Source organism: Stegostoma tigrinum, chromosome 7 (assembly GCF_030684315.1).
Source record: "Stegostoma tigrinum isolate sSteTig4 chromosome 7, sSteTig4.hap1, whole genome shotgun sequence".
In the NCBI taxonomy this organism is placed as follows: domain Eukaryota; kingdom Metazoa; phylum Chordata; class Chondrichthyes; order Orectolobiformes; family Stegostomatidae; genus Stegostoma; species Stegostoma tigrinum.
In genome coordinates this window covers 56,808,667-57,063,668 of record NC_081360.1, presented here as the reverse complement: position 1 = coordinate 57,063,668, position 255,002 = coordinate 56,808,667, and the positions used below count along the sequence as shown (strand labels likewise).

Sequence of the window (255,002 nt, the reverse complement as noted above, 5' to 3'; positions counted from 1 at the left end):
ATGGATACCCTTGGGGAAAGAAAACTCAGTAATACAAATAGCATAAGTAGGAACTGGACCAAGTGACATCAAGGGAAAGAACAGGAGAGTGGGAGTCCATGCAACAGTGATACACAATGACAGGTATGGAGCCGGCTGACTTCCTTGCCCTAGTGCCTGATAGATCACTTGGCAGCCCTAGGTCAAAAACTGCAAAAACAAATAACTCCTATTTGATCATTCTAACGGACAATCTTGCATCCTAATTCACTCCAAACCATTTTAAAAGCTTGACTGTTGTTCTTTAAGTAACAAGCAGTGGAGTTGTGCAGTCATAAAAAAAGAGTATGTATTAGCAAGACTTCTGAAAATGAGAGATACATCAGAGATTTTATCATATTGACAAATAACTACACCTTCTTTGATGTTGACAGTATATACAAATGATTGGTAATGAAGTTACTTTGTAACGTGCTATGTCTAGCAATGAAGGATTAGCTGAAAGGCAAGATGTGGCAGTACAGTGCTGCAGCATGTCTGAGCAGTAAGATGTGATACAAGAATTGGTCAGAAGTTAGTTTACACCTGTGTTTTAAAAACATTAACGTCAAGCTGTATCATTGAGCAAAGGAGTCATAGGGTAGACACTTCTCAAACTACTAAGCAAAAATCAGGTGCTTAGTATGCCCAGGTCATGACTTAGTGCTTCTGAATTACTGTTAGAAAAATGGTTTATGGGATGTATATTGAATTTCTAGGCCATTTGGGAAAAAGCAAAAAAAAATGTAAATTCTATAAAAAGGTCCAAAGGTAGCATTTGCTTTACTTCAAGCAATAATATACCTGTATGCACATGATAGTTCCTGCCTTAAAATCAGGCCTGCAGTGAAACATATGTTTTACAGATCATATTTTAAATAAATTAGTGGTGGGTTTTAGGATGTAGGTGGACTAAACATGTCACTGACCCACTGCTTTAATCATGGTCGCGAGGAGTCATGTCGCATTCTGGAGTCCTGAACATATTCAATTCATTGGTGAAGAAATTGTTTCGTTATCAAGGTTAGGGATTTGTTACTGGAAGATGTCTGACCAAAAAGACTTAAGGTTGATCATAAACCCAGTTAACCCATACAATCTGCAAGTCGAAACTGGTCCTCCTGCCTGTCACCGTTCATCACCAGAGACTTTGTTTACTACCAGAATTTTGGAGAAGGAGGTGATGGGCAGGAGGAAGACGGGTAAGGACAGAAGCTTGAGCAAGAATAAGGTTAGGTAAGAAGATGAGGCAGGAAGTGGCTAAGGCAGCAAGTCAAAGCGTCTGCTGTGAGAAGATGGGTTATGGGACAGCAGAGGCTATGATAGTCTGCAGCAAGACAGTTAGAGTGCCTGAATGACTGCATCAAAATGGTGCCATTGGATCATAAACCCTTACATTCAAGCTGCAAGAAACAACATTAAAATGAATTTGGTTATGTTAAACATAAATACAGGCCCTATTAATTTCCATTGTTAAGGTGGCAAATGCAACTGGACAACATTAAATAGGGACTTGCTGCAGAGAGATACTATTTCTCTAGTGTAGGAGTCCAGAATTAAGAGGTTTAGCCTTAAAATTAGAGCTAAACAATTCAGATGTTGAAAGTACAATGTTGTGATCCTCGCTGCTGGTAATACTGGAAAGCTCAGATTCCAACATGAGGCCTAACTTGAAAAATACTTTTTGCTGTTTGTTTGACACAATAAGCAGTCACCGAACATCTTCACAACACGCTTTAAAAAAAACTTTAAAAATGAACTATGTTGCTTTACGCAAAAACTATTTGACACAGTCTTACTACTGGTGCCAACAAATAAAAATGAACTCTGTAGCCATTAATAATAATGTTACAGATACTCAGACCTCAGGACTGGTCATCCTATCCCCAACTTAAAGTTCAATAATCATTTGACGCAGCTCTATTTGAATTTTGCTAAGTTTCCAGATGACATTACTCTATTCTAAACCACTCAGAAGTTTGTTTCCTGCTGCCCTGACTATGTTGGAGACTGTCAAACAGCTCTGTAGCTGTTCACAGGCTCTGAATGACCTGCTTCTTTCTGAAATCAACCTGCACATCACTTTTCTACATGAACTGATTTCTTTCCTGTTTCCCTGGGTCATAGGTCACCCTTGGTTCTAGGCAACAGCCCTTTTTTCTCTCATTCACAGTTTTTTCTAATCCATGGAACTGTTTACTTTGCATTTTACTTGAAGGCTGTATATGCTCATTAAAAATGCATGTACCAACAAATTTCAGACAAACCTTCAGACGATAGAATAAAATCTAAAACAAAACTAAAACAATATCTCCCCTTCTTAACACGGTAGGATATAGATGCAGAATTAGGGCATTTGGCTCATTGAGTTTATTCTGCCATTTGATCATGGCTAATATGTTTCACAAGACCATTCTCTTGCCTTCTCTCCATAACCCTTGATCCCTTTAGTCTTGGTCATATATACAATCAGGAACTTGGATCCCACAGATTTCTGCAGCAATGAGTTTCACAGATTCACCACCCTCTGGCTGAACAAACTCATCTCAGTTCTAAAGGCTTGTCCCTTCACTCTGAGCCTGTCTCCTCAGGACCTAGTCTCTCCTACTCGTGGAAAAATCTTCTAAACATCCACTCTATCCAGGCTTCTCAGTTTTCTGTAAGTTTCACTGAAATCACACCCTCATTCTTCTAAGCTCCATTGAGTATAAAACCAAAGTTTTCAACCGCTCATCATTTGTCAAATGTTTCATTCCTCGGATCATTCTTGTGAATCTCCTCTGGACACACTTCAATGCTATAGCATACCTTTCCTTAGAATCGAGGCCCAAAATTGCTCACAATATTCTAAATGCAGTCTGACCAGAGCATTATACTATCTCGGCAGTACATCCCTGCTCTTGTATTCTGGTTGTCTTGAAATGAACACTAGAATTGCATTTGCCTTCCTAACTGCCAGCTAAACCTGCATGTTAATCTTAAGGGAATCCTGAACTAGGGCTCCTAAGTCCCTTTGTACTTCAGATTTCTGAAGCCTCTCCTTGTTTAGAAAATACTCTGTGCCTCTATTCTTCCTACCAAAGAGAATAACTTCACACTTTCCCACATTGTATTCCATCTATCATTTGTTTACCTACTCTCCTGTTTATCCAAGTCCTTCTGCAGCCTCCCCACTTCCTCAACACTGCCTACCCCTCCATCTATCTTTATGTCATTTGGCAACTTAGCAACAATGCCCTTAGTCTTTTTATTCAGATTATTAACGTATAACAATATAAAAATATTAAAATATAGAACAAACAATATAGAAGACAGATCACACCTAATGCTCTACCTGGTTTTTCAACATTCAAACCCAAGTTCCCAAATATTAATGCTAATATATTACAGTTATTTCACACAAAGGAAAGCTAAAATTTATATCTCTCACCCCACTAAAAATCTGCTGAAGCTAGGTCATTTGAAAACTAAAATTGCAATATGTCAATTTTTGCCATACAATAATGGTAAAAGTTATGAAATCAAAGTAGTCATTTGAAACTTCGTATTGCTGAAGTAAGATTTTACCATACCCTTCCATCTTGTACTCATCAGGACAGTGCAAAAGAACTACCCATGTAATGGGAAACAACATTTACACTGTATGATAGGAAAGTGCTGACTGGTTAGAAAGTGGGCTCTGATTGCTAGAGGCATTACCATAGAATATGCATCAGTTAACGTGACTGACAATCAACTGCCAAGCTTTGTCTAAATTTTAAACTAAATAGACTAACTCTGATTGATCAAGGCATTGGCCTGAGAAATAAACCAGACAATGGATGCCACTCATTTTGTTGAAATGAAGCTGTATCAATGTCTACATGTCCTTTCTGTCTGCGAAACCAATGCTCTATGTATCAATATATGTTTTTTTTAGTACAAACGAATGCACAACATTGTGAGCCCAACGGATAATTCTAAATTATTTTTCAGCAAAATTCTTTGTACACTCAGGATTAGTAAAGAGATGTTCCTCAATTGCAGAATCAGATCTAATGTTGGACACTGTTGTTGTTTTTGCAAAGATGAGCTAATTGTGTACAGTCAGAATCTTGCTTATTGCAAACAACTGAAGGGATCTGCTGTTTGATTGAATTTGTCAATATTTGGTCTACATACCTACTATCAGACTGGTACTAAAATTCATGTACCACCTTCTTTTGTGTGACAGGCAGAATGTCTTTTTGCTTAATGACAGCAGACTGTTAGTGGTGAACACCAATTTATGTTCCTCCTGCATAGTAGCATGAAACAGCTTGTTTCACCTGTTGCTGTCATACATGGTAGCAATGAGATACAAGTTACACTGATGTGATGACATTGTAACAGTAAGTATAAGGAAGGTCAGATGGTAGATCTTGCTCCTTCAAGACCCTAAGCTGTCCTCCCACCAAGTCCACACAACGTCATCTTAGAGATGATCCTCAAGACATTCCTTAACATTAGCTCTTTGGGACTTTTACACCCTTATACAAGACAGAGTATGATTCATTTACAAACTGTGTGGTGGGATTCGTTACTTAATACCCCAGGATGAATCTTTCGGACACAGGCGGGCATAGAGATGAGCAGAGAATTTTATGCCATTGACCAGGTGCCAATCCCCCAAAGTCTATCCCAGCCACAGGCCATTTTCTTGGAGGCAGGATGGAGAAACAAGTAGCTAATTCACCAATTAATTGCCTTTTAGGTGTATTGTTCACATCCCTAGAGACTTGGGGAATAGGGCAGCTGACAGGACATGGGCTGCTAATGGTAGACTGGAGATCTGCATGGAAACAAGCTTAGGGACTCTCCATGTCTGCGTGGCCACAGTTGCAGCCATAGGCTACACTGTGAAGAGGTTTGCCCAATGGTAAACTGGTTGCAAAGGAGTTTTCCATTAAAAGGTTAAATATGTTGGAGTGAAAGTGACATTATCATCTAACTTAAAAGACAGAGTGCTGCTTCTTCTGAGAGCTCATGCACCATCCTTAACAGGAAAACAAGCCCACTGTTTGATCACTAACTGGCCAATGTGAGGTGCGTTACAGATGAGTCACTATTTCCCACACAAAGAAGGCTTCTAATCCCATTTGAACCTGAGGGTGCGATCCTGAACACAACCTGAGAGTCCTGTCTTCCAATTCTACGTCAAAAAACTTGGATTATTTCAAAGGTTCACAATGTAAAGCGTGAGTCTTCTAATTTGTTAACCATTTAGAAGTCCCACTCATCTCATTAACTCAGCACTAATTAATGTTTTTTGGAAAAAATGGTAACGTAATATTTTGTTAATTGATATCATAAATAAATGAAGACAATAAGATAATATGACATCATTGGACTAACTAGGACACTGCAAACACATGAACAAAATGCAGATTGTGTTGTATCCAAAGCAGAAATATTTTAAAATTGATAATAATTAAATCAATCAATATTTTAATCTCATTCTTTAGCAACTGTTAAATACCAATTAGTTTAACTACCTATCTTGCACTAATTTGCAAGTGAATTACAGTCCAGCTGTCCTTTTCATGTGCTAACTTCCATCATTGGCAGAAAAAAAAAGCTTTTGCAGAAGAGAAAAATTATATATCACTCAAGATAATAAAATGTGAGGCTGGATGAACACAGCAGGCCAAGCAGCATCTCAGGAGCACAAAAGCTGACGTTTCGGGCCTGGACCCTTCATCAGAGAGGGGGATGGGGGGAGGGAACTGGAATAAATAGGGAGAGAGGGGGAGGCGGACCGAAGATGGAGAGTAAAGAAGATAGGTGGAGAGGGTGTAGGTGGGGAGGTAGGGAGGGGATAGGTCAGTCCAGGGAAGACGGACAGGTCAAGGAGGTGGGATGAGGTTAGTAGGTAGCTGGGGGTGCGGCTTGGGGTGGGAGGAAGGGATGGGTGAGAGGAAGAACCGGTTAGGGAGGCAGAGACAGGTTGGACTGGTTTTGGGATGCAGTGGGTGGGGGGGAAGGGCTGGGCTGGTTGTGTGGTGCAGTGGGGGGAGGGGATGAACTGGGCTGGTTTAGGGATGCAGTGGGGGAAGGGGAGATTTTGAAACTGGTGAAGTCCACATTGATACCATATGGCTGCAGGGTTCCCAGGCAGAATATGAGTTGCTGTTCCTGCAACCTTCGGGTGGCATCATTGTGGCAGTGCAGGAGGCCCATGATGGACATGTCATCAAGAGAATGGGAGGGGGAGTGGAAATGGTTTGCGACTGGGAGGTGCAGTTGTTTGTTGCGAACTGAGCGGAGGTGTTCTGCAAAGCGGTCCCCAAGCCTCCGCTTGGTTTCCCCAATGTAGAGAAAGCCGCACCGGGTACAGTGGATGCAGTATATCACATTGGCAGATGTGCAGGTGAACCTCTGCTTAATGTGGAATGTCATCTTGGGGCCTGGGATGGGGGTGAGGGAGGAGGTGTGGGGACAAGTGTAGCATTTCCTGCGGTTGCAGGGGAAGGTGCCGGGTGTGGTGGTGTTGGAGGGCAGTGTGGAGCGAACAAGGGAGTCACGGAGAGAGTGGTCTCTCCGGAAAGCAGACAGGGGTGGGGATGGAAAAATGTCTTGGGTGGTGGGGTCGGATTGTAAGTGGCGGAAGTGTCGGAGGATAATGCGTTGTACCCGGAGGTTGGTAGGGTGGTGTGTGAGAACGAGGGGGATCCTCTTGGGGCGGTTGTGGCGGGGGCGGGGTGTGAGGGATGTGTAGCGGGAAATGCGGGAGACGCGGTCAAGGGCGTTCTCAATCAGTTCATCCCCTCCCCCCACTGCACCACACAACCAGCCCAGCCCTTCCCCCCCACCCACTGCATCCCAAAACCAGTCCAACCTGTCTCTGCCTCCCTAACCGGTTCTTCCTCTCACCCATCCCTTCCTCCCACCCCAAGCCGCACCCCCAGCTACCTACTAACCTCATCCCACCTCCTTGACCTGTCCGTCTTCCCTGGACTGACCTATCCCCTCCCTACCTCCCCACCTACACCCTCTCCACCTATCTTCTTTACTCTCCATCTTCGGTCCGCCTCCCCCTCTCTCCCTATTTATTCCAGTTCCCTCCCCCCATCCCCCTCTCTGATGAAGGGTCCAGGCCCGAAACGTCAGCTTTTGTGCTCCTGAGATGCTGCTTGGCCTGCTGTGTTCATCCAGCCTCACATTTTATTATCTTGGAATCTCCAGCATCTGCAGTTCCCATTATCTCTTATATATCACTCACATCAGTTATGGATTAAGGTGTATAATGGGTTGAGGATAGTGGCTTTCAATGGTCACTAATTTGACTCCTCATTATAGCTTTTATCATTGATTTAGCTGGATAAGCTTCATTAGGTGAAACCCAGTTTTGTGAACATTTAAGTAGTTCCCATTAATGGTTACAACTATAGTCATTACTTTCATTCTCAGCACCACTACAATACAGGGCTGTGGTAACTTCATTCGAATATGTGCAACATAGTGAAAACCCAAAAGCACACCAATAATAATAATCTTGACGTACTGGTGCCCGTCAAAAAATTCTCTGATTTTATGCTGCGACTGTCATTAACAAGAAATTAAAAAAGTCAAAAAATATTTATAGTGACCAACTCTCAAGATTTTCATGGCATTTTAACAAACTAATCATTGAGGCTGTTCCTCTGGATAGAAAGGCCTCACTGAAATTCAAAAGGTGGGGTCTGATGTGTCATTCAGAACCTGGCTATACTTTAATGCTTGGCTGCTATGTTTGTGTTTAATGTTAATCTTGCTGGGAGCACCAGGCTCAAAGTAGCAAAAAATCACAAGATTTATTCAAATAGGCTTGGCTTCCCTTCTTGACATGACGAACTAAACCAACTAAACCACTAATACTTCTCCATCTCTCATGGCCATATCCAATAAGAGATCAAAAACAGAAATTGCTGGAAAAGCTCAGCTGGTCTGGCAGTAGCTGTGAAGAGAAATCAGAGTTAATATTTTAGGTCCACTTACTCTTCCAGTCACCGGACCCAAAACATTAACTCTGTTTTCTCTTCACAGATGCTACCAGACCTGCTGAGCTTTTCCAGCAACTTCTATTTTTGTTTCTGATGTACAGCATCCGCAGTTCTTTCAGTTTTTTATTGAATAAGATATTGCCTTATGATACTCAATAGTGTCACCATCACTGAAACACCCACTATCAACATCTTATGGGTGACCATTGACTAGAAACTTGCTGGACTTGACATACATATATAAAGTGCTTATGTACAGCAGGTCAGAAGCTAGGAATATTGACGTGAGTAATTTACCTCCTGACTCCCCAAAGCCTGCCTACCATCTGCGAGGCACTACTCAGGAGTGTAAGGGAATACTTCTCATTTGTCTGCATGAATGCAGCCTTCAAACACACTCATGAAGTACATTTGATTGGCACCAGCTCCACAATACCCACTCTGTCCACGACCTGACACTGATGCTTAGTAGCAGCAGTGTGTACTATCTACATGATGCACTGGAGAAATTCACCAAAGGTCCTCAGACAGCACCTTCCAAACCCACAACAAAAAAACAAGGACAGCAGATACATGGGAACACACCACCTGCAAAATCCTGTTCAAGTCACTTACCATCCTGATCTGGAAATACACACCACCATTCCTTCATCGTCACTGGAATTCCCTCCCTAATGCATTGTGGGTCTACTTACTTCACATAGATTGCTGCAGTTCAAGAAGGCAGCTCACTACCACCTCTTCAAGAGAAACTGGGGATGGGCAATAAATGCTGGCCAGCCAGCAATACCCATGTCCCACAACTGAATAAAGAAAGACATCTCAACCTAGTAATGTTTCAGTGCAGCAGTATATATTTGAGCTCAGAAGATTGCTTAAGTTACTTAAAGTTGAAGAAATCTTAACTCATCACTGCATTATGTGATTGTAAAATATTATGTGGAACTTTACAAGGTGATCAAACTCATTTATCCTTCTCCAATCATAATAAACAGGCCACAGTTCAGTTTGAAGTACCTCTTTTCAACATTAAGTTTGAGGTGTATCAACCACCAGCAACTGGAAACAAATAAATTCAGTGGAAAAACTAGCTTTGAATGAATCTCAAATTAATAGATGGCAATACTTTGACCTGTGTGTTATCAGTATCAAGTCATTCAACAGCTCTGGTGTTATGCCATTCTGAACGCTTTTTATCAGCTTACGATTGATGATATGTCACAGACCTAGAAGTGTGAGATGTTTAGCATCTGCGGAGAGGTCAAGCCCAGTTATGCATCAGAAACTAAGGTACCCAACAAATAGCCATTTGTTTTAAGGGAAAAATAAGCTGCACTTCCTTCTCTACAGCAAAGCACAACTGACTTGTTAAATGGAGGATCTGAGATAGCAAGGTGTAGAGCTGGATGAACACAGAAGGCCAAGTAGCATCAGAAGAGCAGGAAGGCTGACGTTTCGGGCCTAGACCCTTGTTCAGAATACTACCTCTGTTAAATGGAAGATGTCAGGTTGTCTATTTTAACAATGAGAGTGTGCCTTCGTGACATCAGCAAAACTTATTTAACCTTAGAATTGATGTAGCAGATAGAGGATGTTAACTCTCAATGATCTGAAAGCCTGCGTGTGCTTATTTTCATGACTAGCAGACTCAGTTGATAGTAACTTTCAAAATTAGAGAATGGGAGAACTATTTCAAAATCTGACCAGCCCAGGAGTTTACTACATTCGGCAGTTATTTAGGATCTAGCTCTTTGCCAATCAAGCAGTTTGGGAATGACTGGTCGGAATGCAAGTCTAGCTGCATGTCCAGGCGACAATTTAAAAACACACTCCTCCACATGATGAATAAAACATTTACCTGATGATTCATCTCACTGCTTTGGGTATACAGAAATACAACTCTACATTAGAAGTCTTGCACATTTGTACACATCGTGTCAACATTAGCCACAGAGTCAAACAGCACAGAAACAGGCCCTTTGGTCCAATTTGCGTATGCCAACCAGAGGTCCCAATCTGACCTAGTCCCAGTTGCCAGTATTTGGCTCATATCCCTCTAAACCCTTCCTATTCATATACCTATCCAGATGCCTTTTAAACATTGTATTTGGACCCACCTCTACCACCTCTGGCAGTTCATTCCACATCTGCATCACCCTCTGTGTGAAAGCATTATCCCTCACTGAGCTGAATTTTACTAAAATGGAGCTAAGTGTCAATTTTGGGAGTTTGACAAAGGGTTTCTCTCATTGAGTTTATCTCATACAATTCTCCACTGGGTATACTCCAGGCCATCATGGCATTGTGCTATAGTGCACTGACCACAGGTAGAAGCTCTCATCCCTGCAGAGACCTTCTGGGATTTGCCTCACTGGTGCCAAATTTAAAGTATGTACCATATCAATCACTGGCAGCCAGGAGTCGTCTGTCAGAGTAGATGCCGTGGGAGGAGAATAAAAATGAACAGCCTCTGAGAACAGACAGGGGTAGCATGAATGATACTTCATTGGAAATAGAATCTCACATTCATAAATATATGTCACTTTATATCAGCACCTATCTGATTGACTTCATTGTAACCGCAGCTACATGAATCTACCTACAAATGCTACCCATCCTCAGCTCAGTACCATGTGAGAACCTTGGGAGATATAACTGCTCTAACCTTTAACATAGCAACACATCTTGTCATTGTTGAATCTAGGCAAACAATGTGTTTTAAAGTTTTCAAATGGTTGCTAATGTTGGGCTGAATTTTAACAGAAACCTATGGAGCATCAGTTTCGTTTGAGGAGGGTTTCTATCAGTGACCTCTTGTGTGTTATCTCTCGTAGTTCTCCGTTGCTCACCCTTTTACAACACTATGTCTCGACAATGCCCCTCTCGTCCGGTACTAGTCAATCCCTTGCCATTGCCAGGATATCCCAGCACCAGCACCATTTTGATCCCCAGCCATGCACCCAGTAAAGTGCTGGCAGACTGGAGTTGACATTCACTGCCAATTTATTGGCACAGTTGTCACAAACCAACCACCTCACACAGGTGGCATGGCTGACACATCCTTGCTTGTACAACTTCACATTCTTAGGGCAGTCACTGTTTAAGCACCAGGCCACACAGTTAATTTTTCCTTAGCCACAACCCATCTTAAATTCTCTAAGTCAATGTTATTCTTTCCCTAATGCCCACTGTACCCCAATTTTTTTTTCTCATTGCTCAATGTGGGACTATCACATACAAGGAACACTTTATATAGTTCAAAACACTTACCTTTATTCACCAACAGCAAAGAGAACAGAAATCAATCAAACAGAAGTTCCATTTGACACCTGAGACCGCAACAAACTGTCTGTATGTTTAGCACCAGCAATTTACAGTTAACAAATGATCACCACTCTCATCTCTTATCTACCGGAAGTGGGTATCAATTAAGTCCTGTCTGTCTTGTTGTGCATTACGCTGTTGTGCTCTATTATGCTAAAGGCTTATGTTCTTCAAGTTCAAAGTCCTCCTTGAAGGACTGCTACCAGCCTCCCAGCTCTTAAGCATCCATCACATTCACTCTTTGCTTCTCCAGTTGTGCAGAGAACAGCATGCTAGGATGATGAAGTATTGGATTGTAAAGCCCCCAGCCAGACTGATCCAATTAGGGGAAAGCTGATCTTCATTTGTTCCACTATGGACCTGGTCAAAGAATGCACAACATTATATCCGAGATCTATTTGAGTCAGAAAATCTCATAACAGAGTCATCAACCATGACTGTAGGAGGCAGCCCCTGGCCCCAATAACCATCCTTGTAAGCTATCTTATCTCTCAAACACAATAGGAATATATGAGTTATCAAGGTTATACACGTTATGACTGCTCCCAGGATACTGGGCACAAACTCGCAATATGTAGTACCAATGATCACAGATCACCTGGACATTGATGAAATGAAACACCTTCTCATTGACGAACTCAGCGTAATGTGTGTACAGTCCATGATGGTCTGCACTGGGGGTACACCAGCTAAGTTACTGACTCCTACTGCCTGGGCTGCAGCATTGACCCCGTCACAATGAGGTGAAGTGGTGTGCTCTGGCACAAAAGGCATCGGCCTTAATACATTTGAGGGTAGGGCTGTGAATGTTGTCTGTATCGACTTGAGCAAGATCTTTGACAAAGTCCCTCATAGCAGGCTGATACAAAGGGTGAAATCACATGGGATCCATGGTGAGTTGGTAAGATGGATATAAAATTGGCTTAGACTCAGAAGACAGAGAAGTATTGGTGGAAGGGTACTTTTCTGACTGGAGATCTGTGACCAGTAGTGTTTCAGAGGGATCAGTGCTGGGAAAGTGTGCTGTTTGTAAAATATATAAAATTGTTTGGGGCATAAAAATTGCCAAGTCATGTTGCAGCTGTATAGAAGTACTATTAGGCAACGATTGGAATGTTTCATATAGGTCTGGTTGCCGCACTACCAGGAGAATATGGAGGCTTTGGAAAGGCTACAGAAATCATTTACCAGAATGTTGCCTCATGTGAAGGGTATTAGCTAAGAGCAGGGTTTGGATAAACTTGACTTGTTTTCAGGTGAACGTTGAAGGGTGAGTGGTTGAAGTTTACAAAATTGAGTGGTAAGGATAGAATAGATAATCAGAGTCATGTTTCCAGGGTGGAAATGTTAATTACAAGGAGACATAATTTTAAGGTAAAAGGGGGTAAATTTAAAGGAGTTGTGAGAGGCAGGCTTGTTTACACAGAGGGTGGCAAGTCCTTGAAGTGTGCTGCCAGCAGAGATGGTAGAGATGGATAAAATAGGATGTTTAAAAGGCATATTGACAGATATATGAATGGGCAGGGAATAGAGGGATACAGACGGCCTAGAGGCAAAAGGTTGTTAGCTTAGTAAGGCATTATGTTTCAGTGCACTTATGGTGGGCTGATGGGCCTCTTCCTGTCCTGTATTGTTCTTTGTTCTTTATTTGTAGGTTAACATTTGAGAGCTCCAGAGAGGTCCCAGTGGCTCCTTCAGAGAAGTCAGTTACGTAAATTTCAACAATAAAACAGAAAATACTGATGGAATTCAGAATGTCCAGCAGCACCTCTGAAGAGACAAACTGAGCTAACATTTTGAGTCCAAAGACACTTCTTTGGAACTGTACAGTGCGACATCGAGCAGTCCAATATTCTACTCTCTCATCATCACTTCCCCGCCTGTCTCATCCAAACATCGGAACTTCATCTTCATTATGTTCCATAATGTTCCTGGTGAAGCCATGGGCTGTATTTCATCGACACTTGGCCTCCCTCAGGTGTTGAGCAATAGAATCATCAGCCTTAGTTACATAGGGTAACTCTTGTTCCTCAGTAACCAAACTTGAATGATATGCAGCACTTGAAATGAAACAAGAACCTGAGACATCTCAGGATATAGGCATCACGGCAACTTCCAGAGTACCCAGTGCAGTCTTCTAAGACATGATATTAATGATCACAGACGACTAATACATTGATGGAATGGAATGCTTTTTTAGTGTGTGAGTCAGTTGTGCTATGACATGGTACTCTCAATGTGTGGACAGTTTATAATGCCGTTGACTCTTGGAAAGCCAGCTATGTTGGCAAAGCCTAGGCTGCAGCTCTGGTCTCATCATGATGGAACAAAGTGAAGCAGTGATATAAATTGCTTGAGTAACATTCTTGAGTCATTTGTAGATTAAGAATTGAAAGATCCCATGCAAGTCTCCAGTGAATCTTTGAAAGCAGCCAGTTACATAAAAATTGGCTGTTGCTATCACCTTGGTGTCCTCCAGGATAGGATTGCCACCCTTTCAGTTCACACGTCCTTCAGCAGGTAACAGAGTCCTGTGTAGGAGCAAACTGCTACAGGTGCTGCAATCTGAAAACAACAGATGCTTTGGATCACAGTAGATCAGACAACATCCATGGAGAGACAGGAAGCTAACTTTTTGAGTCTAGATGACTCTTCACCCAAGCTATGACAGTGTCCCGGGAACTCCTGTCCAAGGTGACTGTACGGCTCACTCATTTGGAGGAAATGGCTTTGAAGTTGATTGACTTTCGGCCTCCTGTACCTCCTACAAATCCTGAGGGGGACCTTCAGCTGTGACACCTTCATGTGGAGGCTGTTCAGGTTCCTGCTGGTCCTGCACCTGCTGGTGTATTTGTTCCTCCTCAAATTCTCTCTGCCTTTGTTGCGCAGTATCTGCAGTGACATTAATCCCTGCTGTGACTGGATCCTTCGGCCACAGTCGAATAAATCTCTTGGGAAATAATCAGACAAAATATTTCCATGTGAATGTAAGCAGTCAGTATGCACATCACACATGACTGAGAGTTTACCACAGTCCCCTACACCGTTGCACTTGGGAGGATTCTGACCAGGGCCATGAAATGCTTCTTCATGGACTCTTAACATAGGGATCTTATTCCAATGTATGCAACACAAACCATGTCTCACAGATACAGCAGAAGATTGTAAATCTAATAGGATGACTGAAATATTGCCTCTCTAACCCATACCCTCCCACTTACCCAACCTCTCCCCTCCTTCACCCATGACCACAAGAAAGGCAGTATTGCAAATATAATTGTTTTTAAATAATTAAATTTCAAGGTGATTAGAATTCAACTCTACACCCATGTCCAGCCGCTGAGACCATGGATTGTTTTTGTGAATTGTGAACTGCAGGTGCTACTTACAAGGTCACCTGTGATTACTTCTGTTTCATAGAAATGACTATGATCATTGTGTAATGACCAAAGACATGGTCAAGATCATTTGTACCCAGAATTTGTATCTGACATAGTTGGTTACTGTAGATAATAAAATGTGAGGCTGGATGAACACAGCAGGCCAAGCAGCATCTCAGGAGCACAGAAGCTGACGTTTCGGGCCTAGACCCTCTCTGATGAAGGGTCTAGGCCCGAAACGTCAGCTTTTGTGCTCCTGAGATGCTGCTTGGCCTGCTGTGTTCATCCAGCCTCACATTTTATTATCTTGGAATCTCCAGCATCTGCAGTTCCCATTATCTCTAGTTGGTTACTGTATGTGGTTTACATGCAGAATTCTGAGTATAGGCATCATTAACCTGTACTGTGTAAGTGTGTGACTAATACAAACGCCTCTTGAATGGCTTCACATTGCTCACAAGCATAGCCTGCTTCCTCAGACATGAAAAAAGTAAACACATTCTTCATCAACCAGGTGTGGTATCAGGAATTAATCATTGTCATTGCGTCTTTGGGATTCAGATAAAGGTGGAAGGAAACAGAGGTCGCACTTTGCAGAGTAATGGCAGCCTCAGTATATCAACTGAAGTGACCCCCGATTCTCTTACATTCCTTTCTTCCTTGCTAGGCCATCAGTTCCGAGTTTCCACACATTCCTATCCAATTCTTCCACGCATGTCCTCATCTCACACATTTACCCTGATTCTCATCTCGTCATTAAAATCTTGGGTGAAAAATCACACTTCTTTTCCCTTGATGTTGAAGATCTCATTTTTCATTTCTCACCATCTTTTACCATTGCCTAGCTCATTCAGGACTTGGCAGATTCTGCCCACTTTTAATGGAAACTATCATGTTGGCTGTCAAACTGTAATTACACTCCTCTCCCAGATGGAGCACTAATGTGTTATCACTGGCTTGGCAGTGGAATTTAGTGCAACAACTTATGTTGTTGACTCAATTAAACACAGATATGGATTTATTACAGGAAAAGAAATAATAATAAAAATAAAAGCAAAGGTATAACAATACTTTAAAATGAAGACGAAATTACATTTGGTTAAATTATCACCAATTCATTTATTGTCATAGAATGAAAAAACACAGAGGGAGATCATGTCATTAGGTTTATGCCTGGACATACACTCCAAAGATGGGAAACTGTCTTGAGTGGTGCAATCATCTGGGTAGGATGGAATTGAGCCTGTGTTATAATCAGGCCCGCTGCCTCCAAAGCAGATCAAACTGAGTGCCAAGGTGAGCTGTTGTATTGGCACGACATCTGGAACTTCTTCCCAGTATTTTGATGAATTCTAGCCTTTGTGCGACAACCCCACATTCCCATTCATATGTCACCTCCATGGCCCCACACAATTGCAGCCAACCTCAGTCTCTCTTCTGGACCCAATGCCAACCAATGCTCCTAACCATCAGCCTGTGCCCTTTCAACCTCCTTGGCAATCTAATCAGTATCCATCATGTGTGCACTTCAGAAGCCATATCTTCAATGTGACAAATGAAAGTACAATTACTGCTGGCAGCACTTGTCACACACTATTGTTTTTCAGATACTCCGTTAATTTTTAGTAATGAGCAGAAAATAAGTGGTGAATTTCTTGGACAATATGATTCACAATAAGTATAAAAGAGAGAATGAACCAAAAGAAATGCATATTAAGAATGTTCTGTTTTTATTCCAAAATTATGCTCAGTCCATTTATTCACCCACAGTTTTAGTTGTTAGAAATAAAAAGATACAAAAGTTAAAACAGTTATTAACACGGTGTTAACAGCTTTATTCATAACAAAAATTCTACAGAACAGCCATGTGTAAAGATATTTTGACCTTCTGCATCATTTGCCACAAACAAAATTTTCGGTTTGTCGCCAGTAAAACGTAATTAAAATCTGATATGTGTTTTGTTTTAAGGTCTTCTTCATATTAAATTTCCTCCTCAGTGCTATCATATGGAATACATTCTACATAAGAAGAATGTGCCTTTAGAATTCACAACATGTGACTATGAGTGTGAAATGAATTCACAATTCAAAGTACAAAACACACTTTTTCCTGAATTTCAAAAATGATGTTTTTAATTTGTGTTTTGGTATAAAAAAGACTAAATTGTAAATGGAACTTATTGACTTGCATTTCTGTTTAGAATCCTGAATATATGAGCAGTCTGGTTTTTGTCTTACCATTATTTTTCTGATGAGAAGCTCTTTTAATGTGCACAAATACAAATGCAGCAGCACAATTAACTTGATTCTGGAAAAAATTGAAAGTCAACAGCTGTACGAACTTCATGAAATAACTTGAGCCGAAAAGTGTCCCGCACGTTCAAAAACTATTTCTTAGTTACTTTAATGTTAAGAGGCAATGAATGGTCCACATTTTTAGAGTAACAAACACTAGCTGTGTTTGTACTTTGAATAACATTAAACATAGATATAAATACAGTGCATGGATATTTTAAAAATATATTCCTAATGTATATAAACTTAATGAAAGTTCGTAAAATTGTTTACTACTTCACTAGATGCAGTGCATGGAAATTCTTACATACATAAAACAGAACTCTGAAGGGTATACATTTGCTTTGTGCATAATTCAGAGAAATTGGAACATCATCAATGAAGTTTCACACTACAAAAGCGGCAGTTAATGAATATCCAAATATTCTTTTATGCATTGATACGTTTGCCAACTGTTGACAGCTGAGCACAAAACAAACTTTTTCCTGAAGATCTACAATAGTAGTGTGTCTGCTAATTTGTGCTCAGATAAAAATATTCTAAATTGTATTGCCTTGTATTGCTGAATCAAGCAAAGGAACATTTAACCTTATCACTACATTGAAATTGTTATAGATGCATTCTTGCTTTTAAGTGTAATATTTATAATAAAGTTCAACACACAATTTGAACATAAGGGAATTCTACCAAATGTGAACAAAACTAAAATGATCACTAATTACAAAAATAATAAAGGCAACTCCTGGGAAACAGAGACCAACATGCCAATGTACCAACATTGCAATGAATAATTCAGTCAAGGAAAATACCTAAAATAAACCTGTCAGATTTAAGTATTCTTTTGAAGCATTAACATTAATTAGAAGTGAGTGGATAACTTTGGTAGTGGTGCGAGATATGGTGAGGATGTGGTATTGGAGGTGTTGGGAGGCAACTGGGTTGATTCGGTTGGTTCTTTTCGTGTGTTGTGTTGAGAAAGGCTAATTCTGCAGTCTTTAATGCTATGATCACACAAAATTGTGTGTGCCCAAAAAGAAAATAAACACGGAAAGAATGAAGGGCTTTTCAATAAAGCCTCTCACGGAATATAAATGTAATACCCTTTCTAACTCAAATAATTCCGGTGAGTTGTATATGAAGCTTAAGCTGAATTACTTCAGGTTAGTCATTACTAGATATTGTACAATATGAATCACAGAAGTATACAGAAACACGTCCATTGTGACCATATTTAAACAATCCTACGTACACTATGATTTGTAATTTCTTTGTATTTGTACTTTATGATACAGCCCTAAACATTAATATTTAACCAACTTGTTTTTCTCATCCACAATCTTACGGTCAGGGTAATAACAAGCAACTGTGACGCTGCAGTAAGAAGTAGCTAGTGTGGACTAGATATATATGCAAGTCACAGGGGTGTTATGGGAATCATGTTTGACAGCACGATCAGGCTGTAGATGATGTTCTCCAGTGATACATGGGGACATTCTCCAAACAGTGAAGTTTAAGTATGTAAGTACTCAGCATCTGTCACCTTGACCAAAATCCCATCCCACTGGAGGACAAGGCTTTGGCCTCTCTCCCACAGACTCTGTAATGTGTGTATTGTGCTATATAAATAATTGCATAGGAATATAAGTGCAGTGTAAAGTATTTTGCCATATGAAGCTTGTAATGTTGGGGAGGAATTAGTTTAACTTTTCATGTTCTGGGGAAATGGAGTAGAAGAGCAGTCCAACTGTAGTTGCTCTATTTTTGACTTTGTTCCCACCAATCCCTGATTTCAACATCACTGATAATGATGCTGAAAGAGGTATCTAATGGATTCAGGCAGAAACTACCTGTATGAATGATAACCGGGGTCCTAAAAGGTTAGCAAGCTGAGCATTTAAAGTGGCATTTATGTGGAGAAGCAGCTTTCACAGCAAGTGGAAAACCTCAGAAGTACAGTTAATATTTTCAATGTTCACTTTTCAAGTCCAATGACCCTTCTTTAAACTTAGTTCTCTCCAAAAATGCGGCATACCTTGTGAGTTTCTCTAGCATTTTGTTTTTTTTTCAGTTTGCCAGCATCCACAGTTCTCTATATTATAATGGTTTACAAAGTTGCAGTCTGTGCCCCCATCCTTTCTGTAAGACCTTAATGAAATCACCATGTTACTGTGTGCCTGCAAACACTCCTGCACCTGACTGCAGCCTAACCTTTTGGTGCCTCCAACATTCAACCCTTCATAACTTTTGAAATACCTTTCATGTTCTTACAGTCTTTTTCCTGCACTTGCCAATGTTATTCCAATTTACAGAATAAATTGGGTCAACGAGCACTCATAATTTATGGAAAGTAAAATCAGCATGATAAAAGCATATACTAAGAGAGTGACACTTCACAATTTTAGTGGAAAATCTAAAAGAAAATTGAGTGAGAAATTAGCCAGTCAACCAGGGTACAACCCGTGTGTGACTGAAATGTTCCTGAATCATTTGGCCTGAAGGTTGTGGGCTTTGGGCCTCATTTAATTGTTGTGCCAAGCTTCAATGTCTGACAAGTGCCAAGACACAGTGAATCAATCACTGAAAAGTTTGGGTCTCTGCTAAAACTTTGCAATGGAAGAAGATGACACAAAGGTAGGGTTAAAATGATTGATCTAACTTTTTGCTAGCAGCCTCCAATATACCTTCAATGGCTACTAATTGCATAACAGAATTTCCAGCAGAACAGACCCAATTTTAAAATTGCTGAACGCTGACAGGTTTCATGGAAATGTTCATGAAATAATCATTGGGTATCTCACTAGAACAGTCAAGGGGTTAGCACATTTAAAAACTTCAAAGCAAAATTTCTGTTTCTCCTAAGGCACAGAAAACTATGCCGTAAAATTAGCTTTTCTTTGTTTGCAAAACCTGCCTGAATGACAGGAGAAACCTCTCCTTCAATAAGTTGTTGTGACATAAAGGCAGTGGCTTACAATCCAGTTTTAGACTTTGCCAGTCTGGGGGAATCCAATTGGGCACATAAAATTGTATTTTTCACCCAGTTCCTGTCCACTCACATTTTGATCAGTGCTGGACATGTGGCAAGTGACAATCCAACTCTCACTCAGAGTGATGTCAGCATCAACCTTTTAAATGTCTGAATTGAGAATTTCCTTGCATCTTCAGCGAGGTGGGTAGGATTGTAAAGCCTTTGTGAAACATATCAGATCAGTCAGGTTGTGGGTCTTGCGGAAGCCTGTAGTGAAGTTGGGAACCTTTTGGCAATTAGTTTAATAGCCCTCAGCAACTTCAAACACAATGATGTAATGCTGTATGAAATTCATTATATTTTTTAATGCAGTGATATCATTTTTCCTAGAGCTGTACCTTTAGAAGAGATGTGACCATTAAATTGATAAGCATTCAGATGCTTTCAAGTACATTACCCAGTAGTTAAAATGCCCTTCTACGTTCAAAAGTATTGGAAATCGATTCTATCATGCCATCTGGACAGTGTGTTTTGATACTTACGTTCATTTAAAGCTGAGGCATTTGCAGAGTCTTTGTAATTTGTGAACAAATTTCTTTGATTCGGGTGGCTACAAAGAACCAACTGTATTGAGCTGTGAAATTTTTGTTTATTCAGTTGCCCAATAGAATTTTATAACGAATGCATGGCTAAGCTTAAATCCATAGCAAATAGATTTAGCTCAGCAGGAGTTGTTTATACAGCTGTGAAGAGTGCTTGGGGCTTCTTTTGGATAAGAAGATAAAAAGATAAACAAACAAGCTTTCAGAACGGGTTTATCCTGACAAATTTATGAGCGTTTTAGAGTAGAGAATACTTCTAAATTATAGTTCCTGTTCTGAATTTCTAAGATAAGTAAGTCTTCAAACACAGTTTGAATGGATTTTCTTTCAAATTTCATGACATTTTAAAGATTTTCCAGTGTTATTAGGAGGCTCATCAGTAGTATCAACAGTGGAAAAAGTGGGAACATGAAGGGGGCACGAGATATAATGGCTGAGTATGGTGGGTCATGAGGGGTTTGGAGGGGATATGAGTATATGGAAGAAATATGGGGTTAATAAAGAAATGTGGACAATGCTGTTGGTTTGGGGGTGTGTTGGTGAATGAAGGCTATCAGGTCTAATGGATATCCATAGATTGGGTTAATGTTCAGTCAATGAAGATGGCCTTTGATCATGCTGGTTTGTTCTTACCCTAGGACTGCTAAGGGATGCAGTGGCCCTGACTCCAGTCCTCAAACCCCAACTCCACAGTGTGAAAATAATAGACTCAAGGACATTCTCTTAGATGTCAGGAACACAATGTCATCAAACGGCTCAGCACGTGATTCTAAAACCTATGATGAAAATCTAACCCATATAGCCAGAAAAATCAGTCACTCCAAATAAACCTACCATTAAACATTATACTTGCACTAATTCTAATCAATCAGTATGAAAGAAATAATTGAAGATTTGGAGGTGGGACATATGAATAACACAAGTACGGTTTTCTTTGATAAACCCCATTGTGGCATGAGAAAACTGTTGATTACAAAATGAAATACTTGAAGCCATTGGGTTATCAGGTTTGTGTAGTAAACAAGCAATTGAAAAGGACAGTACAAATGGATTATACTATACCAAAACTACATCTTTCAGGAGCATAATAGAGAGAACTTATTTACTAGAAAGAATGCCTGTCAAATGTAACATTTTTAAGACATTTTTAAGTTACTTTACAATTATCATCTTGGCACAGACATATACTCTCCCTTTTCCCAACCAGGATGGAGGATAAATGTTGCACCATGATCCATTATTCCATACTTCATTAGCTCATTTGTTGAAATATAAAAGATTTTACAGTTTATCAAAATTTAGATCAAATATAAAGATATGTTATATTTGAATAATTTACTAATATAATGCAATAAACAGATTGCTGTGAAATACAATGGCCGAAAGAAAAGAACTTGAGACAGAAGTTACAGAATTTCATGCACCTTGTAAGTTCAACAGGAGTGAAGCCCAAACAATGCAAAGTCCTGCAACAAGCTTTGAGCTAGCAGAGGCATCAGCAACAGAAACTCTTGCTTTCTCCATTAGCCAAGTTAAGGAGCAAGACTCACAAGCCCCCTCCACTGCGGTGCACAGGAATAGGGTCTTCACTAATCAGATTCTCTTCCGCAGATTTCATCAAAATAGCCAATCGGCTTCCAGATATTGCACCATCCTGGATTGCACTCATCAACTGGAATGAAAAGGAGTTGAGGGAAATCTTTTAACAGGAATTCAAATTACTGATCACATTGTATATTCTATCTGTTGATAAGTTATTAAACAATGTGGTTCTATGGCAAGCTCAAAACCTTGTATTCTTGCTGAAATTAAGTTGAACTGTTACGGCTGCATTATTTGTTAATAAATACATTGTTAAATGAGCAAAAATCAGTCATTGGTCCATGTATACTTCTCTGCCATTCAATAAGTAGGCTAATTTAGATTTGACCTTAACTTCACTATTCTGTCCAACTACACCAATTGTAGATCAAAAATTTGTCTAAACCAGCATGAATATATTCAATGATGCAGCCTCCACAGTCTTCTATAGAAGAAAATTCCTAAGACTAATGTCACTGAGAGAAGAAATTCTTCCTCCATCTTTGACTTTTATGAGAAATCATTTATTTTTCAAACTATATCCTAAGTTCTTGATTCTCCAAAGAAAAGAAACATCCTCTCAGCATCTACCTTGTCAAGACCCCTTAGAATTTTATCTTTCATGAAATCATCTCACATACTTCTAAACTCTGATGAGTGTAGACACAACATCCTCAACATTTCCCAGAGGAAACCATTCATCCCAGGAATCAGTCTTGTGAACCTCCTTTGAACTGTTTCTATAAGATTTATTCTCCTTAGACAAAGGTGTAGTGCACATAAGGCGATCTCTGGTATGCATACATCATGCTTTTTGGCAAGGAATCTTATTCTAAATTTGATTCAGGGCATGTTTGTCCATTCTTTTGATTCTACACTAAATAAGGGTGTCTCCCATTCAACTTCAGAGTGCAAGAGGTATTCAAATCAGAGTGGCAGGGAAAACATAAGCTTTATTTCAGTAAAATGAGAGAGATCATTGATTCTTTGTATGATGTTCATTCTTCTTTCCTAAATAGAGATGCTTGTGTTGCTTTGAATCTCTTCATGGTGTGCTGAATCAATCACGACTGCAGAAATGCCATTCCTAGGGCAACAAGAGGATCATTCAGATCTTTCGCTTCTCTAAGACGTGGCCAGAAGCACTGGGGCAACATGCCCCCGAGAATGAAGGTAATTTACCAAAGGAGTGTATTCTACCCCTTGATTTTCTCTGACAGGAAGGAGTAGAAGAGAATGAAATTGCAACTGACAATCTGTTGTAAGAAAAGGCCTTATAATGTCTGTGTTATTTGATGACAGTGGCAATGTTGCTGAAGTCTCGGCTGTCTCTTTTGAACAGAAGAATCAGTTTCTTGTTAGAGCAGTTGATATAGAAATGAATTTGTCTGCTTATTCCACTGAATTCACCAATGATTTAGAACAACAACAACCAGATCATCCGTGATATAACCCAGAAATAGAGAAAGAGACTGATTTCCTGAAGTCACCACTACTATCAGCTGCAACTCAGCAGCTGCTAGAGTTGGACAAGACAGCAGCAAAATCAGGGGACACTCAACTGAAGGTAAAATAGCTGTCAGTGTTGCAGGCTGGCTGGAATGAACATGCACCAATTATAGAAGGGGAGGTGGGGGCATGGCAACTGGTGGAATTTAAATTCCATTAATCAATCGAATTTTAGTATGGCGAGCGTGAAAGCAATCATTGATTGTTGTAAAAACCAACTGCAAAAGAAATCTGCCATTCCTACTTGGTCTGGCCTAAATATGACTGCAGACCCACAACAATGTGGTTGACTCTTAAGAGCTGTTAGGGATGGGCAAAAAACGGTGGCCTTGCTAGCGATATCATATCCTGTAAAAAAAATAAAGTCTTCAGACTTAAAGTAATAGCAGCTAAAGAGAGCCTTATGGTAGGCTGAATCACAAATGTATGGCAGCAAAGAACAATCAGAATCAAGAACAGTTGCTAGAAAATCTTGGATGATGGAATTATAAAGGATTCTCAGTCATGATGAAGGAGGTCTCAGAACTTTGAAATAAAGGGTTTGGGGAAATACGGATAATCTCCAATCTCTACTCAAAGAAATTAACCAAAGCTTACAGAAATGAATAAAGAATATCAAGATCAACTTGGTACATTGAAAAGAAATCCTTAAACGATGTAAACGCGCCACCAAAAGATAGCTCAACAACTGAAAGCGGCAAATGGAAAGCTATTCAAGGAGAATTAGATGTGAATTCAAAAGTGGATCAAGTCAATATTTAATAGTCAGAGGTTATTTATCTGTACGAATGTAAACTGGAGTCTATAAACGATTAAAATGGAAGATGCCCAAACTGTAGAACTTCTAGAGTTGAGGACTAGCCTACAAAAATGTAAAGCTGCTCATCAAAGGAGCTCAAAAGTAGTAAATTTAAACAAAAGTTAGAGAATTCTCATCACTTAAAAGAGACTGCTGAACTACAAATAAATCTACTGGTAGTCACACAATACTATAAAAACACATAGAGGGATTCACACATTGAAACTGGTTACAACAAAAGATAGTGAGCATGTTACCATAAGGCCGTAAGAAACAGGAGATTCGCCCATTTGAGCCTGCCCCACCATTCAACAGGATCATGGCTGATCCACCATTCCTTGCTAACAGAGTGTGGAGCTGGATGAACACAGCAGGCCAAGCAGCATCTCAGGAGTACAAAAGCTGACCTTTTAAGGTTAAATATTCTGTTTCTAAACTCTTAGTGTGTATGTCTCATTTTTTGAATATTAAAATTAGTGTTTGAATTGGAGAAATAATTAATACCTGTTGTTTATCTTGAACATTAATATTCTTCTGATTTTAACACATGGACATCATCATCACACTCCTATGCACATCAATTTCTATTTATTGAAACTACAGTTTAACTATTACATTCTACAATCTGTATAACTGCCTGGCAGAGAAAAGTAAACTAAAACAGTTTATTTACACATTTGAGATACTTACTATCATTATATTCAAATAAACATAAATTTAAAAAATCATACTGGATGCAAAAGGTAAAATATCTGCAGTGTTCTACCACAATGCAGTTATCTGCAACTCATCTCAAGAAGGACAATTACCATTTCCTTTGCCTTGATCTTGTTTGTTTAAATTGACACAGCGAAGAAAGACCTGACATTGATCAAAATCCCTTGCAATAATTTATCTTATGTTCTGCATTCATCACTGTCACCATAAAGGAAAGACCTGGCACATATGTAGATATTTGAAATACCTATCCAGGACAAGATCTACAAAAATAAACTCGACTTTCACAGGAAAAATAAACTCAAACGCTCGAGGACAAAGTAAAATAAGCAGATCAAGAACGTCAATTTTATCTTCCACACAAACTAAATTAATGCCAAAAAACCGAATCGTCCTCTTTATTCAAAGGAGAAATCTTGGCGAATAATCTAAGCAACTTAAATGATTTCCAAATTGTACCATCATTACCTTTAAAGTTTACGGGAAAGATAGATACCAACCTGCAAGAATTCAATTAGTTCTACCTGCCCATTCTTATTTACATCAACTTCGTGTAAGATTTCATAGAGAGTCTGTTCATGCACGTGATAACCAATACTCTACATGAAAGACAAACAAAAATCAAATAGTTTGATATTTTAAATTGCATTATTGTTACCAACTCATACTTTACAGCAAATATAAAGGTTTTGTCTCATTGTTCCATGTGCTTTTCTGCCTCGCAGAGATAAGAGCTTTCACTGGGATTAAAAATTTATTGTGAGAGGTCTGTTGTAACAGATTGAAGTTACACATAATTTTTCATTACTTAATTAAATGGAACAGTTAAAAATGTGCTGAAATAAGTGGTGAAATATGCACTGCTTTCATAGTTTCTGTAAATAATTCTACTTGAAAAAACAGCAAGACTAACTTTTAACTACAACAGTGGCAGTAAAGAATTATTTTACCTCTAACACACGTTGAACATCAAGCATTGTGATAAAACCCTTCTGATCCTCATCAAATTTCTGAAACCTCTTTGTATACCTGGAAAAGCAAGGATACCAAACTGAAGAAGTCAACACATAAACAAAAACTCTGAAATAGCAGAATGGGGAGGATGTGGAGGAGAAAAAGGAAATAGTTAAGAAAATATATTTTACTTATCCACATCTAAAGGTGACAGGGTTACTTCTGTGTTTTTCAATTGGTCAAATCGAGTCTTGTAACCCATTTCATGGTACAGAAAGTCTCGAACAGCCGCCAATTCATCCTAAGTATTTGCAATGATAACTACGTTCAGTGTTACAAATAAACTTTATAATCATAAATAGGTCTTAAATAATGAAAAGAAGTCATATTTATCACTTTACATAATGAAAAGTTCAAACAAAATCAAATCTTTACTATCTAAGTATTGTTTAAAATCCATGGTGCAATTTAATGAGTAGTTAAAAATAGTAAAAGCAAGCAAGTTTTTCTTTAAATCCTACAGACAGGTCTTGAACAAGTACTGTTTGAGTGATATTATATGAGAGAATAGAACTGCATATGAATATTAATTCACCAAGCTATCTGTATTTCTTTAGTTTGTTTTCCCATAAAAAAGTCCTGCATCAACAGGATAATTCAAGAATAAGTCCATTAAACAAACGTCTACTGCAGATCGTAGAGCCATTATTTTCATAGAAGGCAGGTCAATTTCAATGAAAACAAACCCAGTCAGTCAATTCTTAATTGTTGCATCCCAATAGTAAAATCCCCACTCAGTTCTTTTGATTCAATGGATTTAGACCTATTTGAATAAGACTATTATTAGAAGTGTATTGATATATGCGCTCTCATTTATTTCCAAATCCATAATTCATTCAATAAAACAGGGGCTTCTTTGCAGCAAATATTAAGAAGGGCAGATATTTGGTCTGTGTGGAAGCAGTTATTACATTCAGCTTGCAGTAAATAGTGAAGGAACAACGCAAAGAAAACCTATAGAAGTCATCTAAAATTGGCTGCAGTCATCTACTAACACAGAATTTACAAAATGAAACATAAAGTAAGTTACCTGCATCCGCTTCTCACTCCAGTTCAATTCTTCAGCCATTATTTCTACAATGCGTGGAAGGGCCTCTTCAGCAGCCTGCACATTCAGAAATGCAAGACGTGTACGGCGAGCGAGGATATCAGTAGCTGTACATGCATACTCTTTCACAGCATATTTCACCTACACAGAAGGCACGGCATTTAGTTTTTGATTCCAGAGACATTAAAAATTTTTCCACAGATCCACCTGCCATTCTGACCTTATACTGTGGGTTAGGGAAGTGGCAGGGGGAAGGGTAAGGTTCCAGTCGTAATGCATGCTGAACTCCAGTGGAAAAGCCTGTTGTTTGAAAATACTCTATCTTTCCACACTTTCTGCTTCCTGTTCATTAACCATTCCTCTACCTGTGCTAATATTTCATCCTTTGCTTTATGAGTCCTCATCTTCTGTGTTACTTTTTTCTACAATATTTTTGTCAACTGCATTTTGGAAAACCTAATTACACTACAATTACTAGTTCCTTTTATCTATCCTTTTGGTTGGATTCTCTCCATAGATCACCACTGAAGGGGCTGAATTAGTTTCTGTTAAATGTTAAATTTTCAGTAAGAAATGTAAATAATGTTTTTCAATAAAAGCAATTAGACAGAACTGAAAAACCAAAGAGGTACAGATACACACAGCAGGCAAGGCCAGGAATGTAGGGCATGACACCATCAGGAAAGACAAAGAAGACTTTTGGTGGAATAAAGATGATGCCACTTATGGCTGTGTGTAGCATCAATTGGTTGAAAGTGGGTTGTCAGTTTCTATCTGAAGAGGACGTCCTGTCTCAGAGAGCTGCTGCCAATCTGAATGGTTGGCAATTCTGAAAGTCCCACTCCACCACTGGGATTGATGGGCTGCCTCCTGTTTCTCATCCAAGGCCCAAACAGAATAACTTCTGTTAGGGCAGGGTAGGCAGGTAGATGACAGCAAGTACAGGCACATTCAATCTGTGACCACCTCCTAATGGCCTAAATATTGCAGCTGGCGAGGAAATGGTCATTATTTAGCCAAATGAGGTAAGAATGGGAGGGCTGCTCTGGGTCTCACCTGCTAGGGCAGGGTAGGCAGGTAGATGACAGCAAGTACATCCTCATAACGTTATGAGGCACTAGAGCCTGCAATCCAAGCAGAAGGCAATAAATTATTCCCTGAGATTTTGGGGTACCTTCAGTCAGGTTCTGATTTTGTTGGGCATATTGTAGAATGGGCACTCTGATTGAAGGCCTACACAATGAGTACGACGAAAATCTATCTTCATGCCATCCTACCTCATGACAATCACCTGCACTGGGAAAAGCAGCTTCTGAATTGTTCTTGGTACAGTCGATTCTGATATAACATGTCTTTCTACAACGTGAATTGGTTTTAAGGCAGTTGAAGAATTATAGAACACGACTTGTAGAATGCAAACTTTCCTTTCCTGTATTGGCTAAATTGCAATTCTGTCTCCATGACTTTAAACGTGCAGTCATTGTGCGATTTTCTTACAATGTGAGGTTGCATGAGAATCGAACTACTGTGTTACATCAGACACATAGATTGTGAACAATTCTTCCAACAGTTTTAGTCAGAGTTTATACTTCACCAAAACCTGGACTTTGAAGTCTGTGAACTCAACTTCATTCTAACTTGGCAAGTGATGCAGGTAGCAAGATCCTTTCTTCACCAACCCTAACCGAGCTAGGGTGCAGTTCTGGTATAAATGGTAAACATTCTGCTACACTGTCAGTAATCTTAATGTACCACTCTGGGGGTGTGCATATCTTTTGCTAGCAATTAATTTCATTGGCCTTATTCGATGTTTTGGAATGAATATCCTTGATGAAAGACCCCAATTTCTGGTCTGCTCAGAACTCCACTGCTTCATTGACAAAACTGTGTGAGGTGTGACACACTTGGGTAATCACATCTTTAAATCAGAGCTCTGTCTTATTTGCTGTACAGGTATCAATAGTTATTTCAATTCAACTAATTAACTAATGCCAACATTAGCAATATAATATTTCATACCTCTGCTTCAATATATGGGAACTCAGCCACCAAACGTTTGCCAACTACAGGCCACCTCTTTCCAGTAACTTGAGCCAATCTAGCAACCTGAAAAGCTTTGTCCCCATATGTAGAAGAAAGGTGTTGAGCAACCTAAGGAACGAGAGCGTTATTTCAAAAAATAGTTAAAATGCACAGTGTATCTTTGTGTTAACTGTGGTCTGTTGGCAAAATCTTTCATATTCACACCACAGGAATCTGGAACATTCTATTTCATACTACTTGGTTTTGGTGCTTCCTCCTCACTGAGGTTCTGATTCTAGATAAGTATCAAACATGCAAACTTGAAACCAACATGCTGTCCACTTTACTGGGGGAGCATTTGGAATATGTGAGCGAAAATATGAGAGATTGTGCGCAGGAATTTGAGAAAGATTGTGTGAGGAATTGTGCATGAGATTGAGCAAGATTGAAAGTCAAAATCTAAGTGAGAATGTGTGGTAGGGCAAGAGAGTGAAGGTGAGAAAATACTCGAGTGTAAAAGATAGAGTATGTGTGTATGAGAGTGTCAAACAATATCAAAAATAACAAATCATCTCAAAACTCGCTAACAATATCAAAGAGTAAAACATAAAGGGTATGAAAAAGTGTCTGAGGAAGTAAGGGAAGAGAGAAAATGTGTGAGTGGAACACGGGTGTGTCTGAGGGAGAGAATGAATGTACTTGAAATAAAGAGAAAGAAAGAACAGAGAGTATGTTGTGAGAAAGATTCTGATGGAGATTTCAGGCTGTAATCAAATATCCATGGGCATTTAAAGAACTCTTCACAGACATTTATGAAGAAGTTGTAGTGTGGAGCGAATTTGAGTTCAGTTTACTGGGGAGACAGACATGCTTTTCCTTTGAGGTTGTACTGTAATTTTACTGAAACTGGACAATTACAGTGGAAATTCACGCTTATATAATTTTCGTCTATCCACCAATGGCTTCATGTAGCTCTTCTATACACAAAGCTAAATGTGGAGGACATGACAAAAGAGGCAAAAAAGATGAAAAACTATGCCTCCAATAAGACACAAGAACTTAACAAGAAACAATGTTTCATGGAGATGAATTAGGCTGCATACAAATTTTCTAAAGGACCTGTAAATTTATATAATTTATGTAATGTTCAATTTAATCGTGTTTTTTTTTAAAATAAGAGTTTGAACACTATAGTGTTTCTTTGCTGGCTTTCATAATTGCACACATTACGCTGATGCACAAGCTTCCAGTGTAGTACAGACAGAGTGTGCCACATCATCCTAATGATAGTGCTCTGCACAATTGGAGAAGGCAACAAGACAATGTCCTTGATGCAGAGAATCTGGAGGAAGGGGAGCAGTCTTGGAGGACGAGGATGAGGACCCTTGGGTGGAAAAAAAGCTGCCGTCATCCATGACAGAATTCAGATGTGCCCAGGACTACAAGCCAGAGAAAACCTCACTGGCATCCATTTTCAAAGTGTAAGCAGCATACAATCATTGATTGTTAACTATTTCGGTCATGATGTCCAAGGTTGCAGTTAATGAGTAAAATTCAGAAGTTGCTGGCTTCATCGTAGTTTCTTTTTCTTTTCTGCAAATAAAGGCTCACATTTTTTTTGTAATAGTACGATTGTCTGCCTGTAGATGATGTTCCCCGCGTCCCTCCTTCAAGCATAGGACCAAGGATGTCTGGCTGCGATTGTACTGGGCCTGGGTATTATGTGTACTTTGGTCGCTTTATCAGAGGAAGGATGTTCTGGCTATCGAAGGAGTGAAACAATGGTCTACCAGGCTGATTCCTGAGATGGGAGGACTGACATATGAAGAGAGGCTGGATCAGCTATTACTATATTCACTCGCGTTTAGAGGAATAAGGGGAGGATCTCGTAGAAACTTATAAAATTTAAAAAAGACTCTACAGAATAAGTGTAGGAAGGATGTTCCTGCTGACGGTGGAATCCAGAGCCGGGATCACAGTCTAAGGATACGGGGTAGATTATTTATGGATGATGTGAGGAGAAATTTCTTACCCAGAGAGTGGCAAGACTGTGGAATTTTCCACCAAATTGAGGCTCAAGTATTGAATATTTGCAAGGAGGAGTTAGATACTATTCTTAGAAAGTGGGAACAGGATTTGGAATTGCATGATTAGCCATGATCATACTGAATGGCAGTGCAGATTCGAAGGCCAAATGCCTACTCCTGTTCCTGTTTTCTATATTTCTATGAACAACGATAAATTACAGGTCTACAGAGGATACTGAGGAAGAATGCCAGTGACTCAGAGGGTGTTCATATGAGATGTAGCTATAGACAGGTAAAGTGATGGCCTGGTGGGTAAACAGTGATGAGAGTGAGGGTACAGCATTGTATGCGCAAAAGAGTGTCACCCATGCCAGCTGTGTGCCATGGGCAGTATGGCTTTGTGGCTGCTGTATGATTACACTGCTAGTGGGGAACCATCTCAGATTGCCAATGATTGTCCAAGTGTACTTGGTCTGTCAAAGATGGTGTTGGCACAAGGGTTTCAGTGGATATCTACTGAGTGACGAACTGCTGTGGGAAGGACGCATGGTAAGATGAGACCAAAATCAGATGAGACATTACAGATTAGATTAGGTTAGATGCCCTACAGTGTGGAAACAGGCCCTTCAGCCCAACAAGCCCACACCGCCTCTTGGAGCATCCCACCCAGACCCATCTCCCTATAACCCACACACCCCTGAACACTACGGGCAATTTAGCATGGCCGACCCAACTAGCCTGCACATCTTTGGGCAGTGGGAGGAAACTGGAGCACCCAGAGGAAACCCACGCAGACACGGGGAGAATGTGCAAACTCCACACAGGTAGTCACCCGAGGCGGGAATTGAACCTGGATCCCTGGCGCTGTGAGGCTAACCACTGAGCCACCATGCCGCCTGGTGACTCCATCAGAGATATATAAGACAGCTAAATAGATGGATTAGAAAATTATTCATGAATTCCAAATTAAACTAGTTAAGAAAAGTTTACTTTAGCCTTCAGTGCTACCTATTATAAAGTGAGCAGTCCATTTCAAAAATAACAGAAATGGCTCCTATTTTTAAAACCAACTGAGTTGATAATCCATTAAACATATGACATCACTTACCTCAGACCCCAGACCATAGTATTGTACCAAAGTAATGTAAAGTGTAGGAGTCCACTTATGGGATCCTTCTAGAAGAAGTCCAACTGTCTTGCATGGTTCTGCAAAATCCAGGTTACAAGCTTTGACAGCAGCATCGATAGTGTCTTCTGCCATTTTACGATAAGTGGTCCATTTACCACCTATAAAATACATTTGTACAGCTGTAATGCCATTTTGTCACTGACAGCAGGACTGCTACTTTTCTCACTAAGCAAGGTCATCAGGTATTGGCAAGCAGTATCCTTCTCATTTTAAAAACACTTTTTGCACAATCATTAGACATCTATCATGACTCCTTCTCCTGTACTTACCAACATACATTATGCTTGAAACCATTTTTCCTTATTTCTGATTAATACCCCTGCCAGTTTTGGCCACTGGTACCTGATCTCTGCGTCTATTTTGCATAATTATGTGCATTCCCTTTGTACAATCCATGAAATAAAATGGTCTTTGTCAATAAAAAGGAATTAAAGAAAAATGTCAATGCATTCAAAAACATCCAGAAGATATGCCACGTGAGATAAATGTAAGGGGAAGCTCAATGTAAAATGAAGAAAGTAATAGAGAGACATACTGTACAGTTCAACAATGGCAGTACAAACTAGCTTGAAAAACGTATATTTATCACTTCATCCAATAATAAAAGCAAAGTACTGTGGATTCAAATAATAATACCTGCAATAGTCACTAGTCCGCTTTCAGTTACTGTCACAACATGACTGCGAGAGATAGACTTGGTATCCTTTGAGTTGGGATCAGATACCAGTGGCCGAATGCCACTCCAGGCTGCAAGTACATCTCCTCTTCTTACTGTGTACAGCAACAGATCATGACCAAAGGTTATTGTATAGTGTACAATTTATCTGCTATCAAGACTTTCAGTGAGGAAGTTGTGAGAAAATTTAAGGAAGATAGACAAAACCAATATATAATACTTTTGTATGTCTTAGAACGAAAACGCTTCAGTCTAGATAACACTTCTGTTTCCAAAAGTGAATGCATTGATTTGTGCTGGAAGACAATACTTTCAACAAGCTTGAATAGTTTAAGGCAATTTTAGGGAGGAATTTCTGCAACATTGGTCTAAATTTTGTATGGGCACGGATACCAGTGTCCTTACTTACATAGTAGTTATGTAACCAGATCAATCTCCTCGATGACAAGCTCTCACTAATTGTGAAACTGAATTCAATATTGGTACTTTATTAAATGAATTAAACTCTTGGGAAATCAAAGCCTTTGTCTGCACTTCTTGCCATAAATTCTACTGATTTCAGGCTGAAAACAGATAGTGTGCAACCTCTGTATGCTATTTGACCGATCCCATAGCTATTTCTCCTTATTATAAAATAACTGAAATATTTTTCAATTTAAGCTTAATCTTGGAACAAAACAATACTATCTAAAGGATGCAGTAAATTAACTCACCTTCAATGGAACCTACCAAACTAAGGCTTCCACCACTTGCATGCACAAGGGCAGCAGAAGCACGGGACAATAACCAACTCCAAGTTTCCATCCAAGCCGCCCACTATCTTGACTTGAAGCTGTCACTGTTCCTTCACAGTTTTGAACTCCCTTCCTAATATTAGCAAGAGTGTCCCTCCAACTCATGGACTGCAGCAGTTCACAAAGGCAGTGCCACCCCCTCATAAGGACAATTAAGGATGCAAAATAGCTGCTGCTGTCCTAACCATTGGTACCCACATACTGTGAAGAATTATGCCTTCATATTCTCTACTTGATCATGCCAATAGCCACCATGAGATCAATGCACCCTTTTCTGAATTTTTCCATTTGCATAATAACTCAGCAATAAACACATTCTCCTTTAATGTAAACTCCAAAGTAAGTACAAGCTAACATCTTCTATCATTGTATTTTCCCCAAATTCACAGAGCTTTACGCTGCTAGAGGTGGCCAGTGCTTACTTTTACCAAATTCTTATAGCACCAGGGTAATTCTTTTTGTCACGGCATTTCTCCAGGAGGCAGCTGTTGCTGACAAGCCCTCCAGACCCAGTGTCAAGCAGCTTGGCATCATCTCCAAAGTTTTTAATTTGATTTTGGAACGAAAGCATATCTGGCCTAGCCAGCATTTATTCCGAATCCTAACTGCCCTTGAGAAGGTTGTGACAGCCAGCTTGTTGAACATATTCCTTTCTCTGCAGAGGACAGGTTCCTGAGTAGATATACCTGAAGCTTATGTCTAGCATAAGTAAGCTACATTGCAAGTCTCACGGATAATCTTAAATTCATCGTTTGTATAATTGTTGTTTGACAGCAAGTGCTGTCCAGGTGCAAAATAAAATCTAACATCATCCTTTATATTTTCAGTTTTCAAGATATAAACTGACTGGATTAGTACTCTGCCTAGTGTGGGGAAGGTGCTAGCTTCTCCATCTCTCAGTCATTGGGACTTAAGCCAACCTGCTATACCTACATTTCAGTGCAATTGTGGTAGGATAAGAGTTAGAGTTAGACTCGATGCCCAGGGTGTCCAAGGAAGAAAAGGAATGGTGGTCATTGTGCTACCTTGGTAGCTTTGCCAGATTAATGAAGATCACATTGCTCTGATCTGTGGTTCTGGAGTGAGAGGTTGGCATACAATGCTAGCATACCTGCCTACAAGTGAGCACAGAAACATTTTTTCTCTCCCTCTGACACAAACTGAGCAGGCAAATTCACCTCTTTTCAAACTCAAACATGGTTTTGACGTCAGTGTCATTAAAATTGTGAGCTCTTCTGTTCCTCCCTGGAGTTGTTTACTGTTTCTTCTTTGAACAATCGAGCATTTTCACCTGATAGTGAACTCAAACAACCCAAATATTTTATGGTTTACCTGGTGCACCAGTCTGCTGCTACAGTCTCAAAGAAAAAAGCCAGGCTTAATTTTTTTAAATGAAACTCTCTAATATTTTGGTATCCTATCATAATATTTTATCTTTGCATAGAATTGAGGACTAGATATCTGTTAATGGAAACCCAATTGGCTCAGGAAATTATAGCTGATTAAGCTCTGGTAGTGTGTTACTGGACAAAGCCCCTGCTCCATTGGTACATCCAGGGTAACTCACTTTAGACAATTTTAGTGGCAGTGTCACAATAAAGCTTTTTCAAATTAGCTATATCACAATTCAGTTAGAAGGTAGTATCTAATAAAGTTTCAAAAGCAATCTACCAGAACAGTCAACTGCAGAAGAATATCCCTCACTGCATTAGGATAGTATTTTCAATTACCACATCAGCAACCATAATGCATTATGGCTTATATAAGCAAAGGTGACAAAATCTCAAGTTTTGTATCTTGCATTTAAGAATCACTATATATTCCAATTGTTCATGCAAACATTTCCTTTGAAAATAAACTTAAGTTGAAAGTGTTCTTCATACTGTTAGCTAACATCATAAAGAGATTTTATTAATTTTTCCACAGTCCCTATAGATTAAGCATCTCCCACTGCACATAGCACTGGATGGACTGGATTTCAATGATGGCTAGAAAAATATTATTTGACATATATTAAATATTTATAGCTGTTAAATCTTTGCATTTCAACTTATTCTCTTGAAGATCAGTGTGAGAATCAAATTTCCAGATATATTCTGAAAGGGAAAGCAAAAGCAGAAATGGGCAGAAAATAAGCTGAAGAAAAATATGATGAAAGAATGCTAAATAAAAAGAAAAATAAAGCACGATGTAAATTAGTACGATATTTTCCGTAAAAATGAGAAAAAATCTATATCACATATCATATCACAAAATTCAAATGCTTGACTTTTTTAAAGTTTTATGTAATAGAACTTCAGGAAACGCTGGGCTTTGAGACACATAAATGCTGTAATGCTTTAATACTTTAACAAGTTAGGCTTTTATTCGATTTGACTGATTTATTGTCACCTGTACCTAAGATTAGTGAAAAGCTTTGTTTACAAGCAGAACAGGCAGATCATAGTAAGTAAGGGCATACAGACCATCTGGTGAAAATTAAAACCAGACAGAGGCATACTGGATACATTGCATAGGGCGTGTACTCGGGAAGTACAATATTAGCAAGATCAGCATTATTTGAAGTTAGAGAGTCCATTCAGCAGTCTAATAATGTCAAGGAAAAAGCTGTTCTTGAACCTGCTGTTGCGAGTGTTCAAGTTTCTGTATTTTCTGCCTGACGGAAGAGGTTATAGGAGGTCATTACCAGGGTACGATGGGTCTGTGATGATGTTAACAGCCTTTCCATTGCAACTGGCACTGTAAATGGAGTCCATGGATGGAATAGTATCAGAGATAATGGGAACTGCAGATGCTGGAGAATTCAAGATAATAAAATGTGAGGCTGGATGAACACAGCAGGCCAAGCAGCATCTCAGGAGCACAAAAGCTGACGTTTCGGGCCTAGACCCTTCATCAGAGAGGGGGATGGGGAGAGGGAACTGGAATAAATAGGGAGAGAAGGGGAGGCGGTCCGAAGATGGAGAGTAAAGAAGATAGGTGGAGAGAGCATAGGTGGGGAGGTAGGGAGGGGATAGGTCAGTCCAGGGAAGACGGACAGGTCAAGGAGGTGGGATGAGGTTAGTAGGTAGATGGGGGTGCGGCTTGGGGTGGGAGGAAGGGATGGGTGAGAGGAAGAACCGGTTAGGGAGGCAGAGACAGGTTGGACTGGTTTTGGGATGCAGTGGGTGGGGGGGGGAAGAGCTGGGCTGGTTGTGTGGTGCAGTGGGGGGAGGGGACGAACTTTTCGTCCCCTCCCCCCACTGCACCACACAACCAGCCCAGCTCTTCCCCCCCACCCACTGCATCCCAAAACCAGTCCAACCTGTCTCTGCCTCCCTAACCGGTTCTTCCTCTCACCCATCCCTTCCTCCCACCCCAAGCCGCACCCCCATCTACCTACTAACCTCATCCCACCTCCTTGACCTGTCCGTCTTCCCTGGACTGACCTATCCCCTCCCTACCTCCCCACCTATGCTCTCTCCACCTATCTTCTTTACTCTCCATCTTCGGTCCGCCTCCCCCTCTCTCCCTATTTATTCCCGTTCCCTCTCCCCATCCCCCTCTCTGATGAAGGGTCTAGGCCCGAAACGTCAGCTTTTGTGCTCCTGAGATGCTGCTTGGCCTGCTGTGTTCATCCAGCCTCACATTTTATTATCCATGGATGGAAAGTTGGCTTCCATGATGGTCTGGGCTGTGCACACCACTTTCTAGTTTATTACGGTCCTGGGCAGAGCAATTGCCATACTAGGCCATTATGCACCCAGACAGTGTGCTTTCAATGCTGCTTATGTAGGAGTTGGTGAGGGATCTTGTGGACATGCCAAACTTCCTGAGGTACCTGAGGAAGAAGAGGTGTTGTTGTGCCTTCTTAACCATTGCTTCTATGTAGGAAGTATAGGACAAGCTGTTGGTTATCGTCACTCCTAGGAACTTGACCGTCTCCACTCTCTCAACCTGAGTTCCATTGATACGGATGGGGGTGTGCTCTCGTTCCTTCTTTCTGAAGTTAATGATCAGTTCTTTAGTTTTGCTGAGTTTAAAGAGTGCCTGTTCTCATTGCACCATGTCACCAATCCATCTATCTCCTTTCTGTATTTTGACTCCTTAGTGTTTAGAAGAATGAGAAATTATCTTATTGAAACGTAAAGGATTCTGAAGGATCTTGTCAGGGTAAATGTTATGACGTTTCCACTACCGGGGTAATTTTGAATTGGGGACGTAGTTACAGAATAAGGGACATTAATTTAAAAGTGAAATGCAAAGGAATATCATCTCTCACAGTGTAATGAATGTCTGCAACACTCTACCCCAGACAACTGTGGAGGCTAGATCACTAAGCATCTAAGAGGAGGTAAATAGACCTTTGAAATATCAGAGAGTTGAGTGTTATGCAGAGCTAGTAAGAAAGAGGGGTTTAGGCCAGAGACATGCCAGCCATTATTGCATAGAATGGCAGCACAGGTTTGAGGGCCAAATGGCATACTCTTGCTGCTGTTCCTTATGTTTTACTAAGAAAGTTTGAAATGGAAATGCAGATACAAAGGTATCTATCAAAGCAAAAATGCAGAATATATTGTGTTGCAATATTTTGGTAGCACAATTCTACAAGGAAATAGAAAGCATAGATTATGCGTAACAGTTTATCTACTGAAAAAATGATCACATCTCATTTTGTAGTTGGCATGGTTAGTGAACTTCTGTATTTTAAATCAAATTTTACAAGCTTTATTGAGCTTTCAACATTTACAAAGCAAATTACCTAAAAGCTGTTGACATTTTTACAAAATTAGAATGTTACGTTTTTGAATATTTTAGAAAAACAAAGTTTTCAACAACCTTGGTTTTAGACCACAATTCCCACAAATCATGTGGAAAGTCAGCTACATTTTTTTCCATTGCATGAAAGGAAGTCTTGGAGCACACATAACTGATCTCTGGCATCCTCTTTATTCCAAATACAATACTCTATTTACCCCTAACTAAAAGGAAAACTTTCAAATAGTATGCTTCCAAATTCTTTACATGGTTTAACTGGGACACAGAATTAAGCAATGTTATAAACAGCTTTTGCAACTAGAGAAAACCCTAAATAAAGAGACGTACCACTCAATAACAGACATATATTGCTGAAAAGATTGACATATATTGTCAAAATGTTTCATCTTGCACTCATCAGTACAAATTTAGCAATGCCGAATATCACAATATAAAGTTTCAGAGAAAAGGAAGTTGACTGGACAGCAAATTGACTCTGATTGGCCAAGGATTTCTTGTGGGGAATCAGTGGAAAACTCTAGATTACAAAGCTCTCCGGTAACGCAAAAAGAGGTACAGGGCTTAAATATAGTCATCTTCTTTGCACAGAATGTATGTGTAGGTATGAATGTATGAATGAATGTAGGTCACATGTAGCAAGTGTAATTAGCTATGCTATGACCTTGACTGATTACCTTGAAATTGGTTAGTAGTGCAGCGATTGGAGCACTTTGGATCAATAGAACCTTTTAATCCATTTGTATAGATTACAGCGTATTTGTTTCTTCGTGAATACAAGCCAAACAACTTTGGCAACACATCTCTCTTTACAACAAGATTCAAGTTTTGTATGACCAAGTTTACCAAGAAATCAATGTGATTTCACACTGAGACAGAGTACAAAAAGGATGGAGTAGTTTCCAAACTAGTGGGTTTTTATGGAGGCTTCTAAAAATGAAGAGGTTGTGAACAGAGAATTTAAGAGAGAGAGAGAGCTACAGGTATTGGTTGTGGGGGGTGGGGGGGTTGGTCAACATCGAACAAGTGATAAGCAAAAGTCCTGCATGTACAAAGAACCAGAATTACAATACTACAATACACATGGTAGGTAATTTCACAGGTAAGAAGCAGCACAGGACATGGAAAAATTTGATGACTGGAAATCAACATCAAGTGGGGAACTGATTGAAATGGGTAAATACAGCAAAATAGATGGACAGAGATAACAAGAACTGTGCATACTGGAGTCAGAGACAACATGGCGTTGAGCTGGAGGAACATAGCGGGCCAGGCAGCATCAGTGGAGCAGGGAAGGTGATGTTTTGGGTCGGAACCCTTCTTCAGAAATAAATGGATAGGAATTTTTGTTGTCAAGAGGTACAGGAGTAGGAATCAAAACTTATACTGAGTTCAGATTGGGAGTTTTGCAGGGAGGACATTATCTAGAGGTAACCAAGGCTTCGCTGTTTCCAAACAGAGGAAATGAGTTAGGAATAGAGGGCATATGGGGACATAGGGGATGCTGCTGTGAATATGAAAGAAGACAAACTTGGCAAAAAGCTGGACATGTAGTTGAAAGACCAGGCTCAAAGCAAGCATAATATTTATGCTGAAAAGTCTATAATATATCTTCATTATTATTTTTGGAGTTTGTGTTTCAAAATAAAGACATGTGAGTCTGAACAGTGACTACATCTATCATTTATCAGAAAGCAGATCACTGCACATCCCTCGTAGTAAAAATGGAAACATATTTATACTTTTCGGTTTATGACAGGTATTTTTTGTAAAAGGTTCTAGGATTAAGCAAGTTTCTTTTTAATCAGTTAGTTGACAATTCAGTTCAGAAGCAAGTTAGTTTCTCCCCTAAGACTTCAGGCATGTTCAAGGAATAAGTCAGCTCAGTAGAAAGGAGTTTGGTTAGAAATCAGCAGATTATTAGAACTGAGAAATTATAGGTTCTCAAGATTGTGAAAACTTCACGTTGGCCGACTTGGAAAGGACTCACAAACTGTCTCACAAACCACTGCAAAGAAACCATAAGGAGTCGGATAAAAAAGAGAGCAGAAATGTTGAGAAAAGGGTGTGGTTGTAACCTAAGTCTCTAACGAATAATGTAGGAAAGAAGAATCTGGATTATCTAGTAATAAAATCAGTTGGCATCATAACTCAGTGAAGTTGCATAAGAGGAAATCAGTAATGGAAGTAAGGACTAGGTGTGGAATTTCTCACAGGCATTGAACTGGATAATGACAGTCTTGCTACTGTTGGGCTGCAAGCATTTCTTAATCACCTATTAGATGGCATTGGTGAGACATTTTGACAGCATGGCACAAGTTTTAATCAAAAATGGACAGTAATAGGGATTTAAGATAACAAAGTGTGGAGCTGGATGAACACAGCAGGCCAAGTAGCATCTCAGGAGCACAAAAGCTGACGTTTCAGGCCGAGAGCCTTCATCAGAAAGGGGGATGGGAAGAGGGAACTGGAAGAACTAGGGAGAGAGGGGGAGGCGGACTGAAGATGGAGAGAAAACAAGATAGGTAGAGAGGAGAGTATAGGTGGGGAGGTAGGGAGGGGATAGGACAGTCCAGGGAAGATGGACAGGTCAAGGAGGCGGGATGAAGTGGTAGGTAGGAAATGGAGGTGCGGCTTGAGGTGGGAGGAAGGGGTGAGTGAGAGGAAGAACAGGTTAGGGAAGCAGAGACAGGCTGGGCTGGTTTTGTGATGCAGTGGGGGGAGGGGAAGAACTGTGCTGGTTTTGGGATGCAGTAGCGGGAGGGGACGAGCTCGGCTGGTTTTGGGATGCAGTGCGGGGAGGGGAAGAACTGGGCTGGTTTTGGGATGCAGTAGGGGAAGGGGAGATTTTGAAGCTTGTGAAGTCCACGTTGATGCCATTGGGCTGCAGGGTTCCCAAGCGGAATATGAGTTGTTGTTCCTGCAACCTTCGGGTGGCATCATTGTGGCACTACAGGAGGCCCATGATGGACATGTCATCTGAGGAATGGGAGGGGGAGTTGAAATGGTTCACGACTGGGAGGTGCAGTTGTTTTTTGCGAACCGAGCGGAGGTGTTCTGCAAAGTGGTCCTCAAGCCTCCGCTTTGTTTCCCCAATGTAGAGGAAGCCACACTGAGTGCAATGGATACAATATGCCACATTCGCAGATGTGCAGGTGAACATCTGTTTGATATGGAAGGTCATCCTGGGGCCTGGGATGGGGGTGAGGGAGGAGGTGTGGGGGCAAGTGTAGCACTTCGTGCGGTTGCAGGGGAAGGTGCCGGGTGTGGTGGGGTTGGAGGGGAGTGTGGAGCGGACAAGGGAGTCGCGGAGAGAGTGGTCTCTCCGGAAGGCAGACAAGGGTGGGGATGGCTTGGGTAGTGGGGTCAGATTGTAGATGGCGGAAGTGTCGGAGAATGATACGTTGTATCCGGAGGTTGGTGGGGTGGTATGGAGGACGAGGGGGGTCCTCTGGGGGCGGCTGTGGCCGGGGCGGGGTGTGAGGGATGTGTTGCGGGAAATGCGGGAGACCTTCCCCCTGCAACCGCACGAAGTGCTACACTTGCCCCCACACCTCCTCCCTCACCCCCATCCCAGGCCCCAGGATGACCTTCCATATCAAACAGATGTTCACCTGCACATCCGCCAATGTGGCATATTGTATGCATTGCACCCGGTTTGGCTTCCTCTACATTGGGGAAACCAAGCGGAGGCTTGGAGACCGCTTTGCAGAACACCTCCGCTCGGTTCGCAAAAAACAACTGCACCTCCCAGTCGCAAACCATTTCCACTCCCCCTCCCATTCTTTAGATGACATGTCCATCATGGGCCTCCTGCAGTGCCACAATGATGTCACCCGAAGGTTGCAGGAACAGCAACTCATATTCTGCTTGGGAAGCCTGCAGCCCAATGGTATCAACATGGACTTCACAAGCTTCAAAATCTCCCCTTCCCCTAATGCAACCCAAAACCAGCACAGTTCTTCCCCTCCCCCCACTGCATCACAAAACCAGCCCAGCCTGTCTCTGCTTCCCTAACCTGTTCTTCCTCTCACTCATCCCTTCCTCCCATCTCAAGCCGCACCTCAATTTCCTACCTACCACCTCATCCCGCCTCCTTGACCTGTCCATCTTCCCTGGACTGACCTATCCCCTCCCTACCTCCCCACCTATACTCTCCTCTCTACCTATCTTGTTTTCTCTCCATCTTCGGTCCGCCTCCCCCTCTCTCCCTATTTCTTCCAGTTCCCTCTCCCCATCCCCCTCTCTGATGAAGGCTCTCGGCCCGAAACGTCAGCTTTTGTGCTCCTGAGATGCTGCTTGGCCTGCTGTGTTCATCCAGCTCCACACTTTGTTATCTTGGATTCTCCAGCATCTGCAGTTCCCATTATCAGTAATAGCGATTTAGTTAGGTATGACCAGCACGTACACGGACACTATTCTTTTGTTTGTAGATAATACCACCGTGGGGCAAATATAGATGAAGATGAGGCAGCACAGTGGCTCAGTGGTTATCACTGCTGCCTCACAGTGCCAGGAACCTGGGTTCGATTCCACCTTTGGGTGACCGTCCGAGTGGAGTTTGCACATTCTTCCCGTGTCTGCGTGGGTGTCCTCTGGATTCTCCAGTTTCCTCCCACAGTCCAAAGATGTGCAAATTCGGTGGATTGGCAATGCTAAATTGCCCGTAGTGGACAGGGATGTGTAGATTAGGGGGATGGATCTGGGTGGGTTGTTCTGAGGGTCGGTGTGGACTTGTTGGGCCGAAGGGCCTGTTTTCATACTGTAGGGATTCTCTGATGGAGATTTAGGAGGGCATCTTCAGTCGCCTTTCAGATGACCAAACATGGTGGGTGGAGGAGAGGTTGTTCCTAAAGGTATGCTAGCTACACTGGGGCAAAAAGGACTGGAAACATTGATAATCTAATACCAGAAAAATGTTGTTAATCATTTTGATTTTGGTGGAAAGAGAGGGTTTAATAAAAAAAAGTACTATATTTTAAGCAGAAAGTAACAAAGTAGAATCTGACGATTTGCTGAGAGCAGCTACAGTACTAGTAAAAAGACCTTGGTCAATGTGATGTCGCTTGTCATTAAACATAAAAGAAAAAAATTATATTCAGTTCATTAATGATTAATGATTCACCAGGTCATATATTTGGATGGACTAATGCAGCAACATTGGTGTACACTCCCAATCGTTTTTTTTTTGGAAGATGTGACGCATCATATTATGCTTATTTAATGTGACATGAACTGATCAGTCATTTTAAAAAAATGTACAGTGGGATAGATGTAAGCAGGGTTGCATCGTGAGATAATGACATAAGAGGATTAATTCCACATGGAATGACATATTAGGCAACATTGACACATTAGCAGTAACGGTTTCTATGTTTGATTTGATTTATTACCATCACATGTCCTGAGGTACAGTGAAAAGTATTGTCTTCCTTGCTTTACAGCCAGATTGTACAAATGCATCAGGTCATAATGATAAATCTGCCGAGATAGTGCAGAGAGAGATCTGCACTAATATTAAAGAGGGCCATTCAAAAGTCTGATAATAGCCGGGAAGAGGCTGTTCTTAAATCTGTATGTACGCATGTGCAAACTTTTATATCTTCTGCCTGATGGAAGAGACTGCAAGTGAGCATAACCAGGATGGGAGGGGTTTTTGATTTTAGTGGGTGCTTTCCCGAGGCAGCAGGAAGTACAGATCAAGTCAATGGATGGAAAGCTGGTTTGCATGTTGGACTGGACTGTGTTTAGAGCCCTCAAGTTTCTTTAGGTCTTGGGAAGAGCAGTTGCTATACCATGTGAGTTACTAATATCAACTAAGGAAATAATGTTCATTGATATAAATAAATGATACACAAAAAGCATTCATGTGAACCTTTCTGAACTCTTAATTCATTTCAGTCATATATTCTTTTTATATTTAATAAGAAAGCATTGCTACTAATGTATTTGTATCAGGAACCAGTGACTTATTGCAAAGTCAATAAATTGGATTGGGTAGCATAAGAGACAACAATACGCTTTTACATGGTTCCTTATCACATTAAAACGTCTCAAATTGCTCTTCACAATAAATTACTTCTGACACTGTTATGTAAGCACACTTGATGCAGAAGACAAAATTATACAAACTAAAAACTGTAAAGCTAACATAATTTACAGCACCACTACTTCAAACCTGAATGTTATTAACAGATTGCTCAGTCGAATAACAAATGCTGACTTTGTTGAGACACACTTAAAGGCTTAAAAAGTGATTTCTGATTCAAAACAATAAGGGGGATACAGATTGGATGGCTGTAGAAAATGAATTCTTTTTCCTTTACAAAGACCAAAAAAGGGAAATCATCATCATTTGAGTAACTTCACAAAGGCATTTTTTTTCATACATTTGGTAGTTCTCAACTGTTGATTAAACTAATGAGCCATAACTTGGATTCCATACAGGTCTTCTTGTCTTGTACAAAAATCAAGTTTTGGAAAATCGTCGGCTTGCATTTAAATGCTAACATATACAAGTGCACCAAAGTCTATGAACATCAACATTGAAAAATTTCACATTTTCTCAAAGATATTCCGTTCTTCTATTCTTTTTATCCAAGAGCACAATACCTTGCATAGTACTCCATCTGTTACTTATTACCCACTCACTTAACCTGCAATTGACAGCCATATTGAAACAGTGTGCAAGCCCCCCAGCAACAGAAGAGTAAGCAGAAGCCTGGCATCCAGGGCTGGCTGTTCTTCATTTCACAGATGCAGGTCTTGACATGCAAATGGAGGTTGTTAGAGAGAGAAAGGAGATCCTATTTCTGGAAGGTGATAGCAGGAGACCATCTATCCAAACAAAACAGACCAAACCAGAAGTAGCCGAAAATGCAAGTAGCAAAAATATAGCTCAAAGAAACTGGATGCATGCCACAAGATGCTTAATAACCTTTTGCGCTCTGGCAAAGTGACTTCAATATGAGAGCCTGACTCTCTGTGTGTAACCTCCAGTAGACACACTAGCCGAAGGGCCTGAGGGTGCATGTTGCTACTCAACAGGAGATAAGTGAACCGTCTTACTGACCTCTCAGCAATGCTCACAGCCTCAGCTCTATTGAGAATCTGACAGCTCTGATGTATGCAGTTTATGTTAATTAGTCACTGGTTTTACCAGAAAGGTCAGCATCTCTCTGATTTGTCATAACTCTTGAGGAAGGGCTTGTACTGAGACACTGGCTGACATGGAGTAAACAGCGACAGTTCACCACACTGCACGATGAAGTGAAAGGACAAGGTGAAGGAACATATGGAGGAGAGGGTAAAAAGATGCTGAAAACTGTACATGGAGGAGTTAGAGTACACTCTTCCCAATCTGAAAGTGCTAAAAATGCAGCTGTACTGGGCAGTCCCAGCCCTGCAGGACCTGCAACAAATCAGCAGCTAATTCTCAACAAAGCTTCTCGTGCAACCCACAGAGTCAGTTATAGATGATGAATAGCTCAGCATAGCTATGTCACTGAAGGCAGCATTGTCACATCATAAAGAGCTCCCTCTATCAGCGCATCAGCAGGACTTTGTGTACACTTATACCGGGCAGCACTGGCTAAATAGTGTGGCACCAATGAAAAAGAGGAAAAGAGAGATGCTGGAGAAGCTATGTCCAGTTCCCCTTAAATCATCAAGGAAAGACACAGAGCTGCTCAGCTGAGCAAAGAGTCCTTGGAGTCACAAGACCACAAGTCCATAAAAAATAGGAGCGGCATTAGGCCATTCAGCCCCTTGAACCTGCTTTGCTTTTCCATAAGATCATGGCTGATCTGACATTCCTCATGTCCACCTTTTTACCTATTCCCTGTAACCCTTGATGCTACTACGGATCAAAAACTCTCACTTCTATACACATGCAAGTCTCAGTTCTATACATATGCAAGTATTTAGAGCCTGGATCAGTACATGGGACTACGATTTTGTGGCTTGGTCGAGAGGGGGACAGGACTGGCTGCTCAACATTCCAGGGTTTCGTTGTGTTGGACGAGATAGGAAGGTAAAAGAGGTGGAGGAGTTGCATTCCTGATCAGGGAGAATGTTACATCTGCACTCTGAGAAGACACATTGGAGGGCTCATCCACTGGGGCAATATGGGTAGAGCTCAAAAATACGTTGGGTGCTATTACTCTGATTGGATTATACTGTAGGCCTCCCATCAGACACCGAGAGATTGAGGAACAAAAATATAGGCAGATTATGGAAATGTACAACAAAAACAGAGTTGTTATTGTAGGTGACTTTAAATTCCCAAATATTAACTAGGGCTCTGTTTGAACAAAAGGCTTAGGTAGGGCAGAATTTGTTGGGTGCATCCAAGAGGGTTTCCTGAAACAGTATGTGGATAGTCCAACTAGAGTAGGGGCCATAGCGGACCTTGTATTTGGTTAATGAGCCTAGTCAGGTGACTGACCTGTCAGTGGGACAGCATTTTGCTAACAGTGATCACAACTCCTTAAGTTTTAAGATAGCTATGAACAAGGATAAGTCAGGACCTTTCGGGAAGGTACTAAATTGGAGGAGGGTAAATTATGTCAGTATTAGGCAAGAACCAAGGAGTGTTAATTGAGAGGAGCTGTTACCAGGCAAGTCCACATTTGACAAATGGGAATTGTTTAAAGGCCTGCTGGGGAGAGTTCAAGACCGGCATGTTACATTAAGGGGGAGGGATAAGGATGGCAAGGAAACGGACCCTTGGATAATGAGGGAGGTTGTGAATTTAGTCAAAAGGGAAAAAGAAGCGTATGCAAGATTTGGGAACCTAAGATCAGACAGGGCCTGCGAGGGATGTAAGGAAAGCAGGAAAATATTCAAGCAGGGAATTAGGAGAGCAAGAAGGGGCCTTGGCAAGTAGGGTTAAAGAGAATCCCAACGCATTCTATAGGTACATTAAAAACAAGAGTATAATGAGGGAGAAGGTAGGACCACTTAAAGATAAAGGATGGAGCTTGTGCCTGGAGGCAAAGAATGTGGGTGCGATCATAGAGTAGAGAGAGATAATGGGAACTGCAGATGCTGGAGATTCCAAGATAATAAAATGTGAGGCTGGATGAACACAGCAGGCCAAGCAGCATCTCAGGAGCACAAAAGCTGACGTTTCGGGCCTAGACCCTTCATCAGAGAGGGGGATGGGGGGAGGGAACTGGAATAAATAGGGAGAGAGGGGGAGGCGGACCGAAGATGGAGAGTAAAGAAGATAGGTGGAGAGGGTGTAGGTGGGGAGGTAGGGAGGGGATAGGTCAGTCCAGGGAAGACGGACAGGTCAAGGAGGTGGGATGAGGTTGGTAGGTAGCTGGGGGTGCGGCTTGGGGTGGGAGGAAGGGATGGGTGAGAGGAAGAACCGGTTAGGGAGGCAGAGACAGGTTGGACTGGTTTTGGGATGCAGTGGGTGGGGGGGAAGAGCTGGGCTGGTTGTGTGGTGCAGTGGGGGGAGGGGATGAACTGGGCTGGTTTAGGGATGCAGTGGGGGAAGGGGAGATTTTGAAACTGGTGAAGTCCACATTGATACCATATGGCTGCAGGGTTCCCAGGCGGAATATGAGTTGCTGTTCCTGCAACCTTCGGGTGGCATCATTGTGGCAGTGCAGGAGGCCCATGATGGACATGTCATCAAGAGAATGGGAGGGGGAGTGGAAATGGTTCGCGACTGGGAGGTGCAGTTGTTTGTTGCGAACTGAGCGGAGGTGTTCTGCAAAGCGGTCCCCAAGCCTCCGCTTGGTTTCCCCAATGTAGAGAAAGCCGCACCGGGTACAGTGGATGCAGTATACCACATTGGCAGATGTGCAGGTGAACAATTCCATCCCCTATTCCCAATTCCTCCGCCTCCGCCGCATCTGCTCCCACGATAAGACATTCCACTCCCGCACATCCCAGATGTCCAAGTTCTTTAAGGACCGCAACTTCCCCCCCACGGTGATTGAGAACGCCCTTGACCGCGTCTCCCGCATTTCCCGCGACACATCCCTCACACCCCGCCCCCGCCACAACCGCCCCAAGAGGATCCCCCTCGTTCTCACACACCACCCCACCAACCTCCGGATACAACGCATTATCCTCCGACACTTCCGCCATTTACAATCCGACCCCACCACCCAAGACATTTTTCCATCCCCACCCCTGTCTGCTTTCCGGAGAGACCACTCTCTCCGTGACTCCCTTGTTCGCTCCACACTGCCCTCCAACCCCACCACACCCGGCACCTTCCCCTGCAACCGCAGGAAATGCTACACTTGTCCCCACACCTCCTCCCTCACCCCCATCCCAGGCCCCAAGATGACATTCCACATTAAGCAGAGGTTCACCTGCACATCTGCCAATGTGGTATACTGCATCCACTGTACCCGGTGCGGCTTTCTCTACATTGGGGAAACCAAGCGGAGGCTTGGGGACCGCTTTGCAGAACACCTCCGCTCAGTTCGCAACAAACAACTGCACCTCCCAGTCGCAAACCATTTCCACTCCCCCTCCCATTCTCTTGATGACATGTCCATCATGGGCCTCCTGCACTGCCACAATGATGCCACCCGAAGGTTGCAGGAACAGCAACTCATATTCCGCCTGGGAACCCTGCAGCCATATGGTATCAATGTGGACTTCACCAGTTTCAAAATCTCCCCTTCCCCCACTGCATCCCTAAACCAGCCCAGTTCATCCCCTCCCCCCACTGCACCACACAACCAGCCCAGCTCTTCCCCCCCACCCACTGCATCCCAAAACCAGTCCAACCTGTCTCTGCCTCCCTAACCGGTTCTTCCTCTCACCCATCCCTTCCTCCCACCCCAAGCCGCACCCCCATCTACCTACCAACCTCATCCCACCTCCTTGACCTGTCCGTCTTCCCTGGACTGACCTATCCCCTCCCTACCTCCCCACCTACACCCTCTCCACCTATCTTCTTTACTCTCCATCTTCGGTCCGCCTCCCCCTCTCTCCCTATTTATTCCAGTTCCCTCCCCCCATCCCCCTCTCTGATGAAGGGTCTAGGCCCGAAACGTCAGCTTTTGTGCTCCTGAGATGCTGCTTGGCCTGCTGTGTTCATCCAGCCTCACATTTTATTATCTTGCGATCATAGAGTACATTGCCGTCAGTATTCATGCAGGAAAAGGAAATGGAGGATAGTGAGACTAATGAACATTCAAACATGCTAGGGCTTTTTGAAATCAAGAAAAGGGGCTGTTGGATTTCTTGAAGAGCATTAAGGGCCCAATAGCATCTACCTCCAGAGAGGCAAGAGAGGAGATTGTTGGGGTCTTGACCAAGATCTTTGTATCCTTGCTAGCTCCTGGAGAGGTCCTGGAGGACTGGTGAGTAGCTGATGGTGTTCCTCTGTTTAAGAATGGAAATAGGAATAACCCAGGAAACTGCAGAAGTGAGTGTCATCAGTGGTTGGAAGTTATTGGAGAGAATTCTTATGGATAGGATTTATGCACATTTGGAAAAACATGGCCTAATTAGGGTCAATCAGCATGGCTTTGTGCAGGGCAGGTTCATGTCTTATTAACTTGATTAAGTTTTTTGAGTATGTGATGAAGGTGATTGGTGAGGGTAGAGCAGTGCATGTGGTCGACATGAATTCTAGTAAGGCTTTTGACAAACTCCGTCATGGTAGGCTCATCCGGAAGATTAAGATACATGGGAAGCATGGTGACCTGGTTGTGTAGATTCAGATTTGGCTTGGCCATAGAAGACAGAGGGTATTGGTGGAGGGGTATTCTTCAGGCTAGAGGTCAGTGGCTAGTGGTGTTCTGCACGGATCTGTACTGGCACCTCTGCTGTTTGTGATATACATAAATGACTTACATGAAAATGTAAGGCGACAAGATGTAGAGCTGGGTGAATACAGCATGCACACTCACCTTTACTGGCTCCAATCACGCCTCCTTAACCTGTATGTCTCCTCTCCACCTATCTTCTCCTTTATCCATTTTCCATCTGCCTCCCCCTTTCTCCCTCTTTATTTCAGAATCCCTTTCCCCTCCACCATTTCTGAAGAAGGATCTAGACTCTAAGCGTCAGCTTTCCTGCTCCTCTGAAGCTGCTTGGCCTTCTGTGTTCATCATTTTCTACACCTTGTTATTTCAGATTCTCCAGCATCGGCAGTTCCTACTAACTCTACATGAAAATGTAGATGGTTGGATTAGTAAGTTTGCAGCCAATACAAAGGTCGGTGGAGTTGTGGATAGTTAGAAGATTGTTAAAGGATACTCCAGGACATAGATCAGTTGCAGATACAGACTGGAGAAATGGCAGATGGGGTTTAATCTGGCTAAGTATGAGGTGCTGAACCTTGGGAGACCAAATGTTAAGGAAAGCATACAGTTAATGGCAGGATTCTGAACAGCACTGATGTACAGAAGGATCTTGGGGTTCATGTCCATAGCTCCCGCCAGCAAGTAGATAGGGTGGTAAAGAAGGGATAAGGGATGGTGGCTTTTATTGTTTGGAGAATTGAATACAAGACTCAGGATGTCACACTGCAGATTTATAAGACTTTGGTTAGACCACATTTAGAGTATTATGTTCAATTCTGATCACCACATTATAAGAAGGATGTGGAGGCTTTGAAGATGTTCACCAGGATGCTGCCTGGATTAGAGGGTGTAAGCAAAAAGAAGAGGCTAGAAAAACTCGGGTTGTTTTCTCTTAAGCAGCAGAGGCTGAGGGGAGTCTTGAGAGAAGTCTATAAAGTTATGAGATGCATAAACAAGGTTGACAGACAGAATCTTATTCCCAGAGTTGAAACGTCTAATACTAGGGAGCATGCATTTAAGATTAGAGGGGAAATTTCAAAGGAGATGTAAGGGGCACGTCTTTTCACACAGAGAGTGGTAGGAGTCTGGAATGCACCGCCACAGGTGGGGGAGGAGGCAGATACAAGAGGGGCATTTAAAGGACTTTTAGATAAGTATGTGAATATACAACAAATGGAGAGATATGGCCAATGGTAGGCAGAAGGGATTCATTCCATTCAGTGTCATGTTCAGCACAATATCGTGGGATGAAGGGCCTGTTCCTGTGTTGTACCGTTCTATGTTCTATGACTCCGACTCCACAACTGTCTGTGGCAAGTCGTGCCAAAGACTGTCAACCCTCAGTGAACAAATTCCTCCGCATCTCAGTCTTAATTTGGTGTCCTTTTATTCTGAGACTATTCCATCTGGCCCTTGACTCTCCCTTGAGGGGAAACATCCTCTCAGCATTTACCCTATCAAACCCCCCGAAGAATCTATATAATTCAATGAGATCACCTCCCTTTCTTTTAAATTCTCATGAGTTCAGTCCCAACCCGTTTACCTTTTGCTCATTAAGACATTTCCTTCCATACCAGGGACCATTTTAATGAACCTTCTCCGAACTGTGTCCAATGAAAGGTACTTTATTTTTGACCAGCAATGTCAGGAACATTTCACAGCCTCAGTCCACAGACAGATAAATGAAGGCCACTCTGACCCTGCTAAAGGCCCTGGGCAGCAGGATTCCATCTCTACATGTCAACTACAGGAGAAACTGTTATGCTTTTCGTATTCCAGTTTTAACATTAATCCTCATGGGAATCAATGCTTCATTTAAAACTTCTACAATTAGGATTGTGATTTTTAGAAACGTTAACAGTGACCTTTAAGTAAGGACACTGTATCACGGTGTATGAGATCCTTCCATGAGTTTACTACAGTATTCCACCTAACCAATGCAAGTATTAAACCTTGCTTTCAGCAGCCCCCAACACCTCATATTCACCATGGACGTCCAGTCCCTATACACCTGCATTCCGCATGCAGATGGCCTCAAGGCCCTCCGCTTCTTCCTGTCCCGCAGGCCCGACCAGTCCCCCTCCACCGACACTCTCATCCGCCTAGCTGAACTCGTCCTCACCCTCAACAACTTCTCTTTTGACTCCTCCCACTTCCTACAGACTAAGGGGGTGGCCATGGGCACCCGCATGGGCCCCAGCTATGCCTGCCTCTTTGTAGGTTACGTGGAACAGTCCCTCTTCCGCACCTACACAGGCCCCAAACCCCACCTCTTCCTCCGGTACATTGATGACTGTATCGGCGCCGCCTCTTGCTCCCCAGAGGAGCTCGAACAGTTCATCCACTTCACCAACACCTTCCACCCCAACCTTCAGTTCACCTGGGCCATCTCCAGCACATCCCTCACCTTCCTGGACCTCTCAGTCTCCATCTCAGGCAACCAGCTTGTAACTGATGTCCATTTCAAGCCCACTGACTCCCACAGCTATCTAGAATACACCTCCTCCCACCCACCCTCCTGCAAAAATTCCATTCCCTATTCTCAATTCCTCCACCTCCGCCGCATCTGCTCCCACGATAAGACATTCCACTCCCGCACATCCCAGATGTCCAAGTTCTTCAAGGACCGCAACTTTCCCCCCACAGTGATCGAGAACGCCCTTGACCGCGTCTCCCGTATTTCCCGCAACACATCCCTCACACCCCGCCCCCGCCACAACCGCCCTAAGAGGATCCCCCTCGTTCTCACACACCACCCCACCAACCTCCGGATACAACGCATCATCCTCCGACACTTTCGCCATTTACAATCCGACCCCACCACCCAAGACATTTTTCCATCCCCACCCCTGTCTGCTTTCCGGAGAGACCACTCTCTCCGTGACTCCCTTGTTCGCTCCACACTGCCCTCCAACCCCACCACACCCGGCACCTTCCCCTGCAACCGCAGGAAATGCTACACTTGCCCCCACACCTCCTCCCTCACCCCCATCCCAGGCCCCAAGATGACATTCCACATTAAGCAGAGGTTCACCTGCACATCTGCCAATGTGGTATACTGCATCCACTGTACCCGGTGTGGCTTCCTCTACATTGGGGAAACCAAGCGGAGGCTTGGAGACCGCTTTGCAGAACACCTCCGCTCAGTTCGCAACAAACAACTGCACCTCCCAGTCGCAAACCATTTCCACTCCCCCTCCCATCCTCTAGATGACATGTCCATCATGGGCCTCCTGCACTGCCACAATGATGCCACCCGAAGGTTGCAGGAACAGCAACTCATATTCCGCCTGGGAACCCTGCAGCCTAATGGTATCAATGTGGACTTCACCAGTTTCAAAATCTCCCCTTCCTCTACTGCATCCCTAAACCAGCCCAGTTCGTCCCCTCCCCCCACTGCACCACACAACCAGCCCAGCTCTTCCCCCCCACCCACTGCATCCCAAAACCAGTCCAACCTGTCTCTGCCTCCCTAACCGGTTCTTCCTCTCACCCATCCCTTCCTCCCACCTCAAGCCGCACCCCCATCTACCTACTAACCTCATCCCACCTCCTTGACCTGTCCGTCTTCCCTGGACTGACCTATCCCCTCCCTACCTCCCCACCTATACTCTCTCCACCTATCTTCTTTTCTCTCCATCTTCGGTCCGCCTCCCCCTCTCTCCCTATTTATTCCAGTTCCCTCACCCCATCCCCCTCTCTGATGAAGGGTCCAGGCCCGAAACGTCAGCTTTTGTGCTCCTGAGATGCTGCTTGGCCTGCTGTGTTCATCCAGCTTCACATTTTATTATCTTATTTCAGCAGCCTGATGCTCTGCTTGATGGTGGCCCTTAACAGCCAATGACTTTGGTTGTAGTGCCTCTATGACTCTTGTAAAGGTTGTGTCGTTTTATTCTTGAGTTTTTTAGGGGTGTGGCCTGAAACGAGAACTAACTGTTTTGAAACCCAAGGGTTTACAAAGATGGCTGCATGCATTGAAATCAAGGAATCTGCTACCTTTTTGTGATCCTGTTTGCATAGCTGTAGGTTCCAACAATGTGCAGACAAACTGGATCTGAGGGGTTTACAAGTGAACCTGATTGATTGGTCGACCAGTCATGGATAATAAAGGCCTTCTGCTAAACAACAACCCCCTGAGGCTGGTTGTCAGGGAGCTGAACAGCTTGGTCTGTGAATAAGACAGAGCAAAGCTTGGCAGGCCAAAATTGAAACCACTAGGTCTGCAGCAGTCAAATAACTCCCTTTTCCAGTTCTCAGCAGTAAACCACTTTAAACCAGCAGAAAAGCAGCTTATCTTTCCTTTAGCTCATTATCTAATTACCCATGATAAGTAGCGATTCTCATTAAGTACAGAAAACTAGTCTGTGCCTTCTATCAACATTTCTCTCACAATCAGGTAGTTTGGGATTCTACACATTTCTTTGAAAAAAATCTTTAACTTGTGTGATGATTCCGGGAGTAGTGGGGGCTAGTTTTGAGTGCACTACCCCAGAGAGTCATTATAGTGTGTCTTGGGTCATGTAAAAGTGAGAGTAGCCATTCCTTCAAGGGATATCCCTTTTCCTTTCTGTGTTTTCAGTGTTTTCTGTGTTTTCAGGTAGAGTTGTGACAATCTGGGCTGGTAACAGATGAAGGCATCATGGTAGCTGTTAGGAAAGTGAGTTGTTGCAGTTCAGCTAAGCATTAAGAGAGAGAAAGCTCTTTTGGTTGTAGGTTCTGACTGGTCACTCACTCAGTGACCTGGTTAGTCATGTGGGTTCAAATGATAGCGCCCCACAACTTTGAGTATGCAGCAGAGGAATTGGTCTCAGTGCCTTCGGTTTGAAATTGTTTACACTTCCCATTCACACAAACAAGGCATCAGTGACTTGCAAGGTAAAACAATATGTTGCTGCTTGTAACATTTTACTAAGGTCCACTGCTGATTCTTAGAAAGTGCCAGTGTTGAAGATGGCAATGCCCCAGTGACTCTGACAGTTCAACGGCTGAGCAAACAATATTACGAAGAAGGGAAGACACTTGAAGGTCTTCTGCTTCTGCTTCTGCTTCAAAGCTCACTTCCAATTTGCCTAGATTTTTACAGTCTCCTGCAGCATAGATTCAGAATCATGTATCTTCTTCTTCCTTGGCAGTTAGACATAATGCTTTAGGTATGTCTTCTGTTGTCATCCTGACCTGTGGTCAGCTTTACTTCCTATTTCATGCCCAAGGCTTGAGCTCTGCCCTGACAATGCTGATATTCATTGCTACTCAACTAAATCTCTGAAAACCTTAAACCTATGTTCAGTTGTTGCCTTGCTCACCCCTCAGCTGTGTGGTCCCACAATCCCTGGAGGGTTTCAATCCTTTCATCACACCAGCACATGCAGGGTACTTGCTCTGATAGCACTGTTTGCCAGCCAGGTTTCCCTTCAATGAGCCCACCTAATTTCTGGTTCCCTGTGTAATCACCTTCTTGTAGCTGTAGTGTCCATAATGCATCGTATAACCTGAACAACACTGACAGTGTTATAAATTAAGTTATGATGAGCTGACAAACTTGTTAAGAAGATCAACCGTCCCTTCTCCAAAACAGGTCTACTGCTGGCACCCATCCTGCTGTCCTGGCAAAATTGCTGGCAGCAGAAACAACATGCTGAACTGACACAGTGGCTGGCAATGCTAATTTTCATATCCATCTCCCTCTTCTTAACCCCACTCCTATTCAAAATCCTGAGCCCAGCATTTCCCAGAGTTTTGTCCCGCAGTCTTAACCTTTCAGCATATACATGTTAAAAGTTGATGAAGGACAAAGATTTGTCAGAGAGAGCTACATGTTAAATTTTGCACACGTTATATAAAGCTAGGAAACTCAGTATGGAGTGCAGACGAGAATAAGAAGTTACAAAGGGATATAGACAGGCTCAGAGGGCAAAACTATGGCAGACAAAGTTCAGCATGAATGAGTAAATGGTCACTTACTTCTGGAAAAGATAAATCAGAATATTTTCTTACCTATTCCAGACTAGTGACCAAGCAGGAGCAATGGGACCTAGGTACACAAATCACTAAATTCAGTCCAAAACACAATCAAAGGGACTAATACAAGGTTTGCCGCCATCTAAAGGAATTTAAAATTGAAAGAGTGAGCTGAGTTCTAATCTCAGTGCTCCTTTAGTGTGCTGTTAATGCCTATCACTGGAATCATCCGATTTGGGCACTGACGAACTTAGACTCCATCATCCTGTCAGTTCTCTCAGTGACAGATGCTGTCTGACCTCCTGATTAGAGTCTTGTATCTAAGTCAAAAACACTCTGAATTTCACATTTGCTCCATTAAGTCATAAAATTGAGCTACAAATTCTAACTTGTACATTAGAGAGGTAAAACATTAACTGTATATGCTATAGCTGCATTTTTAAATTAAAACCATTCACATTACTCCACCTTATATGAATTGGGAATATGAAAATGACAGTAGGTCATTTGATGAACATTTACAGCATATTGATTTATGTTTTCAATGTCCTGTTCAATATAAATACCACAGCATATACTGTTATAAAAACTTGGACTACATTTCAAATGCAACTGTTGCTACCATACTGGTCTGTCTACCTAAAATGAGGCATTTATCATATTATGAGAGTACTGAACTCCATTTATAAACCATGCCACCAGAAACACCAGCTCTTGTCAGACTATAATTAAACAGCTGAAATGTGTCCAAGTCTCCAGAAGTGCTTGGGATAAACATTTGCACGATCTGAAGCAGATCAATATGGCCAGCACAGTTTGTTGAGATAATATATCCCTATTTATAAATATTGTTAATTACTGAGGTTTAAACACTTTCGACTGTCTGAAAAGGCTCTTACAATGCAGAACCTTTGACTCCATAGCAAACTTAGACACTACCCCACTCAACTTTAAAACATTCAAATGGACTTCAAACCTGAAAATTCTGAGAAGTGTCATCTAGCAATGAATAATTGATACTTTGATGGGGTTTCCTGTTACCTAAATATGCTGTACACAGGATAACATATCACCAATGTCCATATCCATCACTCTTTCTATTGTAATTCATTGGTGTGTAGCCACAATCAGCTTCAGATCACACAGGAAAAGTGAACACCCATTGTCTTTTCAGGCCAACTGGAGATAGGCAACAAATGCTGACCTGGTTGTTGATGTACAAATGTAGGCCAAAAAAAAGTGCCTGCACTCAGAATTTAAATACATAAGGATAGACAGTGACATGCTTACTTTCCAATAGCATCCCAAAAGTAATACTCTAAAACTCAAGAGTTCACCCAAGAGTGGAGTGGGTCTTGTGCTTGCAGCAAGGGCAGAACCAGTATCAACAGTAACGTGAGACAGAACGGCCTTTCCATTCTCCAGTTCCCCTATTTGCAGTGTCTAAGTGGAACCTTGTAATGGGGTTTATCCAAGAATCTTTTGCAAAGCAGATTATCAATCCTCTGTTAACGTGCTGGGATGTTACTTCACTGGGTAACAGCAACTCTTGTTCAAAAGAAGACTGTAAATGTGCCATCCACTGTTAGAAAATGTAATTCTAATTTCACCACAAAATTAGCTTTTGAATACATTGATACTGCATTTATTATAAATCATTACCTTTTGTTTCTAATTTAGAGATTTTGATATTACTTAAATGCACAAATTACCTTCAACATCGGAGCTCAGATAATTCCGTATTTCCTTGAGAATAAAATTAATCTCCTCCTCATGGGGCTTGGGCTTAGATGTAACCTCTGTTGCAGTGTCAGTGGTTCCTGCAATGACCACTTTCTCCCATGGTAAGAAAAATATAACTCTGCCATCACTAGTTGCTGGGTCAAGCAGTCCCATGGCTTCAGGGCTGAAAGGGTAAAAGTTAAACTTACTTTCATAATATGTTGCCTGCATTCGAGTCATTCGATGCATTAACTGTGAAAATCATTGGATGTATTTGGCTCTTAAAATATATCATCTCCAGTTCCTTGCTCAGGTACCAAACAGCACCATAGCTACTAAAAATGCAGCCAACTGGCAACTTTTACCAAAGTGTTCAGAAAATAATTAAATCCCAGAGTTAGCTGCCTTACACATAGATATTATTACAATTTACCAAAATAATTGTTCAAGGAGAACAAATTGTATTTGTTTTTAGAACATAGCTTTCCTCCCTTTTCTTTCCCACTTTCCTTTTCGTGCGAAAACAAAAACCCAAGAAATTACATATGCTGTAACAAAACAAACTTATGTTTATCTTAATTAAATAGCAATTTGCCTCCAGTGCTAAGGAAAAATGCCACCTCATTATTACAACATCCAGCTTCTTCTTAGATGAGCCAATTTTCCTGCCTTTAAGCACCCTTTCTATAGCCATTCCAGTTTTTATTCACTTGCTGCCTAAATAAATGTTTCCTGATTGCAATCCTGAACTTTTCTTTCTCAGTCCTGAACCTCTGTCCTCTAAAAAAATATATAATTTTCAAAATCAGCAAAAAATTACTAAATATCTGACACTGCCAAAATCCCAGTGAATTGGAATGGAAGATTTTCAGACTTACTGCATTACATCAATGGTGGCAATGACTCTGCTGCCCTGTAAGATTCTACAATTCTATGATTCTGAGCTGTGGCAAGATTTCATTCAAATCCAAAATCACTCATTTTGTTTCCCATCATCATTGTATAACTACATGTGGCAAACTGTTCCATATCTCACTACACAAACGGAACACTTGAATATAAGCTCCTATGTAAATGACTAATTTTGTACAAACTGTGCTTTTAAAACAGAAATTACTCAATATTGCCAAATGCACCTCTGTCAATAATGTTTGACATTAATATCCCAAATTAAAGTTAAGATAACAATATGAAATAATTATCTTTAATAAATCAGTTGCTTTCAAATGAATGATTCCTTGAAGGATTTTTGTACAAAACATTTTGCATATTTCAATATAAACTTTGAAGGGAAAATGAAACAAAACTTGAAAAAGCAGCAAGTCGATTGCTTTGAGTTAGGTAAAATCTATGGGATTTGTTTTACAGATTAGACCTGGAAATAAACTAAACTACTTAAAGATAACAAGAAAAACCATGCCAATCACACAGTAATTATCTTTGTTTACATTACTTTTTATTTAGATTACATGATTATCCACCTTACACTCTGATAGAGGATCTCTTCACACCAGAGCACACAAATAGATAGACTTTCACTTGCAGTGAAAAGTGGAAGAAAGTAGAGTGCATTTCACGACTGTGTTATAGCTGGTCCACTGTTGTATAACAGAAGTCCAAGTAAGCAACATTTGTTTGGGGGCTTTGAGAATTAGTTTTTTAGTTGCCTCTAATAATATATTTAGTTACCTATAATAACCAGGCAAGACAATGTGCACACCAGAACTAGGCTGACAAATTTTTTCCACGTTCTCATCATCCATTTGACGCAATGAATCTGTGAAAGGTCCTGTAGCATTGATAACACATTTGGCTTTCACATCAAAAAATTCCCCTGTGAAAGAAAAAACATATTAATGAGGCAAATGTCTATACCTTCAAACTCATACTTCTGGATTTTTAACTTTTTGGTGGAAAAGATCTTCAAAATGGAGTGGAAAAATTTATGAGTTGCTAGCTTATTCACCAACCCACTAATCAAGAGCGCTTTAGACATTTACATTGCAGCTCCATATTATGGTAAACCAATTACACCATTTTTGTGTGAATTAGTATTCATTGAAGTTATGACAGTTAGCAACAGTTGAGTTTAGTCTTAATGACAACATGTATGATAAATAGATGGTGCTTCCATGGGATCCCCGTTACATTGAGTTCTTGCAAACATCATGGTTGGGTTCCATGAAAAACATATCCTTGATGAGAGGATAGCTTAATTCCCATCCCTCATATATTATTTAGTATGCAGGTGATACATGCGCTATATGTGCATCGCGTGTGTAAGAAATTCCTTACATGTCTTAGTGGTCCCCATCCTGTGTTAAAATTCTGAAGCAGTCAAACTAACTCCCTTTCCTTGATGTCCCGGATGAGGAATCAGCAAACTCATGAATGCTGGTGTTTACCTCAGACTGAAGGTAAGTACCTCAAAGCTTTCAGCAATAGCTGCAGCTAGCTGTTTCACAGTGCTTTTATGCAGCTGCAACACGAATGGCGATCACCACTCACAGATCCTACTTACAAGCCAAAAAGACAGCTCACCTATCGCCCAAATGAGTAATGTGGTCTAAGAATTTCCATGCCAGTTTGATGCATGGTATATATGAAGAATAGAAAGACTGGCAGATCATATCAAACAGCATATCTTTTGACCATTTACAAAATGCAAGGTACTGACCGTACCCAGCCAGCCATGCTTGCAGGACTCAAAACAGTGTCAACTTTAGATGTGCTTATGTGATTGGAAAACATTTGCTAACTAATCCTGAATTTCCAAGTAATTAACCAATAAAGGCCTGACAATCAGGTTCACAGTAGGGTACACTTACGAGCGCATTAATTATTATACAGGGTCTGCTCTTCGCAGTCAGAAAGCTTACACATTGTGCCTGCTTCATCTCAACAAAATAGGTGACAGCCAATTTCTCATTCTTTCTCCAGAGTAATATGTTGACCAACCACAGTCAACCCACTTCGTCTAAAATTTAATGAAAGCAGTTAAGTGGCATAATCTAACTGGTAGGTTCTCCACGGAAACCGCTGTCCAGAGACCATGGGCTAACCAATCACAACTCTCTTCACACACAGGTTAAAACATTGTTTTTCCCTTACCAATGCTATTCTTGTGAAATTGCCCTCTGTTGTCTCATCAATGATAGAAAGAATGATGGAGTGCAGGCAGGTCCATGAGCATATCCAACAGACAGTGAATGTACTGGATTGGAGTCTTCACAGCAGTAGCCATCTGTGCATGGAGGCAGACAGATGCACACATACTGGAGCCAGCACAGTACTGCTAACATTGGTGAACTCCTCCATCCTTTGATCCAGCTTACCAACCATCTCTGACAAACCTGTTTCTTGTTCCTATGGTTTTATTTCAGTTTGACAAAGCCATTAATGGCCAAGAGCATAAGGACTGTCTTCTGCCTGGGGATGAGATGGCACCTGGTCTCTATCAGACCTGCATGTCTAAGACCTGGGGCATTTCTTCCTCAAACAGCTGTGGAGAAATCAATGATGTGCTCACCAGAATGTGTTCTCGAGTCTCATCTAGAAAGTGTACCCACAGTAGAGAAAGATTTTCAGCTGCTACATTGTACAGGTGGAAGACTTGCCTGTGAATTTGCTGACGGTCCAGTAGGTGGAGGTGGAGCTGAGGTTCACTGAGCATCACTAGTGCCCACATTGATAAGCGCCAGGGATAAATGTTTGTACAGGTTAAAAATGAGTTAGTGTTGGTGGAAAAGGGAGAACAGTTCTTCATAGTACAATGGAGCTTAATGGAGTTCTTCACCTTCCCAAATGAGTGCCTCTGTTCTTGTCTAGCCAAATTGAACATCTTTTCTTCATATGGCAATGGGAGCCCTATAGGCTTGCACCCTCTTGGAACAGTTCTGAAACACTTCTCCTATAGTGACACAAAGAGAGGGTTGAGTATGATGAAAGTGTATGGCAGAGTCATTAGTACTAACGCAGGGGCAGAAGTAGTGAGGTTTGCCCAGTGAGTGAGTAGGAACCATAAAGGGCAGGAAAGGTGAGTAGTTAAGAGAATGAGATAGGTGTGAACCCATGCAATAATAAGAGAGACAAGGATCTCAGGATGTAGCATCAGAGTAAAGGGACAACACTTTACAACAGATGATAAGGAATTTCTTCAGAGGGTGATTAATCTGTGGAACTCCTTGCCACAGAGATCTGTGGAGGCTAAGTCATCAAATGTGTTTAAGACAGAGATAGATAGGTTCTTGATAGTAAGGGGAACAATGAGGAATTTCCCTGCTCCTGATGCACATTTCTAGGAAACAGACACTAAAGAGGGCCCCCTGCAGAATTAAGGAAATGAACAGCAGATGATTGTTCAAAAAAAAGCCAACAGGGGCTGTGGTGGACTGGCTGCCGTAATTTTGTTCGAAAAACACTCTGTTGAGAAATGGTAAAATTCAGCCCAAAGTCAAGAATCAAACAGTCTTTTCTCGGGTAACTGTAGGACGTTTTTAGCACTAATCAAGAAAAGAGGGCTTCATTCGCTTGGGTATGCGCAGGGTATAGAGGGTAATGACATCCTCAAGGATATGCCATATGGAAAGAGAGCCCATGCGAAGAGGCTACCAGGACCTCCAAAGCTCAAATACAAGAGATCAAAAGAGATATGAAAACCCTCAACATCGTGACGAAAGGAGAAAAATGACAATCAATGTAACTGGCAACATGAGCTATGGGCAGAAGTTTGCCACCACAATGACACCTAAGTTTAGAAGCAGCAGCACCGCAAACAGAGTGTCAGCAAAAATCGCCCTCCCAAGCCTACACCTGTTCATTAAAAGTCCAGTAAAATCTGAGGCAGGCAGGTAGTACAATTAAATTATCAGCAACCCACATCGTGAGAGCAAGCATTCACCTACGCAAAACACCTTTAATACAAACTGGAAGAATTCAAATGGAGGCACCCTGCCCCACCTCAATAATACTGTTATAATTTCGCATTTACTTTATGCAGTTTTGAAAACAACACTGTTCAAAATATATAGAATACATAATGGGTGGATGGACCTAATATGCTGGGCAAGAGAGCTGGGTAAAACGGAATCCGAGTTGGTCATAATAGCATGCCAGGATTTCGGAATGGCTTCTGAAATACAGGATTTATACTTTTGACATGACCATATCATAACATTAGATTTCACTCACTTTACATTCACAGCGAGGAAACATAATTAGTCTTTTCTGACCTTTCAACAACCATGTAATTAAGTTTAATGGTTATTGATTTATTCTGCCAGCATCCTTCCTCCCATTTCTCCTGAACCAGCAAACTCTGGGTCATGTTTCCCTAGGTATCCTCAAGTACTTTAGCTAAGTGTCCACTCTAAATATCCAAAGTAACCACTGTGAGTAATTCAAGATGAAGAACTTTGTTGCCAAACTAGGATCTCACCTCAGTCAATACCACACATCTATGCTATTCAGCTAAGAGTGCTCAAAAACAGTCAGAAGCGGGAACCTGGGCGCCTCTGCCACCACAACTGTACAAATGGCAAAACTCAGACATGGCACAGGAAAAGAAAGGACAAGCAATGAAAATGGAACGGTTCCATTTCCCACACTGTTGATACCCAACACCAACACACCAGTGTTGGGGACAGGTAAGTTACATCCTTGATTCAGCCAAGAGCTTAATGCATTATCCTAATCAGGGTTCTAGGGTATCAAAACGACCCTAACAGTATTTTAATTGGGTCCCATATTGAGAAGCCACCGTGGCTTTCATTTCAGGCCAAAACTGGTTTGTAGACAGTGAGAAGGATAAATGAAATAAACGACCTATATAGGATTAGTAGTAACAATAATTTCTTGGATGCAAAACAGTTTCAGGCATGTTGAAGTGCTTTACATAACCAATTTCTTTTGAAGTATTTACCTATTGCGATGTTCACAATACAACTCAAATTGGATAGTGTTTTTTTCCTTCCCAAGAAGTGATATCATATTTGAATAGAGCTCCAATTTCAGACAAACATTTATGCCCTGGCATAAATTTCAATGATAATGAAAATAGCAACTTTTGCTACAAATCATTTACAGATTTAAAGGCCTTCAGCTATAAAATACATTCATATTAAATAGACTAAATAAAGCCTGAATTAACTACACTTAAAATTACTCATCTATATCAAAAAATAAAGTAACAATACTGGCATTGAAGCAATTAACAGTCCTTAAGGTGACACATACATACCTGTCTCAACATCCCTGCACCTAGCTCCACATACGTATTCTTTATTGGTGCCTGGGTCTCTGGTTTTCAGTAGGCTCACAGCTTCAACGTAATTGGCAATGGCAGCACCGTACCTGGCAGCAGTCAGAGCGATAGTAAGGTTCATTCGAGCATCGTTGTGTTGTCCTGCAGCAGTGGACAGATTCCAAGACAGGACATGAGTCACCTCAAGCCACTGACTTGTGGTATGGAAGTGTGTCAGAACAGATCTGTCACATCTGTCCCTGTCATTTTTAATACGTCTCATCTTTAGCCAAGACCTAGAATAATAATTCTAAGAGTAATTTACAGCACTCTCCACTTTAAAGGCCCCAACAGTGTCAATTAACAATCCCTGTAAGCTACACAACTTGAAAGGATTTTGCTAAGAAATATCTTGGTGCTGTGATTCATGTATAATTCCTTTAACTGTTTTAGAAAACCAGATGTGATCTATCTCCTAAGTCAAAGGTCATAAGTTCTTCAATTTAAAGCAAAGAATTAAGAAGATGGAAATGAACAAAGCTTAATTAAATTAGCCAGTCATTCTTATGTACATCATTAAAGATTTAGTGCAGAAAAATCCCCAGCAAAAGAAAAGGGAGAACAGAAATGATTAATCACATTTAATGTCAGTGTCTCGGAGAATTTCTTCTATTTATTTTTGCAACTGAAGTTAAAATCATGAATGTTGTGCTGTGAGTAACATTGTTCTGCATTGCAGGGATACAGACTCCGTGTGCCCTGAATTGTTAATAACTAGGAGCTAGGTAACTTGTAGTCAGGCTAACACTACCACAAGCGAACAGTAATTTTACCAACCATCTCATGAAAAATGAAGGGAAGTTTTTGTAACTAACCACCAGCAATACTGAATTTTGCATGATTACTAGTTATGAATAGAAAGAAATGTTTCGTTGGACTACACAAATTTAGCTTGACCGAATTTTTCTGTTAAACTGGTTGCAATTTGTCATACAGTTTTTTAATATTCAGACAAGTTATTCATGGCCCTTTCTGGTACAAAGGATAGAAGGCAAATATCTGAACTAGAATAAAGCCAACATGTGTGCGCTGATACACGTGTTCAACTAAACAAATACTAGAAAGTCATTTTATCCTTCGATGCTGAAATTGCAAACCTGCTCAGTAACTCATAGTCAGTTCTCACACATACTTTTGATCTTAAATCAAAACTATTTCTTTCTCATTTTACACTTCTACATAATTAAAGTAATAAACTTTGAAGCCTGTGAACTTTGTTCTTTTTTAGAAAATACAAATTGTTAACTTCTGGTCATACTTCAAGTTGTAACTATTCAAACAAGTAATCTTGTTAAATAAGTAAAGCTAACGATATTTTATAGGTTCAGTAAACCAGACAGCAAAGATTTCGCGTGCAGTTATATATATAATATATAATGCAGTTATACACATAACCATCAAGTCAGTGAGCAAAGCCAATTTAATCTGTGGCTCCCCCTGAGGTAAGTATAGTTCAGTGTCCTGCCCCCACCCCAACCTCAGCCATAATCCCCATTTCCTTAAGGAAGAGAGTGCATTGAAGTGAAGAAAATTCTTCACTGCAATAAAACGATCTAAAATGACAGGGACAATAATGACAATGAATTTCATGTCTCCAAGTCATGAGTTTGCAATGCTTGACTGGGCTGACTTGTCCAATTAAATTGTTGCAGGTACAGCGGGAGACACTGTTATCATCTGCATGCTTGTGGGGATGGTTCCTCTGGGCTAGTGAACTGTCATGGAATGCAAACTGCTCCTGTTTTCTTACATGAAGACATCCTAAAGACCCGAATGCACATAGCTAAGCACTGGAATATACTTCCTGACCAACACAAGAAGACTGTCTTGTAAGATTGTTTAAGCTCCGCATCATACAATGTACAAATAACTGACCCCCAAGAAAAGCACATCCAAATACCAAGAATCCTTGCAATGGCTTCCAAATAATGTGTCTTCTTCGATTTTTCTTCAGCTGCATGAACGAATCTGACAGATCACTGCTCAGATTTCAGTCACATTCTATAAAAAAAATATGTTGCCTTTTTGCCTTCCAAGAAAATCCAGATATCAACAAATGCTAAATGAAGTCTGACATGTACCCCAAAGAAACAAAGTAGTGAGTTTGCGGCTACAGCGGAAACCTTGAATAAATGGGACGTGCTGTATACACCAAGGCTAACAACTAACATATGCTTTGCTTTTCTTATGCCATCATAGAGCACATCTACCCTGCAGTAAAGTAGATTCTTTCATTACTCTCTGGTCTGTGAATACTGCAGCTTAGAAGAGAAATTTTCAATGAAAGCTTTAATTACTCCAGATGCTATGGATTAGCTATTGGTTCTTAACGCCTGGTACTAGAGTTCAAATCTAGTTGGATCTAAAATGGTGGTGGGGGAATTGGGTCAGTCAGAGCACACTAAAAATTTCATACATCCAATTTTGCTTGCTCTATTTTACCCCACAACCTATCTGACGTTTTGCTAGCTGCTGCTCTTAGGAAATCGTGTGCAACTGTCATTAATAAGAGCCCCTGGGGATAGAAGTAGAATATCAGCATTGGTAGAGAATTGGCTAACGAATAGAAGACAGACAAAAAAACCCGAAAGAACTGCAGATGGTGGAAATCTGAAATAAAAACAGGTACTGCTGGTAAGTCTCAGCAGGTCTGGTAGCACCTGTGGAGAGAAATCAGAGTTAATGTTTCGTATCTAGTGATGCTTCTTCGGAGACCTACTGAGATTTTCCAGCAATTTCTGCTTTTGTAATAGAAGATAGAGTTGGGATAAGGAGGGATATATTTTCTGCATGGTAATCTTGAACTAGTGGACGGATCAGTGCTGGGGCCACAATTATTTACAATACATATTCATGACTTAGATGACAGATGTGGATTATACCATTACCAAGTTTGCGGATCACAGTAAATTGGTTGAAAAACAAATAATATGGATGGCACAAATAAACAAACAAACAATCTGCAGTGGCACACACAAACAGGTGAAGTCAGTGGGCAAAAACTTGGCAAATGGAATATAATGTGGGAAGATGTGAGATTATGCACTTTGGCAGGAAGAATAGAAGAGCTGAATATTATTTATAAGGAGAAAGACTGCAGAAAGTTACAGCAGAGAGGGATTTTGTAGTCTTCATGCATCAATCACAAAAAGCTTGCATACAAGTTTGGCAGGTAATAGAGAAGGCATATAGAATGCTGGCCTTTATTTCAAAGGTAATAGGGTATAAAAATAGGGAGGTCTTGCTAAAATTATACAAGGCACTAATTAGACTAAAGCTGGAATGCTACTACGAACAATTTTTGCCCCTTATCTAAGGAAAGAGGCACTGATGTTGTGAGCAGTCTAGAGAAGGCTTACTAGGTTAACCCTTGGTAAAGAGGGGCTGCATTATAAAGAGAGTTGCAGTAGGTTATACCTGTACTCACCAACATCTCGAAAAATGACAGGCTAACTTATCGAAACATAAAAGATTTTTCAAGGACTTGGCAGTGTAGATGCAGGAACGTTTTTCCCCTTGTGGAAGAGTCTGTGACCGGAGGTCAGAATCTCAGAGTAAACAGTTGCCAATTTAAGGCAGAAATGAGGAGGAATGACTTCTCCTACATTATATTGAACCTGTGGAGTTCTTTACCAGGAAGGTCTGTGGACATTCAATACTAGATCTGCAGAATTTATGCAAAATAAATTCTGGCAAGCATGTGACCATGATCGTCAATTTCTGCACCAGACTCAGATTCCTAGTGACAGATACCATTCTTCTTACCGAAACACAACTGAGGCTGAACCAGATGCTTCAAAAATTTGCTATATATGTTACCCCAGATAAGTTCTAATCATATATCTACATGAAGACCAACTATTTCCATCTCTGTGATATTGCCTAATGTTGCTTTAACTCATCTCCTGCTACTGAAACTCTTCTTATCTCTGGACTTGATTATTCAAGCATATTTCTGAGCAGTCATCTACATTCTGGTTTCAGTATATTTGGGGCCATGCAAAGCTCCGCTGCCTATCTCCTTTTCGCACCAAGTCCCATTCCCCTTGTCCCTGTTATCTCTGACCTATTTAAGTTACACAGCGTCTTGATTTCAAAATTTTCAGCCTTGTTTTCAACAGCTTCCATGGCTTTGAATTTCCTATTCCTATTCTCCTCCAGCCTAACTGGCTGACTAGACATAAGACTTGAACATAAAGGAGCAGAAATAGGCCATTTGCCCATTGAATCTGCACAGCTAGTCAATGAGATCAGAGCAGATTTGATAAATTGTAACTCCCAAATAGCTGCCTTATCCTCATAACACTTGTTCCCCATACCAATTAGAAATCTGTCTATCCCAGTTTTGAACATAACTTAAATATAACTTAATAACTTGTTCTCCACAGTCCTCTGCAGCAAAGGATTCCACAGATTCAAGACTCTGAGATTGAAAACAAATTCTCTTCTCTGTCGTATATGGGTGGCCTCTTACTCAATAATGCTGCTGCCTGGTCCTAGACTCTCCCACAAGGGAAATAACTTTTCTGAATTTACACTGTCAAGCCGTCTAAGAATCTTATGTATTCCAATGAATATAAGCCCAATTCTCCTCATAAGAAAATCCCTCCATACGCAGAACCAACTCGGTGAATCTCCAATGGACTACTTCCAGTGCCAGTATACCTTTCCATCGATCAGGGGCTCAGAACTGTTCATAGTATTCCAGCTGTGATCTGACTACTGCTTACTGTAATGCTAACAAGACTTCCCTGAGTTTTTTTTAATATACTTCATTCCCTTTGAAATAATGACCAACATTCCATTTGCCTTCACTCTTACCTGCTGAACTTGTATGTTTGATTTTTGTGTTGATGTACAAAGTCTATAGCTTTTTGAGTTTCTTTATTTAAATAATATTCAGCTCTCTATTTTTGCAGCCAACTGCATAACCTCACATTTTACCTCATTAAACTCTATCTGCCAAGTTTCTGCCCAGTCACTTAGCCTGTGAGTGTCTCCTGCAGAGTCTTTGTGTCATCTTCACAACTTACCCCCCCTCCCCCCCAGCTATTACTTATGTCATCTGAAAACTTGGATATTGTACTTCAGTAAGGCATTTGACAAAATCCTACATGGAAGAACGCTGAAAAGAGCCCATAAGATCCAAGACAATTTAACAAAATCGATCCAAACATGCTTACAACTAGGAAGCAAAGGCTGATGACGGAGGGTTGGTTTTGTGATTGGAAGCCTGTAATCAACAGCCTCTCACAGGGATCATTGCCGGGACCCTTACAATAACTTGGATGTGAATGTAGAAGATGTAATTAGTAAGTTTGCAGATAACACAAAAGTTGGTGGTGTTCCTGTGTGTGTGGAAGATGGTGTCAGACCACAGTCTGATAATTATTGGCTGGTATATTGACAGAGCAATGGCAGATGGAATTTACTCTCAATATGTGCAAGCTGACGCACTTTGCGAGGTCTATTAAGGGAACAGCATACACAATCTATGGCAGGTCCCTAGGGAGTATGGAGGAACAAAAGGACATTGTTATATAAGTTCATAGATCCCTGGAGGTGTCAGTCCAGGTGTACAGAGTTGCGTAGCGGAAATATAGAATGCTTACCTTCATTAGCTGGGTATAGAATATAGGAGTAAAGAAGTCTTTTTACAACTTTATGAGCAATTGGTTAGGCCACAGATAGAATTCTGTCTGGAGTTCTGGTCATGACACCATCGAGAGGAAGTGATTGTCCTGGAGATGGTGCAGAAGAGAGTCACCAGGATGTTGCCTAGGTTGAAAATTCTCAATTATGTGGAGAAACTGTACAGGCTGGGTTAGTTTACTTAGAGCACAGGATGCTGAGGGAGAACTGATTGCAAAATACAAAATTATGGGCAGGATAGATCGTGAGCATCTTTGCCTCATGGCAGACCTATCTTAAGACCAGAGGGCTTATGTTTAAAATGAGGAATAAATGGTTGAGAGGAGATCTGAGGAAAAATGTTTTTACCCACAGGCTGATAGGATTTTCTGATTCAGTATATGAATGTACAAAGGGCAAGTGGCTGAGGTGTTAGTGGGGGAGTACTTTGGGGCAAATGATCATAATTCTATTAGTTTTAAAATAGTTATGGAGAAAGATAAGACCTGATCTAAAAGTTCTAATTTGGAGGAAGGTCAATTTTGACAGTATTAGGCAAAAACTTTCACAAGTTGATAGGGGCAGACTGTTGGAGGTACAAGGAGCGGCTGGAAAGGGAAAGCCTTCCGAAATGACGTAACAATACTCCAGAGACAGCATGTGCCTGTTGGGGGAAGGGCAAGGCTGGTGGGTGTATGGGATGCAGGATGATTAGCGGAAAGAAAAACTGAGGTTCTGGTCAGGAAAAAGAAGAAAGCATATGTCATGTGCTTCAGCAGCAGGGATCAAGTGAATCCTTAGGGGAGCATAAAGGCAATAGGAGTACACTTATGAGGGAACTGAGGGAGGCAAAAAGGGAACATGTGATGGCTTTGGCAAATAGAGTTAATAGAAAACCAAAGGGTTTCTACAAATACGTTAAGGACCAAAGGGTAACCAGGGAGAGAACAGGGCTCCTTAAAAGTTAGCATGACCACCTATGTGTGGAACAGCAGAGATGCAGGAGATACTAAATGAGTACGCTGCATCAGCATGTACTGTCGAGAAAGAAATGGAAGGTAGAGAATTTGGGGAAATAAAAAGTGATATCTTGAAAAGTGTCCATTTTACACCAGAGGAGGTGCTGGACATTTTAAAATGAATAAAGATGGATAAATCCCTGGGACTAGATCAGGTGTATAATAAAACTTTGTGGGAAGCTAGGGAAGAGATTGTTGGACCCCTTGCTGAGATATCTGTATCACTGATAGCCACAGGTAAGATGCCGGAAGACAGATGGTTGGCTAATGTGATAGTGTTACTTAAGAAAGGTGGAAAGAAAATGCCAGGGAATTATAAACCGGTGAGCCTGACATCAGTGGTGGGCAAGTTGTTGGAGGGGTTTCTGGGAGACAGGATTTACATGTTTTTGGCCAAATTAGGGATAATTAACATGGCTTTGTGCATGGGAAATCATTGATTTCGTTTTTTGAAGAAGTGACAAAGGCAGAACAGTGGAGGTTGTCTTTATGGACTTCAGTAAGGCATTCAACAAGGTTCCACACAGGAGGCTGTTTACCAAAGTTAGGTCACATGGAATGCAGCGAGAACTAGCTAGTTGGATGCAAAATTGGCTCAAAGGTAGGAGACAGAGGGTGGTGATGAAGGGTTGCTTTTTGGGCTGGAGGCCTGTGAACAGCGATGTGCCAGAAGGATCAGTGCTGGGTCCACTGCTTTTTGTCATTTATATAAATTATTTAGATGGAGCGTATTGGAAGTATGGTTAGTAAGTCCGCAGATGACCCCAAAATTGGCGGTGCAGTGGCCAGAAAAGGAAGTTACCTCACAACACAACAGGGCCTTATTCAGATGGACCGATGAGTGGCAGATAGAGTTTACTCTAGATGAATGTGAGGTGCTACATTTTGGTAGAGCAAATCAGGGAAGGCCTTACACATTTAATGGTGAGGACCTGGGGAGTGTTGCTGAACAAAGAGAACGAGCAGTGCAGATTCATAGTTCCTTGAAAGTGGAGTCGCAGGTAGATAGGTTAGTGAAGAAGGCATTTGGTATGCTTGCTTTATTAGTCAGTGCATTTGAATATAGGAGTTGGGAAGTCATGTGAAGCTGTACAGGACATTGGTTAGGCCACTTTTGGAATTTTGTGGTCTCCGTGCTATCCAAAAGATGTTGTTAAACATGAAAAGGTTCAGAAAAGATTTACAAAGATGTTGCCAGGGCTTGAGCCTTTGACCTATAGGGTTATTGTCCATGGAGCACAGGAAGCTGAGCAATAACCTTTCTGAAGTTTATAAAATCATGAAGGGCATGGATAGAGTGAGTAGTCAATATCTTTTCTCCAGAATAGGGGGTCCAAAGCTACAGGGTATAGGTTTAAGGTGAGAGGAGAAAGATTTAAAAAAGCTAAGGGGCAATTTTTTTCATGCAGGGGGGTTATGCATATGGAGTGAACTGCCAGAGAGAGTGATGGAGGCTAGAAAAAAATATTACATTTAGAAGGCATCTGGATGGGTAAATGAATAGGAAGGATTTGGAGGGATATGGGCCAAATGCTGGCAAATGGGACTGGGATTGCTGGGTGGCATGGACAAGTTGGATCAAAGGGTCTGTTTCTGTGCTGCACATCTCTATGACTCTAATTATGGAACAAGCCGCCTGAAAGGGCGGTGGAAGCAAGTTCTTTCAGATTTAAGAAGCATCTGGATGAGCACTTAAAATTCCAGGGCAGAGTAGGCTATGGGCCAAATGCAGGTAAATGGGATTAGTGTAGTTTGGTGCTCTTTTGCTCAGCATAGACATTGTTGGCCAAAGGCCTATTTCAATACTGTATTACTATTATTACCATTGCAGCCACTATCTCTGGAGCTACTTCTTTTAAAATCCTAGGGAAACAGCCTGTGGTTGGTCCTTGTGGCTGATCAGCCTTTACCTTCATTAGTTTCCTTCTGAGCTCTTCTAATTCTAGCCCAGATTTTAATGCTCAATTCTGATGTGCTTTTATTTATTGAGCTTCTAGGTTTGCAATGTTCTATCTTGCATTTTTGTAATTCCTTATCATCCTTTCAGAAGCTCTTTAAAAACCTATCTCTGTGACCAGGCTCTTCCAATGACGTGACTGAAAAGCTCTTTGTTTCACTTGGTGTCAAATTTTGTTTTATAGTACTATTATGAAATACCTTGTGATGTTTGATGTTTCCTTATGGGAAAGGCACAAAATAAATATAAGCTTTTTGTGACAACAAGGTGTGAAGCTGGATGAACACAGCAGGACAAGCAACATCTTCGGAGCAGGAAAGCTGACGTTTCGGGCCTAGACCCTTTTCTGATGAAGGGTCTAGGCCCGAAACGTCAGCTTTTGTGCTCCTAAGATGCTGCTTGGCCGGCTGTGTTCATCCAGCTCCACACCTTGTTATCTCAGATTCTCCAGTATCTGCAGTTCCTATTATCTCTGATATAAGCTGTTCGTGTTGTCGTACCTTCAGCTACTTTGGCATCATGTATGGGATTTTTCCTTAAAACTCACCATTTACCATTTTCCTTTCAAACCCTCTTTAAGTCCCGTACATTGGACCCTTCCTAATCTTCCTATGCTTGGTTTAACACTGATTTTGTTTTCACCTTGGACTGTTTTCCATGATAAGTGTAGTATATTTATGCAGTTGAAATTGGCTGCCCAAATAGAAGGTACTCCAGATGAATTCCTTGATAGCACTAATTAGAAAAGTTTATTTTTATGTAGGGACTACAAATATTGGAATGACAAAAATGTTTATAGAAATAATCACAGTGTGAGTCATGGCCAATAGAAATTTTTTTAAAACGACAATTCACAATACAAGTTTGTAAGCAGGAATGTGATTTACGATTAAATTATCAAACAAGAGAATGGGCTGTTCATTACTGAAATGTATGAAGTTCAACTAACTTTCAGCAGGCTACAGACTAACTGCTTGAAAGCTGAGGTACCTTGCACAATATCCTTCATCAAGAAGACACTGACTCTGCTATAGGCCTTCCTCTGATTCACATATTCTCAGACTATCTGTCACTTATTCAGCTAAAATCCCAGGCTTGGGCAACCTTTCCTCATAAACATGGAGACTGGTGTTTTGACCAGCAATATTTTTTTAAGATCAAAAAAATTGAAAAGATACAACGGCCAGCTGTCTGTTTGTGTACAAGTTATTGTCTTTTTAACCTCCATATCACAGTTTTTATTTCTACCCAATTTGCAAATTGCTTCCTTAAGTCCTGCAACATCATTTTCTGATTTTTAAACGACATAATGGAATGAATGGAGAGAATTTATCTTCAGTACTGGAGTCTCTTTTTCAGTGTGGTGATGTTAAGTATCTTCATTTTAAACAGATATTCCATCATAACTCATTATTCAGGACCTGTTTTCTGAACAGACTATGCAAATTTTCAGTAATATTCTTGAAGTAGGCACTAAAACTCGTAATGAAATTAATTCAAACTTGCAGATAAAACAGCTTTCTAGACTGAAAAGAATGGGTTTTCATTAACCAAGATACATTTATCCAAATTAAAATGCTGTAAAATTTGCTGGTAGTTTTCTAATACTAGTCCCACTCATGGCTGATAAGTTCATGACTACATTAAAGCGTTCTTCAAAAATGTTTCAGCCCAAGACTGCAATTTAGGACGAGAGAGAATCTGACGATGGAGGGATGTTTAAATAGGGTAGACTACTGGACAAGGCAGAAACACTCCCAGCCCTTTCGACACACAAGCAGTGCTGTAAAGTCTCTTATCTTTAGGAGTCATCACTTATCATCTCGTTACAGTTTTGCAAGATCTGGGAGTATAAAATTGCTTTTGTGGGAGTTAAGATTCAGCCCTGAGAATACATGCTGGGTATTTTATATCCTTTCATTCCTTGAATGCAGCAAAATGATTCTCTCACTTACCTTTCAGGGCCAACTGATTTTAATGTAGATTAACAGGAACACCTGAAAATATTTCCCTTGAGCATTTCAAAATGAATGGATAATTTTAAGGAAATCTCAGCTATGTAAAGACAGTGCAATCAGCAAGGTTGTTTATCTGACTTACTTTTAAAATTATTTAGAAACAATAAAACTAAAATAGTTACCATCATAGTAAACAATAGCTCCTATCAGCTTATCTTTTCTCAGCATGGGGAAAAGTTCCAGAGCTCTTGACTTGGTAAGGACATAACTGTTTGTCAAACACTGACTTCCAGCCATAAAATCGTACATCTTTATCCCAGCCCAGTAATAAGGAAGCTGCCACCACCTATTGGAGAAAAATAAAGGACAGTGTGATGAACTGAAGTTCAAAGGTTTTAAGCGTACAAATCTTGAAGTATTTTGTGAAAAAAAGCTATTGTACTGCTTCAGAGGTTCTGTGCCTGCTGAAACAGAACATACCCACATGATCAAAACTAGCATAGCAGTACCACATTTCTCAATATTTTTGTAACATTCAAAGTTTAGAAAATCTCCTTCCATCTTAGCATTTCAACTAAGGGCAGCCTTTTATCAGTATATAAAATAGCGTTAAGTTATTGACCTAACAGAATTTTTTTATACATGAGTTTGCACCAGAGTAGTGAATTGGAACTCTGTATGCCTCGATGCTGCTCTACCATAAATAGGCATTAACAATAAAGCAGAAACAAATTGATTTCATATTATATATATATATATTATTTTCCCTGAAGTTGAAGATCATGGTTAATTCTTTTCCATACATTCCATTTCCAATCGTGTAAACACATTGCATTTTAAATGTAAAATTTTGTGATGGAGTAACACCGACTGCATGGGTTCAATTCATGCACTGGCTGAAGTTACCATGACGGTTTTCTCAGTGTTGTCCCTTGACTGAGGTGCAGAGACCTTTAGGTTAAACCACTCAGCAGTCATCTCTCCTGAATGAGACAACAGCCCTATGGTCCTCTAGGACTATGGTGACTTGACCTAATTTAAAATACATTTATGTGAATCAATCCTAGTGTAACATATGGATTCTTAGGACCGAAAGATATCCGACCTCACTGCTTGACTTCCAGGATCTCAAATGAATTCAGCAATAGTTTCCCAACATTCATATTTGTTACATATTCCGATGTAATAAAATTAGCAAATATATTGTCACCTCCAATTCAAATCTTCCACTTATGAATGGAATTTATTCTTAAAATCTATAACAAACTTTCTATTGCCTTTATCTCAACTATGCAGTAAAAATTCAAGGCTGTTCAAAGCCTGTGACCTACAACTTTAGCACTTTTGCAGAAAGGTCAGCAAACTAGGTTCTATCTGCCATCATCCTAGTTAGCGATATTACCAAATAAGATGAATGAAAGATAAAGATTAAGCAGTGGATGACCATATTTTTAATGTACGTATCAGTTCTGCACAACTTAACATTTCCTATGTTTATCAAAAAGCAAATGGCTTAAGAAGCACAGATATGAAGGGCCTGTAATTTTGCACTAATTCCTGAGTTAGCCCAGTTAGTTAGTGGAAGGCATTCAGGAATCATTCCACACAGAGAGAGAAAAAAAATATGCTGAGCCAGCGTCAACCTCAGCAAACCAGGTGGCCGCTCAGAGTTCTTACAGGACTGAACTTAGGCAAATAGATCAGTGAGGCCTAGCTTTTCATCCCACAATAATCACACATCTGGATTTTCTGAGCAAAATTACAGTAAGGCTGGTGTTAATCAGTTTCAACTAATTAAATTAGCTGTAAAGACATTGCCAACTAGAAAATGAATGTTTAATATTCCACCAGCTACATAAGTCCACCTTTATTAAATATATATGTATACCGTCCAAATTAGGAACTGCCTGCTTTCTTAGCATGAGAGAACAAAGCAAAGGGGTAGGTTTAATCACAGAACGAATCTAAGATGGTACAGTGCGGTTGCTGATGCTGAAGCAACATATGTACCATATTCACGTCACTGAAAATAACACAGGCATCAATGGGCATGTTCTCCTGAAATATAAATCGAGACTAGTTGCACTGGCATTAGCTTGGGAACATGTTCAGAGACTGGATTGGTTACAGAAAATAGACATACCCTCTGATATAAAACAGGAAGAAAACTGTAATTAAATTACATTACGTTTGCCTACACTTTACACATTGAACTGAAAAGGTTTGGTTACCACCACCCCATTGAAATACATTCAGAATTTTTTTCAAATAATAAATTAATTTCAACACAAGTAAATCATAGATTTATTTAAGACAATACTGCCATTTCCTTTTGCTGAGTTATAGCACGTTTTAACACACAGTTCTGTGACAGGTCATTGAACTGAAACAGTTTTTCCACAGATGCCACCTAACTTTCCGAGTACTTCTAGAATTTTCTATTTTTATTTCAGATTTCCAGCATCCACAAGCATTTTGTTTTTAAAAAAATATATTTCACTTTGTCATGTTAACCCTCTTACATGCGCCTCTTCAAAATGGAAATTTAAAATAGCTTCTGGAGCAGATATAATATTTATCTTGTTTCATCACTGTATTCCACTGAATACTGTTTTGAGTTCAGTCTACAGCCTACATCTATCTCAATTCCTTAAAGCCTTAGAAGATAATAGTGCCTAAGAAAATTTCCCTGAAGCAGCAGTCATCCTTTACTGAGAAAGTTCCTTCAGGCGTCTGCACTTGAGCCAGCTTTGGTGTCATTATTGGTTTTGAAATCCCATCTGTGCCAAAATGAAAGATGAGTAATTTCTCTTTTCTTTCAAGAAATAAATGTCAATGCTGTTGAAGTCACTCACTTAGGTGACAACAGCAAAGGGAAAAATCATAGCTTTTCATTGAGTTTTGGATTGAGTTTTGGCAGCCACTGTTCCTGACTCAAATAAAGTGCCCCAGGCTAAACAGTGATATGAAAATCAGTACAAAATGATTAATAACTAGTATAAGGAAGGTAAGCCATTAGATTTAAAATTAAGTACAGCTACTTCAAATATTCCTCTTCATAATAAGTACTTAGAGAACTCATGCAAGATGAGGAAAGGCGTTTGGTTTGATTGTGCTAAGATATGAATGTGTCCTGTAACAAATGAGTTTTATATTAGTACAACTAATCAATATGGTACTTTATTGAGGCAAATCACCGAAAAATGGGTGAGAACAGATGAAAAAAAACACTGATTGAGATTCTGCTCAATTGTGTTTTTTTAATCAGGACTATTTTCCCCAATATCAATCTACTTAGTCCAAAAGACTGCAGAATATTAAGCATTAACTTTACGCATAGCAACATGAGTTTCTGTTCATTTTTCTGATGCTTTTAGAGGCATCAGGTTAGAATCACGGCTCCCTTCCTCAATAACACTGGCCATAGTACAAGGTGATTTCCACAAACTGCACGCTTTTGAAGAAAGTTTGAAATTAAGCTGGAACTTCTAAATTCAATAACACCAATGCATTGGTGTTGACTACTTAACGACAACAAAACTTTCTTTGTAAAAACAATACCAGACTAAACTAGAGTCCTGGTCTAACCAGATGAGCATGTCGACCGTGGTAAGGCTTACACAATACCATAAGCTACAAAGCAAAGTCAAGTAGAATTGCTGACAACAGATCATCCCTTCCCGATGAGCTCAGTGGAATTCTATGCTTGTTTTCAATAGAGGTCAGTGGAATGATGTCACCTGCCCTGACAGCCTGGGTGCACCTGCACCTATAGTCACCACTGCAGATATTAGATTGGCCTTCTTGAGATTGAATCGTCAGAAAGCACCTGGCCCGGATGGAGCCCCCAGCCGTGTAGTCAGATCCTGTGCGGACCAGCTGGAGGGAGAATTTGTAGAATCTTTAACTTCTCCTTACTGCAAAGTGATGTTTCCACCTGCTTCAAGAAGACCACTATCATCCAGGTATCAAAGAAACATCAGGCAGTGTGCCTTAATGACTGCTGCCTGGTGGCACTGATTCCATCACGATGAAGTGCTTTAAGAAGTTAGTGATAGTACACATCAACTCCAGCTTCCCAGTTTGCCTTAATCCACTACAATACCTCCACCACTGCAACAGGCCCACAGCAGATGCCATCTCTGTGGCTCCACACTCATTCCTGGAGCTTATGGATAATAAATGGCATCTATGTCAGACTCCTGTTTATCAACTTTAGCTCTGCCTTCAACAACATAATTCCAACCAAACTCTGAGACCTAGGACTCTGCTCCCTCCTCTGTATCTGGGTCCTCGACCTCATGACCTTTCAAACTATGACAAGACAGAGTACAAGAAAGAGATACAGAGTCTACTGTCAAGGCGTAAAGACACCAATCTCTCCCACATATCAGTAAAACTAAGGAGCTGGTCATTGACTTCCGGAAGCAGAGTGGAGGACACACTCCTCTCTGTATCAATGGTGTTGAGTTGCAGATGGTCAAGAGTTTCAAGTGCCTAGGAGTAAATATCACTAACAATCTGTCCTGGTCCATTTACATCAATGCGAAAGTGCAGAAAGCACATCAATGCCTCTACTTCTTCAAAAGGCTAAGGAAATTTGACTTGTCCACAATGACTCTTACCAATTTTTATAGATGTGCCACAGAAAGCATCCTATCTGTATGCAACACAGCTTGTGGTATGGCAACTGTTCTGCTCAAGACCACAAGAAATGAGATAATTGTGAATGCAGCTCACCAAAACCAGCCTTCCTTCCAGAGACTCTGTCTACACCTCCCCCTGCCTCGGGAAAATAGCAAACATAATCAAAGGCCCCTCCCATTCTAGTTATATTCTCTTCCACCCTCTTCTATCGGGCAGAAGATACAAAAGTTTGAAAACACATACGATCAGCTTCTTCCCTGCTGTTGACAGACTTATGAACGGACCTCTCATATATTAGAGTTGATCTTTCTCTGCATCTTCTCTGTGGCTGTAACACTATATTCTGGATTCGGTTCTATTACCCTTGTGTATATATGTAAGGTATGACTTCTGTGGATAGCACGCAAAACAATACTTTTCACTGCATCTTGGTACATCTGACAATGATAAATCAAATCAAATCATACTTAGAATCATTTTTCCAATAAGGTAGAGAATGACTAAAAGATTAAGTAAAAAGTCAGCAACTACAGTATGCAAGGAAGCTAGTTAGGAATGTAGAAATGGATAACTAGAGTCTTTTTTAAAACAGATATTCCAAATGGAAAAACTAAGTAAAATTGGTGTTGGTCGTCCAGAGAGTGAGAATTAACACGGATAGTAGATTGGCTGGCCAGGGGAAAACAGGTAAACGCACAAATGAGACTTTAATCGGCAGGACGTGAGGAGCAGAATCACGCAAGGTCTGAGTTGGTGCCTCAACTTTTTTATAATTTACATTAATGGGTTAGATGAGGGGTGAGAAGGCACGGTGGTTACATCTGCAAATGACACCAATATATATATAGAAAAGAATGTTGTGAAAAAGGCGTAAGGAAGTCACAGACTAAAATAGATATGTTGAGTGAGTGGGCAAAAATTTTAAAAATGGAGTATAATCTTAGAAAGTATTCACAATAGCAAGGAGAATGAAAAAGTAGATTAATTGAGAACGACTGCAGAATTCTGAGCTGAGAGAGATTTCGATGTTTTACTGCATGGTTCACAAAACTTTAATGTGCAGGTACAGCATACAATCAAAAAGGCTAATAGGAAAGAAACAGAAGATAAAAGGATGTTAGGCTTCAGTTATACAGTGCACTGATCAGACCTCATCTCAAATACCATGTACAGTTTCGGTCTCCTTACTTAGTGAAGGATGTAAATGAATTTGAGGCAGTTTTGGGGAGGTTCACCGGATTGATACCTGGAATGAGTGGATTGTCTAATGAGGTTGGACAGGTACAGTAACTGTCGACTTGACTAAAGTGTACAAGACCCTGAATGGACTTGATAAGGAGGATGTGGAACAGATGCTTTGTCTTGTTGATCAGCACAGAATGAGATGGCAATGTTTTAACATTAGGAGTTACCTTTACAGAACAGAGATGAGAATAACTTTTTCGTTCTTTCAGAGGGTTGCACAATATTGGAACTCTCTTCCTCAGAAGGCAGGGTTGCTGAATATTTTTGAGGTGGATATTTCCTTAGTAGGTAGGAGAATCATGGTTAATGAGGGTCAATGGAATTGTGGAATTTGAAACACAACAGGTCAGCCGTGATCTTAATGAATGGCAGAGCAGGCTTGAGGGACCAAATATTCTACATCTGCTCTCATTCTGTATGTTTGTATGGTCTGACCTTCAGTGGCCTGCAATCCGACTAGCATTAGAACTCAATTGCAGATGCAATGCAGAGGGGACCCTTAGAACAACAGCATCAGGTCACAAACCAAGGTAAGAACCAGACTTTTAGAGAGTGGGAAGGGATCATGCTGTCTTTGAAATGTCACGCAGGAAGCAACAAAGGATGGTGCAAAATGAAGAGCACAGCCCTTCCTTCTAGCCATTTCTACCAAGTTACTTTAAAAAATGGTCTTCTGAATCTCACTGCCAGCCTACTTTGTTGTGGGCAGCATATTTTTCAGGTCAATTTTCTAGTTAATGACTTCAATTGTCCCTTAATCAAATCCTTAAAAATGGCATTTGGGCTGCCAATTTTAGTACTTTATTGGAACTGGATGACAGGAGGGCAGGAATATGCGGACTGACCACCAGTCATAGTTACATGCACCCTCATCAAAAACAGCACCAAAAAATACAGCCCAACACTCAAAAGCTACAGTTTGGAAAGCACACTTTGAACCATTTTACATGATAAATTTGGTTTTCCTTTCCGAATAGCCAAAGCAACGAAGCAATGGGCAAACGTTCAAGGTGGAATGATTCTAATCTCTGAATAACATGGGCAATGGTGAGTCAGCTGGTAAATATGGTGAGAATGAGAAAATTAGATTTTTGACATTAAGATAAAAAGTCTAACTTCCTGGCTAAGGTTTTGATATTAAGACAAGAATCTTATTGGCAAGCAGCAAGAGGCCGACTTGCATGCAATTATATCTCATTGCTACCTAATCTCACTTCATTTACGTACAGGTTTATATGCCAGGCATATTTACAATCAGTAAAGGGGCCACCATACCACATCAATGCCAGACTTCCAGCATGTGTTTCAACTAACTGGCATGTCTCAGACTCTAAAAGGGAGTGGTCCACAGTCAAAGCAATGGAGACTGCCATCAGTCAAGGGGTGCCACCACAGTAGGTCCAGTCCATCAGCTGATCTCAGTCCAGAGGCTTCAAAATGGGCACTTGGTCAATCAGGGTCAAGGGATCTGTAGCACTGCTTTCTGGGGAGCGGGTGACGGTCAGACCTGCCAGTGTAGTGCAACCAGTCTGGGGAGTAGCAGCAAGTCAGTTGGGAGCGGCACAGAGATCTGTTAGAAGGCTGGTCACTCATCGACGAGGGCTGTCACAGAGTCATAGAGATGTACAGCACGAAAACAGGCCCTTCAGTCCAACATGTCCATGAAAGCCAGATATCCTATACAAATCTCGTCCCATCTGCCAGCATTTGGCCCACATCCCTCTAACGGCTTTCCATTCATATACTCATCCAGATGCCTTTTAACTGTTGTAATCATACCAGCCTCCACCACTTCCTCTGGCAGCATATTCCAAACATGCAGCACCCTCTGGATGAAAAAGTTGCCCCTTAGGTCCCTTTTATATCGTTCCCCTCTCACCTTAAACCTACACCCTGTAGCTTTGGACAAGTCAACCCCAGGGAAAAGACCTTGCCTATTTACCCCGTTCATGCCCCTCATGATTTTCCTTGTCAGTTGGGAGGTGAAACACAGTTAGTCCTGGGGCTCTGTTCACCAAAAGGCAAAGATGGGGGCATAACCAGGAACCACTGATGTGCTGGATATGTTGGGGGAAGTCAATTATGGGGATTGGAGGCAGTATGCTGAGATGCAGAGAGGTTAATCATTGTGAACAGGCCATATCATCTAACCACCAATGCTCAACAGCAGCAGTGTGTACTAGCTACAAGATGCATTGCAGAGATTCACCAAAGATCCTCTGGCAACACCTTCCAAACCCACAACCATTCCATCTAGAAGGACAAGGGCCGCAGACATATGGGAATACCATCACCTCCAAGTTCCTCTCCAAGTCACTCAGCATCCTGACTTGGAAATATATTGTCGTTCCTTCACTGTCGCTGGGTCAAAATCCAGAAATTCCCTCCCTAATAGCATTGTAGTCAACCCACAGCAGGAGAACTGCAACGGTTCAAGAAGGCAGCTCACCACCACCCTCTCAAGGGCAACTAGGGATAGGCAATAAATGCTGGCCATGCAAAACTGCCGACATCCCACAAATAAATAGAATTAAAAAAGGGAAGGAGACAATAGAGCACAGGAGGGCAAGGTGTACTGTTAGAGGAATATCATTGTTAGTCACCACTACACTGGGGTGGGACAGTGCAGTTTTCTGATGAAGGGTCTAGGCCCGAAACGTCAGCTTTCCTGCTCCTAAGATGCTGTTTGGCCTGCTGTGTTCATCCAGCTCCACACCTTGTTATCTGGGACAGTGCAAAACTATGTTTGGCATAACTAAGTTGTGTCCCTGGGGCTCAGTGAATCAAGTATGGAAATGAATAATAAAAGAATTGGGTTGGAATGTGGGGATGATTAAAGCTTATGGGATTGTCAAGGAATTCAAATCATGACAAACCTTCATACTAGTACGGCTGATGTGTAAAGGATAGTTATCGCTCAGGCAGGGCAGCACTAGGGATGGCGAGCCTCTCTACCTTCATTCTTGTACCTGCAGCTAAAGTGAACTATTTGCAGAGATGATGATAAAAACTGAACATATATTTTAAAACATGATGACATATTTAGAATCAAGTTTCACTTGTATCACTTCTGTCTTCATTTCCTTTTAGCTTTCCCTCCCACTATCAAGATGCAAAGCCAGTGTCTGCTAAGATGGAGAGAGCCTGCCCTATACTGGAGACTTTCGGCCTTGGAGTTTTGGGTGGAAGACTCTGAGGGCTACTGTGGGCAGAGAGCCCAAATATGCTGGAAATTTCCTGGCCAGGTGCAGGTTCACCTTCACATTGTTTGAATTTCCATAGCGTTGGGAATTGTAAGCCAGGTGGAGGAGATTTCTGGAGGTCCTGAAAATGAGGCGCCTCCTCCAGTTGGGTTCCTACTGTTCACCCTGTCCCCTTGTGAGGAGAGGGCACGTGGAGTGAGATCAAAGATATTGGGAACTGCAGATGCTGGAGAATCCGAGATAACAAAGTGTAGAGCTGGATGAGCACAGCAGGCCAAGCAGCATCTTAGGGGCACAAAAGCTGACATTTAGGGCCTAGACCCTTCATCAGAAAAGCTGATGGACTGAGGTCAAGGTCCTTCATCTCCCTGTCACCTTGTTAACGGCGCTGAGCAAATGCAATTCTTTGCTGGACTTGGGACTCCATGACAGCACCCAACGTATCCAGAGAGATGGACAATCTACACATGTCAGAGCCAGTATCTTACAGATAGTGCTGATGGACTCCTGAGTGTCTCTAAAAAGCTTGCCTGGCCTTCCCATGCGTGCGTGTGTATTTGTATTTCGTTATAGGTGACCAATATCTTGGAGTCTTCTTCTCCCTGGGATTGTGTAGGTGCCTGGTCGCCTACAATCCTGACATCTTCAACTTTCACTCGATTTCCAAAATATGCATCAAAATATTCTCCATTTCTTTGTTATTCAAGTAAAATATAAAAGTTCCATCCCTTTACCTGTGTCATCTTTCAGTGCTGGAAATAACACATATTTTAATAACCATATTGTTTCATACTGCCTAAAATTGACAGCAGGATCAGAACACTAACAGTTCCTACAGCATTAATACAATGTACACTCTGAGGCAATGTTGACTAAATCAGAAGTAAAAGGTAAAAGAAGGTCGGCTTTGGATGCATTCGAAATCTGTGATGTGATGGCTATGGCAGTCCAGGATTCAGAGCTACATAGCCAGGTGTTAAGTAATGAACCCTTTCATTTCCTTCTGTTCTGGGCTGCCCATTCCTTGCTCATTGTAAAGGAAGTGGTGGTTATGGGATGTCTTATTGTCTCTGTGCAGGCTGTAAAGGAATGTTGGTTGGATGGACAACAGCGTGGGAGAATCTAAGGTTAGTCTTCAACTTAATGTCATTTCGCTTCCAGACACAATCATGGACCGGCCATAGGCAGAATTTGATTTCTGGCTACATGCATCGATATCCTTATCAATAATGACATCCTTAGAGAATACACAAACTGAGGTATGCGAACTCGAGACTGATGCTGTCAACCAATTGTGTGTGCTGATTTACAGTGTGTACCAGGTGCTGACTGAAGGATAACATCAGTCTCAAAGGCACTGGTTTAGAGGCAAAACATTTGGAAGCCCGTGAGAATTTGGTTATCATTGTGTAGATGTCTTCCTTGTTGTGAGCAGCCAGGGTATTACATCGGCCACCATTATACCTGTAGGCCTGTCTCTAATTGCATTCTTAGCACTGTAGCAAAGAAGAGATTCAAGAGTTGGGGAACAATGACATATCCTTATAATTTAAGAATGCTATCTCAAAGACAGTGACAATCTCACCACAAGCTCAAATTCACTGAACCACAAAATCATGCAGTAGGTACAGGATTATAGCAAACATCATAGCTTGGACGGCAAGTGCCATGGACCACATCTAGTCACACTTCCAAACATTTACTTCATTCTATGACGTGGCTCTCTGCCCTGTTCTTGTAGTTGCAAATACTGTATAAGCTGATCCTTGTGAGTATCTTTTCTCCAATTGAAAGAAGACTTACTCCCTGGTAGTTACCATGCAAATTTTTAGATTCTCTTGCTCCCAGATGCTGAAAATGTTAGCAGTCAGATTTGTTAAGTAGCTTCATTGTACTTCCAAATGTCTGTCGGAATGCTGTCTGTGCTCGGGTTGATTTCTTCACATTTATCTATTCTCCAGTGAAATAAGGATGCGGCACGCTTTCTTTCTTAGGCAGTTGTTAAATTTGATGCAGAGAACCTGTTGAGGAGCTCAGTGAAGTGTTCACACCATGCCAGCAATCCATTATAACCACATCCCAGAGATTAGTTCATTTCCATCGGCTGTTAGAGAGAAGCCAAGGTTGTGGTGGGTGAGGCATATACAGTTTTCAGCATATCGTAAAAAACATGGGTCATGCTTCTCAACAGAATGCTGCAACTCATCAGCCTCTGCAGTCCACTAGACATCCTGCATTTTTCTTAAAGTATCCTTCATGGTCTCAAAAAAGTCACATACCTGGGTCATTAAAGAGATGGTGATGGTCTCCGCCCAACACAGAAGAAGGTTGGCAAGATTTTGAAAACAAAAAGAGGTTGGAAAATAGAGAATAAAATTAGAACATTGATCAGCATGGTTGTTTAGTATTCTAAATTCATCACAGATGTAACCAATGCATTTACCCCATTGCATCAATAGCTCAAAGATGAAATTGCTCAGGAATATCTGTGGGGCGACAGAAAGCACTCAAAGAAGTAAAGAAAAGGATTGTCTGGTGATGCTGTTTTAGTTCACTACGTTCCAAAGAAGCACCCATTTTAATGTATGATGCCTTACCACAAATGGTGTAATGAACTCGACAAATGTGACACTTGGAAGAAATTCGACTCATCATCAAGATTAGCCTGTATATAATGCAAGTTAACTGTCATAAATATTTTCAGAGATAGTAGGAACTGCAGATGCTGGAGAATCTGAGATAACAAGGTGTAGAGCTGGATGAACACAGCAGGCCAAGCAGCATCAGAGGAGTTGGAAGGCTGACGTTTCGGACCTAGACCCTTCATTTATTTTTTTTATTGTGGGGCGGGGGTGTGAGGGATGAGTTGCAGGAAATGCAGGAGACACGGTCAAGGGCCATTGAGGGGGGGAAGTCAAGGGGTCTAGGCCCGAAACATCAGCCTTCCTGCTCCTCTGATGCTGTCATAAATATTTGACTGTTTTCTGCTGTACATATTAGGGAAATATTTCAATGGGGAAGCATTGACAGAACTATCACATGCCAATTCATTTATATTAAGAAATGCTTACCTGTAAAGAGGGATCATGATTGGTAACTGTTTTGCAATGTGTGGGGCAATCTCAAGTAAGTTAGCACGTTCCATGAGTGATTCTTTCACGAGTTTATACTACAAAAAGAAAATAGTTGAAAGTTATAATTATTATGATACTGAAGCTTATTGACTACTTAAGTGGTTCTAGAAAGAATGTAGGCAACTATATCTGTGTTTATCAGCACATGTATTCAATGATTATTCATTTCAGGACATTACTAGCAGGAAATAATGCATTCTCGCAAAGCAGACAATGCCAGACATGTATATTCACAAGAATATTTAATATTTATACCTGTTCGAAATCTAAATTCATGAATGCTTTCTGTAGGTATCGCACTCCTCCATGAATAAGCTTGGTGCTTTTGCTACTGGTCCCAGAAGAGAAGTCCCCTCTCTCTATTAGTGCAGTTTTGAGACCTACGCAAAAACAAACAGGATTCTCTGTAGCTTGTTCAAAGTTACATGCTTGTACAATTTTTCACATTTCATTTGAAGTTAAAACCCTTTTCTTCACTTGAAGATGCTTAAAGATGAAGGTGCCTTCTTTCTGTAAATTTTTTGAATTTTATTAAAAGAAAAGTAGAAAACCACAGCCAGGTCACTATTGAGAGGGAAAATACTTCTTATAAAAGTGTTACTTAACTCAGTCAGGCAGGAGGGCTCTTTACAACTGCCTGGAGTAGCACCCCCCACCCTGGCTTGTGATCAAATTTGGTTTAGTGGGATTTAAACTGGTCCCTTTCTTTCATTCTTTCACAGTGTGTGGGCATTGTTTGCTAGACCAGCATTTCTAAACCACCCATAGTTGCTCTTGAGAATACGGCGGGGAGTCACCTTCTTGAAACACTACAATCCATGTGAATGGACCTATAGTGCCGTTCAGCTCTGGAAACCTTGAAGCCAAGAGGGATATTCCTTTAATTAGTTTCAAACAGGCTGTTAACCAGCCTAATCAGCCACCTTCTCCACCTTTTGTGCCACCCAATGCTGCTCTCCACACAAACAGCCCAGTAATGAATAGTCAGGAGACTGGAACACCAGCCAGCAAGGCTGTTCTTAACTCTCATCTATCTTCCAGCCTCAGTGGGGGTGGAAACTCCAGCTGACATTGCACTTCTTATACTCTGACGCAGTTGAAATGTCACAAAGTTTATTCAGCAAATTAAATAAATTCATTTTATGCTGGTCTGGTCAAGTAGCTCGCAACGCAATAGCTAATTTCAAACTATTACAAAGTATTAACTACTTACCACAAGAAAGAATGGAGATTGAGCTTTTAAAAGTTTGTTCTTGTGATAACCTTGGAACTGGAGAGGCTATAATTATTGGCCACCTCTAGTTGTCTGGAAAAGATCGTTGTAGGCCTTCTTCTTAAACCACCTGTGGCCCTTGTTTTGACAATTTCACAACTTGAACACCTTTTCCTTGTGACTGTGTCTAATACACGATTCATTTGAGGAGACTAAATTCTCAGCTCAATGGAAGTAGTAATGTCACTCATCAAGCTAACAAACAGAGCCTAAATTGCCAACATAAATATAGGCAGCCCACAAATTACATTGAAACCTTTGGGTCATTAGGTGTTTCTTTGCATGTTGTGACGAAAAGGACAATTAATCTGAAGGAAAATCTAATCTAAAATTTTTGTGAATATTTTGCCTTAATGAATGGTGCTCCACAATATCATTTCAATGCTCACTTACCTCGTCTTTTGATTCGTTTGAGTCCATTTAAAACAAACATCTTACTAGCTGTGAACAACTGGGCTATCTGAAGTAAAACACTTTGTCTAGTGAACTAACATTGAGGCACACCTGGACATCAAGAAAATAATGCAACATTTTTTTAAATCCACTCGTGGGACATGGGTGTTGCTGGCTGGGCCAGCGTTTACTGTCCATCCCATGTTGTCCTTAGAAGGTGGTAGTGAGCTGCCGCCTTGAATTGCTGCAGTTCACATGCTGTAGGTTAACCCAAGATACCATTAACCAAGGAATTCCAGGGTTTTGACCCAACAACACTGAATGAAGGGTGATATACAAGTGTGAGGTGATGCACTTTGGTACGAGTAACTGGAAGGCAAAGTACAGGGCTAATGGTAAGATTCTTAGCAGTATATATGAGCAGAGAGATCTCGGTGTCCATGTACACAGATCCTTGAAAGTTGCCACCCAGGTTGACAGGGCTGTTAAGAAGGCATATAGTGTTTTGGCTTTTATTAATAGAGGGATCGAGTTCCGGAACCAAGAGGTTATGGTGAAGCTGTACAAAACTCTGGTGCGGCCGCACTTGGAGTATTGTGTACAGATCTGGTCACCGCATTATAAGAAGGATGTGGAAGCTTTGGAAAGGGTGCAGAGGAGATTTACTAGGATGTTGCCTGGTATGGAGGGAAGGTCTTACGAGGAAAGGCTGAGGGACTTGAGGCTGTTTTCATTAGAGAGAAGAAGGTTGAGAGGTGACTTAATTGAAACATATAAAATAATCAGAGGGTGAGATAGGGTGGATAGGGAGAGCCTTTTATCTAGGATGGTGACGGCGAGCACGAGGGAGAATAGCTTTAAATTGAGGGGTGAAAGATATAGGACAGATGTCAGAGGTAGTTTCTTTACTCAGAGAGTAGTAAGGGAATGGAACGCTTTGCCTGCAACGGTAGTAGATTCGCCAACTTTAGGTACATTTAAGTCGTCATTGGATAAGCATATGGACGTACATGGAATAGTGTAGGTTAGATGGGCTTGAGATCGGTATGACAGGTCGGCACAACATCGAGGGCCGAAGGGCCTGTACTGTGCTGTAATGTTCTATGTTCTATATGTTTCCAAGACAGGATGGTGAGTGGCTTGGGGGAGAACTTTCAGGTGGTGGTGTTCCGACGTATCTGCTGCTCTCATTCTTCTAGATTGAAGGGGTTGTGGGTTTAGAAGGTGCTGTTTAAGGGTCCTTGGTAAATTTCTGTAGTGCATCTTATAGATGGTACACACTGCTGCTACTGAGTGTCACTGGTGAAGGGAGTGGATTTTTGTTGATGTGGCATCAATCAAGTGGGCTGCTTTGTCCTGGATGGTATCAAGCTTCTTGAGTGTTTTTGGGGCTACACCCAACCAGGCAAGTTGGAAGTATTCCATCACATTCCTGACTTGTGCCTTGTAGATGGTGGACAGGCTTTGGAGGCTTGCGAGGTAAGATCCTCACTGCAGTATTCCTCGGCTCTGACCAGCTCTTGTAGCCACTGTTTATGTGGTGGGTTCAGTTATGTTTCTGGTCAATGGTAACCTTGGTATGTTAATAATGGGGTAATTCAGTGTTAGTAAAACTGTTGAATGTCAACGCTTGTTGGGTAGAGATAATAAATTCAATTACAAAGGTGTGTAATTATAACCAAGTCAAGAAATTTGTTTCATTTGATCATGACTCTGAATCAATTAACAGCAATTCATTTGAAGTTAAGCATTACGTTGATAGAATGGACAATACATTGTTAGACAGTAAATGAACAAATGAGATTACAGACAGCAGCAAATTAATTTATGCATATCGGCATGTGATTATGTAGACCATTTGGCCAATAATAAGTACTTATACTGGTTTATAATGTAAACCAAAAAGGGACTTTATATCTTTACTGTAAGTTTTAGACTTGATTTGCTGTTAAAATAAATTAAAGGAGGGGTTATTTTAATGAAAGCTCACTCCTCGAGGTAAATCCTTAGATTGTGCAGTGACTAAACTAAACACAATTAAGAGAATAAAGCTGGGAGCATGAGAGAAGGAGCAGTGCCAGGATAAAACAGCAAGTGTGAGAGAGGAGGCATGGAAAAGATGGAACAGTGACTAAGAGAGAGGGAGCAGTCTGTGGATAAAACAGGGAGTGAGAGAGGGAACAGTGCAAGGATAAAACAGGGAGTTAGAGAGAGGGAGCAGTGTGAGGATAAAACGGGGGGGACACAGCGAGAAATCAGTGCAAGGATAAAGTAGCGAATGAGAGAGAGGGAGCAATGTGAGGATGAAAAAGCAAGTCTGAGGGAGCAGAGACAGCAGTGACAGAATAAAAGAGTGAGTTAGAAAGGCAGCACTGCAGTGCAACAAAAAGCAAGGCTGCAGTGCAAAAGCAGCAAGAAGAGAAAGAGATAATATCGAGAGGATGATGTGAGACTGCACCTGATGCTGGGAAATGAGGACCTAGTGTTAATGAGGCTGCTTTTGTGTTCGAGTGGTCATCATAATATTAGGCTTAGGTAAGTAATGAAGGAGGAGCAAGGAACAATCTAATATCAAACTTCGAAATTGGAAGAGGACTAATTTCAATATAATGAAATTGCAGCTTAGGGCGATCTTTCATGAATTAGCGTAGTCGGGGAGGGTCTAATGGTCAAAAATGGGTAATGTAATACCGTTGTTTACGAGGAAGGCAGAAGACAGGAAATTATAGGCCGGTTAGTCTGACCTCGGTCATTGGTAAGATTTTAAAGAGTCCAATATTGCAGAGTACTTGGAAGTGCATGGTAAAACTGGTCTGAATCAGTGCAACTTTGTCAAGGGAAAATCATACCTGGCAAATTTGTTTGAATTCTTTGAGAAGGTAACAAACAAATTAGAAAAAGGAGAGCCAGTGGACAAGATCTATTTGGATTCCCAGAAGGCATCTGACAAGGTGCCACACACGAGGCTGCTAAATAAGAAGCCAAACTGTTAGGGGCAAGGTGCAGGCGTGGACAGAGGGCTGGCTGAAGGCAGGATGCAGAGCGTGGGGATAAAAGGTGTGATTTTCAGGTAGAATAGAGGCGTAACTATTTTCAAAAGGGAAAGGCTTCAGAAATCTGAAGCACAAAGGGACTTAGTAATGCTAGTTCAGGATTCTCTTGGTTCAGTTGGCAGTTAGGAAGATAAATGCAATGCTACCAATCATTTCAAGAGGACTAGAATACAAGAACAGGGATGTACTGCTGAGGCTGTATAAGACTCTAGTCAGACAGCATTTGGACTTTGGGCCCTGTACCTCAGGAAGGATGTGCTGGTATGGGGAGGAGCACCAGTGGAGGTTCACAAGAATGATCCTGCAGATGGAGGACTCGTCACATGAGGAGTGGTTGAAGACTCTGGGCCTGTGCTCAATGGAGCTTAGAAGGATGAGGGGGGAATCTCATTGAAGTTTGCAGAATACTGAGAAGACAAGACAGAGTAGATGTGGGGAAGATGTCTCCACTAATAGGACAGATTTGGATCCAAGGACACAGCCTCTGAGTGAAGAGATGAGGAGGAATTCCTTCAGCCAGTGGGTGGTGAATCTGTGGAACTCATTGCCGCAGAAGGCCGTAGAGGCCAAGTCATTGAGTCTATTTAAAACGGAGATGGACAGGTTCTTGATTGGTAAGCAAAACAAAGATCTTGGGGAGAAAGCAGAAAAATGTGATCAAGAAACATATCTTATAGTTCATATCAGTGTACAATGTTACAGCCATATCATTGAAGAGTTGTTTTTTCATAAGGACTGTGGGTAAAAACGTTACAAAATTCAGGACCAGAAAACCTTTGACATCAGTTATATGAAACAAATACAAGATCAAAGTTTGGCTACATCATGAAACCATACAATAAACAAAGACAACATGAGAGGGAAAGGCAACACACAATTGATGACCAGTTCGTTATGAACACAAGAGCTTTCTAACATCCTAATTTTCAATTACACTCAAACTCCTAGCTTACAAGCCCACATATGAGAGCATTACAGACACTAACCCACAACATGACAAGAGCATTTTAATTTAGAAAGCACTTACCTCGAGTAACAGCATCTAGGGCACATCCAGATCCGGTTGCCCCTCCCCCAATAACAAGGATATCAAATTCCTTCACTGTCTTTAAGGCGTATAGCTGAGAATCTCTTGACGGTAGTTGATGTTCAATATATTTTCCATTCAACTGTTCTGATGCTTGAACACAAGAGAGGCGAGCCTATGCAATTAAAACAGAATGGCAATGAATCAAGACTTCAGTGAATTTTCCACTTATGCCCAATTAAAGATACTGAGATGAGAGCGTAAATTTGACAAGATTCTTTCAGCAGATATAAAACATGTTCATTAAATGAAATGACCACTTTATATTCAACATTCGTACCTTTTAAGACACTTTCCATATTTTACATCTAGTATTATATTCAAAGTTTCCAGTGTTGAGCTACAACAAAGGTAGCCCACCCAAGTAAATTGCACATCAGAACAATAGGGTGGCTCACTTGTATTTTTTACCATAAACAAAATGATAAGCTAGATTTTACCTTAAAACAAAGTTTTTGAGTGGTACGCATAATCACATTGAATTTGTGACACAGAAAAAGTATCCCATAAGTTGCAAATCAATGCATACAACTGGGCAATTTATGCTGCCTTGCCATTAGCTTTGTGAATACAATTTCTTTAATGTCCTCAAGAGTATCATTAACTTACTGCATTTACACATTAATTGTCTATTAAATTTGACACAACTTTAATCTTTGAGTATCCTTTTAATAATGTGATAATTACTAATTACTTCCAATCAACCTCTCTGGCCCAGAAAATGATCAATTAAAAATGGAATCTTGTTCTTTCAGGCAGTGAATTCCAGTTGGAGGTAATAGAAAATCAATCTTTAAGTCCTTTCTCACACTTCCCCTTTGCACATTTTCCCTATCTTAATCCCGTCATATTCTCACCACTCCTTTCTATATGTTCTATTTTCAACACTGAATCATTCAGCACTAATTCACCTGCCATCTGACTGCTACATCCAATATTTCTAAATCACTTTATCTCAGTGACTGACAAGATACTGCACCATTTTTAGTATCATTACCAGGTCAAAAAAAAATGTTTAAGAGTGCAAGAAAGATATAACTAGCTTGGCACCCTGCAACAAATTTAAGGCTAATTAAACAGCACGTTACCCCCATAAGGGAGCTTTACATCCAGCTAGATTCTTTCATTTATGAATTTAGTAAAGTGCTAGATGCAGAAAGGTACATTTACACAAATCACTGAAAAACAAGAAGGATCTAACCTCCTCCAAAAGTGCAGTCAACACTTTTATCCCTATTCATTTTATAGGAACACTACAATGTTTATAATAATATATTTTCCCACTAAGCTCATACTCGGGTAAATTACACATATCAAGGAACTGAGTGAGCAGCCGTTTTTTTCATAGGTTCATTCTGTAATTTAGCTATTTGCCCCTTGTCCCATATTATGTGTCCTGTCTTCCCACAATATTATTTGAATTTTGTTTACTGAATTTCTTGGAAACAATGTAGAAAACTTACTCGAGCATTCTCTTGTTGACTGCATCTTTGCTATAAGTGCAACCTACTAGGAGCTCACCTTTCACCCAAAAGTGGATAAGGGGCCATCGGAGAGCAACCGAATAGACATGCATTCCACTTATTTTATTCCTTAGATAGTTTTTAAGGAAGTCCCTGGCTCTCGCCATTACCACTTACCTGCATGGTTGAAGTGTCCCTTATTTAACTTCCAAAGAACTGATCCCCAATTGTTGCAGAATGTAGCCACTTGGTCATTTATGCCTCTATCATCTTTTTAAGTTGAGCAGCTAATCGAATTCAACCCTGCTCTTCCATTCATTCTCTCCCCTTGACCACACATTTTTACCCTCTGAATAAGTAACTTGCAAAATGAAAAACAGAACCCTCAAAATACTTCAAGATAACAAGGTGTAGAGCTGGATGAATACAGCAGGTCAAGCAGCATCAGAGGAGCAGGAAAGCTGACATTTTGGACCACCTTCCTGCTCCTCTGATGCTGCGTGGCCTGCTGTGTTTATCCAACTCTACTCCTTGTTATCTCAGATTCTCCAGCATCCGCAGTGCCTACTATTCCTCAAGATACTTCCCTGTGTTATCTCCCATTCTTTTGTTAGACATCTTAAATCTGCGTCTTCTGGCTGCCAACCTGTCAGTGGAAACAGTAAAAAGAAACAAATACCCTAGCTATCCAGAATATGGCAATAACATCGTTCAGAATGAGATAGTGTTCTTTAGGTATATTCTTTCCATTCTAATATCAGTATTTCATTGCAGTTAAATTAGGGTCATTTATTTATAAGTTTAACAAGCCTTTAAATAATTCTGCTTGATCAACAGTTGGCATTGTGTCGCCCTAAAATAGTGACAATTTAAGCAAAACAGAAAGTGTAGGTGTGCTTAAAAATTCCACAATTGGTTTGTATTTTCTACAGCAAGGTTGTTAACTCTCACATGTAGGTATTTATAATTATAACAAAAAGAGGGTTGGAAAGCCATATTAATGAACAGTTCACTTTGGTTAATTTCCTACACAAAACCTTTCACTCCAAGGGAAAAGAAGTAAGTTTAATGATGACTAAATGTTTTATTCAAATCTGCACACAGAACTCATACTGAATGATTATATCAATTTTGCTCCTGCTGGAACACAATTAGACTTGCAAATTCTTCAACATACAGTATCAAGACATTTGCAATTTGGAGCTTAACAGCAAACGAGACCTATTAATTATCATCTACTTCCAAAAAAGTGCATATTTAAAGACTGCAGGCAATTAACAGCCAGGTTGTCCTGTAATCACAGTTTCAGCTTAATGCAAGACTTCATGCAAATTACTGTTATAGACAGGGATTTCATTTGTTTTCTCATTGGGGTTACTTTCAGATCATGTTCTCTTATTAAAGACTTCTGTATTTTAAAAATGCACGAGACTACAACAAATTTAATGAAGAGTATATTCTCGCACACAAACCACTGTTAATTTGATGATTGTCCACAACCGTATTCAAAATTTGAATGCAATGAAACAATGGCAAAATTTACATTTTGTACAACAGTTAAAACATATTTTAATGCTCTTGCACTGTGTAATATTAATCAATTTTGTACTGAAGCACTGATTTTTAACGTCCCACGATCAATTACAAAGCTGACCATGTGTGAGGTATGGGCAGATATGTTTTAAAACAAAAGAAATAATTTACTCATTTAAGAATGCTACTTTCCTAATGTAAATCTGTTCTCCTGAGACCTCTTATAAGGCAAGCAGAACAACATGCCCTTAGCGAGAAACATGTAATGCAAATCAGTAGGGTGGGGCCCAGTGACGTAAACAGGAGCCAATTTGCAATATTAGTCACAGAGCAGGGCAGCAGTGAGGTCAAGACAAACCTAATGCTCCCCAATGGGGTCTATGGGCCTCGTTTTACCATTGCTCCCCATAGTTACATTCAGAAATGTACTGACCAGACTGCAGTGGATTCATCCCGCAGGTGGCCCTGGTCTTCCAGTTTCCTGGCAAGCTAATTGATCCAGCTAAATGAGAGTCAAATTCCCAAAACATTTGCAGTATTTCTTTTTCCTTTATCCTTTTATTTAAACTGAGCAATGCTGGAAGACTAGCTGTTACTCATCCTGAATAGCCCTTGGACTAAGTGGATTGTTCAGCCATTTCAGAGGGTAGGCAAGCATCAACCATATTGGTGTTGATCTGGAGGTACAAATCTGCCAGACCACGTAAGGATGACAGAGCTCCTTCCTTTAAAAGCTCCCAGTGAACCAGATGAGTTTTTTACAATGATCAATGATAGCGAATGAGGTCACAATTACTTTGGTGCTTTGCTAACCCACTTCAATGCAATTAATGAAGCCCTGCACAGGGGGAGCCCAGTAATGGATGCTGAAACCATTGACCTCTGTCTCTGTGAGACTATGGACATCAAATTACACAGCTAATTAGCTCCACCAAAAGGACATCATTGACCAATGAGACACAGTGGTGCAACAAGCTATGGGTATGACTTAAAGATTACCAACTGAGTGTTGTTCCCACTACCACACTGAAATATCTATTCTTCATAGCCAGGTGATGTCAACAAGTCATTAAACTTTAGAAGACATCTCAACCAAGCTCAATGGCAATCTCACTTCCATATGAGCATATTTCCAGCACAGATCACTGAATAGCAATCAAAAGCAGGGCATTCGTAAATTCTCCCATCTCTGGCCTAGAGTGCTAAACCCATATCGATACTTCAGCTATGTCAGCATAAACCGAGGATTGTGTCTGATCTTCCTGTCTATATGGATTACCTAGTCACAGTAGTCACATGTTTATTTTCATATGAATACTTCAGGTCAGCACTTTTGGTGATAGAGACATCTTACTTATGCCTGTTGTTCTGAAATATTAACACAGACCGTCCAAATACAAGTACTGGGAGAAGAGTGGAGCAGTTTCATTCTGCAAACCAGTACTAATGCGATTTTAGTCTCAGGAATGGAACAGTTTGACATTGTCAAGTCAGGAAGAGTACATCTTGGAAAATAACGTCAACCCCTGTGCCACGTTCATGTAATAAGGAAGCCCTTTCCAGATCACAATTAATAGTAGCATTTTTGGATTATGTCCAAGCGTACCAAAAGGTCAACATTTCTCATTTCATTTAGAAAATATGCTGTTAAGGATGCAATATCCCCCAGGCTATTTATATTCTGGTCACAGAACAAAATATTATAAAATCTTCCATTTATCAGTTTTCATATTCTAAAAAATGTATTATACTTTCACATACTTGTACTCAGAATTTAAAAGCAACTTTTAGATATTCTGTCAACACTACATGAAATTCCACCTTTTATATTTTGTTCAAGATGCCTATTTTACTTCAATAATATGAAGAAATAAAAATCATACATTATCTACATGGTAAGATCACCATTTGTTGAACAATTTGCATCCAAAACATACTGTAGGCATACTGCCTTTTGTGACAGTAACTGTCATTGTGAAATTATTTGTAACTGCAATCCTCCTCACCAAATCGCCACAACCGCACCCCTGCCACCCACACCACCAAACCTAAAGGCCCACTTTGAATGAATAATCGATATACAGACCTTCAGGGCAATTTCACCCAGATCTGACTGACTTGAGTAGCTCCTGGACATGACTGACCAGACCTATGACCACTGTGCAGCTTCCCGACTTAAAGTCTGCAATTCTCCTGTCTATGCTGGCCCCACAGGACTGACCATTGCCCACTCCCTGGACTGTGCTAGAATAGATCCCCGACCATGAACATGCCGAAAAGACAGTGACTGTGCCCAAGACCCAGGACTGGAGGCGGACTGTGCGCCAGACTGACAGTCTTGGGACCCCCTGATCGGCACCAACACTTAGAACATAGAACATAGAACATTACAGCACAGTACAGGCCCTTCAGCCCTCGATTTTGTGCCGACCTGTCATACCGGTCTCAAGCCCATCTAACCTACACTATTCCATGTATGTCCATATGCTTGTCCAATGACGACTTAAATGTACCTAAAGTTGGCAAATCTACTGCCATTGCAGGCAAAGCGTTTCATTCCCTTACTACTCTATGAGTAAAGAAACTACCTCTGACATCTGTCCTATATCTGTCACCCCTCAATTTAAAGCTATGCCCCCTCGTGCTCGCCGTCACCATCCTAGATAAAAGGCTCTCCCTATCCACCCTATCTAACACTCTGATTATTTTATATGTTTCAATTAGGTCTCCTCTCAACCTTCTTCTCTCTAATGAAAACAGCCTCAAGTCCCTCAGCCTTTCCTCGTAAGACCTTCCCTCCATACCAGGCAACATCCTAGTAAATCTCCTCTGCACCCTTTCCAAAGCTTCCACATCCTTCTTATAATGCAGTGACCAGAACTGTACACAATACTCCAAGTGCGGCCGCACCAGAGTTTTGTACAGCTTCACCATAACCTCTTGGTTCCGGAACTCGATCCCTCTATTAATAAAAGCTAAAACACTGTATGCCTTCTTAACAGCCCTGTCAACCTGGGTGGCAACTTTCAAGGATCTGTGCACATGGACACCGAGATCTCTCTCCTCATCTACACTGCTAAGAATCTTACCATTAGCCCTGTACTTTGCCTTCTGGTTACTTCTACCCAAGTGCATCACCTCACACTTGTCTGCATTAAACTCCATTTGCCACCTCTCAGCCCAGCTCTGCAGCTTATCTTCCTTCTCTAGACTGAGAACTAAGCTCCACCAGTTTCTGACAAAATCATTTATTTGAACAAATGTGCATTGTATTTTCCATGCAGGCAGCTGGTATACACTGTAGACATTGGACTAACATTTGAGAGTCGTCGCACAGTTAAGATGTTGCCTCTCCCTCGAAGACAGCCCTATTGACAAGCTGCTGGTCTGTGTGTCTGTACTAAAGAGCACCTCAATATGATCATATAGACAGCCTGTAGCTCTAACTGACATGCCAATGTGCCAACAGGCATGGCACAAAAAAGCAAGAACACGCATGATTGCTGTGAGCATGCAGGTAGATGCTAAGTGAGTGAGCATTAGGAGAGGAAGAAAGCAGCCCTGAGATGCAGTCCGGTCTAATCCATGAGCTGGGTGCCTGTCCCTGTGTCCAATGTGTCCCTGCTGCAGTCCTTTGGGGCACCCTGCGATACAAGCCTGTGCATCCTAAGCAGCCTGCCAGTGTATTGGAGAGTGCCATGATGGTCACAGTTAGTTGACAAATGCTAGATGTCAACATCTGTGAATGGGGAATGCATGTGGCTTGTGCCCATGCATCGTGCCCTGAGAAGATGTTCAGTTTATGCAACATGGAGCTCATTCAGAGCAAACGGTGAGCTGCATCTGCCAGGTACGTGATCTGATTTCCAGGTTGTATTTTCTCAGTGTCGAACTTGTGTGATATGTTTGGTAAAACAGAAGGCTGGAAACGAAGGAGGCAAGTTGATCCGATAACAAAGGTGCTTGTCAGATTTCTCATTCAATTCTGCCACAAATCTAACCATCGCCCACTTCACTCAGACTCCTATGAGATTCCGCCAAAGTGGTCACCTGGTGATAGACAAGCAGTTTCCATCTTGCAAAATATCAAAAAGTGGTGCTGATACTAAACTTCAACTTAGAGTTCATTAGATTTATTAGATACCCTACAGTGTGGAAACAGGCCCTTCGGCCCAACAAGTCCACACTGCCTCTTGAAGCATCCCACCCAGACCCATCCCCCTATAACCCACACACCCCTGAACACTATGGGCAATTTAGCATGGCCGATCCACCTAGCCTGCACATCTTTGGACTGCGGGAGGAAACCGGAGCACCCGGAGGAAACCCACGCAGACAAGGGGAAAATGTGCAAACTCCACACAGACAGTTGCCCGAGGCTGGAATTGAACCCGGGTCCATAGCGCTGTGAGGCTGCAGTGCTAACCACTGAGCCACCGTGCCACCCTAATTGCCAACTTCCTCTGCACTGATTGGGGAATTAAAACATTTAAGAATGCAAGATTGTACTGGTAAACAAATCTATCTTGTTACTTTGTTCCCTATCTCTACACATCACTGCAACATAGCAAAACAGATCAAAGTTAGCATAGAGAGGAGCCTGCAAGGCACAACAGCCGTAATGCCAGAAGTCAGAAATCATTTGGCATTGGCCTGATGTCATATACTGCCATTAAAACGAGACAGTAGCCCTGAGGAGTTAAATATGTGCCAGGAGTATTTCAGTGCTTTAAAAATGCCTTGGAAACAAATTGGATCATGATTTTGAGGATTATATTTAAACGTTTAGTTAAAAAAATTTGCAACTTAACTGTTTTATGTAGAAAGCTGATTGAAAAGACAAAAAGAAGTAAAAAGTAGAGAATGTCCTATTATTTCCATTTAATCCTTATTTGGTATGATTAGTTTGTACAGATGCTGTAGGTGAAGTTTTAATTATCTGCTACTGAGTGTCAAATTCACACTTAATGATCACATTTTCCCCCTGCAATCTGAGATCATCCAAAATATTGGTGCTTTAGGCTTAACTCACAGCAAGTTCCAGTCACGCATCACGCCTGTGCTTGCTGGGCTACACTGGCTCTCAGTTAAGTAATGCCTTGATTTTGAAAACTTCATTATTGTTTTCAAATCTCCCCAAGGCCTTGCCACCTCTCTAGGATGAATATTCATTTCGAGATTAGGATCCCAACATGAGAGATTCTGGCAGGAGCCAGGGGCCGAGAGCTTGGGCTTGGAGTGGGGAACAGAGTAGTTAGCCTAGGAGCAGGGGTGCCACCAGGAGGCAGTGCTAGCCAGGATGTAGGCCCTTCCACTGGGGCTGCCTTTTGCCAAGCCTGGAAAGACCTTTCATTGGATTTCTAAGTGACCTTAACAGAAATAGCATGGTCGTTCAACAGGTAGTGGACAAACAGCAATCATATATAATCAAGACAGTAGGAACTGCAGATGCTGGAGAATCTGAGATAACAAGGTGTCGAGCTGGATGAACACAGCAGGCCAAGCAGCATCAGAGGAGCAGGAAAGCTGACGTTTCAGGTCTACCTATGTCCAAAACGTCAGCTTTCCTGCTCCTCTGATGCTACTTGGCCTGCTGTGTTCATCCAGCTCTACACCTTGTTATCTCATTTATTACCAACACAGCTGAGGGAATTTGTATGGAGGAATGGCAGGAATATTACTTCATTGCAGCACAAATCAGAACCGTGCCAAAATCATAATCAATTAATAATTGTCAAACAGAAATCTACCAATCTTGTGAACTCAAAGACAATGGATTCTAGAAGAATTATGAAATCTCCAGACTATCTGAATGTGAAGCTGGAGATTCGCGGGAAGCTGGGGTAGGAGTAAAATTTCATTATACGTGATTATATAAATGTTTACTATGAGGTGGAAAATGGGTGGGGGAGATGTGTAAGTTAGTAGTTCTGAAAGGGTCAATATTGAAGATTACCATAACCTCCACCCAATGTGCTAATGTCATACTGGCTTAGGCGGGGATAAGGCCTCAAGATCTCATGAAGTGCAGACATCCATCCAGATGTCTCCCCAGTCTTAGTAACAATGTCTAACCAACTAATGCAACTTGTACCTGGCTGAATCCTCAATTTGTCTAACTTAGTCCAAGGCAGATTCTAATTTCCCAAGTATTTCTTGTTGTGATGGTAATGAAATCTGGGGTAATCAGTTACCAGACTTAGTTTTTAGTAACAAGCATGATTGACATCAGGCCTCAAAGTGGAGGAATACCTGGATGGCAGTGCTGATGACATTATTACATGCAAAGACAAACCAAAGCTTCTAAAAATATATTACTAGTGCTAGATTTCAAATGGGTAAGCTTGAAAAGATGACGTGAATTAGATGGGTAGGCAGTTAAAGCAGACTTAGAAATTAGCAAAGCAGAAAAATGGAATATCTCCAAAATCATCTTTAAGGGAAAACTAGTGTGTCCAACTTAGCTGAACACTTTGCAAAGCAAAGCCTATAAATCAGATTTCAGCACAATTTGTTTTTAAAACAGAAGAAAAGGATAGGTGACAATCTGACCTAATGAAAACAAAAACTAACAGAATAACCAAAACGACGAGAGAAAGAGAACAGACTGCCAATCACAAATACAATGATTTTTTGTAGCTTAGGATTCAAGGTCCATTAAAGGACTGAATGGGTCGAGTGCAGAATTGGTCAGGGCAGATTTGGGTTGTTTCCTAGAATGTAATGCCTTGAATCCTAAGCTACAAAAAATCATTGTACTTCTGATTGGCAGTCTGTTCTCTTCCTCTCATGTCCTTTTGGTTATTCTGTTAGTTTTTGTTATCATTAGGTCAGATTGACACCTATCCTTTTCTTCTGTAACCTTCATTACAATACAGCTTTAGTAATAACAATATTCAATGCTTAATACCATAGTTATAAGTGCCTGAGTAGCTGCAGATATAATCCATGCTAAAAGTGACCCTGAAATGGATTACACAGGCAAAGGTATTCAAGGAAATGGGGTCTGTGATTTGTAAGCCACTGGCTGAAGATCTTTAACAATTCACTGAGATCTAGATGGAGAGATGTTATAGGGACAATCAATCACAAGTGAGACATTACAGCTCAGAGATAGTAGGAACTGCCGATGCTGGAGTCTGAGATAACAAGGTGTAGAGCTGGATGAAAACAGCAGGTCAGGCAGCATCAGAGGAGCAGGAAAGCTGACGTTTCGGGTCTGGACCCTTCTTCAGAAACAGGGGAGGGGAAGGGGGCTCCGAAACAAATAGAGCTGGGGGTGTCGATGATGGAAGGTGGATAGAGGAGCAGATAGGTGGAGAGAGGACGGACAGGTCTAGGAGGCAGGGTTGAAGCCAGTAGAGGTGAGTGTAGGTAGGGAGTTGGGATGGGGGTTGGTCAGTGAGGAGGGAGGGGCGGGTTGTTGAGAAGGAAGATGGACAGATCAAGGAGCCAGGGATGAAGCTAGTAGGTAGGAAGTGCGGGTGGGGGTTATACTGTGAGGTGCGAGGAGCAGATAGGTGGGAGAAAAGACTGGCAGGTCAAGGAGGCAGGGACAAAATGGGTTGGTCTTGTGATGAGGTTGGAGTGGGTAGATTTTGAAAGTTGCGAATTCCACATTGAGACCATTGTGCTGCAGGGTTCCCAAGCGGAATATGAACATTGGAGCTACTAGCTTTACTCCAATTTCTAGGCAAATTGGGGGTGAAGTTCATTGGAGATTTAGGATTTTTTTAGAAAGCCGTTTCCAGTTTTGGTCCAGATCCTGGAAATTTATAGAATGGATACATTTCAGGCTGCTATCTACCTTAAAGGTCCTCATTTACAATGACAAGCTTGCACTGAATCAGACAGGACGAGGTTCTTAGCAGGTATCTCAGCCCTTTGTGAAGGCAGGACCTCATTTACATATACATTGGCTGTTGAAAGGTGTGAACCAATGCAACGGTATGGGGTTGACCAGCACCAACACAGAGACTGACTTGAACAAGAAAACAAATAGGTTCAGAGAGATAACAAGATGGAGAGCTGGATGAACACAGCAGGGTCACAGAAGAAGCCAGGAGTAGGGCAGGCCCATTTGTTCTTGATAAAGCTTTTGAAAAGAAGGGACAAAATAAAGCTAACAGCACAGTTTGTTAAGAAGTGCGGAAAGACACTCAGGAAGAAATGGCCGTTAAATGTCACAAATGTTGGCATCCAAGTCACAGAAATGCTAAATGAAAAAGGTGAACCTTACAGGAATTTAGGCAAAAGCGCTGGAAAGAGGCCAGCACAATAAATAATTGAGGAAGACTATTTATCTGAACTTACAGTGTATTTCCACGAGAAAGGAGTGGAAAATTACACAGCAGCACATCTTTGTTTTTCTAATCACAGAATGGGAAAATGTGGCAAAACTATTGTTGCTGGCTACCTAAGGCACCCCGGATCTTTGTTTATTGAACCATTACAGTTCTTATGTTGATGATTTGGTTACACAACTATTGTGTGTAAACAAATGGATTCTCCCGAGAATGATCAATTTTCCCATAACCAACCAGATCTGAACATTATTTTGAACGCAGCTAAATTACCAGATTCATGAAACTGTATTTGAAATTTAAAACAAGCATTACAGCAGACTCAAAACATGAATTCTGTTTCTCTCTCCACCAATGCTGTCAGACCTGCTGAGTTTCTCCAGCACTTTTGAGTTTGTATCATACCTGACAGGTCTGATGAAGCTTTTTGAGGACGTGACGAAACATGTAGATTTGGGTGGTGCAGGTGATGCAGTCTATATGAAGTTCGGTTAGGCTTATGACAAGGCAACACGCCGGAGATTGTTCAAGGTGACAAGAGCCCATGGGACCCAGGCCAATAGGTAAATTGGCTGTATAACTAGCTTACAGGCTGATGGTAAAAGGGTGTTTTTGTGGCTGGAAATGTTGGAGGTCTGATCAGTAAGTTCATATATGACATGCATTTGGCACAAAAACAGAATGGGTTAGAGAAACTCAGATCTGGCAACATCTGTGGAGACAAAAACAGACAACATTTACAAGTCCAGTGGCCCTTCGTCAGAACCTAAAGCAACTGGAAAATGGTGGCATTAATGCTGATGATGGGAGGGGTGCAAAGCGTGAGATAGCACAATAAAAAGAAGTAGACAGAGGAATTACTGATGATAAACTGGGAGAGAATAAGTGCTGAATGGATGTTAACATGAAGTGTGAAGAGTTGAAAATAAATTATCTGTGCTGGGCAGATACAGAGCAGGATCTGCGAGTGTGGGGTGGTTCACAAACATGGATTTGGCAGTGTAGCAAATAGCGAGAAGAAAGCCTTAGACTGCATGATGACATCTTCAGGCTCATTAGATGGGCAATACAGTGACAAATGTAATTTAACCCTGAAGAAAATGAGGATGAATTTTGGAGGACTAACAAGGCAAGGGAGTGGTAGGTTTCTAGGAAGCACAGAGGGTCAAAGGAACCTTGGTATACATGTTCATAGATCCTTGAAAGCAACAGGGCAGATGGATTTGATGGTTAAAAAAGCATATGGAAAAATTGCCTTTATTTATTGAGGCACTGAAAACAAGAATGGGGAGATTATGATAGAGCAGTACAAAATGTTAGTTAGGCTACAGCTGGAGTACTGTGTGCAGTTCTGGTCACTGCATTTTCAGGAAGCTATGACTGCACTAGAGAAGGTGCACAGGAGATTCACTAGGATGTTGCCTGGGCTGGAGCATTCCAACTATGAAGAGCAACTAGATAGGCTGGGGTCATTGTCCTTGGAGCAGTGAAAGCTGAAGGAGGAACTTGAGTGAAGTGTAGCAATGTTAGAGGGGCACAGATAGGGCAGACAGGAGGAAACATTTCTTCTTAGTACAGGGGTCAGTAACAAGGGGAAGAAGTGTAGAGAGGATTTATGGAAAATTTTCTTCACCAAGAGGATGATGAGTAACTGGAACTCACTGCCTGAGAAGGACTGTCGAGGCAAGAACCATCACAACACTGAAATAGTATTTGCATGAACCCTTAAAATGTCATAGTATAAAATCTACAGGCCAAGTGATGGAAAATGGAACTAGAATAGATAGGCACTGATACAATGGGCCGAAGGATCCCTTCTGTGTTGTAAATTTGTTTGGTTCGAAGCTGCCTACCTCACCCTTTGTGCTAAAAAGGAATGCAAGCAACCAAGGTTGGCAGCCTTCAAGTAAATGCAAAGTGAGTGATCACTGAGAAAGCAAGTTTACACCATAGAATGCATAATATTCAAATGCATGAGGTACAGGTCTCTCCCAGCTTGCAAAGCACCCTCATAGAATCATGTCAGTCATTGATGCTCCTGAGCTCCAAAATCAAGTGTTGAAGGGCTGACGTGATGTGACAGTTGGTCCAAGAGTAGTCACAACAAAGTGGCAGTTAACCAATGCTAACTTTCCATGGGTGAAAGACTGGGAAGCATAATGGTCATGAAGCACACAGTTGCAATGCGCTGCACACATTATCAAGCAATCATCAAGCTGCAATTCTAGGTATGTGGGCTAATTTTCATGTCAGGAATTTGCAGTGGCTATTTTTTTGGGAAAAGAGCAAGTTGGACGTGGCATATAAAATGAGAGCTGAAAATGAGATCGAAGGGCATGGAATTATGTCGATCACTGCTCAATAGCATGGTTCTGAAATCACCATTTAAAGCCTAAATGGCAAATCACAAAACATTTTCTCAGCCGGGACCTTGACTTTTTTTTCACTTTCACCACATTTTTCCAAGTATCACGACATTGCCCAGACCACCCCGGGGAGGGAAATACTGCCCTTTATCTAAATATATTTCCAAGATGCCTCAGTAATCATCTTTTATATTTGTATGCACGGAAGGAAGATTTTTCATGTCATACCACACACATAAAAGAAGACATTATGAAAGCAATAAAAAGGATGAAAAATAACGATTTTATTTCAACACTTCTGTACAATATATCAGGGATCAGTGCTGGGACTGGAACTAATGGCAATATATAGTCATGACTTGCAGGTAGGAAGCAAATGTACGATAGCCACATTTGCAGATGACATAGGCACAGGCAGAAAAGCAAGTTGTGAAGAGGCTGAAAACAGTTTATGGAAAGATTTATAGGTTAAGGAAGTGGTTAAAAAGTTGCTAAACAGAGTTTAATGTAGGAAAATGTGAAGTTATTCATTTTGGAAGGGAGAACAGAAAAACAGACTATTATTTAAATGGAGAAATGTTGCAGAAAGCTTCAAGACAAAGGGACTTGGGGGTGCTTGTGCATGAAATGCAGAAATTTAGCACACAGGCGCAGCAGGTAATCAGGAAGGCTAATGGAATAATGGCCTTCATTACAAGAAGGTTGAAGTGTAAGAGCAGGGAAGGCTGCCTGCAACTGTACAAGGTGCTGGTGAGGCCACATCTGGAGTACTGTCAGCAGTTTTGGTCCCCTCACTTAAGGAAATATATCATTTCATTGGAGGCAGTTTGGAGAAGGTTTACTGGTATAGCAGAACCATCTTACAAGCACATGTTAAACAGGTTGGGATTCTGAGATAATAGGAGCTGCAGATGCTGTGGAATCCGAGATAACAAGGTGTAGAGCTGGATGAACACAGCAGGCCAAGCAGCATCTTAGGAGCAGGAAAGTTTTCCTGCTCCTAAGATGCTGCTTGGCCTGCTGTGTTCATCCAGCTCTACATCTTGTTATCTTAGGTTCTGGAATCTACTCAGTGGAGAATGAGAGTTGATTTCATTGAAACATACAGGATTCTTAAGGGGCTCGACAGGGTAAATGCTGAGAGGATGTTTCCCCCCAGGGAGTTTAGAACCAGGGGCACAGACTCAGAATAAAGCAGTGCCAATTTAAGACTGAGATAAAGAGAGATTTCTTCTCTCAGAGGGTTGCGTGTCTTTGGAACTCCTTGTCACAGAGTGCGGGGTCAGAGTCGTTGCACATGTTTAAGGGTGAGATAGGTAGGGTCTTGATCAGGAGAGGAATCAAGGGTTATGTGGAAAAGGCAGGAGAGTGGATGTGAGGAATATCCAATCAGATATGACCCTATTGAACGGTCAGGAGGTTCAAGAGGCCAAACCACCTACTCCTGTTCCTAATTTTTATAGTAGTACTTGCATGTCTCTCACATGAAGTAAAATGAAGGCCGATCTACTTCCAAGCTGTTGTGTGCACCATTCTGTTTCCTACTGTTCAAATACACATATTACAATACTTTCCTTCATTGTGCACCTTCACCATATTAAAGTTAGGATTCACTGCATTTGGGTCACATTATAACCACATTTCAGTCAAGGCTGTCAAACCAAACCCATTTATTTCTCTTTGTGCCATCAATTTAACTATCTTGATACTCATACTGTGTACATTCAGATAAAGTGCCTGTAATCTTATTTTTTAATATTTTTCCCTAATCTGACCCTACTTATGATTGGAAGCTTTATCTGCATGCTCTGATACTTCCATTCACCCTCTGGCTAACATTTGTCACATGGCTATCTTGCACTATGCTGACTTCCAACGCACCCCTACTATTTAATTTTCAAGCCTATCTACAGTCATTGCTGTTTGATTCACCAGGACACTGGTCACAGTGTGGTTCCAAAGACACCTGTCTCAAAAGCACAGCTCCCTCATTCCCCAGTACTGGGGCAGCACAGCTGATTTGAAACCCTTTCTCCCACAGTAGTGTCTACACCAATGAACAGGTGAAAATGCGGAAATGACCATACTTTTCAGTGGCCCTGATGTTTATAGCAGTCAAACAACTTTTGAAAGAAATTAAGATGTCATTATCGGCAGAAAGGTTGCTCTCCCATCCCATTCTTATGAAGATAGCCTGGACGAACAAAGCACATAAAGCCAAGGTAAACATTACCACTCCAGAAGTTTGTAAATATTAACTCTCTGTAGATGATCATTGGTTACACCAACAATGGCATATATCCAACAAACCAGTTGGCCAATATCCTTTCTGTTTCTGCAGATAAACTGTTATTCATCAAATTCAACTTGCAAGATCGTAATGTGGCACAGACACAGGATCTTCAGAGACTTTATTGCTGATTTAACCAAAAATCAAATCTGTATGAGGCTTTTGGGTGTTTGAATGGAGGCAACATCCCTCCCTCCTGCTTGATACTGCACTCACATCCACCAGTTTAACTGGAGTACAACAGGTAGCATGAAGCCCATCACAGACAGGCAATGGTCTCAAAATGTGCAAAGAAAATGTCTAAGTCTACGTAAACAGCACTTGGATGCAATTTTAATATTTGCTATCAGATTCACCAGTGCTGGCTCAGCTAAGGGCTGGTAAGAGTAAGTGAGACAAAGTAAGGCTAAGATGACTCTGTGACTCAATAAGACTGCCAAAAAGACTGCCAAAATTTAAGATTTTAAATTTGTTTTGTTGTCACCTTGTGGACGAGAAGAAACAGAAATTTCAATTATCTACTCGATCACAAAAGTTTAAAAATTTATCTCGCTGAGATCATACAATTTAGGACTAGATGAGGAGCACAGGACACGTAAACTGCAGAGCAGAGTGACGTGAACTAAGTATAAAGTGGCACGCATGGATAAGCAAATTGACTCTTTGACAGCCCGTAAAAGATGTGTTAACAGCTGAAGATGCACTAAAAGAAAATTAGGAAGCTTAACTTTAATTTTTATGGGGAGGTTCCAGCCAGATGCCAATGTTACACCCTGTTAGAATTTATTCTCCATTAATTTCATGTGGCATGCCAACTCTGTCTGTTGGTATTTGTGTTGAGCAGTCTCACCAACATTTCTTTAAAAGACTACAAAAATCTATTTGAAAGCTGGCAAGTTACACACATAGGGGTATTCGCATTTAAGATATTTTGCATATAAACACAACTTAATTGACATGTATAATGCATGCACATTAAGACACACACTGACCACAGTTTATTGCAAACCACCATTTTGCATCAACAGCGCTAGCTGGCATCTAGCTACTGTCCAGTTTCATTGGTCTCTGAAACCAGCATATTGTTCAGCATGTGCAAGCAAATCATTCAAGTACAGAAACTAAGACCAAGCATGAATATTTTCAAGGCCTTGAAAGGCCCATATCACAGCTGATCAAATTGGACACAAGCTTTTGAACATTTATAGAAGCTAAAATGGAAATCTTACCCGATATGACCAACAGTCTATTATCTGGGAGGCACCCAAAATTGTCAGGGTACCACCCCCGAGAAAAATAGTTCCTCTAATAATCTTTCGAAATGCCATTTCTTTTCCTGTAACAAGATTACGAAAAGAAGTTTCAACATAGTTCTTTTCCAAGTAGACAGAATTTACTGTAACTTCTTTATATAGAAAAAAAATTATGAGAAACAGAATATGACTGCACTGAAAATTATTAAAATATAGCATAATGATACAAGTTACAGACTTTTTATACATAGGAAGTAAACCAAGTAATGAAAAGCTACTGCTAAATATTGTGCAGACATATAACTGGTAATGGGGTCTATTAAATCAACCTCTGGTATTATAAGAAATAGCTATTTCAAAACTAAAACAAAACATCAGCCAATAGTCGTTTTTGCTTTGTATATTATAACACATTCATGTGCATGCATTATTATGCAGTTTTTTTGTGTATGAGATACATACTAAGTTTCATCCAATTACTAGCCATTCACTTTGGAGGACATGTTATTTTCAAACAAATATAAACAGCAAGATCTTGTATTCTGGAGGACATTTAAGAATCACTGACACATCTAGTTGTACTATATGAAGTTTTGAAAGGTCATTCCTACAAAGATTAATATATATTTATACAATTTGATTGACTTGTGATATTTATAAAGTTGTGCTTTATGGACGAGTACACTATAGAAGTAGAATCTACTTTTATATTACTGCAACAATTTTAGTTATCACAAATGCTTGGAGTATAATTGGATTAAAAAATGTCATTACATGCAGCATTCATGAGTATTTACTTGCCTGACTGGAAAAATACAGAACAGGAAATAAGGAGAAGGCAAACTCTATTAAACATTACCTGTCCAACTGCAGAAACACAGCACCTGCTTCTCATTTTAGCACCTTAATCTCTAATGTGTCAGATATTAAACTCCAAGATTGCTAAAGTAAGGTTTTACTTCTGCTGCTACTGAAACAAGTCTTCAACGGGAATTTAAATTTCAAACTTACTGAAGATTAACCAAAAACACACAAATTTTACAGAATGTTAATTGGATTGATTGTAGACACCGTCACATTTAAAGTTTTTGAGAAGATTTGTAGCTCGAGTTGCAGATGCGGTTGTAAACTTACTCGCTGAGCCAGTGTGTTTGGCTGCTGACATTTCATCACCCTGTTCGGTAACATCATCAGTGCACCTCCAGTGAAGTGCTGATGTTCTGTCCTGCTTGTTATTTATAAACCTCAGTTTGCTGGGATGGTTGGCAGCATTTCCGATTTTGTGTCACATTATAACAGCTTACACCAAATTCTAAAGCTAAATTTGAGAATCTAAAAGTCATAGACAGACATATAAATTGCCAAATGAGGTTTCTAGTCAGAGATTTGTTTGGGTGGACAGTGGCAGAAGAAGATAGGAGAAAAAAAAGAACAAACAAAAATATTCTCTTAAATAAAAACCTGAAGAACTGCGGATATTGTAAATCAGGAACAAAAACAGAAGTTGCTGGAAGCTCAGCAGGTCTGGCAGCACCTGTGAAGAAAAAATCACATTTCGGGTCCGGTGGCCCTTCCTCAAAACTGATGGTAGCTGGGAAAACGTCAGTTCATATGCAGAAAATAGGGAGGGGGATGGGGGTAAGGAGTACACAATAGGATAGAGCTCAAAGAGAGAGTTGTTAGATAGACAAAGGAGTTGGCAACAATCTGGCTAGGAGGATGAATAGAAGATGAACAGAAGAACCCTTTTCTGATGAAGGGTCTAGGCCCAAAACGTCAGCTTTTGTGCTCTTAAGGTACTGCTTGGCCTGCTGTGTTCATCCAGCTCCACACTTTGTTATCTCGGATTCTCCAGCATCTGCAATTCCCATTATCTCTAGGAGGATGAATAGTTGTTAATGGGGACTGTTAGTGACTAGTAATAGGTTGTGTGTAATGGCAGGCTATGTGATAACAAGGCCAATGTGTGGAGTAGGGGGCTGGGACATGGGAGAGATTAGGCCCTATTATTTTTGAACTCAACATTGAGCCCAGAGGGCTGCAGAGTCCCCAAGCGAAAAATGAAGTGTTGTTCTTCCAGCTTGCCTGGAGTTTCACTGGAACATTGCAGCAAGAGATGTTGACCAGGGAACAGGATGGTGTGTTTAAGTTGCAGGCAACAGGTAGTTCAGGGTTTTTTTTGCATGCAGAACGTAGATGTTCTGTGAAGCAGTCACCAGTCTATGCTTCACTTCCCCAGTGAAGAGGAGCTCACAATGTGAGCAGCGAATGTGGTAGACTAGATTCTGGGAAGTGCAGGTGAAGTGTTGCTTCACCTGGAAGGTATCTTTCGGTCCGTGCATGCAGGGAGCTAAATGGGCAGAATTGCATCTTTGCCAGTTGCAGGGGAAGGTTCCATGGGCTGTGGGGAGGTGTTGGGGGTGAAGGAAATATGGACCAGGATGTCCTGGTAAGAACGGTCCCTGCAGAAGGCGGACAAGGGAGGGGAGGGGAGTATGTGTCTGGTGATGGCATCTCACTGGAGTTGGCGGAAATGGCTTCTGATGGGATGGTAGGTAAAAACAAGGGGAACCCAATTGCTGTTGTGGGAGGGAGCAGGTACGATTGGTCATTAATAATACAATCCTATGTGCTCTGTGGTATGGAATTGAAAATAGCTTTGTTAATTGATGATCCCAGCATGTAGTCTCCACTTCAGATTTCTTGATTCATCATTCATTCCATTTCATCCTCAAGTCCTTAGCAGAATAACTAGTTGAACTGTATCATTTTAGTTAGGTCAATGAAGAATGCTAAATTAGATGAAGTACAATGATTTACTTTGATCAAAAGTAAACAACAGAGGTTAAAAGGATACCATGGCAGTTGCTATAACAAATATCAGGCTTATCAATAACGAATATCCGTGAAAATGTTAAGTTCACCAGCATCATATTAAGGGAAACAAGATCAAATTATATTTTCTACAAATTTTAAAATACAAAATACACATCGAGCAAAGCAGAAAAAGTAATAAGTATGATTTCTGATCTGGCTTCTCACCCTTAGCTTGTAGTCGATTGCAGCCTGTCTTACATCCCGTCCACTGAAGTCATCGAAATTAAAACCGGACGGTTTATAAAGGTAAAAATATATCCATGACGTAATTTATTTTCAAAATGTCTGCAATGAAAGAAGATGTAAAATGAAACACTGAAATACTAAGACCCCATGTGTTAGAATTAAATCCCTAAACTTTTCATGTATATTAAAAGAATATTTAAATCATATGTCTGATTGAAAAGGAAATAGTTGTTTATAGGAGGAGCAAAATTAATATTAGGGACAAATTCTATTCCCTGGTCAGTAATTCTATTGGCCACTCTCTTTGACTGAACCAACCCACCTATTATCTTGCCAGCTACTTGGAGCCCAAGTTGAACTTTAAACCCTACATCCAGACTACATCATCAACCAGCCCACCAACAATCATCTTTGTTCCACTGCCTAGCTCAGGCTTTTCTGTGCCTGTTGAAAAATGAAATTCTTATTCTTGTCATTCTAACATCCAGACCTCTTATCCTCCCATTTTTCACTCTCCTATTACAGAGGTAAGATTTAAAAGATTGTTATGCTTTGGAACAACGTCTTTAAGTTTGAAGAAAATGAAGAAGCGTAGGGCTCATGTGACTGGTTCTGAAATTTGCCCAACCATAAGCTTGGATGACTTAGTTGTTAAGTGTTAGTAGGCATTTCAGGTCATTTTAATGGAAAGATGGTGCAAGATGTTCACATCTGTAAATAATGGCAGAGGCATCTGTGATGATCATGAGTAGGCTGTCAGTGTCCAAGACTCCCAGGAAAATGGGAAGAATTGTTGGTTTTATAAATAGTTATATATTAAACTATCCATTTAGTTAAAGATAGAATAGAGGTGGGTGTTTAGAGATTTTGATTCACTATCTGGATACAAAGTCTAAGCAGTTCACACTGCGATGGAAACAGACTTTGAGAAGGCAAAAGTTCATAGCAAGGCACTACAATCTTACAGGTTTCTCAAAATATTCCTGGCCCTCACGGATATGTATTTAGACTCACCTGACAGAAAGCCAGAGAGCTGGGAGATAATGGCAACCAGTCTCCACTGCTCCCTGTTCAGACTACAAACTTGAACACAGGTTGAAGAAACAAAGATCGTAGTGAAGATTCATCTAGCTTTGGACAGAGGAATCACCAGGATACCCACACCATGAAAGTCAGCCCAGGGGCTGGAAACAACCATATTGAGAAGGAAAACAAAGGGAGCAAGCCATGAGAATAGCTTTAGACTGTATGCTGGAGAATGAAGTTCCATTTGAGGGACAGATAAAGTATATCTGTGGAAGGCGATTCTCAGTCAAATTTTAAGTGGGGAAATTTTTGTTTTATAGTTTAGGGAACAAGTTGCCAATCAAGGCATCTAACAACTTCACCAGTTTCCATGAAAAACACATCTCAATGAATGATACCGAAACTACTATCTCTTACATATTTCTGATATTTTACTGACACATCTGCCGTGTTCTAATCTGTAGCTGCACATAAGAATTTACTTACAAACGTCAATGGGCTCCACCTGCATTCATGTTCACCTTGCACACAAAGCCGTTAAGGAAGCTCTTTCCTCAACATACTGGTTGGGAAATCCACTAATGGGTTCTCTACTATAGTCATCGAGCATAGCGTTACACAACACAGAAACAGATGGTTCAGTCCAATTTGTTTCTGCTGATCAGATATCCTAACTTAATTCTGTCGCATTTTCTAGCATTTGACCCATATCTCTCTGACCCCTTCCTTTTTGTGTATGCATCCAGGTGGCTTTTACATGTTGTAATTGTACCAGCCTCCACCAATTCCTCCGGCAGCTTATTCCATACGCACACCATCCTCTGCATGAAAATGTTGCTCCTTAGGTCCCTATTAAATCTTGCCCCTCTCACCTAAACCTATGCCCTCTAGCTTTGGACTCCCCTATTCTGGGAAAAAGACCTTGGCTAATCACCATATCCATGGCCCTCATGATTTTATAAACTTCTATATGGTCACCCCTCAGCCTCTGATGCTCCAGGTAAAATAGACTCAGCCTATTCAGCCTCCCCCTGTAGCTCAAATCTTCCAACCTCACAAGGCTACCTTCACGGATCAACATATCTGCTGAGTCTTCTCCAACCCCAAGCACTGTAAGTTTGACTGAATCATTTGCTCACCATTCAAACTTGAAGCCAAAATAGGGCACATCAAACCCATTTTGCTATCTGAGGCTGTTGCTCTCTAATGTGATACAAACGAATGAATTGCCTGAAGGTCACCACTTACATCCAGAAGTGCCCAGTTAATCCCAAGATTACTTTGGAAGGGTGAAGTGTCTCAAACTTTGAATAACTGGTAAAACCAGCTATTTCAGGCTGCTGCTAGCATTCTCCATTAAAAATATGCTGCTGTTTAGCTAAAAAAAACTGCCTACTGTGAAAATGAATAATGTGGTTTTTGAAATTTTAGTGCCACAGCGATGCCAGTTAAGTAGGCTCTACACTGCAACCACTGATGGATCACTTCAAACTGCATACCAATTGGGGTGTTCGCAACAATTTACTGTCAAGTAGACTGCTTGCAAAACTCAGAACACTGCCCAACATTAGATGGGATATGACAATTACTTGGCAATCTCAATTGTGTTAAAAACTACATTAACAACCAACTTAAGACTGTCAGTCAAGCTCACAGTGTGGCTCACTTGCACATGCTAGAAGCTGCATGCATTCACATGTAAAAGTCCTGTCTTCTGCAAACAGAAAGAACACATCCACACACTGCATCTTTCTCAACTAACTAAAAACTCTGAGGGCAGCCATTTCCTGCTGAATTCCTATGGCAACGCCCAGACCAATCAGAATTTACTTGCCTACTTTGAATTTAAACCAAAGCTCGGCAGTTAACGTCTCCCGGATGATTTCTCCATGGCAATGCCTCTACCACAGACCACGTGCCAACCAATCAACAGTCTCTTTTCATGCAATAAAGTGGTATTCGTTTTGGGATTTGGTATGCTTGCAATTTGGTTCTGATGGCTGCAGGACAAAAGATTTCACAGCCTATCTCCTTCTTTGTGCAATGATCTTTACATTTATTAATTTTAACAGACTATCTTAATGTTACATTACATAGTTAGGCAAGGTATGGTATGTGCAATAGAGCTGATTATGGTACAGTTTCAGCAAGGTAAAATACATCTACAGCGCTCAGCTTTAGGGTGAGTAATTGCATTATCTCAAGTAAAGAAGGACTGAGCAACTTAGAAGAACCACAAGCATCAGCAACTCATAGATAATTCATATACTTTTGGATAAACATAAATTTCTAACTTCAAACCATCTTTGTATATCATTTTATGATTTTATAATATGAAAGCTCTACATTCAATGATTTACAAAATTGAGGATGGAATACTGCCAACTACATTGTAATCAAGGATAACAAAGTGTGAAGCTGGATGAACACAGCAGGCCAAGCAGCGTCTCAGGAGCACAAAAGCTGACATTTCGGGCTGCTTGGCCTGCTGTGTTCATCCACTTCACACTTTCTTATCTTGGATTCTCCAGCATCTGCAGTTCCCATTATCTCTGATTGTAATCAAGGAGTCTGCCAATGTCAAAGCATTGTTAAAATTGTTTGAAAAGGTAAGCAGTGAATTGAGCTTATCAATAATAACGATCTTTGAACGTACGTGTGAAAATTTTAATCTGTCTAGTGATTGAGAATGCTGTAATTAAAGGCGTTTGTATACATAACTGGTTGCTTATTGTTCTGAACTTGAAATTTTATGCAAGTGAGCCACAGGTAATATTCTGGCAAGTTTTTGAATTTAACCCAAATCTGGACGACTCAATTTACTCCACACAGATAATCTGTATGTTGGAATAAACTTCTGAATTTGCAGTTTACTGTAACATATTGAACTGCGCCAGAATTCCAGGTGCCTGGTATTCCAGAGTAAAAACGCTGTTGGTGAACATTAACACTGATCCTGCATGCTCCAAGGAAAATCACCTAGTGTACAACACCATCAGGGGTGCAGCCTGGAGTGCCCACCGGTCAAGGAAAGCCGGATGTTTAGGTTGTCCCCAGCCATCTGGTATGTTCACTTCACTATTCTCTGCCAACGTTAATTCACATTTTGATATCCCATGTCAAATTCTGGATGACACATCTTGCAACACCATTACCCACAGTAAGAAAAATTTTTGTGTTATCTTAATCTCACATTGGAACATCTCTGAATGTTTCCACAAAATGGATTGCTCGATTGTTAACACCATTCTAAAGATATTCACCAAACGTTTACAAAGCAGTTTACTAAATTTTATACATTAAATTGTTAGCTAAACTTTCAATTAATTGGAATGTACTCCTGTAACTGCCACAGCATATTTCCATATGACATTACACGGAAACTATGTCCACAGTCCTATGTGGTTGATAACTTTGCTTTAAAGATAGAAAATGGCTGTTATGTTCTTGATTCACGTCTCCAGAACATTAGACTGGATCTAAAGATTACAAGCCAGATGATATTCTGACCTCCCTCTCAATTTTTTTAAAATAAATTCATTCATGGGATGTGGGTGCCACTAGCTGGGTCAATATTTATTGCCCATCAATAGTTGCCCTTGAGAAGACGGGGGTGAACTGTCTTCTTGAACTGCTGCAGTCCGTTTGGTGGAAGCCCACAATATTTTTAAGGGAGGTAGTTCCAGGACTTTTGACTCAGTGTAGGAACGGCAACTTATTTCCAAGTCAGGATGGTGAGTGCCTCGGAGGGGAACTTGCAGGTGGTGGTCTTCCAATTATAACTGCTGCTCTTATCCTTCCAGCTTATAGTGACTGTGGATTTGGAAACTGCTGTCTAAGGAGGCATGAAGAATTTCTGTTCATCTTGGAAATAGTACAGACTGCCAGTACCGTATGTGTGGTCAACCAAGCAAGCTGCTTTGTCCTGGCTGGTCAAGCTTCTTCGCTGTTGGTGGAGCTTCACTCGTCCAGGCAAGCGTATGCTGTATTCCTTGGCTTCTGCGACTTACCAACGCTGGGAGCAATGGTTTACGTAAAATATCCTGCTGATTAATACAGTGAAGTTCCCTTCTAATGATGAAATCTGGGTAGTAGAAATCCTGACAGCTTAATTACCATTACATCTGAAGGTGGAAACTGAGCAGTTCGCAGTGAAGAGGCAATTTAAACAGCTGTGAACAGTTCTTGTACGACTCAAACTGCTGACAGAGCATCCAATGTCTTGCCCACGGCACAGATCAACTTTAGTGAATTAAAATTTATCAATAAAAGAGCAGACATTAAGATTTTAGAGAATGTCTTAAAACTCAAATTCAAACGTATAAACTGCCAGCAACTCACTGTTCAATGGAAGAGCTAGACAGCAGCAATGAAGCAAGCAATCACATTATGTTTGTATTCTTCCTTCTCCCCCTTAACAAAATGATATTTCCCGCCTCCCAACACACACTAAGCAAACACACTGCACAAATTTAGCTCAAGTGAGAAGCCAAAACAGTTTTCCACTGACACTACACTTGCAGTGTGAATTAAATGCAAAGCATCAAAAAGACACCAAAACAGATTCAACCTGACATTTGGAGTAAGTTAAGACCCATCCAGGGAGTCTCACTTAGCTTTGTTCTGATGTCAGATTGAAGCTGCCTAATACTGAATCAATGGCTGTAGTATAAACTGGTAGAAGAAAATCATGAATATGTTTTGACTGTTTTACACAGTTTATTTTAACTTTGGTCATTCGTGGTATGTAGTTGGTATTAATTCAGCCAACATTTACTGCACGTTCTAATTACCCTGGAGGTGGTGGTGAGCTGCCTTCTAAAAATTACAGTGCTGTCGGGGAGGGTGTTCCAGAATTTTAACCCAGCAACTGAATAAGTGATTATATTTCCAAGCGAATGGTATGTGGCTAGGAAAGGAACTCACAGGTGTTGGTGGTCCAATGTATCCGTTGCCCTTTATCCTACTGGTGGTACAGGTCACGGATTTGCTATCAAAGGAAAATTCATGAGTCACTGCAATATGCCCTGCAAATTCTATACACTGTTGCTACTGTGCTCATGCTGAAGATAGTGAAGTCAGAAGGTGATGAACAGGGTATAAATCAAATGGGTTGCTTTATCCTGAATGATGTCAAATTGCTTGTGTTGTTGGGGCTTCCAGGAAGTGCACAGTATTCTCACACAATCCTGACTTGTAGTTTGAACACAGTGAACAGGCATGAGGGAGACAGAAGGTGACTGGCTCATCATATAATTATTCCTCACCTCTGTCTTGGTCTCATAAAACACAGTATTTATATGGCTAGTCCAGTTCAGTTTCTGTTCAATGGTAACCCCCAGGATGTTGACAGAGATTCACTGACGGTAATGTCATGAAATGCCACGAGGACATGGTTAAATTCTTACTTGTTGCATCATACCTGTGTTCTTTAGCATCTACCAATGTGATCATGGACAGATGCATCTGTCGCTTGATGAGGACAAGATAAAGTACACGGTTTTCCTCTTGTTCCTTTGACAGCTGCCACAGTTTCGTTCTGCAGTTACAGGTAGTTCTCCTATAACACGGAAGTTGCGTACCTATGTGACCTCGCATTACAGAAATTCACCACAGAAAATCACTACAGCTGTACAGCCAAAAGTTCGCATTATCCAAACAGCGTCCACTGTTCATCAGTCACATTACAGCCAATTTGCGTTAATGTAACACGCATTATAGCAGAACTACCTCGATGTGCTTTGGGACTCAGCAAATTCGGTCAGCAATGTTGTTAAACAGCCACTCTGAGATGAACATCGAAGTCCCTAACCTTGTGTACATTTTGTGCCCTTGCCACCCTCAGTGCTTCTCTGTTATGATTCCAGCTCGTGCTAATATAGGACAAGACATATACCAGAGTAAAATCTGGCTTGATAATAAAATGTGAGGCTGGATGAACACAGCAGGCCCAGCAGCATCTCAGGAGCACAAAAGCTGACATCAGCTTTTGTGTTCCTGAGATGCTGCTGGGCCTGCTGTGTTCATCCAGCCTCAAATTTTATTATCTTGGATTCTCCAGCATCTGCAGTTCCCATTATCACTAAAATCTGGCTTGATACATTTTATTTTGTCTTTTTTTGACAAAGTGGGCTTTTAATGAAATGCAATGCTGTAGATTTGGTTTTAACCATGAAACACAAGTTTATTATGCAAATGAAAAGATAAAATAGAATAAATATATGGATTTACATATAATAATTTTAAATAATTAAAAACACAGTAAAGGTGCAATCCCATTTATCCTAACACTATTGCATTACAGTACTACAACAGTTCATTTTCTATTACTTCTTTATTTAGCTTAACAGTTTCTTTCAATTGAGAGTAGGGTAGCCTCTTACTTGATTGGTCACATAACTGAGTTTAGACTTTCTAAACTTTGAACTACCACTTCAAGGTTCTAATCAAATACTTCTAAACTTCAACTTTCAAGCTAAAACCCCTAAAGTGAGAAGGCCTATTTCCAGCTTTTCTGAACTAACTTGTTCTCTAGGAGAAATTGATTTATACATCTAACTTCAAATCAGAACTTCTACAAACTGAGGCCAAAAGATTTCTAGCCCTGCCCCCACAAAGAAAAAAAAAGGCCTGATTCAATCTGATAGTGAGTTAATAGTCTTCAATATTTCTTGTGTCCACCGCTAAAGCTCTTCACACTATCACTCCAAGGACACATTCCCTCATATTGTTTTAAAAAAAACATAAGAATGGCACAAGAAATACTGACAAGTGAATCATTAAAGCCCCTCATACAGAGACCAAAGCCAACATGCCACTCGTCCAAAATCCAAACCGTAAAATGATATGTTAATATATTAAAATAAATACAAAATCTCACACTTCACACTACCATGTGGTGTTTAACATGGAGCAGTGCTGATTCATCAGCCAAAGGGAATGGAAGGTCGTGAACACGTTTCCTTGTCCATGTTTGATCTGATGCCCTGAGACATCTTGGGTGCCTCGAATCAACATCCAGGGCTTCCATGCAGTCCCTTCCCAAGTGTATATAACTGTGCTGCCACATATGGTGGGTTTGCATTGCTGACAGACAACACATATCTAGGGGTGTTGATGGTGCTGGCTAGGACCTTGTACAGTCTCATTCTGTGAGTATGACTATAGTATCTGTTATTTGACTGCCCCATGGGGCAGCTCTTCAAATTTAGTAATAAGTAATCTCGATGATTTTGAAGGCTCAATGGGGCTATGTTTGCTGTTGGCATTCCCAGTCCACAGGTCAATGTCAGGTTGTCCATCTAGTTTCATTCCTTTTCTCGGGTGTTTTAACAAAATTGTAAATTGTAGTTAAATACTAACTAAGTGGCTTGAGAGGCCATTTCGGACTCAGCCACATTGCACATGGGTCTGGAATCACAGGTAAGCCAGAACAATAAAGGTTGGAAACTTAGTGAATGAGATGTTTTTACAGCAATTATCAAATGACCACCATTTAGATTTATTAATCAAATTCGGCTTCCACTAAATGCCAGTGATGGGAATTAAAACCATTTCCCCAAAACATCCATCTTTGCCCCTGGATGATTAATCCAGAAACATTAATCACCACACCTGTGCCTTCACCTACTGATCTCTATGCGCATTGACTGGCAGCAACTAAACAGATTAAAAAGTGCTTCACTACAGATGTCACAATATTTCAATGCAATACAGAAACCGTATTAAAACAAAGTACTTTTTTACTAGGCAGTGAACTGCTAATCCCACAGGACATCCAGTTTTCTCAAACAATGAGAGGATCCTACTGCAAGGTTCATATTTTGTACATCATTTTCTCAACTTACTTTCACCAGTCTTTTCCATCGGACAGTGGTTTAAGAATATAAGCATGAAATCTTTCATATCCTGCATATTATTTTTAATTAGTATTCCTCTCCTTGCCTCAGGCCTTTGTTCAACAAAAGGTGCAGTTCTAATCAGCAGACATCTCAACAGATTCTGGCATAAATTGGACCAAAAGACATTTTTAATCAGCATGGTACAAAAAGATAGGAGGAAGGATGATTTCCTACTTTAACCATCCTTCAGAGTTAGGAATCACCACTCATTCTCCCCACAGAAAGAGCGGACAGGTCAAGATTAGGACTATCTTTCAGCATAAACACTAAAATTGCCCTTGACTATCCCTGGACCAGGCTACGTCTCAAAACTGCTCGCTTTCTCTCTTGATGTTCAATCAATTAGCGCCTACTTGCAAGCTTGTAACATTCCTGCCTCTCCTTGCCTGCCAGGCCTTTAAATACACTGGCACTTCAATCACTGCCAAAGGCTCTCCAAACTGCCATACTGACGTGCTCTTTAATGTAGACACACAGACAGGCTGCTAGCTGTCACTGTCTGTCAGAACCTATCTGATATACTGACGTATGGCACACCAAGACGTCAATCTAACACCTACAGCTGGTGCCAGCAAACATACTGTACGTTTATTAACCAAACAGCTATGTCAGAAACTGGTGGGATTAGTCCTCAGTCCAGTCAATGGGGGTGGTTATCTGTCAGTCACCAGCACATTGCACACACAATGCAGGGCCTTGGCCGTGGTCAGTCATCCACTTGGGATGCCCAACATCAGAGGATCTGTCCACCTACAGTCCAGGCAGCAGCTAATGATCAGTTCTGTCAGGCCATCACAAGCAGTCAGGGGTGACATGAATCAACAATCATTGATCTGCTGTGACAGCAGTCAGGGGTCTGGTCATGTCTAGGGGCTGCACGTCAAAGTCAGTCAGAGAGCTAAGGTGAATACAGTCCTGGAGATCTGGAGGAGAAGGGTAGGTATTATTAAGGTTCATATCTGGGCCCAAGAGGCAGGGAGGACAGTTGGAGGCAAAGTTCAGTTTGGTGGGTCGCCACATGGGGAGGTGGGTGGGGAAGGAAAATGGGTGGGAATGGGTTATTAGGAGCATGTGGATTCTGGGGGTATCTGGCATCCAGGCTCAGCCCCATACCAATGATGTCCTCTGTGAGTTGCATTCCCTGCCATCACTTGCATTCTCAAGGTGAGAAATGCAACTGGCCAAAGCCCCAAACAACACCCAGGATGGGCACAATCCGATCAGTATGAAGGGTGAAATAGTGGGTTCCACATGTGCTGGCATAGAACATGGAAGGGGCAAACACATGAAACAGCCATTTGCAAAACCCAGCAACATTTACTTTGCGCTAATTTCATTGCCCGTTTGCTGTGCATTCAGAGTAAAAGAGCTTAGGGACCAGACAACAGTCGAGGGTGATTTGCACCATGCCATATGTGTTTGCAAATTGAACACTGGCATCTTATTGATGTTAAAAATGGTAGCAATACCACTACAGGAGACCGATGCTGGCCAACGGTGAACCACTAATTGTGCAACTTCCATGAGTGTTCTGGAACGTACAGTATCAATTGCCATGCAAATTCTGAATGAATTGAGAAATTGAATAATCGATTTGTGTCTGGAACAGGAAGTGGTTTGGAGCACAGCTCGCAGTCCCTTTTTGACATAATGTTGGCCACACAGCCACCATGGCAGTTTCACCAAGTTGGTGCATTAGCTGAGGCTGAACCTGAATGAATGATGGAGACATGACCCATGTTATCAGAATGCTGCATATCATACTGTGTGGAAGAGTGTGTGTACAGCCCTCATCTGCAGGTAATGTCACCAATCTCTCTTCTGCAATGTAAGAAACTCTCTTTTTCCTTGTATTCCCAATGGGCAGTGATGGGCAGCGGAGGCTGGTAGGCTGTTGGTCACTGTAGCAGATGCAGGAGGGCCAGGATCAGTAGGAGGGCCAGTTGTAGCAACAGGACACAGAGAACAAAGGAGCACCCAGCATAGGAAGAGGTCACAGCTGCAGCGCCACAAAATGTGTAGATTCCAAAGGAGGTTCAGAGCTTTCTGGCCCTAACTGTATTTCCTGAGAATAAGAGAAGTGCAGTGGCAATAGTGGGTCCACATGCCAGACCTGCTGTGATTTTCCAGCAATTTGTGCTTTTGTTTCAGATTTTACAGTTCTTTCATTGTTTTTTGTCAACTGGGTCCACATTTTCTGGAAGACTGTGGCAGAACTGTGACAGATGCTGGAATGGGATCTGAGAGCTCCAGGAGTGAAAGACTACTCTCTCCAATGGCAATGTGCTACAGGCCAAGCAGGATGTTTTGGGAAGAGATAATGGGAACTGCAGATGCTGGAGAATTCCAAGATAACAAAATGTGAGGCTGGACGAACACAGCAGGCCAAGCAGCATCTCAGGAGCACAAAAGCTGACGTTTCGGGCCTAGACCCTTCATCAGAGGGGATGTGTTAGATGCTGAAGATCTGGAAGCATGGGAGCAATTTTCCAGTGAGGACACTAGGACATTGGAGAGGAGGAAGCTATCCTTATCCATATCTGAGTGCCAGGCAGTATAAGCCAAACAGAACCTTATTGATGCCCATTTCCTACAGAGGAGAGGTGGATACAGCAGATCATCATGCACTGTAAAATCATTGTCATGATGTCAGCAGTTCATCTGTACTGTACTTGGAGCTTCAGCATCCGTTGGTTTTAATTGTGTTTCTTTTTACTGGCTGTAAATAAAATGCTTGTGTTTGGAATTGTCGGATGACTGGCCAGTATGTGGTGTTCACCAACTGGGCAATGACAAGCTATATGTCTGCAGTGGCTACTGGGAATCCCAACAGTGACTTAGAGAGAGTGTTTAGGTAAGATGTAGCTGCAGACAGGTTAAGTGCATGGTCTGTTGGTTAAACAGTACTGAGAAAAAAGAATGGGGTTTTTTGTTCTGTGGGCAGACGTATATAAAGTTTGAGGCTAGAGTGGGCTCTGTAATTCCTTTACAGTTTGTTGGATTAACAACTCACCACTTTCTGAAAAGCTTGCACAATGCGAACTGTTTTGAGCTCGAAGCCGCCTTATTTGCATACTGAGTGAAGATTTCATTAGGTGGGCCTTAGGCACCCTGGCGGTTCATTTTTCATTCAAATAATTGGTTACTTAATTGAAAAACATTTCCTAAGTATTCACAAATCACTGGAAGGGACTACAGAATCTGAACACCATCTCTCTCCTCAAAAATACAATAAAGCACATGTCATACGTTTTACTTCATTAACTTGTTCACTTTTTCTGTGATCGCACATTATTCATCTTACTTCAAACTACAAAATGTAAATTGCAACATTTTAGCTTCGAGCTCCAGGCCTCAGGCTTCTCAAGTATTTATTCATGAGAGACTTACATATTAACCTGTCTCACTAGTAAGAGATGGTCCACCACATTCTAGTTATTTGGTAAAATTGAACCTGTGTTAATTACATTGGTTAAAGAGAATTGTTCTTAGTTTAATATTACACCCAAAATTTGAAAACAAAATTAACACATTTTGTTTAAAATTAAGTACTTAAGGTCAGTGTTGTTGGAATAGAAGTAGGCCATTTGGTCCATCAACTCTGCTCCTCCATTCAATTAGATAGTCACAGAGTTATATCGCACAAAAGCACGGTTGATCTGATAATCCTCAGCTTCACCTTTGCACCTTATCCCATTAACCCTTGATTTACTGATTTAAAAATATATGTCAGCCTTGAATATACTAAATGATCCAGCTTCAAGTGCCCTCTGTGGTAATGAATTTCACAGACAACACTGAGCTAAAGCTAAAGCATTCGCAGCAATCTTCAGCCAGAAGTGCCGAGTGGATGATCCATCTCGGCCTCCTCCAGTGGTTCCCAGCACTACAGACACCAGTCTTCAGCCAATTTAGTTCACTCAAAATGATACCAAGAAATGGTTGGAAAGACTGGTTATTGCAAAGACTACAGGCCCTAACAACATTCTGGCAATAGTACAGAGGACTTGTGCTCCATTTGACTGAGTGTAGCATCAAGAAGCCCAAGCAAAATTGGATAATTGGGTGTTGGGAGTCAAACTCTCCTGGCTGGAGTCATACCTGACACATTGGAAGGTGGTTGTGGTTGTGGGAGGTCAATCATCTCAGCTGCAGGACATCTCTGCAGGAGTTCCTCAGGGTAGTGTCCTAGGCCCAACCATTTTCAGCTGCTTCATCAATGACCTTCCCTCCATCATAAGGTCAGAAGTGGGGATGTTTGCCAACGATTGCACAATGTTCAGCACCTTTCACGCCTCAGATACTGAAGCAGTCCATGTTCACATACAACAAGATCTGGACAATAGCCAGACGTAGGTTTAGGTTGCTGGCAAGTAACATTCACACCACACACATGCCAAGCCATAATCATCACCAATAAGAGACAATCTGACCACCTGCCTCTTGACATCCATTAATGCTACCATCACTGAATCCCCCAGTATAAACATCCTGGGGGTTACCATTAATCAGAAACTCAACTACACTCACCACATTAACACAGAGGCTTCCAGTGTAGGTCAGAAGCTAGGAATATTGTGAAATGTAACTCACCACCTGATTGCCCAAAGCCTGTCCATCATCTACAAGGCACAATCAGGAGTGTGATAGAATACTCCCCACTAGCTTGGATGGGTGCAGCTCCAAAACACTCAAGAAACTTAACACCATCCAGGCCAAAGCAGCCCTATGGATTAGCACTACATTAATAAGCATCTTCTCCCCTCACCACTCACGTTCAGTAGCAGCAGTTGTGTACTATCTACAGGATACATGACATAAATTCACTGAAGATCCTTAAACACTCCTTCTAAACACATAACCCCTTCCATCTAGAAGGATGAACACCACCAACTGAAAGTTCTCCACCAAGCCACTCCCCTTCCTGACTTGGAAATATATCACCGGTGTTACTGGGTCAAAATCCTGGAATTCCCTCCCTAATGGCATTGTGGGTCAACCTACAGCAGGAGGACTGCAGCAGTTCAAGGAGGCAGCTCACTAGCACCTTCTCAAGGAGAACTGTAGTCAGCATGGATTTGTGAGGGGTAGATCATGCCTCACAAATCTTACTGAATTCTTTGAAGAGGTGGTCAAACACGTGGATGAAGGTAGAGCAGTGGATGTGATATGCATCAATTTAAGGAAGGCGTTTGATAAGGTTCAAATGCATGGTAGGCTCAAGCAGAAAGTAAGGAGGCATGGGATAGGGGGAAATGTGGCAGACTGGATTCAGAATTGGCTGACCCTTAGAAGACAAAGGGTGGTAGTGGAAGGAAAATATTCAACATGGTACTCAGTTAGGAGTGGTGAAACGCAAGGATCTGTTCTGGGTCCTCTTCTGTTTGTGATGTTTGTAAATGATTTGGATGCAGGAGTGGAAGAGTGGATTAGCAAGTTCACAGACGATGCGAAGGTGGTCGAGTTGTAGCTAGTGTGGGGGGCTGTTCTAGGTTACAAAGGGACACTGATAGGATGCAGAGCTGGGCTGAGAAGTGGCTGATGGAGTTTAACCCTGAAAAGTGTGAGGTGATTCATTTTGGAAGGAGAACCTTGAAAGCAGAATACAGGGTTAACGGAAAGATTCTTGGCAGCATGGAGGAGCAGAGGGATCTTGAGATTTATGTTCACAGTTCCCTGAAAGCTCTCTCCCAGGTAGATAGAGTTGTTAAGAAAGTATATGGTGTGTTAGCTTTCATTAGTAGAGGCATTAAGTTCAAGAGCCGTGAAGCTATTCTCTGGCAATACAAAACCCCGGTTTAGCCACATCTGGAGTATTGTGTCCAGTTTTGGTGGCGTCAGTACAAGAAAGATGTGGAAGTGTTGGAAAAGGTGCAGAGGAGATTGGCCTGGATATTGCCTGGACTGGAGGGAAGGTCTTACGAGGAAGGGTTGAGAGAGCTAGGGCTTTACTCTTTAGAACGGCGAAGGACAAGAACTGACCTGATCGAGGTGTAGAAAATGTTCAGAGGTATAGATAGAGTGGGCAGCCAGAGACTTTTTCGTAGGGTGGAGGTAGTTTTTACAAGCGGGCATTGTTTTAAAGTGAGTGGAGGTAGATATAGGGGAGATGTCACAGGTAGGTTCTTTACTCAGAGAGTGGTAGGGGCATGGAACACATTGCCGGAGAGGGTAGTGGGGTTGACCTCATTAGGGGAATTTAAGCGGCTATTAGATAGGCATATGGATGATAGCATAAGGTAGGGGGGAGGTTAGACAGACCTTAGGTTTAGGGTAAAAGTTCAGCACAACATTGTGGGCCAAAGGGCCTGTACTGAGCTGTACTGTTCTATGTTCTAACTGGGAATGGGCAAGAAATGCTGGCCAGCCAGCGACACCCTTGTCCTAGAATTAATGAAAAAAAGAATGAACTACTCTCCGAGTGAACAAAATTCCTCTTCATCCGTCATAAATGGGGGACCCCTCAGTCTGTGCTTATGCCCCATCTTGTTCAGGCTATTGCGCAAGGGGAAACAATCTCTCTGCCTACTTTATCCAGCCCCCAAGAACATCACATGTTTCAATCAGCTCACCTCATATGCTTCTAAACTCCAATGAGTAAAATCCCAATATACCTAACCTCTCCTCCGGCTAGACCCTTGTATAATTTTAGAAAGGCTCCCCTGCCCGTTTTAATACTCCATTCCCCTTTGAAATAAACGCCATCAGTCAATATGACTTTCCTATTAGCCGCTGAACTTGGACGCTAGCTTTCAGTGTTGCACGCACGAAGACTCCCTAATCATTCTGTCCTGCAGTTTTCTTCAGTCTTTCTCCATTCAGTTCTCATAGGAAAAAAAATGACAGAGCAAGTGTACAGTAGCTCAATCAGACAAATAATCAATATCCTAGAGAAGAAATTGCAAAAGAAGCAAGGCAAAGTTTTAGCTCTCTATCAGCAGAAGCCATACAAGCTATTTCTCATTCCAGATAAAACGAGGAAATAGCAGGGATCCGGAATCTAGAAACTAAACTCAATCAATCTCCAACAAACAGTGGGTGGAGAAGAGTGCGTTGGGACTCTGGTCCCTTATATCATGAGGAAAGTGACTTGATCCCTGATGTGAGTAGGGAAATTCCATGATGAGGAAGAATGTACACTTGGAGAGACAGTAAGAAAGGCTTATTTGGTTTGGCTTATTTGCCTTCATTGCTTAGAAAATTCAGTATAGGAGTTGGGACATCATGTTGCAGTTGTACAGGATGTTGGTTAGGCCACTTTTAGAGTACTGTGTCCAGCTCTGGTCACCCTGCTATAGGAAGAATATTATTAAGTTGGAGAAACTGCAGAAGAGATTTACAAGGGTGTTAACAGGACTGAAGAGTTTGAGTTCTAGGGAGAGGCTGGATAACTAGGACTTTTTTCCCTGGCATGCAAGAAGTTGAGAGTTAACCTTATAGAGGTTTATAAAATCATGAGGGGTACAGATAAGACTGAAGGCAGGTGTCCTTTACCGAGAATGGGGAATTTCAAGACTGGGGGGCACATTTTAATGTCAGAGGAGAAAGCTTTCAAAAAAGAATAGAACCAATTTTTTTTCGACGGAGAGTTGTTCGCACGTGGAATGAACTTCCAGAGGAAGTGGTGGACGCAGATACAGTCACAGCATTTAGAAAGCATTTGGATAAGCATATAAATAAGAAATATTTGGAGCGGCACAGGCCAAGCGCAGGCAAGTGGGATTAGGTTAGTTTGTGATTATGGTCAGCAGGGGCAGGTTGGACCGAAGGGTCTGATCCTGTGCCATATGACTCCATTACTATGACTCTATGACTGAGATCCCATATAGGTCGTCCATCACTCCCTGGAAGGATTGGGTCACAGGTCCATGCCTTCACAACCACTGCAGAGGGTAGTCTCTCATTCCTGGAGCCCTCAGATCCCACTCCAATATCTGGCACAGTTCTGTCACAGTCTTCCAGGACATGTGGAGCCAGGAGACAACTAAAAAACCAAAAGGACCGCAGATGCTGAAAATCTGAAACTGAAATAGAAATCGCTGAAAAATCACAGGAGTTCTGGCACTCTGAGCCAGAATTGGCACCACACTTCTCTTATGCCTCGGTCGGAAAGCTCTGGGCCTTCTGCAGATGGGAACATAGATGAAGTGAATAGCAAAAGTCTTTCCTTGGGGCAGGGGAATTCAAAACGAGACAGCGTAAATTTAAGGCGAGAGGGCAAATATTTAAAAGGGACCTGAGGGGCAGCTTCCAGAAGAAGTGGTAGATGCAGGCACAGTTATAATATTTGAATTAATTTGCACAGGTCCATGAGTCAGAAAGGTTCAGAGGTACATGGGCCAAAGACAGGTAAATGGGACTAGTTTAGATTGGGAAACCAAGTCGGCATGAACAAGTTGGGCTGAAGTGTCCGCTACCATGCTGTGTGACTTTCTGATTTATCCTGCTTCTCCTGAACAACAAGCAATGCTATAAAGGCACAGTTCCTTCCAAAGAGCAATCCTCATATCCCGTTACTGGAAGCTCTCTCAAGACCAAGATTAAGCCTGGAAGATAAGTAAAGTCTGCTTCAAATAGTCTATCATAATATTTAATGGTCAGCCTATCTCTTGGAGTATGTTGGTCACCCACCCCCACTGACAAATTTTTTCTTGTTTTAAATTATGACAGGTCTCCCCACCCATTTGGTTTAAGTGTGCAGATAAAAAATTCCATCGTCTAATTTTCATGATAATAGTCCAAGCATTACCACTGGATTCATCTAAAGATGGACACCAGCAATACCCTTGGTTACTAAATGCCACCATTTCTACTAATCCCCTTTAACAATGTGCAGGGTTAAATCATAGAATCCCATAGTGCAGAAAGAGATGATTCAGCCCATCGAGGCTGCACCAAACCACTGAAGAGTATCCCAACGAGACCCCACACCTCCTCGCCCTATCCTTGTAGTCCCACATTTCCCGTGGCCAAACCACCTAACATGCACATCTTTGGACTGTGCAAGGAAACCAGACCACCCAGTGAGCGAATGTGCAAACTTCACACAGATAGTCACCTAAAGGTGAAATTGAACCTGGGTCCTTAGTGGCATGTGACAGCAGTGCTAACCACTGAGCCACTGTGCAACCCCTAAGCCAGGTTTCAATGTTACCCCCATGGCTGTAGCAAATGGGTCACCCATTTATAACATAAAAACAAATTGGTACAGAAACTCAGCAGGTCCAGCAGCATCTGTGAGATGCAAATAACTTTGCTTTCTTCCAACAGATGCTGCCAGACCTGCTGAATTTCTCCAGAAATTTCTGTTTTTGTTTCAGATGCCCAGCATTCACAGTTTTGGATTTATTTTACCAATGTATAATGCTGTTATGCAAGCACAATTAACATTCAAGGCTTGACACACATTTGCAAGGGATAGCAAGCATTGTCGTATCAGGTAAAATAGCCCACAGGAGGCAAAATCACAGTTAGGAGCAGTGGTCACCTACAAAAGAAGATGCCTCTTTCTTGGTAGCAGGCATTTGGAAAAGTAATTGAAGACCATCTGAACACGAGCTCCAAAGGTCAAAGAATTGAGGCAATCGGCAGCATTAGTTTCTATGAGTCCACACAACTGTACAGAGCTGTAGCTAGTGCATTATGCGGCCAGAATACACAGCCAAGTTATTTTTTATTTAAATATTATAACTTGAACTGAACTATTTCTCAAAGCTGAGACTGGATTTCAATCAAATCAAATCATCAAAATGAAGTAAATGGCATTCATGGACACTGCTTGCTGGGCCTGCATTTATTGCCCTTCCCTAGTTGCCCTTGAGAAGGTGGCGGTCAGTTGCCTTCTTGAACCGTTGCAGTCTATTTGGTGTAGGTAGACTCAGAATGCTGGTGGGAGAGAATTCCAGGATTCCGATTCAGTGACACTGAAAGAACAGCAAGAATTTTCCAAATCAGCATGGTAAGTGGCTTGGAACAGAACATGCACTTGGTGTTGCTTTGTACCTGCCTCCATTGTCCATCTAGACAGTAACGGTCATGGGTTTTGAAGGGGCTTTCTATGGAGCTTTGGAGAATTTCTGCATCCTGTATATGGTATACACAGCTGCTACCGAGCATCAGTGCTACAGGAAGTGAAGTTTTATTGCTGTAGCTGTCAAAGGGGTTGTTTTGTGCTGGATAGTATCAAACTTCTTGAGCGTTGCTGGATCTTTACTCATTCAGGTAAGTGGGGAACATTCCATCACAATCTTGACTTGAGTCTTGTAGATGGTGGACAAGTTTTGAGGATTCAGGTGGTGAGTTACTTAATGTAGAATTCCTGGCTTATGATCTGCTCGTATATAAATAGTATTTATATGGCTAGACGAGGGTGTTGATAGTGAGAGATTCAGAGATGGTAAAGCCACAGAATACCAAGGGATAATGATTAGATGTTGCATGTTGGAGCTGGCTATTATCAGGCACTTCTGTGGTGCAAATGTTTTTGCCACTTGTCAGCTCAAACCAGGATATTGTCCAGGTCTTGCTACATTTAGACATAATCTGCTTCAGCATCTGTGGAATCACAAATGATGCTAAACATTGTGCAGTCATCAGCGAGCATACTCACTTCTGACCTTACGGTGCCACAAAGGTCATCGATGAAGCAGTTGAAGATGGTTGGGCCTAGGTCACTACCCTCAGGAACTCCTGCAGAAATTTCCTGTAGCGGAAATTAATAACCTCCAACAAACACAACCACTTCCCTTTGTGCTAAGTAAGTCTCTAATATTTCACATTGACTCATTTTGCTCGGATTCCTTGATATCATATTCAGTCAAATATGGCCTTATTGGCAAGGGCTACCACTCTCACTTCACCTCTGGCATTCAGCTCTTTTGTACATGTTTGAACCAAAGCTGGAATCAGGTCAGGAGTTGAATGGCCCTGATGGAACCCAAACTGGGTGTCACTGTGCAGATTATTGCTGAGCAGGTGTTACGTGATAGCACTGTTGTTGACACCTTCCAACTCTTTACTGATAATCAATAGGAGACAGATGGAGTTGGCTGGGTTGGATTTGTCCTGATTTTTATGCATATACATGTGAAATTTTCAACATTGTCAAGTGGATGCAAGTTTGTAGCAGTCCCGAAACAGCTTGGCTATGTTTGTGGCATGTTCTGGAGCACAGATCTTTAGTATAATAGTTGGAATGTTGCCGGAGACCACATGATCCAGTGCTCCAACATGTCTTCATATCATGTGCAGTGAATAGTATTGCTGAAGACTAGCACCTGATGCTGGAGATCTCTCCAGGAGGATGTGATTAATCATGCAATCAGCACTTCTGGTTGAAGATTGTTCTGAATACATTAGCCTAATATTGTGCTCTGCTGTTTTGGGCTCCCCAATCTTTTGAGGACAGGGATATTTGTGAAGCTTGCTCTTCCAGTGCATTTTTTAATTGCCTGTCACCATTAAGCAACCGGACGTGTCAGAGATAATGGGAACTGCAGATGCTGGAGAATCCAAGATAACAAAATGTGAAGCTGGATGAACACAGCAGGCCAAGCAGCATCTCAGGAGCACAAAAGCTGACATTTCAGGCCTAGACCCTTCATCAGAGAGGGGGATGGGGAGAAGGTTCTGGAATAAATAGGGAGAGAGGGGGAGGCGGACCGAAGATAGAGAGAAAAGAAGATAGGTGGAGAGGAGAATATAGGTGGGGAGGTAGGGAGGGGATAGGTCGGTCCAGGGAGGACGGAGAGGTCAAGGAGGTGGAATGAGGTTAGTAGGTTGGAAATGGAGGTGCGGCTTGAGGTGGGAGGAAGGGATGGGTGAGAGGAAGAACAGGTTAGGGAGGCGGAGACAGGCTGGGCTGGTTGTGTGATGCAGTGGGCGGAGGGGACGAACTGGGCTGGTTTTGGGATGCAGTGGGGGAAGGGGAGATTTTGAAGCTGGTGAAGTCCACATTGATACCATTGGGCTGCAGGGTTCCCAAGCGGAATACGAGTCGTTGTTCCTGCAACCTTTGAGTGGCATCATTGTGGCACTGCAGGCGGCCCATGATGGACATGTCGTCTAAAGAATGGGAGGGGGAGTTAAAATGGTTCGCGACTGGGAGGTGCAGTTGTTTATTGCGAACTGAGCGGAGGTGTTCTGTAAAGCGGTTCCCAAGCCTCCGCTTGGTTTCCCCAAGGTAGAGGAAGCCACACCGGATACAATGGATACAGTGTACCACATTGGCAGATGTGCAGGTGAACATCTGCTTAATATGGAAAGTCATCTTGGGGCCTGGGATGGGGGTGAGGGAGGAGGTGTGGGGGAAAGTGTAGCACTTCCTGTGGTTGCAGAGCAAGGTGCCAGGTGTGGTGGGGTTGGAGGGAGTGTGGAGCAAACAAGGGAGTCACGGAGAGAGTGGTCTCTCTGGAAGGCAGACAACGGTGGGGATGGAAAAATGTCTTGGGTGGTGGGGTCGGATTGTAGATGGCGGAAGAGTCGGAGGATGATGCGTTGAGTCCGGAGGTTGGTGGGGTGGTGTGTGAGAACGAGGGGGATCCTCTTGGGGCGGTTGTGGCAGGGGTGGGGTGTGAGGGATGTCTTGCGGGAAATGCGGGAGACGCAGTCAAGGGTTTTCCCGGCCACTGTGGGGGGGAAAGTTGCGGTCCTTGAAGAACTTGGACATCTGGGATGTGCGGGAATGGAATGCCTCATCCTTGGAGCAGATGTGGTGGAGGCGGAGGAATTGGGAATAGGGGATGGAATTTTTGCTGGAGGGTGGGTGGGAGGAGGTGTATTCTAGGTAGCTGTGGGAGTCAGTGGGCTTGAAATGGACATCAGTTTCTAGCTGGTTACCTGACATGAAGACTGAGAGGTCCAGGAAGGTGAGGGATGTGCTGGAGATGGCCCAGGTAAACTTGAGGTTAGGGTGGAAGGTGTTGTTGAAGTGGATGAACTGTTTGAGCTCCTCTGGGGAGCAGGAGGCGGCGCCGATACAGTCAACAATGTAACGGAGGAAGAGGTGGGGTTTGGGGCCTATGTAGGTGCGGAAGAGAGACTGTTCAACGTAACCTACAAAGAGGCAGGCATAGCTTGGGCCTATGCGGGTGCTCATGGCCACCCCCTTTGTCTGTAGGAAGTGGGAGGAATCGAAAGAGGTGTTGAAGGTGAGGACAAGTTCAGCGAGGCGGATGAGGGCATCGGTGGAGGGGGACTGGTCGGGCCTGCGGGACAGGAAGAAGCGGAGGGCCTTGAGGCCATTTGCATGAGGAATACAGGTGTATAGGGATTGGGCGTCCATGGTGAAAATGAGGTGTTGGGGGCCGGGTAATTGGAAGTTCTGGAGGAGGTGGAGGGCGTGGGTGGTGTCACGGACGTGGGTGGGGAGTTCCTGGACCAACAGGGAGAAAATGGAGTCCAGATGGGTGGAGATGAGTTTGGTGGGGCAGGAACAGGCTGAGACAATGGGTCGACCAGGGCAGGCAGGTTTGTGGATTTTGGGAAGGAGATAGAAATGGGCCGTGCGGGGTTGGGGAACAATGAGGTTAGAGGCTGTGGGTGGGAGGTCCCCTGAGGTGATGAGGTCATGGATGGTGTTGGAGATGATGGTTTGGTGCTCGGGGGTGGGGTCATGATCGAGGGGGGGGTAGGAGGTGGTGTCGGAGAGTTGGCGTCTGGCCTCGGCGATGTATAGGTCAGTGCGCCATACTACCACTGCGCCTCCCTTGTCTGCGGGTTTGATGGTGAGGTTGGGGTTGGAGCGGAGGGCTGCCCGTTCTGCGGGGGAGAGGTTGAAGTGGGTGAGAGGGGTGGAGAGGTTGAGGCGGTTCATGTCTCAAAGGCAGTTGGAGATGAAGAGGTCGAGGGAGGGTAGGAGGCCTGGGGGTGGTGTCCAGGAAGAGGACTTGTGTTGGATGCAGGTGAAGGGGTCAGTGGAGGGAGGGTTAGGCTCCCGGTTAAAGAAGTAAGCGTGGAGGCGAAGGTGGCGGAAAAACTGCTCGATGTCCAAACGTGACTGGTATTCATTGGTGTTGCAGGATTGCAATGATCCACTGGGTGTGAAATTGCTAACCCTGTCTATGTCTTGCTGCTTAATGCTGTTCAACGCAAGTGCAGATTTAAATTGTAGCTTCAGCACATTCACAACTCAGTTTTTGCCTGTACTGCTTCTGGCATCCCCCTGTGCACTCTTCATTGTACCAGTTTAGATTGGTAGATTTGATGGTCATGATAGAGTGGGGAATATTCTGTCCCAGGAGATTGCCGATTGTGTTTACATACAATTCTGTGGCTGTGTGATGGTCCACCCAGTTGAGCTGCTAGGTCTGTTCTATCTTATTTAGCACAATGATGGTATCACACAACATGGTGGAGGGTATTCTCAACACTGACATGGGACTTCATTACCACAACAATCATATAATAGTCCCTCCTACCAATACCATGTGGGCAGATGTGAGGATGAAGTCAAGTATGTTTCTCCTTCTTAGTCAGTCCCTCACGACCTGCCACAGACCCAGCCTCATAGCTACATCTTTTAGGACTTGACCAGCTCAGTCAGTAATGGCCCCACTGACCTATTCTTTGCTATGGATACTGAGATCTTCCACTCAGGGTATATTCTCTGCCTTTCTCAACCCCATTGCTTCTTCTGTGCTCAATATGGCAGAGTGCTGGTTCATTAGCTGATAAAGACTGTTGGGAATAGGTGGTAGACAGCAGTAGTATACCTTGTCTACATTTGACCTGATTCCATGAGACTTCATGGGGTCTGTGATTAATAAAGGGGCCTCCCATGGAACTCTGTTAACTGTATATCACTGTGCTACCACCTCTGCTTGATGTTTCCTGTCAGTGGGACAGAACATATCCAGGGATGGTAATGGGAGTAACTGGGATATTGTTTGTAAAGTGAAACTGCATGAATATATTAGGCACTGAGATAACAAGAAACTGTATTTCAAAGAAATTCATTTTGAAATGTAATATCATAAGGAGTTATATAAATGCAAGCTGTTTTTTGTCTGGAATGTTCTATGCATTTTTTTAGAAATCTACTTTAGTATTAGTAAGATCTTGGTATTACTGCGCTGGTGTGAGCACTCATTATGTTGTAACATCTAAACCAGAGGGCGAGAGGTGGCTAATGTTGTGCCTCTACTTAAAAAAGGTTATAGGAAGAAGCCTGGGAACTATAGACCTATGAGCCTGACATCGGTGTGGGGTAAGTTGTTGTGGGTGATTCTGAATGATAGGATTTACAAGCATTTGGAGAGGCAAGCACTGATTAGGAGTAGTCAGCATGGTTGCGTGTGGGGGAAATTAGCTGATAAAGACTGTTGAAAATAGGTGGTAGTCTGAAAAGCTTGATTGAGTTTTTTGAAGAAGTAACCAAGAAGATTGACGAGGGTAGCGTGGTAGACATTGTTTGCATGGACTTTAGTAAAGCCTTTAACAAAGTTAAACATGGTCGATTAATTCCTAAAAATTCAGAGCTTTCCAACTGGATGCAAATTTGACTAAATGGTAGGAGACAGGGGGTGGTGGTGAAGAGTTGCTTTTCAGACTGGAGGCCTATGATCAGTGGTGTTCCACAGGGATCGGTACTAGGTCTACTTTTGTTTGCCCTTTGTATAAACAAGCTGGATGAGAGTGTCGGAGGCATTTGTCAGTAAGTTTGCAGATGCCACCAAAATTGGTGGACAGTGAAGAAGGCTGTCTCAGAGTACTCCTCGACCTTGAAACTGCTCGACCATGTCTTGAAACAAACCAGGTACTACAGCCACATCACCTTTCTTCGTACCTGCCTACCGAACCAGATCATCCCCAATGGCCTACAGTCCACATTCAAGCCTTCCCAATTCGGCCCCAACCACGACAATATCGACATCCAGAAGATTGAGACCCTTCAGAAGCATTTCTCCCTGCGACTCCTGAAATACACACTCGTAGCAATGCGCCGGCATCTCCAGGCACTACAATCCAGCCTACCCCTGCTCAGAGCCTCCCTCTCCCAGACCCGCAAAGGACCTCTCCTGTTTTTTATTGTATGTAAGATCCACAACCTGAACTCACAATTTCTACTCAGCTTTATTGGGCACTAAAAACTGTAAGTACAGTAAACTCACTGGTCCCTGCCACCTAAAACGGGATTCCTCCAGCTCCCAAATCCCCAGCCGTACCCAGGACATTTCCCACAGTGTACCCGCCGCCATTGGCCATGAGGCAACTGTTGGAGAACCCACAGATGATGTCACATCTGCCAGCGCCAGAGACACCACTTCCGGGACAGTGAGCGCCATTGTTGCTGCAGCCACAGCCTCCGCTTCTGAAAACAACATCACAGACATGACCATCGCCGCTACTGCCGCCACCTACCCTACTGCGCCCACCACTGTCACAACTGCGCCCATCATGGACGCGGATGCAACTCTGTCCACCACCGACGCAACCCCAACCACAGCCACACTGACATAATCCACCCACAGCCAGCAGCTGCAGAGAAGACAGCCACACTGAGCCCTGCCAAATTTTCACCATCCCCCAGAGACATCCCCCTGACTGAGGGCGAACAGTCAGTCTTCAGCAAGGGGCTCATCTTTGTCCCCCTCCACCCACACATCAACGAATACCGGTCACGTTTAGACATTGAGCAATTTTTCCGCTGCCTCCACCTCCACGCTTACTTCTTTAACTGTGAGCCTAACCCTCCCTCTACTGACCCCTTCACCCGCCTCCAACACAAGCCCTCCTTCTGGACACCACCCCAAGGCCTCCTACCCTCCCTCGACCTCTTCTTCTCCAAATGTCATCAAGACATCAATCGCATCAACCTCTCCACCCCCTCACCCACTCGAACCTCTCCCCGACAGAACGTGCAGCCCTCCACTTCCACCGCTCCAATCCCAGCCTCACCATAAAACCCGCAGACCAGGGAGGCGCAACTGTAGTATGGCACATTGACCTCTACATCACTGAGGCCAGATGCCAACTCTCTGTCACCTCCTTCTACCGCCCCCGGATCATGGCCCCACCCCCGAGAACCAAAACATCATCTCCCAAACCATTCACAACCTCATCACCTCCCAGGTGACCTCCCACCCACAGCCTCCAACTTCACTGCTCCCCAAACCCACACCGCCCACTTCTATTTCCTTCCCAAAATCCACAAACCCACCTGCCCTGGTTGACCCATTGTCTTCGCCACCTCCTGCCCCACTGAACACTTTTCCACGTATGTGGACTCCATTTTTCCCTGTTGGTCCAGGAACTCGCAACCTACATCCATGACACCACCCATACCCTCCACCTCCTTCAGAACTTCCAATTCCCCAGTTCCCAACACCTCATTTTTACCATGGACGCCCAGTCCCTATACACCTGCATTCCCCATGCAGATGGCCTAAAAGGTCCTCCGCTTCTTCCTGTGCCGCAGGCCCGACCAATCCCCCTCCACCGACATCCTCATCCACCTAGCTGAACTTGTCCTCACCCTCAACAACTTCTCTTCCACCCCAACCTCAATTTCACCTGGACTATCTCTAACACCTCCCTCACCTTCCTGGACCTCCCCGTCTCTATCTCAGGCAACCACCTAGAAACCAATATCCATTTTAAGCCCACTGACTCCCCAGCCACCTAGAATACACCTCCTCCCACATACCTTCCTGCAAGAATGTCATCCCTTATTCCCAATTCCTTCACTTCCACCTCCGCCTCATCTGGTCCCAGGATGAGGCATTCCACTCCCGTACATCTAAGATGACCTCGTTTTTCACGGACCGCAACTTCCCCCCTGTAGTGGTGGAGAACACGCTTGACTGTGTCTCCTGCATTTCCCGCAACTCATCTCTCTCACCCCGTCCCCACAATAACCGCCAAAAGAGAATCCCTCTTGTCCTCATGTATCACCCCACCAACCTCCGGATCCAACGCATCATCCTCTGACACTTCCAACATCTGCAATCCGACCCCACTATCAAAGACATTTTTCCCTCCCCACCCTTGTCTGCTTCCCGGAGGGATCACTCTCTCTGTGACACTCTTGTCCGCTCCACACTTCCGTCCAACCCCACCACACTCGGCACTTACCACTGTAACAGCAGGAAGTGCTACACCTGCCCCCATACCTCCTCCCTCACCCCCGTGCCAGGCCCGAAGAAGACTTTCCACATCGAGCAGATGTGCAGGTGAACATCTGCCAATGTGGTATAGTGCATCTGCTGTACCTGTTGTGGCCTCCTCTACATCGGGGAAACCAAGCGGAGGCTTGGGGACTGCTTTGCAGAACACCTATGCTCGGTTCACAATAAGCAACTGCAGCTCCCCGTCGTGAGCCATTTCAACTCCCCCTCCCATTCCTGGGCCTCCTGCAGTGCCACAACAATGCCACCCGAAGGTTACAGGAACAGTAACTCATATTCGGCTTGGGAACCCTGCAGCTCAATGGCATTAGTGTGGATTTCACAAGCTTCAAAATCTCCCCTCCCCCTACTGCATCCCAAAACCAGCCCAGCTCGTCCCCACCTCCCTAACCTGTTCTTCCTCTCACCTATTCCGTCCTCCCACCTCAAATCGCACCCCCATTTCCTACTAACCTCATCCCACTCCCTTGACCTCTCTGGCCTCCGCGGACTGACTTATTCCCTCCCTACCTCCCCACCTACACTCACCTCTACTGGCTCCATCCCCGTCTCTTTAACTTGGTCTGTCTCCTCTCCACCTATCTTCTCCTCTATCAATCTTCAATCTCTCTCCCTATTTATTTCAGAACCATCTGCCCCTCCCTCACTTCTGATGAAGGGTCTAGGCCCAAACCATCAGCTTTTGCGCTCCTAAGTTGCTGCTTGGCCTGCTGTGTTCATCCAGCTTCACACTTGGTTATCTCAGATTCTCCAGCATTTGCAGTTCCTATTATTTCTGGTACAAAGAAATTCTGATCATTTTGCTGGATGGGCTAAGGAGTGGCAGATGGAGTTTAATTTAGATAAATGTGTGGATTGCATTTGGTAAAATAAACAAGGGCAGGGCTTATACAATTAAAGGTAGTGCCCTGGGTAGTGTTGTAAAATAGAGAAACCGAAGGGTTGCGGCATATAATTCTTTGAAATTTGCATCACAGGTATGCAGGGTGGTTAAGAAGGCATTTGGCACGCTTATCTTCATTGCTCAGACCTTACAGTACAGGAGATAGGATGTCGTGTTGAGGTTAAACAGCACATAGGATATCGTGTACTATCTCCTGTACTGTAAGGTCTGAGCAATGAAGATAAGCGTGCCAAATGCCTTCTTAACCACCCTGCATACCTGTGATGCAAATTTCAAAGAATTATATGCCGCAACCCTTCGGTTTCTCTATTTCACAACACTACCCAGGGCACTACCTTTAATTGTATAAGCCCTGCCCTTGTTTATTTTACCAAATGCAATCCACACATTTATCTAAATTAAACTCCATCTGCCACTCCTTAGCCCATCCAGCAAAATGATCAGAATTTCTTTGTACCAGAAATAATAGGAACTGCAGATGCTGGAGAGACCTGTTTTGGAGGACTGTGCACAGTTCTAGTCACCCTGCTACAGGAAGGACATTATTAAATTGGAGTGTGTTCAGAAAAGATTTACCAGAATGTTGCCAGGAATGGAGGTCTTGAGCTGTAAACATAGGCTGTATATGCTGGGATATTTTTCCCTGGAACACAGGAGGTTCAGGGGTGACCTTATATGTGTTTATAAAATCAAACGAGGCATAGTTAAGGTGAATAGCAAGGATCTTTTCCTAGGATGGGGGAGTTCAAAACTAAGGGGCATATTTTTAGGTAAAGGGAGAAATTTTTTAAAAGGACACAAGGGAGGGGCAACTTTGTTACAGGCAGCAGTTCTGGTGTGGAATAAACTACCAGAGGAAATGGTGGATTTTGGTACAATTACAACATTTTAAGGCATTTGGATAGAAAAGGACTGGAAGCTAAACATGGGCAGGTGGGACTAGTTTAGTTTGGGAATACGGTCAGCGTGGACTATTTGGACCCAAGGGTCACTTTCCATACGTGTGACTCTATGAAAAGTCTAAACAAGTAGTAGTATTACATTTTGTAACTAGGAGTACTGTGAGTGCAGCCAAAAAAGTTACATACCAATCAAACTCATTTTTCTGATGTCAAGTTTCAGACAAGCATCCTCCCAGCTTCATCAGAAGTGGGTGCAACTCAGCAATTATGACTCTAATAAAAGGATGGACCAAGAAAGGCACTGAATCCACAATATATATTTTGTTAATAGGTATCAAAGTTCTAGTTTCAACTTTTGATCCACATTCTCACAGTGGCAGTTTCAGAATATCCAAAAATTATTTTTATTGTGACAGATCTACATTTATAGTATTTTTATGTGTATTTACAATGCTCAAAATTTTGCAGTAAAACAAATCCTGCTACAACTAAATCTCGTTTCAAATTTCTGAGATCTTGAAATGAGTTCAACTGGGAATGCCAATTTCAGGTTTAAGAGTGAGGCAATTTTCATGAAAGGAGATCCAATAGGGGTAAAGAGTTTAATGGGTTGCTGTAAAAGATCAAGGAGGCTTGGACACACAGCAATTATCTATGCAATTAATTAACATCAAATTTTGTAATCTATTAAACCACTTAATTGGTTTCCATCCAGATTAAGTATATCTCTGGGTGCAAGTACAAATTCCAAGTCTGAAGACTTTAATAAAACATCCCAAGGCTTTTTATAGAATCTCAAAATAATCACAGCACACTCGGAGGCCACTTGGTCCAATATGTATGCACCAGCTCTTCAATTGAGCAATTCATTTAATGCAATTCTCCTCTTTGTCTATGTAGCTGTCCACAATCATCTTTTCCAGATAACAGGATAATTCCTTTCTGAATGTTTCAATTGAACCACCCTCCATTATTCACAACGTAGTGAATTCTAGACTAACCAAGAGCTGGAAGAAGATTTTCCGTAGATCACGTGTTTATGTTTCAATCACTTTACATCTGTGCTATCTCATTTTCAACATCTAGGCATGTGAACAGCTTCAATCCACTTTGTACACACTGGTGATGATTTTGAATACCTTCTTAAATCTCTTCTCAGCCTTCTCTTTTCGAAGGAAAATGATCCTAACTCCTCCAATCTATCTTTGTAATTAAAGTTCTTCATCCCTGGAACCATTCTTGTAAACCTCTTCTGCACTGTACCCAATTCCTTTACATCCTTCATAAAGTGTTACAGCCAGAACTCAAAACAATACTCCAAATGAGGCTGCACTAGTGTCCTGTGTAAATTCAATAGGACTTCTTACTCTACTATTCTACTCATAAATACTAGCACACTCTCCACTTTATTAATCACTCTCTTAACCTGCGTGCCACCTTCAATTATCTTTGCACATTTACAGATAGAAGTGCCTCTGTTCCTGAACCCCATTTGGAGTTGAGACTTTTAGAGTCTGTCTCTTCATCTTCTTCTTAGCAAAATGAATCATTTCACATTTCACTGCAATGAACTTCATGTTCCATTTGTCTGCCCATTCCACCAAACAACGTCTCCTTTTAAAGTGTGATAAAATATAACATGGCAGAAGCCACAGAAGGAAATATGAGGTAAAATGACCAAATACTTAATCAAAAGACAGGTTATAGGGAATGGTTGAAAGGAAGAATGTGAGCTTGAGAGGCAGAGGTTTCAGGAGGGAATTTCAGAAGGCAAGGTCCAGACAATTAAACTGCAGTAAACAATGGTGGAGCAATTAAAATTGGGGATGCTGGATGGGCCAGAACTAGGGGAATGCAAATATCTCACAAGGCTGACAAACTGGAAGAAACAGCAGAGAATGGTGAAGACATGAGGTTTTTTAAAAGAGGGATCACATTTGAATATAACGGTGCTAATACATAAAGTAATCGAAAGTAAGATTCTCTGGAATAGCAAGTTACCAAACGCAGTGTCCCATCAATAAGGTTAGTCAGAGATGTTCTTAGCTACATACTTGGCATTTGCTGTGACTCCTTCAGAGCCTGAAAACCAAGTTTGTGGCAGGTGATGATGTTGTCACCCTAAAACTGATACTATTTTTTGCCACTCGAGTTCGGGATTTCAGGAGCCCCTCTCCTGGGCGGGATCTACACTTTGCTCAGCAGCGGGCGGGGTGGAAAAGAAACAGGAAGTAGCAAAACAACCGCTGAGGGCGGCCTTTACATACCCTATGTACGTACACAGAAAGAAAGAAAGTCCCTAATAATTGCACGTTCGAGACGGGTGATGTTGCATAAGGTGCAAACTGGATGCGAAAGCGGATAGCAACATCCCTGTGCCTCACAAGCCTTACCTGTGGATGGACGTCGATCCCCGCTGCCCGGACGCGATATCACCTTACAGTACAGGAGATAAGATGTCGTGTTGAGGTTAAACAGCACATAGGATATCGTGTACTATCTCCTGTACTGTAAGGTCTGAGCAATGAAGATAAGCGTGCCAAATGCCTTCTTAACCACCCTGCATACCTGTGATGCAAATTTCAAAGAATTATATGCCGCAACCCTTCGGTTTCTCTATTTCACAACACTACCCAGGGCACTACCTTTAATTGTATAAGCCCTGCCCTTGTTTATTTTACCAAATGCAATCCACACATTTATCTAAATTAAACTCCATCTGCCACTCCTTAGCCCATCCAGCAAAATGATCAGAATTTCTTTGTACCAGAAATAATAGGAACTGCAGATGCTGGAGAGACCTGTTTTGGAGGACTGTGCACAGTTCTAGTCACCCTGCTACAGGAAGGACATTATTAAATTGGAGTGTGTTCAGAAAAGATTTACCAGAATGTTGCCAGGAATGGAGGTCTTGAGCTGTAAACATAGGCTGTATATGCTGGGATATTTTTCCCTGGAACACAGGAGGTTCAGGGGTGACCTTATATGTGTTTATAAAATCAAACGAGGCATAGTTAAGGTGAATAGCAAGGATCTTTTCCTAGGATGGGGGAGTTCAAAACTAAGGGGCATATTTTTAGGTAAAGGGAGAAATTTTTTAAAAGGACACAAGGGAGGGGCAACTTTGTTACAGGCAGCAGTTCTGGTGTGGAATAAACTACCAGAGGAAATGGTGGATTTTGGTACAATTACAACATTTTAAGGCATTTGGATAGAAAAGGACTGGAAGCTAAACATGGGCAGGTGGGACTAGTTTAGTTTGGGAATACGGTCAGCGTGGACTATTTGGACCCAAGGGTCACTTTCCATACGTGTGACTCTATGAAAAGTCTAAACAAGTAGTAGTATTACATTTTGTAACTAGGAGTACTGTGAGTGCAGCCAAAAAAGTTACATACCAATCAAACTCATTTTTCTGATGTCAAGTTTCAGACAAGCATCCTCCCAGCTTCATCAGAAGTGGGTGCAACTCAGCAATTATGACTCTAATAAAAGGATGGACCAAGAAAGGCACTGAATCCACAATATATATTTTGTTAATAGGTATCAAAGTTCTAGTTTCAACTTTTGATCCACATTCTCACAGTGGCAGTTTCAGAATATCCAAAAATTATTTTTATTGTGACAGATCTACATTTATAGTATTTTTATGTGTATTTACAATGCTCAAAATTTTGCAGTAAAACAAATCCTGCTACAACTAAATCTCGTTTCAAATTTCTGAGATCTTGAAATGAGTTCAACTGGGAATGCCAATTTCAGGTTTAAGAGTGAGGCAATTTTCATGAAAGGAGATCCAATAGGGGTAAAGAGTTTAATGGGTTGCTGTAAAAGATCAAGGAGGCTTGGACACACAGCAATTATCTATGCAATTAATTAACATCAAATTTTGTAATCTATTAAACCACTTAATTGGTTTCCATCCAGATTAAGTATATCTCTGGGTGCAAGTACAAATTCCAAGTCTGAAGACTTTAATAAAACATCCCAAGGCTTTTTATAGAATCTCAAAATAATCACAGCACACTCGGAGGCCACTTGGTCCAATATGTATGCACCAGCTCTTCAATTGAGCAATTCATTTAATGCAATTCTCCTCTTTGTCTATGTAGCTGTCCACAATCATCTTTTCCAGATAACAGGATAATTCCTTTCTGAATGTTTCAATTGAACCACCCTCCATTATTCACAACGTAGTGAATTCTAGACTAACCAAGAGCTGGAAGAAGATTTTCCGTAGATCACGTGTTTATGTTTCAATCACTTTACATCTGTGCTATCTCATTTTCAACATCTAGGCATGTGAACAGCTTCAATCCACTTTGTACACACTGGTGATGATTTTGAATACCTTCTTAAATCTCTTCTCAGCCTTCTCTTTTCGAAGGAAAATGATCCTAACTCCTCCAATCTATCTTTGTAATTAAAGTTCTTCATCCCTGGAACCATTCTTGTAAACCTCTTCTGCACTGTACCCAATTCCTTTACATCCTTCATAAAGTGTTACAGCCAGAACTCAAAACAATACTCCAAATGAGGCTGCACTAGTGTCCTGTGTAAATTCAATAGGACTTCTTACTCTACTATTCTACTCATAAATACTAGCACACTCTCCACTTTATTAATCACTCTCTTAACCTGCGTGCCACCTTCAATTATCTTTGCACATTTACAGATAGAAGTGCCTCTGTTCCTGAACCCCATTTGGAGTTGAGACTTTTAGAGTCTGTCTCTTCATCTTCTTCTTAGCAAAATGAATCATTTCACATTTCACTGCAATGAACTTCATGTTCCATTTGTCTGCCCATTCCACCAAACAACGTCTCCTTTTAAAGTGTGATAAAATATAACATGGCAGAAGCCACAGAAGGAAATATGAGGTAAAATGACCAAATACTTAATCAAAAGACAGGTTATAGGGAATGGTTGAAAGGAAGAATGTGAGCTTGAGAGGCAGAGGTTTCAGGAGGGAATTTCAGAAGGCAAGGTCCAGACAATTAAACTGCAGTAAACAATGGTGGAGCAATTAAAATTGGGGATGCTGGATGGGCCAGAACTAGGGGAATGCAAATATCTCACAAGGCTGACAAACTGGAAGAAACAGCAGAGAATGGTGAAGACATGAGGTTTTTTAAAAGAGGGATCACATTTGAATATAACGGTGCTAATACATAAAGTAATCGAAAGTAAGATTCTCTGGAATAGCAAGTTACCAAACGCAGTGTCCCATCAATAAGGTTAGTCAGAGATGTTCTTAGCTACATACTTGGCATTTGCTGTGACTCCTTCAGAGCCTGAAAACCAAGTTTGTGGCAGGTGATGATGTTGTCACCCTAAAACTGATACTATTTTTTGCCACTCGAGTTCGGGATTTCAGGAGCCCCTCTCCTGGGCGGGATCTACACTTTGCTCAGCAGCGGGCGGGGTGGAAAAGAAACAGGAAGTAGCAAAACAACCGCTGAGGGCGGCCTTTACATACCCTATGTACGTACACAGAAAGAAAGAAAGTCCCTAATAATTGCACGTTCGAGACGGGTGATGTTGCATAAGGTGCAAACTGGATGCGAAAGCGGATAGCAACATCCCTGTGCCTCACAAGCCTTACCTGTGGATGGACGTCGATCCCCGCTGCCCGGACGCGATATCACTGCAGCACGATGTTAAACCGACTGTATCATTTCTCGTCACCCTGTCTAAAAGCCCCATCGTTAACAACGCAGGTACTTACCAAATCCCAGTGTCGGTCTCCTTCATCCCTGCTTAGAAATTCCATGATCTGCAGCTCAATGAAACAGGCTTCGTTTTACACAACGTTTCCACTTACAGGACCGTGACCTTACTCACAGATTGACAGCTCTAGCTGCCCAACGGGGCTGCGGCGATGCAGTCAATATAGGGCTGGTTTTGTCTTTACTGCACCAATCAGAGGCAGATAGGGTGTTTTCTTAAATTAGACGTTATCTTAGCCCTGCCCCGTGAGCAATTCCGTACTGTATGTGGCCGGCTAAAGGTACTGTTCCTGATCATGGTATGATCCTTGCTTTTATGTTTTTATTGCAACCAAAGGTCTGGTAATACTGCACCTCCTGATTTCGTGGAATATAACTACCTGATGAGTGGAATCCAGAACGTAGTCCGTTTTGAGGCTGGAAAACCCTCTCCATGTCCAAGACCCTTCAAATCAGTACACAGGCATTTGTATTAGTTTCTGCTGTCTCAGATTGGGTGTATACTGTGCCAAATGCTTCGACCTAGACAAGCTAATTGAATAGCAGCAGGCGAGAGTCCTCCACTCCTCTCCCACTCCATGTCCATCCTTTTGTTTTGCAGCACGGAAAGAGGTCCTTCACCCTGTTGTTTCTGCTCCGGTCATCAAGCCCCTATCACCTCTTTTCCCATGCTCCAGCAATAGTCTTGGTAGATACTTGTAATCAACCTGTTCAGAGATGTTATCAATGAACTGACATCTCTGGGATAGGTGAGATTTGAACTTGGGCTTCTGACCTACAGACAGTGGCACTTCTGCTGTTCCACCCCTTGAAATAGGGCCAACATTCCATTGGCCTTCCTAATTACCTGCTGCACCCATATGCCAGCTTCCTGCGTGTCATGCAGTAGTACTCTTCAGTTCCTTTGTATTGCAGTTTGCTGCCATTTTTTCTACATTTAAATAGCGTTCTGTTCTTTAATTCTCCCTTTCAAAATGAAGTTCACATTTTCTCATACCCTTTTGCCAACCTTTTGCCCACTTAGTTAACCTATCGCTATCTCTCTGCAAGCTGTTTCTAACCCTCTGCCTATTTTTGTATCTACAAATTTGGCCATATTTCCTTCCTCTGGATCATAAATATGTACTTGTAAACAGTTGACGTCCTGGCACTGGTCCCTGTAGAACCCCACTGGTCACGGGTTGCCAACCTGAAAATGAACACTTCATCCCCACCTGCTGTTTCCTGCCCACCAGCCAATTTTCTGTCTCTGTCAATATACTCGATCCAACACCATGGACTCTTATGACATACTTTTTTGCGGTGACTTGTCAAACACCTTCTGGAGGTCCAAATACAACACATCTACTAGTTCCCCTCCATCCATCTAGTTAACACTTCCTTAAATTAGTCAGGCATGATTTTCCTTCTGTGAAGCCATGCTGACTCTGCTTGATTAGATTACGATTTTCCAAATGTTCTGCTACTAGTTCCTTAATAACTGATTCCAACATTATTCCAAGAATAGATATTAAGCCATTCTGCCTATAATGACCCACTTTTTGCCTCCTTCCCTTTTTGAATAGGGTGTAACACAGTTCTCCAATCCTATGGTAGGTCTCCAGAATCTGACAACTTTTGGAAAATTACAGACAATGCATCCGCTATCTCTGTAGCTACCTCTTTTAGGATCCTCGGATGTAAGCGTTCAGGGCCAGGGGACATATCTGTTTTTAGCCTCATTAGTTTGTCTAATACTACTGTAGTGATGGTGATGGTACTTAATTCCACCCCAGTATCCTCTAGCATTAATGGGATGTTCAAAGTATATTCCATCATAATGACTTATGGAAAATTAGAAGGCTCTCTTTTGTTGCTTCCAGAAAGTTTTACCTTAGCTTGTCTCGGTTCTGATATTTGGCACAGTGTTAACTCAAATTGAGACAGCAGTAACTAATTATACAGCTGTCCCTGTCATTTGATTTGGAGGGTCTTAGACATGGAGGAGTTTCCAGGCTCAGAAGATTCTACCTTCTGGATTCCACTCTTCAGATAATGATATTCCACCAAATCAGGAGGTGCTGTGAAACCATGACAAACAGGTTTCAATAAAGATATAAAAATGATGACTATGCCGTGATCAGCGACAATAGTCACTCAGCCACAGATAGTTCAGAATTACTCATGGGGCACAGATAAGATAACGTACAATTAAAGAAAACTCCCTTTCTATGAAGGGTCTAGGCCCGAAACGTCAGCTTTTGTGCTCCTAAGATGCTGCTTGACCTGCTGTGTTCATCCAGCTCCACACTTTGTTATCCCTATCAGCCTTTGGTGCAGTTAAGACAAAAGCCACCCTATATTGATTGCAGCAATGCAACCCATCATAATCTCCCTGTTCTTGGATCCAATGTCTTGAAGAATAAAGGCAAATATCCCATATGCCACGTTAACCACTTTATCCACCTGTCCTGTTGCCTCTATGGATCTGTGTACAGGCACACCAATGTCCCTCTGATCTTTTGTATTTTTTAGCATCCTACTAGCTATGGCCCTACCAATACTGCATGAGTTTAATCAGTTACAATCGTATAGATTATATATGTACTGATATGGTTTGTGTTTTTGTCCAACAGAAAAAGATATTTGGACTCAAAAGCTAATGGAAGAATCATCCCCAAATGTATTCCTTCAGATTTTCACCAATGAACCAGACTGACTACAGAATCATCAACAATCATCACCAATGCGTCAGATATTGGATCAACTCCATTCTAACATCCCATAATCAGATATTGCCCAAGAGCCAACACAGTCCTAATAGTCGCAAGCCAAAACAAATATATAGAAAATGAAACTGATTTGTGTTGAATAAAGGGAAGTAAGATGGAGGCTGTTAGAGCTGACTTAACTGTGCAGCAGATCTGCTCTTTTTTTATTGATAGATGGAATCATCCAGAATCAATAGAACTTGTAGATCTGATATTTTCAGGAGGTAAGGTGGAGGTGGTGGCAAAAGTGTAACGTTTGTGATGTTAGGGAAAAAGGCCATGACACCACAGTTTCCCAGGTTTAATTCAGAAAATTACTGCTTGTCCCAAGGTAGAAGATAAGGTTCTAATAGTGCATGTCTGAAAAACATCAATACATGAATAGCCATATGAACACAATGGCAACTGATTGCCTTTATTTTTCAAAACCAGGATAAGCGGAAATAACCATGCTGACAAGGCATTATGCATCTGTGGTACACACCTACAACTTGTTTCATCGATGTTCCTGGCCACCAGAACCTACTTGACTTTGCCAGGTTTCATGGTTCCACCTATTTGTACCTAGCTGGCAAACTCCACCACTGCCTCATTGCAGCTCTTCATACATTCACTGAATGTACCATCATTATGCTTCTATTTGTCTCACAGAAATATGATTAAATACTAAAGTATTGGTGAAAACTACATATTTTGTCAAAAATTGCCATTTTGTACTCATCAGAACATTTCATGAGAATACAAACTCAAGGGGAAAACCAATGCTTAGTCTGCATTTCTACCAGCGCTATTCTCTGACTGATTAGAGGCATCATCGTAAAGAATGATAATGGACAGTGAATAGCCAGTCTTTGTTCAAATTTTCAACCAGGCAGGCTGAAGATTGTTTAGGGCAGTGCGCCAATAAATGAACCAGCAAATGGTTGTCACTTATTTTGTTGGGTTGAGCCAGGCACAATGCATGTGAATGTTCTTTTTGTCTGTGAAGAAGATGGCCCTGTGCATTCATATATGTAGCTTCCAATATCCACAAGTGTGCCATACTGCAAGAGTAACATACAATTCTAAATCATATCGGGTTCAAAACTTTACTCTATTTCTGTCTCCAAACATGCAATTAGACTTTCTGCATCTCTTCAACACTCTTTAGTTTTATTTCAGATATCCACCATCTATAGTATTTTGCATTTATTTGAGAGTGAAATTGCTTATCCAGAGTACATTCTATGATCTGATACCTACAATCGTTTTTCCAAAATGAAGGAGAGGTGATTTATGAATTGAGAATGGGTTGTAGGTTGTAATACAGCAGAAAGTTTCCATGCCCATATTTTATCTGATGCTTTAAGACCTTATGCATTCTCTAGTCAATGTGAATGGCTACCAGGGCCATTTCTACCTGACTATATATTGCTGTGCTGCCATCTCTGGTGGGTCTCTTATGTGGGTGATCAGGACATACTTAGATATGGTTATACCTGTACAAGTTGATTTGATAATTATAATTATGTCAAGCTATTGCTTAACAAGTCTGAGAGACAGCTGACTGAATTTTGCCACATCCCCAGATGTTAGTGAGGTGTCAACGGAGCAAAGTTTTCACCACGCTTTTGTTGATAGTAGGTTGACAGGCTGATTTATTCTTATTCAGCTTCTTTGTAGCAGGTTGATATCAACTGTGTGGCTTCCTTGGCCATTTCACTGGGTAATTAAGGGTCAATACATTGCTGTGGCTTAGGAGTCAGGGTCTGGATAGATAAAGGGAACATAAGAGATTTACTGTAATGCAAATTCATTTTGAGAAGCTGTTGCTAAATTTTGCTAAAGTGACTCACAAAGTCAACATTGCAAAATTCAAGCTTCAGGTAAAAAGAAAGGAAATGTAGTTGTACAAACAGAAAGTTGGTTGAAGACCAAGAAACAGAGTTTAGGATAGTACACCTTACTGAAATGTGGGAAGAATTGTGAGTGTTGCATTCCAGGAATTAGTCTGATACCACTTTGTGAATGATATGGACAGGGTATAGAATACACAAAATAGGTATTCATGCTTATGATTTAGCATTTTTTATTTGTTCACAGGATATGTGCATTATTGGCATGAACAGCATTTCTTGCCCATCCTTAAATGTGCAAAGGGCAATTAAGATTCAACAGCATTGCCATGGTTCTAGAGTCATATGGAGACCAGATCAAGTAAGGGTGGTAGATTTCCTTCCTTTTGAGCCTGGAAAACCCTTTCCATGTCCAAGACCCTTCAAATCAGTACACAGGCATTTGTATTAGTTTCTGCTGTCTCAGATTGGGTGTATACTGTGCCAAATGCTTCAACCTAGACAAGCTAATTGAATAGCAGCAGGCGAGAGTCCTCCACTCCTTTCCCACTCCATGTCCATCCTTTTGTTTTGCAGCACGGAAAGAGGTCCTTCACCCTGTTGTTTCTGCTCCGGTCATCAAGCCCCTATCACCTCTTTTCCCATGTTCCAGCAATAGTCTTGGTAGATACTTGTAATCAACCTGTTCAGAGATGTTATCAATGAACTGACATCTCTGGGGTAGGTGAGATTTGAACTTGGGCTTCTGACCTGCAGACAGTGGCACTTCTGCTGTTCCACCCCTTGAAATAAGGGCCAACATTCCATTGGCCTTCCTAATTACCTGCTGCACCCATATGCCAGCTTCCTGCGTGTCATGCAGTAGTACTCTTCAGTTCCTTTGTGTTGCAGTTTGCTGCCATTTTTTTCTCCATTTAAAAAGCGTTCTGTTCTTTAATTCTCCCTTTCAAAATGAAGTTCACATTTTCTCATACCCCTTTGCCAACCTTTTGCCCACTTAGTTAACCTATCGCTATCTCTCTGCAAGCTGTTTCTAACCCTCTGCCTATTTTTGTATCTACAAATTTGGCCATATTTCCTTCCTCTGGATCATAAATATATACTTGTAAACAATTGACGTCCTGGCACTGGTCCCTGTAGAACCCCACTGGTCACGGGTTGCCAACCTGAAAATGAACACTTCATCCCAACCTGCTGTTTCCTGCCCACCAGCCAATTTTCTGTCTCTGTCAATATACTCGATCCAACACCATGGACTCTTATGACATACTTTTTTGAAGTGGCTTGTCAAACACCTTCTGGAGGTCCAAATACAACACATCTACTAGTTCCCCTCCATCCTTCTAGTTAACACTTCCTTAAAATACTCTAATAAATTAGTCAGGCATGATTTTCCTTCTGTGAAACCATGCTGACTCTGCTTGATTAGATTACGATTTTCCAAATGTTCTGCTACTAGTTCCTTAATAACTGATTCCAACATTATTCCAAGAATAGATATTAAGCCATTCTGCCTATACTTAGGTACATGGGACAACAATAAATCAAATTAAATCTATTTTCTTTGTGACCTCAGTCATCTCTGCCCAAACAGTTTTGTGCTCCCGGATCATCCTGACACTGACACCACACCTGAAATTGTACAGTACTGATGGAAGCCTTGTTATTCATTGTGTCTTTCTGCTCATTATTTACTAGAGCAATCCGAAACTAATCTAGCTGCTCAAACCTCTTCCTCTACTTCAATTAGTTATCCAATTGTCTCCTGAAAGATGTAATGCTTGCTGCCTCAAACACCCATTTCATGCCTGAACAACTCCAATTTTGAAGGGTCACAATTTTAATAGAGACTGATAACTTTTAAAAAAAGAGATCCAAGTTTCCAATTATTACCTAAAAATGACGTGGCAAGAGCTCACATTATAAAACTTTTAATATAACAACTTTTAAAAATTCATTTACAGACTGTGGGTGTCATGGGCTGAACTAGCATTTATTGCCATCCCTAGTTTCCCTGAGGTTATGGTTGTGAGCTGCCTTCTTCAAAGCTGCATTTCATTTGCTATACCTAAACCCACATGATGGTAAGGGAGGGAACTCTGGGTCTTTGACACTGCAACAGGGAAGGAACAGTAATATATTTCCAAATCAGGATGGTAAGTGGCTTGGAGGGGAACCTCGCGGTATTCCCATGTATTTGTTGCCCTGTCCTAGATAGCAGTGGTTGTAGGTTTGGAAGTGCTGTGTACAGAACCTTGGGGGACTTCTGCTGCATATCTTGGAGCTGGTATACACTGTTGCTACTGAACATTGGTTGTAGACAGTGTGCATTTTTGTTGATTTGGTGCCAACTTGGCTTCTTTGTCTTGGATGGTGTCAAACTCCTTGGGTGTTGTTGTAGATGCACTTACATGATCAACTTACCTTATTTTTGCCTTGTTGGTGGTGTATTGTTTGTCGGGAGTCAAGATGCAAGTTACTCACTGTGGGATTTCTAGCTACTGACCTGCTGTAACAGCCACAGTATTTACATGGCTAGACCAGAGTGTGGATAGTGGGGCATTTAGTGATGATAATGCCACTGAATGCCAAGGAGTGTTGGTTAGATTCTGCACATTGGAGATGGTTATTGCCCGGTAGGGTGACACAAATTTTACTTGTCACTTGTCAGCCAAATTCAGGCCTAAATGTTTGGAGCTGGCTTAATAGTAACGTGGCCAATCCACACAACCTGTACTTCTTTGGACTTTCAGGTAAATAAAGACAAATTTTACGTTGGCTTTCATAATGTGAAGATTCAAGTACATTGAAATTAAAAAAAGGCATGGTGAGGCCATACTTGGAATATTTTGTCCAGTTTTGGTCTCTGTCTCTGAGGAATGATGTACTTGCATTAGAGGGAATGCAACAAGGGTTTACCAGATTGATTCACAGAAAGGCAGGACTGATGTACGAGGAGAGATTGTGTTGGTTAGGATGGTGTTCACTGGAATTTAGAAGAACAAGGGATATAGGAATGGGACAAAAGTTGCCAGCAGGCATTTAGCTGCCTAAAACATGAACTACAAACTACATTCATGTTCAGAACAATAAGTGGGAATAAGGGTTTTGCCTGTCGGTATCATCTCCTAGGAATAATTTGAGTACACTGTCACCCCAAAAGCAACATGGTAAGTTAAGTCACCTCTGCCTCCTGAACCCTGATGGATATAGAAAGAGACTACAAAGCCTTGGCCCAAACATCTACAGAAGAGCTGAATTCCAGCAGTGAGATCAGTGTGATATCAAGGCTAAATTTGACCAAGTGTTACAACAAGAAACTCCAGTAAAACTGGAGCCAATGAGAATCAGGGAGGCAACTTTCTGCTGGCTAGAAATGTACTTGGTAGAAAGGAAGATAACAAAGTGTGGAGCTGGATGAACACTGCAGGCTAAGCAGCATCTCAAGAGTACAAAAGCTGATGTTATGGGCCTAGGCCCTTCATCAGAGAGGGGGATGGGGAGAGGGAACTGGAATAAATAAGGAGAGAGGAGGAGGTGGACCGAAGATGGAGAGAAAAGAAGATAGGTAGAGAGGAGAGTATTCCGTGAGGTTGGTCCGGAGGGAGGAGGGTAACTTCTTCAGGTTAGGCATTCCTGGAAGAGGCTTCACAGTGAGGTTAAAATTGTATCAGTGATAATGGGAACTGCAGATGCTGGAGAATCCAAGATAACAAAGTATGGAGCTGGATGAACACAGCAGGCCAAGCAGCATCTCAGGAACATCAGCTTTTGTACTCCTGAGATGCTGCTTGGCCTGCTGTGTTCATCCAGCTCCACACTTTGTTATCTTGGATTCTCCAGCATCTGCAGTTCCCATTATCACTGGTAGAAAGGAAGATGGCTATCATCATTGGAGATCAGTCATCTCAGCTCCAGAACATTTTTGCAGGAGTTCTCAGGGGAGTGACCTGGACCCAAATATATTCAGATGTTTCATCTTTGCAGGGAAAGACTATGACAGCAACTTGTTTCACAGCAGAGCCAGATAGCTGAGGAGATCATCTGATCAATGACTGGAAATTCAGATGGAACAACTGTTCTGGTCTGATCTTCAGACACGTCCATGTAAAAGGGTTATGATTGTCATTGTTGTACAGGTAAGATGTATGTTTTTTTTTGTAGTGTATTTTGCTTGAATAAAGAACATTGGATAAACTCCATTATTAGAACTGCCTTGAGCTGTTGATATCCAAAGTAAACCTAGGGAAAGTGGGAATCAAACCAAACAATAGTGCCATCAAGCTGCACTGACAGAAGAATAACCTGTCCACTAACATTCAGTTTTGAGTCCCACTAAAGTCACTTGGTTCTTATCCTCACTACAGCTTTGGTCCAAACACAGAAAAAAAGAGCTGAAATCAAGACATTAGGTGAGATCACTGCCTTTGACACCAAGGCAGTATATGACCGAGTACGGAATCAAGGAACTCCAGTAAAATTGAATTCAGTGGGAATCGGAGAAAATCTCTCTATTGTTTGCAGTAATATCTGTTGTAAAGAAAGATGGTTGTGTTGTTGGAGGTCAACCATCTTAACTAAAGGACATCTCTGCAGGAGTTCCTCAGGGCAGTATCCTAGTTCCAACCAACTTGACCTGCTTCATCAATGATCTTCCCTTCATCATAAGGTCAGACGTGGGGATGTTTGCTGGTGGTTGCACAATATTAGGCACCTTCTGCGACTCCTCAGACATTCAAGCCATTCATGGCCATTTGCAAAAAGGCCTGACAATATCCAGGCTGATATGTGTCAACTAATAAAAACCAAAAGAGCTACGGATGGTGTAAATCAGGAAGAAAAACAAAAATGCTGGAAAACTCAGCCGGTCTGGCAGCATCTGTGAAGGAAAAAGCAGAGTTAATGTTTTGGGTCTGATGACCCTTCCTCAGAACTCTGGGCCTGAAATTTAACTCTGTTTTCTCCTTCACAGATGCTTCCAGACCTGTAGAGCTTTTCCACCAACTTTGTTTTTTTTTTGTCAAGTAATGTTCACTCTGCACAAGTGCTAAGCAATGACCATCTTCAGCAAGAGAAAGTCTAACCATCTCCTGACCTCCAATGTCATTTGTTATCAGCAAATCAACTAGAATTAACATCCTAGGAGATACCATTCGCTAGAAGCTGAACTGAACTGGCCATTTAAATATGGTGTCTAACTGAACAGGTCAGAGGTTAGAAATTCTGTGCTAAGTCATTTAACCCTTTGTAGACAGTAAACACTGCAGATGCTGAAAGCTTGAGTCAATAAATGTGGAGCTGGAAAAAAACAACAGGTCAGACAGCATCCAAGGAGCAGAAAAGTCAACATTTCAGGCCAAAATCCTTCATCAGTCCTGAAAATGTTGACTGACCGGCTATCTGACCTGCTGTGCTTTTCCAGCTCCACATTTATTGACTCATTTAATCCCTGTCTTGCCAATCCCTGTCTACAAGGCACAAGTCAAGGGTGTGATTGAATGTTCCGTGCTTGTGTGGATGAGAGCAGCTCTAACAATACTCAAGAAGCTTGCTACTATCCAGGACAAACAACCTACTTGATCGACATCCCATCCACCCACTTCAACATTCATTCTTTTCATTGCCGACACACTGTGGCAGCACTGTGTACAATCTGCAAATTGAATTGCACTAACTCGATAATTCTCCTTAGACAGCACATTTCAAACCAGCAACCATTACCACCTAGAATGACAGGAACAGTAGATACCACCACCTTCAAGTTCTTTTCCAAACTATACATCGTCCTGACTTGGAAATATATCACCATTCGTTCAGTGGCTCTGGGTCAAAATCTTGGAACTTCTGCCACTTATCACTCTAGGCACCCCTACAATGCAAATACTGTAAAGGTTCTAGAAGGCAGCTCACCATTACCTTCTCCAGAACGCTTAGGGATGGTAATAAATGCTGGCCCAGTAAGCAACCCTACATCCCGTGAATGGCTGAAAAAAAGAGCCAGGACCACCTCAGATCCAGATCCACAGTCAACATCAGTAATGACCAACTGCATGGGTGTTCATAAGTTTCAGTCAAATTGTAATGGGCTTGCACTGTAGTTTTGGTGATACAATAAACGATCAAATTTAAGGTGAGCCAAACCCTATTTTTCAATGTGGTTTGTTCTTGTAATTGTGGGGTCTGGGAGTCATCATATGGAGGAAAAGGACAGAATCTTTTACAAATATTGGTGTTCAGCAGGACCTAAAGGTTTCAACCAAGTAACAAACAAGACCATGTATAAGAAACCCTCAACAGAATGGTAAATGGGCAGTAGTAAGTGACTTGTGCAAGAATTCTTTCTAATGACGGTACACTGGGGAAAGGGATAAGTAGGTGTGGGTGAATGTGGGTGAAATGAGATACCAGGAATCAGTTGGTCTTGTCTCTGTTCAAGAGGTTGTCAACAGAAAAGGAAAATGGATGGTAAAACTGAAATGCAGCTAAAAATAGGTAGGCGTTTATATCGTAGGTGAGATAATCCAGAAAAGAAAGTAATGAATTCAAAGAGTACAGCCCAAGGAATTTAAAGTTAAAATCACAAAAAGGCTTTAGTAAAGTATCTCTGTTAAAATTTCAGAATAATTCCTGGAACCTAGTAGGCAGAAGGGGTGTTAAAACAGTTAGAAGCTGAGGTTACTAAGAAGAAGGTGTTGGCGGAAAACTTTTGAGATCTGATTAAATGTTAAGGACCGCGTCAACATTGCAGAGCTTCATCAGTAAGGACTTGGAACAAAGTACTTGTTGTATTGAATAAAACTAAAACATAGTTTGCTGCAGGCAGCAGCGATTGAATTAACTTTATTTACACTTCTTGAATATAGACATCAGAAAACAATAAAAATAATGTGTTTATTTGTGTAACATATAACAGTGACTTTGAGAATAGCATTGAAGGGAGATACTACAATAATGTAGAATGGAAACAGGAGAGAAATGACCGAGTAATGCTGGGACGCAAAAAAGGGTTAGGTCTTGAGGTCTGGACACAAAAGGAATTCAATTTACATGAATATAACAGAAATCAGAAAGGCAAATGAACCTTAGGCCTTACTCTTCATCCTACCTTATGTATGAATAAAAATGTATTTCAGACAGTACACTTTGTACTTCAGCGTTACGATAAAATGTTACAATACCTAATTTACCAACTGTCAGTAGTCTGCAGGTGTAAAATATAACTGGATTAACAATTTAAGCAACAAGGAAGCTCTCTGCAAAGTGACTCACTCACTCCCAAAATAAATTGTCCTTTCTCAGTGAGTCTGCCTGTGGGGATTCTATGGATGAAGGTACCAATCCCTTGTCCGTTATCAAAGCTTATTAACTTGTTTTAAAGGATGTGGATACTCCAATTTTTGCTCTTGAAATATTTATTGCCAAGAATCATGCAAATAATTTATATTTATTACAAGCCTGAAATAGTAATAAATTAACAGCCTTACTTACATACCAACACATTCATATACTCATACCGTTGTCAAAACCAACAATATAATCAAGCCAAATTCACCTTATTATGATTGTAGATTATACTTTAATTCTGGCTGACTTCAATCTACTTCAGGAGGAGAGAGAAAATTCCTGTGGTTCCCCTCAAAAAGAACATTTGCACCACTAATTTATGCAAGTCCCAATCCTGTATATAGCTTCCCTCTGTATCTCTCAGCAGCCTCTAAAGGACTTCTCAAGAAAGTCAATGCTGACCCACCTCAACTGCATCACCCACTTGCTTGTTAATCTTCCCACCCAGTTCACGCATTGGGAGTTAATTTTACCAGTATTCCTGTCCAATTAAGCCCTCCCACTGCTGACCTTGTGGACTCTGCCAATGAATCAGTTCTCATTAACCCTGTCTAGAATGTCCGCACACTTGTAAGTAAAAGCCTTTACCATCCATGAAATAATTGTGAATGACTGTATCAACATCACAGCCTTAACAAGTTTGGATGAAGAGAGGTGGCATCTTTCTCCTTAATGAAGCTTCCCGTGCGACTACATCTTTCAACATTTGCTCCATCAAGACCACTGCAGTGGCACTGTGGCTTTATCACCAGTTCACAACTGTACCTGACTCCCTAAACCTTTAGCACTTTATCCTCATCTGAACATTTCATCCTGTTTCACTTCTCATTCATTGAAGTTCAGTGTTCTCTACCACCCTCGAAGTATACTAAAAGCCTTTTCATCAAAATATCTTCATTGATTTCCTCCGAAAGCCTCAACACTGGTAGACTTTCCTTCTTGACATTTTTAAACAACATCTCAACTCACCACGCTTTCTATTCTCTGACTCCATTGCCATTGTATCCTCCTTAAGTCTCTTCCTCCTTGTAAATTACCCAATCCATATTCATAGCCATTCCTTTTACTTTACTATTTCATGTAGTCTTGCTGACGTTGGAATATCAATTGCATAGAAGGCCATCTATAACCACGCTATAATCACATCTGTAATTCTAGTATCACCCTCCACCCACAACCCTACTCCATGTCCCAAACCTGTGTCCTTCTGTATCCATTCCACTGAGTACCACCTTAACAAGCAACCACAAACATACAATTATACACTTAAGCAATCACTCCCACCAACTGGCAGACTATAGCTACAATGTGTTACGATCTGTAAGAAGTATTGCTACAACTCACCAAAGTTTCTTTAAAACCACTTCTGAGACCAACAACCTCTACCACCCAGGAAGACAGGAGTAACAGATGCTTGAAATCACTATATCTTGCAAATTCCCCATCAAGTCTCACAGCATTCTGGCTTTGAAAGATATCACTTTTCTTTGACAATCTCTGGCTCAAAATCCTGGAACTCCTTCAAACAGCCCTGCGAAACTCCCTTCACCAGATCAAGTATGACGACTAAACAATACAGCTCAGACTTATATTCTCACTAGCAATTGTAGAAATAGTAATAGGCACTAAATGCTGGCCTTCAGATCCTGTAAATGAATCAAAACAATTACAATGGTCTTTGTTAAGAGCAAGAAGAAAGAGTTTTAGCACCCAGCATGAATAAGTAGATACATAGCATCCAATCATGATGTTGTTGCCTACATTGTTTTCTGCCTATTTCCATTCTTAAACAACACTGAGTAAGTCTTAGTCCAATAAAGGTGTTGGATAATTTAATATATTGAGTAGTTTTAGAACATATAAAACCTATTTTAATGGAGATTTTCCTCTTGAGTGGAATTATTATCAGAATTGGGCCAGGACTGTCCATCTTTCTGCAAGCGAGCTACACTCCATTTTCCCTGGGACCTGAATAAATCAGTTGGGCAGATTTAAATCAGCTTTCTCACTCCTTATTGCTATCCAGTTACCATTGTTGGTGGCACATATCTGGTGATAAAATGGGGACTAGATATTTTTGAATTTGTATTCCCTCATTTGGGTGAGATATTGAATGTTGATGGAACTCTACCGTTAAAAAGAGCTAAATTTAACAGTGATAGCCAAAGTACTACTACCTTAGCTGAAAACAGGAAGCAACCCTGTTTCAATCATCTATAGATCCCCAGGAGACATATTTCTGGTGGTGGCCAATCAAGGCGGCATTTGTGTCACCAGCCCTAATAAGAGTGAAGAGTTGCTGAATGAGGAACAGAGCCAGGAATTCAGTAACACCACCTCTAGCGTGGCCATTGCAGAGGCTGCAGAGACAGGCAGAACCTGCCTCAATGGCTAAGGCAAGAGATAATAAGGTGTAGAGCTGGATGAACACAGCAGGCCAAGCAGCATCATTGGAGCAGGAAGGCTGACGTTTCGGGCCTCGATTCCTGGGTTAGGAAGGGCTATGCTGCTGCGGCCAGGCAGGTCCAGAATTTAGGATGGGAGGGTCATGGTGTACATTTGGTCCTGCTGTCAATGGAGCCATTCCATGATCATAGATTCAATGCACGGTTTCTCTATGAGTGCTACATTCTCCCTGCCACCACCCAAAACAAACAGAATGCCAATAGAAATAGGAATAAGCCATTAATTGACCACTTAAGTGGCTCATTTGAGTTCCGCTGGGCAACTGTTTTGCCAGATTTCTCATCACTAACAAAATGGCATGACAGCAAAATGACATCAGGCACAAACTTCGCCCCATACCTTCCAACTTTTCACTCACAGCCCATCATCAAGGGACCATTAAAATTCCACCCAAAAAGTAAGCTCAAGCGGAGAAAGGTTGGCGTGTCCAGCAGATTAAACACAAGCATTTGATACCATATTGTCACTAGAATTAAATGTAATATGAATTGGTATGTCTTAGAATCTTTATGTGTGACTTCAGTTTTTATTTACCTGATCCAAAGCAGGAAATGCATTGAATATGGTATGTGGGAAGTGCTGATAAATAACTTAAACAAACACTGACACAATAAAAATAAATCACAAATATTCCTGTCCGCACATATTGGTGTAGTTATCCTAAGAGAATCCTTTGATGTCACAATCACCATGTGAAGAGAATGTTTTGACAGTTGCTGTGTCATTTTGTTTTCATAGCTTTTCTTTTGCCGTCTGTGATGTCACAAATCTGTAACTAGCTTTGTTCTTGATAATTTATTTGATTTAGATTTTAGTTCCAATTTAGAAATATTTGATGTGGGTATCTTTACTGGATGCAGCACTGCTGAAGTTATCCCTCATAACATTTGGAACGAGGTGCAGATAAAAACCTACAGACGTTTATTACATTTGGCTATTATATACAATTATTACATTCACAAATACTTGTCTGGGCTGGTAGTAGGCTATCTAGATAGAGCAGAAGAACAAGCTTTCGGCATGTGTCATGCTTCGAATAATGTGAGTTAAGATTGTGGCTGCGGCTTTATGCCTTTAAGTCATATGCTATGATACTGTGATGACATCATGAGTAAAGGATACTGTGTCTCTTAAAGGTAGTATGCAAGTACACTAACTGCGAGAAATAACACAATAATACTGCCATGTTTGGAGTAGAATTTAGATTATTCCAGCACCAATAGAAAAATATATTTCACCCAAAGAATCTGTCAGAGTACTGTTGTGTCAATCACATACTGCTGCTTCTTTTACTGCTGCTAATCACATTGACGTTAGTCCAGTTGTAAGGCAAAGTTACTAGAGGCAAGTCTATGAAAATGTAAGGAGCAAATCTGTATCAACTCCTACGAAAGATGCCAGAAAACTGATGCGGCATTCTGGAGGTACAAGCTTTCCCCTCCCATTCCAAAAGATCATCCCTTTGAGTGAGTTTTACAGTGAGAAACTAGGACCACAGCCATTCCCCACAGGTGTAAAATCCAGTCCCATGACATTGAGCCATTAACCCAACATCAACATGCCGATCTACAGGCCACCCACCAGTTTTTAAAAAAACTAAATTGATAAATTATTAACCTTGTCAACAAGCCAATAGACGAGTATTTCGTAGATAAAAACAGATATTGCTGGTAAAACAAAACAGGCCTGGCAGAATCTATGGAGAGAAATCAGAAGAAGGGTTACTGGATCTGAAATGAGCTTTTCCAGCAATTTCTGTTTTTGGTCCTGATTTCCAGCCTCTGCAGTCCTTTCATTATTTTTTGACTAGAATTTAATGTTGGCATGCTATATTTTGGTGATTGCTCAGGAAAAATGTTCAGACGGAGTCTTTTTAGGTAAGAGAAGGCTTTGCAAAGGCAATTAAAATTTCAAATGTCTAATTTTTGCAGAAAAATCTTCTGGAGGATTCTGGGGCGTTTTCTTAATGTCACAAGTTGGTTTAATAATTATTTGAGACTTCATTGCAAAATATTTGTCAGCAAAAGGTGTTTTTTCGTGCACTTCAGCTTTGGGACCCTGAGACGAGTATCCCAACGGACCCAGTGGAAGCTGTGGTCCTGGAAATAGTCCAACTTGCCATTGAGCAAAGGCCTCTGAGGGGAGAAACCAGCAGCAGGTAAGCAGAGCTAGGCACTATCATGCCAACACAGTATACTAGACAAGGGTGACATTTCACCAAAGCCAAAGTGCCTAAGATGACTGAGTCACTCCAGATCCAGACACATAATTCTATGATAAGGCGGCTGAGTGATTATTGTCAATCATGTTGGCGGGCCCCAGATGTCTGTAGCCACAAAGCCCTGAGCTCGTCAGTGACCTTCCAGGAAGCACCTAGAAATCTCTGAGAAACAATGCAGCCAGTCAGCCATCACTAGAAAGGTACTCACAAATGCCACATTCAGATATGTCCATGAGTTCATTTTATTTAGCAGACTGTGAAGTTGATATTAGTTATGCAGACAGACCCAGAGGCCTTGGTATCATTTCAAGATTTCCAAAAGTGCAAGGGATAATAGATTACATATATGTGGCAATTAAAACACCTTTGAAAAAGCCAGGAGCATTCCCTAACAGATTAGACTGCTTTCTATCAATGTTCAGCTTGTATAGACCGCAAGACAAGGATAATGCAGGCGTACGCATTTTATCCTGTAGCAACCGTGATGCATGCATACTGAGACAGAGTCAAGGCTGTTCTGTGGACTGGAATTCTTGGATGATAGGTCTCTGGGTAAGAAGGGAAAGCCTCTCAATTGATGGCTAAAGATTCCAGTCCATTGGTCTGCTCAAAATGTGATTTTGATAGCTGAACTAACTAGGCGATGCTCTACAATATTCTGCCACTTGAGGCTTACTTGTGGTTATGGTATAATGTGTGTGAGAAAGTGCTGGTAGAGAAAGACAAAATGGAATGAACCCCTCCTCTGACTAGGAGCCTGAGGATAAGTTCAATGAGGAGAAGAATGAACCAAGTCAGCCGAGCATGGTAAGCTGATATGCAAATTGCTTTTGATGCCAGGGAGACATGGGATTCATTAATAAAGCAAAGATTTAAGCCTGTAAGCTGATCTATGAGACCATCTTGATGATACTCTTATTTTCTTGGTATCACCCATTCATGAACACTGGTTGGCTGGCTTCCTAACAGTCACCTGCTAAATGGCTGTTTTATCTTGTGTCTTTTAAAAGCAGGGCCAGGAGACTGCAATCAGTGCACTCTACTTTCCATGCAGAGAAGCAGGAAATTCAACCCCAAGTCCATGCTAAATTACTCTATGACTCTAAATCAGGCTCCACTTCCATCAACTTACATAAAGCGCAACTGCTCAGACCAGGTGCTTCTTTTGGTGCTGCTTGAGGACCTAATGAAGACCAAAATGTAGGAAATTGACTGAGAGAATTCTCATCTCGATGTAACACCATAGAGTCATAGCATTGTACAGCACAGAAACAGTCACTGGTCCAACTGCTCCATGCTGACCAGATATCCTAAACTGATCTTGTCCCATTTGCCAACATTTGGCCCGTATCCCTGTAAACCGTTCCTATTCATGTACCCATCCAGATACCTTTTAAATGCTGTAAGTGTATCAGCCTCCACCACTTCCTCTGGCAACTCATTCTGTATACGCACCACCCAGACATGAAAAAGTTGACCCTTAGGTCCCTTTTATATCTTTCCCCTCTCACCTTAAATCTATGCCCTCTAGTTTTGGACTCCTCTACCCTGGAAAAACAACCTTGGCTATTTACCATATTCATGCTCCTTATGATTTTATAAACCTCTATAAGATCACACCTCAGCTTCTGATACTCCAGGGAAAAATCCTCCAGCCTATTCAGCCTCTTCCTATAGCTCAAACCCTCCAACCCCAGCAACATCCTTGTAAATCTTTTCTGAACCCTTTCAAGTTTAACAACATTTTTCCTATAGCAGGGAGACCAGAATTGAACACAGTATTCTAAAATTGGCCTAACTAATAACCTGTAGAGCTGCAACATGACCTCCCATTGTCAATGCGCTGACCAATTAAGACAAGAGTACCAAACACCTTCTTCACTACACTGTCAACCTGTGACACCACCTTCAAGGATCTATGAACCTGCACCCTGAGGTTTTGTCGTTCGGCAACACTCCCCAGGACCTTACCATTCAGTGTATAAGTCCTGCCCTGATTTGCCGTACCAAAATGCAATACCTCACATTTATCTAAATTAAACCCCAGCTGTCACGCCTTGGCCCATTGGCCCATCTGATCAAGGTCCTTTTGTATTCTGAGGTAACCTTCTTCACTGTCCACTATACCACCAATTTTGGTGTTATCTGCAAACTTACTCAGCATTCCTCCCACATGCATATCCATATTATTTGTATAAATGACAAAAAGCAGTGGGCCCAGTACTGAACCTTGCAACACACCGCTGGCCACAGGCCTCTAGATCAAAAAACAACCCTCTACTATCACCCTCTGTTTTCATTACATTCAAGCCATTACATTATACGTCTTAATAGGGGATGCACACAGTCCTATCCCCATAAGCCGGTGTTCATTTTTCTTTTGAAGGGTCTCCTAGAAATTTTCTCAAGAACTACCTTTGATTTTCAGAACTACCTTTCTTTTGACAAAGCTAGGTCACAATATTACCTTCTGCATATGTGTCAACCATAATTTACTGTGAGAAATAAAAAATATGTTTATGTGTAGTGCCGTTAAGCAAACAGCATTTTAAACTGGTCAATTATGCCGGATAGTTTATGTGTTCTACAATACATTTTTGCTGAAAAATATATCAAAAAAATATAAGAATATAAGATGTTTAATAACCATTTATGAATGAGAATACCATTCACAAAGGCTACGGTCCATAAAATTGAATAAAACAAACAAAAGAGAAGCAACAGTGTCAAAAATATTCCAGGTTACAGACAAACTGTACGAATAGAAAATTCAAACAATATAACTCACAAGCACTAATTAACACAATATGGCTAAATACCTCACTATCATCACATTACAGAGCCACAGACATGAACTTGAGACTTTCACATTATCGCTCTTAAGCAGTCTATTTCTGATTCATCTTTTAAGATTCATCTTATTTAATCTTTGACATGCGCATGTACCCCTAATTTCCTCTGTGCCCATCCACGTGTAAATTTTGGCCCCTGACTAGACTTATATCCATTATTTCTCAATTTCTAACTTATCTCTCAATTTTCACTTGCTTCACGTGAGAGAAATGAAAACATACCTTGTCTTAAGGGTGATCCCTTATTTTAGGTCACTGACTCCAAATTCTGAGTTCTTCCACATTTGGAAACATGCTTTCCACATGCAGTCTGTCAAGAACCCCTAGGATTTTATGATTTTCTGTCAAATCACCTCTTACGTTTTTAAATTCCAGAGGATATACACCTAGCCTGTCCAACCTTTCTTCACAGGATAACCCACCCATTTCTGGCATTAGTCCAGTAAACGTTCTTTGAACTGCTCCCAAAATATTGACATCCTCCCTCAAACAAGGAAACAAATTTGCTATGCAGTATTCTATATGTGGTCTCACCAATGCCTGATGGTCCTAATTTTCTATTCAATTTCCTTTGCAATGAACAACAAATTTTTCAGTCATCTGGTACAACACATCTTCCATTCTCCAACCATTAAAAGACACAGTTACACCAACACTATTTTTCCTGTTATGTAGGTAATCTTCTATCCATGCAATAGGTAGCCTCTTCACCATGAAATTTTATATTACACAGTAATCTTTGATGTTGCATCTCATCTAATGTCTTCTGAAAATATAAGTACAACATGTTCATTGTTTCTCCTTTATCTACAGTACATGTATATGTATTCAAAGAACTCCAGTAAACTGGTCAAAATTAATTTGCCTTTCGTAACATCATATTAATTCTTCCAGATAATAGGTAAACAAAGTATTTTTTAAGATCAACAATGTCACATTTATTTGCATTAATTTTTAAATTTCACACATGCCTTTCCCCTACAGGTTACAGAGAATGTGTATATTAATATATTTGAAAAACATAGAATCATAGAATTTATAATACAGTGGGAGGCCATTTGACCCATCGTGAATGTACCAGCTCTCGGAAGAGTTATCAAGCTAGTCACAGTGTCCTCTAAATTAATCACAATCAAATGTATATCCAGCCCTCGTTTGAAACCTCCAACGGGATTCGCCTCCACCACTCTCCCAAGGAGTGCATTCAAAATCCGAACAACTCTCTGAGTAAAGATGTTTCTCCTCACCTTGCTCCTAGGTGACAATCTTGAAATTGTGACTCCTAGTCCTGACATACCGACTAATGGAAACAGAATATCCTTCTTTATTCTGTCAAAATTGTTCATAATTTTGAACACCTCAATAAAGTCACTCCTTAATCTTCTCTGCTAAATCTAAGAGAATAAGCTAAATCTAAAATCCCTCACCCCTACTATAATTCTGGTAAATTTGCTTTACTCTGTCTCCAGGGCTTTAACATCCTTCCTTAAATAACAAGCCCTAAACTGAACATAATTTTCCAAATGTGGCCTGACCAAAGATTTGTCGAGGTGTTGCATCATTTCTGGGTGGCATAGAGTTAGCACTTCTGCCTCACAGCACCAGGGACCTGGGTTCAATTCCACCCTCACGTGACTGTGTGGTGTTTGCACGTTCTCCCCATGTCTGTGTAGGTTTCCTCCAGGTGCCCTGGTTTCCTCCCACAGTCCAAAGATGTGCAGGTTAGGTGGGTTGGCCATGCTAAATTGTCTGTGGTGTTTCAGGGGTGTGTGGATTAAAAGGGGATGGGTCTAGATTGGATGCCTTGGGTGTTGGTGTGGACTTGTTGGGCTGAAGGGCCTGTTTCCACACTGTAGGGATTCTATGAATTTCCTTTCTTTTCTCCTCTATGCCTCTATTTATAAACCCAAGGATCCTATATGCCTTCCAAACACATGTTTGATCAGATTCCCTACAGTGTGGAAACAGGCCCTTCGGCCCAACAAGTCCACACCACCCCTTGCAGCATCCCACCCAGACTCATTCCCCCCGAACATTACGGGCAATTTAGCATGGCTGATCCACCTAACCTGCACATCTTTGGACTGTGGGAGGAAACCAGAACACCCGGAGGAAACCCACACAGTCATGGGGAGAATGAACAAACTCCACACAGACAGTCACCTGAGGCTGGGATTGAACCTGGGCCCCTGGTGCTGTGAGGCTGCAGTGTTAACCACTGAGCCACTGTGCTACTTAAAACAAGGTTTTGTTGTACTTCCAAATGTAGGCCCATTCGTTAACCCACATTTGGCCTTACAAGTTTAAATCTACTCCCGTCTATGCTATTTACTCTTTCAGCCAAAAGATTAGTTCTATTTTTGCTCAAGCGACACCCAGCTCTTTTCAACATTCTTCCCTTTCTCAAAAATGCTCCCAATGACCAAATCCTCATATTCAATTCACATGTTCTGTTTTAGAATGTCTCTGTCTTTAAGTTAGTTACATTTTTGACAATTAAGTCAATGAAGCCAAATAAAGTTACATTTATGCCTTTAACGAGGACCAAAGCTCTGTTCGTTCAAAGTTTGTATTGTATTTGACACTACACAAGTAATTCTCCTGGGGTGGTTTTGTTCACTATCAGTCAGAGGAGTTTACAGACTGCTTGAAACATGAAGTTATTTCTTAATTATTTATGTAACTGAAACCGGTCAATTGTTTCGGTAACAAGGTGTAGAGCTGGATGAACCTAGCAGGCTGAGCAGCATCAGAGGAGCAGGAAGGCTGACGTTTCAGGCCGAGACCCTTCTTCAGAAACGGGGGAGGGGAAGGTGGTTCTGAAATAAATAGGGAGAGAGTGGGAGGCGGATAGAAGATGGATAGAGGAGAAAGTAGGTGGAGAGGAGACAGACAAGTTAAAGAGGCAGGGATGGAGTCGGTAAAGGTGAGTGTAGGTGGGGAGGTAGAGAGGAGATAGGTCAGTCCAGGGAGGATGAACAGGTCAAAGGGGGCATGATGAGGTTAGTAGGTAGGAGATGGGGGTGAGACTTGAGGTAGGAGGAGGGGATAGGTGGGAGGAAGGACAGGTTAGGGCGGCAGAGACGAACTGGGCTGGTTTAGGGATGCGATAGGAAGAGGGGAGATTTTGAAGCTTGTGAAGTCCACATTGATACGAGTGGGCTGCAGGGCTTCCAAGCGAAATATGAGTTGCTTCAAAATCTCCCCCTCCCACCACCACTGCATCCCAAAATCATCGCAGCTCATCCCTGCCTCCCTAACCCGTCCTTCCTCCCACCTATCCCCTCCTTCCACCTCAAGTCCCATCCCCATCTCCTAAATACTAATCTCATCCTGCCCCCTTGTCCTGAGTGCCCGCCCTGGACTGATCTATCTCCTCCCTACCTCCCCACCTATACTCACCTTTACTGGCTCCACCCCCACCTCTTTGATCGGTCTGTCTCCTCTCCACCTATCTTCTCCTCTACCCATCTTCTATCCGCCTCGCCCTCTCTTCCTATTTATTTCAGAACTCCCTTCCCCTCTCCTACTTCTGAAGAAGGGGCTTGGCCCAAAACGTCAGCTTTTCTACTCCTCTGATGCAGCTTGACCTGCTGTGTTCATCCAGCTCCACATCTTGTTATCTCAGATTCTCCAGCATCTGCACTTCCTACTGTCTCTGGTCAATTATTTAGTTACTAATTAAAATAAATGGGAGTTTGAGGGAAAGCAATACATTAAAAAAAAGCTAAAATCACAATTCCAAAATAATATGAAATAAATTAAAAGATCGCAGTTTGGGGCAAGTAACAAACCTTAAGTGAAAAAAAAATAGCTGAAATCAGTTAAATAGGTATAGGTTTGTTACATTTTTGTAGGCAATGGAATTTATTGCACTCAGGCTAAAATTAATAAAACCCAAGCTTTTCCATCTTTTTTCAAAAGCAGAAGCTCCTGAACTTTGCATGAAATTAATTAAATAAAAACTCTGGCTTTTGGCCTGCAGCATTCTTTTAAATGAATATGAATGATAAATTAATTAAACAAAATTAGGTTTGTTGCCTTTTGCTGTAAGTCAATTCCAACAATAAATTAATTACATAAATTTAGGCATCATGAATTAAGAGAGGTATTAGAGAAAATCAGGTGGAATAAATTAAATAAACAGGGGCGCTCAAGTAGGCAATAGATAAAAGCCAGCCATACAGAAGAGATTAAGGAAATTGGCAATGAGGTAATAATTAAATAAAATCCACAATAGTGTAAGGTTCTCCGGAAGTAATTAAATAAAAGAGGAATTATGGATAGCTGCAAATAAATGAATATAAAGAAAAAGGGATGTTACATTAGAATACTGTGTACCTGGAATCCCAGAAGAAGCTCCTAAATTGGAAAGCTGGGTTAAAAACAGAGGTAGATGGAAAGTACAAAACAGACAGCAGGGTGAGCATAGGGGTTAAGCGTAAGAGATTAGCTAATAAACCAGTTAGAGGCAACACTTCAATCCTTAATTTCCTGATCGGTTTCATTCAGGAATTTTACTTTCTGAGCGTTATCAACTGTTAGATATATGAGGATGTATGAAGCCCATTGCTTAGATAATATTATAGAATCACAGCATTGTTATATGGGAGGAGGGGGGTATTCTGTCAATTGTGTGTGCATTGACTCTCCAAATGAACGTCTCACTTCCTGCTCTTCTCCTGTCTTCTCCGAGCAACCTAACACATTGTCCTTTATTAAATAACCATTTAATTCCCTTTCGAATACCTTGGTTAAACCTGCCTTCACCAAACTCCCAGACAGTACATTCCATGCTCTAAATACTCATTGCATGAAAAAAAACTTTGCCTCATATTACTTTTGCTTCTTTTATTAGGTGTGCTAAATCTGTACCCTCTCATTCTTGATTTTGTCAAGAGTGAGTACATTTTCTGATTACTGTGTACAGATCTCTCATTATTTGAATACTTAAATCAGATTTCCTCTCAGCCTTATCTTCTCCAAGGAAAGCAGTTCCAACTTCCTCAATCTATCTTCATCACTGAAATTTTTCATCCCTTGGACCATTCTTGTAAACTTCTTTTGCATTCTTTTCAATGCCTTCACATCCTGAGAAAAATGTGGCAACCAGAACAGGATATAATACTCCAGCTGAGGTCAATCAATTATCATATACAAGTTCAACGTGATGTCCTTGTTCTTGCACTTCATGCCCTTATTTACTGATCTCTCAACAAATACAGCCACTTTTAATAATTTATGCATGTCCTTTATATGTGTGTGTATACACATTACAGTTTTTCTGGTCTTACATCCCATTTAGAGTTGGACCCTTTATCTCTTCATTATGTTGTGCCCACCAAAATGTAACAACTGATACTTCTCTGTATTGAATTTCACTTGCCATCTATATGCCCACTCCAACAACTTGCCTTTATCCTTCCAATGTTCTATAGTGTCCCCTTCCAGGTTTACAATGCTTTAAAGTTTTGAATCATTGCAAAATTTAGCACATCAGTCAATGATCCATCAGTGCTGGAAGCCTTGTTGCTTTTCAGCTGTTGGATTTATTTTTCAACGTCATAGCAGGGTGGATGCGCACTGAGATTGCGATGGATAGTGTGTTATGAAACGGTGTCAAGAGCACTTGCATTGAAGATTTTGTCTTGTTTGAGGAGGTCCTCAATGTGCTCTCTCCAGTGGGTGTTGACTGCCTCTCTATCTTTGATGAGTGACTTTTTGCTTTGGGGTCTGTGAAAGTGATCTCTGAATGGTTGATAATTTTGACAGTGCTGAACAGGTCACATAGGCCATGGTTATCAATGAGCTGCTGAATTCCCTGGGCTCTTTCTACCCACCATTTAGTCTTTGGGCCACGGTTTCTTTGTTGCACCTTGGCCTTCAATTGCCCATAGGCTTGTTTCCTTTCATTCAAGTTTTGATGGAGCTGCCAGTTCATCAACACCTTGTATTTGTGGTCTTGGAGATCTTGGATATCCTGATTGTTCTCCTACCAGTCTTGGTGTTTATAGGTCAAAAGGCCAAGTATCTCCATGCTGGCACTGACTATGGGGATTTTAGGGTGGGCCAGGTGCTGGTCATTGCCAAGTTGGCTCTGAAGGTCTGCTTGAGTAAGTCTTTCTTCTCAGGGTCTTTCAGTCTAGCAACACCAAGTCTCCTGCAGCAGAGTTCTTTCTGCCTCTGTGGATTTGGCCAGGTTGAAGGAGATAGTAGAACACATAAATTAGTCTTGGTCCAGCATGTCATCGGCTCCGGTCATGGCATGGGTGATATGGACACCTTTGTAATCCCTCCCTCGAACAATAATGTGTCTATTAGGTGCAAATGCTTGGAGCAGGGCGATGCTATGAGATCTTGTGCCTGACTACAGACAGAACAGAGTGTTTATTTTGACAAGGTCCCATTCTAGACACTTGGTGAGGAGGAGAGTCTGTTGGGATTTGTTTTCTCGGTGCCATTCTTGCCTAACTTGCCTTTCTAAAGGTTTGTGCCCTCCCAACTCTGGCATATAAATCACTGAGCATAATCATCTTGGCTCCCTTTTGGATGCAGGACTGTGATTTGTTGAGGCTGGTGTAAAATATTCCTTTTGTCTCATCCATTGTGTCTAGATTCAGGATGTAAACACTGACGACTGTGATGTGCTGTTTCTGGGCCAGGTTAAGTCATAGCATCATGGGTACGCAGTTATTCACATGGGGATTTGTTGAAACATCTGACCATTTTGTTTTTTGTGTGAAGCTATCCCTGTAGAGACAGCATTCTTCTTCTGGCTTGCCTTTTCAGAAGAAGATGCAAATGTCTCATTAACTTCTCCTTCTCATGCCAGTTGTGTCTGGGTCAGGATGGCAATGGCAATGTGTTTGGTGTTTGAGTTCCCAGGCAATGAAAGCAGCGAGATGTTCAAGTTTGTCATTGTTAGAGGTGTCTATTAGGGTTCTGGATGTTCCAGGTCCTGAAATTCATTTGGGTTAGTAGAAGAGATTGACGTGGAAGATGCCTGTGTTCAGATCCTTTTAATCTGAGATAGTTGTTGCACACCAATTGCCATGTGGTCACAGCAGAACAAAGTCTTGACCTCATAGCAGGGAAAATCCAGGCACTGCAGAAAACAGAAAATAATGCAAGAAAAAGAAAAGAATAGGATGAAATGTACTTAAAACATTTATCGAAGCATACTTAGAGTATTGTGCATGGTTTTGGATTGCTCCTTGTAAAAAGGACATTACTGGCACACATAAATTACAGATTCACCAGAATAAGGAACAACAGCCATGTGAAGCAACTGAGATACTGGAATTGTTTCCACTGAAACAGGAAAGGTTGAAAGAGATTTCATAAAAGTTTTAGCTTTGAAGCAAATGTGAGTAACTTTGAAGGCATGAATACAGTAAATATTTTCATTAGTTGGAGGGTCTCTGAGGTGAGATGATCAATTTTGAATTGTCACTTAAACCGTGAAGAAGTTAGTTAGGTGAAACTTCTTTGCACAAAAATTTGGATAATTAATAAATGCAGAGGAAAATGCAGAACTATTAGAAAGCCTAGAGCAAAAAAAATTTACTTTTTGATCATTCCAGAAAAGAGCCAATAAACTTTGAATGAACTGACTGCTCTCTTTCTATGCTATAAACTTCTTTGAATTCATGTCCAGCCAGAGGGGCAACAAGAGTATAGATTACACTCTGTGACATATGCTTGACCATGGAGGCACTTTCAAAACTGTGTTTCTTCTTCCAGGCAGACTTTTAAACCTGGTACAGGGGGAGGATTCATGGTACTCTAACCGGGATTGAATGTCTATTCTATATTTGTTTATGACTACTTCTTTTGTGTTCTCTGTCTCCCAAATTATTAACTTTTCTGGAATGGTTTATCTACGTTGTCCGTGTGCCTTCCCATGTATCTTCCTTCCATTCTCCCTGCTCCCCTTTCCTTCCTTTCATGTTTCAATTGTTTGGTTTCAGCTTCTTCTTTCTCAATTTCTTTCTCTTCTTTCCCCCCTTTCTTTATTAAACTAGCATACACAGGATATCAATTTAAAAAAAACTTTCATCTGCTATCAGCACACGAAGAAATTTCTGATTTATATTCTTGAGACTCAATCAGAAAAGTGTATTTCTTTCAACGGAAGTAACACTTCATTGCAATCACTGAAGCACACCCAAATGCACAAAAGTTTAGATTTATTATTAATTTATTGTTAATATCACTTCTCATATTTCTTTATGGACATTAACTGATCCACTACAGATGGTTTAAATATTTTACCTATCATGGATAACAAGGAAGGTTTTACCACAACTGTCTAATAAACTCCAACTTCATTCAAAGGTAGAAAACATAACTGGGTGCTACAGTTTATAGTCAGACCAAAGGTTCCTCATTATACACTATAACAGGATACTGAATATCAATCTCAGTGTGTCATTTTCTGGGATTTTTGATCTTATTTGGATAGAATTTGAGATTTAACTTTACCCACTTGTTTTGCCATAGACTAATGTGAATAGACTTACATTTTTAAAAAAAAAGTTACAGGCTATAGATACAGAAAATATATATTGAAGCCAGGTGAGCCACAAGAACTGAGACAATTGGCACTGCCTAAGGATGTTTAGTTAGCAGAAGCTTCCAGGAGACCCTAATGAAATGCTAATGGTGTCAACATGCAGCATGAGTACTGAGCAAATTAAAGTCTGTTCTGTTCATAACGGAGCCTGACTTCTATGACAAGCTTTCATGGTCACATGAATACAACTGATCTCCCACAGCACCTAGGAAAAACTAACCATGGTTCCACAATAGATATCTCCCTCATCTGATTTCCAGCAACTGCAGCTCTTTAGGTATTTTTCTGTTTAACATTTAACTCACCATCATATCTCTTCCAGAGATGTCCAGCTTGAAGAAGTTCTGCTCCTCTCTCCAACAGGACTTCCATTCTAATCTTTTCTTTTGTTCACTGTCATTATTTTTGTTGTTGCTCCTTGTGTTTGTCAAGGTATTTGTCAAAATTCACTTTCACACCCACAGCACATTTCTCAGCGGCTATCTCCAGCTCAGACTCATCCCCAAATGGATTTCAGCTAAGTTTCATCCTTTGTGTTTTAAATCCACTGTTCCTTTATATAGTGATGGACTGATGACTGAGAGGTCACAGAGATCTCCAGGTGATTCCATGAAATGACCTGCTGGCAGGGATTTGAATCAGTTCTTTGATTCAGTCTTAACAGTAGAAGACACTAAGAGCAATCCAAAATTATTAAATAAACAAGGGACAAAGGGAACTCAAGTTTTGTCTGTTAGCATGGACAGAGAATTGGCTAACTAATAGAAATCAGAGAATTAGGATAAAGGGAGCATTTTTAGAATGCAAGCAGTAACTTGTGGCAATCAGTGTTGGGAGCCACAATTACTTACATTTCTTTTATGATTTGGACAAAGAAAGTAAATGTACACTAATCAAGTTGGCAGTTGACACAAAACTAGTTGAGAGGGCAAATGGTGATGATGACATAAACAGCCTACAGAGGGCTAGAGACAGGTTAAACAAGTAAGCAAAAATTTTGCAGATAAAATATGATGTGGCAAAATGTGAGGTCATGCACTTTGGTCCGTAGAATAGAAAAGCTGAACGTTATTTAAATGGAGAAAGACGCAGAAAGCTACAGCACAGACAGAGATAGGAGTTCTTGTGCATAAACCACAAAAAGCTAGTGTCCAAATTCTGCAACTAACATGGAAAGCAAAACAAATGTTGGTCTTTAATTTCAAAAGGAATAGAGTATAAAAATAGAAAGAACTTGTTAAAATTATGCAATGTACTGATCAGAGCACAACTGGAATACTGTGGACAGTTTGGGCATCTTAGCTCAGAGAAAGATATACTGGCATTGGAGGCACAGCAGAAAACATTTACTAGGTTGATCCTGGGTATGATAGAACTGTCTTGTAAGGAGAGGTTGAGTACAGGATGGGCCTGTGCTCATTGAAAGTTAGAAGAATGAGAGGTGACCTTATTGAAATGTACAAGATTCTTTGGGGACTTGTCAGGGTAGGTATAGAGAGGTTATTTCCCCTTCTAGGAGAGTCTGGGCCCACAGATCATTTAGGACAAAGATAAAAAGTTTCTATTCCACAGCTACGTTCCAGAGCAAGCACTGGAAGACAATGCTTCACAACTGTTAGTTTGTACACTGAATTGTAAGTATGTAGCAACATGGTCTGTGATGTGGAATATCACTGATTCAATACTCTCACTGATAAGGTAGGTGTAAATATAGAATGATGTATACCGGCCAGGTTCTAACATAGCTCAGTTTTTGCAGAGGAATAATGCAGGCCTTGACAATGATAACTCTGCTTCTCTCTTCACAGATGCTGCCAGAAAAGTTGACTTTCTTCAGCCATTCTTTTTTATTTCAAGGCTGTTCTTAGGAGCATAATGAAACAATATTTCACATGAAATGGCATGAGGAGACATTAGGGCAGATGACCAAAACCTTGGCAAAAATGTAAGATTTAAAGAGCATTTTAAAGGAAGAGTGGGAGGTAAAGAAGAGGAGAGTTCAGGGATGGATTTGCACAGAGTATATCCAAGAAAAGTGAAAATACCACCAATAATGGAAGTGGAAAGAAATTAAAATTTCACAGAAGGTCAGGATTGGGAGACTGCAGAATTCCTACTGATAGAAAGTATGGAGAAGTTGCAGATATGGGGAGAGATATGGCTATACAGAAATTACAACATTAAAACCTTTTGGACCAGGAGGCAATGCAGGTTGGTCAGTGATGAGGGGTAAATGGCACTTGGTGTGATTTAGGATATGGGCTGCTGTGTTTTAGATCATCTCAAATTTCCTGACTTTGGAAAGTATAAGTTTAACCAAGGGAAGTTTGAAATAGTTGAATATTGAGGTAATAAAAGCATGGTTGAGAGTTTTAGCATTCAACATTTTGGTAAACAGTGGGAGACAAGTGAAAATATTGCCTGGAAGTAATGATATGCTTATAGCAGGAAGAATTGACTTTCCTTCTAAATTTCTAGCAAGCTGACAGGTTTAAATTTCTAATGTCAACTTAAAAAAATACTCTGGTGATTGGCATGAATGAGGCAACAAGGAGTGTGTGAAGGTGTGAGGAGTAGTAAGGAATGACATTTCATATTTCGTTCTTTGAAAACAAAATTTGAACACCATACTGGAGACCTGAGGCAGACCTTCCAACCAGCTAGCTAATGACCACAGCATCCTCCTTACTACTTACAGAGTAGCCCACCCTAAGTTCTAACATAGCCTGCAGCCCCATTCCAACCCCAAACCTGACCAAAAATCTAATGTCCAGGCAGCAATGTTTTAAAGTCAGGTTGCACAGCCAGGAATTTTCCCAACACTGTGCACATGATCTATAGATGAAAATGCAATCAGTTCATGAATCGCCTTTGAAAGTTGAAAGTACTATTTGATTTATGATGATAGTGCACATTTGAACCCCTAATTTGATAGCTAACTCCTTTGTTCTTCATCTGCAATGCCCAGTGGAGGAGGAATGTGGAACCAGATGATGATATCAGACAGGAATACTAATGTGGATAAAATACTAGAAGAGATAGACAGCACTATGAGAAAGAATTGTACATGTATAGGAAAGAACAGAATAAAGGGCAAAGTAATAAATTATAAATCAGTGATATTGAGCATGAATGTGCATGTATGGAATGTGGCAAAGCAAATTGAGGAGTTATAAGAACAGATTGCCATCTGGAAGTCTCATGTTGCAGCTATTTTAGAGACAAGAGTCAAGGAAAGGCACGACGAGATATAAAATATTCCAGAATGCAAGAAGTTCAGGAAATATAGTAAAGGATGAAAAGGCTGGTGGTATTGAATAAGGAAAGCATTGCAGTGCTAGAGAAAGAGGATGTTCAAGAAGAGTCAAGGACAGAATTCATTTCACTAAAGCTAAGGAACTAAAAAAAGGTGCAACTATATTGGTTGGTATGTTCTACAGGCAACCAACAAGTGGGAAGGATGTTGAGGAACAAACTTGCAAGGAAATTACAGAGATGTGTGAAAATTATGAAGTATTTATTATTGGGTGACTTAAGTTATATTAAAATAGAGTGGGATAATAACATTAATAAGCTGGAAAGGGACAAGAGTTCCCAAATTGTATTCAGGAGAATTTACTGCAGCCAGATCTTTCCTGTCCAATGAGAAAGGAAACACTGCTAGATCTGCTTCTTAGAAATAATATGGTGATCATGATCACTGGATCATAAAGTTAAGGGTGACTATGGCATAAGATAATGAGCAATTCAGGGTAAGAATAATTGTGGTAAAGCTCACTTCAGATGAGTAAGCAAGGAACTGGATAAAATAAATTGGAATCAAAGATTGGCAGGAGAAAGACTAGCTGAACAATGGACCTTTCTAAAAACTGGACTCATGCAGGTGCAGTCAATGGATATTTCTTCAAATTAAAAAATACATTCAGAGCAAAAATATATACAGAACAGAAATTATACTGAAAGAAAGGTGACAGTTCAAAAATAAATTGAGATCAAGGCTGAATACAGAAGATTCACAGAGGTGGTGACAAAGCAGAGATGCAAAGGGGCTGTATGGAATGACACTGGATGTGACATATCCACAGATTCTGAGGGAAGTGACAATGATAGTGAGTATGAATGCAAAGGCCCTGGCAATAATTTTTCAATCTTCCTTAGATGCAGGGGTGGTTCAAAGGGAATGAAGAACTTCATATGTTATTCCCTTGTTCAGAAAAGGTGTTTGATAAGTCAAGCAACTATAGACTAGTCAGTTTATCACTGGTGATTGGGAAACTTCTAGAAATAGTAATCAGAACAAAATCAATAGACACATAGGCAAATGTGGGTTGATTAAGGAGAATCAGCATGGCCTTCCTGGGGAAAACCATGTTTAACTAACTTGCTGGAAATTTCTGAAGTGGTAACAGAGGGGATTGATCAGGGCAGTGTTGTTGATACAGTTGACACGGCCTTCTAAAAAGTATTTGAATCAGGGCCACACAACAGGCTTGTAAACAAGGTTAGAGCTTGTGGAATAAAAAGGACAGCAGAAACATGGATGCAAAATTGATTGAGCGACCGGAATAAAGAATAATGAGAAATGAATATTTATCAGCCTGAGGAAAGGCTTTTTGTTGAGCTCCCCAAGTGTGAGAGAAATCTTGACTATGTTTAAACAAAATGTCTGCAGTTGAATGTATATTGTACAAGTTACTTGAGTGGAAAATAACAAGTAGAAACTGTGGGGCTGCAATTCATGACCTCATCTCTCTTGTCTACATGGAAGGAGGAATGACAGGAGATCTCAGAAAGTCTGAAATTGCAACCATGTGCAAGAAAGGAGACAGGTCTGGTTGTGGAAATTTAGAGTGATTTTCCTACTTTCCGCCATGGGAAAGATCATCATGAAAATTATCCTCAATTGTCTCCTCCCACTGACTGATGAATTCTTCTCAGAGTCTCAATGCAGCTTCCACCCATCAACAGACATCATTTTCAGTGTGCAAGAAACGTAAGAGATAGACTGGGAACAGCTTCAACAACTGTACATGGCCACCTTTGATCTTGCAAAGGCTTTCAACACTTTTCAGTGTGAGGGGTTGTGGAATATTCTCCTCAAGTTTGGCTGCCTGCAGAAATTTTTCAAATGCTTCACATTGACATGCAAGCCAGTGCCTCACCAACGGATTCATCACATACCCAGTAGGATTGCAAATGTGGTCAAGCAGGGCCATGTCATTGACTAATGGTCTTCTTCTTCCTTTCTGCAACACTCCACCCCACCTCCATGAAGCTATCCACCCATCCCCCACCTCCACTCCAACCCCAACAGGAAGCAAGGCATCCTCAATGCTGAGAAACTGCCAAAGGAAGAAAAGGCACTGATCCCTGAATTATTGACAAGCTTTGTAGTCTAATCTAACTCCATTGTCTCTTCCAGGTAATGGCATATTTAAATACCAGTCTGTACATTTCATTTAACCTATGAGCAGTTTTAGGCCTCATATCTCAGGAAGGATGTACCAGCCCTGGTAATGAATGTTTGAGGACTCTGGGTCTATACTCAAAAGTTGAGAAGGATGTGGGAGGTAGCTAATTGAAATTTACAATACTTAAATGCCTGGATAGAGTGGATGCTGGGAAGGTGTTCATTAGCAGGGAAGACTAGAACCTGAAGGCACAGCCTTAGAGTAAAGGGAAGACCCTCTAGAACAGAGATGGGGAGAAACTTCTTCAGCCAGATAGTGGTGAATTTTGGAAATTCATTGCCACTGAAGGCTGTGGAGGCCAGGCCATTGAGTATATTTAAGACAGAGATGGACAGGTTCTTGATTATTAAGGGGTCAAATGTTACAGGGCAAAGGCAGAGGTATGGAATTAAGAAACCTATCAGCCATCATTGAATGGTGGAGCAGATTCGAGGGGCCAACTGGACCACTTTCTGCCCCTATGTCTTATGGTCTTGTGTTTACCTCATCTTATACATTTTTCAGCTTGTACATTGTGAATGGATTGCAAGGTTGTATCCCTTTTACCCAAATCCAAATCATCTACCTGAATAAAAATAGACATGATGAAGAGAAGGAATCATCCTACTCGCACTGACAGTCATTGCATTTTTAACCATCTCATTCTTTTCAAACCTATGTGACCATTTTGTTTGCATTATTGGACTTCCAAAGTGATTCACCTTGTGATATGCCTCCACATATTTAAAATAACAGAATTTATGCATGAAGATAGCAAAGTGGAGCTGGATGAACACAGCAGGCCAAGCAGCATCTTAGGACCACAAAAGATGACGTTTTGGGCCTAGACCCTTCATTAGAAAGGGTCTACGCCCAAAACGTCAGCTTTTGTGCTCCTAAGATGCTGCTTGGCCTGCTGTGTTCATGCAGCTCCACACTTTGTTATCTCGGATTCTCCAACATCTGTAGTTCCCATTATCTCTGATCAGCATTTATGCTCTTTCAGTTTCTGGTTTGAGCCTGATTAACTATCTCTGCATTCATCCTGAGTGAATGAGCAGCTGGCACTTGAAGCAATTTGTCAATAGGATGACTGAAGGACTGGTCTCTTACCATGTGACAAGTTAACTTGTTCATGATGCCATAAAAGGAGAAGTTCACTTGCTTCTCTGCCTACAATATTTTACAGCCTTACTTGACTAACCAGTTTCCTAAATTACCTGGAATTATTTAAATATATACAGGATTAATCATCTATGTATTGTTTTTTCAAGAACTAATTCCTTTTCAATCATTATTTTAGTCAAATAATCCATATTTCTTCTTATACATCTATATTCTCACCTCTATTTAATAGTAAAGCAAAATGTTTATTGAATACCTCCCCATATGCTACAGGGTCATAATTAGGACATTTGGCTCATCAAGTCTGCTCCACCATTTGATCATAGCTGATATGTTTCGCAGACCCAATCTTTTGCCTTTTCCCTATTACCTTTGATTCCCATATTAATCAACAACCTAAAGCTGTGTCTTAAAAGTGCACAACGGCCTAGTCTCTACAGCCTTACTTGGCAATGCATTCCACAGATTCACCATCCTCTAACTGAAAAAATCCCATCAGTGCAGTTCTAAAGCATCATCCCTTCATGCAGAGATTGTATCCTCAGGTCCGCGTCTCTCCTACTAGTGGAAAAATCTTCTCCACATCTGCCCTGTCCTGGCCTCTCAATATTCTGTAAGTTTCATTGATATTCTCCATTATCCTTCCAAACTCCACTGAGTGCAGACCAATGTCCTCAACTGTTCCTCATATGACAAGCCTTTCATTCGTGGAATCATTCATGTCAACCTCCTCTACCTCCCCTTCCAAGGTCAACACGTCTTTCTTTGGATACGGGGTTCAAAACTGCTCACAATAATCCAATGTGGTCTAAGCAGAGCCTTATACGGCCTCAGTAGTACATCTCTACTTTTGTATCCTAGCCCTCTCGAAATGAGTGCTAACCTTGCATTTGCCTTTCCAACTGCCAACTGAACCTGCATGTTAGCCATAAGAGAATCCTGAACTAGGTCTCCTAAGTCACTTTGTGCTTCAGATTTCTGAAGCCTTTCACCATTTAGTAAATAGTCTATGCCTCTATTCTTCCTAACAAAGTGCATAACCTCCCACTTTCTCATATCGTGTTCACAGCTTCTCACATTGTGTTCCATCTGCTATTTCTTTGTTCAATCTCCTAGCCTGTTCAAGCCCTTCTGCAGCCTCCCCATTTCCTAAACACTGCCTGTCCCTCCATCTTTGTGTCATCTATAAATTCAATGGCAATGCTCTCAGTTCCTTTGCATTGCCTTTAAAATTCACATTACGTTTCTTCTTCCATTATCAAGTGCTCACATTCTCATATTAATTATTGTTTTAATATTTATAAAAACTGTTACTATTTTCTTTGTTAATTGATTGTTCTTTCATTTTCCCTTTAAATCCATTTTTCAGTTCTTTATTGCATTTCTAAAGTCTTTATGATTAGCTTCAGCAGTGTTAATCTTAATGTCAAAGCACCTCATTTTTAAGCTATCGGTAACAAAGTAGGCAGTGTCCGGGCACCTGCGCTTGGGCTTGTCCTCTCTGTTTGCTTTTTTCTTTTCTTTTTCCTTCTCCCCCTTCTTCTTTCTCAAACTTACGTGAAAAAGAGAGCATTTTGGTAGGAAGGCAGCTTTGTTAGTGTGGTGGCAGTGACTTAAGAGGCAATGTGGCTATAGAATCGGCCTGCTTATGAAGCCTGGAGCGGGACTCTCACTTCCGTGTTCAGTGGAGCCCTGGCAGTGGCATGGCATGGGCTGGGAAGCCCAGATTGGGACTTTGGTGGCGGTATGGCAGGGGCTGGGAAGCCCAGAGCAGAACTCTGGCAGAGAAGAAGGAAAAGTTAGGCTCTCTCTAAGTTATCTTTCTTTCTTTATTTTATTCTAAGTTGTTGCGAATGGCACCCACGCACAGCGACTGTACACACTCTTCACAATAAATTCACACGATAAATGATTCAAAAGAAAACAAATACTTGTGAAGTTCTTCCCCCTTGTCAAGCATAATTTTAGTGAATGTTCCACCAAAACAATGAAGAACAGGAATGCTCTTCCATAAGTAAAAGAAAAACTTTGAAACCCCATCCCGTTGTCCTCCTTTAAAGTTGATTTGTTACCATATTATTTTGTGATACTTTCTTAACCAATCTGTTTGGAGATGGTATTACACACTTTTGGAACAGGTGGAAGTTGAAGCTAGGCTTCCTAACTCAGCTGTGTGGACATTATAACTGCACCACAGATGGCTTCCATTACTAGTCGGTTTATTTTTGTGTCTAGAAGTGTTCTTATACATAACTGAAATATTTTTCTTTCCACTATAAAATCACCTTTGGTACTTTCACCCTTCAAATCACCCAGCCGTTGTTATTTTGCAATACTGCTGAAGACAACTTTCACCAGTAGGCATTTAAGTTTTATGGTACACTGATGCCTATCATCAATAGACTTGACTCTTGCCTGACAGAGACAGTGCATTTCAAAGGATGTTCACAAAACTTGATCTATGCCTTTTGTATTTTTTGTGTACTAAATGTCTTGACTAGTTCTTCAGAAGCAAGTTAACTGCATTTTACAATATTTGTCAAGTGAAGACTGGTCACCATTCTTGTCAGCAGAAGATTCATTCCTGTGGTTTCCCACAGTGACTCAATGTTACCACTATCCAAAGCTCACATGATCCATCAGTTTTTTTCCAGCTCCTTGTCATGCAAATCAGCTGACCTCCTTAAACTGAACTTAGTCAGCTCTAATTCCCAATGATGTTTGTTTTCTGATCCTTTCATAAACTCTCTAACTATATTGGAGCAGCATGGTGGCTCAGTAGTTAGCACTGCTACCTCAGAGTGCCAGGGACCCAGGCTCAATTCCACTCTCAGGTTACTGACTGTGTGGAGTTTGCACATTCTCCCCATGTCTGTGTGGGTTTACTCCCACAGTCTAAAGACGCGCAGCATAAGTGGATTGGCCATGTTCAATTGCCCATACTGTCGAGGGATGTTTAGGATAGACATGGGAAACTGTAGAGAAATGGGTCAGGGTGGAATGCTCTTCAGAGGGGCAGTGTTGAGGCGCATCGCTGGATGCCAATTCTAATGCCAGTACATTCATTGCTTCCAGGAGAAAAGAAGTCAAATCGCCAAGGCAATGTCCAGAATGGGGTTGGGTATACAAACTCATCCAATGGATGAATGCTCCCATACATATTTTGTGTGTGCATTCACAAACTAGGATACAGTGTCCCTACATCACAAGGATTCCAATCGTTCAAGAATGCAGCCCACCACCACCTACTTTAGGGAAACTAGTGATTAGCATTAACTGCTGACCTAATCAGTGAAATCCATTTTTTTTTAAGTTTTCTTTTTTAAAAAGAAACAGGAGAGGTGGACCAAGCATAATGGGAATTTGCAGCATGGTTAAGCATGAAGAAAGGATTGTGGTCAAGGGGTCAACTCATTCTTCCCTTTTTCACCTGGCACCATACTCAATAGCCACCTTTCCTTTCACATATCTGTCACCTTATGCTTTTGCACATCCACTCACCACACCACCCACCAGGAAACTGATCTCCTCATTCACTCACCTTCCACCCTACCCCCTTTCATCTGGTGTGCTAGTCCTTCATGCATTTGCCACCTTGTTTTCTTACCGATCTGTCACTCTACCCCAGCATGCACCTTTCTGCTACCCTACCCCTCTCCAACCTGCACTCCGCCTTAACTTCCTAGCATCCTATCCCCTCACCCTCTTGGCATCATGCCCCCTTAACCACCTGGCACCCATTAAAGGAAAGGCTGCGCTGAGTGTAAAATATTCCTGGATGTTTGGGAAAGATAAGAAACAATGAAAAGGAGTGTTGGTACTGATGTAAGAAAACATTACACTGCTGCAGAGAAAGAATGCTCCAGAGGAACAAGTACGGAATTGATTAGTACAGCTACATAACAAAGAAAGTACAGTAAATTGCTCAGTATAATCTATGGTCCTCTAACCAGAGGAAGGGATGTAAAGGATAACAAGTGTGAGGCTGGATGAACACAGCAGGCCAAGCAGCATTTCAGGAGCACAAAAGCTGACGTTTCGGGCAAAGACCCTTCATCAGAGAGGGGGATGGGGAGAGGGTTCTGAAATAAATAGGGAGAGAGGGAGAGGCGAACTGAAGATGGAGAGAAAAGAAGATAGGTGGAGAGGAGAGTATGGGTGGGGAGGTAGGGAGGGGATAGGTCAGTCCAGGGAGGACAGATAGGTCAAGGAGGCGGGATGAGGTTCGTAGGTAGGAAATGGATGTGTGGCTTGAGGTGGGAGGAGGGGATAGGTGAGAGGAAGAATGGGTTAGGCAGGCTGGGACAAGCTGGGCTGGTTTTGGGATGCAGTGGGGGAAGGGGAGATTTTGAAGCTTGTGAAGTCCACATTGCTACCATTGGGCTGCAGGGTTCCAAAGCGGAATATGAGTTGCTGTTCCTGCAACCTTCGGGTGGCATCATTGTGGCATTGCAGGAGGCCCATGATGGACATGTCGTTTAAGGAATGGGAGGGGGAGTTAAAATGGTTCACGACTGGGAGGTGCAGTTGTTTATTGCGAACCGAGCGGAGGTGTTCTGCAAAGCGGTCCCCAAGCCTCCGCTTGGTTTCCCCAATGTAGAAAAAGACACACCAGGTACAGTGGATACAGTATACCACATTGGCAGATGTGCAGGTGAACATCTGCTTAATATGGAAAGTCATCTTGAGGCCTGGGATAGGGGCGAGGGAGGAGGTGTGGGGGCAAGTGTAACACTTCCTGCGGTTGCAGGCGAAGGTGCTGGGTGTGGTGGGGTTGGAGGGGAGTGTGGAGCAGGCAAGGGAGTCACAGAGAAAGTGGTCTCTCCGGAAGGCAGACAAGGGTTGGGATGGAAAAATGTCTTGGGTGGTGGGGTCAGATTGTAGATGGAAGAAGTGTCGGAGGATGATGCGTTGTATCCAGAGGTTGGTAGGGCGGTGTGTGAGAACAAGGGAGATCCTCTTTGGGCGGTTGTGGCGGGGGCGGGGTGTGAGGGATGTGTTGTGGGAAATACAGGAGACGCGGTCAAGGGTGTTCTCGACCACTGCGGGGGGAAAGTTGCGGTCCTTGAAGAACGTGGGCATCTGTGATGTGTGGAGTGGAATGCCTCATCCTGGGGCAGATGCGGCGGAGGTGAAGGATTTGGGAATAGGGGATGGAATTTTTGCAGGAGGGTGGGTGGGAGGAGGTATATTCTAGGTAGCTGTGGGAGTCATTGGGTTTGATATGGACATCAGTTTCTAGCTAACCAGCCCAGCTCGTCCCCTCCCCCCACTGCATCCCAAAACCAGCCCAGCTTGTCCCCGCCTCCTTAACCTGTTCTTCCTCTCACCTATCCCCTCCTCCCACCTCAAGCCACACCTCCATTTCCTACCTACTAACCTCATCCCGCCTCCTTGACCTGTCCGTCCTCCCTGCCTGACCTATCCCCTCCCTACCTCCCCACCTATCCTCTCCCCTCCACCTATCTCCTTTTCTTTCCATCTTCGGTCTGCCTCCCCCTCTCTCCCTATTTATTCCAGAACCCTCTCCCCATCTCCCTCTCCGATGAAGGGTCTAGGCCCGAAACATCAGCTTTTGTGCTCCTGAGATGCTGTTTGGCCTGCTGTGTTCATCCAGCTTCACACTTTGTTATCTTGGATTCTCCAGCATCTGCAGTTCCCATTGTCACTGAAGGGATGTAAAAGTACAGTTTACGAGAAAATTATAGGCAATTGCAGATATCATAAAGATTTTAGGCTAGGGGACTTCAATCATCTGAATATAGACTGGGACAGTAGTAGCGTAAAGGATGGTAGGAATTCCTGGATTGTGTTCTGGAGAATTTTCGATAGCTGTATGTGTCCAGTTAAACAAGAAAGGAAAACAGTGTTAGATCTTCTGGTGGCGAACAGTTGGGCCAAGTAGATCAAGTGGCAATAGGGAAACAGTTTGGGAACTGTGATTATTGTCTCATAAAGAGGGGAAATGCAGCTGAACAATGGGTTACCTTCAAAGAAGAGATGGTTCAGACACTGCCAAGATCTGTTCCCTCACAAAGGAAAATTAGGAAAAACAAATTCAGAGCCCCTGAATGAGAAAACAAATAAAAGTTAAGATAAAGTAGCTAGAGTGTGGCTGAGCAAATTTGACTTTTGACCTTTGATGGTGTCATTGAAATACACAAGAGTCGCAGGGCACTGAGGTAACAAGGTGTAGAGCTGGATGAACACAGCAGGTCAAGCAGCATCAGAGGAGTAGAAAAGCTGATGTTTCAGGTCTGGACCCTTCTTCATCAGACCCTCTGATGCTGCTTGGCCTGCTGTGCTCATCCAGCTCTACACCTTTTTACCCCAGATTCTCCAGCATCGGCAGTTCCTACTATCACTGGGAACTGATTGACTGGGAAATTATTTCCAATGACCTGGAAATTAAAACAAAAGGGCAGAGTCACCAGGTTAGGGGCTGACCATTTAAGTCAGAGACAAAGTGAAATTTCTTCACTCACAGTGTTATGAATTTGCAATAGTCTACTCCAGAAAGTTGTGAGTTCTTCACTGATTTTTTTAAAGGCTGAGATGGACAGATTTTTGTACTGTCAGAGAATCATGGAATATAAGAAGTGAGGAAAAAGTGGAGCTGAGACAGAAGATCAATAATTCATATATTGAATGGTGGAACAGGTTTCATGGGCCAAATGGTCTACTCCCGCTTCTACTTTTTAGGTCTTATAACTAGATGATCAAAGCTGAGTCTCCAGGTCAGGTGTGTAGCCTCATCTGGTGCCATCTATCCCTGGCATTACTTCGTTCTGAAAAAGGTTCACTAGACCTGAAACATTAACTCTGCTTTCTTACGAAAGATGCTGCCAGACCTGCTGAGTTTTTCCAGCAATTTCTATTTTAGTTTTTGATTTCGAGCATCCACAGTTCTTTGACTTTTATTGTTTGTCTGTTCCTCTTCAACTTCTGGATGTTTGACCAAGTAAAATTTAAGTTAAATGAAATCCCTTTGAGATACAAGAATGAGGCAGTTAAGAAAAATACAAATTCTACTGGTAAAGCTCAGTTCCCAAAAACATAACTGCTTGTAATGCTTTCTTGAAGAGGACAAGATTTGCATTTTACATCTGTGCAAACAAGATCAGGAAATTTGTCGGCTTCCTATTTAAATTCCTGATATTCAGTCGCAGATTAGCGCTGCTAGTAATGGTGTTGTGTTTTCTGTACGGGAGTGTTCAGCAGGAAACCATCACAGGCATCTTACGTGTGACATATATGGCAAGGAAGCAAGTTCAGCAACTTGTTTTCTGGCCCCTGCACGTACTTCACACTGACAGGAAGCTGCAATTCACCTAGTTTGGGAGTTCAATCATGTGATCATTTCTAAGTTTTTAGAAACAAAAACTCAGAAGATTTAAAATAAGCAAGCTGAAAGAAGCACAAAGAGGACAAATAAAAGGCACAGTGGGGAGGAACATTAATGGTTTTAAATCCAAAGTAATGTAGACTTAAATGTCATAAAGGTTTATGTTCTGTCGGTTGAATTAGGTTTGGCAACCATGCCATGAACACATTCAGTTCACCCTTACTTGTGTCCAGCAACAGTAACCATGATTGGTAAGAGGCAAGATGTGGTTTCAAACTGATGAAGTAGGCAGTAAAAGATATAGAAAATCACTTTGATATTGCTTGAATTGGTATGACTGACAATAACACTTTAAAAGAGCTGAAGCATTACTGTGAAATTGGATCTTGCTACAGTTTCTTGCTTGTTCACTCGTAATAAACTGTTAAATGTAAATACAATGTAAGCAGAGTATCCAAGCTGGCCAATGCAGTTTATCAGCTGTGCGATCACAAGAACCCTGAGCAAAATTGAGCCAATATTCTCCAAGTGAGTTGAACAAGACATAATAACACTCTATAATAGCACTGATGGAAATAGCTACACATTAAAGTGCAATTTAAAACAAAAGGTTTCACAGATGGCCGCAAGATTCTGGTTAACACATTATATTTCTGCTTGAGAAGTTTGGATCTCAGACTTGTGTTTCGGAGTGGTCCCAAGCAACTACAAAACACTACACCCTATAGTAGGTAAATGGAGAGGTAATTAAATCTTAGTAAATTATTATGATTCTTCTGCCAGTAGATAATGTAATAGCTGGTGTCACACCCTAGACATCTCTCACTTAATGACTAAATTTTCATTCTGAAGATGGCTCATGATGGAAAGTGATTTAATGTTAGGAAACAAATAATAAACTGGGGGATGCATGTTACTGAAATTTACTCATTAAATTTTAATCCCCCATGACAGGCTCTGGGTGGACGCTAAACTGGCTTAAGTGTGAAATCTTGCCTCAACTTACTGCAAATGTATTTATTTCCAATTTAACTGTTTGAGCTTTTTTTTATTGAAATAACTCAAATTGGGTGAATGGTCAGTAACCATCATAATTAAACAATGCTATGATTTTATAGTCTTTGGGAAGACCAAACACAATCTTCCTTTTCCTTTTCACCACTTAATATTTTGTCAATTAGTTTTTCCCGTACTCCACTAGATCACAGACCTTGCATTTTGCTTTTCTCTAAGAGCGCAAAATGCAGAGCATTCGAGATCCTAAAACTTTACTGCATAGAAGTTTCTCCCTTTGCCACATTGCTTAATTTACTAATTACTGAAATTGATTCTCGATCCTTCTGCCACCATCAAGTGTCCCTTCCCATCTACACAGCCTCATTATTTTGAACATCTCTATCAAAAGTCATTTTAATTTTCTTGTCACCAAGTATAATATTCTCAGTTTCTCCAATCTGTCATTCAACTGACAATAATAAAAGCAGAAAATGCTGGAGAAACTCAGCATGTCGGAAAGCATCTTGCGAGAGACAAACAGAGTTAATAGGCTGAATCTTATGTTTTATTGGTTGTAAGAGTCATTTTCATTGATTTAATACAGGGTTTTTCACTATGAAGCCTACCAAGATCTCTCACCACATCTTAGCCAAATTTGTTTTATCAACTACTTGCCTGTCCCCAAAAGGTGTGCACTTCTTGCCTGATTCTAGCCCAATCTTACCACACCTGTTCCCGGAACAACTCACCTCTGCCAGGATATTCTGGAATTGACTGGCATCTCCTGTGCCAATGCCACATTTAAAAGGCCACAATGCACCTAGACAAGCACTGTCCTAACATTTGCCTCAGATGTGACAACCAAGGGAAGCTGGGTGCCCTGCTTTGCTGTCAGAGATCTAGAGGTCCTATTAGACAGGGTAGTGCACAGGTGGAACTCCCTTCTCCCCCAGGACCTGCAGAGGAGGCCACAACATCAGACATTACAGCCTGGTCCAAGGTTGTCAATTGGCTCAGTACAGTCACAGGCATCTGGAGGAATGCACGGCAATGTAGGAAGAGGGTCAATAACTTTCCTCACTTCACCAGGGAAAGTGCCTCAATTTTCTTTCTGCTGCCACACACTCAACCTGCATCCCATAAAGGCTCAGGCTCTGCCACTCTGTCACCCATGCCAACTCCTGATGACACTAATACTGCATGCCCTCTCTGCTGCCTATTCATTCATGGCATTTCACCACCTACACCAGCAGTAACAGCTGTGCCACCCACTTTTATCTCCCTCAATACCTGTCTCTCTCTCATTCCAGGAAGAAAACATCTCACATAGGGCAGAAAGAATTCAAGGTAGGTAGTAGGCACTGCACTTTGTTATCTCAAGGTAGCTATTGACATTCAGCTTTTCATTCCTGATTTTGACTGCTCTGAGCAGTTGAGTGACTGTTTCCAAGCCCCTGGACTGGTATCAGAGTCTGCCCTTGATTTATGGTGCTGAAACCCCCTGATCTAAGGCTATCTCCCTTGGACTTGGCTACAGATTGTGGACATCCATAAGTTTACTGGCTTTGTGTCTGCACTAAATGATAAGGCGATGCAGCAGTACTGTGTGCCTGGTAACTGCCGGTAAGGGGAAAGGTGCAAAAATGTAAATCAATGCAAGGCAGGGAGATTGTGAGTATCCAGGTGGTCCTAAAGTGACCACTAATGCAGCAAGCAAACAGCCTTGAAATACAGCTTGGTCCTTTATATAATCTCACCTTTTTAATATTCAGTTTCATATTCTCCCAGCACTGGTCAGAACGAAATGGTGACAATTCCTGAGCAGGTTCTTGGCAGTTCCAGCTTGCCAGTGGCTTCTACATACATTCACCTAAGACAGCAATCTTATACTTCTCAGATTGTGTCCACATCACTCCTTTACTTTGCATCTACTCGGATGCTCACTGCATCTCTGCTTTGTCTTTTTGTGCTTCGCCGGCTCATTCAGAACTTAAAGGCTCACAGAACCTCGCTGCTTAGACACACTGGACAGTTTGTCCTGGCTGCCAGCAGGGATCTGTTAAGGAGGTGAATATGTTGCTATACAGCACCATGCTACACCAATGTCACACCCAAAACACATGCCGGCAGCTTATGTGGGAGATACACAGCATGCGCTTCTGCCAAACGTCCATGACTTCACGTTTTCTGGGACTGGTCCACAATCTAATCAAAGGGGGCTCTTAACTGTCAGGGGTATCCCATCATAGTCAGTCCTGTAGGTCCAGTGCAACCAATTTGGTAAGTCAGTCACGGAGCAATTCAGAGATATATCAGTGGTATGATCACTCATCACCCCAAGGCTGGCCATGATCAGCCTTGTAGTATGCTTAGTAAAACAGAATTTATCAGGGGTCCACTGATGTGGTGGGGAAACTGGGAGACATCAATCAGAGCACAGATCAAAGAACAAAGAAAGCACATCACAGGAACAGGCTCATTGGCCCACCAAGCTTGTGCCGACACATGACGCTTTTCTAAACTAAAAATCTTTTACCTCTATGCTGTCCATATGCCTCTATTCCCTGCCTCTTCATATATCGGTCAAGATACCTCTTAAATGTTGCTATTTTAACTACTTCTATTACCTATTATGGCACTGCATTCCAGGCACCTACTACCCTCTGTGTAAAAAATATCTGCCATTCACATCTCCTCTAAACTTTTCCCCTTCTCCCTTAAACCTACATCTCCTGGTACGTGACATTTCAACCTGGGAAAAAGACTCCAACTATCCATTCTATCCATGCCACTCTCAGTTTTGTAACCTCTACATGGTCGCGCTTCACCTCTAACAATTAAGTGTAAACAAGCCAAGTTTGTCCGATGTCTCCTCATGGCTAATACATTCCAAACCAGGCAATATTTTGGTAAACCGTTTCCATACCTTCTCCACAGCCTTTACATCCATCTGGTAGTGTAGCAACCAGAACTGTATGCAACGTTCCAAATGTGACCTAGCTAAATCTCTATATAGCTGCAACATGACTTGCCAATTTTATACTCTATCCCCTAATCAATGAAGTCAAGCTATATGCTTTCTTGACCACTTCTTCCAGATGAGCAAAGTGTATTGTAGACTAAGGATGTCCTAAAACACTGACCAGTAGACGACCAGCAACTGGAGTCAATCGTGGGACCCAGAGAGATGGATGGCCATCTTATCCTGGTAGTCGCCAATGTGACAGCTGTGCTAGATTTTTCTGTGCAACTGGCCACTTCCAAGGATCCACTACAGATCTCTGTAAGATCTCACAACCTTCAACCCAAAAATGTAGCAAAGCTTTGCTAGTGCAATTTGAGCCATATCACACCACCTCATTTCATTTTCCTGGAATAAGGTCAGTGCTACAGCCTGGGCAGTAAGCTTTACCAATTTTGCTGGCTTTCCTCAGATGCAGGGTGCTACACACATTGTAGTACAACCCAAACAAAGTGTGCTGCCTAATCCTAACATGCCGTAGTCTGCACAACTGAAGCAGTCAGAGAGGTGCTGTGATGGACTCTGAAGAGTTGGAAGGTCAGTAGCAGTCTTTTGAAGAAGAGAATGAGGACATTGAGCAGGAGGAGCTTAATCTTCAGCGTAATAGAGCATGTAGCTTTGGGTGTAACAAACTAAGCATGACTGAATCGACAGATAGTTCCAACAAAGTGAGTTGGGTGCAGTAATCATTCATGAATTGTTGTTGCTTGAAAGGCAAAAGGCCTATGTCTATTCCCAGAAACAAATGTGGGAACTTTTTCTTTGTCTCTTCTTCAATCATTTTTGCTGTTGTTGCATGAAGTTAATATTTCTTATGTTTGAATGTTTTCTGCATGTGATACTCGTGCATTAAACAATCAGGTATTACGCCACACAACAGAGAAAACACAACACTCCCTTAGTCAGGGCCGTAAGATGGTCTGGCCTTTAACCCTAACCTGTCTAGCTTGATTCTTGTAGTTGAAGTTACGATAATACGCGATCAGACAAGTGATAGAACATAGAACATTACAGCACAGTACAGGCCCTTCGGCCCTCGATGTTGTGCCGACCTATCATACCGATCTCAAGCCCATCTAACCTACACTATTCCACGTACGTCCATATGCTTATCCAATGACGACTTAAATGCACCTAAAGTTGGCGAGTCTACTATCATTGCAGGCAAAGCGTTCCATTCCCTTACTACTCTCTGAGTAAAGAAACTACCTCTGACATCTGTCCTATATCTATCACCCCTCAATTTAAAGCTATGCCCCCTCGTGCTCGCCGTCACCATCCTAGGAAAAAGGCTCTCCCTATCCACCCTATCTAACCCTCTGATTATTTTATGTTTCTATTAAGTCACCTCTCAACCTTCTTCTCTCTAATGAAAACAGCCTCAAGTCCCTCAGCCTTTCCTCGTAAGACCTTCCCTCCATACCAGGCAACATCCTAGTAAATCTCCTCTGCACCCTTTCCAAAAGCTTCCACATCCTTCTTATAATGCAGTGACCAGAACTGTACACAATACTCCAAGTGCGGCCGCACCAGAGTTTTGTACAGCTTCACCATAGCCTCTTGGTTCCGGAACTCGGTCCCTCTATTAATAAAAGCTAAAACACTGTATGCCTTCGTAACAGCCCTGTCAACCTGGGTGGCAACTTTCAAGGATCTGTGTACATGGACATCGAGATCTCTCTGCTCATCTACACTACTAAGAATCTTACCATTAGCCCTGTACTTTGCCTTCCGGTTACTCCTACCAAAGTGCATCACCTCACACTTGTCTGCATTAAACTCCATTTGCCACCTCTCAGCCCAGCTCTGCGGCTTATCTATGTCTCTCTGCAACCTACAGCATCCTTCATCACTATCCACAACTCCACCGACCTTAGTGTCGTCTGTAAATTTACTAACCCATCCTGCTACACCCTCATCCAGGTCATTTATAAAAATGACGAACAACAGTGGACCCAACATCGACCCTTGCGGTACACCACTAGTAACTGGTCTCCAGGATGAACATTTCCCATCAAATACCACCCTCTGCCTTCTTTCAGCAAGCCAATTTCCGATCCAAACTGCTATATCTCCCACAATCCCATTCCTCCGAATTTTGTACAATAGCCTACTGTGGGGAACCTTATCGAACGCCTTGCTGAAATCCATATACACCACATCAACCGTTTTACTCTCATCTACCTGTTTGGTCACCTTCTCAAAGAACTCAATAAGGTTTGTGAGGCACGACCTACCCTTCACAAAACCGTGCTGACTATCCCTAATCAATTTATTCTTTTCTAGATGAGTATAAATCCGATCCCTTATAACCTTTTCCAACACTTTACCAACAACTGAGTTAAGGCTCACTGGTCTATAATTACCAGGGTTGTCTCTAGTCCCCTTCTTGAACAGGGGAACCACATTTGCTATCCTCCAGTCTTCTGGCACTATTCCTGTAGACAATGATGTAAAGTAGCAATTCATTTCCAAATGTGAAATTGTAATTGCTATAAAGTGTCCCTCGTGTTATCTTTGGGCCCTCAGAATGTTGTTCTTCTTCTACCATGTGCATTGTGAAGGGCAACTTCTGACTGGCAGCACTTAACCAGGTATATGGGTTCTTCTTTAAATATAGTGCCAGTCCTGGAAATCTCAGGAGATCACAGCAGTGACTAAAACTTCCACTATCGCTGAGCACACAATAGTGTGACTGGGAAGCATAAAGGCATGACACATACATAATGAGGTGAGCTACAGAGAACTGTGTTAGAAAACTTGATGAAAATCATGGGGAAAAACCCTCCAGGAACCTCCCTGAACATTGACATTGATGTTTGATAAAATTCAGCAATAGGTAGGTTAAGTGAGTGGGTAAAGATGTGACAAATGAAGCATAATGTGGGAAAATGTGAAATTGCCCAATTTGGCAGTAAGAATGAAAAAAAAAACATATGATCTAAATGGCGAAGGATTGCAGAACTCTGGGATACGATGGTTTGGGGTGTCCTCATGCATGGGTTGCAACAGGCTAGAATGCAGGTACCACAATGATTGGCAAAACTAATAGACTGCACCATTTATTGCAAGGAGAATTGCATACAAAAGTAGGCAGATTATACTTCATTTATACAGGGCATTGGTGAGACTGCATCTGGAGTCCTGTGTACAGTATTGATAACCTTATTTAAGGAAGAACATATACCTGTTGGAGGCAGTTTAGGAAAGGTTTACCAGGCTCATATCTGGGATGGGGTATTCTCTTATGAGGAAATGTTGGACAGGCTAGACTTCTATCTGTTGGAATTCAGAAAAGTAGGAGGTGATTTGATTGAAAAATACAAGATTCTGAGGGGTATTGACTGGTTAGATGTACAGACGATACTTCTTCTTATGAGAGAATCCAGAACTAGGATCCACTGTTTAAAAGTCAGGGGCTCCCTGCTTGAAACTGAAATAAGGCAATTTTTCTTTTCTCTTTGCGGATTATGAATCATTGGCACTCTCTCCCTGAAAAGATGGAAGCAAGTCCTTGAACAGTTTTATAACAGAGACTAATAGATTCTTACATTGAACATAGAACAGTAGAGTGCAGGAACAGGCCCTTTGGCCCATGATATCTGTGTCTACCATTGTGCCATTCAAAACAAACCCATTTGCCTACATATGGTCTGTATCCCTCTATTCCTTGTCGGTTCATGTGTCTGTCGAAATGCCTCTTAAACGTTACTAACACCTGCTTCTCCTACCTCCCCTGGCAGCATGATCCAGGTACCTACTGCCCTTTGTACAAGCTTTCCTCACAAATCTCCTTTGAACTTGTTCCCTCTCACCTTAAATCTATACCCTCTAGTATTTGACATTCCACCCTGGGAAAAAGACACCGACTGTCCACTCTATCCAAGCCTTGCATGATTGTACATACATCTATCAGGTCATCTCTCAGCCTCCCATGCCCCAATGAAAACAATCCAAGTTTGTCAAACCTCTCCTAATAGCTAACACAGCCTGTACACCTGCATTCCGCATGGAGATGGCCTCAAGGCCCTCCGCTTCTTCCTGTCCCGCAGGCCCGACCAGGCCCCCTCCACCGACACTCTCATCCGCCTAGCGGAACTCGTCCTCACACTCAACAACTTCTCTTTTGACTCCTCCCACTTCCTACAGACTAAGGGGGTGGCCATGGGCACCCGCATGGGCCCCAGCTATGCCTGCCTCTTTGTAGGTTACGTGGAACAGTCCATCTTCCGCACCTACACAGGCCCCAAACCCCACCTCTTCCTCCGGTACATTGATGACTGTATCGGCGCCGCCTCTTGCTCCCCAGAGGAGCTCGAACAGTTCATCCACTTCACCAACACCTTCCACCCCAACCTTCAGTTCACCTGGGCCATCTCCAGCACATCCCTCACCTTCCTGGACCTCTCAGTCTCCATCTCAGGCAATCAGCTTGTAACTGATGTCCATTACAAGCCCACCGACTCCCACAGCTACCTAGAATACACCTCCTCCCACCCACCCTCCTGCAAAAATTCCATCCCCTATTCCCAATTCCTCCGCCTCCGCCGCATCTGCTCCCACGATAAGACATTCCACTCCCGCACATCCCAGATGTCCAAGTTCTTTAAGGACCGCAACTTCCCCCCCACGGTGATTGAGAACGCCCTTGACCGTGTCTCCCGCATTTCCCGCGACACATCCCTCACACCCCGCCCCCGCCACAACCGCCCCAAGAGGATCCCCCTCGTTCTCACACACCACCCTACCAACCTCCGGATACAACGCATTATCCTCCGACACTTCCGCCATTTACAATCCGACCCCACCACCCAAGACATTTTTCCATCCCCACCCCTGTCTGCTTTCCGGAGAGACCACTCTCTCCGTGACTCCCTTGTTCGCTCCACACTGCCCTCCAACCCCACCACACCCGGCACCTTCCCCTGCAACCGCAGGAAATGCTACACTTGTCCCCACACCTCCTCCCTCACCCCCATCCCAGGCCCCAAGATGACATTCCACATTAAGCAGAGGTTCACCTGCACATCTGCCAATGTGGTATACTGCATCCACTGTACCCGGTGCGGCTTTCTCTACATTGGGGAAACCAAGCGGAGGCTTGGGGACCGCTTTGCAGAACACCTCCGCTCAGTTCGCAACAAACAACTGCACCTCCCAGTCGCAAACCATTTCCACTCCCCCTCCCATTCTCTTGATGACATGTCCATCATGGGCCTCCTGCACTGCCACAATGATGCCACCCGAAGGTTGCAGGAACAGCAACTCATATTCCGCCTGGGAACCCTGCAGCCATATGGTATCAATGTGGACTTCACCAGTTTCAAAATCTCCCCTTCCCCCACTGCATCCCTCAACCAGCCCAGTTCATCCCCTCCCCCCACTGCACCACACAACCAGCCCAGCTCTTCCCCTCTACCCACTGCATCCCAAAACCAGTCCAACCTGTCTCTGCCTCCCTAACCGGTTCTTCCTCTCACCCATCCCTTCCTCCCACCCCAAGCCGCACCCCCAGCTACCTACTAACCTCATCCCACCTCCTTGACCTGTCCGTCTTCCCTGGACTGACCTATCCCCTCCCTACCTCCCCACCTACACCCTCTCCACCTATCTTCTTTACTCTCCATCTTCGGTCCGCCTCCCCCTCTCTCCCTATTTATTCCAGTTCCCTCCCCCCATCCCCCTCTCTGATGAAGGGTCTAGGCCCGAAACGTCAGCTTTTGTGCTCCTGAGATGCTGCTTGGCCTGCTGTGTTCATCCAGCCTCACATTTTATTATCAACATTCTGGCAATCCTCTTTTGCGCCCTCTCCAAAGCTTCCACATCCTTCCTATGATGTGACAGTCAGAACTACCCACACAATCATAGTGTGGTGACCAGACTGCGCACAGTTGAAAATCAAGGGGATGAAAGATTATCAGGGATAGGAGGGGCTGTGAATTTGAAGTTACAAACGGGTCAACAATGAATTGTAGAGAGGCCCGGGGGCTGACTCACCTACTGCTCCTAATTCATATCTTTGTATGTATTGTTATTTATCAGACCAGTGTAGAAAAACAGTTTTGAAACCCAAAGACCAAAAGACATTAACAATTAGCCTTTTCATACAGTTATTGCCTAAAGATCAGTGATGCAGTTGCAGAGATGCTTTTTTTGGAGCTGCATGTCCTTAACTATAAGCAATGAAATTAGTCAAAATTGGCATCATGAGTTACTGCTATTATTCAGCATTCCTTTACATATAATCTAGATTGCTGCAGTCCTCTCAGGCTCAGTCCAACACAGAAAATAAGAAGTGCAAAAATGTGATTACAATTTTGTTATGTCCAATTTTCCTCTGTGTCTGTTTGTTAACATGTGCTACACTTGGAAGCAGAGCAAAGGGAAATGTACCTTACACTTGTATCAGAGACAACAGGAACTGCAGATACTGGAGAATCCAAGATAACAAGGTGTGGAGCTGGATGGGATGTTAGATTCAAGGCAGAGATCGACAAATTCTTGATCTCACACTGAATCAAGGGCTACGGGGAGAAATGCAGGGAAGTGGAGTTGAAATGCCCATCAGCCATGATTTAAATGGCGGAGTCGGCTTGATAGGCCAAATGACCTTACTTCCACTCCTATGTGTTATGGTCTTATGGATGAACGCAGCAGGCCAAGCAGCATCTGAGGAGCACAAAAGCTGACGTTTTGGGCCTAGAACCTTCATCAGAAAAGGGGGATGGGGAGAGGGTTCTGAAATAAATAGGGAGAGAGGGGGAGGTGGATCGAAGATGGACAGAGGAGAAGAGAGGTGGGGAGGAGACAGACAAGTTGAAGGGGCAGGGATGGAGCCAGTAAAGGTGAGTGTAGGTGGGAGGGAGGGAGGAGATAGGTCAGTCCAGGGAGGATGGACAGGTCAAGGGGGTGGGATGAGGTTAGTAGGAAATGGGGGTGCAGCTTGAGGTGGGAGGAGGGGATAGGTGAGAGGAAGAACAGGTTAGGGAGGGGGGAATGAGCTGAGCTGGTTTTGGGATGCAGTGTGGGGAGGGGAGGGGAGATTTTGAAGCTGGTGAAACCCACATTGATACCATTGGGCTGCTGGGTTCCCAAGCGGAGTATGAGTTGCTGTTCCTGCAACCTTCGGGTGGCATCATTGTGGCACTGCAGGAGGCCCAGGATGCACATGTCATCTGAGGAATGGGAGGGGGAGTTGAAATAGTTCACAACTGGGTGGTGCAGGTGTTAATTGCGAACCGAGCGTATTTCAATTCCCCCTCCCATTCCTCAGATGACATGTCCATCCTGGGCCTCTGGCTGTGCCACAATGATGCCACCCGAAGGTTGCAGGAAAAGCAATTCATATTCTGCTTGGGAACCCTGCAGCCCAATGGTATCAATGTGGATTTCACAAGCTTCAAACCTTCCCTTCCCACACTGCATCCCGAAACCAGCCCAGCTCGTCCCTGCTTCCCTAAGCTGTTCTTCTGCCCACCTATCACCTCCTCCCACCTCAAATCGCAGCCCCATTTCCTAAAAGCCTCATCCCGCCCCCTTGACCTGTCCATCCTCCCTGGACTGACCTAGCCCCTCCCAACCTCCCCACCTACACTCATCTTTACTGGCTCCATTCCCACCCCTTTAACTTATCTGTCTCCTCTCCACCGATCTTCTCCTCTATCCATCTTTGATCCGCCTCCCTCTCTCCCTATTTATTTCAGAACCCTCTCGCCCTCCCCCATTTCTGATGAAGGGTCTAGGCCCAAAACGTCAGCTTTTGTGCTCCTCAGATGCTGCTTGGCCTGCTGCATTCATGCAGCTCCACACCTTGTTACCTTACACTTAGTTTAGCTGCATGTGCGTAATTGGTCTGGGAAACAAAACTAACACACAAATATTAGGTGAAATCATAAGCAGTATCTACAAGTGCTTACACTTTAACCACAATTATCTCTTTAGACTAATTTTACTATTTCTATCAACTACACAAAGAAACTTCATATGGTTACAAATTCTGCCAAGTATTTGTGCTGTTTGAAACAACTACCACATTCACGATACCATAGAATCATACAATACAGAGAGGTCCTTCGGCCTGTCAAGACTACACCACCAAAACAACTTTAAATCTAAAATAGTTCCACTTTCCTACACTTGGCCCATAGCCTTTAATGTATGACATTTCAACTGTTTATCCATGTACTTGTGAAAGGTTGTCAGGTTTCCTACCTCCGCTACCTTCAAAAGCAGTGCATTCCAGATACCCACCACATTCAAGGGGGAAAAAAATCCTCAAATCTCTCTAAATCTCTTGCCTTTTACGTTGAAATCATGCTTATTATTGACGCTTCAAATAAGGGGAACAACAGTTTTTTTTATCCACACTGTCTGCACCCCTCATAATCTTATACAACTCTACTAAGTTCCTTCTCAGTCTTCTATGCACTAAAGAAAACGACCAGAGCTTTTCCAGCCTCTCTTCATGGCTAAATTGCTCCATGCCAGGCAACATCCTAATGAATCTCCTCTGCACCTCCTCCCGTACAATCACATCCTGCCTACAGTGCAGTGACCAGAACTGCACATGGTACTCCACCTGTAGCCTAACCAAAATTTTGTCCAGATCCAACATAACCTCCCCAAATTATGATCTATGCCATGACTGAGAAAAGCAAGTGTCCTGTACGTCTTCTTAATGACCCCATTAACTTTTCCTGCCACCTTCTGGGATGTGTGGGCAAGCACCTAAGCCTCATAGCACTTGGATCAAGTATTTGACTTAATATTTCTGCAGGCAAAGTTTAAAAAGGAATAATTAATATTGAATAATGTACACCATAGACAGAAAAGGAGGAAAATAGCTTCTCTCTTAAACATAACATTACATTTGGAATGAAGAATACTGCAGAACTGCATTTTCCATTGAAATTATTCCAAAGGAAACAATGCCTCTGGGTATACATTGCTGGGTGTCCAATTGTATAGTTAAAGCTATCGCAATTTTATTATTGCACTGAGTTGTGTGGAGAGACATCCATCTGCAATATGCTTTTGACAAAGAATAGTTATTTGAAATGGTGCAATTTGTGCCATATGATGGACTGATAAGTTAGTGAAGGTTGAGCCCACATGATGTAAGAGGGCTCCTTGAAACAGATGATTCAGAATCTTCTCAACTGCAGTGTTGTAGATAACACACTGGAAATATAGAAACTTATTGTGGTCAATGAAGAAGAGCGTAAATTAAATTTTATTGATAAACGATATATTTGATTTAACACACAAATTTTTTTTAACTAAAACAACTTTATTAATTTAAAAGCTATTCCTTGGATGTATTAAATTGTGTAAATTCCAAGAATGCAGGAACAAGAAATGGATATACAGGAAAATTGGGATAAGTTGAATTGCAGGGAACCCACCCACAAGTTCATAATATGTGGAGCTTCGAGACAACTCAGGAAACTCTAAAGAACCCATTTGCCTCAATTGCCCCGAAGTCAAAAAAATTAAAATAGTCAAAAAATGCTTTTGATTTTCAATCTGTGATTAAAAGTGTGTAATTTATACATATCATATAACACCTTTATTATGAGGTTGGATTTCACAGTCGTGGCATATGGATGTTGGTCTACTTTTGTGAAGGAGGTAAAAAATTAGCAAGGTCAATCTTCCTAAACTATGCTTTTAAACTAATTTGTTGCCTCGGAGCGTTCATGGAAATTAATTTATATTGTGGGGGGGTTTACAGCAGGAGAGAGTAAACATTGAAAAACATAAGCTTGCTTTTGGGTTTAGAATATTCAAGGTTTGATTTTAGCTTAGAAAAGCCATAGGTTGGAAAATTAATAAAAATTAATGGGCAACTCGATGGAAACCTAACTGAATACAACTGCACATATCATCTCTCCTAGAAAAATGACATTGCTCAGATCTGTTAAGGAAATAAGTTCCTTTGTGAAAGGGTGTAGTTGGTGAAACTTCCAAAGTAGGAGTATTTCGTGACAGCACTCCAAATTATTAAAACACTGAGGAAGTCAAAACTCTCAGTTGCGTAAGTGGTCAAGAGAAAAGGTTTCATATCTCATGGAGCTAGAACGGAGAAAAAGCAGTTAAGTCAAGCCAACACATTCGAAAGGGAAAGGAAATTACTCTGTTTTGAACAACTTGATGGTGTTGTGAAATATATGGGATTTTGTTTTGCTGTGTGTTTGAAATCTTCCAAACTATCATATTTAAACAGCTTTGTTTGGTTTATTTGAATAAACTATTTTACTGTTAAGCCAAATTTGTAGCTGTGTGTGCTTATGTTTCAGTGAAACCTCATCATGTCAAGTAAAACAACAACAGAAAAATATCTATCAAGACAGATTTTATTCTAGGATCTGAGTTGTCTCGCAGGAACATCAGTTGGAATCATAACATCGTGTAATGGCCTGACCTTGTATAGGAATAGGCATTGAGAAATTTTGGTTGTTAGAGTCACAGAATCCCTACAACGTGGAAGCAGGTCATTCAGCCCATCAAGTCCATACAAACTCTCCTAAGAGCATCCCGCCCAGACACAACCCCCTCCCACCCTATCGCCCTGCATTTCCTATAGCTAACCAACCTAGCCTACGGATCCCTGGACAATTTAGCATGGCCAATCCACATAACCTGCACACCTTTTGGACTGTGGGAGGAAACCGGAGTATCCGGAGGAAACCCATACAGACATGGGGAAAATGTGCAAACTTTACATCGACAATCACCCGAAGGTGGACTCAAACTCAGGTCTTTGGTGCTGTGAGCCACCACATACCTGACTCCAGTTAACTCTGGAAAACTCAGTAGTGTTTTTCTGCTTAGTCTGCTGCTTTTAAATGTGTCTGCCATACTGTCAATGTAGTCAAAAAAATGTTTTCTGTGGTTTCATGTTGTAGTGTAAAATCCCAGAGCTTCTCTGCAGCCTTTGTGGTTTTAGCTAAGAAAGAGACTGATGTGCTGGCTGGCATTCATTGGACTCATCAGGATCATCAAGATGATAACCTTCCTTTTCCCGAAAGGTCTGAGGAAAGGTCACCGTATCCAAAATGTTAACTGTGATTTCTCTTCACAGATGGTACCAGACCTGCTGAGCTTTTCTAGCAACTTCTGCTTTCATTTCTGGTACCACAGTACTTTAGCCCTGAAGGGAGTGAATATTGAAGGTGGTGCATAGGGTGCCAGTAAAGTATGCTGTCTTGCCCCGGACGGTGTCAAGCTTCTTGAGTGTTGTTGGAGGCGCACTCATCCATGTGTATTTCATCACACTCCAGACCTGCGTCTTACACATGGTGACAAGTACTGGGGAGACAGGAAGTGGGTTACCCAGCACATAATTTCTATCCTCTAAGCTACTTTTGTAGCCCAGGATGGTGGAAGATTCAGTGATGGTAAAGCTGTTGAATGTCAAGAGGCAATGGTTAGATTTCTCTCTTGGTGGAGATGGTTATTGCTTGGCATTTGTGTTGCAGTAATGTCAGTTGCCATTTATCAGCCATAGGCTAGATGTTGTATCCTTGCTGCATATGCATTCTGCTCCACATCAGATGTCATGTTTGGTCCTGAACATTGTGCAATCATCAGAAGAATCACATTTCTGATCTTATGATGCAGGATTGATCTTTGATGAAGCAACCATTTCAGAGGGCAGTCAGGAATCAATCTGTGTCTGCAGCTTTATGCAGGCAGGACCAAGAAGGATGGCAGATATCTCTCCATAAAGGTAATTCGTGAACCACAGTTTTTTGAACAATTGGCAATGGTTACATGGCCACCATTAGGCTAGGATTTAATTTCAAATTTATTGAATTTGAATTTCCCCATCTGCCCTGTTTGGCTCTGAACCTGCATGCCTAGAATGGTAGGCAGGTGGGTGCTCTGGATTACTCAACCCAATATAATTGCCACTAATCGCCACTTCCCCTAACAGAAAGTTGATCATCCTGCTCACCTAAGATCCAGTTGAATGTATGCTAAGTCCTTATCAGAGAATTACTCTTCACTGATAACGCTGTGGTAACCTTCCATATTCAGGAACAACTGCCGTGGCAGATGGATAGACCTTCTGTCAGCTGTAAAGAATTTGGTCTGAGCTTAAGAAAGACACATGTAATGGTCCAGGACATTGCTATATTGCTATTTATCAGCATTGACAATGTGACAGTCGATATTAGTGAAAGCTTCTGCAATCAGTCGTTTAATGCTGTAATCAACTTGTATCACAAAAACTACAACTGTGATCACAGGCTGAATAGGAGAGTATGGAACAAGGGAAGTCTGACTGAGAATACCTAACTGAGAGTCTACATCCTCAGTGGACTCATCAGTGTTAAGACTGAAGCAACATATCCTAGGCAGGAGAACTTCTTTTTTATATTCATTTGTGGGATGTGCACATCGCTGGCTGGCCTGCAATTCTTGCCCATCCCTAGTTGCCCTTGAGAAGGTGGTGCTGAGCTGCCTTCTTGAACCACTGCAGTCTTCCTGCTGTGGGTTAACCCACAATGCTATTAGGGAGGGAATTACAGGATTTTGACCCAACAACAGTGACTGGTGCATGTATGCAATGAACTGCCAGAGGAAGTGGTAAAGGCTCGGACAATTACTACATTTAAAAAGCATCTGGCTGAGCATATTAATAAGAAATGCTTAGAGTGATATGGGCCAAATGCCGGCAAATGGGATTGGAATAATTTAGGAAATCTGGTTGGCATGCACAAGTTACACAGAAGGGTCTATTTCCACGCTGTACAGTTCTACGACTCTCTCTCAGGACAAAGTCACCAACTCAGAGGCCCTGGGCCATGTTAATTCTATAAGCATTCGTGACAAAGCCAAAAATATTGTGCTGGGTCAACCACACTAACTAGGTGGATGAAGATCATACATACAAAGACTTTCTGTGCAATGAACTTGTCACTGGGGTCACAATAACTTAATACTTCCCCTCACAGAAACCCGTAAGCAAGATATGAATGTGGTAGATTTTGTGACACAGTTGAATGATTGTCGCTGATAACTCTGGACACTGACTATTTGGAGAGGCATTGGAAGTGGCAAGCAGAAACAGAAGGTCATCTGGCTGAGATGAAGATTCACAGAAAACAGAGGCCAATGTCATCCAATGCAGCAAAGATGTCACAGGTTGCTAAATCAGAGTGAGGCTCCTGAGAGGCACTGGGCGACAACACTTAGTGTAGAGTTGATTAGTGTTACGCAAATCATCAAGATGTAAGGCTGCCATACAAGATATTGTTTATAGGCAGACTAATTGTTTAGTACTTACAATTTAGTTTGTACTTTAACTCCATCTTATAAGGTTTTGGAGTAGATCTGTAGCTCAGGTTGTGGGTGTTGAGGTTGGTTGGCTTGGCGAGCTGTTTTGTTGTTCCGCAGACATTTCGTTACCGTGCTGGGTACCCTACATCAGGAACACGTCAGAACTCGCCTCAAGACTTCTACGACCGCTGGGCACCAGAGTGGCACACAAACCCACATCAACCCTACAACAAGTGCTCACCTGAACTAAAGACCCACTCCCCACCATGGGGAGGACCAATGTCATCTACAAGATCCCCTGCAGAGACTACGAGAAACACTAAATCAGACAAACAGGAAGGAAACTAACAACAAGAGTACATGAACACCAACTGGCTACAAAAAGACATGACCAATACTCACTCATCTCAATCCACATGGACAAGGAGAACCACCACTTCGACTGGGACAACACCAAGATCCTGGGACAGACTAGGCAGAGACAAGCACAAGAATTCCTGGAGGCATGGCACTCCACGAAGCAGGCTATTAATAAACACATTGAACCCGAGCCCATACGCATTCCACTACGGAGGAAACCCGGAAGTGAGGCAATCCATCGCAACAGACCCCAGAGTTTAAAAACCAGGCAGGAAAACACACCGACGCTTCATCAGAGGCTGCACTGAGGACATTATCCTGCACGGTAACGAAATGTCTGCGGACCAAAAAAAAACAGCTCAGCGAGCCAACCAACCTCAACAACTCCATTTTAACCCCGAAGGTTTCTTTTTAATTTTTAAAAATATCTGTGAAAATGTGATCCAAAATGCTGCTGCAAACTCCAGTGAAGTAATAATTTTCACTGATTTTCTCTGTCAAATTCTCAATAGTTTTACAGGAATTGCAACCTGGACAACAGACAACATTGTGGGAAAAAGATAACATCCTTTTATCCCTTGAGTAAAACTGGCTGAGTTCCAGAATGAGTCACGAAAAGCAATAAATGTACAACCGGTCCAGACCAGCATGGACTCTGAAAACAAGATGTCCAATGTGAGGATCATTTGAGCAATGGATTAAAACAATCAGCCGTTTTAAGTGTTACTGTTGCTATGTTTCCAGAATGCTGTAAACTACAAACATCTTTAGAATCAGATTAGCAAAATATTTTCCTTTAAGACATGTTCGTTTATGTTTCCTGCCGTTCATTTTGTCAGCGCCATAACAAATGAAGAAGAAACATGTAAAAATTAGGAAAATATGGAGCAAAAGTAATGTATAACTCAATCCCTGTATTGTTCATCACCAATTTATATCAACCTTTAGTTGACTAAGGAATATAAACCAACTACCATACAAATCGGGTCGAGGCCTGAAACATCAGCTTTTGTGCACCTGAGATGCTGCTTGGCCTGCTGTGTTCATCCAGCTCCACACTTTATTATCTCGGATTCTCCAGCATCTGCACTTCCCATTATCACTGATACTCTACAAATGCTGTGACTGTTCAGATTCATATTTATGGCATTAGACATTATTTTAACTACATTAACTGCAAAGTACTTAATTTCTTGAACTTCAAACACAAAGGTATTACAGTTTGATTGAATAAATTCTTCAAACTCTTTCTAATTATTGTGGTATGGGAAATAAATCATGACAAACAACCCAAACACATGATTCAGTAAAGCTCTACTGTTAACCTGTATGACAAAGAAAAAAGGGAAAGAAGCTTTACAAGCTAAAAGGTCACCTAATTACAAGCATAAGCATATTTTTGTTATTTGCATTAGACCTTACTTTATTATTTATAATAATGCGACAGAGACCATGACAAGAGTCAGGGATTGTAAAGCGAAAACTACAAACAGGGCTATCATTGGGCCCAGGCCTACCTTAAAAACAAGGCCATTTACAGGACATTACATGGATGGAGTAGATTTTGATCCTTGGACTAAACCACTGGAACAGTTTGGCCTGGATCCAGGATTGAGGCACTTATAGTAATGTGCTCACCTAGATGTCCCAATGACTTAGCAACCTGATCTGTTCTCTCTGTGAAAATGCTAACTATTATGGATGCATTAATAAAACATGGTTGGAGACAGTCTTGTTATAATACATAAATATGGATAAGGGGAGTTCAGCATAGGGGTTAAAGGAATAACATAGATCAGTCACAAGGCTAATTAGGCTCTATTTGTTTATGTGGGTTCAATAGCTCAAATTACATTAGCTGGAGTAAAGTATCTCAAGCAGTATCATCGAGCTTATATTCGAGGATTGGAGGTGAGAGGTTTACAATTAGTTGTAAATACATTGTAAATAAATTGTTGCAGGTAAACAGGATTAGAAACTAATCTGTGCCTGGTTTAAATTCTTAGCAGTTGCCAGTTATATGTTTTGCTCTTTAAGGTGTCTCTTGAAGGCAAACCATGAGTAGTTGCAAATTACTGTAGATGCTGGGATCTGCACTGAAAACATCAAATGCTGGAGATTGCAACAGTTTAGACAGCATCCATGGAAAGAAAGCAAGATAAAATTTTGAATCTAGATGCCTCTTTATCAGAGCTGAAGTGCAGTGTGGAGGGGATAGCATGGGGGGTTTGTGGGGTTCATGGGGTGTAGGGTACTGGTGAAGAAAAAATGTTGCTCGTTCAGAATAAGTGATCGGAATGTGAGAATGGCAGAAAATTAACCATGTGTCTCCTGCCAGACTTGAAAGGACAGCCAGTCCCACTGGGATGGGGGGAGGGAAGGGAAGACATGAGTCCATAATGTGACAAGCCAAACAAAAGGGAAGAAATAGGAGCTAGCTCACAATCTGAAGGTGTTGAACTCAATATTAAGTCCAGAAGGCCATAAAGTGCCTGGTCTGAAGATCAGATGTTGTTCCTCCAGTTTGCGCTGTGATTCACTGGAACACTGCAGCATGTGGGTATGGACAAGCAGGCATGTGAGCAGGACCCTGTCTTAAAATGATTGGCTACAGGAAGGTCAGGGTCATGCTTACGCATAGCATGAAGGCGTTCCGCAAAGCAATCACCCAGTCTGCGTTTGGTTTCTCCACTGTAAATTTGGCCACATTGGGTATAACAAATGCAATACACAAGATTGGAGGAGGTACAGGTGAAATGCTGCTTCAACTGGAAAGACTGTTTAGGCCCTTGGATGGTGAGCAGGGAGGGACAGGTGTTGCACTATCTGCAGTTACATGGGAAGATGTTGTGGGGAGGGGGAGTGATGTTGTTGGTTGTAGAATGGATTAGAGTGTTCTGCAGGGAATAATCCCTATGAAATGTAGACAGTGACGGGATGATGTGTTTTGTGGTGGTGTTCTGCTGGAGTTGTTTGAAATGGTGGAGAATGATCCTTTGAATGCGGGAGCTGGTGAGATAAAAAGTGAGGACAAGGGGAACCCAATCATGCCATTGTGAGGAATGGGTACGGGCAAGGGCAGAAGCTCAGGTGACAGGGCGGATGAAGTTGAGAGCCCTGTCGACCACAGTAGGTGGGAAACCATGGATATAGGCCATGTCAGCAGCGCTGTTTTGGAAGGTGGCATCATCCGAACAGATACGATGTAGGCAGGGGAATTGGGAGAATGGGAATGGACTCCTTACAGGACGTGGGGTGGGATGAGCTGTAGTGTAAGTAGCTGTAGAGTTAGTGGCTTTGTACTGGATGGCAGTGGACAGTTTATTCACCGAAATGGAAACATCCAGGTCAAGGAAAGGAAAGGAAGTATCAGAAATGGACCATGTGAAAGTTACAGAGGGGTGGAAATCGGATGCAAGATGAACAAACTTTTCAAGGCATGGGTTACGGAGGCGATGGCCTAGTGGCATTATTGCTGGACTGTTAATCCAAAGACGCAGATAACATTCTGGGGGCCTGGGTTCAAATCCTGCTCACAGTAGATGGTAGTATTTGAATTCAATAAACAATATCTGTAATTAAAAATCTACTGATAACCATGAATCGCATTGTCGATTGATGGAAAAACTCATCTGGTTCACGAATGCTCTTTCGGGAAGGAAGCTGCGATCCTTACCTGGTCTGGCCTACATGTGACTCCAGACCCACCAGCAATGTGGTTGACTCTGGCAGTAAATGCTACCCAGCCAGTGATGCCTCATCCTGTTAATGAATAAAAACAAAAAAGGTGGAAGCATGAAGTGGCACTGACACAGTTGACGGTGTGAGAGTTGTGAGAGGGGGGCCAGCGTATGACTGGAAAACGGATTGTTCCACATACCGCAGCAAGAAGCAGGTGTTACTGGGACCCATGTGGTTGCTCATAGCACTCCTTTGACTCGGCAGAAGTGAGATGAATTAAAGGAGAGAACAAGTTTAGCTGTGGGAGGAACGAGCCGTTTGATGGGGATTGTTCAGGCCTCTGGTCAAGAAAGAAGCTGACAGCTCTTAGATCATCCTGGAGGGGAATGGATATTTAGAGGGATTGGGCATCCACTTTAGTGCCAGGGAACTGGAAATTGTCAATATGGTGGAGGCCATCAGAGGAATCGTGGATATACATGGACAGAGTCCGGACAAGTGGACAGAGGATGGAGTCAAGGAGGAAATGATTTCAGTGGGACAGGCATGGCTGATACAATGGGCTTACTGGGATGGTCTGGTTTGTAGATTTGGGGAAGGAGGTAGAAGCAGGCTGTCTGGAGTTCGGAGACTAGCAGGTTAGAGACTGTGGGAGGAAGATCTCCAGAGGTAATGAGAAACAATAGCTTGATGTTTGGATGTGGGGTCATGGCCAGGGGCCAGTAGGAAGAAGTGTCCAAGAGCTGGCATTGAACGTCCGCAAGGTAAAGATCAGTGCACCAGACTGCAACTGTACCACCTTTGTCCACCAATTTGATAACAAAGTTAGGGTTGGACCTAGGAGAGCAAACTGCGGCAATCCCAGAATGGGACAAGGTAGGTGTTGAGACGAGTAGAGAAATTGAGATGGCTGATGCCATATTGGCAGTTTTCAATGAAGAGATCAAATTCTTGGTCTATTTTGAAGAATTATTGCACAATAGGGAAGACTGACATGCTAGAAACCAAACTTAGAAAGGGACCATACATTTACACAGCATGAGAATAAGGTGCTGCTTGGGTGGACTACAGTTTGCATGAAGATGCAGCTGGAGCTATTAACTAAAAACCTTACTTCACTCCTTAAATTCAGACCAGGCTCTGAGTGTTGCCATGGGGAATGCAGCAAGGATTGACAGTTTCCACAAGCATTATTGAATTTTAAAAAATGCAATGTATGGACTGTCACAATCCCAACATGTATACTGGACATTGAATGTAAGTTTATGGTCAATAGTAGTATGGGCCCTTTGGCAGATTTCTCAATGAACACAGTATATAATCACAGAAAACTTATGGAACAGAAATGGAACATTTGCTCTAGTATGTTTGTGTCCATCAAAAACCAAGCAACCCAGATTAATCACACTTTCCAGCAATTGGTCAGTGGCTCTGCAAGTTTTCAGAATACAGGTACATATGCAGGCACCTTGTAAATGAGAGCTTCTGCCTCTCACTATCAATTCAGACAGTGAGTTCCATACTCCTTCTATCTCGAGATGAAAAAGCATTTCCTCATCTATCCTTCTAATCTTTCTATTAATCACTTTAAACCTGTACCCCTTAATCTTTGATTTCTCTGCTAAGATAAATAGGCATTTCTCTATTCAGGCCTGCCCCAGTTTTGTACATCTCAGTCAAATCTCCCTCCCAGCGCCAATGTGGAAAAGAACCATGCTAGCCTACATAATCATTCATCAGAGTTGCATTTTTCCAATCCAGGCAACATCACTGTAAATCTGCTCCTTTCTATATTGAGGTGGCCCGGCTGTACGTAGAACTCAGACTGTGGCCCAACTGTTGATTTAGACAGTTCCAGCAAAACCTCGCATTTAAAAATGAGTGGGACAAAAGAACTTCTACCTGCCTACTAAAGCAATGGTCAAGTCTTCCCAGCCCCTGAACATGGGTTTTTGTGAAAATTTAGAGAAAAAATATTGAAAGGTTAGATACCAAGAGGTTAGATATCAAGCATGGCCCTTCTCAATGTTAAGACCAAAAAGTCACAATTTTCAACTAAAAAAAAAGTCCTGCATGTTGCAACAAGTTTCTTGTTGTGAGCAACAAGAGGCCTATTAACATGGATTATAGCTCACATCCACACATATTACTACCTTTACCCAACTTCACCTATTAATATGCCTTCTCCCATTCTCCTACCTGCCAATTAGAAACCAGATGCTGAGAATGCCCATTATAGCGGGTACCTGCTAACTCTAGCTCACCACTTGCTCCTCTGAACCTCTGAGAACCGAGCACCAACATCTCAGGGCACGGTCCGGGGTAGTGGCTGTATTCACCCCATGTCTGCAGCTGTTGGCATCTGATAGGCACCATGTTCTCTGCATTACCATGACGTATCTCTGATTGACTTACAGTATGCATCTGTAGTTCAATGCTACATTTTAGGTTCACGAGGTCAATTCCCAGAATGGCAGGACTATCATATGTTGAAAGCTTGGAGCGACTCGGCTTGTATACACTTGAGTTTAGGAGGATGAGAGGGGATCTGATTGAGGCGTATAAGATTATTAAGGGATTGGACACTCTGGAGGCAGGAAGCATGTTTCCACTGATGGGGGAGTCCAGAACCAGAGGACACAGTTTAAAAATAAGGGGTAGGCCATTTAGAACAGAGTTGAGGAGAAACTTCTTCACCCAGAGAGTGGTGGATATAAGGAATGCTCTGCCCCAGAAGGCAGTGGAGGCCAAGTCTCTGGATAATTTCAAGAAAGAGATAGATAGCGCTCTTAAAGATAGTGGAATCAAGGGTTATGGGGATAAGACAGGAACAGGATACTGATTGTGGATGATCAGCAATGATCATAATGAATGGTGGTGCTGGCTCAAAGGGCCGAATGGTCTACTCCTGCACCTATTGTCTATTGTCTATTTAGAGAGCACCAGCACATATCATTGATATGTTGCTGCAAAGAAACTTGGACAGGCACCCAGCTCCCAGATTGGACTGCAATTTAGGGCTGCTTGCTCATTCCTTGAGCACTCACTTACTTTGTGCCTACTGGATGCTTCAAGCATTACTGACTTACCTTGCCTTTCAGTGCTTTGCCTCCTCATCCATACCTTAAAGACAATGGATCAAATATATGATTTGTAATCAGGGCAGGACTTAAACACTTGATGGAGGGGTCCTAGGGAGTGTTGCTAAACAAAGGGACTTTGGTTGCAGGTTCATATTTCCTTGAAAGTGGAGTATCAGGTAGACAGGGTAGTGAAGAAGGCATTTGGCACTTTTGCCTTTATTGCTCAGTGCATTGAGTATAGGAATTGGGAGGCCATGTTGTGGCTGTACAGGACACTGGTTAGGCCTTTTTATCGAATACTGCACGCAAGTTTAGTCTCCCTGCTATAGGATAGAAGTTAAACTTGAAAGGGTTCAGAAAAGGTTTACAAGATGTTGCCGGGGTCGGAGGGTTTGAGTGATAAGGGGCGGCTGAATAGGCTGGGCTATTTTCCCTGGATTGTCGGTGATCTCATAGCGGTGTATAAAATCATGAGGAGCATGGATATGGCGAATAACCAAGTTTTTTTTTCCAGAGTAGGGGATCACAAAACGAGAGAGCATAGGTTTAAGGTAAGAGGGGAAAGATTTAAAAGGGACCTAAGGGGCAACTCTTTGATGCAGAGAGTGGTGCATGTATGGAATGAGCTGGCAGAGGAAGTGGTGGAGGCGTATATTAACAACATTTAAAAGGCATCTGGGTGGGTACATGAATAGGATTGGTTCAGAGAGATGTGGGCCAAATGCTGCCAAATGGAACTAGATTGATTGAGGATATCTGGTTGGCATGAATGAGTTAAACTGAAGGAATTATTTCCATGCTGCACAACTCTATGATTCTAAATGCTGATGAATGTCACATGAGGCCCATCTCTTAAATTACAATATTGCCCTACGATCCTGTTTTTTCTCTGTTTGTTGTCTATTTTTTGTATACTGCTGTCTAAAATACTTTCATTTTTTTCCTATAAATTGCAAATTGTGCTCTACTAATTTGGTTACACGGTTTAATATTTTATTTTAACTATGAAAATGGCTACAACTGATGTTTGCTTGTAAGCATCTTCCTACAAGCATAAATCTCCAGCATTTACATGATTTTAAAATCAGCTATATATTTACTTTGTTAATTGCTGCTTCGCTGTGTCAAGTATTTCGAGTGTGAAGTCTAATAAAACCCCTAGGTTGCTCAGCTTCATTCTCAGTTATTTTAGTGTTGCTCATTTAGGTAATGTTATGTTGTTCCACCACCTCAGGTTTATAAAGCAACTTGTATGACATTGGGTGAGCAGAAATTTCCTCTAAATGTCTCATGGAAAGATAAAAAGCAATTGTCTATGGTCCCTAGCACACATTCTGTTTGGAATTGTTGGTTGGTTCGCCGAGCTGACTGGTTTTCGTGCAAACATTTCACTCCCTTCTAGGAGACATTGTCAGTGCTGTGTGGCCTCTGTTGAAACGCTGTTACTCTGTCCCACTTTGAATTTATATGGTCTGGTCTGTCATAGTGGGCAGTCTTGTTTCCAATTTTGTATCATAGTGGTATGTAGATGGGGTCAATTTCAACATGTTTGTTAATTGCACCAGCAGTTGAAAACCAGGCCTCCAGGAATTCTTATGCTTCTTTTTATCTCGCTTGTTCTAGTACTGTAACTTTGTCCCAGTAGTCATTTTATGTTGGGGTGTGAAATGAGAGAGAACTGGTCATGCTGTTTTGTTTCAAGTTGATCTTCATGTATCCTAGTGCTGAGTTTCCTGCTCATCTGACCTATGTAGTGTTTCTCGCATGGTATTTTATATATCACATTAGTCCTGCTGATTGTGGGTATGGAGTCTTTCATCTTTGACAGTAACTGGTAAAGTGTGGCCGTGGTTTGTGTGCTATCCTTATTCTAAGAGGTCGTAGGAGTCTTCTAGTCAGTTGTGATGTGTTTCAAACATAGGGTAGAGTGGCCAGTGTGCTGGGGCATGCAGTGTCTTCTTGGTGTTTTTTTTTGCCAGGCATAGGTGGACAAAGCTGTTAGGTAACCATTGTTTGCAAAAACTCTGTATAGGTGTTCCTCTTCGTTTTTGTGCAGCTCTGGTGCGCTACAGTGAGTTACTGCTCATTTATATAGAGTTTTGACACAGAGATAGCAGGGGTAACTTCTTCAGGGTAGGCATCCATTTCTGAAGAAGGGTCTAGGCCCGAAACGTCAGCCTTCCTGCTCCTCTAATGCTGCTTGGCCTGCTGTGTTCATCCAGCTCTACACCCTGTTATCTCAGAGTTTTGACATAGCTCTGCTTGTGGACGCTCAGGTGGTTACTGCTGTAGTTCAGGATTTGGTCTGTGCATGTAGTCTTTCTGTATATGCTGGTAAGGAATTCCCCGTTGTTCATTCGTTCCACCATTACGTTTAGAAACAAGAGTTGATTGCTGTCCTCTTCCTCCCTGGTGAACTTGATCCCAGTGAATATGCTGTTAATAAGATGGTGTGTTTCTGCTAACTTTGTTCATTTAAGGATCACAAATTAGAGGCTCCACAGCGCTGACGATGTCACCCAGAAGGGAAACAAAACTTTTGCACGAAAACCAGTCAGCCCAGTGAACCAACCAACAACTCTGAGCGCAACTCGAGCTACAGATCCTCACTAAAACATTACACACGTTCTGTTTCCCACACACTGAATCCATCACTCCCTGGGCACTGTTTGAAGCAGATTGTTTATATGACATCCTATTTGGCCCTCAGATGAACCTCTGACCATCATTCCATCACAAAGACTACCTACTTCCATCTCTGCAACATTGTCCGTCTCTGCTCCAGTTTAAGCAAATTTGCTGTTGGTAGCTTTCTGCACACATGATAACCTTGAACTCATCTGAAACCTGTATGATGCACCAAAACCAAGTCAGCCATCAGCCTGTCACAACCTTACTCTGGCCTCCTCTAGTCGTCTCTTTCTTTGCTTTAGGGGCAGGTTTTCTCCACTTGGCACCGACAGGGTGGTGAGTTTTATTTTCCCCTGTTTTGTTTGTGTTTGAATACTGCCAGTAGAATCAAGCTGGCAGTGCTGGACCCGCTCCTCTCTTGCATGATCTGTTGATCCAAACAATGATCAGTTGCAAAGTGTATGGAATAGGACTGTGTGGAATCTCAGTAGCTCCAAGTCAAACAGAATCAACAACCGTTGACGGTTAGGCTCTTAAAAGGTCTGCACAGATAATTCCGTACGCATCGGTGGTTCAGTGGTAGAATTCTCGCCTGCCACGCGGGAGGCCCGGGTTCGATTCCCGGCCGATGCAACTTGCATTTTTCCCCCGGGTTAAGGGCATTAGTCATTTATTTTAATAATTAATTTATCGCTGAGAAAATTTTACGTTTGTGCATTGAGTCCGGCTGGGATCGAGTGAGCGAGGAAGCTAATTGAACGTTTAAATCTACCTGATGCGACCGTGAGCGGTGGACATTTCGCTGGTATTGTACCCACTGACGAAAAAGAGTCTCCAGCTGAGGAATCGTTCTCGCAGCGAAGCCTCCTCGACCGAAACTGTTTCAGACAACGTGACACTTAAATCGACTTCAGCCAATATTTAGCGGCATTTTTCGGGCTTGGGGATGTAGCTCAGTGGTAGAGCGCGCGCTTCGCATGTGTGAGGTCCCGGGTTCAATCCCCGGCATCTCCAAAAAGCTCTGTTTTGTTTATATATGGAGCGGAATTGAAATTGAAAGTAACTGAGTATCGGAGAGGGGAAACATATAATGACCTAACATGAAAGGAGGAACAATTGTACACCCTTGAAAAGAATTACTTTTGGTTTCACAGTCTATAAACTGAGATAACCAGGTGTAGAGCTGGATGAACACAGCAGGCCAAGCAGTATCAGAGGAGCAGGAAAGCTGACGTTTCGGGCCTACACTCTTCTTCAGAAATGGGCGAGGGGAAGAGAGTTATGAAATAAATAGGAAGAGAGGGAGAGGTGGATAGAAGATGGATAGAGGAGAAGATAGGTGGAGAGGAGACAGACTGGTCAAAGAGGCGGGAATGGAGCCAGTAAAGGTGAGTGTAGGTGGGGAGTTAGGGAGGAGATAGGTCAGTCTAGGGAGGACAGACTGATCAAGAGTGCGGGATGAGGTTTGTAGGTAGGAGATGGGGGTGGGGTTTGAGGTGGGAGGAGGGGATAGGTGGAGGAAGGACAGGTTAGGGAGGCAGGGACAAGCTGGGCTGGTTTTGGGAAATCCACATTGATACATTGGGCAGCGGGGTTCCCAAGTGGAAAATGAGTTGCTGTTCTGCAACCTTCGGGTGGCATCGTTGTGGCACTGCAGGATGCCCAGGATGGACATGTCATCTGAGGAATGGGAGGGGAAGTTGAAATAATTCGCAAATGGGAGGTGCTGTTGTTTAGTGCAAACCAAATGTAGGTGTTCTGCAAAGCGGTTCCCAAGCCTCCGCTTGGAGACCACAATGGGAACAGCGGATGCAGTATACCACATGAGCAGTGTGCAGGTGAACATCTGTTTGATGTGAAAAGTTTTCTTGGGGCCTGGGATGGGAGTGAGGCAGGGAGGTGTAGCACATCAGGCGGTTGCAGGGAAAAGTGCTGGGTGAGGTGGGGCTGGAGGGGAGTGTGGACTGGTCAAGGGAGTCATGGAGAGAGTGGTTCCTCCGGAAAGCAGATAAGAGTGGGGAGGGAAAAATGTCTTTGGTGGTGGGGTCATATTCCAGATGCGGAAGTTACAGAGGATGATGTGTTGGATCTGGAGGTCGGTGGGGTGGTACGTTAGGACGAGGGGGATTCTGTTTTGGTTGTTATTGCAGGGAGGGGATGTGCGGCGAGTTTTGAGAAGGTTTGTAGCTCAGGTTGAGGTTCTGGATGTAAGTTTGCTCGCTGAGCTAGAAGGTTCGTTTTCAGATGCTTCGTCACCATTCTCGGTAACATCATCAGTGAAGAACTGGCGTTATGTCCCGCTTTCTATTTGTGTGTTTAGATTTCCTTGGGTTGGTGATGTCATTTCCTGTGTTGATGTCATTTCCTGTTCTTTTTCTCAGATGGTGGTAGATGGGCTCCAAATCAATGTGTTTGTTGTTGGAGTTCCGGTTGGAATGCCATGCTTCTAGGAATTCTTCTGCGTGTCTCTGTTTGGCTTGTCCTAGGATAGGTGTGTTGTCCCAATCAAAGTGGTGTCCTTCCTCATCTGTATGTAAGGATACCAGTGATAGTGGGTCATGTCGTTTTGTGGCTAGTTGATGTTCATGTGTGAGGGATGAGTTGCGGGAAATGTGGGAGACATGGTCGAGGGCATTCTCGACTACTGAGGGGGGAAGTTGCGGTCCTTGAAAAACAAGGACATCTGAGATGTACAGGAGTGGAAAGCCTCATCCTGGGAGCAGATGCAGTGGAGACAAAGGAATTGGGAATGGGGGTGGCATTTTTGCAGGAAGGTGGATAGGAGGAAGTATATTCTAGGGAGCTGTGGGAGTCGGTGGGCTTGAAATGGATATTGGTTTCTCGGTTTCTCGGTGGTTGCCAGAGATTCTGGCATTTTTGACCCACTTTGTTTTTGTGGAAAGGCTTTTGGGATTGTTTTCAACAGGATGCATTTTCATAGGAAAATTCATACAAAAAACATACAGCTGTCGCTGCACCAGAATTCAGACATTTCCCCCCCACCCTAGGCAGCAGTTCACTTCACAACCAGTTTCAAAACTAACAAGGTTAAGGAGAGTCAGGTAAGAAAGTGTGGAGCGGGATGAACACAGCAGACCAAGCAGCATCCCAGGAGCACAAAAGCTGACGTTTCGGGCCTAGACCCTTCATCAGAGAGGGGGATGGGGAGAGGGAACTGGAATAAATAGGGAGAGAGGGGGAGGTGGGCCGAAGATGGAGAGAAAAGAAGATAGGTGGAGAGGAGAGTATAGGTGAGGAGGTAGGGAGGGGATAGGTCAGTCCAGGGAAGACGGACAGGTCAAGGAGGCGGGATGAGGTGGTATTTAGGAAATGGAGGTGCGGCTTGAGGTGGGAGGAAGGGATGGGTGAGAGGAAGAACAGGTTAGGGAAGCGGAGACAGGTTGGGCTGGTTTTGGAATGCAGTGGGGGGAGGGGACGAGCTGGGCTGGTTTTGTGATGCAGTGGGGGGAGGGGAGATTTTGAAGCTTGTGAAGTCCACATTGATACCATTGGGCTGCAGGGTTCCCAGGCAGAATATGAGTTGCTGTTCCTGCAACCTTCAGGTGGCATCATTGTGGCACTGCAGGAGGCCCATGTCTTCTGAGGAATGGGAGAGTGAGTTGAAATGGTTCACAACTGGGAGGTGCAGTTGTTTGTTGCGAACCGAGCGGAGGTGTTCTGCAAAGCGGTCCCCAAGCCTCCGCTTGGTTTCCCCAATGTAGAGGAAGCCGCACCGGGTACAATGGATACAATATACCACATTGGCAGATGTGCAGGTGAACCTCTGCTTAATATGGAAAGCCATCTTGGGGCCTGGGATAGGGGTGAGGGAGGAGGTGTGGGGGCAAGTGTAGCATTTCCTGCGGTTGCAGGGGAAGGTGCCGGGTGTGGTGGGGTTGGAGGGGAGTGTGGAGTGGACAAGGGAGTCACGGAGAGAGTGGTCTCTCCGGAAGACAGACAAGGGTGGGGATGAAAAATAGCTTGGCTGGTGGGGTCGGATTGTAGATGGCGGAAGTGTCGGAGGATGATACGTAGTATCTGGAGGTTGGTGGAGTGGTATGTGAGAACGAGGGGGATCTTCTGGGGGCAGTTGTGGCAGGGGCGGGGTGTGAGGGATGTGTTGCGGGAAATGCGGGAGAAGTAGTCAAGGGCGTTCTCGATCACTGTGGGGGGAAAGTTGTGGTCCTTGAAGAACGTGGACATCTGGAATTTGCGGGAGTGGAATGCCTCATCCTGGGAGCAGATGCGGCGGAGGCGGAGGAATTGGGAATAGGGGATGGAATTTTTGCAGGAGGGTGGGTGGGAGGAGGTGTATTCTAGGTATCTGTGGGAGTCAGTGGGCTTGAAATGGACATCAGTTTCTAGCTGGTTACCTGAGATGGAGACTGAGAGGTCCAGGAAGGTGAGGGATGTGCTGGAGATGGCCCAGGTGAACTGAAGGTTGGGGTGGAAGGTGTTGGTGAAGTGGATGAACTGTTCGAGCTTCTCTGGGGAGCAAGAGGCGACGCTGATACAGTCATCAATGTAACGGAGGAAGAGGTGGGGTTTGGGGCCTGTGTAGGTGCGGAAGAGGGACTGTTTCACGTAACCTACAAAGAGGCGGGCTTAGCTTGGACTCATGCGGGTACCCATGGCCACCCCCTTTGTCTGCAGGAAGTGGGAGGAATCGAAAGAGAAGTTGTTGAGGGTGAGGACGAGTTTGGCTAGGCGGATGAGGGTGTCGGTGGAGGGGTATTGGTCGGGCCTGCGGGACAGGAAGAAGCAGAGGGCCTTGAGGCCATCTGCATGAGGAATACAGGTGTATAGGGACTGGACGTCCATGGTGAAAATGAGGTGTTGGCAGCCAGGGAATTGGAAGTCCTGGAGGAGGTGGAGGACGTGGGTGGTGTCATGGACGTAAGTAGGGAGTTCCTGGACCAAAGGGGAGAAAATGGAGTCCAGATAGGTGGAGATGATTTTGATGGGGCAGGAACAGGCTGAGACAATGGGTCGACCAGGGCAGGCAGGTTTGTGGATGTTGGGAAGGAGATAGAAATGGGCTATGTGGGGTTGGGGAACAATGAGGTTGGAGGCTGTGGGTGGGAGGTCCCCTGAGGTGATAAGGTCATGGATGGTGTTGGAGATGGTGGTTTGGTGCTCGGGAGTGGGGTCATGATCGAGGGGGCGGTAGGAGGAGGTGTCGGTGAGTTGGCGTTTGGCCTCGGCGATGTAGAGGTCAGTGCGCCATACTACCACTGTGCCACCCTTGTCTGCAGGTTTGATGGTGAGGTTGGGGTCGGGGCGGAGGGTGCGGACGGCTGCCCGTTCTGCGGGGGAGATGTTGGAGTGGGTGAGAGGGGTGGAGAGGTTGAGGCGGTTGATGTCTCGACGGCAGTTGGAGATGAAGAGGTCAAGGGAGGGTAGGAGGCCTGGAGAGTAAGGTGCTTTTTGGGACCAAACTTTTATTTAAGTTCTGAGGAAGGGTCACCGGACCCGAAACATTAATTCTGTTTTCTCCTTCACAGATGCTGCCAGACCTGCTGAGCTTTTCTAGCAATTTTGTTTTTGTTCCTGTATACAGCATCTGCAGTCCTGTCAGTTTTCAGAGGTTTGGGTACTGTTCTGACATTAGTACCCATGGTGAGATTAGCACCTGCGCTGCCAGTCTCAATATTCTAAATATCCCATTCCTGATTTTGATCCTTTCGAAAGTAGCTTGCTAAATTCCTGTATGCCACACTTCTGTTCTATCACAAAAGGATTCTGTTAACATTTTACAAATTTGACACTGATGTCGTCCAGTATATTACTGTCAAAGATATCAAAAATGAAGTGCAATGCTGTCTACTAAGCTCTACCTTTAAGAGAAGTTGATTAAATATGTTTTCCATTTACCAGAGTCCTATATCTAGAGTATATATTTCAGATGAAACCCAAGAATCTGATCGTTTACCTCCTTGGCTTCGAGGTTCATTCTGCTGTGTACATGACACACTTTGTCTATAGTCTTATGAGGATGGATGAATGCAATCGCTGTAAAAGATCCACCACCTAAAAAAGTAAACTACACAATCCATATAAAATAGCAACATATAAACAAGAAACAGGAGTAGGCCATTTGGCCGCTTGAGCCTGCTCCACTATTTAACAAGATCATAACGGTTTTGATTGCAATCTCAAATCTACATGTCCACCTACCCCTGATAACCAAGTTGCTGGAAAAGCTCAGCAGGTCTGGCAGCTTCTGTGAAGAAAAAATCAGGGTTAACATTTCAGGTCTGGTGACCTTTACTGAGAACAGGTCACTGGACAGAAATGTTAACTCTGATTTCTTCCTTTATAGATGTTGTCAGACCTGCTGAGCTTTTCCAACAACTTTGTTTTTGCTCCTGATTTACAGCATCAGCTGTTCTTTTGGTTTTTACCCCTGACAACTGTTCACTCTATTGCTTGTCAAGAATTTATACACCCGCAAAAATATTCAAAGAGTCTGCTTCCATTGCCTTTTCAGGACAAAACTTTCAAAGGTGGACCAGAATGGAAGGTTTTGAAATGAGGGAAGGCCAATGTTAATATAAGGCAGATTCTGGTCAAAGTGGACTGGGTGTAGTGACTTGTAGGAAAATTTACATCAGACCAGTGGAAGTCTTACAAAAAGGAAACAGTGAATTCACAGGATCAACATGTTCCTGTAAAGGAGAAGAGTGAGACAAAAAGTGTCTGATAACCCTGGATATTGAGGAATATAGAAAGGTCAAGTCACCATTGTCCCACTCCTTCATTAGAGAGGGACAACTGGTGGCAGTTTAATCTAAGGTCACCTCACCTCAGACAATGGGAAGGGTTGAGAAGTCAGAATCATTTATGGTAACATATGCAGACAAATTAATACATTGCATATCATTACATCCAAGCCAATTAATAACATACAGATATTCCTCTTGGCAGCATTATCTCTCTAATCCTGACTGCCACACATGTGGTAGCAAATTAGTCCTGGTAACACTTACAATCCCTGCCTTATCTAGCCTCCCAAAGATGGCATTTATCATCATCATCTCATACGACCCCTGTCACCTTAGGTTTGTCAAAGGATCTCTTTATACTAACCTTTGTAGCTAAGCCACATCCCATGGCTTTTTGCTTCCCTCACTCCTTGTTCATTATCACCTGCTGTTCCCTTATCTTGAACTTAGTTCTTTTAACTGTTAACTCAATGCCACTATTTGTCCTCCACAACTAGTTAAGAATAATGGGTGGATAATTAAACAAATCACAGGAAGAGGGGCTTCACAAATACCCCATCTCCAAAATGGATTTGGCCAGCACATCAATGCAAAAGATTTTGTAACAACCTTCAACCAAAATTCCTCCTTTTCCCCTTCTAAAAGGATGCCTCTGACTCCACAATATTCTTTATCTTCAGCCAATATTTCAGAGGGTTGAGCAACATCCCTGACAATATCTGATCTCTGGCATTGATCCCTATATCCGGCACTGCTTGCACCGACCTGTCTTTGGCAATTAAGACAGCTTGTCAATTGGCTCTTCTGCTATCTTACACTGATCTTAGCTTGTTCGTGTTTAACAATTCCATCAAAATATGATGGGTTTATAGGATGATTTGCCTGATAACCACCACTGGCACACAAATTTGCACTGCTCAAACTGCATAATCCAAGGTTGCCACCCAGCAGGGGCACCCTTGGTGAAGTATAAGGCCTCTGAACATCTCTGACCATTGTGCCACTGCATCAGACTGCAATGATCTCTATCATTATCCCAATACAGACAGAATGACCTTACCATGTCTGGGAATCCCAGCGCTCATGTGCTGACCAGAGTCTGTTGAATCTCTGTGCATTCCCCTTCGTGATCCTTCTCACATTCTAAGAGGCTTACCGTCTTAGACTGTGAGAGGATCGTGAAGGGGAATGCACAAAGAGGAAAGAAAACTACTGCCGAAGGTTTACACATGAGGAATTAAACAATTTTACTCTTTTCAGACTCTGAAAGATCTGCTTGATTCTAGCGTTTTCTGATTTTAAATGCAGGGGAAAATTGTTAAGATATATTTCCCAAAATGAATTGGTGCATTTGACTACTACACTCATACTGAGATAGAGCAGATGCCAGTGATATTTGGAATTTGAAAATCTGCCAATCCTTGTGTAATAATTACATGCAAACTATATTGCAATTTTACAAATATAGCACACAGTATTTTATTTCAGGTCATGTTTATTTGAAGTAATCTGATTAAAGTATTAACAAATCTTGTTTTCAGTGTTGCTAGTATCCAAGCAATTATTGTTCCTTACTGGTCAAAGAAATAGATAATAAAATGTGAGGCTGGATGAACACAGCAGGCCCAGCAGCATCTCAGGAGCACAAAAGCTGACGTTTCGGGCCTAGACCCTTCATCAGAGAGCACTCTGATAAAGGGTCTAGGCCCGAAACGTCAGCTTTTGTGCTCCTGAGATGCTGCTGGGCCTGCTGTGTTCATCCAGCCTCACATTTTATTATCTTGGATTCTCCAGCATCTGCCGTTCCCATTATCACTGATCAAAGAAATACCCTTCCAAAATAAAACTAGATTGAGAACAAAAGACCATTTTTAAAAACTAGACTGAGAACAAAAGACTATTTTAAAAAGCCATCCACATCAACTACCCTATATGTACAGTCATGGAGAGAGTTATATCTATTAGTAATATTTACACACAATTTACAATAGTACTTGCTTCGCAGTTTGTATGACATAGTTTCAATTACATTTCCTCATAAGCGCTTTTAACCAGAGTAGGCAGATACACCTAAAGTATACCACTATAAACAATCATTGTCAGTGCCATCTCTGTTTGGAGTTTTATTGGTATGCTTGTGATACTATTTGGGGTTTTATGCTAATGTGAAGCTCAGTTAAGGTTCCTACAGTGATGCATACAAAGCTGGCATCAATTTTTGAGTCTCAGGAACACAATCACTTACGTAAGCAGTTTTTCCATGTGTTGTGACAAGTCAGTTCCTGCAGTGTATGCTGCTGGTGGAGTGTTCATTCCCCGAACAACATTACTGCATAAAGTGCCAATATTATGAGTGGTTATCCTGCATCTCTTAAAGAGGAGGTACATTGTTGCTGTAGTAGGTCCTGGGAGTTGTGGCTGAAAGGAATCTCACCTGAGAAAGACTGCAGACATAGCCAAGGGGAGAAAAGGCTCCAAGGCTTTTGAATATTGCTGTTGCCTTCTTGGTAGAGAAGATGGAAATGCAGGTAAAATCAAGAGTTGGGGCAGCAATGTGAAGTATCAGGACTAGAGAGTGGTCACCGAGGGATGGGGACAAGAGTAACTGAATAGAAAGAGTAAGCCTGCTTCTATAAAATAGTAGAAGAAGAGAGTTCCCATGAAAGAGGGTAATCGTGCCTCTTTGAGAAGGAGGTGAGAATTTTGTGAAAAGATGGCTTCGTGGAAGGGATAACATGACATAACAATACAATAACATAAAATGTAAATCAGTTTAGACTTCTGCAAAACATATTTTCCATGTGTAAACCACTGGTATTAATTTTTATAAATAGACCTATTCAGTTATCAACTACTATATGCCCAGTTACATTCTATTGCTTATGAATTAGTGTAACTCAACTTATAAATGGGCAGGGTGCAAAAACAAAACAATTTGAATTTATTTCTACAAGACAACATGTTCCGGCTAGTTGTTTTATTGTGTGCAATTTTTGATACCTTACTCTGTAATTTTAAAACATTGAGAACAGTAACTGCTCCCAGATCCCAAACATGCTCTCAAGGGAAACATTCACTCTTTATAAGATTTTCACAGGCCTTAATTGACCTGGAGATGTGTTCATTCTCCAGCTGAGGTGGGAGTGGGCTCTTGAGGGCATCCAGTTTGAAGGGATCAGTAACCTGCAACGGATGGTAAGCCATAGAGTCATAGTCATAGAGTTACATAGCGTGGAATCAGACCCAACTTCCCCATTCCGATCAGATATCTTTTGGCCCGTATCCCTCTAAACCTTTACTTTTCATCTACCCATCCAGATGCCTTTTAAATGTTGTAATTGTACCAATCTCCACCACGTCCTCTAGTAGCTAATTCCATAAATGCACCACTGTCTGAATGAAAAGGTTACCCCTCAGGCCTGTTTTAAATCTTACCCCTCTCAACTTAAACCTATGCTATCTAGTTTTGGACTCCCCTATCTTGGGAACGGGACCTGGACTATTCACCCTATCCTTGCCCCTCATGATTTTATATTAAGCCTCTTCCTATAGCTCAAACCCTTCAACACCAGCAACATCCTTTTAAATCTTTCCTGAGTCTTTGCTATAGCTGGGAGACTGGAATTCCACACAGTATTCCAAAAGTGTCCACAATAATGTCCCATACAGCCGCAGCATGACCTCCCAACTCTAATACTCAAAGCACTGACCAATAACAGCATTCATGCCAAATGCCATCTTTACTACCTGTCTACTTGACACTCCACTTTGAAGGAACTATGCACCTGCACCCCTAAGTCTCTTTGTTTGACAACATTCTACGAGTCTCTACCATTAACTTTATAAGCCCTGCTTTGGTTTGCCTTTCCAAAACACAACACCTCACATTTATCTAATTTAAACTCCATCTGCCAATCCTCGGTCCATAGGCCTATCTGATCAAGGCCCCATTGTACTCTGAGATAAACATCTTCACTATGCACTACACTACCAATTTTGGTGTCATCTGCAAACTTACTACCTACACCTCCTACGCTCCCATCCAAATCATTTATGTTATTGGCAAAATAAAGTGACCCAGTACCAATTCTTGTGGTGCACCACTGGTCATAAGCCTCCAGTCCAAAAAACAAAGATCTACCACCACTCTCTATCCAACCTTCAAGCCAGTTTTAAATCCAATTGGCTAGCTCCACTGGATTCCATGTGTTCTAACTTTGCTTAGCAATCTACCACGTGGATCTTGTTGAACATTTTGTTGAAGTCTATGTAGACAACATCAACTGCTCTTCCTTCATCAATCTTCTTTGTCACCTCTTCAAAAAACTCAATCAAGTTAGTGGGTAACTGAGGGAACACATCAAGATGGAGCTTTGTAGAATTTAAACTGTGATATAAATATTTCAGCTAGGCCATGACTTAGTGTTTGTGGTGTAGGATAAGAAGGACTGGTGGTGCAATCCATCTACATGGGGCCTGTCACTTCAGCCATACCCTGTTGGTGTGCCAGGAAGGCTAGCCTTCGAGTCTATCTCCATGATGCAATCTGCAATCAGTTTCAGGAAAATGGAGGTCCGCTGGATAATTCAAGTTTGCCACAAATATTGTTATTAAGCTTCATTTTGACATAATCATATCACCTTCAATGGTAACTGGGTCTGCTAATTTCCAAGCAGCCTCATTTCTGGTGCTGGTATTTTTGGGCCTCATCAACCTCCATTCCACCCTTTTGGTGTTGAAAAATTAAGCCCATTACATGTTCAATGAGTGTTTTATTCATTCAGTGAATGTAGGGTGTCACTGGCTGGGACAACATTTAGTACCCATCCCTCATTGTCCTTGCGAAGGTGGTGTGCCTTCTTGAACTGTCGCAGTTCATTTGACATGGATATATGCACAATACAGTTAGGGAGAGAGTTCCAAGGCTTTTCCCCAGTGACAGTGAAGGAATGAATATCTCCAAGTGAGAATAGTGAGTGGCTTGGAAGGGTAATTTGAAGCTGGATGTGTTCCCATGTATCTGCCACCCTTGTGCTTCTCAATAGCAATGGTCATGTGTTTGGCCAGCTAAGGAGCCATTCGTTATAGATTCATCAGAAGATGCCGGAACTGGGACACGATGGAAATTACATTTGATAGATATCAAAAACAGATGCAAGAATCATGATTGCAATAAATACACACCTTTGGTTCTTTATTATCATGATTTCTGTATCATCCAGTGCTGAACTTTTGTTGATTGATTGAATTTCTGAGTAAAGTGCCAATATTATGAGTGGTTATCCTGCATCTCTTAAAGAGAAGGTACATTGTTGCTGTAGTAGGTCCTGAGAGTTGTGGCTGAAAGGAATCTCACCTGAGAACGACTGCAGACATAGCAAAGGAGGGAAAAGGCTCTAAGGCTTTTGAGTATTGCTGTTGCCTTCTTGGTAGAGAAGATGGAAATGAAGTGACACATCTTGAATTGCAGAGGAGGAAACCAATCAGATAAACAATCAAAAGGCAGTGGGAGCAGAGAGTCAGGACATAACATGACATGGGGAGACAATGGCCTAGTGGTATTATTGCTGGACTGTTAAATAGAGACCCATATAACACTCCAGGGACCTAGATTCAAATCTCACCATAACAGATGATGGAATTTGAATTCAATAAATGTTTGGAATTAAGAATTTAACAATGCTGTGAATCCATTATTGATTGTTGGGAAAAACCTATCTGGTTCACTAATGTCCTTTAGGGAAGGAAACTGCTATCCTTACCTAGTCTGGCCTGTATGTGACTCCAGACCCTCAGCAATATTGTTAACTCTTAATTGTCCCCTGGACAATTTGGGATGGACAATAAATGCTGCCTAGCCAGTTTGTGATGTTCTACAGGGTCTCCATTAATTCTCCAAGTGATCCCGCATTTCATGGGATATGATTACTAATATACTCATGTCTGGAAGTAATCAATTTGCATAAAACCTTTGATGTTCTCCATCTACAATCTATTCCTTCTCTGCTTTTGCATTCATGAAACAACCGTAGAAAATTCTTGTAAACACAAAGCAACAAAAGCAACACAAAGTAAGTGACCAGCAACTAACCTGTAAATCATTGATATTCTCTTTAAACTACAATAATATGGGTTGGGCTGTAGGTAGGCATTCCTGCTGTAGAATGCTGTTCAGCTGTATAAGATTAAGTGACAGTGTTACCCAGATATTGAGTTTCTGAATGAGATAGTGGGTTCACATTAGTGTTGCATGTTTGATTTGCTGGCTGTGCAAACCTTTGGACCAAGATCCAGGTGCGTGCTAACACCTTCCTGAATATGTTATCTTGTGTAATTCACCCCACAAATATGTGCATGCTGTCCAGGTCCATTTTTATAAATTATGAAGTTACTTTTAGCACACCAAAAAGGGCTCACCAGCTAATCTCTTAGTTTATGGATATTAGCTGAGAATTGAGATAATAGAGTTATTTCAAAGTGAGTCATGAAGACTATTTCTATTAGTTAGAGTGTGAAGGGGTGTGATCAATTGTCATAAGAATATTAAATTTGTGGAGTAATTTCTTTACTGAGAGCTTTTCTATGCTGACTATTTTAAAAAATTCATTCATGGGACATGGACTTACTGGCCAGGCCAGGTATTTACTGCCCCTCCCTAATTGCCCAGAGAGCAGTTGAGAGTCAGTCACATTACTGTGGGTCTGGAGTCACATGATTGGGTAAATATGGCAGATTTCCTTCTCTAATGGACAGTCGTGAAACAGGTAGATATTTTTTCCCCCCAAAATTAGGAATGATTTCACGGTCATTATTAGACTCTTCATCCCAGACTTTTTAAAAAATTAATTCAAATTCCACCATCTGCCATTGGTGGGATTTGAACCCCAATTGAGTCAGAGACTACTGGATTGTGTTACAGAGTGATCAAATGAGTACTTGAATCATACAAGGTGGAGGATTTACATTTGGATAATTTACAAAACATAAAAGCACAGTTCACAGCTTTTCGTTTTTTGCAAAGCTACTCACGTAGAGTACATTCTCAGCCTAACTGCTTCTTTTGTGCAATGTTCAACATGAAGGGGTACCAGCTCTTAAGTGAGCAAGTGGTAACAGTCATACCAAGATGATTTATATTATTTATTTCACATTGTTTTCCAGATTCAATAGTCAAGGTTCTCGTGGCCACTCCCATGCAATCTCAACTTCCCCTGATTCCGGCATAAACTAGTTTGTTCTATCAGGGGAAAAGACACACTCAGGGATAGTGAAGAACAAACCTGTGATGCTGCTTGATAGTTATGATTCTGTATGACAGTTTTGTACTATTACTGTCTGAGAATATTCAGTTCAAAGGCCATTTGCCTCCACATGCTAATAAGTACCTTAATGGAACATTCAATGCTGATGGCATTGCCTCAGGTATTAAAAAAGATAAAAGTGGATGCCATAGCTGTTATATTTAGTGCAGGTGGGGAGGTGTCGTGAGCGAGCGAGTTGGCAGCAGGATTAGTAGTGTTGCTGGCTAAGATGTGTGACGGTGCGTGAGAGAAGATAACAGATTCTTGATGAATAGGGGAATCACGGGTTATGGTTAAAATACAGGAAAGTGGGCATGAGGAAGGCCTGATCAGTTATTGAATGGAGACCAGGCTTGAGGGGTTCAACGGGCCTACCTTAGTTCCTATGTCTTATGGTTTTATGTTGCAGGCATTAGTAAGTGTGGTAGAGCATGAGCCAGGGCAATAATCATCAAGAGTGAAGGCATTGTTATATCCACTCTTCCTCCTCACATTAAAATTCCATCCATCAAACACTCCCTTCTGATTTGCCAGCTACAGATGACTCATATAACTAAACATATAACTTTTCATTGTGCCCATAACCTTACCTTTGTAACATTTCCAATCCAGGTACACAACAGATACAACATGAAAAGGCAGTGGAGCAACAGCAAGATGACAGCACTGTAACTTGACATTGACATGAAGTTACTTCAGATATTGACATAGTGTATACTTTACAGGATAAATTAGAAATGAGATCGAATGTGGTGAAACACCATGATTCTATTATAATCATTAAAAAGGGAGCAAAGATAGCAGCATTGTCAATTCACTGGAGGACAAGATAATACACAGTTTGAACTGCAAAGGACTCAGACGATGATTTCAGTAAAGCAGTCAATATCAAAGTATGTATGCAGTATGTCTGTGCATGGGGTGTGCATCAGAATCATCGGCCAGGTTGTCAACAAATAGTCTTTGTCACCAGTAACTAGCCTTTTCATTGTTCCAGGGCCTCATCGTTGCTGGAAATTCAGGCTGAAAGTTTGTATGATCTATTCCAGAAGCCATAAGTAAGCAGCCATATTTACCAAAACACAAGTGAATTTTGTGGAAGGACGTCTCTGTCTGTGAATCAGAGCACTTGTCTAACTTGCTGGTACCTTGCTGCAGGAGAAAAAATCAATATAGTAATGTCAGAAGGTTTGCGATTTCCTTGTCTATGCACCACATCGTTTGTAAAGTCCAGTAAGCCCGTGCAACCTGCTCCACTCATTCAAGTTTGCAAATACCTTTTCACATTGTGCACAACTATCATGACATTCTTTTTGTAAAGGTGCTAAGTAATATTAATGATTTATTTGAAAGACCCAGCCATGCATCTGAGATTCCTGATGATACATGTTCAGGTGGAAATGTAAAGTTTGAAGGGGGTACCAAGAGACTGCAAAGAGATGTAGACAGGTTAAGTTAGTGGGCAACAGTATGGCAGTTGGGGACTTTGTTATTAAAACAGAAAAGCAGAAAATTTTTCATGTTGGTCTTTATTGCAGGTGTAAGAATGAAATGTCTTGCTAGAATCGGGCAAGGCTTTAGTGAGTCCGGACTAGGAGTACTTTTTCTGGGTTTGATCTCCGGGTTTGACTGGGACAACACATCAATAATGGCACGAGCCAAACAGAGAAAATGCCAGGGAATTTCTGGAGGCCTCAAGAAATTCCCTGGCATTTCAACTGGAACTCCATCAACAAACACATTGAACTGGACCCGATACACAAACCACTGAGAAACAGAACTGGAAGTGATGCCAACCACCCCAACCACAAGCAGGACAGAACACTAATGCTTCACTGGAGACACACTAACGATGTTACCTAGTGGGTTGATGAAACTCCTGCAATCAAACACGCTGGCTTGGCGAGCAAGTCTACAAACTCATCCACAACTGGAGCTACAAATCTTCTCAAAAACTTTAAACAAGAGGCTTAGTTAGTGGAGTCTAAATTATCTGAAGTTGAGAAGAATAAGTGGTGATCACATTAACACACACAAGACTCTGAAGAGATCAATGTAGTAGGTGCTGGTTGGTTCCTTCCAATGGCTGGGAAAGATAAAACACGGGTGCACAGTTTCAGGAGAAATTTGTTCATTCAAACAGTTATGAATCTTTGGAATTCTGTACAGCAGACTATTGTGGGTAATCTATCCTGAATAAATCTAATGCTGGGCTAGAGACTTTTGGCCTGTCAGGAAATCAAGGGATTTGGAAGTGGGCAGGGAAATGGAGCTGAAGCTCAAGTTCAGCATAATCGCACTGAATGGTGGAGCAGCTTGAACAGTGTTATTGTCTACCCCAGTTCTGAGCAAGGGTCACCAGACCTGAAACATTAACCCTTTTTTCCTTCACAGATGCTGCCAGACCTGCTGAGCTTTTCCAGCAACTTTGTTTTTGTTCATAGTCTACCCTGGTCCTTTTTCCTGACTTTGTGTAACATGAAAGAGTTTCACAATGAGCTGTTATGGATATAAAAGCCTACTATACCACAGAGACATCCATACATATTTATTTTTCCAACAAAAAATATGCATGTTCTGCTGGGACAATGAGCATGGAAGTTGATTTTATTTGTGAAACAGAAGTACCTTTCTCCTTCAAGGTCTTCTATTAACTATTTCTCAGACAAACCAAGGTTTGTTCTCAGCATGTAAGTGTTACATACTCGATCTACCTGGTTCACTCACCTAAGTTTTTAATATTATTGCATTGTACAAAGTGAGAAAGAATGACTATTCAGGCTATTGTCTTAAGAAAACTGCTAGTTAAGTCAAGTTGTATCTAGAGCCACTCAAAAAATACCATAAAATTGACTGGAACTTTTTAATATCCCCCCCCCCCCCATTCCACCTAAGATGAATGTAAGTTCATGTGCATTTAGGATGGGGTTAGTATTTAGAAGAAATGTACTTAATTCCAAGTGTCCTGTCGGCACTGGGCGTTTAGTAGATCTGTAAGGAGGGGAGGGAACAATGAATCAGTCCCCAGGCTTATGAACCGATTCAAATTGCTAGGGTTCATCTGCGATATTAAGAATATCAATTACAACATACTTAGAATCGAAAGTGACATGGCTCATAAAAAGACAACAAAAGAAGGTATGGCACAAGTGGATCCATTTCAAGTTTGTTGTTTGGCTGGAACTGCTTGCAGGGCAGGAACGCGGTACAACAATGTAATATCTCTTAAATGTAGAAATACGAGTTTTGCATACTCTATTGAAACTTTGCAGCTGCCCGAATTATTTGATCTGTTCATCTGCTTCTAATTTGGGACAATGATTGTTTGATAATATTCGCTGTTATCCTCATGCATCATCACACACGCAATACAGCCTGTGTTTCCATTGTACTGTGACTTGTGAGGATCCCCTTTCCGTGTGTATGGAGTTTTTTTTTGGACTGGCTGCATGCCGTCAATGGAAAAAGCCATCAGTCAGGCGTTGGGCTATAATTGAAACAAATGTATCTATTTATAGAATGACGCAGGCAGTGAGCGCGCGGCGCCCGCGTCACGGAGCCTGTCTCCATTGACGCCAATGTGACGCGGGTTTGCAGTTTGTTAGGGAGTGCGAGCGGCAGAGAGGCTGCTCACAATGGAGCCTTTATCCCGGAGAGTTCCAATCGGAACGGGTACGAGGTCGGTCAAGTAGCCACCAACTCAGTCCCGGGTCCCAGATCCTCCCGCTGCTCCTCCACTGCTTCTAATTCCACCGCTTTGGGTGAGTAGAGATGTCGCGATTCATTGCCTTGTTGTGAATAGTGTGTTTAAAACCCAAGAGTGAGTCTTGCCGCGTGTTCTTTTTTAGCTCTCTTTTTCTAAAATAAATTATGTTCTTGACCTTGATTGGCAAGACCCTGACGAACAGGGAGAATCTTTACTGAAATTGTATATTTTCAGTGTAAATATTTCCACGGAACGGAAATGCGATTAAGTTTCACCCTGTCGCATGCTACATAGTTATTCCCTAAAAGAATGATTCTTATTTATTTTCAATGCTTTTTGGAAAAAAAAATTCTTCCAGTGTATTGTATTCTTTAGTGTGATAACTTTGGAATATGATGTAGCACCATAGGCACCGTTCATCTCCGCTGTTTCTAGTGCTGAATTTTAATCGGGAATTTTATCAGAAATAAGATCCGTTGCATAATTAAGTGTGTGCCTCAAACATTATATATTATTGCAATAATTAGTTATGTCAATTATGTAGTAGTTAACTGAGCAATAGCAGATTTCGATTAGGCGTAACTGGATGCACATGGGATACAGATGTTGCTTAATAAATGGTTAAGCATGGACGGGCATGTAAACATATGGAAAGCAACACGTTGCCATATGGTCCATTTAGCCTCTAACCTTCAGTAGAATCAATCATATACAATGTGTGAAATAACAGTGGTATCTCCAGTGGCAAAGATGAATTTTGTGCTGCAGAATATTTGGTGGAACGAGTTCATACCTTGCAAGAGATAATTGTACTTGTTTCATCTTTTGGACCTTTTGTGCTGAAGTTACAGTATAGCTAAATGACTTTAGAATGTCTTATTGAGAGTAAGCAGACTTGTTTTAACCTATTTCACTGGAGTGAAGGCAGATTAGGTTTTATTATGCTTTAGAATACAGAATGACAAATTGCCATAAATGTTTAAATGGAATCCAATAATTGGACAAAATATTTGACCAGACGAGAAAGTGTATAAAATTCTGCATTAAAGACTGGGGAGGCTTTGATATTCTGCATGTTACTGTGAAATTTAGGAATTGGAACAAAGCACAGGCAGAATAATATTTAAATGCAGTGTATTCAATTTTATTTTCTACAGATCCAACCAATGCTGACTCATGTATTGATGACAGAAGATTGGTTTAAATTAAGTAAGTGCTATAAATATGGGCTGTTGGTGTTTTGGGTACGAATGATTCACTTGCTGCTGTAAATGTATACTGTGTTAATGAGTACTGTTTGTGTAAACGATTTGTTTTATTTTCCTGCTGCTGTTGCATCTTTGACGTGGTTTAGTTTTTGAAGAAAAGCATCTATGTCAATGGACAGGCTAGGTACATCAATAAATTGCATGAAAGTGTTTTTTTCAGTGTTATTTACTGAAATTGCTTATTTCACATTGAAACCAATTAGATAAAATATTAGATAAATAATCTTGGTAAACTTATTGTAAATTGGTTTGAGAGCAGAATTTGGTGAAGGCAAGCAAATAAGAAGATTCATTGAAAAATTCTACAATACAGCCAGCAAAGACATGATGGACCAATTGGACTTATGTGCTGTATGATTCTGGAATTCTAAGAATTAATGGTGTATGATTTCTAAATCTTACACTTAGTCTTTCATGCTTGGCATGTTTGTCATTTGTGACATTATGAGATTGTTTGTTTTTAAGGCCCTTTTTCATTTGTGATTGGTTCTCCTGACTCTGATATCCCAAGAACATCTATGTGTTCTCCTTTTTCCTGATTTATCCTTGCTTTGATTTCTGTTGTGATTTCTTCTGTGTGGTTCAGTTTTGTACAGTGTTTAATACCCTGTATCAGGCCAATTGTTATTACGTGGGCAGGTTTCTGTTGAGATGGATCTATTACTCAGGTGCATGGTATTATTATTAGCTGATATTGGCCCAGTCATCTCGAGCACTTTTTGTGTAGAAAGTGTTTAATTTGTCATTAAATTTATTTTATCTACAGGTATATTGAGAAATTGAATTTCTATTGACTTAGTAATGTTTTTCAGTTTAAAACAAGCTGAGACGTTAGATGAGAGCAAAGCTCATGTGGGCTGTGCTGTACCTAATCAGAAAATGACTGACACATTAGACACCACATGGATTGTTAGTTATCTTATGCCATTATCAATGGCCTTTGCCTGAACACTTAAATTTGCCTCCATATTTAAAATTTCTATTCAATGTTTAGTGTGTAAATTTACAGTTTAATTATTATTTAATTTTGGACATGATCAGATTAAGTATGCAATTGTCAACACAGTGTGGAGCTGGAGGAACATAGCAGGTCAGGCAGCATCAGAGGAGCAGGAGAGTCAAGATTTGGGCCTAGACCCGATACTGGTGAAGCATCTAGGCCTGAATCACCAATGGTCCTGCTCCTTCAATGCTGCCTGACCTGCTGTGTTCCTCCAGCTCCATACTATATTGACTCTGACTCCAGCATCTGCAATTCTTTCTGTGTCTGAATAAATAATGGTGTACAGTAGATAGCTTATTTTAAAGCAATAAAGTAGAATTTAACTATGCTATGTTTAGGATTTCATTTGCTGATTTTAGGTATCTCTTGGAGTAAAACCTAAACTGTCCCTAAAAAACACTGGTAATTTGCAGACTCTGATGTAATTACTTGCATTCATTTTGAGCCTTTTAAGGAAAACTCTTCTATTTCACAGGAGTGTAACCAGACACAATCTAATATCAGGCCATATGAGGCAATATTTGACTTTTTTAAAGAGCTAACTTTTTAAAGATTTTAATATTATGATTTTTAGCACTGACCTAAAAGAAGCAAAGTCAATTGGTTGATATTATTTTTCTGATCCTGGTCTTGATTTCTTAACCAAACACACATGAGACTTGTAGGCAGTTTTGTTTTCAAATCTCAATACATAAATTGGGTGGTGCAGTCTACTTAATTATAGGTGGTATCACACTCAAGCATTTGCTTTCTCACCCATAGGTTATACAGTGCAGTTTCTGATCGCCAGTTCTGGAGTAGTGATTAGGAGCCAGAACTCTCGTTAATTGAATCTGCACAAGAGTTTTGTAGCTCTGTAACATGGCATATGAATATTTGTAAGATGGCACAGAATTCCAGTATTGCTGGAAAAAGGAGATATGTTTTGCCATTTTGCACTGTCAGAACAACTTCCTGACAAATACCAATGAAATGGAAAACAAGCATTTGTACTGCGAGAGAGGAGAGTGCTGATTGGTTGTCAAGTGGGCTCTGGTAAGTAAAGGTGTTGCCATTGAGAACCCAGTTACCTAAGTGGTAGTTAACTGTCAGCTTTGTTTTAAATTTTAAATCAAGTAGGTTGACTTTTTTCTCTAGGCACTGTGCTGAGAAATAAACCAGTCAGTCAATGGCTATCACCTATTTTGTCGAGCAGGTCAACAAAATATATAAAATACTGTTGGAAAAATACATATTTTGAAGCTTGTTATTTTGCATTCAGTTGCTAGCAGTCACATTAATTGATTGTCCAGAAAAATAAGCCAATGCCTTATATATGTCTCTGCTTTTAACTGTACAATGTTATGCTAATAGTGAATATTTTAAAAGCTGAGCAGTAACCATTGTAACATTTTTCTTACAGCAAAGATGCCTCTTTCATTGACCCTGAAGATTGCTGTGCTTAATGCAGTGGAGCTTTTATCAGCACAGTACATATGTGATTCATAACAGATAAGTAGAAAGTGATGCTAGGACTCCATTTGTATTTCTAAATTAATACTAGATAATATTTCATTTTAAAAAAAGCACAATCCTTTCTATAAACTGGCCTGTTAAATGTTGCATTATTGTCAAAAATATCTGAATGTTGATCTAAAAAAAAAGAGTAGGGGAGCAGTATGTTACAAGATTACAAAAGACAAGAGTCAATACCACAAACAATAGTGTTTTCATTGTAAAATCTGTGTTTAAGAACACACTAAAATATTTTACGATAACTCTTAAAACTCAACTGTTTAGCAGGCAACAAGTCAGAAATACTTCCTTAATTCATGGAATCCTATAGAGTGGAAGGAGATCATTTGGCCTATCAAGTCACGCCCTACCCTGTGAGGAGCTTCCTACCCAGGTCCAACCCTTTACCCAATCCCTGTAACCCTGCATTTCCCACAGCTAATCCACCTAGCCTGCACACCCCCTAGACACTACGGACAACTAAGCATGGCCAGTACACCTAATCTGCACATCTTTGGTCTGTGGGAAGAAAAACACACAGACACATGGAGAACATGCAAATTCAAGACAGTTGCCCCGAGAATGGAATCGAACCTGTAACCCCACTGCTGTGAGGCAGTAGAGCTAGCCACTGAGTTACTGTGAATTGCAGTAGTTCCTCTCAGCATAATATGTATTTAAGATGTATCAGAAAAGAGAGACTTATTTGTACAGCACTTTGCACAATCACTGGATGTCTCAAAGTGTCTTGTAGCTAGTGAAGTATGTCTGAAGTGTAAGCACAGCTGTGATGTAAGAAATGGATAAACATTTAGTTTTGCAAACAGCAGTCCCAGTTTGATCATTGAGAAAGTACTAATTCATAATCAATTCAGACTTCTGAGGACTAAAGATCCATCTTGTATCCAACTTGCACATTTATTTTGTGCTGAGTTTTCTTCACACTATACATGTTTCAACTGCGCAAGGGTAGCTTACACTGAATGGATCACAGTGTGGCCTAAGCAGATTGATTTTTAAAATTTGTTTCGCTTTTATCTTTGTCAGCAAGTCCTTGGCCTCTGCTGCTTGTAATTATACTCCTGCTTCAAAACAGTCAAAAATTGTCACAATGGAATTTTTTGTTTGGAGCAAACTTGCACCCTAGAACCCTACATTGGGAGAAGCAACACAGCTTCCATATTGCGAAGGAAGATTGTGGTCTGTACATCAAAAGTAAAATACATGTTTTATTCTAGCGGCTGTTTTATACCAGCCTTTCTGTTGTTATGCCCTCTGATCGCATGTATGTTCACGTACTATGATAAAATTGCACAAGAAAACATGAATTCTTTTGTACTACCTAAAGTACAAAGTTGTAATCTGGAACAGTAAACAATTTTGACATATCCAGTGATACTGAAAAGGACAGATTACATTTAACATATCGCAACTGACTAAAATAAGGGGCAATATAAAGATAATCTTTATTTCCTGTTTTCCCCTGCAATCACATTTTTGCTGATTTGGCAATTCTGTTGTCGGACCACATTGAGATGTTTTCCCAACCCAGTCCAAATTTAGCTTCTACAGCTATGCTTGAAATTACAAAATTTGTCATAATGGATTAAATGTAAAAGGTTTTGGGACTTGTCACAATACACTTGGACTACATTGCAGTGCTTATAATTATAAAACTAAATGAGTAGAGACTTGTTCATGTATGTCGTCAGTAAGATTAAGCTGTGCATTTAATTCTCAATATTGGACGCTTAATCACTGGCTGTTTCTCCTTGTATTTTGATTGAATATTTAATACTGAAACTCTAGAATTTTTTTTAAAATTAGGCTGGCACAGAATTTCTAGTATTTAAAACATTAGCAAGATCACTTGTGGAAGTGAGTAATATTCATGCTTTTAATCCTACAAGATCAAAACTGTAAACATTTCTGCTTCTATTATTAAATCATTTGGTCTATTAATTCATGCTTTGTTGCAAGTGTATTTCAATACTAATCCTATTGCTTTCTTGTCTTCCCATAGCCGTGTGTTTTCCTAATTTAAAAATTGAGCTGCAGGTTGTATCATTAAGTGAATAAAACATGTAGGCAACAGAACATTTTATTCTATAGTGGTTCTGAATGCAAGTTGTAAAATATTTAATAAAAGTCTTAATTTTGGTTTTAAATTAAACTGAAAAGCCCAAATAGACATCCAACATAATAAAACTGGAAAATGCTGGAAAAATTCAGCAGGTCTGGTAGCTTATGTGGAGAGAGACACAATTCTGAAGAAGTTTTTAGACTTGAAACATTCATTCTTGTTTGTCCCTTCACAGATACACTCGGACCTAACTGAGTTTCTGGTGGCACTTTGTTTTTATTTTGGATTTCCAGCATCTGCATTCTTTTTGTTTGATTTAACATCAGTTAATAACATGATTTCTTTTTGAAAATTAGTATGACAGATGTGTAGAATTGTTTAAAATTAAAGTAAATTATGGTTATAAACTCTGTTCTCAAATTTTGTCATCATATAGATCAACGTATATGTTATGATTTGTATAGTTTTTACAATAGTGCTGCACTGACTTGCACAAAATACACAACTGATCAGTCATCACCTGAAAGAAAAGTAGAAGTTAATGTTGCAAATGAAAACTTGCAGTGAATGAAGGCCTCATCTTAAAATGTTGACTTGTCTTTTTTCACTTTCATACGTTTACTAATTTTCACCTTAAAAAAAATTGAGAAACTCATGCGAATTGTATTGAACAAACCTAAGTTTAGAAAGAAGAGCAATTAAATTGGGAACTACTTTTTTTTCAGTCTGTACGGTGCGCTGTAGGAAGAACAGAGGAAAGGATCTATTGATCACTAATGATAAAAAGCAGACTTGTTAAATGAGTTGAAGGTCAACTGTGTGAAATTGAATAATGGCATTATATTTACCTAGTACATTTCACAGAAACATTACAAATAAAAATATGAAGAACAGTTTAAAAAAAGTCTTCACTAGATGTGGGCATCACTGAGTGGACCTGCATTTATTGGCTATACTCAGTGAATTGAATAAGAAATGCTGATCTAGCCAGTGATCGCCATATCCTGTGAACAAATAAATATGCAAGTGCCGTGGTATCTTATTTTGTTCTATGATGCTCCTATGAAGTATCTTTTTTAGTACATTAATGGCACTATATGGAAATCATAGGGCAGATGACCATAAAACTAGGTCGGACGTGTTTTTAAAGGAGCATCTTGCAAGAAGAAAATGCAGTAGAAAAGTGGACCCATTTAGGGAGGGATTTCTGGAGTTAAGGCCAAGGCAACTTAAGGCATATCCACCATTGGTGGAACAATTTAAAATCAACTATTTCAGGCCAGACATGGAAGAGCATGTGCTTTGAATGGTTGTAGGCCTGGATGAGATTCCACAGACTGAGGGACAACCATGAAGGAGTTTGAAAACAAGGATGAGAATTTTAAAAATCAAGATATTGCCTCAATGGAATGTTCATCAGGAAGTTTTCCATGGACGCTGCCTGACTTGCTGTGATTTTCGGCGTTTAAAAAAAATACAAGGCACACGTTGGGACACAGGCAGGAGAGTTTTAAGTGATTTCCCGTTTAGAGAGGATTGAACATGGAAAGCTGGTCAGGAGTCAAGCTGAGATAATTTTGAGCATGGATAAAAGATTTCAGCTGCTCAGAATGTGTTAAAGTGAAATGGAGTTCAGTGATATTGAAGACTTGGATATTCTTCACGGGTTCAGATACAATACACATAGTTGGCAGGTACAGGAACAGTGTATTTTCAAGTCTGAAACTAATCAGTACTAAAGTGATAAGTGCAATGCCTGTCTTGGATATGTAACAAATATTCAAACGTTGGGCAGATTTGGCTTGATAAGAGTCATGAGGAAGTGAAATGAGGGTGGAAAATATCTGACAGGAAAAATTACACTAAATGTAGCTAATCTAACAATGGTGATGTGACAGTTCCTCACTCTGCATGTGGAACTACCAATTTTGATAAAGATGAAGGAATATTACGGATACAGCCTCCGAAGGTAGGCGATCATTGTTATGTTAAAATTCGTAAAGGCATGAGTAAACTGTTTCTTTTGAACAGAGTGAAACAAGATTTTTATTCAGCCATTGACTGTCACGGAAGAAATGAGGAAGTCATTCAACCACTACACTGAGAGCACATTTTTGGGATGAGGCTGTGCAAATTACCAATTTAACACTTCCTTCATTTTCTGTTTAGATTTCATGGTTCAACATTTTTGATTTTTCCTTTTTTAATTTTATCTGAGAGTCTGTTTTAACAAGACTTGGTTAATTTTGGAAGGGGAATGCCCTTGGATTGTGCACCAAACGTAGGCCATTTTTTTTCAAAGTATCTGTGTATTTATGCACTGCCTGTGCCAATTCAATTGCTAATTTTTGTTAATTTAACCCAATCTTCTAATCAACCTGTTCAGCAATGTTAAACACATCTGGAGCAGGTGGGACTTGAACTGAGGACTCCCAGGTTCAGGGCATGGACATTACCCCTACACGTGTGAGAGGGCCTATGACAGTACTCTTAACTAACTGATTAAATGTCAGCTGACAAATTAGATGTATCACATTTTGCAAATAACTTCAAGGCACAAGAATTGTTGCCCAACAAGTTTTCCTTGAATGTTGTCCAGCTTTTCTTGACAATGTGTGGGCGGTTTGCCCCAAAAACTTCAACCTTTTGTTTTTAACAGCTGAAATTTTAATTTTCTATTCATAGTTTTGGGAATCATTTTACATCAGTTGGAAATTACTAAGAACAATTTGCAGACAAGTTTATGTATAGTACTGTCTATTGGGGTTGGTTGATAATGGAACCTTAATGTCTATCGGCACTTGCACTACCATTTTAATTTTTTTTTCCAATTTAAAATTTTCCAAAATACCTGAATGCCACAAAATTGCTTGTTTATGGTTGTGATAATCTAAAATAGTCACCTGCATATATTCAATAATTGGTTTACTTGGGTCATTTTATATCAACTGCATCAGAAAATTTGATTACCAGTGCTGCTGCCAAGTAGGATCTGTTTTATATCATGAGGAATTAAGAAACCAAGTATCCTTTTGAGTAATTAAATACTAAGGAAAACTAAAATAACTTTGTGGCAAGCATTATGAATACTTGAGTTACAAGGTTCTAAAGAAGTTGCTTTTGATTGATGCTGACTCTTAGTAAGTTTGCAATTCAGATGTACTGTTCATGTCACAATAAATGTTTTGTTCATTTTTACTGTGTCATGTGCCTCTACTTTACCTCTTACCACACCCCTAACAAGCCCTTACATACAAAAAAAATCAGAAATTGTATCCTATTTACCATTGTAAACTTTTCATGGAATCTGATTTGAATCAATAGGGTAGTAAGTAATTAATTTTTTTCTTCAAGCATTAAATTATTCTTCATTGATTCCAGAAAATATGCAATCTATTCTGCTGCCTTCGATCTAGCTGATAACAAACCTTGATGCATATTGGAGGCAGCTTATAATTTAGCCAACTGCTGTAAGGGTGTGAATAAACTAGATGTGCTATTGACCTATTTGGGTTTTATATGTAAATTTAATTTGACAAAATTATGTATTGTTTTGATGGCATATAATTGAGGGCGCCTCTTCCTGGATGAAACGTGTAACTTCAACAGTTCCGGTTATTTGAATACAACTGTTTCTAGCCAAATGAAGAACCTACAAAGCGGTCAACCACTGGAAATATGCCACCTGCCAAGAACATTTCCATTTAGGAACGTAATGGGCGTAATGGTACTTTTTTTTAAACCTACTTTGAAGTGAGGCTTGGGGATAGAAGTCTATTTGAAAATAAAAGCCCTGGTGGGGGGGGAAATCAATTATTCTATCCCTTGACAATTGTTACCTTAAATGCATCAGGTGGAGAAGATACGGTGCCCGGATAGTGATTAAAGGCGAATCTGCCGGTAAACTGTACGACTTGCTAGATTGCGAGTTTGACAAAAGTGGAGTAATCGTGGCCAAGAAAACGTCAACATAAAGTACACAAAACAGCATGTCCCTGCAAATACATATAAGCAAACTTGACCCCGTGTTTTAAAAAAATTAAAATCCCTACGCCAAAGTACTAGCTCTAAAAATATCCACAATGTCTTAATTTGGTGTTCTCGAGTTTCCGACGGGGTTTAAAATAGCCGGAGTAAGCCCTGCCCCTGTGTGCATCACTTGCAGACTGACAGTGCTGTGCCAGACCTGCTATTTTTGGCCGAGCCGCTTCTCTGCGTCAATGGCAGCGTTCCTGCGTCACGCGGCACTTTGCTGGGCCCGGCGCGCAGCCGCTCACATTTTCCTTTCGTTCATTAAATTGTTTCGCCCACGAATCACTGACGCTGTTCTGCAACAGGCCGGATTAATGAGCTCCCTCTGTCCGCTCCTCGCCTTACATCATTAAAGGTAGTCACCAGACTTTTCCCAGAGCCGTCCGCCCTCTCAACATTATTTCCACCAGTGTATAAAATATATACACAACTGTTGGACTTTTATATTTAGTTCTGCAGCAGAGCGGCGATGTTAAATATCTAAATTCGCTATTTTCAGTACAGCTCTTTTTAAAACCTGCGTTTTATCTATACAACTGAAACTTATTGTCCCACGCATCCGGCAACCCGAAGTTATTATTACCCCGATGTTTTTAAAGCTTTACATTCTATTAACAGGACGCTCCCCCGTACCCAAAACAAGCGATTCTTAAAGCGATTCCTACTATCTCTGATCCTTAAAATACGTGTGTTTTAAACGAATAAATCTCAATTGATTAAAGCGAACATGGGAATTTTATTTCAATGCTAGCTATTACACTCACCAGTTTCCCTTGCGGGCTCTACCGAATTACTAGAACTGACATAACACATCGTTAATAATGGAATAAATATACTGGAAATAAAAAAAATACGCAGTTTACCGTGATAAAATACATCCAAACTAAGTGATCAATAAGATCGATAAGCTATAAACGGCGAATATTCCAACTACGTGTTGTTTTGGAAATGCTGAAAGAGGAGGTGAGAAGGTTGCCTCAAGTCATGCCCCAACTACCTTAAAAATCCAAAGCGTTAACGTCACCTCGGAAATTTACCAAAGTGAGTCTTAGCCAACCGTGTGGTGCGGGCCCAGCCCTCGGGCGCTCATTGGGTTTGGCTACGCTGACGCTCGCTGACGCTCGGAGACTTGGTTACACGCTGCCGGTGGAAGAGGAGCTCACATAAACAAAGGCACATTGGGAGAGTAGGGCCAGTCCGAGTCTGATCGCTTGCTCAGAGTGCGGAGAACAGCAACCTGTACCGCTGCTGCCGCTACTTAAACCACACACTGCTGCACCTCAAAGTTCATTCTATGTTGAACTGAGTTTCTACTCACCCTGTGATCTGCCGTATTTAAATGAGAAGTGGAAGTAAACATTTGACAAGTAGGTATTGAATTATTCGAGTAGTCTCATGATGCGTGCTTATGCGAATATGTCCCGATATTGTTCACCGCTGTTGTTCCGTTTGCCATGGTTTAGTTTATCTTGTGAACTAGCTGGAGAAAAGTAGCCAATTCTTGAACTCTGGCAACAGTTACCGACTTCGAGCTTTTTCTGTTCCGACCCTTTCCAGCGCTGTCATTGAGCAAGTGAAAGGCACATCCTGATAATAATTTAAAACAATAAATGGATCGTCTGCTCTTCCTGTTGGAAGTTGTAGGCAATGTGCATATTGATCCGCGTGGTTTTGTTTTGACCTGTACGTTCCACCTGGTGCTCTGCCACTGTTTGGACGATATCAGCGATAGCGGAATCTCATTCACACGTGCATTTCTTGCGACCTGCAGCATGATATACTTTAAAAAAAAACTACCTCGCCCACCAAGGCGAAGCCCACATTGCAATGTGTACATATCGGTTTGCAGTCCAGAAGATTTACAGACTGACATGAGACAGTTTACAGAAAGTTAGATGTTCGCAGTTAGTTAAGTGAAAAATATTCGCTGCATCTTAGCGTGTATAATGTTTAATGTAGCCGAAGATCTACTTGATCTTTTGAAATTATGACAGCCCACAAATGATCAAGTGGAGCGACGCGGATATGTTAAATTGTGAGTTCAGGCATACACAGATATGACTGTCATTTCAAAAGTTGTTTTTAGTTTTTAATAATGGATAATTGCGCAACACATATCTAACATATATTTCGAGTTCCTAAAAAGTTATTGTTAAGCCAGTGGTTGTTACTTTTACTGTTTGGTTCTGCCTCTTCCTGGGAATCATAGCAGAAAACAACTGCCAAAATGGTTTAGAGAAAGAGCTTAAGATGTATGTTCTTTCGCGAACGTTCATGCATCAGTATATTTTAAAGATCATGTATCTGTCTAGTCTTTGGCTGTATTCTTCCTATATATGCAGAGAAATAATTCAATTTGCATTAATGGTGGATATTTCCCCCTTTCTGTGTCTATCTATCTGACTGATTTGTCTATTTATCCATCTGTTTTCTTCGTGAGTATTCTCAATATAGCTACTTTCCGCACAATAATCGACAGAATATTCCACACGCACCGTTCCAAAGCTGTAATTTAACATTTTGAGCACTTTGTATTGCTAAGGCCGCGTAACTTAGAGCAAAGCACATGTTTTCTATCACATTATTTCGAAGCAAATCTCTTTTGGATGTGCTCACTTCCTTTCGCATGTTTTGTGATAGTCCTTCTGGGTTAGTATATTGGTTTGGCCAGAAAATGTGATCCAGTATACACAGAGACGACGAGAATGTCATTAATGTTATCCAGTTATAATTAAAACTACGTAGACAATTCACAAATGTATTTAAGCAAATGTGATCTTTTGCTCCAGAGGATGATGAGAGAGGCAAGACAAAAACAAGATGAGGTCGTAGCAACCGACTGCATAAAGGATACATTAGGGCGTAATTAAATAAACTTTTAAAATAAAGAGTCGCAGAGAAGATTTTACTTGAAACTGGTAAAATGGTATGCTATGTGTCCAGTGAAAGTCACTGGAATACAATTATTGATAATCTGTTACAATTAAGAGTTGGCGTGGTGTGAGTCAGTGATTTTTTGTTTCTATCTTGTTTTCAGAAAAGATTTCATTGTACTGTTATCAGAATTGCGTTTGAGAAAAAAACATCCCGAATTCTAGTCTTCGGGAATTCAAATCACAACACTGTCTACTTTCCAATTCTTTAACCGCCACCTTGCTGAAGGTACGTTAATTTGAATAGACTGTTCTAGGACTTATTTTATCAAATTATTTCAATTGAATTATATTGCCATTTTTCATCGTCAATTATGAAGATTTTTGCCCATGTGTTTCATAATTCTTTTTAAATAGTTGAAAATTTGAAAGGAAATTGTACATTGCAAATATTTGTGTTTACTTCGAGTACTTACATAACAAAAGGAAACTTGGGCTGAATATAGGAATGATTCATTTTAAAGTGACAAATAATTTTACAAAGAAGAATCATTGCCTGTGAATGCGTTAAACTGTCTTTAGCTCATATCTCTGACGCACACCCTGTGAAGTATATCCAAGGGGTTAAACAAAGTGATTTCGAGGCATTTGGTTCAAATTCCTACAGTGCTCTTAGAATGTGTGAAGCAAAATGATATAGTTCTGGTCGTGTGCATTTAAATGGTGTGAGTACATGTTCAGAACTTTCATTTACAGCCATGCCCTGTGTTCAAGCTCAGTATGGGTCATCGCCACAAGGAGCCAGTCCTGCCTCTCAGAGCTACAGCTACCACAGTGGGGAATACAGCTCTGACTTCTTAACGCCAGAGTTTGTCAAATTCAGCATGGATCTCACCAACACTGAAATCACTGCAACCACATCGCTACCAAGCTTCAGCACCTTCATGGAGAATTACAGCACCAGTTACGACGTGAAACCCCCTTGCTTGTACCAGATGCCACTGTCCAACCAGCAGTCCGCCATCAAGGTTGAAGATATCCAGATGCATGGCTATCATCAACAGAATCACCTGCAGCATCCACCAGAGGAGATGATGCATTCTGGTTCCATGTATTACAAGCCATCTCCACCCCCTACCCCAACAACGCCAGGTTTCCAAGTCCAGCACAGCCCATTGTGGGATGACCCCAGTTCTCTTCACAGCTTTTCCCAAAACTATGTAGCCACCACTCATATGATAGATCAGCGAAAAACCCCTGTCTCAAGACTATCCCTTTTCTCTTTCAAGCAGTCGCCCCCCAGTACCCCAGTATCCAGCTGTCAAATGAGATTTGATAATCCTCTGCATATCTCCATGAACCCTGAGACGGGAGGTAGTCATCACGTAGTGGACAGTCAGAACTTCGCTGTTCCAAATCCTATCAGAAAACAGGCATCCGTGGGATTCCCTGGTCTCCAAATTGGTCACGGGTCTCAACTGATGGACAGCCAGGTACCATCACCTCCATCTCGAAACTCTCCATCAAATGAAGGCCTTTGCGCAGTTTGCGGGGATAACGCTGCCTGCCAGCACTATGGGGTCCGCACGTGCGAGGGCTGCAAAGGCTTTTTCAAGGTGATTGTTCTATTTACATTTTGAGTTAAGTTTCCAGCGTGTTTAACCATTAACTATGCATTGATAGATTTCATTATATCAGCCAGATTAACAAAAGGGCGTGGTGCACTGAATTAGTTGTAACAAAGACGTCCCGTTAACTTGTACTTCGGGTTCAAGCAGAGATTTTGCAATTTCTGGCTGCAGCAACTAGAAGCTTCTGTACGTTTTCCTGAAATATAGATAGCAGAGAGAACCTAGCTAGCGTCTGTCACAAATTCAGATGACTCCTTGAGATTTAAATTGGTAACAACATTAAGCCGTGTCTAAGTTAACCAAGTGGAACAGAATTCCCTGTGGTAAAATTAAAGTGATCTCTTTATTTCACCACCGTGATTGAATAATCTTATCATTTTAAATCGAGGGGTCTCGGAGGGATGTAAATAATATGAATGCCCACGAATTTGTATTTACCCAGTGTCTGCTTCTTCTGTTCCTCGCATATCAAATAACAGCGAGAAGCTGGGAAGGGGGCATACGGCTAGAGTTGATATGAACCCTGTAAATAGTCATCTCTTTCATGTGGTGCAAAAAGCTTTAGCTTAAAAAAAGTACTCTTATTTTAAAATCTATACGTGTTTATATATCAGAGAAGAAATACATATTATTGGTAATTTTATTGACTAACGCTTTTGCATTGCTTTTCCAGCGTACGGTGCAGAAAAACGCTAAGTACGTCTGTTTGGCGAATAAGAACTGTCCAGTTGATAAACGCCGCCGGAACAGGTGTCAGTATTGTCGCTTTCAGAAGTGCCTTGTCGTTGGCATGGTGAAGGAAGGTGAGTTTCGATGAGACATATACCCTTGCACTAATTTGTACTAAAAAAAACAAGCAAATTGTCGGTACTTATTTCAATTGAATAGCCCAGGATACACAAGTCTGAAGTTTAACAATCGTTTGTTTTCCAGTTGTTCGCACAGATAGCCTGAAGGGTCGCAGGGGACGTCTCCCATCCAAGCCCAAGAGCCCCCAGGAGCCGTCTCCCCCTTCTCCTCCAGTCAGCCTCATCACAGCCCTGGTCAGAGCGCACGTCGACTCCAACCCTGCCATGTCCAACCTCGATTACTCCAGGGTGAGTGCCACAATCGCTTTTCCACCAAATATCAGGTTCCAGTCCAACAGTCATCCGACTCAACAATTCGGAAATGTAGTCCTGGGTCACCAATTCAGCACTACCAGGTTTATCATTAAATTAGACAATTCGCCTACATTTGAAGCTATAGGACAAACAGACTAAAGCAAACTGACGCTTTTGAACTGCGGTTGAACAGTGATCATTATACCAGCGTAAATGGGCTTTTCCAAACTTACTGCAGTTTAAACATGTGGAATTGAGAGTCGCATTGCATTAAATGTGTTGCAACTGCCCAGAATAGTTAGCGAGATTTAGAAAAAAAACCTTTAAAAAGTAAACACCAGGGATTATCGTATTTTAATTGGACGACGAGGTAGGATTGTGAGCATAATTACCAGGCCTTCTCTTGTACAAAAGGGGGTGTCATTTCATTCGTTATGTAGCCTAACAGGACTTTATTGATTTTTCTTTCTCTCTGAAAATCTAGTTCCAGTCCAATCCCGAGTACCAGCTGAGCGGCGGCGATACAGAACACATCCAGCAGTTTTATGACCTTCTGACAGGATCTATGGAAATCATCCGCGGGTGGGCAGAAAAGATCCCAGGCTATGCTGACCTTCCAAAAGAGGACCAGGAGCTGCTCTTTGAGTCGGCTTTTCTGGAGCTGTTCGTCCTGAGGCTGGCCTACCGGTGCGTACTCATTTTTTTTTGAAAAGTCTCACCGACCCTTTCCCATTCAAACCTTTTCAAGCTTCAGTGCTCCCAGCTTTATTGCTCTTCCCTAATTAAATGCTGTTTATTGCCGAGATGCAATTAATGGTATTATTGTTAACTCCAGGTCTAACCCGGTTGACGGCAAGCTAATATTTTGCAATGGAGTGGTACTGCACAGGCTGCAGTGCGTCCGTGGCTTTGGGGAGTGGATAGATTCAATCATTGAATTCTCCTCCAATCTCCACAGTATGAACATTGAGATTTCGGCCTTCTCCTGCATTGCTGCACTAGCCATGATAACAGGTCAGCGCGTTCATTCTAAGTAGTTCTGCTTAAATCGTTGAATTTAACCCCTTTAATCCTACTTCGCCGTGCCCAACTTCAGTCTGGTAACCTTCGTATATCTGTTTTTTATTTACTTTGCTGCAGAGCGACACGGGCTGAAGGAACCCAAGAAAGTGGAAGAACTTCAAAATAAAATTGTAAACTGCCTCAAAGACCATGTGACTTTCAACGGCGGAAACTTAAATCGCCCAAACTATTTGTCCAGACTTTTGGGGAAATTGCCCGAACTCCGCACGCTCTGCACACAAGGTCTTCAGCGCATCTTCTACCTAAAGCTCGAAGACCTGGTCCCACCCCCAACAATAATTGATAAGCTCTTCCTAGACACACTACCCTTTTGAAAGCAAACCTAAGCACTTGAACTGAAAAGAAATCTAATAATAAAGGATGTTAGAATTGCTACAGAAATCCAGCAGAGACAGTTCTGCAGTGAAACGGAACTTCGGTGCCAAACATATTTGCAAAAAGCCTGAGAACTTTTTGCGCTTGTTAGAACTTTGTATTCACAGTCGTTTACTGACCAGGATTCACAGCAAATAAACTGCAAAACGTGGTATATACAGTTTTTAATTCAATTTTATTTTATTTTTTATTGATGAGATGAAGCTTCCCCAATTGGGAATACATGCATTCCTGTCAAGCTGTGTTCAACTTTTGATAGAACTCGTATTGGAAGTGTAAACAGTGGATTCTAAACTCCGTTCTCGGCAAAGCTACTGCCGTGGTATATATAATAAAGAATTGGCTTATATACATACTGCAATGATAAGATGATATGATGCATTCATAACAGCAATGAAAGCTGAAAATAATTGTAAATTAACAAATTAAGTTTTGCTCTGGTTATTTTTCTGGTTGATTTCAAATGTACGAGTGGAGAAAAAAAGATGGAGATCTACTAGTGGTTAGTGCATTATAAAGGCCAAGCATGTGAATGCTGTTGCGGGACTAATCTTCATATTTGTATGTTGGAAATATTATAGGCACTTGGTATCTTCTCGATGGATTATGTCTACAGTATGAAAACCTAAGAAATAGTATTCCAGACACTATGTAGTCTGTTAGTTTTTTTTAAGACGGATGTAGTGTTTGATATCTTGTTAGCAGATGTACAATTCTAGCATTTGGCTACAAGTGTAAACCAACTGGCATCTTACAAGGATACATTGTGTTTGTAAATACCGTTCAGCATTCATTGTTTGTAAGTGTTGTATGTACTGTTGATGTTGATAAAAATTTATATCTTTATTATTTTTGTCGTCTAACATGAATTTGCATGCTACTGCTTTCGACGGTTTTCAGAGTGCTTTTAGAGATAACCTCCTGCAACTTACTGAGCACTTTGTCTTACTTTCCAAACGTCTGCAGAAAGGTAACAGTTGTCATTTCATGTTTCAGTGGGATTTTTAAAAGAAAGTATTTACATACATGTAGGTTTTACTTTGTATATTAAAATATATATATGTATGCGTTACGTATACATTTTGACCTACAAGTCACTGCCTTTTCTATTGTGTATCTTACATTTAGAAATGCTTAAAGTATGTTTTCTGAGAATTCTTTCTTCGAGGAAGAAACATTTAATGTTTACACAAATAAAAAAAATGTCTTCAGTTTGTTGTTTCTTAGATTTATCTGTATTCAATCCAAAATTCCCATGGTATTTGCATATAAAGTCATGTACCATTTCCATTCTAATCATCCATAACAATTCATTTTATGCAAACACCTATTCGTCATAGTCATTCTATTTACTGTGACGCTTCGGAAGAGTAAAATAGCAAATCGTGTTTGTGTGAGATTGATCATTTTCCAAGCTAATGTAAGAAGTAGCTTCTTTTGACTAACTTTAGACAAATCTTTACCGTGGCGTGCAGATGTGCTTTTCATTAAACGACCCGCCCCCCATAAACAGAAACTCTACTGATTTAAAAGTATGTATTTAATACCCGGGATAGGTAAATGCCCTTCTCTACGGCTGATTTGCAATTTTTTTCTTATTTAATCAGAAATGTCCAAATCAGTTTAAGCACCTTTCCTAATGAGAAATGCAATTAACGTTTCCAACATCCTATCTGGATAGCATTTAGTTATCGGTTATTCATGTATTCTGTCCTGGGATTCAAATAAATTAAAGGAAATAGCTACCAAGAGAATTTCTCGATTTCATGAATGTCACAAGATTAGCTTCTCTGTCTCCAGATAAGCAATTCAGATTGGTCGCGCAGTGAAAAGATGTGAGTTGTTCTCCGCGCACGGACTGTTCCGGTGGTCGTGCATGCACAAAGCGCTTCTTAAAAAATGATTACCTTGGTGCAATTATTTTATCCGAAGATGTGCGCATTTGGAACCCGCTGTTTCCGCTAATCGACTATTCAATTTCCCAGACCTATCAATTGTAACAATCCACAGTTAGCAATTATGAATATTTCCGTTGTTAACGGTTGAAATCCCGTACGAATTCAGAATCGGACTGAAGAAAGTTTCTCGCTGCAACACGGATGCTGTCGGGGAATACCTGCCCGACGTTCCTTGAAAGAAATCGCAGTCAGATGTGGGCCTCTAGAATATCACTTTTAAAACCGCGCTTCATTCACAATAAGTGAATCCTCTTTAATATTTAGAGGTAGGAATCCCAATTCCCAATGTTTAACCTAATTGACAATCCATTGCTTAGAATTGCGTTGTCAAACTTACCGAGGGTTTTTTTTATACTAATCCCAAGTTTTTGATAATATAAACACCAGAATTTACGGAAGTTTCTGCTCATTTAAGCAAAACGTCTCGAATTTCTGCAGGTGAATATAGTGACTTCCCGAAAAGTTTTTTTTTCACCTGAATTACTTATGGCAGAGTCACTTTTATTTTTCAAAACATGAAGAAGAAATAAAAGTAATCTAATTTGCAATAACTTTCCAGGGTATGGTTTACTTCTGGGTTTACTGACTGATGTCAATCATCACAGCTTCATATTGAAAAAAAAATTCCAAATTTTTGGGAAGAATCTTTAGAGATTGCGGCTCTAAGTGGTTTGAGAAGCGATGGCCCTTTCGATGCGTCTTTGTCGATGTTCTATGGGATTCTTCCACCTCTCACCAATTCTGAACAGTGCTGCATTTCTTTCACATCACAATATTTATCAACAATTCTTGTATTCATTCTGTGGTTAACAAACACGCGAATCGCCTCCACACTATACAGTGTCTTCATTTAGTACGTTACCCTCAACACGTGCCTGAATGCAAAATAGTTTTCGGTCTGTATTTTGGAAAGATGTGAAAACATAACATTTATTCGATTATTTCAAAGTCGCTTATACTTCAGATTATCAAAGCTGTGTGGTGAGTGTTTGCTTCAGCTCCGTATAAAATCACAACATGCTGACAATTTATTTGCTATGGAATAAAACGATATTTGCCTCAGCTATTCACTGCCTTTCATGCTTTAAACAGCGTTCAGATTTGTTCGCAAATAACGAAGTACGTCAATTATTTTGTTTTGCAAGAAATCATTGAAATTGGACAAAGTTGTATATCTCGCTGGATCGCCATTAGGCGTTGTTTTTTAAACAGTGCTCAGGCGTGCCTAAGTTGCAAACAGTGAACAAATAACTTCACTATAGGGGTTATATCGTATCACGTAGCAACTCAGTTGTGAATGATCAGAAAGCACGGAAAGACTGGAAAGAAGAACTTTATTTCATGAGTTTGGGGTAAATAGCTAAACGTTTCTCCAACAAATCAACTATCAAGACAAAATAAATG

General features: G+C 41.7%; 2 protein-coding genes, 1 long non-coding RNA gene and 2 other non-coding genes across 8 annotated transcripts; 4 read left to right on the top strand and 1 right to left on the bottom strand.

The window, feature by feature from the left end:
* Nucleotides 1–16,452: 16,452 nt before the first annotated feature.
* gpd2 (glycerol-3-phosphate dehydrogenase 2 (mitochondrial)) lies at nt 16,453–148,066 on the bottom strand. Of its 2 annotated transcripts, none has more exons than XM_048534367.2 (18): nt 147,940–148,066; nt 113,333–113,452; nt 110,267–110,373; nt 93,023–93,197; nt 87,532–87,656; nt 87,214–87,311; nt 75,230–75,393; nt 64,420–64,584; nt 59,871–60,015; nt 58,172–58,365; nt 33,130–33,264; nt 32,413–32,591; nt 29,275–29,406; nt 27,238–27,396; nt 26,339–26,448; nt 26,144–26,222; nt 25,694–25,792; nt 16,453–22,259 (listed from the first exon to the last, which is right to left on the bottom strand). In XM_048534367.2, exons 3-18 carry the CDS (start codon nt 110,363–110,365, stop codon nt 22,134–22,136), a joined length of 2,184 nt encoding a protein of 727 aa, XP_048390324.1. In that variant the 5' UTR covers nt 110,366–110,373; nt 113,333–113,452; nt 147,940–148,066; the 3' UTR covers nt 16,453–22,133. The 2 variants fall into 2 exon arrangements, with proteins under 2 accessions (XP_048390324.1, XP_059503265.1); XM_059647282.1 differs by lacking the exon at nt 147,940–148,066 and adding an exon at nt 144,605–144,626.
* Nucleotides 148,067–217,525: 69,459 nt separating this feature from the next.
* trnag-gcc (transfer RNA glycine (anticodon GCC)) lies at nt 217,526–217,596 on the top strand. The gene has a single exon. It is a non-coding gene; the product is annotated as a tRNA-Gly (tRNA).
* A 309-nt stretch (nt 217,597–217,905) lies between these two features.
* On the top strand, nt 217,906–217,977 carry trnaa-cgc (transfer RNA alanine (anticodon CGC)). Its single transcript has one exon. It is a non-coding gene; the product is annotated as a tRNA-Ala (tRNA).
* A 16,592-nt stretch (nt 217,978–234,569) lies between these two features.
* Nucleotides 234,570–243,767, top strand: LOC125454103 (uncharacterized). The gene is made up of 3 exons (XR_007247926.2): nt 234,570–234,750; nt 235,853–235,904; nt 238,369–243,767. It is a non-coding gene; the product is annotated as an uncharacterized LOC125454103 (long non-coding RNA).
* A 1,083-nt stretch (nt 243,768–244,850) lies between these two features.
* On the top strand, nt 244,851–252,734 carry nr4a2a (nuclear receptor subfamily 4, group A, member 2a). 3 transcript variants are annotated; one of them, XM_048534465.2, is made up of 8 exons: nt 244,851–244,930; nt 247,613–247,737; nt 248,205–249,064; nt 249,753–249,882; nt 250,013–250,176; nt 250,667–250,869; nt 251,018–251,196; nt 251,323–252,734. In XM_048534465.2, the coding sequence occupies exons 3-8, from the start codon at nt 248,207–248,209 to the stop codon at nt 251,577–251,579; spliced, it is 1,791 nt and encodes a 596-aa protein (XP_048390422.1). In that variant the 5' UTR covers nt 244,851–244,930; nt 247,613–247,737; nt 248,205–248,206; the 3' UTR covers nt 251,580–252,734. The 3 variants fall into 3 exon arrangements, with proteins under 3 accessions (XP_048390422.1, XP_048390423.1, XP_048390421.1); XM_048534466.2 differs by lacking the exon at nt 244,851–244,930 and adding an exon at nt 245,761–245,942 and having other exon boundaries at nt 248,223–249,064; XM_048534464.2 differs by lacking the exon at nt 244,851–244,930 and adding an exon at nt 245,761–245,942.
* Nucleotides 252,735–255,002: the final 2,268 nt, after the last annotated feature.

Coding starts and splice junctions, on each gene's coding strand:
- nr4a2a (XM_048534465.2), top strand. CDS start 248,207: ATGCCCTGTGTTCAAGCTCAGTATGGGTCATCGCCACAAGGAGCCAGT. Junction 249,065..249,752: donor GCTGCAAAGGCTTTTTCAAG/GTGATTGTTCTA, acceptor TTGCTTTTCCAG/CGTACGGTGCAGAAAAACGC. Junction 251,197..251,322: donor TGCACTAGCCATGATAACAG/GTCAGCGCGTTC, acceptor ACTTTGCTGCAG/AGCGACACGGGCTGAAGGAA.
- gpd2 (XM_048534367.2), bottom strand. CDS start 110,365: ATGGCATTTCGAAAGATTATTAGAGGAACTATTTTTCTCGGGGGTGGT. Junction 93,198..110,266: donor TAGACTGTTGGTCATATCGG/GTAAGATTTCCA, acceptor TTAATTGCATAG/GCTCGCCTCTCTTGTGTTCA. Junction 25,793..26,143: donor ATGTTCAACGTGTGTTAGAG/GTAAAATAATTC, acceptor TCTTTCATGTAG/AGTATTGGTTATCACGTGCA.